Below are 288,358 nucleotides of genomic sequence, written 5' to 3'. Positions count from 1 at the left end.
TTTTGATCAGATTTATTTGCAGCAATAAGTTATGAAGTCTTTATGGAAAAGGATCCCATGTTTTGGTACTTGGTACCAGACTGAATTAGGGGTTTGGCTTTCTTCAGCAAAAGAATGGAACTACCTCCACAGGTGTCATATCCTCAGATTCTGCACATTATGGAAGAGAGAAGCCTGAAGAGAAGTTAATAGGACAGTCAAAAGAAGAAAAGGCTTCTAAGCTCACATGCAGACTAGCTATTTTTCTTTCACAATCTCAATAATCTCCACCCACCTGCTTATGAAAGTCAGGAAAGATTTCAGGCCAACAGCAGCATTTGGTGTCAGACAATTAAAGAAAGAAATGCGGAATTTGTCTGGGAGAAGCAAAATCAGCTACGATCTTCTCTCGTTTTTGTTCTTCTATAAGCAGGTAGGACACCAATCCTTAAATATAACAGAAGTGGTAGTTGTTTCTGGTAACCTGAGCTATAGCAAAGAGCCAACTTAGATTTGGGAAATTTTTCATGAGGATAAGCAGGGAAGAAAGGAAAAAAGGAAAGGAAAAATGAACTTCAACACAAAGGAAAAGAAGAGAAAAAAGACAAGGAAAAGGAAAAAAAAATAAAATGGATATATAACGTCCAGCAGATTAGATCAATTAATGTGTCCCCATATAGATAGAATATTGGGTGCTGTTGTATATTTTATATGGCCAAGTATGCATTATGGGAAATGGACAAACACGATTCTGACCCATTTGTGTTGCACTATCGCCTCTTATAGTGAGATCCAAGAGATCTCTGTCATGACTCAGTAGCTTCAGGGTGTAAAATCCATGCTTTAGGAAGCATTTAACTAACATGATTCAACAAGGAGGAATTTACAATACAAGTAAAACTTTTCTCACGCCCACATCCAGCTTCCAGAGACAAGACATTAGATTATGATTTTGATCTAATACCACAAAAAAACTTTCTTTTAAATCAGTGTGATCTTCTGTGCTCCTGAAAGTTTTCACATAAATAGTTCCAGAATAAGTTATCTTTCTTTCAGTAGAATAGGGATCCTGTAAATCTAATTTCATATCTAGTTCTTAAAAATAAATTCCTGGCAATTTAAACTGTAAGTTCCCCTTTTACTATATTCTGTCTTTTACAGGAAAGTTTCATACTTCTAAATGTTACCATTGCACATAAATACAGATCTACTTTACTAAATAAGACTACTTAATAGAAGCCTGCATTGCCATGCTTTTACTTTCTACAATAAAACGTTCTGGATTGTCTTCTAAATGGATACATTTGGAATATTTTATAAAAAGGAAAACGTGAACTTTTTGAGAGAGAGAATCTACTGAATAGTTCACTAGGATAATTTGCAGTTGATAGGTGCCTGATGTTCTACCAAAAATAAATTTTAAAAAAGAGAAATAATATTCCTTACTTCTGGAAAAATATAGATCTGCTCTGGGCAGACCACTATTTTCTTGTCATAAAGATTTAGGTCTTTAGTAGGAGCCCGTGATTTGTTATTCTGAGTTTTCTTTGACCACTGGTTATTCTCATTCTCTAAACATAACAGCTTCCTTATATAAACACTAAAATGTACATATAATTTATGAGTGCTTGCAAGCTTGGAATTTACTGGATTTAAGGGAGAGAAGAGTAAAGACAGTTGTCATCTGTGTGGATCAAGGCATTTCTTTGTTAGTAGGATATGTGCAAAATGCACTGCTGGTGACAAAAGCATAACCTCACAGTAAGCTCTGAAGAGATTTAAAGCTGAAGTAGTATTCACAGGTGAGGAAAAAAAGGATGTGGCAGAAATGAAAACTGATAAGCTGTTTTAACTTTTTAAATATAGACTTTATTGAAGTAAAAGAGACTATTTCTGTTTTCCTTTGTAGCATTTTCCTCCCGGCAGCTGTACTTGTTTTCCTGTTTCCTCAATACACAGTCCATGTTGCCAAGACATCCCTGATAACCAAAATAAACTAAAGATGAAATATTTCTTCATGAGACTGTGCTCAAGTAAGATACATACATGAGCACACTAAAGTAATATATACATCAGGCATTGAGTTTTAATTTATTTCAATGGCATTTGTATCTGGACTTCAGTGAAAAAAGTTATTGAATGTTTATTTCTGATTTCTCTTATGCAGTATAACTCACTATAAAGTAGTTAGTGAACTCTTTTAAAAATGCCATGGATATGCATACAAGTGTTGTGCAATAGGTCAGTACAGATTTCTCAAAGGATATCTGTGTAATGCAAACCATAATGTAGCTCGGTTGTGCCTTCAGGGCAGGATGTTGTAGAGATTCCCAGCTCCGCAGTCATGGTTGCATGTCTCAGCTCCATCCTTCCCCCTTATTGTGGGGAAGAATTTGGGTACGCACCGTTTTCACAGAAGGGAAACCAGAAGGGAAACCCGAGGTGCACTTCTTCCCTAGTATATGGCAACTGAATAAGAAAAACACTAGTGATGCCTGATATGCTGTGAAGTATCTCTGCCCTAGAAAGCACACTTCCATTCAATCATAACACTATTTTAGTGTCAAAAGTGAGATGCAGGTCTTACTAGCAGAAGGCTCAAAATTTATTAGCTTTCTAATGTATAGAAATAAGAGAAAACACAGTGTCATTATCGTGGTTAACATTTTTATCTATTCCTTAACAAGTGAAAAAAAATGAAAAATGTTTATTTTCTTGGACATTGCATCATAGCCTAGATCCTTAAAAAGGATTTACTTTTAGGAGCTGTGATTTCCTCAGTGCAGAAGAAAATGCTATCCAGCAAAAGAAATTCATGTAAGTGAGAAAACTGAGGAAAGACCGGAGGAGACAAAGACGTCTTTCTCAACAGTTCCTAGTGACCCTAAAACCAGAAGTCATATACATTTCCACTCTAGACTCCATGCCAATACTCCTGTCTGGATTCAGCCATCTTACTCTTGTCTTGTGGGAAAGAAAGAGAAATCCACTTTGCTTTATCCAATAGCTCAGTGAAAAGAACTTTAACAATGAAGAGATGAGAGATCTACTTTTAAAAACTCGCTCCCCTTGCAGGTTTTTTTACTATTGCTCTTGATGCCATCATGTCCCTTGAAAATTTTAAAAGCAGAGCAGTAAGGGGTCATTTTCCTCTCTTTTTACTAGTATGTAGTTTCTTACATAAAACAGAACAAATCTCAGTTGGGAGAAATTCCATCCATTGTACCAGTGTTCTGTAGCTTAAGTTCACTTTCCTGAAACACTCATTCAATCAACCAGTCCTCAATGATTCTATGACATGGAAATTAGGCAGAATAAAGATTTAAAATCATATCTCTGACTTACTAAGCACACTTCTGTGCATGACCCAGCCTGGGAATTTGCTGTTGAACAAATGACTACCAATAACATATTATAGAAATACATATTATAAAAATGTAGATATGCAGCTGCACATACAGATTTTTATATAACTAGATTACAGTATCTATATATCCATGTACTGTTCTCCTGACACTTCTACTGGTGCCTGGGCTTGTTCATCCCCAGGTGCAGGACTTTGCATTTCTTGTTGAACTTCATGAGGTTCCTATCAGCCCATTCCTCCAGCTTGTAGCTGGATAGTAGCATGACCTCACATGTGAGTAGCTCCTCAGTTTTGAGACACTTGCAGAACTGATGAGGGTACGCTCTGCTTCATCATTCAGATCATTAACAAAGATGTTAGACAGGACTTCACCCAGTTCTGATCTCTGATGAACTCTGCTCATTACTGGCTTCCAGCTAAACTTTGTGCCACTGGTCACCACTCTCTAGACCTTTCAACTAGTTTTCAGTCTACTTCACTGTCTGCTCATCCAGCCCGTACTTCAACAGCTTCTCTGTAAGAATTCTATTCAAAACCATGTCAAATGCCTTACTGAAGGTCTAGGCAGACAATATTCACTGCTCTCCTCTCATCTACCAGGCCATTTTGCATTTCGTGGGGAACCAATTAACTTTGATTAGTGATCACACAGCGTAATGTGAATCTTCAAAGCTGAAAATAGCTGATAAGACTGGAGCTGCCTCTACAACATGAAGGCAGCTGCAATCAGTGTCTATGAATTTGTAATAAACACCACTAAGAGCTTCAAATGCTTTAGATCACACTGATTTCCTGCACAGAAGTGGCAAGTATGTAAGAACTGGCTAATTATCACTGAGATAAAATATATCTCTGTTTCTTATGTTTGATCTGGGAGCTCATTCCTGAGGCACAGCTGCAGTTGGGATGCAAGAGGATTATGGGATTTGACCCTTGATGTTAGAGTTAAGACCCAAATTTAAGAATCCCACTATTCTACATCTATTATATAAGCCAGTTCTTGGTGCTCTCCGCAGCAAATGAACTTCTCTGAGCACTATATAGAGAGAAGCCTGGGGATTTCTGATGTTGCAGTATGTACTTAATTTTGCATACAAATACATTAGGAAGACACTAAGCATTGAAGTCTCCCTGTCATGGAGAACTAATTTCGGTGGCATCTTCCAAAAAAAATCCACGCCTATATTCTCAAAAGAATAACTGAAAACCATAAGAATATCATGAAAATTCTAGTGGGTTTTGTCTCCTCAGAAAAATATTATTACTGTATGCTCCTTGTATATTTATGCAAACCTCACAGATGTCTACATTTTCTAATACAGATATATATTTTTAGCCAATCCAGCATTTGTGTCTCACTGCACAAAGCAGCTCTACACAGGCTGCCACTTGCATGAAACCTCTAAGAAATCTATCTGAATCATTAGAAGTGTTAATATTTAAATTCACAATCTCATTTGCCTTCAGGGCTTTGCAGATGCTATTGCTAAGACATAGGATATATAAAAGATGACATGTTATCACCTGAAAAATAGTTCCATGAAGTGAAGGTATTATTTGCTGCTTATTAGTGGATATGTTTAAGTACTGCAAGAAAGAACTACATGAAGAAATCTAAGTTAACTCTAAAAATACGTTGTTACGAAGAGGAAGTGTCATAGTCATATCAATCTGGTGTTCTGTCTTGGCCATGGTGTGGCATTTCTCAGCCAAGATAATTTGCTTGGATTCAGTCCTGTGTGTACACCTCTGTAGCACTGTCCAAACGAGACTGGTCTGTGCTAGTCTGGATACCCCTGTGATGTTCCACATTGCTGAGTATTGGTCATTTTTGGTCCGCTGTATGACTGTGAAAGGCTTATCTCCTTTGGTTAGTCTAACTGCCTTTGAACAGAGAAATTAGATGCTTAAATTACTCAAAAGTGGATGACAAATACTAATCCTTTCTGGATGGTTGGTCTGTCATGGATGTGTTTTAAGGGCCTTCCTCTCTCTGAAGGATGTTTGTTGAACTACTTAGATATCTAGGGAGGGTAAACCTGGCCTGGAAGGACTTTAAGGATGAACTGTTAGATGAGTCTTGTGGTATACATTCAGAAACATTGCAGAATTATATCTTAACTAAGAGTATATTACTGCAAAGCCAGATAAGAGATATAACAACTTCAAAACCCCAAATTTATGTGGGGATAAATCTTAGTCACATCTCCTCTTAACAGTTATTTAAAGGACTTAAAAATGCACATGACATGTGTTAGCTCTAAAAAACTGCAGAAATTTAAGTGTGGATAAAAAGGATCCCACAAGAAAATCTAGGACTAGGGAGTAGTTCATTTATCCTATCTAGGAAAGCTGCTAAATGAAATAAAAGTTTTTTGGCCTGGGATCCTACCTTATTGATGCAGAGGTGAAGAAGGTATGTTTTTGGAAATAGTTTTGGCTAGGAGGTAACCTGAAAAATGTAAGTTTTTGTTGTCTGTGATTCCCAAAAGGAAAAAAGGAGCATTGGGGAGCCAAGAAAGGAAAAGTGTCCTCTCTTCAATCTACTTTCTCTAATAGCCTGTTAGTGATATGACATTAAGGACATTGCTTCCTGTCTTTTCAGACTGCTAGATTTTCCCTTACCCCTACAAAATTTGAAGGGCATTCATTATTTATAGAGGGCTATCTTAACCGTAAGAGCTAGAAAAAAATAACTGAAGAAGTAATGTGGTGTTGTTGCTGTCTTGGATTGACAGGAAGGGATTTGTCTAGCTCTGAGAAAAATTTAAGGGTTGCTTGTCTGAACATAAAACCATATCTTACATGGTTCAAATGTACTTTGTTTTGGAACAGAACTCTGATTTCTTTAAATGTCTGTATATGATAATTTTATATATGAGAATCAACACATATATCTGAAACCATTTGTAAACTCCTAAGTACAAAATGAAAATTGCAGTATAATTTTACCTCAAGAAAAACACTAGTGCCTTCTTAGGTAAATTCTTAGGAAAATTTATTTCAGCTAATATTTCCGCCATCCACTTTTTATTTCTTTATTGTTGTAAGGCTTAAGAGTCATCAAAATTTCCTGAGATACAAAATTCCATAAATCTGCTGATGCCTCTGTGGCAACTGCTATTGTCAACTCAATATCCAACCACTAATAGGGCCCTATACTACCCAATAGAAAAGTATTTCTTGACAGCTGAAACCAGGGACTGAAATCATCATTCTGTGAGAGGATTAGAGAAGAACAGCAGATTAATCTCTTCCAGAATTCTTAATAGAACTGAGAATAAAATGCATATGTCTTTTCTTGCTGGCAATTCTAATTAAAACAAATAATTAAATTTTTCAATGTGTGACTGCTCATGGGCAGATTATTAGTACATAAATCTGTGTAATTTATTGCATGCCATATCTATAGTATGTAACTGCATATTATTTGTGTAGAGGAGTTATTTTGTATATATTATCATTGGCTTTTTATCCTGAGGCTGGACATAGGGAATAGAATAACTAGCATTAGTTTTTTTTTCTAATACTCTCTTAGTAAATACCTGTCTGTCTGAACAAAAACTAAAGGCAGATATCTAATGAAATCCTTAAAAGCCTTTTAGGCTTCTGGAATAGTCACATATCCTACTAAAACAAATGTTGATGAACTCAAGTAATCTGTCATTACTGATTACAATATGTACATAGCTCACTCTGAAAGTAATGCCTCCAATTTATTTCTATGGAAACAACAGTAGATGCAAAGAGCACAATAACAGTATTTGATCAATGAAATTCTCAGCTACAAGACACTATTTTTCAACATAGTCACCACCATTAGCTATGCATTTTCACCAACAATGAGCAAGAGCCTGCATACCATGCTCTTAAAAATCTGCACCAGCAGACATGACCCATTGTTTCACAGCTGCTATGACAATGTTGTTGCTGAAACACGCCACCCACTGTTTGGTCTGCATAAACATTCAGCAAGCATTGATGAATGTCAGTGGGTGCCATTTTTTCTGCATGGAGAGTATGCACTTCCATGTCAGGCACCATTTTGTCAGACTGCCCCTCTACTGCCATCTGTCATACTGCAACAAAATGTAATGGACTAGTGGTGGGAACGTTCAGTCTCTACTGCCATACCACCAATACTTTCCTCTGATGGTGTGAGCCAACATAATAAAATAGGAAGCATTATTTTTGAAGCAACCCATTGCTTTACAGAAATTGTCTTAAACAAACAAAATTCTGCTTTGGATTACAAAACTACTCTGGAATCATCTGGACATTGAAAGTCAACTTGAGGAAACTGCACACTGCAAAACTTCCTGCATTTTCTACAATTGTTCAGTCAGCTAATATGGGTGCTACCACATCCATCAGCCACCTCCCATTCCCTAGCCTCTGGAACTGGACATCATTCCCTACACATCTTTTCTTTGCAGTCTTCCTCATCTGATTCACAAGTTCTGCAAACTCAAGTTTTCTTTGTCTGCTCTGATTGTATTAACTCATGTTAAATATGCACAATTTTCTCCTCATCAGTTACATCCAAGACACTGGGAACATGTGGTCTCTTGATATTTCAGTCTGAAAACAATGGTTTTTTTTAATATGTCATTTTTTCTTTTTTCTTTTTTTTTTCATTCTTCTGGCTCTCCATGTGCAAATGCCATGCCAAATGTTTCTACTCTGGTTCTTGTGAGGTTTTCTAGGTTACTAACAAAGAGGATTTGGTAATGGTATGGAATTGTATCTAATCCTTGTCTTCAGGTCAAGTCAGTTAATTGTATTTTAGCCTTATATGATTTTGACCAAGATTTACAAAAGGAGTGAATAATAAATACTAGTTTTTATAAACTTCTGGATATGAATTGTGTCACTTCTTCAGTCAGAAGTTTTCTGACTTGGATGCAATCTTCAGAAATGAAATCCATAAATATACTTCCCAAGGGTGTCAATAATACATTTCTGCTGTAATTTTTATAGGGAACAAAGTAACCATCAGGGACAAAGAATGTGCGTTCTATTTTTGGCCATTTTCCAGACTTCCTAATCACTTTAGAAACTTACAAAATATCTGGATGACTTCCATTTCATTTTACTTTATTCTTTTGTGAATTTTATTCATTTAGACTTACTATTTAACTATGATGTCTTTACTTCCTCTTCAGCTGGATCTCTTCTGCTTTGTATCCAAACAAAGAAATAATAAATAGAGGAAGGCGACGCAGCCAGATCTCACCTTTCTTTATGGAAAGCTGAAGGATGCTTTAAATTTAAATTTTTTATTATATGCTTTTGAATTTGCTTTGAAAAAATGAAAAAGATTATGTTTTCACAGATATTCCCAAGTTTCTCTCAAGCTAAATGAATTGACAAAACTAAATAGGGATCAGCAGTGTTGATCTTTGCTGCACTATTTGTACTGAGATCAAATTAAAACCTTTGTCCTTCACTTGCACAAGTGCCAAAATTCTGTATTTAGGAATACAGGGAAGCTTGTCAGTTTTCAAATTTCCATTTCTGTCATACAGTCTAGCTGCATAACAATTTAGGGAAAGCATGTTCAATAGCTCTGCAAAATATTCTGTATTTGACAATATCTGTCCATATTGTTAAGTGGGTTTGATTGAATAGCATAAAAAGTTCGTATTTCAGATGAACATTTCTCATTTTGTTCTGTGATATCTCTCAAAAAAATCACAGGCTTCCTTCAGCTCTAGCATTTTTCATTGGCCGGATCAGATAGCACAACACCAAACCATAATACAGTCTTCTCATCAAACAGATGCTTATTAAAGGTTTGTAGCAAGTCTCTTTCAGTTGACACAAGAAGATCCCTGCAGGGAGAGGGTTATAGTCAAATGCTCAATTTGGTTATAAATAAAGAATTCAAAAAACAGTTCTCCAGCCTTGACAGATCTACTGATTTCCTGATTTTTTGGCAGGTTTGTTATGGCAGATGTGCTCAGCAGTACTGAAAGCTATGCTTATAGCTACTTACAGATTTTTGGATGCTGCTGTTTCTGCTAAGTTATTCAATTTAGATCTGCAAACCCACATTTTATAATAAAATTTGATGACATCTGTCACAGCTTGATTACTTTCGTTGAGGTATTACCTTGAGTTCCTTAGTATGAATAATTACCAGTGTGACAGTTTATGTGTAATACTGCCATCTATCCAAAGTCTAACATCAGTTTACTATCAGATTTTGAAACAAAAAAGACTCAAACTGGAAATAAGGACTAATCTTTCCACCATGAGGACAGTCAACCAGTGGAACAGGGTCCCAGAGAGTTCTGTGCAGTTGCATTATTGGAGATTTTCATCCTAGACTGGATAAAGCCCTGAACAGTGTCATTTGAGAAGGGCCTCCTGAGGTTCCTTGTGACCTAAGCCAAACCTGAATTTTCCTATGATTTTTTAAATAATTTTTTCTTCAATTGGAATAATTAATGTATTATTGTTTCTGCTCCGTGTAAGTTCTAAGTTCACTGCACAATATCTTAATCAGGCATTAATGAACATGGTGCATCCAAAGCACTCCTCCAAAATTTTAACTGTCCAAGTAGATTTAACATCAGAAGAAATTAAAAAAATCAAATTAAAGGTCAGGATTACTTTTCCCCTAATCTGTAATTCCTAAACAATGAGAATAGATGTAGAAATAAAATTTGAACTGCTTAAGATACGATGAGGAAGGATGTACAGTGAACTACCATAAAAGATTTATTGATAATTTGCTTTCAGTCTACAATGTTATGGACTTTTAAATGTTAATCCAGATGAACAATTACTATCCTTTTTTTTTTATTGTAGTTAATTATTCAGTGCACTAAGATGCTAAATTAATCATAGAATGATAAGATCAATGTCCAACACAAACGTCCATGAGTACAAATCAACACCCACATGACTTGAGATGTCTCCACGAACAAGACTGACACGCAAACAGAGAAATAGCAGAGATGGGAGAGAATATTTAGTTTTTCTTGAAGAAAATTTCTAGTAGTTGCAAGGGTAGAAATATACTACTGAAATTCAAAAACATACTGCATTACTGTATAATCTAAAGGGAAGGGAATAAAAATACATTCATAACAGTTCTTTAGAGAGAGAAACTGCAGACCATTACATTTCTCATTTTTTCATAAATCACAGAATGGTTTGGGTTGGAAGGGACCTCTAAGATCATCTAGTTCCTAGCTCCGTGCTATAGGCAGGGACACCTCCCACTAGACCAGGTTGCTCAAGGCCCTATCCAGCCTGGCCTTGAAAAGGTTCCATACATATCACCGGAAATCATGTGGCCAAAGGTGGGCATCTGAATGTGTCTCAAGCTTCTTCTAGGGTGACATTCAGTTGCAACTAATGTCAAGTAAATTAATTTTCCCTTGAAAGTGATGGTTTCTGTAGAGCACTAGAAGTGTGGAACCAAAAAAGGCTAGTTCAAATGTTAATGTGTTAACACCTCCAGTTAAGTCAGACAATGAATCTCACTCAAACATTTAGAATTATTTATTTAAAGAAAATTAACTGCTAATGGTTTGATAACTTGAAAAATGTTATACAATGCTATGTATTATTCAAAGTTCAAGCTTAGCTTATATTTTATAGTTGGTGGAACTAAAAATGTTCATTTTAGCCATGGAAGTTACTGATCTTTTTCATTTTGATCCCCAGTTCAGTAAAGAAGAAATACTGATTTTACCAGAAAAGTTTGAATTAAAAAATGAAATAAAGTGAAGAAAATTATGGAGTGCAATATACACACAAAATAAGGATTTGTAACAATTCTGCTTTTAAATACAAGCTCTAGCTATAATTTTCCCAGAACTGTCACTTACCTGAAAACAAAATAGAATATTTCATAGAGTGAGCATTGAAGAAGCAAGACTTAAGTTGGATTGTCTGAGTTCAAACAATTTTGTACTATCAGGGAATCAAACACTAGCTTTGTAAACATCATGTGACCGAAAGTTTTCTCTGGAGACTGAATTTCTCAAATAATGATGAAGTTTATTAAAACTTACTAGAATATGAAAAGATTATACTGGGGCTTTAAGAGGAAATTACTTCAATTCATGTGAAAAATGAGTTGGACTTCTACAAGATTTTTGTTTCTAATTAAGACAGAACACCAGGAAAATGTGTATCAGGCATTCAGAATGCTAATCTGTTTCATTTTTCATGGCTTAAGTATGAAATAACGAGGAATAAGGCAAGGATCACAATCTCTGTATAGTTTGAGGCAAGTTTTATATTTAATTCTAAAATTAGGTAATTTTGAATACTTCACTTAGAAGTAAACTTGTGCTGCTGAATTCAGAATTGATACATTAAAAGCCAGTAGTAACTTCGGATCAAATTTCAGGAAGTTTTGTTACGGATCCAATAAAGATAAATATTTAATAAATTTTATAGGATTTGTCAGGACACAGTTCCACACTTGATTCTTGCAATTGTAGTGGTTTCAGATGAGATGGTGTTAACAGCATACTAATGTTTTGGTAGTTGGTGGTGGAAATACACACAGATCTGGACCAGGTCACTCAGTAACAGAGCTGCTGTCTTTAGGGTGTGGTGGCAGTGGGCAGGGCAGAATCAGGACAGCTGGCCTGAATTAAGCATGGGGTCATTCTGCAGCACCTAATGTTATGCACAGAAAGCTAGAAAGATGTAGGGAGGTGGCTAGGGTGGGAGTTGCTGCTTGGAGATTGGCTGGCCATCAGTTGGCAGGTAGTGAGGTTCTGTATTGGTAGCGAGGTGTCAACAGGCAATTTTATTGTTAGCTGGACATTGATTGATGGGTGACAAGTAATTGCATCATGGATATATATATTGTTATCATCATATTTTTGTTTCCATTTCTGTCTTAGTAATAGAATTTATGAGTTCAGATAAAAGCTATCTTGTTTCCAGTTCTCTCCCTCATCCCACTTGGGCTATAGTGAGCAAATGGCTGTGTGGTGCTGCCTGCCAAATTAAACAACAGCTGCAACACAAGATCTTTTTTTTTAAAATCTCGTAAAAGCATTTTTTTGGAAGAAATCACACAGGCTTGACAACCTATTTAACTACCCTGTGCCATCATCTCACAAGGTGGCCTGGAATACTGTGATATTCCAGGGTTTTTCTGAATTGCATGTTTGTGCCATGTTTGTTCGTCTGAGGTAGGTTATAATGTCTGTAAGGGACAGGAAATAAAAATGGGTGAAATGATGGCCAAGGGTAGGTAAACAATAAATGATTTCCTATTCAATTCATTTTTAAACTATGGTTTTGTTTTTTAGTATGGAAGGTCACACAACAATGGTCAGTTTTAATACGTAGAGGTTTTCATAATTTTTTTCCAGATATAAAACAAGGCAGAGAGGAAGCAATCCTCTTGCAGGCAGAAAAAGAAATCTCAAAATCTCACAATACCTTAAAAGTTTAGAGATCTCTATATCGTTGTAGATGCTCCCACTACAACAAAGATATCAGTGTAGGAATATTACAATCATATAATAGAATCATAGAATATCCTGAGTTGGAAAAGATACACAAGGATCACTGAGCCTAGCTCCTGACTCCACACAGGTCCATCCAAAAATCAAACAGTATTTCTGAGAGCATTGTTCAAAAGCTTCCTGACTTCTGACAGCCGTGGTACTGTGATCAGCTTCTCCAGAGAGCCTGTTCCAGTGCCTGAGGATCTTGAAGATCTCAGTGGAGGTATCAATATATGCTCTGGTACTCTGTATGTCAGTATCATCCATGATCTTACTGGAAGTAACAAATTTCAGATTGTACTCATCAGGACAAGCAATTCTAATATGCTTGAAATTAAATAGCTGTTATAAGGGGATTAAGAAGTAGTTTGTTGTTAATACTCCAAGATAATCCAGTTCAAAGCTGCTGTCAGTGGGCCAAGAATCTGCATATTAGCTCTAATGCAGTTATTGACTCCTGGCTCTTGTTACAGGCTCATAGAGTACATCTGTACCAAAATATTAAACAGCACCAAGGCATGGGTTCCAGTCCAGGCAGAAATCATTACAGAATCACAGAATGGTTGAGATTAGAAGGGACCTCTAGAGGCCATCTAGTCCCAGACTCCTACTCAAGCAAGGCCTCTCAGAGCAGGTTGCCCAGGCCTATGTCCAGGTGACTTTTGAGATCTTCATAACATTTCTGGGCAACCTGGGCTGTATGAAAAGAAGTGTGGCCAGCACAGCAAGGATTCATTGCCAGGATGTTAGACTACATGACCTTTAAGGGTCCCTTTCAACTCAAATGATTCTATGATTCTATAATCTGTTCCAGCATTCCGTCATCCACACAGAAAAGTTCTTCCTGAAATTTAGACAGAACCTTTTGAATTCTAATTTGTACACAATGTCTCTGTGCAGCACATCTCCTGGTATGTTCTGCCCCATACTAACTAGCATTCCATACTTCAGGAACTGTTCTCAATTGGTAGGAGAGATGAGGACAGACTATTTAGCAGGAGGAGATGGATAGAAATCCTTTTGTGATACTCTCCCTTTAAAAAAACAAACAAAAAAACAAAGTTCCTGTCAGGGTCTTGAGGGCACTAATAGGCCTAAACAACATCTACTGGGGCCTCAAATACCCTTGGGCCCAGAAACTCTGTTTAAAATCTGCCCTCGCCTTTTACTTCCTTCTCCAATCTATGTCAAAGGAGTGCTGGTCTCTCATTCAGACACAGCTCTGTCTGGTGACAGGCTTTTTTGATCTCGATCCCAACCTGTAGGCTGACTTTCTGGAGTGGCCTTGTCCCTGCCTTGCTACGATGGACCTACATGCAGTCTTTGGGCTAGATCCTATCTCTGACCTGTGCATTGATTTATAGGCTTGACTTCAGGCTTGCTTCATCATTATAATATCAATACAGGCTGTTGGCTGCACGTGGGTGCTACCTGTGAGTTTGCTCTCCTCCCTAGTTTGGGACAGTGGATGGCTCTACCTTCCTGAGGGGAGCTCCAGCTGCTCCAAGCTCTCATGCTGGAAGGGGCCAATAACCTGTACTGCTACATAGCATATTTTCTATTTTCTAACATTAATTTAATTCTGAGGTATCAGTGATCCCAGGTGTCAGATGCGTAGCTCTGGAGCTAGTGTGGCTTCTTAAGAAAATGTTTGTCAAGGAAGGAACCTTGGGCAGATCCTCTGCTGTTAAACCAGATGGGGACATCAGTGTGTCCAGATTCTGGATCAGCAACAATATGGAGAAAAGTGCCTTTGAAAACAGTTTTACTGATTTTGATGCTTATGAGGATTTTTGTTAATTTTTTCGGGAAGAAAAATAAGTTTAAAAAGAGATCACATTTCTGACAGATATGGCTAATGCCAAGGCTGGACATAGAATCTCAGAGTGGCTTGGATTGGAAGAGACCTTAAGATCACATAGTTCTAAGTCCCTTGCTATGAACAGGGTTGCCACCTACTAGATCAGGTTACCCAGGGCACCATCCAACTTGGCTTTGAATGCCTCCAGGGATTGGGACATGCAGTCTTCCCTTCAGTGGTTTGTTTCTGACTCAGCGCTAAGAGGTTTTGGTATATCTGCTGGTATTCTTGTAGTCATGTTTAAAAAAATACTTATGCAGCACAAACAGAAATGTGACGAAAAGATGCATGACATCATAGAGGCAGCAGCTGAAGTTTGCAATGCATACATACACTGTCAGCTACTGCCACTACATTTGACTAAAGCTTTAACAGGTGATTGTCCTGCTCAGTGTTTCTATTACAGGTCTGTAAGGCAGCACAAGCTTGTTTGCCTGGCAGTTGAGTTAAAACAGTAAGCTTATAAAGGCAAGTTTTGACATGAATTTACAGTGGGTGTTTCTCTGTGATGCTCAACTACATATCACTTGTATATCTGCCCAAAGCTTTTTATTGTATAATAGGAATTTACTTCAAGGGCCTATAATGAGCCCTCTGGGATTATTCTGTAATTATATTAAAAGCTTTGACATTAACACGTTCTAAAACATTGAGCAGGATAACTTAAGGTATTTGTTTCTAGTAGCTACCTTTGCAGTTCATAACCAAATAACTTCTCTGATAATTCATCTGTAAACCTGCAGTGTAATTGGGTAAGTGTGAAGTGTTGGGATTTACTGGAGATTGTAATCTGTGGATTTTAGCAATCTAAATTTTGGTGATAAAATATGAAAGTTGCAAGCTTAATTGTCTCGTAGACTGTAAAATGCACAATTGTCTCACCAGGAAACCAGAGGACAGCAAACCATCTTCCTCTGAGGAGCCAGTATGAGCTAATCTATTTATGTTCTCTTATCATGTTCCCCTTAGAGTGCTGTCTATTATAAAGTCAACCAATTTGTATCCCCTGAGCAGAGCATAGTGGATGCTAGGCCACCTCCTTCCTTTCCCCTGATGACTAGATAGGGCTTGAGACCATGTTTATTAGTGACTCTAAAATTTGAACTCAGCTCTTGTTCCTGTGAAACAAAGCCTATCAACAGGTCTTCCATGAGGAAACTAAGGATAGAGAAGTAATAATATGATAAGAAAACTGTTTATTACCTTGACAATAGTCATGTTTAAAAACGAAACAAACAAGCAAAAAAAATTAAAAATATCACAAAAATAAAAACACAAACCAAAAAAAAAAGGATAGACTAACAACACTCAACTTTTGTCACCAACAGCATGTTTGGCAGGCCTGGACACTCATCCTTTGGGACATTTATGCTCTTAATGTTAATTTTTGAACTGAGAATACAGAGAGAGGTAGTCCTCACTAGACTTGCTACACAGTGTGAAAACTGATTTTATTCCACAGCACTCACACATTTACGGTCAAGGAGTGTGTTTATAAAAGCAGGCCACTGTTGTGATGGTGTTATCTGAACAGCAGTAGTTTTAGAAAAAATCTCCTACAAATTACTAGCTTTGATATTCTTACTGAAACTGACTGTAAATATGCAAAAGTTCTAAGTAAGATGTTTAAAAAGTCAACTGTTATTGGTCAAAAAAGATGATAAAACAAACTGATACAATTCAAGTAATAAACATCCATTTTCTTCTGCAGATGATAAATTGTAATGCCTGGAACTTTGTGTCCTTCATTTTACCTCTCCTTTATCCTTCAGGCAGTTAAGGCCACTATTTTCCTAAAGCTGTAATACTTAACACTAAAGATCAATTAACAGTAATTGATGCATTCAATGAATAATTTCAGTTGAATCACAGAATGAACATATAAATGTTTCAAGCTTTGGTCATAAAAATACAAGAAAATATCCCTCCCTCCCCCCAGAAAATATCGTTGTAAAATATTGAGAAGATATTGTAGACATAGCCATAGGCTGAAAATTCTTTTGTGTAGTTACCTCCTACAGCCCTGTAATACATCTAAATAGGAGTGTGTTTTGAAAAATGTGGAAGCTGCTGCTGACAGAGACCTGCAGAAAGCCATATTCAACAAATAAAAAGTCTATTTTCATTTTCTTCTTTTCTGATATGTATGGTATCACAAAATAATGTTCATCTTCTGGGAAAAAACAGAATGCTTCTTCAAGTGATGAAATGTGATTGTGGAAAATAGTGAGAAGGACAGCTCTATATAAATAACAATATTACAAATACTGAGAAACAAGAAGAAAAAAATGCTGTTTATTTCATTACTAGTTGTAACATGTCAGCATCCAATCCCTTCTTCTTGATCTCATTTGTCCAGGGATTTAACCATTATTGTATTTAGAGTCATTAAAATAGTGTTGCAAAACCCTCTTGGAAAGCTTTAATGACACATACAGACTAAGATAAGTGCTGGATCTAGCTCCGGACTGCCAAGTACGATGAGGATCTTGACTTGCTGTAGTCCAGTGCAGGGCCATAAAAAAGATTAAGGAACTGGAACATCAGACATATGAGGAGAGGCTGAGAGGGGGGTTTTCAGCCTAGAGAAGAGAATCTTATCCATGAGGATAATTATGTGATGAGAGGGAATGAAGGTGAACCAGACTTTTCTCAGCAGCACCCACTAACGGGACAAGAGTTGATGAGTAAAAATTAAAACACATAAAATTCCACCTGAAAACAAGAAAATACTTTTCTGCTGTCTTTGGAGGCAGTGAAAATCCAGTGAGACTCAGCCCTGAGCAACCTGCTCTAGCTGACCCTGAATGCTCTCAAGGTTCTTTCCACCCTCAGTGACTTTGTGATTTTGAAAGCTAAATGATGGGTCAGGATCAGCAATGGTAAACAAAAAAAAAATCTTACTGGGCTTTTGTAAGCCACCAAAGTCCTCACCACACTGGCAGAACTGTCTGGCTGCATGAACAGTGTGTTTCATGGCATAACTACCCTCCCACTGAGAGTTCCGTTTCTGGTAATGTGATGATGAGACTGAAAAATTCTTAAATTTAATTCTCATCCCCGTGCCACTCCCTCCCTCTTGTTCCTCTACCTTAAATTCACACCCATCCACCCTTGTGTCTGGTTTCCTCCCCGTCCCAGCTGCCCAGGTCACAGTTCCCACATACAGCATGTTGAAAAACACGCTCTCCTAGCAAGTCAGCAGCTCCCTGAAGAGATCCACTGTCTGCCAACAAAAGACCACATTTTTCATCACCATGGTATGCTGTGTATTATGTATCTCAGCTGCTGAATCTTAAGAAATTAAACAACATGGCAGATGCCTGAGCATAACATTGGTTTGGGGAAATTACAGCTCAAGTACAGTGGAAACTCTGATACTCTCTTACAGCCCATGCTCTTGAAAAACAGAGAGAGCAAAAACAGTCCTTGAAAGCATTTAACAGCTGCAGACAGGCTCAGAGCATAATAGCTCTTTGATCTTGTATATGATGGGAAGAGGACCACTGGGAGCTTAATGCCATCATTTTATGCAAATGTCACCAAAGTTAAATCATTCTGTCTCAAATATGGTATTTATGAAAGCCATCACTTCTTATCATCCAGGTGGATACCATAAATCATTATATATAAAAAAATCCATTGATAACAAACATGATCATCTCAGAAAACTGAATGTTTCTAAAATGCAGGCTGAATGTTTTCCCACTACACAAGAAAATAATATAAGAAGAGCAACATACAGAACATTTACTGAAAAGGATTTATTCAAAACTTACAGATCTAAATGACACATCTCTGTATAAACTAGTGAATCAAAATAATTCCAAGTTAGAAGAACAAATGAAAGTTAATTATTCTGAAAGACAGTGCTATGCAATGGGAAATTCCAGGACAAAAAGGTTAGAGGAAATTTACTCTAAGCTGTTTGCTTGTAAAAATAAATAAATAAAGGAAATCAACTTCTGAGTAAAGCTTTTTGGTTATAAACAAATGAAATCATGCATTTTCAGTTCAGCGTTACCCAGACAAAAAAAAAAAAAAAAAAAAACAATTAAAAGAAATAAATATTAAAGGTCAATCCTCATCCAGCACTTGAGGAGGTTACAGCAGTTTTTTCCCTTGGTTTCGTCATTACAAGTTGCTGGCTTTTAAATACAAAAAATAAAGTGGATTTCATTGAAATGTAAGACTTCTGCTTTAAAAATAATGATTTAAATGTTATAAACAATGACTAGTAGTTCCAATATGGATCCATTCTCTAGTTTTATTAGCAGACAACAGAGAGACTATAGGCAAATCAAAGAGTAAGAGATCCTTGTTACAGAAATGGCAGAGTTAGATGTTATTGCAGTCAACCAGTGTTACTGCTTTAGAAAAAAAATAAAGCACTATTAGTTTTGTTATATTGCTTTTTGTGTGGAATTTTATTTATTTCATAGTAGTGGTCGTAATAGTAGTGGTAAATTATCTCATTCATGCTTATCTTATACTAGCAAATATAGAAATGAGGAACTGAAGAAGGAAACAAGTTTGTAAACTGATTCAGTGGGTATGTTAATGGCCTAGAAACCCTTCTTCCTGTATGATTTGATGTGTGTACATAGCATTCCCACCACCACAAGGAGCAACCATCCCTGCACATGAGCCATTCTGCTGGGTCCTCAGCTACTTCTCTGTTTCCGTATGTTTTAGATTACCATATGCTGTCACTGATGACACATACCCAGTTAGGTTTGTTGCTATATGAATGCTAGTGTATTACAGTTATCTACTTTGTCTGATATGCCATGGTACAGTAAAAAACCTTCCTTGGCTTTCCTTCAAAGAACATTTTATAAAAAGGGAAGAAAAATAAGTATCTCGTAATTTTAATTTTTAGAAAGCATATGGGATTTGGGGATCATTTTGATATCTCTGTCCTTTGATAAATTTTATTTGCAATTATGCATTGAGTTCAAGAGTTATTGAAAAAGTATTAGTAAGAGTTAAGCATGCTGGTTTAGTAATTTTTTTAGCCAAAATTTCTGAGGGCACTTTTTGGCTTTTTTAAACTTCTATGATTTTATGAATATCAATTTAAATTATGTTGGCCTAAGTGGAGTGTATCTGGGGAAAAATAGGCTGTGGAGGAAAAAATAATAATGAATTATTTTTTGGTTTGTAAGAATTTGTACCAGGAAACCATGAAACAGTTTAAGTAACAGGAATCACACCTTTTTACTATTTACTACCTATTATTAAAAATGATTGTAGAAAACATGTGGCTGTTTTTTCTTTTGGTGTTTGTTTGTTTGTAATAACATTCACTTGGGGGAATATAGCTTTTTTTTCTTCTTTTTTTTCCCAAAGTAAAAGATTTATCTATTATAAAAAGGCCTGACATGATTCCCTTTCTCCATGTAATGCTGCTGAGCAAAATGTGTTTGCTAAGGTAGTGAAAAATAAAAATAGAGTTTGAGACCCAATCCCTGGTAACGCTGGCACAGTGCTACAGCAGATGTTTCTTACTTTCAAATAGCTGCAAGGGTTGTTAACCATATCCTATAACTGAAGTGCATAAGCAGAGAACTTGGCAAGAACAAGACATTGTGATTCATAAAAATCAGTCTTCTTAGAAATGCTCCTGAGGAAATGGCATTCGGTCCTTAACTCAAAGAAGTCTACTGTCATGGACTGACTTTGTTCTCTTTTTTCCGTATTAAAAAGCATTTTAGGAGGATGTATGATAATTTTTCCTACATCATCTTTTAAATATTTAATCTTTATTTCATAAACCAATCTCTACTCCATGTTCTGCTGCCACAGTCATCCAACTTGGCATCATTTTTGACCCTGAACCTTGTTTCAAAAATGTGTTGAAACATTTGCAGCCATAAATCAAGATCTAGATTTTCCCCCCCCACAGTCTTGCTGTCCATAGACACAGCTCTACCACTCTGGGGGCTTAAGCTAGTAGTTCTGCACTGTGCCTCCCTTTATCAGGAGGACATACTCCCCAGCTGGGAGCTAATATAGTATCCTGTTGAGACCTGCACAACTTTATCTGTCCCCAGTGAGTTCCCATCGTTGAGGAACTGCTGGCATCTTTGCTGGTGCAGTTGATGTCAGTTACTCCATTTCTATGCTTAGCACAATGGAGCTCTGTTTTTGGATGTCCTCAGAATGACACACTAGTACAGTGGTATGTTTTCTGCTATCTGACTATATGAATTTCTCTCAGAAATCTAGAGGAGCTGGGCACTGATACTATTACAGGCAACAAAGTCAAAATTTTATTTGAATTTTAATTGATATCTTTCTAAAATTTAAATAACTACCTTAAAGGTCACTGAGCATGTCTACAAGTCTAATTTTCACAGATTTTTTTGAAGAGCTACCATGATAGAAAATACAGAAAAAAATCATTATAACTTATGCTTTATTTCTTTTTCAGCAAAGACATGAGCAGTAATACAAGTAACTACTAGCATATAGTAGCTTACTTTTCTCACATTAAAATAACTTTCACCTACCACCTGAACAAAGTATGTCAAATTAATGCATAGTAAATCTGTACTTTCCATGTCATGTTTCCTCTATTAGTCATCATAAAATGAATAATTAATTATTTGTTCACAATGAGATGGAGAAGCTGTTGCAATTTCTGATCTTTATGTAAGCTGCGTGTTCTCAAAAGCCAGTAGAATATCTTCTCTTTTTGATCTTAATTTTTCTAAGCTGAAATAAAAGCAGTTATAATTCTGAATAGTCAGTGGTAATAGCCTTACTCTTTGAATGGCAGGTCACATATGTCAATCTCGTGAAATTATTGGATTTGTATATGGGTTGCAGTCCCTAACAGACCTGACTACAAATGTGGGCCCCAAACCTTAATTTTAAAGCACATTAAAGAAAGATAATTCTTCCTATGTTGGATGAAACCAACAGAAAAAACAGGAGTCTTCAAGTTTTTCTTGTGCTGTAAATGGTTATTCCTAACTTGAGGAGAAATAATGGTGAAAAGAAGCAATTGTTCTTTGTAGATTGGATTATCTATGATCATAAAATAAAATACAGCTTGCAAGAGTGTAAACACAGAATGGAGCTTAAATTGAGCTCAGAATGGCCAGTTAGCAGTCACTGCAGGAATACAATCTTGTTAAACAACTTTATATATACAAAGAGATCAGAAAAGTAGGTAATTGACATCAATGAAAATAACAGAAAACAAAAGAAGAAAATATTCACATACACATTGAGAAAATGGATAAAAAATAAACATAAGTGGACCCTAAGACCAAGGAGAAAGGGAGCCCTTCCCTTTTCCCAGAAGCATCAAACCCAGCACTTAGACAGCTCACTGACATCCCTTCCTGCTTCCTCTGCTTGAGAGAGGGTGGCCAACAACCTTAGGATGCGGAGGGACACTGGAAAATAATTGTAACACCAGAGAATATAGGTAGAGACAAGATTTTCTGTGTAATTATCTGTATAACAGAGATTTTTCCATATTAATTTGGACTGAGAAGGACAGTAATATTGAAGTATTGTGTTATTATTATATAACACTTTGTGGTATTTTGATTAGACTGTCAAGTTAGCCTAACAGTAAATTCATGGCTAGCATATTCCATTTTGGCAATAAGAAGGTTTGGATTGTAACACTGTGCATACAGTTCATTTCCAAGTTCATGCACTAGTAGTAGCTACCTCCTTCCTGTTCACTTGGAGTTTAGAAAGCCTTCACACAAGCAGAGCCCCACACCAATCAGCAAGAAGGCAGAACAACAAGTGGCTGTACAGTGTCTTGAGCCAAACACAAGGAGAGAAGAGGAAATATGCAGCTGAGGGCAGAGGGAGTGACTGCTTCTTCTGAGGGACTGGCTTAAGCTGAGCTGTAAAACAACAAAATGACTGAAAATCTATATTCAAAGTATGAACTATTGGTAGTATTGTCATAATATTATTTGTAATATCCAATCATATTTTCATGAAGAAATTAATTTTTCTTTCTGTCTCTAGTGAAGCAAATTAGTCATTCAAGTCTATTGCATAATTCACATAATACAGAGACTCTGTCCTCCTTTACCCTTTACATTAATTATCTGCAGTGTGGCTACTGGAAATGTCTTCGGCAATAACATTCTTTGAAGCCTTTGTTATTTTCTGGTGATTTATCATTGTATTCCCTTACTGCAATTCTCCTATTTACAGTTGTGTACAAATATATGCATTCTTGTTGTTGTATGTGCTCACGAACACTTACATCTGCCACATGCAAGTTTTTCATCCTTTAGCAATTATTGTATTATATTTAGAATTCATATCTCCTATCAGTAGATTATCTGATTAGTCAGATGGACAACCCAGAAAAGTATGAAAACATAGTGGGAGAAAACCTGACTTAACCTAAAATCAAATAAATCATAAAAGTATAATGATTAGTTGCCATGTGTAGTGTTACAATTGGACCTTTTTTAACCTCACTTGAATTTATGGTAGCTTGATGTGTCTGAGTCTTGAACCTGAATGCAGCGTATCTCATAATCAGAGGCAAATCTTGTTTCTCAAATAACAAAAACAAAAAAAGTATATATTCAGAAAGATGCACTGTGAGTTCTGTCTCTCAGTTCCTCTCCTCTAAGATTTATTAGTGATTCAAAAGCCCCTAATGCTTTGCTTCAAGCACAGCTCTCCGTGACGTGCTCTAAAGCTTCACCAGCCTTTTCACTTCACATGCTCTATCTTGGCTTTTCTTCTGGGTGATCAAATTGCCTGCACAGCACCTGAGGCCGTTGGTGGGATCACAAATGTTGAGGATTCTGCTATGCTGGCACGCATCAGGGCCTTGGTGAAATGAAAAAAAAATAAAAGAATGTCTATAATAATAATTAAATCTTCACTTTTATTTATTGTTTTGGAGTCTCCAGGGAGTGTGACTTCTTCCTTTCAGGTTTTATCACAGTTGTATGATTTGACATATCTAAAACAGTATTTATAGATTAACCTGGCCTTGTTAAGGAAGCAGCAAGGTTAGCGTGACTTCTCTAAGTGTTAGGACAAACCTTACATTCTCTTAGCTATTCAGGCATGCTCTTGCCTCAGAAAAAAAGTCTTAGTTACTTATCTTTATTCACTGGAAGATAACTTTGGGATTTTATTTTCTTTTTATAATAAAGAAAATTTGGTGATTACAGATGTTTATATAAGATTCATTTGAATATGAGAAGTAACATCATATTCAACATGCTCACATAAAAACATTTGTTTTTGTAGTTTATTTCCCTTCTTTTAAATACATCTGGCTGAACACATGCATTTAACTGAATCATCTCTCAAATACTATCCAGCAAAAAATTTTCTCTAGTAAACCATGGTTGCTTTCTGGGAAAAATCTAATCTTCCCCTAGTGATCTCATTGACATTTAATTATTTCTCCAAAATGTTAATCATCTTTAACTTTCTTTCTGGAGGTCCTCTAGCATTTGTCTTTGCACTTAACAAGGAACAACATCACCTGTATGAATGCTCCAGTATCTGCACTTGACTTGTCTAGTAATGGTTCCTTGAGTCAGAACTAAAACTTCTCCCTCTAGTTTCCAATACAGTATAAAATATATCCATCCACTGAAACAAGATATTTATTTAAATATCTTAAATGAGGAATACCCTTCACACAAATATGTGATTACCATTAAGTCATGCGTTTCTGTACTGGCTCTTGGTGGAGTACATAGGCAATGGCAATCACCTGCTTTGTGTTAGAATTAATTGATTTGGATCTCCTGAGTTGTCACTGGCAAACATTTTAACTTTTTAAAAGTTTTCTGGGAAATGTAATAATCAAGGAGGTAAGGTAGTAGGAAAAATGTATCAGAGAAGGCAGATACATATTGAAGGAAAAGTGATCTTATTCTTGGTGCCAGATATAATTGCACAAAAGTAATGTTTACATCTCTCCATTGGTTATAAGAGGGAACTGGGTTAACAATCACAGTTATAGAAATCTGCAGTATAGGTGTCTAATATGGCAGGATAAATTGACCGTGGGTGTTTCACAAGAAGCTTGTCACTTAAGCAATTGTATTTAAAATAATAATAGTTTGTCCTTTTATTACACCATTGACAAAGTTTTAGGGAAGAGTAAATAAGATAAAATTTAAAAAGGTAAAATAAATAAGAGTCCTGTTTTATTTTTATAGAAACATTTTAAGTTCAAATCAGAAAGGTACAGAAAGATGTAAGCTTCTTAGTAAAAGTGCTCAATACGTGAACAAGGAAAACTACATCAGAATGAAACGAAATCTTAGTGTTTTTCTTTTGTATTGGGTGTAGCCTTTGACATCTACTTTTTGTGGTTTGTAAATTGAAGAAGTGGAATAATATCTGTAAAAATAGAATATGAACTTTTTTTTTCATATTTGCTGGAAAAGGTATTTTAAGAAAAAACAAAATGGAAACTTCCATAGATATTTTTATAGAAAGCATTTATTTTGTAACAGCATTTTTATAAAAGCAGAACAAATGATCCAGAAAGGGTCATTTGAGAAAATGATGCCAGTCTGAGGAGAGCAGCAAAATAAAAGGCAGCTCTTCCCTTATGGAAAGGCAGTCAGGTGTGAGTAGTACACACTTACTATGATTTACCTTATTTCTTGGGCAGTGGCTCTGCCTCAGTAAAGTAAAAAATATGTGACAGAACAGTTGAACTGTGCTGCAAAAGTAGAAATAAGTGACCTGAGACAGAGAGAGGAAGGAGCTCTTTAACTCAGTGTTATTGCTGGAACTGCAAAAGGACATTGTGGCGTTCATTTCCCTTGCCCTCCATGTCTCCCACTTACTGCGTGTCTGTGGCTCTTCACACATCCAGTTGTTTTTAAATAACATCATCATTTTTAGCCAAGAGCAGAAAACAAGTTTAACTAAAGCAAGCTTGCAGCTCATATTTTGGATTTATTAATTTTAAAATAATCTATTGAATGTATATATAATATATGTAGGCATGCATGTATGTATATGTATATATATTTGTACAGCCAACATGCATACTGTGTATTATGCACGTTACATACATATATTTGTGTATGTGTAGTGGTACTATATATACACATTTATACACAATGTATACATTTACATAAATTTTATATTTTATTTTTAGTGTCTTTAATGCATTGACTTTTTGTGCTTTCATAGGAATCTTGCAAATAAAATAACCTACACTTTCTACCACGGGTTTCTCTTGTAAAGTACTAGAATTTCAAGCTGAAGGACCAGCGAGTCTTCTGACTCTAAAGTGTGACAGGAAGGCACCTAGGCACAGGCTCAGACAATCCAGGTTGACTGAAAACTGTCTTGAAAGTGTATCATTTACACTTGCAACCCCTAACAAGAGTGCTTATCTAACAAGATTTACAGACTTGTTTGAATAAATCCAAAAAAATTCAAAGGAATACCTAAAATAAAAATTTAAGATAGAAATGAAATCATATCTCAACTACCAGAAGTAATACGTCCTCTATCTTTGGAATATTTTTTCTTTTAACTAAATTTAAACATTTGCCTTCAAGTCTTGCTAACTAAATTCTAGCACTCATTGCTTCAAAGAAGCTACTCAATCATTTTCACATTTCAGATTCTCAATTTACAGAGTATCCACATGATCTCTAACACAGCAGGAGAGAGTTCATGTGGACAGAAGATATTTTGGCTAATGAAAATAGTTAGTTCTGCATAAAAAGTAGGCCAACATGAGTAGTTAGTCTGACAGATAATCCCTGAGGGCATACATTGAAAGAAAAATAGTAATACTTTTTGGGGTGTCACATACATGCATATGTTATTGTCATGACTGAATTTTCTGACCTAAAATAAAACTTGGTCACTGAACTTTATCCATTGTTTGTGGATGAGAATAAACCAGAAGTCTTTTCCTGCTTCTGTGTAAGCGAGGAGGTAAGGACAGAATCATGAGTGCACCCTCAGTAAGTTTGCAGATGACACCAAGTTGGGAGGGAGTGTTGATCTGCCTGAGGGTAGAAAGGCACTACAGAGGGACCTGGATAGACTGCATCAATGGGCCAAGGTAAATTGTATGAGTTTCAATGGGGCCAAGTCGGGTCCTGCACTTTGGTCACAACAACCCCAGGCAACCCTACAGGCTTGGGGAAGAGTGGCTGGAAAGCTTCCTGACAGAAAGGGACCTTGGTGTGCTGATGGACAGTTGGCTGAATATGAGCCAGCAGTGTGCCCAGGTGGCCAAGAAGGCCAATGGCATCCTGGCTTGTATCAGGAATGGTGTGGTGAGCAGGACTAGGGAAGTCATCCTGCCCCTGTACTCGGCATTGGTGAGGCCTCACCTCGAGTACTGTGTTCAGTTTTGGGCACCTCAGTACAGAAATGACATTGAGGTGCTGTAGCAAGTCCAAAGAAGGGCAACAAGACTGGTGAAGGGCTTGGAGAATATGCCCTACAAGGAGAGACTGAAGGAACTGGGGCTGTTTAGTCTGGGGAAGAGGAGGCTGAGGGGAGACCTCATTGCCCTCTTCAAATACCTGAAAGGTGATTGCGGTGAGAGTGGGGTTGGTCTCTTCTCAGTGGTGACAGGTGACAGGACAAGGGGAAATGGCCTCAAGTTGTGCCAGGGGAGGTTTAGGTTGGATATCAGGAAAAACTTTACAGAAAGGGTTGTTAAGCACTGGAACAGGCTCCCCAGGGAGATGGCTGAGTCACCATCCCTGAATGTGTTTAAAAACCGTTAGGATGTGGTGCTCAGGGACATGATTTAGTGATGGGTTGTTAGGGTAGTATGGTTAGGTTGTGGTTGGACTTGATGGTCTTTAAGGTATTTTCCAAACTGAGCAATTCTATGATTCTATGATTCTATGCTAAAATCAGGTTGCAATGAACATTTATAAAAGCACTTCTCTTTGTAAAATTTCATAACTACAGTCTTTCACCGATATAGTTTTTTGTTGTTTTCTATAAATTAATGATACAAATTCAGGTGAACATGTAAATGGTTTTCTGCTGGGGCACATGACATTTCTAATGTGTAAACTCTAGAGATGTGTCTGAGATGTCCAAGAATTTTAAATGTTTCTGGGTTATGATGTACATATATAATTTAAACCAAAAGAGAAAAGAATATCATGTAAAGAGCTAACACAGTAAAAAAGTTGGTCTCTTCCCTCAAGCAATCACATAAAGTACTGCTTACTTGCATTTTGTAAGTAACAGGAAATATGTGACCAAACATCAGTGCAGCAATAAGAGACCAAACAATGTATGCTCAGATTGTGCAATCATTATATTCTTATGACATTTTTCTTTACACTGTGGATCACCTGCTTAAAAAGAAATAATTGCCAGGCAATTTTTTTTTTCCTAATGAATAATACAACATACACCATTAAATTTTCATAGCAGGAATTTACTTTTAGCACAGACAGTGTGGAAGTGAATATCCACAAAAAGACATTTCTGAGAAGCTTGCACAGCACTGGAACCAGCCATTGTGTGAATGGGAGGGCTGAAACACTGCGAAACACCTTCAATCAAACCCAAAGATCTATCACATGGGAAGAAGTAGCTGACTGGTTTAGCTGCCTTTGACAAAGTTCTGCTTCATTTACCTCCTCTTTGACAACGGCAACTTTTTAACAAAACACCAAGGCCCAGACATCCCGTCTCCATAGCTAAGCTACTTAAAGATAATTTCCCATAGCTTATCTTTGATTGCCAGCTTTGCAAAGCACTAACAACAATAAGCACTTATGTAATATAGAGATTTAAGCACTTCTGCAAATGTTCAGTTAGCCTCTGAGATACCTTATTCTGCCATTTGCACTTGAATATCTCTTTCAGTTTTAGTATTGCCAAGAGATGTCAAGGTCATTTTTTTTTCTGACAATATCATGTCTTAGTTTTCACATATCTTAAATTTATGTTCCTTGCTAGGAAAAAGCACAGAACAAATGTTTCTTATCCTCAACAAATGAACACGTAAGACATGTCAAGGATTTCTTTCCATTATGTATCCAGCTAGAATGGATGAGTAACAGCTCTCTTCCACAATGTCTGGCAACCGATAGCCTCCATACGTATAATCTGCTCTGCTGTTCTGGAAGATTAAGCAATACTTACATGGGGTTTCAAAAGTCTTATCTGTCCCTTTATGCATGTATTTTTTTGAATTCCCAGTTCTTGAATAACATGCCAGCAGTTGATACCATGTTAATCTGTGCTATTCCATAGCAACCATGCTAAATATGGATCAGCGTCTGACGACATTCTTTTTCATTATGCATTTTATTGTTTCTCTTTTTTCTCCCCACCAGCCTATGACAATGAGTAATAAGGAGTAACAGTTACACATGTACACAATATTGCACACTAAACCGCCTAAATCATCCTCATATCTCTGGACCATTGTCAGATAGACCCCTATGAATAAATCCTGTCTTAAAAAAAACACCCAGTATTGATACATGTTATCCACTGTTTATTCAACAGAAGGAAAATAGTCTAATATGAATGCATAATTTGTCTCATGAAGGCAAGTCAGTTTATATACATTTGCCTCATTTAATCACAGTTTGGGATATATATTATGCACGGTTTCCTCAACATTGATGTTTCTAGGGATTAATTTAGTACTGGGGATGGTGGGATAGAAAAAGGAATGTGGTGTGCATTAAGTGTAGAAAAGTGCAGCCTCTCTCCATCAAAAAAAAAAGAATGCTGACTTTTGCATGGTATCCATTAGGGTGCAGGGAAGGCCTGTCTCTTGGTTTCTGGAGCTGTCAATCAAATCACTGGAGAATTTTACACTGTTCTCTCCTGCCCAGGGGTCTTCCTGGAAGACTCCTATGGGACACAGAGAAGGATGGAGAGATGACAGTTCCAGAAGACACAGGTGATTTCCAAGGATCACCCTCTACAAGCTCAAGAATGGTACATCCTAATGAGTAGGAAATCAAGCAAAAGTGACAGAAGACTTGCATGGAAAAGGAAAAATCTCCAGACAAATACCAATCATAAAAAGGAAATATATAAGAAGGGGAAATTATGTTAGGTCACACAAAAGGAATATAAAGATACAGTCTGATCATAAATGGATAGTGTTAGCAAATGTCCACTAATCTGGCAAGGGACACAAAGGACAACAAGAATGGCTTCCACAATTAGATCAAGCAGAAAAAGGAAGACAACGGAAAACATGGACCTGCTGCTGAAAGGATATGAAAAAGACTGAGGTATGCATTGTCTTCACCTTGGGTTTTACTGGTTAGACTAGTCTTTAGTAATCCCAGCTCCCTGAGACAAGGGAGAAAATAAGGATCAAAGACATACTTCCTAACCTGCTCTTTCTCCACCTTCCTCAGTGGATGTGCAAGTAGATGTGCATTTAAACAAACGGCATGAACATAAGTCCATGGAGCCTCTTAGGATGCACACATAACTCTTGACGAAGCTGGCAAATAACACTGTTTATCTTTGGAAGGTTGTGGTAAAAGAAAGAGGTTCCCAAAGACTGGAAGAAATGACATGTCATTTCAGGAAGGGAAAGAAGGAGAACACAGGATGGTCAGTCTCGCGTCAAAACCTGTCGAGGAATGCAATGGAGATAAATCCTCCTGGAAAGCATTTCCAGGCATGTGAAGAACAAGAAGATTATGGGGAGTATTTAGTACAGGTTTATGAACGGAAAATCATGCCTTACCTATCTGTTAGCCTTCTGTGATGAAATGACTTGGTGTATGAAGAGAGAGCGGTGGATGTTGTTTATCTTGACTTCAGTAAGGCCTTCAGTATTCTCCGATAATATCATTCAGCAACAAACAGATGAAGAATGGGTCAGGCTAATGTACAGTGAGGTGGATTGAAGACTACCTGAACAGCTAGGCTCAATGGTATGGGATCAGAAGCATAAATTCCAGTTGGAGGCAAGTCACTAACGGTGTACCCTGGGGGCCAATCCTGGGACAAACCCAGGATTTAACATCTTTAACATCTTTATTAATGCCCAGTACTATGAGACAGAGGGTATCTCCAGCAGGCTTGTAGCTGGCATAAAACTGGGAGCAGTGGATGACACACCAGAGGTTTGTACCATTCTGAGGGACCTGGACAGGATGGAGAAATGGGCCAACAAGAACTTCATGGAGTTAAGCAAAGGCAAATGTCAAATCTTGTACCTTTGGAGGAAAAAAAAATAAATAACCATAGGCATCGATACAAGAAGTGGACAAATTAGCTGGAGAGCAACTGTTAAAAAGGGCATGTGAATCTTGATGGACAAGATGCATCCTGATGCATCCTTGCAGGAAAGAATGCCAAAAGCACAGGAAGACTGTTGCTGGCAGGTTGAGAGAGTTGATGCTTCTCCTTTACTCAGAATTGGAGTTTGAAAATCTTCAAATGCTAACTGAACATGGTCCTGGCAACCTGCTGTAGGTGTCCCTGCTTGAGCGGGGTTTGAACCAGATGGATCCAGAGATCTCTTCCAGCCTCAACCATCTGTGATTCTATAAAGGCCATGTGTGGAATGCTGGGTTCCATGCTGGCATCCCCAGAGTAAGGCAGATATAGACTTACTTGAGTACGTCAGGTGTAGGACCATGGAGATGATTAAGGGACTGGAGTGCTTGAAATAAGAGGAGAGGCTTATAGAACTGCAGCTGTTCAGCCTGGAGATGAGAAAGTGCATGGGGATCTTACCAACATACAAAAATACCTGTTAATGCAGGAGGAAGGCGCTGAAGGAGGTTGTACTTTTCTCTCTGATGCTCAATCAAAGTGAACAAAGTGAAATACAGGAATTTCTACTTCAACAGAAGGGTTTTTTGCACTGTGAGGGTGGTCAAACATTGGTAAAGGTTGCCCTGGCAGGATGTGGAGCTTTCATCCTTTAAGATGTTCAAATCCCAACTAGACACAGCCCAGAGCAACCTGCTGTAGCTGACCATGCTTTGAACACTGTGGGTGGACTAGATGATTATGATTCAGTGATTATTTGGTGCTAGGGGATGCTATCCTATTCAGCCTGCTTGGATAGTTTCTGTTGTTCCCTGGAGTATCATAATTTCAGCAGTAGATTAAGTTGTTGATGTCTTATTTCATCTGACACTGGCTATATTCTTTGTTTGTTTGGGCCTAATGCATACTGCTGCAAAATATAAATTTGTATTTTGCTTAATTGCACTTTTTATAAATTTTCTAAAGATTGTGTCTGCAATAGCACAAACTTCGGTGTATGGCCAGTCTGGTAACAGCAGATCTTTTCCTTTGCATTACAATATATCACTTCAATTTTGCTATTTACCAATAGATATTGTTCATATGCTTCTTTAGGAGGAATGAGCATCTTGAAGATTCTTTTGTTTTAATTTGTTGATCCACAGATCAAGCTGCTGCCTCTCCTGTATTCATTAATTTTGATTTCCATGGTTGACAACTTAAATTTTTTTCCTTGTTTGTGTTTAGGGATCAATTCCAAATCTTTCAGTACTCCCTCTCTTAACTTGTCTATAGTGCCAAGAATGTCAGGAATAACACAATGAGGAGAAGGGAGGACACTCTGAGAGAGATTGTATATTTAGACTTGGGCACAATTCAGGTAGTGCATGCCCTGACATTCACAAATAGAGAGTTCTACCTTGAAAAAGTATACATCTGTTCAGGTCCAAGGCGTAAAGTTTTCTCCTGCAAGCCTTGGTCAGTACCCATCATATTTGCCAAATGTGTCCCGTTCTAACACTTTGACATTCAATCACATTCTTTTAGTACCCTTTTGTAAAAATGTCTTTTTCACAATTTTATTTTACACAGTTTATAGTATCCCTTCAAACTCTTTAATACAGTTGTGACTCTTCTGAATTAACTGAAAATTTGTAAACTCAGTGTTTCAAGATAAGCAACAGTTAAAAACAAGGCTGACCTATTCCTTTTGATTGGCCAGCAATGATTAGTTGATCAGTTGTTACAACTTCCAATAAAACCAGTGCCAGTATTTAAGTTAGGTTGTAGACTGCCATGATTCACATAGAATACTTCCCACTTCATTTGCTCTTCAGAAGTTTTTATGCCTATGTTTGCAGTTCACATAAACGCAAACACACATATATGTATATTTATATATACCTGTATTAAGCTTCATTAGGAGAAAAGCTTTTACTAATACAGAGTATTATATATATGCTAAGGTCTTCTTTCTTGAATTAGCCCTTGTTTACCCTCAAGCTCTTTAGAAATGGAATAATGTTCTAGAGGAATACATTTTCTCCAACTCAAAGTATAAAATAAGTGAGTGAGTGAACTTGAATATCCCAGCCAATGCACCTTCTTTTACACTTATTTTAACTCCATCTTTTTATGCCTAAGTGAATGATTACAAGAAGTGTAAATAAATATTTATGTAGTTAATTGTAAATGCATTATTAGATTTAAGGTTTAAAGATATAATTAAAAACTGAGAAGGATACAAAGGGGCTGGCGCGTTGCCGAGGGAATTTTATTTCTGATATTTCTAATTTCTCAGAGCTTCCCTTTGCAATTAATGATGATATATTAACAGAGGTGTTCACAGGTGGTTAAAATATGAAGTAAAGATCATAGCTTTCAACATAGTCAGACATGAAAGTCCTTGTTGTCCTAGCATTCAAAATGATTTAATTCTCAGACTAGCTAAAACTGAACATGTAAGTGACAATAGGAACATTCCTTGTGTTTAAACAACAAAAGCAATGTTAACTTTTAGAAGCAGGTATCGACTAAACTAATGGCATCTTTAAAGACGTCAGACACAATTCTAGGAAGTTTATCAAAAGTATCCATTTTTAAAAATAACTAGGGATAGAACATCAAAGAAGAAATATTGCCAAGATTTTAATTAACATCTGAAAATAATGAAACCCGAATTTCATTTAGACATTTCTAATTTGCATATTCCGCTTAACAAATATACTCACATACATACACTTGTATATGTAACATGCTTTTTTACATAAGAAATGTAGCTGTGCCATGCCTGTATTTAGTTTCAAAATATAAGTCATACCATCTAAATGATTAGGATTAATTTCCACATGAAAGCTATACCTTCATTTCAGTTCTCCATATACTCTCACTATATTCTCCATGTTGTCCTTTATTAACAGATTTGTTCTTTAAAGTGAAACCATTTGATGATCTTCAGTATCTGCAATGACTCTTGCTCTATTCTCTAAAAATATCTTTCTCTTTCCATTGACAGTAATGGCACTGTACTAACAGCTTCCAGACAATTTCCTGAAAGAAAATTACAGTTACAGTTGAAATAACACTACTACTAACTACTACTATTACTATAATCAACAATGGCTGTGCTGTAATCTTTTATGAGTGAAACAGAACTTTAGTTTCATTTACAGACTGACCCAATAATGAAATAATAAACCGGCATAACAACTAATTACGTTAATAAAAAAATTAAGTCATTTGATATTTAATTAAATAGCAATGCAATTTAATTAAATTGATTACATTTAGAAATCAAACGTCAATTATAACAGGTTTTGTAAGAAGAAGCTCAAACTGTAATGCTTACGTAATGGTTATTAAAAATTAAATATTTTTTTGTGGGTTAAAAGTGTAAGTATTCATTACAAAAAGACGGGGTTTTGCAATCTACCTTTGACTCTCAGTATTGGCTAAGTGACTTCATCCATCTATTCTGTTTAGCGTCACACAGAAACACCTACATTAAATAAATAAAAAAAATTCAGCTTAGAAATTCTTTGTTTCCTATAATCATATTGCTTTTGGTCTTCACTAATCCTTAAGTGCTTTTTAAAACAATAACAACAACAAAAACAACAATAAGCAAACAAACTAAAAATAAAAAACAAAAACCAAATCTTGTCATTTGTCGAAAGAGCCTGGCTCTGTATCCAATTGAGATGAGGGAAATTAGGAGTTTACTTTTCTTTATATCTTGTAGACACAGTTCTTGGAAGAAGACTCAAAGTTAGTGTCTCAAACTAGTATCTGAGAAATATTTAACATTGTTTGGGACTTGGCTGGGGTTTATATGGTTTACGTCAGATGAATGGTGAATAATGAATCCATCAAACCATTTCAACTTTTTTTGTTTTGGACATTAACTTCTGATATCAGAAAATTATACTTGCTGGCCCATTTACCTTAATTAAAATTTTACAAAGGATGTTTTTCATTTCTCTAAGAAAAATAATCACCTTGTACTGAATACTTGTCATAGTTAAAGGCAACGCAGAACAACACCAATAACATCACGTCTTTTAGATTTCTGGCAAAACCAGGTAGTTAGTGGATGGCATTGAGAAACTTGTGTAAACTTTATCTGCATTCTTTTTATATCAATAAAACAGACTTGACAAACGTATATACAAAAAACAAAACAAAACAACAACAACAAAAAAACAACACACAAACCCATGCCAAAAAAGATGAAATGCAGTTCCTGCTACCAGTATTAATTTCAGGGTTGTTTTTCAGTTAAATCTTTTGATCACTGTTGCAGTCAATGGACAGATTCTGTTTGCAGAACATTAGAAAATGCTTTATAACATATGCAAACACAAGCTCTGATTCCACTGAGTGCAAATGACAAGCATTTTGTTTGATTTAATGATCTATGAAGGATGTTTGTCTTATCTCAAAAGTCTTCTAAAAATTCACCATCTATTTGAAATGGAAATTATTAGCTTGAGTCAACAATAATCAATAAACTTTAGATCTGATGAAAAAGTTTAAGGGCACAGAGAATGGATTTGAAATACAGCTTGATCATAGAATCATAGAATGCCATGGGTTGAAAAGGACCTCAGAGATCATCAAGTCTCAACCCCCCTGCAAAGTGCAGGGCCGCCAACCACTAGACCAGGCTGCCCAGAGCCATGTCCAGTCTGGCCTTGAACACCTCCAGGGATGGGGGCATCCACAACCTCCCTGGGCAACCTGTTCCAGCGCGTCACCACCCTCTGTGTGAAAAACTTCCTCCTAATATCTAACCTAAATCTCCCCTGTCTCAACTTAAAACCATTCCCCCTTGTCCTATTGCTATCTACCCTCACAAACAATCAATCCCCCTCCTGTTTATACGCTCCCTTCAAGTATTGGAAGGCCACAATGAGGTCTCCCCGGAGCCTTCTCTTCTCCAAACGAAACAAGCCCAGTTCCCTCAACCTTTCCTCATAGGAGAGGTGCTCCAGCCCTCTGATCATCTTGGTCGCCCTCCTCTGAACTCTTTCCAAGAGCTTCACGTCCTTCTTGTGCTGGGGGCCACAGGCCTGGACACAGTACTCCAGATGGGGCCTCACAAGAGCCGAGTAGAGGGGGACCACCACCTCCCTCTCCCTGCTGACCACTCCTCTTTTAATGCAGCCCAGAAGATAGTTGGCCTTCCGGGCTGCCAGCGCACACTGCTGGCTCATGTCCAGCTTCTCGTCCACCAGGACCCCCAAGTCCCTCTCCGCAGGGCTGCTTTCAAGTACTTCTTCCTCCAGGTTGTATAAATACCTGGGATTGCCCTGGCCCAAGTGCAGCACCCTGCACTTGGCCTTGTTGAACCTCACTAGATTCTCATGGGCCCACTTGTCCAGCCTGTCCAGGTCCCTCTGGATGGCTTCCCTTCCTTCCAGTGTATCGACTGCACCACTCATCTTGGTGTCATGTGCAAACTTGCTGAGGGTGCACTCGATTCCATTGTCTATGTCATTGATAAAGACATTGAAGAGCACCGGTCCCAGGACTGAGCCTTGGGGGACACCACTCGTGACCGGCCTCCACCCTGACATAGAACCATTTATCACAACCCTTTGGCTGCGACCAACCAACCAGTTCTTAACCCACCAAACAGTCCATCCTTCAAATCCATACCTCTCCAATTTAGAGAGAAGGATGTGATGAGGGACCCTGTCAAAGGCTTTGGAGAAGTCCAGGTAGATGACATCCATCGCCCTCCTCCCATCCACCGATGCTGTCACTTCATCGTAGAAGGCCACCAGATTGGTCAGGCAAGATCTACCCTCGGTGAAGCCATGCTGACTGTCTCGGATCACCTCCTTGTCATGTATGTGCCTTAACATGTCTTCTAGGAGGATTTGCTCCATGATCTTCCCAGGCACAGAGGTGAGGCTCACCGGCCTGTAGTTCTCCGGGTCATCCTTTCTCCCTTTCTTAAAAATGGGAGTAATGTTTCCCTTTCTCCAGTCACCGGGGACTTCATCGGACAGCCATGATTTTTCAAATATGATGGAGAGCATCTCGGCAACCACATCAGCCGTCTCTCTCAGAACCCTAGAATGGATATCATCCGGCCCCATGGACTTCCACACATTCAGTTTCATGAGGAGGTCTCAAACTTGTTCCACTGTTACAGTGGGACAGAATCTGCTCCTCTCACCCACACCTTGAGGTTCAGGGTCTTGGCAGACACGGGGAGCCTGACCACCAGTGAAGACCAAGGCAAAGCACTTATTGAGCACCTCAAATGATGACTTTTTTTGATGACTTTTGATGTTTGATGTAATTAAATTTTTCAGCACCTAACAACCAAATACATTACTATAAATGAGTTTTATATTTTTGAAAAGTACACTTGGAAAAAAGATCAACTCAGACTATTTAAGAGAGGTAGAACCAAACGAAAGATACCAAATTCAGATTGTATATGAAGAGCAACATCTGAGAACAAAGTCATGTACTTGATTAATGGAGATCTGGATCCACTGAGAAAAAAAGTGTAATGAAATTAGTTAGCTAAAGCTAACTAATTAAAAATTAGTTTTACTTAGAAAATTAGTTAGAAAAAGCTGCTCTGTCCAAAATTTAAAATAGGATAAGTACAGCCAATGGAATGGATATTTTTCAAATTTATATAGCAAAACCTTTTGAAGAATGAAGCTAATGTTCTATCATTTCTGAATTTCTACTCAAAGGGGGTAGATATACGCGGCCATAGTGACACAGAAGATAAATATTTATCAAAAAAAAGAAAAGAGCTTCATATGTAAAACTTGGAATTTCACATCTGTTTGGAACTAAATCAAAACAAATCCTGTAATGCAGTGAATATTTCCTGTAAAAGTGCATTATGAGCCAGGTTTTCTCTTACAAAAGTCATCTAATGCACCATGTATGGATAGACCCTGGTCTCAGGGTCTGCTATCAATTATCAGACTGTGGCACAGAAAGGAGCATTTGGACAGTAAGCATCAGTTAATATTGTCCCCCAAATTAATACAAAAATATGGTCAGCCTCCTCCCCCCACTAACCCCTGCAAAAAAAGGAAGAAAAATAGTCAGGCCAAGAAAAAATGCATTGAAAATCATTGCCAGATGGTCTGCCAAACAAAATCCTGAAAGTAGTTTTGGGGTTGGGACTACTGGAAGTAGGGAAGACAACATTCACTCCTTATCTTCACAGCTTTAAATTTGCTTTCTGTAGGAGGAACTAATAAATCATCCTTCATGTTAACATTTTACCTATTTCTTTTGTTTCATTCAGCTGTTTTCTGCAGTATTCTTTTTAGGATATAATACTAATTAAAACATTGTTTGAACCAAATGAAAATATATATTTAATATAAAAATTATATGTATCTTTAATATAAAACTTAGACATTCTTTCAGTTCTTTTTGATTTTTTAAAAGTGATAATGAATGATAGTACCCTAGTACCTTCCTGTATTTGCTCATAAAACACTAATTTTGACATAGAAATTGTATCAGGCTCATATAATACAAAGGCTTTCATTTAAATATTTGTAAAGAAACATACTAGTAACAGTAATTTTCAGAGAAGGAATAGCAGAATAGTTAAATAATGGTGAAAGCTACTACACTCTCAGTGTTTTGAAAGTATAGTGGAATATCATGGGTTTACCACAGGAGAAACTATGCTTCAGTAAAATCTAGATCATCCAGAATTTGAATTTAATATTAAAGGTTATCTTTCAGTGGAGGTAGAAGATATTAACATGTTATTTCTAACAAAGATATAAAAACATATCTGACTGAAAATCAAGATTCTAATTTGACAGAATTTGTTTACTTTTTGAAAGTATTTTCCAGAAAATTGGAAGACTTTGTCTCTGACTCTCATTGAATGTACTTGGCTCCCTCACTGCAAAGAGAATTAGCAAAATCTCACAAGAAGATCATATTTACAAGGTCTTTTATGAGGTCAATTACCAGATCATTACAAGATTTGTAGCCACACTGCTTCCAGCAATGCAGCTTTTCTGATCTTGCTAATGCATCCGCCAAAATTCCTGGCAGATTTTCTCTGTCCCAGTGATACTGCTGTGTTGACATTTCCCAAAATTAATTGAACCATCAAAAGTTCATTTGAACAAAACACAGTAAAGCTCTATAGATTGGCTTTTCCAGAAATGCTTTACTTAAAAATATTTATTACTGATTCTACTGTCAAGTCCCTCCAAATATGACTCTAAGAATATCATAAATAATTTTCTAGGTCCTTTAAATCTCTTTTTAAACATAAGTTTTCTGAAGAAGGGGAATTATTTTAAGAACTTTTTACTAGTACAAGGGGAAAATTTGTTATCATTGAGAAGGTTTGTTTTTATTCATTGATTTATTTCCCAGTTGTTGTATGACAACAGTTATCCAGTAAGAACAGCAGTGGTTTGGGTTCCAAATGGAATATTTTACTATTTGCCTTTAGAGGACATGTTTAACTTCTGTTCTCTGTGATATACATCTATATCACTACCACCAAGAAAGGCAATGTGCTGGGCTGACAAAGTCAGTGAAGAATGCTATTCTATAACTGGACTCAACAGAATATAAGCATCACAATTAGCAAATACAATTTCAATATGCTTTGGTTAACAGTACAGTCCTATCCTCAGAAATGACAGGTCCAGAAAGACAGCAAAATACACATGCAAATTCAGCCTTGAGCATGTCCACGGAAACAGGAAAGGACTCCTGCCTGAACACATCCAAATGTTCAATACCTCAGAACATGGCTTCAGAGGTTACAAGCATGTTAGCTGTTTATCTCAATAGAAGGTTGAAGAAAAAGACCTTTCTTGCAGAGAAGTTTAGACAATCGGAGACACAAAATTGCAAACAGAGTTAATGGTAATATTTAGCATCTAAAGAAGAAATTCTTTACTATGAAGGTGATGAGGCACTGGAAAATGTTACCCGGAGAAGTTGTGGATGCCCCATCCCTGGAAATATTCAAGGCTATTTTGGATGTGGATTTGAGCAACCTCATTTAGTGGAAGGTGTCCCTGCCCATGGCAGGAATACCGGGTGTTCTTTAAGGTCCCTTCCAATCCAAACCATTTAATGAAACTGTATGAAAATATTTATAAATTCTAGTTAGACTAGCTGATAGACTAGCACTTGGGCAGGAAAATTTCATTGCACATCTCACCAGCATATTGCTTCACAGGTTCAACACTGAGCTGATCTAACTACCATACAAACTTCCAATTAAAAAGCAAGGTCCGCAGCATTCAGTTATTCATCATTCCTTTTTCCACAGGCTATAGGGGCAGAACACTTAAAGACCATCTGATACCCAGGACAAGTAATTCTTCTCTTGTGGATCAAGATAACTGTCATAGGGGAAAGTGGGTTCTAAATCTACTTTTTTAAGAGAATATACTTTTGGTTGACCTGAAATCTTGGGGTAAATTCCTCAAGGAGATAGGAATTGATTGGATGACAAGACTGTCTTATCTAATCACAAATCTGTTGTTTGACATTTAAGTGAAGAGCAATAATTCCATACCAAACTTCTGGACTGAGATTCTTGTCCTAAAAAGGAAAGGATAAATGACTTCACCATTTTTTTTGTCAGATTGTTTAAAGCAATACCAGCAGGCACTAAGATACTGCAAGTATATTTAAACACTTGTTTGTGAGTAGCCAAGTATACATATGCTTTTCCAAACTTAACATAAAATAATTGTAGAGTACAGGGAAAAAACTGAAATAAAAATAAAACAAACAAACAAATAACAACAAACCTGGAGAAGAGAAGGCTCTGGGGGGAGTGTGCTTATAGTGCCTTCCAGTACCTGAAGGGGGCCTACCGGAAAGCTGGGAAGGGAAATTTTATAAGGGCATGTAGCGACAGGATGAGGGAAAATGGCTTTAAACTGGAGGAGGGAATATTTAGACAAGATATTAGGGAGAAATTCTTTACTGCTAGGGTGGTGAGACACTGGAACAGGCTGCCCAGAGAGGTAATAGATGCCCCCTCTCTGGAGGTGTTCAAGACCAGGCTGGATGGGGCTTTGAGCAACCTGGTCTAGTGGGAAGTGTCCCTGCCTATAGCAGGGGGTTGGATCTAGATGATCTTAAAGGTGCCTTCCAACTCAAACCATTCTATGATGATGATGATGATGATGATGATGAAACAACACACATGGATGGAGTAAAAACATTTGAAGGCTTAGAAGTTTCACGAGCTATCATTTGACCCATGGTTACTGACTGACACCAATACAGAGCAGAAATTTCTTTGGAATTTCAATTTGAATAGAAAAATTCTGTTTCCTAAAATACATTGAAGGAAAAAGTCACATAATAACAACTTTGTTTATTGTGTAAGTATTAAAGGTCTCCCATACGAGTTACGCGCCTGATACTTATGTGGAATTCAGCTTTGCTTGGCATAAAGAGATAATTTGTACTCTGATCAGTTCACTAGGCTGATCAGTTCAAATGCATATGACCTTAAAAGCTACAGAATTTTTATTTTGGTCAAGTAAAACTGCAATACAGGAGGAAACACAAAGACTGCATCTTCAGTAGTTGTTTCTGATCATCTAAAAATGTCTAGTGTTTATTTTAACAACTTGAAGTATTATAGACCTGCTCAGAACTAGTGATCTCAACAAATACAGAATTAAAGTTCTATCTCAAATAAGGTCAAATAGGCCTAGGAATTAGAAAGATACTCTGAAGAGTTTAACTTTATGTATATCCTACTGAAATATGTAGCATTAATTATTAACATGCTAACTAACAAATTATTCATAAAGATATCTTCAGCAATCATAGTTCAGATCTCTTTGGAAAGCATTCCTCAAATTCTCAACCTGTTAGAAAATTCATTTCTGAAATGCACAAAAAAGTACGTATAGTATTATCAAAGATTTTACAAAAATTCTCCTTTTAATACATAGCTGTCATCAAAGATCCTACCCTCTGAAACTTAGGTCTACAGATTTTTTGATTAGGCGTCTCAAAATTATATGAATTCCATCATCTTAAAAGAACATGTCACGTCTTCCATAAATATTAAAAACATAAATATTTTTAAAATCTCCTGCCAAATTTAATCTCTGAGCAGGATTTGTTTTTGAAGCTAAATGAATTCTTTGTTGACTTACAAGCATTTGCGTAGTCAGACTGTTATAAACCCACATGAGCTTCTCTGTCAATAATGTGCTTAACTCATTATTACAGAATAAAAAATCAATATAAACACAGTGAGTTGACAAGGATGTGAAAGTTAGTAGAAAAATAGATTTAATTCCCAGACCTCCTCTACTTTCAAGTTCCCTTGTTCCAAATCCCACAAAGAGTGCTTTCTGCATCTGATTAATCTTATTTTTCTATGATATGCATGACCATATGCTTACACATTACCTGGAAAATACCTGAAAACATCATTAAAAGAGTGCTTTTATTTGGATAATATTATTTCCAATTCTAATTTCTCAAGATGAAATAAAAAAACATCCAAAGTGTAAGTAGAAACAAAATTTCCATTTGGAACATTCTTGATTTGTTTATGTAGTAAAAAATGAGGTATCCGTGAGAATAGTTGTGATTATGCATTAAGAAATGTGTTTTTGGAAATGTTATTTGAATAGGGAATACAGCAAAAAAGTTTAAATTTACATTAGCTATACAACATTCCACTTAATCAGCCATCTCTTGCACAATATCTACTCCACTAAATATTATGATTTTTTTTTTGCAGTGTATTATTAATTCGAGTAACATAGAAGGTTGAGAAATATTGTAATAAAAATTAGGAAAAAAATTATGTGGCTCTCATTCTCTCATTGTGAAAACAAGGCAGGTTATGAATCCATGTTACATTCAGAGAACCCTATAACATCCTGAGTTGGAAGAGACCCATGAGGATCATTGACTCCAACTCCTGGCTCCACATGGGACCATCCAAAATTCAAACCATATTTCTGAGACTGTTGCCCAAACTCCAACAGCCTGGGACCACGACCACTGCCCTGGGGAGTGTGTTCCAGGGCCTGACCACCTGTTGGTGGTGCCAGATCCTGTTCCTAACACCCAACCTGCCCCTCCCCTGACACAGCTCCATGCCCTTCCCTTGGGCCCTGTCGCTATCCCCAGAGGGCAGAGCTCAGCGCTGCCCCTCCGCACCCTGTGAGGCTCTGCAGGCCTCCCCTCAGCTCCTCTGCTCTGGGCTGAGCAAACTGAGGGGCCTCAGCCACTCCTCATACATCGTGTCCTCTTCGATCCTTCACCATCTTATTTGACCATAAATTACTACCTTCAGTGCAGTGTTATGACTTTTTTATCTACTGTGGAGTGAAAGCGTGCACACAGTTATTCAGTATCCTTTCCTCATCTGCGAAATATCTGAGGTCTGAATTTATAGTGGAGTAATTTAGCATTTAACTGTTGTAGGTCAGAACTCTTTGAGATATGTAAAAAGCAAAATCCTTATAGTCATGTTAGATTACTATTTTTTTTCCTTATAAAATAAATTAATCCAGCCAGCAAAGAAATAAAATTTAAAAAAAGTTCCACAGCAACAAGTTCTTCTTTGTAAATAGGGGAGATAATCAGAAACAAGACTGTCATTTTCAATAAAGATGAGATAAAGCAATGTGAAAGTTCTCAAATGTAATGTGAATAGGTCCAGTGTCAGGGGAATTCCTCTGATTCCTAACAGCTTGGGTCCCAATGAAGATTTAAACTAAATCGTTATTGTGCTCAACAAAATATTCTCAAGGGAGGAATATGAGAAGCATGCCCTTAAAATATAGCCCCTGTGCAGTCTCAGGGCAGTCTGAAATCAAAAGGCTAGCTTCAAGCCTGATATTTCTGCATACAAAGCAATCCCATAACAACAGATTGTTAGACACATATACACAAAACAAACACACAAAGAAAGCCCAATCAACCAACCAAACAATAACACCAGGGCAACAACAAAAACCACATCAGGATTAATCCTCTTTTTCTTGATTTCTAGTTTGTGCAAAGCTAGATCCTCTCAATGCATTCTAAAATGAATTTTAAAATGCAAATTTAAATGTGGAGCCGAGTCCTGTGTTACTTGAGAAGAGCGTCAGATGACAGCTGAGCAGAGTTACTGTGGCCCTGTATGTCAGTCCTGCCAGCCTCTCATGACATTTAAAGACCTCGCAGGTCTTGCACATGCTGTTCAGAAGTGGGTGAAATTGTGTGTCTTCTAGGAGGCAAAAGTTCTGAAGGCAGTTCAAGATTTCTGGAAAGATGAGAGAGGAACAAATTTCTTTATGGGGAGAGGTGGATAAAGAAGCTGTAATATTATGGAAAATAGAAAAAGCTTCTAACAATTTGTTGAATAAAGAAGGTATTTATTGATACTAGCCAACTGCCCATATCCTTTCTTTAGAAAACCAAAGCCTAAGAGTTGGACTCCCAGCCCAGGAGGTAAAGGCTCAGGAGGTTTACCTGTGGTTGGTGGGAAATGAGTTCTAGCAAAGAGGTGTTTTCAGCATTGAGAAAGTGATGGGAGATTAAGATCTGCACATTCTCCTGTCAGGTTTGGATTAAACATCTGCTGCTCAGAAAGAATTATGTCTTAGATCAGGCACAATCTTGAAATGATTTATCCTGTTTTGAGATCTGAGTTTGCTAGTCCAGCCATCATAGCAATGGCAGAGGAGGTCAGGACAATCTGCATTATCTTCTTGCCAAGGCATGCTCATGAATGAATTATTTTGTATTGAGTGTCAAACTGTAGTACAAGCAGGAAGCACTTTAAAATACAAATTTTCACAGCCAGAATTCTAAAAGAGAGGATATAGAACTGATTTATTATAAATACAAAAATATGTTTATGCCTCGGGTACTGAAAATGTCAAGATAGACCCTCATTGGGCATGTAAAACGTATGACTTCTGCTTGAATAAACCTGTTAGTTGATGAGAAACTAAATGATAGATTATGATAATTAGGTTTACATTTGGATCTTTTCTGAATCGCTATATTAAAATGAAAAACTGTATGAGCACATTCCTTACATCTTTGTGCACTCAGAAACAAGAGAAGCAGGAGAGGAAAAACGTTTGGATGAAGATCAGACTACATTTTTCAAAAAATATGTTCAATAGCTTTGAAAAGCAAAGCTGGAAACTCTTCTCAAGACTTCATTTTATTTTTAAACATACATACTCAGCATTCTTTGGTATTGTCATTACTTGCAATCTTAGAATTGTTTTCAGTCTTTTTAAAATTAATATTAAAAAGAATTTGAAATACTTTTTCTCTTTCTTGAAATATGACATATTTCAACAACCAAATTTTCTGTATTCACTGAATAACAGAATAAAGTATATTTTACTTTTGTTATGTATTTCTTTTCTACCTTAACGAGTTTCTAGGAGACAATCCAGTGGCTAAGGTTTACTTTTCACATTCATATAAAGGCAGAACTATAAATCATATTAAGAAAAATCAAAATTACAGTCCAATAAAAATAATTAATTCTCCATTTCTTCTTGATTCACACCTATTTTCTAACTTAAACTACTATTATAATGTTCATAGGTCACTCTGAAAATAATGTCTCCTATTTGTTTCCAAGGAAACTACAACAGATGCAAAGAGCACAGTAACACTATTTGATAGAGAAAATTCTCAGCTACAAAACTGATTATTTTTCAACATAGTCACCACCATTAGCTATGCATTTTCACCAGCAATGAACAAGAGCCTGCGTGCAGCATAAAAAACAGCACGGATGTTTGGAACATGGCTTGTCTTTCATGTCACTGTCGCCACTACTGAAATGCACCACCCACAGCCTCACTGTGCTCACATTCACTGTTTGGTCTCCATAAATGTTCAATAATTGTGTTGAATGTCAGTGGGTGCCATTTTTTGCACACGGAGGAATTAAGTGACACACCATTGCTTCACACATGCTTGCATGTCAGATGCCATTTTGTGAGACTGCCCCTCTGCTGCCATTTGTTGCACAGCAACAAAAGGTAAAGGAATATTGGTGGGAAGGTTCACCCTTCACTACCACACCACCAACATCCGCCTCTGACGTTGCAAACCAATATAATAAAAAAAAAGGCACTAGTTTTGGAGCATCCCTCACATAATAAATATATTTTATTATAGATATGGTTGTAGCAAACTGCATCTTATCGGCTTGCAGGCTAATGGGCCTTGTTTCGCAAGGCTTTTGCTACTTTCTCCAATAAACATAAAAATACATTTCTTGAATCTTAACAAAAGTTGAATTCTACTGCAAACTTGCAGTAACTTCAAGATCTCTTCCACAAACTGCAGCAGTATCTCAACATATACAACTATGAGATGGTTTGTACATCAAGGGATCTGCATTAACATCTCCAGGCTGAGAGAGCTGAGGCTGTTCAGCTTGGAGAAGAGAAGGTTCCATGGAGACCTGAGAGCGGCCTGTCAGTGTCTATACGGGGGCTGTAAAAAAGAAGGGGACAGACTCTTTAGAAGGGTTTACTGTGATAGGAAAAGGGAATATGGTTTCAAACTAAAAGAGAAGAGGTTTAGATTAGATATAAGGAAGAAATTTTTTTACAGTAAGGGTGGTGAAGCACTGGAACCAGTTGCCCAGAGGGGTGGTGGATGTCCCATCCTTGGAGACTTTCAAGGGTAGGCTGGAGGGGGCTCCTGAGCAACCTGATCTAGCTGTATGTGTCCCTGTTCATTGCAGGGGAGTTGGACTAGATGACCTTTAAGGGTCCCTTCCAACTCAAACAATCTTATGATTCTACGATTACAGAGTTGGTGCTATAAAAGTTTTGCTCTTCCTTAATGTCACCTCTAGCAGGAGTTTCTCAATACAAAGAAGTAAGAAGGCAAAATAGTTCAGTAAGAAAATAAATGTCTAAGTTCAGACAACTTATTTTCACTCTTGTATTAAGATTTCAGTAATATTATAAACACAGAAAACAGGCAATTTTAATACAATCTTATTTTTTTACTGTTCTGTGCAGAATAATTTCACGTGCAAAATATGTTACTTCGCAATAGGAATTTTTAATTTAACAAGAACATCTCCAGTTTAAACGTATGCTCTAGAACAAACAGATGATGGGATAAAATTCTTATTATTTTTTAGCTCAAGGTGCTTTAAGGGAACAAAAAATTCAAATGAATCTCCTTGGTCAGAAAATGTAATTCATTATCAGATGAAGCATCTAATGCATTCACTTTCAAAACTGCTCATGGCCTTAACTTAAAATAGCTCATGTACGAAAAATATTCGCATCATTTATTGTTCTGGTAGTCTGTGCCTTTTGCCTCATTTCCAGCCTGAGTTATTTATAGTTGTTTTCTCCTTTTTTGTTCTTGTACAAACATTGGCTTTTAGCCTAAGTGGTATTTTTTCTTCCATTTTATAACCTCCTACTGGGTATTTTGATAACCACATGCCCTTTTGATTTTGTTTAGCCTTAGATAACAAGCTCTAGGTCTTTACAGAATATAAGCCCTCTGCTTTCCCTATTCAGCCAGCAGAAATTCTCTATATTTGTTTTAATTTGAATTTATTGACCTTGAACATAGGTAAACAAAAATAAGTTCATATTCCAGATGAGCATTATCAACACCTTTCTACCAGAGATACCTTTTCAACTCAGTCACCTTATTTTCTGCTAAATGACTTCAGTAATTTATGACCATGTTGATATGTAGAACAGCCAAGCACATTTCCACCTTAGTTTTTTGCAAACTTCCATCTTGTAACAGTACTGGAGTTTAGGAACAAACTGAGCATTAGGGCAAATGTACTTTTTTTTTTTTTTTTTTCCTCTAGGTGTACCTTACCAAATTCTGGGAGAAACATCTTTCTCAAACAGAAGTGACATTGATTTCTTTAATACCATTTTAGAGATCACTGTTCTCATCAATACAGCTCTTTGGTTCTTGGATCTTTTATAACTTAGCAACCACAACATCCTGGAATAAGCTACAAAGTTTAACAATGTATTATGTGAATACGTTCTTTTTAACAACAAACCTTCATTCATTTATGTCCTCTAGCTAGTATTAAAATAAGTAACTTTCTATTATTCTCTACCATACATTTTGTGATTCTTTTCTGTATCTCTTCTATCCTGAAAACCCTTGTTTAAGTAATACATAACTTCTGTGATGCCTTTCCATGAATTTGATCATAGCTCTTATATCTCCCTATACCTTTTTGAATTCCATGCTGTGTCTGGAGTCAGCCTGGACAGTATCCAGCATAGTAAAATGTCTTGCTCCAGCCCTTTTGAAGCAGTTGGCTAGTACAGCCGTATTCACACGAGGATGGGACAGCTGAGGAGTCTGTGACCAGGCAAAGAGTTGATGTGCCTCTGACTATCCCCAAATGGGAATGCTGAGAAGAGCAGTCAGGTATAGAAATATGCAAGAAAAGTGCAAGATTCCATAAATCAAGATGTTTGCAGAAGGCAGTATATGAAACAACATTAAGGTGCATGACTGTGCATAGAGTAATGCAAATAGAACGACAGAACAGAATGAGCGTAACCAGAGTTGGAGGGGACCTGACCTAGCTCCCTAAGCAAAGCAGGGCTAAATTCAAAGCTTGACCAGGATGGGCAAGTCTACTTCCAGGAAAGTTCTGAACTCTCTGACAGGCAGAGATCCCACGACTCTGCTTTAGATTATTCTTGATTGTGAAGAATTTTCTTACATTTAATTAGGATTTCCCGTACTGCAGATTTTGCCTATTAGATTTGCTGTGCATCACTGAAGATAATTTGTCTACAGTTTCTGTGCTAAAGAGTTGAAGACTGCAATAAGTCCCTGTGGCCTTTGTCTTTAGGCAAAACAAAGCCAGCTTCTTGAGCCTCTGCTCACACATCATCTGCTACAGCCCTCAACCACACTGGATATGCAGAACTCCTCTGAAGAGCAGCCACACCAAATTAGACTGTAGCATATGCAACCCACTTTCAGTCTCAGAAAGTGAATGCTTACAGAAACAGGAAAAGCAATATTTCTCTAACAAATACTCAAGCTCCTAGTAATCTGTGGAGTAAACAGCTCTTGACACACTGGTTTTATCCTTGTGTTGAAAAACCTTAGGTACTATTTTTTCTCTTAAATATTTCCAGTTGTATTGTATTTGCAATATTCTGAACATGGCCTTTACAGCACTTTTGCTGTTTGGTGTAGTTCTACATTAGGCTCTTCAGCATGTATGCATAACAACTCTAAATTACAACTAAAACTTGTGAGTATAGGATTTGACAGTGACATTTAAAGAGTAAATTACTGTTTTTCCTTTGATTATGCAGTTACGGAAAAGCAACAATTTCTCAAAAAGAAAACTGCAGGCAGGAAGGTATGTTAATGAACAATATTATGGAGACATTCATACTTCAATAGACTGTTGAAGCTTTGTAAAACCCTAGATGCTTTATTGCCAGTTGGCAATATATAATGGAAACACCATTTTTATTTATTTCCTAGTTTAGATCATCACATACTTCCATGATGATGATGATGATCTCAGGAGAGAGGCCGTATCTTCTTGAGGTGTCATTCAGAGCATTGCAATTTGTCTTGTCACATGGAGAACATGGATTGGATTGCTGCTTAAGATTTATATTCTTACTCGCCTGAACCATAGCAAAGTTGCTACTACGACTTCAAGGAAAACTAACTGCAAGCAGCTAAATGCAGGATAGAAATATGGAACAATGCTAGCTTATTTTTATCCATAAAACAGTTATTATTGACATAATCACGACTTTCTTGAAATCTTGTTCCAGTTTGGTTTGTTGATTCTACCTCTCCTCATCCTTTTAACAAGACAGTTATCAAGAGGTCAAGCCCAACTGATAATAGCCTTTGCCACTGAAGTTGCAGGGTTGCAGGCAAACAATAGCATGAACAGACACTGCCCCTGGAAGCAATAACTGCTGCCTTCTCAAAATGCTGCCAGATCTCCAGCAGCAAACAAACCAAAACACAAGATTTAACAAAGCACTTAGCCGGTCCTTTGCATGATTTATGCAAGTGCTTTATAGTAGGTAATAAACATTAACTCAGTCATCATTATCTGCAAATATTTTTCTATGTTGCTTGTCAAAATTGTAGTAACAGTTTTCAATAAGAAAGTGAAATGAACACTCTTCCTAAAAAATATTGAGATAACTGTTCTAGTTCTTTAGCAAAGACTTACTTGTGGGATTTAAATACTCATACATTAAAATATATTCAAAACAAAAAGCAAAACAATGAAGATACTCATCAGCAACAAATACATGAAGACTTCAAAACCTCTCCTTTTTCTTTTTCCTCTACAGCCTCTGCCCTGAAGCATTGGCAGTGTGAGAAGGTACCAGTGCCAGAGAACGAAAGATCACAAGAGAACAAAGAGAACCTCTAAGTATTCAAGGAATAGCCTGTGTTATCCCAATTCAGTTTAACCTTTGGTCCCTAATCGCATCTCACTTTGAACTGAAAAAGGAACCGTGTACCAATGAAAACAACTGTATGACAGGTTTTCTTAAACTCTGCACTTGACATGGCCTGTAATTGATGAGCTAGTTTGCTATATTTTTTCATCACCCAGAAAGCTGTTTGGATACCCAGATACTATACAGCAGTATTTTGTTATTGTTATTATTTTAAATAACAAAAATCTAGATAACTTTTATGCATTTCAGTTGCCTTGTGTGTGTTATTTTGTTCTGTAAATCTAGCAACGTAGAATTTGTCTTATGTTCATAAATTGAAGGATCATCTGGCAATTTTTGTACATATGATTTGGTGCAGATAGGGAAAGGAAAATGAGGGGAAGAAGAAAGATGATCAAAAGGAAGTCAATAGAAAGAAGGTTTTGTTTGTGAATTTTATCACAAGATAAACCAGTGCACACAACTGGAATATCCTGGGAAAATCCTGCAGGTATAATTTTAATACCTTACACAAAATTAAAATATTTGTAATTTCATTGTTGCTTTTACCCTTGCACAACGCATAGTACAAGGGCTGCTCTGAAACGAATGCCTCTTATTTTATTATGTTGGCCCACGATGACAACAGAGGTGGATGCTGGCAGTACGGCAGTAGAGGCTGAACCGTCCCACCAATATCCTGTTCCGTTCTGTTGCCGTGTGACAGATGGCAGCAGAGGGGTAGTCTGACAGAATGGCATCTGACATGGATGCGTGCGTGAAGTAATGGTTTGTAACTGAATCCCTCCATGCAGAAAAAAATGGCACCCACTGACATTCATTCATCAGTGCTCACTAAACATTTCTGGAGACCAAACAGTGGCTGTGAGCACAGTGAGGCAGTGGGTGGTATGTTTCAGCAGTGGCAACAGTGGATCACCTCTGCTGGTGCATATTATGAGTGTGGCATCCAGACTCTTGTTCAGCGCTGATGAAAATGCACAGCTAATGGTGGTAACTATGTTAGAAAAGATAGAAAAAGTGTTTTGTAGCTGAGAATTTTCTGTTTATTGAATAGTGTTATTGTGCTCTTTGTTTCTGTTGTAGTTCCTATGGAAATAAACAGGAGGCACTACTTTCGGAGTGACCTATGTATATGCATTAGAACAAAACTACATTTCATCCACGTTGATCATAATGAAATTATTCCAAAAAAACTTTTTGTTTGTTCTTGTCAATACTCTAGCAAATCAATTCTCTTGCAGTATCTGTAGAAACAGCTGAAGGAAAATCTCTAGACAGGTAAATTTAAGCCTAAATAATCACACCAGAGACTTGATTGACTATATTCTCCCAAGTAGGAATACAGTATGACTCATCCAGATAATCCTCATCAACAGATCATATACTTCATACAAACCCACTCATATAAATACATCTAAAGAAACACTGCTCCATGCAGCTTCCTTTGCTTCTGCACAGAATTTGAATTTCCCGAGTATTAAGATCTCACATCTTTTATTGTCTTTGTTTTGTTTGTAACTATTTATTCCGCAAAACTTTAAGTGCCTATGTAGAGAACTGAAAAAAAGCCAGCACTGTAGTTATGACTGAAAATTGTTCCGGAAGGCAGAAAGGGTGTTCAGAAGTTCCTTTTAAACTTATTTTATCAGTTATTGTCTTTGTTCTTTATTTAACCTTAAAAAAAAAATAACAAAACAAAAACAAAACCACTGTACTTTTGCACCACTCTTGAGCACAGCAGTTATTACACGGCTTTTGTATAACTACTAGATTTCAGTAGCACTTAGCATTTCTTACAGATTGGCTTCCCTCACTTCTTCCCTCTCTGTACAGCTCTCAGGTGTGCACAGCGTAATCATGCTGCCTTTGTCTGCTAATGAGAAGGCACACGTTTTAACATCCGCAGAAAAACTGCTATATCTTGCAAACAGTCATGTGATTGCTGATGTTCTTGTAGCTGAGACATGCAGCACACTCAAGCAAACCTCTGTTATTCAATTGAGGGCTTATGAAAGGTAAAAGTGGACCTCCTGTAAGCATCAGTTGTTATAATCTCAGTTTTTTGTCCTGGTGAGTTAGTGCTAGGGCACTGTGCTGCAGTGATGATCGCGTACAACAAAACATAGCACTGGGTTAGCATTTGCCAATCAAATAAAGGTGAGAAAAATTTCATGGTATTTTAAAAGTCAAACTGTATGACTCCTACTTTTGGTAAGACATCCTGTAATTGTTGTATTTTCCTCCTCCACCTACTTGCATTGTGTGTGCATGAATACACATATAATTAAAAATATCTTGCTACGTGTATTTAAAAAGACAATACGCTAGTGACTACACATAAAGAACAAAGACATATTCTGAATAGGTGTAGGAAGTCTGAATAACTTCCTTCATTTTAATGCTCACTTTCATTCTATCTAGAATCCATCATGCTTCATGTTCGTGACAGTTACAACTCAGAAAAGATGCAGAAAATTTGCAACCTCATATCAAGCTTTTGCATTTTATCCTCCCCCCAAACTATATCAAATACAGCAATTTATCCCTACTGCCAACCCACTGGTAACTAGAATTTCTGCCAGCACCGCCCATTCACTCATTAGCATATGTAAATCTTTCCACATCATCAAGGAGTAGTCTGTCACACAAAGCCCCACATACCCACACATTTATTTCTCTCCTTGTACCCACATCTCAACAAAGTAAAATAAAATAAAACACAGTTCATCCAGACAAGTGTGTAACCTATGAACTCATTGCAAAGCACGTTAATGCCTCTGTGTGGACATTTAGTACAAGTCACTGACAGTTTGGTAAGCATGTTTGAAGACACCAGCTGAACACGGACTTATCTATGCATGTTTTTCATTTATTTCCTATACTGGAAAAGTTGTAGCAGGTGAAACCTGCTTGCATTATGCTGGAATCTATAAACATTATATTAATATTTTGTTTTAAGCAGGATTCCTCAGATTGGAGTACCTAATACCTGTAAAGTCCAATTCTCTTTCTAGTAACCTTTGAATGCATTAAACTGTGCTGTGGAAGGTTAAACTTGGTTTTCTCAAGCTCTTTCCTAGCTCAAGGAAGTTACGTGGCTGTTGTGGTTTAACCCAGCAGGTGGCTCAGCAGCACGTAGTGGTTCACTCATTCCAACCCCTTCCCAGTGGGATGGGGGAAAGAACAGAAAAAAATGTAGAACTTAGCGGTTGAGATAAAACTATTTACTATGATAAAGGAAAAAAAAAAAAAGGATAATGTTTATAGTAATAGTTATTATTACACTGTTCCCATCCCAAAACAATTATGCAGAAGGTTCTGTGGTGGGTTTTCTCCCTTCTTTTTTTTATTTATTTGAGACAGACAACCATGTATGGAAGCAAAAGACACATGTTCTGTGTGCAGAACCGGTGATTTGTGGAAAGGAACTAACATCAGACTGTAGATAGGAGGCTTTAAGTCGTGGAGACGAGCTTCCTACCACTCGCTGTTATAAAAATAATGTGGTATTTATCTAGAATTCTTTTCCTTTGCTTTAAATGTAGCATAGAAATGCATGTGAACTAGTAAGCTACACTTTTGGCAAAGAGAAAAGGTTTACTTACCTTTTTGTAAGTTATGCTGGAGGGACAGACACTTCTGGCTCAGCTGAAACACTACACGAAGACCATTACAGTTTTGTAAGTAGAGGAAATGAGATGAAGAGCAGGTGGAAGGAGAGGTGTCATCCATCCTTTACATTTTCAAGCTTTTTGCCTAAGCAAAGCAGGATTCCTAGACTGAACTTTGGTGCATCTGATGCAGGCCCTTAGGAGCAGGTTCTGCTTCAGTTCCAGACATTTTGCCAGGCAGAGATGGATCAGAGCCTCTGCAGGGAAAAGTCCCAGCCACACACATTTACCCAAACTAGGACTTTTTTTTTGTGCCTTTGTGGGATACAAAGTCTGCAAGAGCTTGGGGCGGGTGCTGACTTCCCAGAATTGTTTTGATCTCCATTGATACTCATTGAAGTTTGAAGAAGAAACAAATGCCACAAGCCTGCATATTCATAGCTCCATACCTTGGATGAAGGGTAGGCAGCTTTACAAAGTACATACAGTCTGATCCTGCAAAAACCTCATCTGACCATGAAGTAGAAGGTGACTGAAGTAAAGCACCTGAAAAGCTGTTCTTTGTGCCTCTTAGTCTTACAATGCTCTATGGATGTGAGGAAGGGGAATCTACTGAGATGCTGTGCTTGACAATCTATATGCATTGTGCCAAAACACTTCAGCAGCTTTTGAAGTACTTAACTTCTGTAACTGACAACATCTTCTGTGACAAAGGTGGTATTTCTAGCAGGTCAGTGCTTTGTTCTGAAGTTGCATGAAGAGTGAGGTTGCCTCAGTATCCCACAGCCCCAGTTCAGTTCAGCTATTTTTGGTGAACGAGACAGGCCAAGTAATAAAACACTTTTGTCAGTAATTTATGGCCATTTAGGAGGAACATGGTCACAACAGTCACAGCTCTAGGGCAACAAAGAACACTTGCATCTTTCGCATCCCATAGGCACATGTCTCTTCAGAGTAGGAGGATCTCTCAATCTGTCTGCTTCATGCCAAAGGGTCAGTGGGGAACGAGGCTGCAGGCTATAATTATTATATTATTTCACAGCTTAAAGCCAAGACTCACACTTCCCTAAGATTTCAGCACATCATTTTCCTTTTAAATGCACTGAAATTGTGTTAGGTTTCAAAATACGGTACAGACCAGTAAGTCACTGCAATGGCAGAAATCAAAAGCTTCTTACTGCATTCAGTTAAAAGTAGCATATTTTCTTACTTGCCTTGTAAGTGAACCTCGATCTACTGCTGTATTTCTGCATGTTTACTCCCATCCTCACCTTTTTTCTTCCAGTATTTCCTAAGCAAGGTACAAACAGCACTGAACACTGAAAAAAATTTCTCTTGTACTTGGTTCTTTTTGACTCCAATCCATGAAATTCTGCACATGCCTGTTTATAGGAAAATATTTCCTATTCTTCATAATAACCAACAATTTCCCCTGACAGAGTTCATAAAAACAATACATTAAAAAAAAGATCAGATCTGAATGAATGTGTAATTTGACTATTTTTTAGAAGCTATGCTGCTTAACTTTACTGTAACATTTTTTCTATGAGTTTAAAATGGTTGATGCACCCTAACAGGCTAAATCCAACTTGGCACACTGACAAAATACTTGTTATTACTGCATTTTCTCTAAAACAAAGGGTGTGCATTACCTGCTAAGAGACTGGAAGATCTACTACCAGCATTCTCTAGTTCATGTCAGTCTGATGATTTCATTCACTTAAGCCTGATGACACCTTTGAGAGTCAGTGAATCTGATGCTTCTTGCTAGTCCCTAAAGAGCAGGTACTTGGATGGTCGAGAGCTGAGTGATAGGAACTCAATTGCCAAAACTGAGAACGTGCCTTTTCTCTTCTTGAATGTTCAGACCAAATTTTTGCCCACTTGGTCAGACAGAAAGCATCTTTTCTTCCTACTTAGTTCCTTACACTTCCAAATGAATGTTACTTTGTATCAACCAGAACAATGACTAATTCATTCCTAAAGCAAAGGTAAGGAGGGAAGACTTAATACGCTATTTTGTATTCCTGTAGAGCTCTACATATCAACTATTTTAGCAACAAATATCCAAGTTATTCACCAATTAAGATAAAGCAGTTATTTTCCAGGTGTGGTCAAAAGATTTCTGGTGCTATGGGAAAAACGTTAAGTTTGTATATGAAGAAAGGCTCAATCTAGTTATGTCTGCAGCTTTTAAATCATGGTTTTAAAAACCCACACTCTCTTTTCCTAGTTATTACCATACAAGCAATTGTTGTGGTAACATTACAAATGATACATAATAGTGGCAAGGTCCCTGCAAGGCCTTCAAACACTGAAGAACCCTCCCACAAAGATAAACATTACATCTTACATGCAGCTGGATTACTGCCAAAAGGCAGAAAGCTGAGCAGTTACAGAAAGGACTATGGTTAAACAGTACAGTTGCTAAGGAATAATTCTACATCATTAAAGAAGACAGAACATGAAGAGTAAAGTTAGATTTAATGATTAAATTATGTCTGAACCCATCTCTTCTTTTCCTTTCTCATAGTTACACAAAGCATCAGGTTTTGGTAATCGATAATATATATGAACAAAAAATATATGCATTGCACAAAGATAAAAGGAACACTGAAATTACAAAAAAAATTAATGTCATGTAGGAAATAAAAGTGGTGTATTAGTAGCAAAACATAAATGGGATTATTTTAGTAGTCAAAATAAATATTTAATAAAAAGCACACATTCATGACAAATTATCAAAACAAAGAACTTAGTATTTAGAAGGACCTTATCCAAATTTCCTTGCATTAAGCATTGCTAAATTCAGTGGTTTAAATATTATCAAATTGCTCTAAGCAATCATTGCTTAAGTTAGTGTTGCAAAAAGTCATGAGACTAAAAATTCTGTCCAATGAACAGTAAATCCATTATACTAAACAAAGAAGAATTTCCTACATCAAGGAGTCAATCCACAGTCATTGAAACACAGTTCACAAGAACTACTGCATAGCATACTGGTTACTGTACCAAAAGTGCATTTGTCAGTATTCAATGAACTGGGGAAAAAGAAAAAAAACCTTTTTTTTTTTGTATATATGTATATATATTAAACAAAATAAATCCCAAAGCCCAAACAACCAGATGTTTGATAGTTGAAGAAAAAACACACATCTTCTTTAAAAGTAAAAGTAGACTCTAAAGTTTTTAAGAGCACCATAGGAAGTATCAAGTAAAACAGTATGAAACTTTGTGGTAAGTAAAGAACAAATAAAACTATTGTACCATTCCTTATTTAGAACACAACTGAAAATTTTAGTGTTGCTGTTGCATTGTCCTATGGTCTAACAGATACATACTACAACCAGTGGCGTTTTACTGACTTTTTGCTAAGCACTGGAAACAACACAAGGAAAAATGCTTTTCTATGTAGAGCAAAAGTATAGAAAGATTTAAGCTGCCAATGTGCAAACAGAAATGTAGAAAATGTTAATGCAAACAGATTTTTATGGCAGCAGTGCCTGGCTTATTCCATTAATCCTCCACTCAGTTCTTTTGCCGACTCTTTGAAAGTAGCATTCCTGAATATCCCTGACTTACAAAGAATTTCTGAGTCATTTTCTCAATTTTAAATTCTGCATTTAAAATTGTTCTCAGCCCATTATCCTTCAATCCCCATCCATCCCCCTCATATTTAAAAGTTGTAGTTTTGTCTCATAAAACATTACAGTGAGTTCTGCTTCTTGTTAAGTGATATGCAGTCAACGTTTTTTCTATTTGCAAAATACTGAAATCATCTTCCAGTTGATTCATATATTAAACAACAATTAAAAATGGTACACCCCCTTACTCTACTGTGACATAATAAAGACTATTCGCCATTTAATATACGCTCAATCTCTTCTAGTCTTTTCAAAGCAGCAACTCTCTTTTTTTCAATATCTTTGATTTCTTTTGTAGATTTTTTGGGAGTCTCTTTTTTTTCCATACTGTTTTTCTCTGCTTGTTTCTTATTCTTTGAACGTCCTTTATTGTTATCAGCTGTTGTTTGGGAGGGTTTCTGCTCATTTTTTACTTCTTTTGAATTCTGAAATGATGGTTTTTTTTCTTCTGTAGCAGCAGTGGCAGTAGCACCTGCTGGAACCGTTGACTGCTCTGTAGCACTAAGTGATGCAATTTTACTTCTAACTATGTTTAGATGACGCTGAATATACTCTTCATGAGGTGCCAGTGCTAGAGTTTCCACCAAACATTTTTCTGCTTTTATTAAGTCTCGTTCTTCAAAGTAAACAACACAAAGATTATGTTTCCCTTGCACATTGTTGGGATCCAGTTCCAAAATTTTTTCAAAACACTTTTTTGCTCCAACTATATCTTTCTTTTGGTTCATAAGGATATCTCCTTTCAAAATTAGACCTTTGGTATGATCAGGGTAGTATTTCAGTAAGTCTTCCAGGATGGGCAAAGCCATCAATTCTTTTGCTGTCTGTGAATAAAGCAGTGCCAAATTGAACAAAGCACTTCGAAAGTTTGGCTGTAACTTTATGGCTTTCTTCATCCATGCCTCTGCTTCTGTATCTTTTTTGTCATCCATTGCCAGCATACCCAAATTGAAGTAACCATTTGCATCCTGTGGTTCTTCTTTCACATAATTTAACAGTCTTTGTTTAGCTTCAGGTCTAAGCTGAGCATTGCCTAAATGACAGAAAATACATTAAGTTTTATTCTAAACACTTTTAGGCCAGGCCTGTAAATCGCTAATTGCTACACAAATTAAAATGTAACATCTGTGAAAGGGAAAGAGTTTAAAATACTACTTTTTATTTGTGTTGCATAACAGCAAAAATAAATGATAGTTACCTTCTTTTCAGAACAAAACTACTTACAACTGACTTGTAGCCAAAGTAAGCATCATTATCCTATTATCTGCTAAATTATACTTAGATTCGGTGCAACAGATACAGAAGGTGTCTCTACAAGATTAACGGCAGTTATTTTCGTGTATGAATGAGCAACTGGAATGCAGAGAATTCAGTTCAAGCAAATCATTTTTAACAAAGGCAAACTTAGAATAGATTTCATTTTGTTAAAGATATAGAATCAAAGAATCACCAAGGTTGGAAAAGACCTACAAGATCATTCAGTCCAACCGTCCACCTACCACCAACATAACCCCAGTAAACCATGCCTGTCAGTACAACATCTAAACGTTCCTTGAACACCTCCAAGGATGGTGACTCAACCACCTCCCTGGGCAGCCCATTCCAGCGCCTGACCACATACTGAAAAGAACTGCAGTTGAAAGAGATCACAGAGTGATGTTTCATTCAGCCAGGCTACAATATATTCTCACTACTTCGCATCAAATGTAAAAAAAAATTGAAAATAATCTTCTGTCTGATAAAAGTAGCAGTTCTAGCTTGAAGTCTGTGCTATTTTTATGAATGCTTCAGAGAACATATTCTAGTAAGGAATTCCAGGCACAGGCTTACTGAAGGATGGGGGAATAGGAAGCTGATTTTAACCATCTTCTTCCACCTCCTCAAACAGTTCTGTACCTTCCAGTAGGAGTAGTGCAAAACTAGATAGCTAATACTTCTGCTCATTTGAAGCCCCTTGTGCTACTTCAGACAAGAAACAAGGCGTTTCTTGTACTGCCTAACTTACTATGTGAAAAGAGAGGAGGAATAATCCATTTGGATCAGCTCCAATCAATTCTATTATCTCGTTGGGATGGTAAATTACCCCTAAGAAAAAGGGAAACAAACCTTACTCATCACTTGCTAATTACTTTCAACAGCCTTTTTTATGGCAACAGCCACACATTTACTCATTAAGATAGAAACTATACACATGAAAAACAAAACTAATGAAAATCCAACTTGATTCATAATAATTAGAAATACTGCAGAGGAAACTATGAAAATATTTCCCAGGGCTAGATTTAAAATCCACAGAAATCAGCCAGATTTTTTTAGTCAGTGAGGAATGGATGAAATCAAAACAAATGCAAAACATTAATATTACACATATTTCACTTTTTTTTTTTTTTTTAAGTTTATAGAGGAAAAATTTTGAAGAACAGTTTTGTGTAACACTATTCTTTGTAAGATGTTATAGTGTAAAATAGTTTTGAAGGTGCTAATCAATTAGCAAATTCCACACGCTACCCATATATTACAAATATGACTATTACAACAGAATTTCCTTGATAATACTACGAATACTACTGCTTTTCAAAAACACATCAATTTCTTAGAATCCTATAAATGCAAATATAAAATAATTTCTTAACAAATAACTAACTTACCAGATTCCTGCATTAGCAGGGCTGAGTTGAACAATGCCAGCTTATGCATTGGGTTGAGTTCTAGCGCTTGGTTAAAATTCTTCAGGGCTTCTGTTGGATCTTTCAGTTCAATGTAAACAATTGCCAAGTTGTACCACAGGTCTGCATTGGTTCTGTCAAGTTCTAGAGCCCTAAGGTAAGCTTCCTTAGCTTTCAGAGGCTTGTTCATTTTTAAAAGTAATTCTCCCCTGTTGAAGAACCAAATTTAACCTTCAGCAATTTTAACTGATAGAAGTACAAGAACAATGGACAATGCTTATTTAGAAGTTTTTTTTCCTACAGAAAGCAGATGTCAAATGTTATTTTTCTTTGTTTAAAACACAAAACACAGGACTTTGTTTATATACCATTCCAAAAGCATACAGCTCTCAGAATTTTGCATACAGGAGGTGTATGAGTAGGACAAAAAAGCCTACAAAAAAAAAAAAGCTACACAGAAGTCATGAAGGACTCCTGATATAGGCCCAGCAACAGCTATTGTCAAAGCATCTCATAGAATCATAGAATCATTTGAGTTGAAAGGGAGCCTTAAACATCATCTAGTTCAAGTCCCCTGCAATGAGGAGGGACAGCTACTGCTAGATCAGGCAACTCAGAGCCCCCTCCAGCCTGACCTTGAATGTCTCCAACGATGGGACATCCACCACCTCCCTGGGCAACTGGTTCCAGTGCTTTGCTACCCTCATTGTAAAAAACCTTTTCCTTATATCCAATCTAAATCTTCCCTCTTTCCCCTTTTTCAGCTTGAAACCATTTCCCCTTGTCTATCACAACAGACTCTTGTCTGTTTCCTTCTTTCTTACAATCTCCCTATAGAGAATGAAAGGCTGCTAACAGCTCTCCCTGCAGCCTTCTCTTCTCCAGGCTGAACAGCCACAGCTCTCTCAGACTGTCTTCATAGGGTTAGTGTATTCCTTAGAAATACAGAAAAAATATTTGAACTATTTAAGGAATATTTATCTCTTGATTTGTTTGTTAATTTCCATTTATCATACATACATCAGGTTACTCAGAGCCCCCTCCAGCCTGACCTTGAACGTCTCCAAGGATTGGACATCTACCACCTCTCTGGGCAACCAGTTCCAGTGCTTTACTTGCTTTATCATTAAAAAAAAAAAACAAAAAACTTTTTCCTTATATCCAATCTAAATCTTTCCTCTTTTAGTTTTCTGTCACAACTGAACCTGCTGAAGAGTCCGTCCCCTTCTTTCTTATAGCCTCTCTTTAGATACTGAAAGGTTGCTATCAGATCTCCCTGGAGCCCTCTCCTCTCCAGGCTGAGCTTCCCCACTTCTCTCAGCCTGTCCTCACAGGCAAAGTGTTCCATCCCTTGGATCATTTTTGTGGCCCTCCTCTGGACATGCTCCAACAGGTCCATGTCTTCTCTTATACTGAGGACTCTCACATCTGGATGCAGTACTCCAGATGATATCTCAACAGAGCACAGCAGAGGTGCAGGATTACCTGCCTTGACCTGCTGGCCACACTTCTTTTGATGCAGTCCAGGATACGGTTGGTGTTCTGGGCTGCAAGAGCACATTGCTGGCTCATGTCCAGCTTACTATCCACTAGTACTCCCCAGCCCTTTTCAGCAGGGCTGTGCTCAGTTCTTTCCTTGTATTCATAATGGGGCTTGCGCAACCCAGGTGCAAGACTTTCCACCTAGATTCGTGGAACCTCATGAAATTCACCTCGGCTCACTGCTCAAACCTGACTAGGTCTCTCTGGATGGCATCTCATCTTACTAAGCACCTCAGCACCTCACTAAGTCCTAGAGAGAATAACAATTAACAAAACAGTGAACAAAAGCCTCAAAACCCATAGACAAGTAACTCTTATTTAGCCTCCTATTTTCATGTTTTTCATTTCTTTAAGTCTTGCACTTTTTCGATCATTTAAAAAAGAATAAATAAAACTCCACCACTCAGACTAATCAAAAGTATTTTCATTCAAAATTGAACAAGGAGATTAGAAATCTGAGTTTGAGATTCCTAAAGAAATCTAATGGAAGCATCTTCCTATATAATGATCGAATACACAGCATATGTGGAATACACACATCATTTGAAACAACAATTATAATAACAGTTCTTGTCATAAATAATTAATGGGCGCTCCAAATTTTTATCATCTTATTTGAAAATAAATCAATTCCAGCAGCTAAAAAATTGTATGAACAAAATACTGTTCCTAGCACTGCAAATACAACAGAAGTATATTCAAGAATACATATCTCTAAAATTAGTAAAGATACCTGCTGATGTAAGCCTGCTTGAAATCTGGCCTCATACTAATTGCTTGTCGATACAATTGATCTGCTTCTTCAAGGCGAGATTCATTCGCTCGAATTAAATTTGCAAGATTGATATAAACATTCAGGTGGTTAGGAGCAACTCTTGCTGCATATTTTTTACCTGGAATAATCTGTCAGGAAGAATATATGTTCCAAATGTCAATGAGTAAAAATATGAAAGACAACCAGTACAGATCTAACACTCCAGTCTGCCACATTTACTCTAGGGTAGCACTGGAGATCATTTGTCAGACTCTTCTTTCCCCCCCAAAATCATCACACTATTTCTCCTTAATTCTATAAGCACATACAACATCCCCTTAAATTTGCTACAGACATTATCAGTTAATTGATCTCTGCTACTTTGTAACATGGCTCATGCAAATAGCCATTAACAAGCAGCCAGACCTTGCAAAACATTCTCATTCATACAAAGCCTTAGGCTCTTAAAGCCTAAGCTGATATTCTATCAGAATGCTTCTTTTTTTTTTTTTTTTTTTGAGGGGGGGTGGGGGGAAAGGAAGGAAGGAATTTACCAGCCATTGACACAGCAGATGAAAAATCTTCATGAGACATGAAAATGGTATGGCACTGTAAATGATGTATTGTTTACTAGAATCTTTATGCTGCAAACATTTTAATGCCATATTCTCTGCTCAAGGGACTGGTGATCTTTCCTGTCAGTCCAATTTTGCCCTTAACTGTTGTTGCCTTCATACATGATCCAAAATATTCCTCTCCTTTTCTCCTGAACAGCTAAAATAAGTAATAGTTGCTAGGTTTAAATACAACCTGACATACGGTGAAGGTAACAGAGCACGTGTTTATAAAAGCATGTTCAAGCAAAGTTTTTTGTTGTTGTTGCTGCTTCAACTGCCTTATCCTATCTCCAACACTGTACTTAAGCATTCTCCTATGGGCTTGAATACTAAGCATCATCAGTGTATTGGCTGGATGTGAAAATAAAAACAGCAGTGATTAGATACTGTAAGTGTGTATTTTTAAGTTGCTTTTTTTTGTATCCTTAATTTAAGAAAAAAATAAATAGAAAAAAAAAGTATAAAAAGTAACTTAAAATATATATATTTTTAAACAAAGAAGGTCCAAGTTAGTATTTTTTAAACAGCGTATGATATGATCTCATTTAAGAGATTAAAGCTTTAATAATAAGATTTACAGCAAAAAAGTATCTTCAACAATAAATAAGAAAATTGTATCATGAATATAGATCTGAAAAAGTTGCCCCTCTTCCCCATGGTGATTAAGATACTAATTACCTGTGGCATCAATGATTTAGCAATCATATATGATTTCTCAGCTTCTTTAGTTTTGTTTAAGTTTTTGTAAGTTCTTCCAACATTCATGTGAGCACCAATGTCATCTTGATAAAGAAAAGAGTGAAACTTCAAATTTTTCATGCACTGAGTAATACAAAAAAAAATCTGTGCTTTGAGAGCAGCGTTAAGAACAGGTACGGCATAAAGACCAGCAAAAAAAAAAAGCAATTCTAATTTATTTTTCACCTTAATTATGAAGCTAATAATTTAACCATAAACCAAAGACGTATTATAAATGTACTTGGCCAAAAATCAGAGTTCATACTTTGATGTAGCTGTCTTTAATTTCCCACTGTAGTAGAAGCGCATTAAAGTTATTTATTAGGTTTCCAGAAGGAAAGGATGTTCAGCACTACCTAGAATTTCTCTTGCAACAGTATGCAAAAAGGAGTAAAAGTGCACTTTGATACATCACAGATTGACTTTCCTTATTATTAAATGAGAAAATTAAATAATAGTTAATCATGCTTCAAAAGGAATTATAGGTTTGATGACATTGTTTTTGAATGAATTTCACTAATAGCTTTAGGTGGAAAGTCTTCATTTTTGTATAGACAGAAACTTCTACTGAGAACTTTTTTGGGGGGAAAATTTATTATCTCTTAAGAATAACTTTTATCATACTCAGAAACTATGGATCAAGTAAGTGGCATGGTTTGCTGTTCAACTGGTGCAAACCAGAACATTTTAAGTAAGCAAAGTTTATTGTAACATGAGGAGCAGGGAAAAGCCATTCAGTGGCAGTTAGCTTTTACCTGGTTGCACTTGTGTAGCTTGTATGAAGAACTGCAAAGCTCTTTCAAAATTCTTTTCATTTTCTAATGCATGCCCCACATTGTTCCATAGCTTTGCATTGTTCTTATTTACCTAAAAACAACAAAAAATATATAAATTTATAATGTATTGAGTCACAGTTACGTAACGCTTGATTTTCTTCTAACTACACTTATGATTGGACTGGATGATTTCTACACAGAATCATAGAAAGGTTGGATCATCTAAGATCACCTAGTCCAACATCTCAAGGTTGGAAAAACACACAACAAATAACAAATCAAACTGCTATGCATATAGAATAACAACACTGTGTACAGAGCAACTGCATTTAACTTGTTGCTCAACATATATTTACTTTAGTTATTAGTACCTAAAAATTTGAAGAATTTTAAAATTCATTATAGCTGTTATGGGAAAATGAATAGATGGGTGTTCAAATTATTCTATCATGCCATACGCACATCAGGAAAAAAGAAAAACTATTTTATGGAAAATTTTTGTAGATTTGGTATTTAAGCATATTGTGCTAGCATCCAGATAAAGAGAATACATTCAACTGTTTTAACACATTAAGAAAAAAATAGCTTCTATTTCTTGCACATGGATCACACTGCTTTTAAAGCATTCCCGAAAGCAACTAATTAATTTAGATACTGTCAACACAGAATTCAAAGTGGCAGAACAAGCATAATTTCCCTCCATTCTTATCATGCACTAACAGTCAATTTTTTGCGAACAGCAACACAAATTTTCCTTTATCCTTTTCAATTAAGGTACAATACCTTTAAAGCTGACATAAACAATGTGTACTCTGATTCCCAATCCCAGTTTCTGTGCAGTGTTTTCAAGGCATGTGTGAACAGTACCACAGCCAAACAAACCCAAGAAATTTTTCTTAGCATGCTATTAAATAGGAAAAAAGCAACAAAACAAAGAATTGTTAAAAGCACACAAACAATTCTAATTTATACTAAATGAAGTATCTTATATGCTAGAAGCCAAATAAACTGAGAAATTAAAACAATCCCTGGCCAGACTGTCAGCAATGATCTTCTAGATTGTTTCTGCATTTTATTTTCTGGAGTTTAAATATCATTTGGTTTAACCACATCAGATACAAAATAAACTTTAACAGTCAGATCAGATAACTGTGAAAACACACACTAAATACCTAGCCTACCTCCAATTATGAACATCACTTTATTAATAAACATTAAAAATCTCATTCTCAAGCAGACATACTATTATTCACCCTTACCAACTATTTCTTGGTCTTTGCAAAAGCTGTTCACAGTCCTGTGTACTTCACAGAGCTTTGATAAAAAACACAAGATTTTCCCCTCACATACAAAATGCTGTATATATGTGCAGGTCTGTGCTTGGTTGTATTGTTGTTATTTTGCTTTTTCAATAAATTAATATGTACAAAAGCAGAATTATGAGAGGTATTCCAACACTTAAGCAAAGTGATTACTGAGAACTGACACATGCACTAATCCATATCCCCACCAGGCTAATAACAAAGCTTTTTTCCTCAATCATATTTCTGAAGTAAGGAGCCTTTTCCACATTGGAAGACTTTTTAGAGCACTGACTGCCTGTATTTTCATAGTAAGCCACACTGCTGCCTAATTTTCCTCCCTGCCTGTCCTCTCCTGGATCCTTGTTTTCTGTCACATCACTTCTATTTTTGCCTCTTCATAGTGGGATTGTGATAATACTTTCTCCTCACTCCCACAGGGTATCACGGACTTCTCCTTATCCAGTGCTGTCAGCTTTGGCAGTACCAATTAACACAAGTTATCCTGCAAGGCCTCACATCTAATGACAGCAGACAACACAGACTTGCCGCCTTTCAGTTGTCCAAGCAAGCAGTAGGATGGCAATGGGGTAACAAGGTTAAAGCATCCATGTCAGGGAGAAGCATTCACAGATCAACGCAGATGACAGCAGAAAACTGAAGATACATTCACAGTATGCTTTTGAGCAGAATTTCCAAGCGAGAAATTCTTATCTAAAACATTCTTTAGTTAAACAAATTCTGAACAGCTCTGATATTCATCCTTAGAACATTTTTATCAGTAACTAAGATATTTTCATGTGCTACAGACTGATATACATACAGTACATAAACTTTAGTCAGTAATCACCTTTAATTGAAGTATAAATCAAATCTAGCCAAGAGTTTTTTTGCTTAATCCTTAAAAATGATTTCAAACAGAAAACATCATGTTTCTTTACATAAAAGAGATGAGATAACTAGGAAGTCCATTTTGTAGCAATGCGCAGGGCACAGCTTGCATTCTACAATGTTTGTTGCCAAAATTATTTAGAACATGTATTTTCTTTTAAATTAACATTGTCATACCCTCAGAATAATAATAACAATGGCTTGTGCTGGGGAGGAATCCCAGTATTTAGTATCAGGACTATTTTTTCTTAAGAGGCAAAGGATCAGTGCACTAAGGTACACTTTCTATGATCCTTAAACTCCTCCTGCACTTCTATTCATTTGGTTTATGTAGTAAAAATACAAAAAATCATATTTTCTGAAAACTTTTCTTAAAATTTGGCTCACTCTCCAAATCCAACCTCTAACAGATTTTACACTGATTTAATACTAAGTACAAAAATCTCTATTTGGCAAAAAGGTCTGACCAACCACGGCGAATTGCTGTCCACTAAACTAAAAACATACTAATAAAAAGATAAAGGCCACAAACTCACAATAAAATCTGATTAATCAGGTTGTGAAAAATTCACAGAAAGCAATATACTTCATATCAAAAGTGCTGATCTTCAGTAAGGATTTTAAGATTTTGACCTAAAATCTAAATCTAAAAACTAGGATGAATAACTGAATTAAATACATTCATCCTTTCACCTTACAAGCTGTACATCACTGACACTTTACAAGTAAGAATGTGGCACAGACTGAAAAGATTGTGAAGTTACCTGTTACGATACTATGGAATTCACACACAGCACAGCAAAAAGTAACTTCTAGCATATCTTTTTTGTAGCACTAAGCTCAACCAAAGTTAATTTTTAAATAAGTAACAGTACTTAATTAGCAGAATAACTTGAGACGTCAAGCTTCTGCCTGCACGTCCAACATGCATATGGAAAAATTAAACCCAACGTATCTGCTGATGTTGAAGTGTTTTTCCTAATAAACTGTCCAGCAAACATCTATCCCTTAAAGCAGCACTAAACTCTTCTACAGGGAAAACAGCTAGTTTACTGTTCTGAAAGCAACATCAATGATGATGCATGTGTGTTTATCAATGAAAATATCCACTGGTCTGCTAAGTTCCATGTTGTCATTTGTTCACATGACTGCCAAGCTGTCACTACTCTACATTCAATAATAAAAACCTGACACGGTAGCTGCAATATAATACCATCAGTAAAAGGTCTACTGGCAATGCTAGCAGTTATAAATACGCTTATCCTTTATTAAACAAAGAGAGATGAGTTAAACCAGTTATGGATAAACCTAACATACCTTTTATTAGATAATTTCTTCCATCCATGTGCTACTAAAATGCAGAATCCCATGCTAGGAACATACAACACTCGTTCTGCTACTACAAATCCAACAGGAAAAAAGAGGTTTGATGCAGGAATGAATGGCAGCACTATTAAGCAGAGTGCCTAGAAAAGAAATGCAAGTGAATTAGTAAGCAAGATTAGGCAGTGACGGACGGTACTCAATAGACAAATTATGAAGCAATTACAAAAAAAATCCAGAAAATCAGACATACATGGCAGATCTGTTTTGTTCTTTTAAATCTAGTAGATTAGATCTACTTTACATTGAGACCTCTCTGAAAATGGAAACTTGTAACTTGCAAATGACACTCCTCATTATTTAACAATCTACAAATGTATTTGGTTTTGTAAACTACAGAAAAGAGCAGTTGTATGACACAACACTAGGATGAAGAAGGATCAAACTCAAAACAGGGTTTTAATAGGTTACACATACAAAAACACGGCAGTCCTGGAATTGTGGACATTACCTTCCATAACAATAAAAATATTATACCAACTTATATGATGTAAAAAAGCACTTATTTTTACAATGAATTCAATTTTTAGTTTCTCTTAAAAATATGAATAACAAAAATCAGAATCAACCACTGAATTAACATCTATGTTAAGATACTGCACTACAGGCACCTTAAAATATCTAAAATGACAATGAACTCATCAGCTTCCTTAATTGTAGCTCTTAGATTGCGTACAGACAGAAAACCATCTGCTGCAAAGGAAGCGGATAAAACATTTTGCCTTAAGTCCTGAGTGACTATGAGCTTTACAATCTCTGATATCATAACAAGATTTAAGTAACTATTTCTACATACACAGCATCCAAGTTATAAATAACAAAACCAAAAAATCCAAACACCTCCAGAAATTGAGTATTTCTTTGAGTAAAATAAGAAGAATTTTCTAGAAATTTGTGATTTGCAAACTCGTTGTCATCTTCTGTCAAGGTAAGTATAATTTTAACTACCTTTTATATGCTAAAATAGTCAACATATCAGTTTGAAAGTCAATCTAGGACTTCGCATAAAATGAAACACTGATGTAAGGGTTTATGTCATACTTCATGGGGCTAGGAACAAGCACGTGGATCATTAACATGGCTCAGGTGATCCACTGGAATTCATGAACCTTGAAGAAATCACAAGCCTAATACTTAGAGAACTTGTTGATTACTTGGTGACAAAATTGATTTTAATGCCATTTCACATTGCTCTCCTTTCTTCCTTTACAGCATGCTCTGCCTAAAGAGCACCTACCAACCCATCCTGTCAGCAAGCAAAAGCCCCAACATGGGACTCTAGTATGGATTTTTGCAATCCACTCTGAAATGCAGGAAACCATTACACTGTCCCCAACCCAGTCTTCTGTATCACTCTTTCAGTTACAGGAAATGCCTTCAAACTTTTTCTGGTGGGGAAGTGAGGGTTAGTGTATTCTATATTACATTGTTCTCAACATCTACAGACATGTGGTAGTACAAAAAAAAAAAAAAAAAATCTACAAAAGCATCTTCCAAAAATGCTTTACCAAAATATTTTGCTGTTTTGCAGATCTTTTAAATACAAGTTATTCATGCTGCTGTACACTTTAGAATGTATGAGACTTGTACATTTGTATAAATGAATTAACTCATTTTATGACACTGATTTGAAAAATTAATCTCTTAAGATTTTAGAATTCAGTTTTTTTAATACAATAAGGACACGGTCTTAAAGCCCTAAGGTAAACAAATGTACAGAAGAACAGTGAAATCCACTGTTTTCCAGTGGGAAGGATTCTGCAGCTCATACCACAAATGCCTGGTCAGCACTGAATGCTTACAATCTGGACACCTAATAAAAAGAACTGTCCCTAGGTAGCAAAGGCTTTTGCATGGTCTGTTCTGTTTAATTTTTCTGATGGCAAAATGTTACAGAATGTTTTACTGAAATTCTCTTTCAGTCCTTTTGTCTCTCCTTAGTATACTGTCCTTCAAATACAATTTTGTAAGTGACAGACTAAAAGCTCCAGTAGATAAAAATGTCTTCCGTTCATTTACTCTCTTTATCAGTCTTTCAGCAGGTGCAGAAGCTCGGTTGAAAAAAACATCCCAGTCAAGGCAACTGAAAAACCTAAAAGAGAAAGAAACATTTAGAGTATGCAGAAAGCACAAAGCACATGACAAAACTCTGAAATATGACCATAAACTATGAAGAATAAGTGAACTGCCAGATCATTGTTCACAAGGAAATATTTCAAAGACTTAGATGTAAGCACAGAAGTAAGTATCAACGAATTCAGAAGTACTGATGTCTTGGCTGATACATCACTTAAAAGTTCTAAAGACTTTCTTTCTCTAAGAAGCCTAAGGACACCCTCTCTACTTCAGGCATTTGTATGGTAAAAAGCCAACCAGTTTTTTGGATGAGTACTGTCTAAACATACAAGAGGTATGAGTAAGGATGATAAAGCATCTTTATTTGGAACACTTAGCATTTATCAAGAGATAAGCCTGCATTAAAATTTTGGTAGCTAACAAAGGCATGCGTATACTCAAAATATTTCATTCAAAAAATAAAAGCCATGATCACAGCTTGATTCTGAAACCTACTGAGAAGACACCAAAGTAATTCTAGATCTCTGCTATTTTTAGTACTAAACATTTTCAATACTTACATTGCAACTTATTTTAAAATATCACTTACTCAGACAGTAAGTTATCTGACTGTTCACAGGGACAAAGCAAACAGCAAAGATAAGTGAATTTAGTGGCTCGTACATTGTTTCTAGTGCACATCATTCATTAATGTCAAAATAATAGATTATTTCAAGCAGTGTAATGACATTATCATGCCAAAGCATGAGTTCTGATTTGTTATACACAATCCCATTTTTTGTTAGATTAATATTATCAGTTGATAAAATAAATTAGCTACTTCAAAGAACCAATTTATCTGTTTGGATCTCTCCCAGTTCTGTATTTTGAAAAGGCAATTCTAAGACTTATTGCAAAAATAAAAACATGACAAAGTAAAATAGAATGCACCCACTCACCTGAGTTATTCTTCACGGAGATGACTGGTTTTAAACAGATGATGGCTGAAAATGGCTCCTTCAACTTTCACATATCTCGTTACTTCATCCTGTGAAAGTACTTGTGAAGAACTGTGGGATGTCCACTGTCACTTGTGGAAGTGGGAGGAGGAATCCATTCTTCTGTCTTGTCTCACAAAAAGTATAACACCCGCATCCATATCCAAATCAGCAAATACAGAAAGACATGCTAAGACATACCTGAGGCCTCCCTTCTGTCTTACACTTTGGATCTGCCTCCTTTGTGTTTTATTTGCAGAGTCAAAATAAACATCTTTATTTTTCCAGGAGGCTTAAAGCTGTACTGCTTCTGATCTCATAAACAAAAACCACTTAAGAATCTTCCTTAGGTCAGGCTTCAGCATGAGACCCAAGGTCTCATGGGGCTAATGGAAGAGTCAACATGTACTAGAGACTGGTACAGAAGTTCTTTACCAGTCCCTTTACAAAGCCCTTTATAACTCTGTTACAGTGAGACTCATTAAGAGTTCAAAATAAACAGTGTGAACAGTCACACTTTCAATTGTGTTGCGTTGAAATCACCATTATGTTAGGAGGCATCCATGGAGACAACACATAGAACTTACACCTGTCATGGCACTGATTTATTTTGGCTAGCACAAAGTCAAGCTTGTATTGGAAGAACTGAGTGTGGAAAAACACCTTCATAAAAAAACAAACAAAAAAACCCAACAACAACAACAAAAAAGAAACCAGTATTCCAACATAGTTATATGGAAAACTGCTACAAACTGTGTAAATTAGTTTCACTAAAAAAACATTCAATTTCTTCATTTTAAAGATGGTATTACAAGCTCTCTAATATGTAAAACTGACAAGCCACAGAGAAGAAACTGTCCTCTCCCTTTTACCCTTTGCGACAGAATATCCTGTCTGTGTCAGGACATTAATGATTAACTGGAAGACAGTATGGCTAATAAAAACTAATTTTTAATATTTTATGTTGCATCCTCAATTCCTAAGAAATTAGCTTTAAGGCATTTAGATATTCCAGGGAAAATCAACATCATACAGAAAATTATTTACACAACACACACATATACATGAAAGGAAAAGAAATTTTGTTAAATGGTGATTATACTGTGTTAAGCCTCATTGTAGTTCACAGACTTGACTGAAAGATCTCAGAAGACCTTTCCTGTAAAAAAACCCTTGGAATCGTAAGTAATTAAAAACCACCCTCGAACAATAACAAAACAACTTACAACAATTTATGCTGAAAACTCCATTAACCCTTTTCTCTTCTGAACTTTAAAAAATAGGAAGGAAAATGCAGGGAAATAAAGAGTCTTTAAGTTCAAGAACTGTCTTCTGAAAAAGAGTGTTCTACTTCCCATTTGTATTTCCACTGCTATCTGTGCACTGGATAAAAAAAATTTCAGCTTGTCTAAATAGGAAAGTTAAACTACTTACATATATTTATGTGCTGTAAAACTATAACATTTTGAAAACAAATTTTTGTCATTTATTTAAATATAATTTGTCCAATAGCACTAAATTGTTATTTTCTGGGTATGCCACCTTGCACATTTATTACATAAATAAGCTAAGTTTTTTACTTCATAAGCTGTTTCCAAAGTCAGAACTATAAGCATCACCAGCTACAGATAATTTTCACCAATTTTCTAGTGAAACAATTTGCCTCACTCCAGTGATGAAACAAACAAAAAATTTATTTTACAACTGTGTTAGGTCATGACATGAATTGAAATTTGTCTGCTGATTAGCAGAGAAATTCTTAGTGTTAAATTGTGCATAAATATTCCCACCCATTTGAAACTTCTGTTGGCTAGTTACATATTAAAAAAAAGCACATTACTGCTGAGGTAAGCTCAGATTATGCGTGCAGATCTGTTGCAAGCATAATTGCATCACTGACTTAATAAGGAACATGCTATCAGCTAATTATTCATTGGCAGCAATCAAAACTGCGACTTCTTAGATGAAATTTTTTTTTCCATATGCTTAATTTCCTCCAAAATACTCTTTCCTGAGAATCCATTGCAATTTCAAGGTCATATATTAGCAAAAAACTGGGAGTGATTTTATAGGTTGACAAAACTAGCTTTCCTTTAGAAAACAGAAAAGACTAAAGAGGAGTGCTTTTATTTATGCTGAAAACTCCAGTTTTCTAGCCAACTTCTGAATACTTCAAAACAGCCAAAATACAGTTGGCAAATAGCCATATTTATTCTTGTTTATTTTTCCCCATCTCATCCCTGACACAGTAAAAATATGTAACTGCAATTCAAAGGGTTTATTGATACAACAATTTTTCTCTTTTCTTACGTGTTCGTTCTAATCCAAGAGAAGATATATCATAGCGTCACCAAAGATTAAGTAGGTGATCAAACATCCTAAGCCAGTTACATTCAAGGGGAAGAGGACAGGGGAGAGGAATAAAAAAAATATGAATGCATACCATCAGTACAGTCTTGGAGGAATCCCCAGGATAACGGAGACTGAAGACAATCAAAGATCCCAGAAAGCAAAAGAACGTAACAGTGGCAACATTTCTGACATCTAACAAAGACTCCACAAGTGGGATGGTTCCCATTGTCCAGTCACAGCATAATTCTGAGGGGTTGAGAAGAAGCCAAGCATTTACAGGGAGGAGGTAGTTGAAAGTCAGCTGCCTTGCTGGAGATGGACTTACAGCAGCTGGGTTATCAAACCTAAAGCAAAATGAAAGAGAAAAATGAGCTTTTAATGAAAGCAAATAATGATCTTCATTGATTTTAGGACCAGAAGCAAGCAAACTCTAGATCACAGCTAGAACTGCCAATTACAGCTATGTACTTAGGTCACTCTGAAGGAAGTGTCTCCTACTTAATTCCATGGAAACTACAACAGATACAAAGAGCACAGTAACACTGACAGAGCCAATTCTCAGCTACAAAACACTCTTTCTCAAAATGATCACCACTGCCAATTTGTGTGGATGAGTTGATCAAGACACTCTTCATTTTGTGGTGTGACAGTTGTGCACGGCCATCTGGAAAGTGGCTTGTCTTTCACATTATTGTCACCACTGCCTCACTGTGCTCACATCCACTGTCTGATCTCCATAAATGTTCAGCAAGCGCCAGTGGGTGCAGTTTTTTCTGCGTGGAGGAATTCAATGACACCTTTGCTTCCTACGCACTTCCGTGTGAGACATTTTGTCAGACTGTCCCTCTGCTGCCATCTGTCACACAGCAACAAAACGTAACAAAATATTGGCAGGAAGGTTCAATGTCTACTGCAATACCATCAACATCTGCCTCTGATACTGTGGGCCAACATAATAAAGTAGGAGGCATTAGTTTCAGAGCAGCCTTTGTACAACAGCCTAATCTTCCTGCATTTGTAAGGCGTGTAACTTGGGGACCCGTGCATGACGTTGCATCTTAGTGCTGTGGGACAGAGCCTCCTCTGAAATGCTGTAAGAATTGGGAATGTTCAGGATATAATCATTCTGTTTCAACAAACTGAATGACTGCTTAAGGAAACAAACAATTGTTTGTTGATTGATTGTTTCAACAAATAATGGTTTACAACTATCTTCCTGAGAGTTGTTCCATGTATCATTTTAAAAATTTTTGGAAGTTCCTTCAAGGAAAAACACTACACTTTTACATTACCTCACATTTTCACAATAAATTACAGTTTTTCAGTTCTACCAGTACTCATATACATTTATTCTGTAATCTGTAGTTACAGATTCTGTATCTGAAGTTATGCATGTTATCTCCATAGTTCACGTCTAAAACAAAACAATTATTCATTGTAGACAAGGAAATACTTGTTAAAAGTTCCGAAGTACTCAACCAAGGTTCAGACACACAGTCAATAAAGAAAAAATTCCATAATGAAACTAAATTTCTAGATTACTGGAGCTAATTAGCAACCAATTTTTTTTTTAAATAATACCTTTTTAGACACTCATTACATTTAGGTAGTGCATCTTTGGGCATTTTATTCAGATATCATTAAGTTAAAATTTATGTATCAGGACCTGTAAACAAGACACACTTTCCATTACCTTGTAAACACTGGAAGTTGAGATTGGATAACCTGGACTCTGACAACAACAAGAAGCAGTGTACTAAACATTAGGACTATGAGCTTCAACAGTGTTTGGAGCATGGAGAAAGGAATACTGCCCTTTCCTCGAAGAATCTGAACAGCTGTATCCAACAGCAATGGCAAGGTATACTGCAAAGGAAAAGGTGTTTTTAATCAGCGTATTCATTAATTTAGCTAAATATGAACTACATCACCTTTTTTTGACTTGTTTTTCTGTAAAAGCATACTCCAAATACTTAATTCATCTTTGTATGTGTTTCACATGCCCCCCCTAAGTTCACCATTCTAAAAAAAACAATTCTACCTAGATATTATTGCTAACATGATCATAGCAGAACTCACATGCTTTTAGTGCCATATTTTGTACTGACAGATGAAAAAATGTGTACCATCTTCAAGCAGAGAATTCATTAAACAAAGTATGACCATGAAATAAATTCTGAAAAAGTTTTTTTTTTTTTTTAATTATTAGCTCCTTTGAAAACTAGTCCCAAGAACAAAATATCTGGATACAGTAGAAATACTTCATTTCTGATTACCCCTGGCTTTCTATTTTATCCCTCTACTGCAGTAACCTACCTGACCCTGACTCGAGTTTACAATCTTGCACATTATGTACCCTGATTTCTTCCCTGTGTGTCAACTTCCTTGCCTGTGCCTTCATGCCTCGCGTGAGGGACGACTTATTACTTCACATACAGTGGCTGACTGAAGTACAGACATTGATAGGTTCATGCTACACCTGTGCTCTCAGCAGAAGCCCTAGTTTAGATTTTATCTATTCTACTCAACTGACTTGCAGAAACTTGTTAAAAATTTAAAAAAGTTTAGATTTAGATAAAAAGTTACTATAAGAAAAGCAGTGGCTTAAAAAGTATGGACACATACAGGTCATTCCTTTAGAAATTCAGCTTGAAAATGACATGCTTATTCACTAGACATATAAAGCCAAATAGCTACAAACAAATTTCTTCAAGCACAAAAATGTGTCATTTTAGCCTTGAACATGCCACGGTAGACAATCTTTCAGCTTTTACAAAATAACATTTCATAATTTATATTATTAAGGAATAGTACATTTAAAATATTTTCTTAGACTATTTAACTATATATATTTCTAACTGCTTATGATTTGAAAGCCAGTAATTCTTTCACTACAGGAAAAATATGTTTGTCTAAAGAAAAGTTAATAATAACCTATGGACTTAGCAATGCTCAGGATGAAACTTATTGGATTAGAAACTGAAGTTATTCTTGAAGCAACAAATTTCATTAAAGTAATACTGACTCAAATAATACTACAGCAAAACATCTGGATACTCATAAGAAAATAATAAAGTGCTTTTTTAGATTGTATGTTCTCTACTTTTAACTAAAACAATTTAAAAACCAAATCTCCATCTTTATGCACCTCAATACTTTAATCAAGACTGTTACATACTGGTCTTTGCAAACCTTAATCAACTAAAACACAAGGTTTTCATTAAGACGTGATTCCTTCAAGTAATTTGGTAATATATATGTTTGCCACGTAAAAGACAACTTAGAAGGTGTACGAATCCCCCTCCACAAAGAATGTGTTTTCAACATCAATTAAGTCAAAAAGAACATCTGAAAACTTTAATGGAACTATAGAATTATCTTGAGCTGACAAAATCAGTGATGAAATATTATGCTTCTAAGTGTTTAATATCTTTTTACAGAATTCTTCAGAATTTGAATTTCAACCACATCTTACCCCTTGAGCAATAAACACTTCATAGACACAGCATATCCCCACCACTGTAATTCCTTGTTCTTTACACAGTGTTGCAACAGCTACTAGAAATACAGTCAATGCAATCGGAGTCCACACTGCAAATCAAAAAAACACTATTGAAAATGTTTCATATTACAACACAAAAATTTAGTAAGTTAACCAGAGAGATGAAGACCGATTCTTTACGTTTCAACATGCTCTATAAATTTACACAACATGCTATTTGTTATTAAAGGCAACATTCCCAGTCTTATTCTACAGAAAATTAGTTACAAGTTACTAGTTTTAAAATTGCCTTCCTTAAACTGAAAGAACTAATTAAAAGGCAAAGGCTGGATCTTTTGATGAGGATGAAAAAAAACAAAAAACAATCTTTCCTAACTCACCAGGATACCTTTTCAAATGCATATCTTAAAGGCAGTCATAAATTTTCACAAGGTCAAACTGACTCTGGAAAAGAGATAAGCTTCCTACATCTCTACTGAAACTCTGTAGCTTTCTTGGGACCAACTGAAGCATCTCAGAATACTTCCACCTGAATTCACTGGAGTTGGTACAAGGATCTTCCTGCCATTAGAGAACTCAAGGCTTAACAAAAAATCTTAAAAACTTCTTTAGTCTTGAAGAAAATAAAATATACTAATACAGTAATTAAGTTACACATATTTGTAAGTCATTTACCTATGGTATTATCTGGTCCTTTAGATTTAGTGTATGATAAAAATGCAGCTAGAAAAAAGATAGATGATAAAAGCTCTGCTCTGCCCACAACTCCAGTTACCTAAAAAAGAAGAAAAAAAACAATATTCTAGCATTAGACTAGTGCATATCAATATGCATTGAGATATGAATAAACACAATCTGTAAACTAGAAGAAAAGTCTAATAAGAGCAAGACTCTTTTCAGTTCAATCGATGCTGAAAACAAGCACACAATGATACAGGCGGCCGTCAGACACCTGATGTGCTTATAAGTAGCACCATTAATGAGATAACTGAGAAATGCTCTATTTTCTTATCTTCAGTAATACCAGTCACAAAGAGCATTTGAGGCAGAATTAGAGTAGAATAATGACTTTATTTGAAGCACTACTTCAAATAAACTGGCTTTCATCAATAAATATTGCAAGAAAGATTTTGTCATGTTCGCTTACATATACATCTTGCAAACAGTGGCATATAGAAACTACAGTTGTTATTCTTATCCATGCCTTTTTAAACTGACTGAATGGAGCTGAATCTGAAAGAAGTGCTCACCTAACTGGTGCTATGGCAGCTCTAATCTGAGCAGTCAAAAGTTATCAATACACTGGTGGCAAACTCTGAGCAGTAAAGTTAAAGAATGGCTCAGGCTGTACTACAGATATGGCAATTTTCTGAATGATAGTTTTATTGGCAATATTAACATTACAGGTACTGCCCTCTCTTGGTAGTTGGACACAGAGGAAAGGATTCTATGAAAATGTGGAGAAGCGCTATGTTAGTATTTACTGCAGTAGTCACTGTTCTAAATACAGTATCATTTCACCTTTCCTCCTAATTTGCCCTCTTCTGTAATGTCTCTGATTACACTTGTGTTCTTTTTGAGTAAACTAGTTGAAAGCAGCACACTATACCAAGGCAGACAGTCAAATTTGGCTACGAAAACCTCATAGCTCACCATGTAATCATGATCATGCTCAACTATGACTCTCAGTAATCCAGATTGTGCTTGAAATTTTTATTGCTAGGTACATTCCTGGTCAAGCATGATTGATCCAGCACAGCATTAAAGAGAAAGTAATTCAATATCCAAGGTCACAGTGTTAAAAAACCAAACAGTCAAAACTGAATTTGAAATCATTCTCTGTTGCTTCTGTTGGCAGTACAGTTTGCCAAGTTTAAATTTACCAGTGGACTCACTAAAACAAGCATATTTCAAAACTGATATGGCATCAGTGATTGTGTTAACATTTTGGGGAGTACAAAGGTATCAGTTTAAACTGTCTGGTCTCAGATGTTTCTAAGACTCCTGGTCTGCACCACAAAATTGTCCAGCACGAAGCAGAATTTACATCTGTTGAAAGAGATCTTAGGTAAAGCAAGTATGATGGTGTGCCTCCACGATCCTGGGCCAACAAAAGAGAGACTATTTCTGGATACAAAGGTGACTTATGAAGAGAAGACTCCTGCATTTACAAGGTTAGTTGACATCCCATGAGCTCAGTGGGTGGTCAGAACGCTTCTGGCCCAAACAGTAGGAAGCTAGGTAGATTGTATCAGCTGGAACTCCAGAGACAAGGACAAGTGAGATCGATGACATTTTTCAACCATTTTTCCTCAGAAAATGATATATTACCTTCTCAACAGCCCATTTTCTCTCTGAAGTCAAACAGAATTTTTTTCCCCTCTATTTATGCTGTTCCATTAGATTTTCCAAGATAAATCCGCTTGTCAACAGACAGGTAAAGGTTTGAAATTTGCATGCATTATATCTCCTATTTCAAACTCTTTTGGAAAATAATGACACTAAATTGAAGGAATTCATTTCAGATACATTTAAAATATCAAAAGAAACAAGAAGTTACATCAAATGATATGAAAACTAGGAATGCGAGCTTCCTGGAGTTCTTAATAAAGTTTGAATAAGTTCAGCTGACACCCAAATCCGAGGTTCTAAAATACAGCTAGTTATTACCTCATTTCTTTATGCACATGCAGAAACGACAACTTCCAAATGTAAGAACCTTTTCTTAGTTTCACATTACATGGCATTCTCCATGCAAACACTTGAAAGGATAAAATACATAATGCCTCAAAATCAGAAGGCTTAAATTTAAATGTGGGGAGGAAGAAATTATTTTCCTGTTGAGTACCTACATACAACAGCAGGGGAATCTCAAGACTACATAAAGGTTTTAAGTACAGCACTAAGTTCTAATAATTGTGTGGTCTTAAAGTGCCCTCACGTGGCTAATATCACACACTGCACACACTACTATATTATTTTGCTTCATAACTGCGCTTTATAACTTTGTAATACATTGCCTTACAGAATAAGCTTTCATGGTTTTACAGGCTTTATACAACTCTCTGGTAATTGTATTGCAAGGTATTAAAAGCAGTTAACTGTATTACTGTTATCTCATAAAGAATCCGACACTTCAAGCAAGATAAATAGTAATGGATTCATAAAATATAAGAAGTGAAAAATTTATTACTCAAACACAAATCAGTAATCTAAGTCACTAGCAACTTGCTAATGCTCCTATAAAAATGCTATCACATTTGCTACAAATAAGCAAAGCCAAACTTTGAAACTTAAAGCATATGTTTTCAAATAAACACAAAAGCAAGTGAAACTAACAAATTATTTAACCCTTGCTTTCCCCAATAATTTATTTTTTTAGGAATTTAACTCTTGCAATTTTAAACCTGCCACTATCTTCTTACAGAAAGGACACAACACTAGCTCAGATAGCAGCCAATTATAAACACTACAAACTTATTTCCTGTGAAGATTTACTTGAAATACAGAGATGCAGGCTTCTGAATTTCTACGGAGAGGGATTTCTGACTTAACAAGAAACAAAGATTAGAACTGTGGGAGAACACCTTCAAAAATAGGAACCTGTGTTTGAAAATGGTAAGCTGTGTCCAACAGGGCCAAGAAAAGATCTCTATGCTGCTTCTATGCTGTAATAGTTACAGGATTGTTATCTTTATGAGATATTTCCTCCTCACTGAGAAGGAAAGCCACAAAGGACAAGTTTCCTTCCCTGTGCTCTACAGAAATTCAGGGTGTCCAACCTGAAACCCAAATTGGTATCGGCACCTTTGAATGGTGGTGGGCATGGTGGTGCTGGGTCAACAGTTGGAATCGATGATCTTGGAGGTCATTTCTAACCTTAAAGATTCTATGCTTCTAGTATTTTCAATTTTCTGAAAATTATGTAAGAATACAAGAGAAAAAAGAGTTTTGGAATAGGCTTTGCAACCAATGTGAAGTGAAATCTAGGTAAGCTAACCTATATGATATGGAAGTAACAGCAGAGAATTCAACATATCTGCTTTACCACTGTTTCTCCTGGGAACTTAATGAATCACAAGATGATTTACTTCAAAATATTGCAAGATTGGTTAAACATCAAATAGCATATAATCAGGCTGTTTGTATAAATAATGCTTTTCACAGCAGTAAAATACTCCTATAGAATCAATGGGAAAGTAAATAAGAAAGGCATCTATATGTCTCGGTTCTGATATTGGTTCAAACAGAGACAGTAAGTTAAATATAGTACAGCAGTAACAACACTAGCAAGAGTCTTGTTGGGATATAATGGCATAAAAAAGGCAGAAGAGGTTTGTGATTCGCCATAAGTAATTGCTAAGCAAATGATCTGAATTCATGAAAATGAATTGAGAGTACTCATAGTACTACTAAAATGCTAGATGAAATATCACAATACACAAACATTACGCAAGCTAAAGCAGCCATCATCATAAAAGCAAAATGCTCACAGAAGAGACTCAGGTTATTTAATAGCTAAATGAATGTTTCTTTAATTATTTCTCAGTAGCTGCATGGAATGTCAAACAATCCTGAGCATTAAAGCTGGTCACCTCCATCACAATTCACAATCAGCTGAGTAAACAGTACATAGAAAGAAAAAAAACATCACACACCTTTTGGATTTACAAGATACAACCATTTACACAAAATATGACATCGAAGCTTAAAAAATGCAGTTTGAACAAATTAAGCACATCACAGGTTTACCTACCGCTTCAGTATGTATTGGGTGCACTGCAAAGAGCAGTGATGCAACTATGCTGCTCTGGTTGTCCAGGAAAAGCTTACAGACTTTGAGGAAGACTACACAAACCACTCCATGAAAGACGAGATTTAGGAAGTGGTAAGAAACTGCATTTAACTCGCTGAACAAGTAGTTCAAGCGAAATGTGAGAACTGTGAGGGGACGGTAAGATTTATGACTCCGCTCCTGAAAGGAAATAAAAAAGCAGTCACCACCATCTTATAACAGTACTTCTATTCCAAAATACCTTTCTAAAAATCCATGCCTTCAAGATTTCCCCCCACTATTCTCAGACATCTACCTTAAAAATAAAGACATGAAAATTAGTAATACTAACAATAGAGTATAGTGAAATAAAATGAGAACTAAATTGAAAATACAGCTGTTGAAACAGAGAAATTAACTCATTATTTTTTCCAACTTCCCCAAAATTTTGATGTATTATTCAAGTGCTTTGATCAAACTGACATTTCATATTTTAGAAAATAAAAATTCTGGTGCACTCAGATAAATCTATTACCTACATATTCTTAATATGTCTACCAGTCAATGTGCCCACGGTACACGTTACTCCCTTCATAAGCTTTTTTAAAACCCTAACACCCTCTTTCTGTGTTGGAAGGGAAAAAACAAAGTATTTATTAGCCTATAGCTTACTGATCTTTTGCTGATTATGACTGTAGAACAAAGGTAAAAAAATCTAAGAAAAAAAGGGAGATAAAAGGGAGAGAAATTGCACATAGATATGAAAAGTACTGAACTTGCACAAGACATGAAAAGTAATTTAGAAGTCATGAACATTCAAATCAATCTGATTTTTGTTAAGTTTTATCTGACTTTTGTTTGTTTTCTAAGTGCAAAATCAGAACTGGAGTTTAGGAACCCATGTACTCTTGATGACTACAAGATTACACCGTGTCTGAAAGAGTCTGGAAGCTTTCCTTACACAAAAATTATGTATCAAAGTCTATTGTAGATCTAGCAATTAGCATTTCACAATAAACTTGCTGTATATTACAGACATGAAAAGGTGAAGATTACAAGGCAGAATGCTTTTTAGGCAAAACACCTATGATAGTCTTTTTTTTTTTTTTTTTTTTTCCCCATTTGTTCATCAAATGGTACCATTTATGATTTTCTAAATTTTATGTAAACCCTTCAGGTACTGCTGTTTAATGATGTTCACTGACAACTTCAATGCCAGTGCAGCTTTTCAAATAAAAATGTAGTGACTGAACATAGGCTACTAACCAAAAACTCTCAATTCATATAAAGATACGCAAATGAACTTAATAGATTAAATCCCTATTCTCCAAAACCTAGATTTGTTGTTTCAGCATTATCTTTCCTTCCAGACAGACATTAGGAATAAATACTATTGTATGTCTGTGTATATAGCTTTTGTAGAAGGGAAATCTGTCAGATTTGTCCAATTTCTGTACTGAAGTTAGGTAACTTGGAATCTTGAAGTATTCTCTTACAAGCTCTTTTACTGAACAAAGGAAAAAAATACAAGCAACATCTGCTCCTAATCTGAGAGTTCAAAATATTAAAATCAAATTCCACCCAACTGTTTTGTTAAAACTACATTAGGGAAAAATAGTGTAAAAAATTGTCCTTTTTTTTTTTTCTATTTCCTCAAAGAGTTCCACAGTTTACCTCAGACATCGGAGTCCCCCAGAAGTCATTCTGAAACAGATTTTTTAATGGAGTAGAAGGATGCAAATCTTTGTTGTCCAAGATTGCTGAAACATCATCAAAAACAAAGCCACAGAAGAGACTGTTCCAGTAGCAGGCTGCCACCACACCAAGTATTAGTGCCACTTCCTTCAGGCTTATTTCAGCCATTTTCTCTAAGAGCTTTCATGGACAAAAGCTGAAATATACAGACAGATAAATGGGTAATTTCACTGAATAAGCACCATACTTGATAAATAAAATCAAATTAATACTTTCAATATTTTATAAGTTAATGATGTTATATACCTAAAAATCACTAACAATTTTTTTTCTCAAATCTCATTTGTTTTACATAATTCAGTGTTTAAAATAAAAGTCATTAAAGAGTCCCACCTCCTAAAAAGCCCTCACACAAACTGGATATTTGTATTTCACTTTGATACCATTGCTTTTCACGTTATAAGAAGTAAAACTGGAGATGACTTGTAATGTAATTTGTAGCAAACAGCTGTCCAACTGAAGTTTATGCTGCAAACTGAAGAACTGAAAATGAGGTGCTCTAGAACCCCGAGTAAATTAACATGCTGATGCTGACATTATCAAAAGGGCAGACAATGCGTTAATGATCCGTGTATTTTAGTTTAAAAGGTGTGTCTTGCAAAACATTTCAAATGCAATTAAATAACAAATTGCAAACATTCTGAAGAACAGGAAACCTGTAGAGCATAATAAATAAAGGCGTTCAAGAACTAGCACAGAGTTAACAGTAATAATAATAAAAAGTTAAACTTACCATTGAATATCTCACTCAGCTCTTTTGCGCATTTTGTAGAAGCTCATGAAAAAGTCATTTTTTCCTCAACTGTGCCAAGTTCTCTGATTTCAAGGAATGTTCATGAGTGCTCTGTCTTACAGAAAAACAGCATGTAAAGAAAACATTACAAATTAATCTTATATTACCTCATCTTGCATAAACTTCCTAATCCCTTGAAATTATTAAATAGCAATATTACGACTATTTCATACATAATACATAGGTGGCCAGGTCAAAAGTTGAACTTGTTATTTATCAGGTTGTTTGAAAACAATAGTCTTGGGCATAGCAACCACAAAATGATAGTTCTCTGTTCTTGGTGAAGTCAGGAGAGTGGGGTCAGCAAAACTGATATCTTGGACTTCCAGAGAGCAGACTTTGGGCTGTTTAGAACATTGGGTGGGAGAGTCCCTTGGAAGACAGTCCTGTAGGGCAAAGGGCCCCAGGAAGGCTGGACATTCCTCAAGGAAGAAATCTTAAAAGTGCAGGAGCAGGTTGTCTCTGTGTCCCGTAAGACGAGACAGCATGGAAGAAGGTTGCCTGGCCGAACACGGAGCTTTTGCTGAGACTCCAGGAAAAAAGAGAGTTTACCATTGTTGGAAGAAGGAACAGGCAACTCAAGAATACAAGGATGTTGCTAGGGTATGCAGAGGGAAAATTAGAACAGCAAGAGCCCAGTTAGAACTTAATCTTGCCACCATTGTAAAAGGTCAGCAAAAGTGTTCTTACAAATACATTAACAACAAAAGGAGGGCCAAGGAGAATCTCCACCCCTTATTGGCTGCAGTAGGGAACATTGCCACCAAGGATGAAGAAAAGGGCGAGGTATTCAATGCCTTCTTTGGTTCTGACTTTAATAGGTAGAACAGTTATCCTCAGGGTACTCGGCTCCTTGAGCTGGAAGACAGAGATGAGGAGCAGAATAAAACCTCTACAATTTAGGAGGAAACTGTTAGCGACTGCTGCTCCACCCAGAGAGTCATGAGTCCACGGGGCCAGATGTCATCCACTTGAGGGTACTGAGGGAGCTGGCAGAAGTGATTGCTAAGCCACCTTCTGTCATTCATCAGCAGTTCTGGTTTAACAGGGAGGTCCCAGATGACTGGAGATCTGCCGATGTGATGCCCATTCACAAGAAGGGCTGGAAGGAAAGGATCCAGGCAACACCAGGCTTGATTGCTTGACCATGGTATCAGAGAAGGCTATGGAACAGATCATATTGAACTCGATCACACAGCACATGCAGGACAACTGGGGGATCGTGCCTACACAGCAGGGGTTCATGAAAGTCAGGTCCTACCTGATCAACCTGATCTCCTTCTATGACTGAGTGACCTGCCTGGTGGATGAGAGAGAGGCTGTGGATGTAGTCTACCTAGACTTTAGCAAAACCTTTGATACCATCTCCCATGGTATTCTCCTAAAGAAGCTGGCAACTCATGACTGGGACAGGTGTACTCTTCACTGAGTAAAAAAACTGGCTGGATGGTGGGCCCAAAGAGTAATTGTGAATGGTGGCAGTAAACATATACGCCTACATCTCTGAAATATGATGTTTCAAAAATTAAGGGACAAAGTAATACTGTCATGCAGAACCAACATTAAGAATTATTTAAATTCGTCATTTAAGAAAATGTATCTCTAGTTGAGCTCTTTTTAGTGATCTGAGACTTCTTTATTTACCAACAATATAAGTTCACCGTCTGGTTGGAGCAGCAACCCCTTGTAGATACTGCTTTAAGTCTCAAAGAATCAAACTGAGGTAATTCTTAAACATCCTTATTTCCGAAACATATACTGCTACTCATCTGGGAAGAAAATGAGATAGATTCTTAAGAAATCTCTGTCCAGATGAATGAGTTTACCCAATGAATTGTGAGCTCAACTACTTTTTGAAGGTTTTTACTTTTCTGTACACCGAATATATGTTAACACAGCTACATTACTCATGCCTTAATCCTAGGCAGTTCCAGTGCTTTTAAAAGCCTTTATTTTTGTTCTGAACTTCTATTATTTTTTCCTTCCAGAACTCTAATTTTACACCACTACTAAACACACTGTTCCTGACTGCTACACTGACCTGCATGCAAACTATAGAGAAAATACTGCTGTATTCATTTGGATAAAAGAGAACTCTTAGGCACAGAGAGCTTAAGATTTTAGCTGCATCCCAAGTCTGGCTCAAGTGGCTTTCCCATAATCAGAAAGATCTGGTTTAGAAGTCTAAAGAAAATTTTAAATCAGAATTTTCTTATTTGTCACTTGCCCTTCCCTAACCTGCACATTCCAAATGTCACTAATGCAAGTATGTGCTAAGATTAGTTCTTTTTTTTTTTTTTTTTTTTTAAAAAGTATTTGAGTCACAGACATTCCCAGACAATTCTTAACTTACTAAATTCGCCGTAAGAAGTAAACACAACAAAATGCATTTTAGCAACAAGTCATGCAACACAGTGCTTGAGCTGCTGCTAGCTTGGTAGCCTCAAACTTCTGCAGTGTGCAGAAGCACACTTGGCAGAAAGAGCACATAACAAATGAGGAAGAACCCTCCATTTTCCAGCTTCTGGGCAGGTAAGAGAAAAATGGGATATGTAAGGTGATAACATAGAATCCGTAGATTGCACAAAAAATACAGCACAGATACTTAACAACCACTCATTTGCATTCTGACATTCCAAGGTCTTATTCTCCTGGAATCTATGCTAAAAAAAAAAAAAAAAATCAGGAAAATTACTTTTCCATCTGGTCTGACTACAGGGTAGTTTAACTTTCTTGCTGAATTACAGCATAAGTGTGGAAAAGATGTTTTTGTAGTCCTTTAGTTAAGCATGACAAGGAAAGTAAGACTCCACATCAGAAACAGTACTTTTATCTACAGCTGGGCCCACCACCAAACTCTGAATACTCAAAGAGTTGAAAATACAAGACTAAAACTGAGGGAGGCTTATGAAAGTTCATCTGTATTTGTTAAGTCAGACAAAAGCATGTCTGCCATTAATCTCAGAAGAAAATAGTAATTACTATCTGGCAGCCAACACTCCCCATGCCAATTAATCTGTTGCCATTTGACACTGGAAAGTAAGAAGCCATATAAGGAGTATACACAACAAATTCATGGATCGCAGATGTGTATGAGGTTGCTGAAGGCTTGGTATGACCGGGCTCCTCAACTGAGTCATTGAGTGGATATGTTCCCTTTCTCACTCAACAGGCATGTTGAAATTCAGTAGCAATCCAAGTATGGTCTTGCAAGTGTCAGTATTTCACCATTTTCAGTGATGGATGTATTGATAAATATCTGTAAAACATGCTGCTCAGCAACTTGTTTGTTAACGCAGGCTTGCTGTGAGGGAGAATACCCTGGTTTCAGTTGGGATAATTTTCTTCCTAGTAGCTGATATGGTGCTGTGCTTTGGATTCAGGATGAAAATAACATTGAGAGCACCAGCGTACTGACATTTCAGTCATTGTTGTGCAGTGCTTACACTAAGTCAAGGACGTTTCAGCTTACCATGCTGTCCCGCCAGCCAGAAGCAGATGGGGAGGGTTGGGGGAGGGGGGGGTGCACAAGGATCAGGAAGGGGATAGAAACAGGACAACTGACCCTAACCAGCCAAAGGGATGTCCCATACCATATCCTATTGCGCTGAAAAATAAAACTGGGGAAGCTGGCTCAGTGGGGAGCTGCTGCTACTTGAAGACTGGCTAGGCTTTGGTCAGCTGGACAGGAGTGTCCAACCCTTTGGCTTGCCTGGGCTGCACTGAGCAAACAGGAATTATCTTGGGCAGCACACGAAGCTTGCTCCAAAAGTAATGCCTCCTATTCATTTCCATGGAAACTACAACTGATACAATGAGCACAATAACACTATTTGATGGAGCAAAATCTCATCTACAAAACACTATTTTCCAAGACAGTCACACAGTCACCACTATTAACTATGCATTTTTCCCAGCTATGAACAAGAGCCAGCATGCTGCACTCATAAAAATCCGCACCAATGCAGGTGACCCACTCTTGCTGTAGCGACAGTGTTTCAAAAGTACTTCAAATACCTTTTCTTGAAATACGACAAATATTTCAACAACTAGATTTGCTGTATTCACTAAGTAACAGAACAAAGTATATTTTACTTTTGTTACGTATTCCTTTACTACCTCAATGAGTTTTTAGGAGACAATCCAGTGGCTAAGGTTTACTTTTCACATCTACTTGAAGGCAGAACTACAAACCACACTTAGAAAAAAAATCAAAATTTCAATCAAACAGAAATACTTAATTCTCCAATTCTCCTTGATTCACACCTACTTTCCAACTTTTACTACTATTATAATGTACATCGGTCATTCCAAAAGTAATGCCTCCTATTTGTTTCCACAGAGACTACAACAGGTGCAAAGAGCACATTAACACTATTTGATAGAGAAAATTCTAGCTACAAAACACTATTTTTCAACATAGTCACTACCATTAGCTATGCATTATCATCAGCGGTGAACAGGATCTGCATGCTGCACTCCTAAAAAGCTGCATGGATGTTTGGCATGTGGCTTGTTTTTCATGTCACTGTCACCACCACTGAAATGCACCACCCACAGCCTCACTGTGCTCACATCCACTGTTTCGTCTCCATAAACTTTCAGCAAGCGTCGATGAATGTCAGTGGGTGCCATTTTTTTCTGCATGGAGAAATTCAGTGACATACCATCACTTCTTACTCACTTTCATGTCAGACACCATTTTGTCAGAGTGCCCCTCTGCTGCCATCCATCACATGGCAACAAAATGTAATGGAATACTGGTGGGAATGTTCAACCTCTACTGCCATACCGCCAACATCCACCTCTGACAGTGTGCTTTAAAATAAAACTTATTTTAATCTTTAACACTTTTTAATGAAACAACAAAAAAAAAGCAACAAAAACACAGAACTAGTGGGACATATGATCTTGTTTTCGTGAAACTAACATATCAAGCTGGTTTGATGGCAGTGGTTGCAATTCTCAGTGAGTTCGTCAGAGATTTCTGATGAAATTTTGCTCTTCCTGTACTTAATCCTTGAAAATAGTTATTGACAAGTGTACGTACTGCCAAAAATTGATGACATGAATAAGGCATGACTGTGAAGCAAAGAATGCTTTTCTCTGCTAAGATGGGGCTTATAAAAGTAAAGAGACAAGATCAGATTTTTGAGTTCAACATCTGACTGCAACCCTAAGCACTCCATTTGCACAAAATGGAATGCAAGGCATCATGTTTTTTGCTGTTCACAGGACTCTGTTTAGTCGATGAATCAAAAAGCATACAATTATTTGCTATAATTTGAGTTAGCACCACACTTACCTCCCTATGCCCTGATTCCAGCTCAGACAGTGTGAATAGCTCACCAATGTTTGGCTGTTGCTGAGTGATGGGTGCGCTTCCAGGGCCGGGCCAGGCCGCAGTGCCAGCTGTGCCATGGGTTGGATGTGTCTAGGTCAGCAGGTCGTGACCGACAGCATTGTGCATAACCAGTTTTGTATATTCTTTTATCATTATTACTATTTTTCCTTCCTTTTCCATCCTATAGCCTTTGTATCAGTGCACATTTCCCGCTATGGGAAGAGCAAGGGGAGTGAGCAAAAGACTGTGTAGTGCTGAGCTGCCCGCTGGGTTAAACCACAACAGAAAACCACACAATTGACTGGTCCAACACATGTAAGCAGGCTGACTGTCCCTTCAGGGGCTGTTTTTAACCACATCCACCTTTTATTTCCACAGCTGTACATCTGATACCCGAATCAGCCCTTGGGCTGTACTCCTATCAATTCATGATCTAAGAACAGCCACACAACCCCCATTTGACTGGACAAAATCGGGATTGACAAGTGCTTCATTTCAAAGATTTCTGTTGAATATTTTAATTTGCAACAACATCCAAACATGTCAGGAAGAATATACAGCTGCAAACAATAAGCAGCAAGTTATACTGCATGATCACGAGAGCTAATTATGGAAAAACAGAACGCCAAGCTGTGCACAATACCTGCTTGTTAGTCTAATTTTCTCAAGCTGTGTGGCGTAGAAATACGTGTTTCGCACTGTGCTATTTTCATGCATGTACAGAGATGTGAAGTGAAAAGGACAAATGAGAACCAGAGCTCTGCAGCAGCCTTGGCTTATAAGGCATGCAATGTTCCCCCAACTTGCTGAGAATCCTCTACAAGTTTATTCAGTCCTTTTCAAGAATTACAAACAACAGTAAGATATTACACAAAAGCCAAAACACTTTTAGAGAAGCAGGAGAACAAGAAAATGTTTCTCTCCAGTTACTACAAAACCCATGATGCTGTAGACAGATGAGAATAACACACTGCAAAATAGCAAAGTCTGCATACAATGCACACAAAAACCAAACTGAGATGCCTTGTGTCCTCACTTTGGAAATTTGGAAGTGTGGAAACTACCTTCTGTCCATATGAAACTAAGATGTATTTAGGCATGAGTGCAGTCCCTAGATGTGCAGCAGCTGTTTACCACTCCATCATTAGCTATCAGCTAATTAACATGTTATTTGCCACATTGCATCAACAGTAATTTCAGAAGCCTATATATTTATGTTGATCAGATAAACCCTACGCCTAATTTTAAGAACTTATACATTTAAAATTTCTCTTCTATTGGGTAACGGTATTTACCTGTTTTATCCCCTGAAGGGCAACACTAACTATATCTTTTTTCATTAAGTCTACTACAAAGAAATAATCTAAGTCATCTTTTTCTTCTTTTGGAAGGAAAGAGAAGATGGTAAATTCTAAAACTGTAGCACCTCTATATGTGAAAAAGCCTACACAGACCACCTAACCCTCCTCACTATTTCCTATGAAATTGGCAGGACATTCATTAAAATTCATGTCAAACAGCTGTCACAACTGCAAAGTTTTTATCTGTTCCAATCTTTGTATGACAGCTCTTAATGTTCCTGAAAATTCTCAGCATTATGTACACATTGTTGTCATTTGCAGCTTTTGATAAACAGTATTTTACACGTCAGCTCAAGTTGTCACAAAATTAGAAAGACAAAACAAAACCAACCAAATAAAAATCAGCTTATTTACCATCCATAAGAGAACAACGTTAATGTATTCTGAAGATCCAATTTTATTATTCACATATTCTGAGAATGTTTTCATTCATGCTGTATTAAAAGCTCATTGATATTAAAAAGCACCTGACACTTCTCAGTCACATCAAACCACCATCAAAAAACATGGGTTTCCCACTCTCCTGTTTGGAGTTCTAAAAGCTGCAAAGAGATAGATATACAGGGACAAGTTGCCAAATAACAATTGTGCAACTTAATAACTCTGGAGAAATAAACACTGATAACAACTGAGGCCTCAAACTATTTAAAATATATTTAAACACACAGACAAATGACTTAAATTATCAGAAGTGTAAGAAAACAACTGATTTTTTTAAAAATTTATTCTTATAGGTGAGCAACAAGTTAATCCAAGACTTAGTAGCTGAACTGATGAACACCACCAATACATATAGCAGATTGCCAAAGCTAGTAGTTTTGCCGATTTAAAGCTTGATTTAGTAACTGAGGTTCCAATATTGTCCTCACTTGTTTTGCCTACTTGCCTTCACTTTCTGCACTTTTATTTGACTAAATCTAATACTTTTTCTAACTTGATACCCAAGTTTAATAATGAAAAGATATCACCATTTCCCTTCTACTGTTCCCTTCCAACACAACCTTTATCTTAAAAATGTTTCTCCAAAGTAGAACTCAGTTTTAACCAATGTAGTCGAGGTTTTCATGACAGGGCTTGGATCACACATGAGAGAAGATGAACAGTAGTAGGAACTCAGGACGAATGCAAAACATGCCTGGGCTCATTTCCTCTTGTTGAAGACCCAGAGCAGAACCAATACAAGAGATGTTTTAACGTAGTAACATCCTGCAAATAGTACATTAAGAGGAACAGATCTAATCTGAAGTACTTTTCATTCCCTAGGAAGGAAACAGCCCCCAGCCTTCTCTCAGCAAAGTTCTGAAGTATCAACTAGATGAGAAGATGAGAAATGGCAGTTCTGACTTGGAGTAAGAACATGTGCTCAATGCCAGTGGAAAGATTTCTCAGAGGGCAAACTGAGGAGTTTGTTGGCAACCAATTAGTTAAACCAACTATTGGACATTTTAGGTTATCCTGGTACAAACAAGGATCAAAGTATAAAGCAATTTAAGCATGGATAAGAGATAGTGGCTTAGCTGGTGGCTTTTTTTCAGTTTGTTTCAACAGTCAGCTGAAATACAAATACCTGAAATACACAGGCAGAATAATATATACCTTAAAATGATTAACAGGAACAAAGACTTCAGTAAAACTTAGTTTTTCTTTCCCTCTCTCCCCCCTCTCTTTTTTTTTGAGGGGGGTGGGGGGGGAGGGGAGGGCGGAGGCAACCAAGCCATTCATTGAAACAGTAACAAAATAATATGTTTTATATTTACACTAAAAAACAGTACTTGTTTTTTTATAGGACCGTTATGCAAAAGTAGTATCTCTAAAATAATGCTCAAACCGGTCAACACTCTGTGCTCCAGAAATATAAACAGTACAAACTGCACATTCATTAACTCCAAAGAACAGATGAACAAAAGCTACATGTGTGGCATACGCCGAAGAGACTCTGCTATGCATGTCCTTATTTAGTATGCTCACTCTGTATATGATGACTTCTATTTGTTTTTGTTTTGAAATGACATTCCATTTGAATTTTCATAATGCAGTTTCTGTACCAGCTTTTTGAAATAACATACTGATATCAGAAATGTGGCTTATAATGGATGCCTCTCTCTTCCATCAGGTTAGGTCAAGCTGTGTACTAAGGAGCTAAAATGTTTTCTGGCTCCAGAACTGTAAGAGTGTGTTCTCATCAAAAGGGAAATTGCTTATATAAACTTCATCACACCATTACATGTTGGGGCAGAACAAAAGAAATATTACTTCAGTTGTTCTAAGACAATCTGTATTTTAAACATTGTCATTGTTTGTATGACTAATATTTCCATTTTTTTTCCCCCACTCATTTCATTTTCAGTTTCCACATCTACCTCAAGATCTGTAGTAGTTCCACATCAATCTTCTCTATTTGCTGCACAACATAATTACAAATCCAGATGCGGTTACAACACCAGAATACATAATGGTACATACATTCTGTTGATTTTCTAACAGAAGACCACAAAAAAACGTCCAAAAATGAAGGACATTATCAGCTTGCTAACATGAAGAGAATTAAAAACAAACAAATGAACAAACAAATAAATATATATGTTTCTATTTAGAAGCATCTTATGATAGAATTATAGAATGGTTTGGTTTGGAAGGGACCTTAAAGACCATCCAGTTCCAGCATCTCTATTGGTAGGGACACGTCCCACTAGACTGTTGCTCAACGCCCCATCCAGTCTGGCCTTGAACATCTCCAAGGATGGGGCAACCTGTTCCAGTGTCTCATCACCCTCACGGTAAGGAACTACTTCATTAAATTTAAATCAAGCCTCTTTTAGTTCAAAGACATTACCCCTTGTCCCGTCACTATACTCCCTGACAGAGACTTCCTCTCCAGCTTCCCTGTTGGCCCCCTCTTATATATCAGAAGAAACTCCGTAAGGTTTCCCTGGAGCCCTCTTTTCTCCAAGCTGAACAATCCCACCTCTCCCAGCCTCACTTTGTAGGAGAGGTGCTGCAGTCGTCTGATCATCCCTGTGGCCTTCTCTGGAACCATCACAACAGCTCCATGTCCTTCTTGTGCTGGGAGCCCCAGGCCTGGATGCAGTATTCCAGGTGAGGCCTCAGGAGGGGACAATCACCTTCCTCACCCTGCTGGCCATCCCTCTTTTGATGCAGCCCAGGATATAATTGGCTTTCTGGACTGCAAGTGTACATTGCCAGTTCACAGAGCATTTTTCATCAACAAATACCCCAAAACCCTTCTCCTCATGGATGCTCTCAATTTATTCTGGCCCAGTCTGTAATTTTGCTTGGGAATGCCCCAACCCAGGTGTAGGGCCTTATATTCATGAAGTTCTGAAAGATCACACGCATCAATGGATTACTTTATTCCCTAAATCACACAGGGATAATGATCCACTTCCTAGGAGCACACTATACAGCAAGGCAGCTTTATACTCTGTACATCACCTGCCCCACCTATAAAGTCATTCCAGCCAATATATATGTATATATTTTTACATTTAACATGAATAATTTTATTTTTAGCAACAGTTTCCATCCTAGAAATACAATCCAGTCTCTCTTTCCCTTTCCCTTATTCTCTTACCCAACAGAGCTGTAATTAGCCAACCCCAAGCTGAGATATAAAGTCTTTACCTTCAATCAAGAGTTAAGACTTATGACATGGCTGGAACAAGTTATGTAACTACCAGGCATGCCAAACACCTTGCACCTTGTCAGCCCTCATTAAATATCTACACCGATAAAGAGATAGCAAACATGAATAAATCAGAAAAAAAAAAGATAAATGCAAAAGATTATCACCTTTGTCTTTTACTTAAGAAAGTGTAAAAGAAAGCACAGCTTCAGCTCTTAACACAGCTACAGAATGAATACATAGCATATAACACACTTCAGGTGGGTGCTGGTTTTTCTCTGATTTGAGAAGATGTGTTCATGCCCACTCCGGCGAAGCTCCCAAACTTTTCGGGGTCCCCATGCTCAGATTCCTCGCTAGCCAGCAGCACCCGATGGACGCGGGCAGTGCATAGATGCGATCCCCTCCCGTGCCGCCCTGCAAACTGTCCCTTAGGGCCGATTACCGGTACTTACACACCGAGGACGTAAAGCGCACGCATGTGCCGGCAGTGCCGCAGCCAGGCGGACTCCCGGGAAGGAGCGGGCACACAGGGCCAGGCTGGGGCAGCGGCTGCCGACGGGAGGGGGCTGTCAGGAAGCGTAAGGAAGGGAGCGGGCCGAGCCGGGGCACGGAAGCGCGGCCAGGACCGAGGCCGCACCGCAGCAGCAGAAACAACTCATCGCCGCGGAACACGGCCGCGGTAGCGGCTCCGCCGAGCTCGGCCCCCAGATCCCGTCAGCAGAGGGACGGCCGCGACCCACTGCCACCACTGCCACCACCGCCACCACCACCCGCCCTACCTGAGCCCGCCGCCGAAGCGCTGTCGCCGCTGCCCACTACTCCCGCCGGCGCCTCCACCGCGCTGCGCACGCGCAGACCGCCCCCTGAGCGCTGCCACCCCTCCGGCTGGCGGAGGCTGTCGGGAGAACGGCCCACTCGGGGCCACGGACGCCAAGGCACGCCGGGAGCTGTGGTCCTGGAGGGGCCGCATGGCATGCTGGGATTCGCAGTCCGCCGCCAGGGCGCGGGGTGGCGGTTCTGACCCGCGCCTGCGGTGAGCTGCCGTGATCTGCGCGGCGCCCTGCGCTGCCGGGTCCGTGCCTGTGAAGATCCGCCGCGCCCCGCGCCGTTCGTAATACTGCGGAAGCGTCGGTTCTCCCCGCCCCTACGCCTATCCAGCTTCCTCAGAACGGAGCCGGCGGGAGAGTTTGATGGCGTCGCCTAGCAGCGGCCTCCGCCGCCATCACCGTTCCAGCGGAGCGGTGAGGTCGGGGGCGGCAGCGAGCAGCAGCGGAGCTGCTCTGAGGAGAGCGCTCCCGGGCGGGGCGGCCAGGGGAGCCGGGCCGGGGGTGGGGGCCTCTGGTGCCGGGCAGGAGCGTCCGGGCGGTGCCCGCAGGTGGTTACACCGCACACCGCTGCCTCTGTGCCACTCAGGCTTCAGCCGTGCCCCCTTAAGAACGTGGATGCAAAGTGAGGCGTATTGCAAATTTAACAGTGGAGAAACGGAGGCAAAGCTGTCTTAAAGCAGCGTTCTGGTGGGATTGTGGTCATGTCCTTGCCTGGACCAGGATATGCGAATCAGAAAGTAGAATCCTATTTTAGTTGTGGTTTTGTAGTTGAGACGTAGTGTTCTGTAGAGCTACTACAGCAGAGCACATCTCCCACGTGTCTGTGCTATTTCTTGGTATTTAGTGTCACTCAAGTATATATACAACTCGGTTACCCATTACACACATCTTTATGGAAGGGGAGCTGCTGTTGGTACTCGTGCTTGATTTCACTGTGATGAAATCTGTATTCTACATGGATGACCTGTCAAATAAAGCCATGTATTCTACCAAGGGGAAGAGATTGGCTACATTTTATGAGGAAATGATATCACTTTTATTGTACTTAAATACATACGTACAGTAGAACATACTGTCTACTTAGGTTGTGCCACCTGTGTCTTAATGGAGATGATGTCCTACTTCCCTTCCTTTGTAGCACCTTTCTATCATGTCAGTCCTTCCACCTCTTTTGTAATGCCTTTTCCATTGTATTGATCTTTCCAATCGCTTCATATGCTTAGTATAAATCTTTGTTACTGCTATTGACTGAGCTTGATTTTTTTTCCTACAGAAAATGTATGTTCCCATTATATCTTTAGTTTATTGAATAATAATGAATTACATGTCCAGCTTTTTATTTCTTTCTTAGTTTTCTTAACCATTTATATCATTTTAACAATTTAGTGTGGTATGTAAGTTTAAACTCAGTAGAATCTAACATCCACAACCTCTCTGAGCAACCTGTTCCAGCACTTCACCACTCTTTCAGTGAAAAACTTAATAATCCAAGATTTCCAATCAATCAATTCTTCCTTTTTCAGGTACTGTGTTGTCTCCCGGGTATATGAGAAGTCACTGTGACCCACAGAAACCAGCAGGTAAGCTGTAGAACAAAGATTTGCATTAATTCACATTAGGTTTTTGTCAGTTACTGGGTGGCCTGCTTTTCTTTATCAGTTCAGTTGTTCTAGTCAACAGGAAAGGATGCTTAATACAAGAGTTCAGTATCTTAGAGCTGACTACGAAGAACTGGATATCATAGCATCAAATGAAAGCATTGGTTGTTTAAGAAATAAGGATTTTGTGATTATATGGAGATTTTATTGTACAAAGGCTAGTTCAAAGGGCAGGAGAACTTGGGAAGAACTGAAGGAAATTTGGAAGTGAAAATTGAAGTTTCTCATGTGCCCAGATATTCAGTGTTTGAATTTCAAATTCTTTGATTGCATATGATCTAGTTTTTTGTGCAAGGAAAAAGTAGTTTTACTATAATCTCTTTGTTTACAGTATGCTAAAATGTGAACAGAACACTAATAGTGCTAAAAATTCCATACGGTTATTAATACCATTTTGTACTACACTGGCCAGCCTACTTTAAATTATTTGATTGATTGGCAGCCACAATGTCTGGTAATTGTTACTTTTATTTTTCTTCCAGGAAAAGTACTATAAAATAAATATGGCACCCATTCTAGATTGGAAGAAACTTATGAGAGTAGATCCAGATGCTCTGCCTCATCAAGAGGAACTGGCAGACGGATTGCTTGAGACCCTGTCCAAGGTGCTCGAGGGGAAAATGGAACATATGAGTTTTGCTCTGCATTCTTCCATAACCTGTTTTTGCTCTTTCACATGCATAGTTTATTTATTTTGTGAATTTCAGTGATATTTCTGTAAAGACACTATTGTCTTTTCAGGTTGATGGGAAAGACTTGAAAAATGAAACTCCTGAACAATTGATACATCTATTTAAAATTACTCAGTCACTAATGAAGGTTTGTATTAATTCTCACTTTCTCCAATTCTGTAAACACATTTGCTTATTTTTTTATTTATTTAAATGAAAGCGTGGTTTTATCTTTTTCTTCTTTCTTCTTTTTCTTGTGCATTGAACATACTGGTTACTCCTGAGGTCATTTCATCAGAGAGAAGTGAAGTGAATAGAAGCATTGTTATGTGGTTATGGAATCTTAGCATTAAATGTGGAAAATGCAAACAAATATCTCAGAAATGAGTTAGATGTAGTGAGTTATTAATAATGATTTTAACTTTAAGCAAAGTAACTGTTGATGTTAAAAAAAAGTACTGCTTGATGTTTTGGAGTAGTTTCAAAAGTGTCTGTATGAATGGAAGAAACTACCCTAAAACTGATGCTATAAATCTGTTACAGTGTCACACTCATAAATGTACTGAAAACAAGAAATAAGACTTGCGCAGTTCAGCATGTTGTTTTTAGAGAAGCTTTTTTACCGTTTCTTATTTTCAGCTGCATGCTTTTGAATTTTTAGACAGCTTCATTCTAATAAATTACCAAAGAAGATATTTCAGCAACCTGAAGGTATGAATTGTTAGCATAGGAAAAAAATAAGTGGTTTCATTTTTTTTTGAAGAACAATATGATGTTCTTTTGTAAGTTTTCATAATCCTAAACATGAGGTCTATGGGACACTCTCTGAGTTTGCATTAGTAGTAAATCCTTTTCCTTTGCTTACTATTATTTTTTTTTCCCCAGATGAAAGCTCAAGAGGTAGAGCTGGCGCTAGAAGAAGTTGAAAAAGCTGGGGAAGAGCAAGCCAAATGTGGTAAGCAAATCTTTTTATGCTCTTCATAAATGATGTGTTAAATTTATTTGTTAGGTTTGTTTGTTGTTTCTTTAAATTTAGGAAAGTGAATAAAATACCAACTGATCAGTAGTCAGTTGCTTCAGTAAGGCCAAATATTTAAAGGCTTAAGTTCATCACTGTTGCTTTGTGTACCTTGGTGGGTAATTCATTGTATCTGCTCTATTTTAACAGAAAATCTGTTCAAAACAAAGATGATGAAGCTGGAAAGTGAATTAAAGGTACGTTTTAAAATGGTTTTAGTTCATAGAATGCTGCGGGGCGGTTCTTGATTATAATGCATTTTTTATTTTAAACACTACAATTTTAACCGGTTACAGAGATATAATAGCCTTAAGTTTTAGTTAACGCTTTTTTATTGGCTTTTGAGTATTCACCACCCTTATTTTTACAACAAACTGTATATACAATGAAATTTACTTTAGGAAGTCCCATTTGTTTTTAGTGATTCTTGTTTTTTGTTGTTGTTGTTGTTGAAGAAAGCTAGTGAGGCCTTCCTGTTGCATTTCCTGAATATTAGCTGTAGCATCTTTTTTCTTTTTTTAAATGTATTACTATTTGAAGAACTATTTGTTACGTTACTTTTGTATTCTTAAGGTGGCACAAAGTTCAGCTGGTGGTCGTGATACTCGTTTTTTGCGTGATGAGATCCGCCAGCTGGAGAAACAGGTAGAACAAAAGGAGAGACAGTTAATAGATTTAGAAAAGGAACTGGAAAAAGAGAAGAAAGTGAATGAACAGGTAAGAAAGGCTTCAGCTTGACATCTCTAAAGGAGTTCAGAAACAACGTTTAAAAGTTTGACATTCTGAAAAGAGCCTCTGAAATAAAAAACAGTGAAATAGAGCCACTGTGCTTTCCTTATCTGTTTTGTTTCTGGTGTTCTTTGCTTTTGTAATTTGTGATGTTAGCATTATGTATTTATATGTATGTATTTATATATACGTATCTACAGATGTGATAAAAGTTTTATTATCATATTCTAGCTTGCTCTTCGAAATGAAGATGCAGAAAATGAAAACATCAAATTAAGGAGAGAGGTTAGTAAAATTAGGCTGCTGATTTACTTAGTAGGTTTTACATTTTTAGTCTTCTGTATAATTTTTTATGTGATATGGCATTGAATTCTGTTCTAGAACATTTCCTAGGTACTGATACAAAGAAGTTAGGAGACTTTAATCAGTTTTCACAGATTTATCATAGATTGGATCTGGAGAAATTTAGCTATTTGAGATCAGGGTCTATGCTTGAATTTACACAGTCCTAAGATTAACTTTATTTGGACTTGGCTTATTTGAGTTTTTAGTATTTTTCTTAAATGCTATTGACAAATGTCTTTGATGGCTAGTGGTCAGGATTCAGGTTATGCTTGCTGCTTTTGCTAATGTTCTGGTGCAAATTTGAAAGTCATTCTTCAGGTCTTTTTATCTGTGTGTGCGTGTATGTACATACACACATGCACGGGTATATAGAAAACTCAGTTTTGCTTTTATGTTGATTCCTATTTAGTCTGTATAAAGAAAAGATACTTTCTAATATTTTTCATGCTTTGTTCTCTTGCTCTTGTTCTCTCCCTTTTAATCAGAAGAAAAAACAAATGAAGAGAAAGGTGAGGCGTCTAAGTTTTTAGAAGCAGATTAGGAGTTTAGATGAATTTTGTCTTAGCTATTTGTGTTAGCTTGCTAGAAAAACAACTTTGTTTTCAACTCTTCAAAACAGATTCATTTTTGGATTGCTTTCTGTGCAGAATGAACAATTGCGTCAGGATGTAGTTGACTATCAGAGGCAAATAGATTCTTATAAAGAAACAGTTCTGTCACGAAGAGGAGATGATTCTGATTACAGATCTCAGTTGTCCAAAAAGAACTTTGAGCTTTTCCAGTATTTGGATGAAATTCAGGTAAAATGGGTGCCGTTGAGTATTTATTAGACTGTTACTGACTGTAGTATTCTTCACAAAGCTATGCCAAATAACGGGCCACATTACGTGGATTAAGGGAATTTTTAGCGCACTTGGCTTCTGTGATGTATGTGTTCTCCATCTGTGAATGTTCGAAGTAATGAAGCTTAATAAAGTTACTGACACTGGGAATTGCTTAGTGCTTAGCTAGTAGGATTTGTTGAATTTGAGGATCCAGAGGTGAAATACTCTATTCTGGGTTAATTTATACTTTAAGGTATTACATTTAAGGTAGCTTTCAATTTCTGGTTATTCAGGTATTAAGATGCACACTTTCTAAAAGCAGTAGATTCTTAAATTTTGCAGAATTTGACTGAAACTAATGAGAAGTTAGACATTCAAAACCAAGAAATGAGAAAGAATCTTGAGGAATCAGTGCAAGAAATGGAGAAGATGACTGATGAATATAACAAAATGAAACTAATTGTGCAACAATCTGATATCGTTATGGATCAGTTAAGAAAGGAGAAAGAACAGTACAAATTTCAAGTAAGAACTAACGTTTATATTATTGAGTGTAATCTGTTTTATTTTCATATTGCATTGTCATGTTTTAGCTTAATTTAAAAAACATTCAACGTATCCAGTTAAAGACACATGCTCTGCTGAAATAACACTTTCTGGAAATAATATGATCTTTAAACTTGATGCAAATATTTAAACTTGATTGCAGATTGCAAAATACTTTCATATAGTTTTAGTCAAACCGTGTTCTTAGAGCTGGAATTTTACCTTACTACTTTAATGCTATTCCACTGCACTGTATATGTTTGATGTAGTGTGTTTGTACATACATGTTTAAGTAAAGCATTTTTTCTCACATCAGATTGATCCAAATTACATTTCTAGGTTCAGGAGCTTTCAGACCAGCTGAAAGCAAAGAATGAGGAAGATGATCCACTCATGGCAGCTATAAATGCAAAAGTTGAAGAATGGAAGGTACTTTTACTACCTTTTTTATATTATTTTAAGGATTACTTCGAGCGTTCTGATGGTATTTTATTTACCTTTTTAGAAAATCTTGGCTTCGAAAGATGATGAACTCCTAGAATATCAACAAATGTTGTTTAACATGAAAGAGGAAATGAAAATGGCCCGACTTGATGTAAATAGAAACAGTATACTGTCCCTTCAGCAGGTACAGTCTGTGTGATAAATTACATGCATAGAAATTACCATTCTGTAGGTAAACTACTGACCAAATAGTTTAGTTTTTCATAGTTTGCATGTACCAGAATATTGTGTTACTAATGGTTGAGAATTATGAGGCACTTCTTCTGCATTCCTTTGTCTTCTCTAGTGCCATACAGTTGAAGTCTGTGGTTCAGCATGTGAAAGCTAGTTGAATTTAAGTATCTCTTTTACTAACCTAAAATTACATAATTCTTTATGATTTTGAATTTCTCCATTTTCTTGACAAACTTCAAAATATTAAAAAAAAATCTCACATCCCTTTAGGAACCCTGGAATGTACATTATGGGCCATTGTAGACTGAGCAGTATAATGAGGTATAATTATGCTGTCTTACGGGACTAGGAACTGGTAGCTTCTCAGTCGAAAATAAAAAAAACAGCTTAAGTACAATTTAGCCTCTGAAGACTAGAAGATGAAAGCAGCTGAAAAAATCTGTGATTAAGCAGTCATACAGTCTGTTTTTAGATGACTAGATGTCTGTAGAGCTTGGTTTTGGATGACAGTCACTAACATGCTATTTTGAACAATTTTGTGGAAATAAACATATTGTAAAGAGAGCATTTAAAAACTAAACTAAGTAAATACATTGTTTTGTAACTCAAAATGGACCGAGCTTGTTGTAGTTCAGTGTATGTGCACATTTTAAAGGGTTATGTTTATTTTTTTTACAATTTTGCTAAGCATGTGATTATATTTTTCCTATAAGAAAGCCCGAGATTTTGTTTTTCATAAATTTGGTGTTAAGTAAGGTAAGCAACTCTTGAGATCTTTATATTATAATTATTTTCTGTAATTTTTTTCCAAGCCTGTTTTCTTTTAATCACACCAGAAATAAAACTGAGCTTTCTGTGATATTTCTAAAGTTCATGTAAAAGCATAGAAATAATATATTAGTGGACACTTTTCACAATCTGTGTCTACCTATGGATATGTATGCATGTAAAGCAAGATTTGATTTGAATTATTAAAAGTTGAACAATTGGTTGAAAGTCAGCCTGCAAAGTAGGTGTTATGTATGATGGATTGTTAGTCCTCCCAATCTTGAGCATATAACTCTCGGTTCCTACCATCTGTTAATGAGTAGATAGTGAGAAATCTGTTTGGTCTAAAACTTTACCCTGCACTGGATTAACTCTTAGAGAACTGTTCCGCATAAAATGGATAAAATAATGCTTCGGTGTGTTATTTGAACACTTTATTTTTACTCTTTCTTTTGTTCTCCCTGCTTTGCCTTTAAATACACTACTTCTAGCTAATATCTGAACTCTATGCTGTAAGTATAGTATATTTGCTTGTTGTGTAATTATTATTTTTCTTGTCATAGCTGCTTTTCATTTACCATGTACTTTTGAAGAAATGTGGTGTTCTGTACCAGTAGTTTCTGTGTCAGTAAAGAAGAATTTCTTTAATAGAGCTTCTCTTTTTCTGTTTTATGTGTGTGCAAGAGTGAGATAGCCAGTAAAGAAGAATTTCATTTTTTTTTGGTAGGGTGTGCAAGAGCGAGATGCTCAGATAAGACTGCTTACTGAGCAAGTGGAACAGTATACCAAAGAAATGGAACAAAATGCATTTCTTATTGAGGAATTAAAAAATGATCTCCAAAAAGATAAAGGTAAGCTGAGCATATTATTTTAAGGTATATTTAAAGGAAATTAAGAAGCAATAAATTTCATAGAATCATAGAATCATTTTGTTTGGAAGAGACCTTTAGAAGTCATCTTTTCAACTCCCCTGCAATGAACAGGGACAGCTACAGCTAGGTTACTTACTTTGGGAGAAAGCTTTAACAGTCTCTGCAACTTTTAAGCAAGTAATTATAAAAGGCTACTTATCAGAGCATGCTTCTCATTCTACTTTCCTTATGGTCTCTAACATTGAAGATTTTAACATCTTTTGCCAGTCTGGTTTTGGTAATCAAAGCACTACAGAAGAAAAATACCTACAAGTTAGCTACCTAAACTTTAACTTAAAATCATAGAATCAGAGAATTTATTGAGTTGGAAGGGTCCTTTAAAGGTCATCTGGTCCAACACCCCTGCAGTGAGCAGGGACAACTACAGCTAGATCACGGTGCTCAGAGCCTCGTCCATCCCGCCCTTGAATATCTCCTGGGATGGAGCATCCACCATCTCTTTGGGCAGCTCATTCCAGTGCCTTACCACCCTCATAATGAAAAAACCTTTTCCTTGTATCCAATCTAAATCTCCTCTTTTTCGGCTTGAAACCATTTCCCCTTGTCTATCACAGCAGACTCTTGTCTGTTTTCTTCTTTCTCACAGTCTCCCTGTAGATAATGAACGGCTACTATCAGGTGTCTTTGGAGCCTTCTCCAGACTGAGCAGCCCCAGCTCTCTCAGACTGTCTTCATAGGAGAGGTGCATTCTTTAGAAATACCAAAAAAACCTTGAAATATTTAAGTAATATTTATCTCTTGACTTGTTTTGTTACTTTCCATTTATCATACATGCAAGGATGGTTTAAATTTATTCACAGTACTTCAGTGGGCTTTAGAGGTAATACCAAAAAAAAAAATATTATTTATCTTTATTAATAAAACTAAACCTAGTCTTTAGAGTGTAATATACAAGGCTTCGGCTCTGTAAAGACTTGCAAATAATTAATTATATACAATTCAAAGTAAATTCTGATGTCTCTTATGCATACTACTTGTAAGGGTTGTTTCAAGGAACAACGGGAAAGAATGCTCTAATGTGTAGTCTTTTGTAATTACTTGCTTAAAATAGCAGATAATGAAGATCTCCTTCATAACTTTATCTGAAGTGTTTCTTGATTCAGTAGAATTTCTAACTGAATTGTCGCCAGATAATTGTTTCTCTTTCCAGGTCTCTCATCTCTTGCTCAGCAGAATCGTCTAGGTGAAATGCAAGAAAAATTAAAACTGCTAGAAGAGAGAACTAAGGAGGCTGAGAAATCAGCAGAACTAGCAGAAGCAGATGCAAGAGAAAAGGATAAAGAGCTTGTTGAGACTCTGAAACGAATGAAAGACTACGAACTGGTAAACAGTTTGTTCAAGCGGACAGATTATTTCATCATAGTTTTAGCAGATCATTTTCTCCTTGTGTTTTATTGATTGTGCTCTAAGTTAGAAATTAAATGAATGTCTTCCAGTGCTTTTTTTTCCTTTTATAATAGCTTTAGTGATCACTGATTGCATGCAATTTATTAACTGTACGTAAAAACTTTTTCAAATTGACAATATTAACATATGAACGTAGGCTGAATGTGAGTGAAACCCATTGAACATGAATTGAAGAGTCATAGAATGATGGCATCATTTGACCTTCTTTTGTCTTCTGATGCTATCACTCCAACATAGAAAGCCACCAGACTGTTCAGGCACAATCTGCTCTTGGTGAAGCCATGCTGGCTGTCTTTGATCGCAGTTAAGATAGAATCTTCAAAGAACCCTATAATAAGTGGGCTCAGTTTTGAAATGTGCAGAGGCTACTCTGTAATTAGAAGACAGATTTGTAGGATTTGCTTTTATTCGGCAGTGTGCTGTTGTAAGCACAGTGTAGAAGAGTGATAATAACTGAAAAACATTTTCTTGTTAAGTATTTAATATTTGATGTAAGTAGTGTGTGTGTGTATGTGTATATATATATATTACATATATATATATATATATATATAAAAAATCAGATTCCTCAAAAATTATGTTGACAATTAGATAGCAGGCAGAGAAGTGGCACTCCTTTGGTAAAATGTATATACTAAAGGAATACATTTCAAAGATATTTTGGAATTAATCAACACGGAAAGTCTTGCTATCCTTTAACACAGTGATGAAAAATCACAGATCCTATGGCATGTTTTCTTGAAATGTTTGCATGAAAGAAACAGGCATCGGAGTTACAAATTTACTATATGGTATGATCAGCATTTACTTTAGTAGACACTGAGTCAGCCCATCAAAAGGATCAACTCACTTGATCCCTGTAGTCTTCTGGAAGGATTTCTTCACTTGGCTATTGTCTTTCTTTTCCTTATCACAGGTCTCCTATGATTGTTAGCATAAGTTCAGAATCATAGCAGTTTCTTCTTGATTTGTTTTCAGATAGTGTCATCGGCTTTGTAACAATGAAACACAGATTTGTAATTTGTCCTCTGTGCTCCATTGCAGGCTTTGTTTATTAATTCCCATTTGGTTTTTTACAGGGAGTATATGGTTTGGAAGAGGCTGTTGCTGAAATAAAGGATTTAAAAAAGCAAATTAAAATACGAGATCATGAGATTGAAATGTTAATTAAGGAAGTCAATAAACTTGAACTTAAAATAAATGATTTTCTTGATGAAAATGAAGAGCTTAGGGAGCGCTTAGGTACGTTATATTCATTATGTTTTTGGTTATTGATTGTGTAAGAATGTCATGGACTTTTTTTACTGTACCAAGTAACTACTTGGAAATACTTATTTATATTTTGCTAATAGTTGCATGTTGTTTTAGTTAGGACAAAATAAATGAATGTATACATCTAAGTTTAGCTTATAGACTGTTTTGGCTGAAGAAAGAAGAATAGATTTTGCATTGCCTTTTAGGTTTTGATTCCTTCTTGTCTGTAGATGCTTAACTGGCTTCATAATTTAGTATTTGGAAACCAAAACGTATTGAAATTGTAATGCTATATTGAAAAACAGGAAAAAAAAAAAAGAACAGGCTTATTTTTGTATGGAGGTATCAAAACATAAATACAGTCAACTTTAGGTGGTACTTTATTGTAGTTTTTTGAGTAACTAAAGCGAAACTGATTTCTTCTGATATTTTTATGCAGAGCATAATATGTGGAAACGTATACATTTAACCGTCATCTTACTAGTTTTTTATTCTGACTGATTATGTTTTTATTTAATGGACTACCTACTAATAACCATTAACATTAATATTCCTTCTTAATGAATGATCATGCATTATATGTGTATACTCTATTTCAGGTCTTGAGCCAAAGGCAATGATTGATTTAAATGAATTCAGAAACAGCAAAACACTAAAACAGCAGCAATATAGATCTGAAAACCAGATTCTTTTGAAAGAGGCAAGTGATAAATCATATTTTATGTAACTACTACATTATAATACTGTGAACAGAATGAAGTACTGATATGTTAATAATATACAGATTGAAAGACTAGAAGAGGAAAGAATTGAACTGAAAAAACAGGTTCGTAAACTGGCTCAGGAGAAAGGAAGAAGAGTTGCCACAAGAGGTAAGATATTTTTTGTTACAAACTCTTGTCTTGCAGGAACATTGTCTACAGTTATTAATATAGCTCTGTTCAATTTTTTATGTTGATGAAATTAAAAAGTAAAATACTTCTCTCTGAATATGTAAGAAGAAGTCAGTGGTTTTATGTTTCTGTAGTCTTACAGCCCAGTAGATTTTTGACTTGATGACCAGTAATGCATCACTGTCATTGATTTGCACTTCTTAGATATAAGATTATCTCACCATGATTTCCAGTAAATCTTCATAATAAAGGTATTTCAGAAATCTTAAAAAAAAACTTCTACTCTGTGCTACCTAGGCAAACATAATCTGTTTGAATGGAAAGGCTTACAGTTCCTTACACTGCAGGTAGAAAAACAGAACTTGGATCTACTAACTGGAACATATTTTCTTGTTTAAAGACAAAAAAAAAATCATAATAACTTATTTCTTGTACATTTACTTGCAATTAGCACTGGAGGCTGGTGATGTGCAGATAACAGACAGCTTCACTGAAGAGAAGCAAATGACTAAGAGGAAATTAGATTTCTTGAACACACATAATATTGCTGAAGTAAAGGCAAAGGTATGTTTATAAAGCAACCTCATAAGCATTTACTATGTTTCTGTTTCAGAATAGCAGTAATGTTAGTTTGTAAATACCTGTTTAAATATTTTCTAAAAACTTGTACTACCTTTAAAAAAAAATCCCAAATTACTATTTTTTTAAACTTTTTTTTAATACTAATGAACACTTCTTATATTCTGTGAGTACAGGCTAGCAAGACATGTAACATGGAAATGAGAAACACACTTGCAGATAGAGTAGCATCAGTTAGCCTTTTGAACACAGTGAAAGCTGTAACTGAAAAGAGTGAGGCTGTGGAAAATCTACCTAGAAGAACTTCTGGCATGCTTGGGAATTTAAATCACTTGGGGAAAAAAAAAACTAGAAATACTTCTTTGCTTTATTTAGTTTCAAAACAAGTGGCAGAGTTGCAAGTAATTAATACAACTTTAAGACAACTGTAATTCAGAAACTCCTAGCATAAGAGAAATTTTTATATCACCAGAGCTAAAGTTTACATTGGCATCAGGGATATTAAGGAATACAGAGGTGAGAGAAATACCAAAACACTCAATATCAGACTATACAGATTTGTTTTCTGCATATCATAGAATGTGGCAGGCCTTAGAGGTAAATAATCAAAATTACAGAAACAAAGAATTGTGCGTAACTTCTAATTCAGACCAAACTAGTGAGGAAAACTTTTGTTTTGGGCTGCTTCTTGGCCTATTCTCTTAGAATGAGCAGATATCTAGAAATTTGTTGATTAAGAGATGCTAAGTAGTTATGCAGAGCTACAGCTTGAAAAATGCAGAAGTCAAGCAGAGCAGGTAGTAGATTGTGGGTTTTTAAAAATTAAAAAATGAAAAAGAGAGAAGGTATTTATATAAAGTTTTATAATTCTGGTAGTTTTTTTCCTGATAGTTTTGTTGCTGCCAGACTATTTCTTTAATGGTTGCCAGTGATGTAACACCTCATTTTGATTCACATACTATGTAATTTCACTGTTGAATGTAATGGATTAGAATGTCTTCAAATGTTTCATTCTTGTTTAACATTTCATAACCACAGAGTCTTAATAGAATTTTACTGCTGATATTCCTAACCTAGAATTTTTAATTCTTTTTTTGTTTCTTTAGAATGAGTATCTTGCAAATGAGTTGAGTGTGAGAGAGAGAGATTTGGAAAAGAACAGAACTACAATAGTCAAATTTCAATCTAAACGTAAGTTCGAACTATGTACTTTTAAAACTACAAGGTATTATCAGATACCTGCAGATTATTTGTTTGTTTATTTCTTTTGTTTTTTTGTGACTGTGACCACAAATATTCACCTTTGCAGTTTCTTTTAAATGCAGTTTAGTTTGGTATCTTTCACAATGAATTTGCAATATACGTAAAAAAAATTCTATGTAATTACTTGATACCATTCTATGGAAATTGTTTGTGAATTTATCCAGATGCTAAGGCAATGCTTGCAAGCATAAATAGCATTTGTCAAATTAGAATTTCGGAAATAGAAACAATGCTAATTTATCTATATAAGGATCTTAATGTTTCCTAGAGAGTGTGAATTCTAAAAATTCTTTTTGGCTTTTTAAAATGGTCTTAGTGACAATACTCAATTGTTCCCCATTTTGCAGTTCACTTCTCATTCTTTGGCACATCTAGGCATGTTTTCAAGATGCAGAGAATCTCCTCAAGATTTTGTTTTGTCTGTCTATGTATATGTCTATCTATATATCTGTGTATTTATTTAATGTTTCTAGACTTAATCTTCTATGCTAGAAACTCTGGAATTTCCCTTGAGAGACAAATGGTGGTAGGAAGACTGTATGATTTGAGAGTCCTTATTATACTCAAAGAATTTAAATGTTCTGTTTTACCAGTCTGTACCAGGAATTCAGACAGTCCCTATATTAGTCATTGTTACACGCAAATATTTCCAAGATAGCTATGTTTCTGGATCTGTGAGAATTGATCAGACAGGCTACTAAAGAACTTTAAAAGTTTTGAGAAGCGTGGAATACTGGAAAGTTTAGTGAAGTCATATGTCTTCCTGTGAAGGATTTTTCTATTGTTTTATTGGTATTTCTCCAGCAAAAATCTTCTGAGTTGGTTTTGTCTGTATGTAATATGAACATTATATATAAAATCAAGAGATATTTTGATGAAATGTTCTAGTAAATAAATCATGTTACAGTGCTTTTAGAAACATTAACAATATTTATTGCAGTAAAAGAATTATCAGAAGAGAATAAACAACTTGAACAAGGAATGAAAGAAATATTGCAAGCTGTGAAAGAAATGCAGAAGGATCCTAGTGTGAAGGGAGGAGAAACAGCCTTAATAATCCCTAGTTTGGATCGTTTAGTTAATGTAAGCTTACTTTGTTACTATTTGCCCTTATATGATTTTTAGGCTTTTTTGTCCTCTATTATTGTATAATTAAATAGTAGCTGGTATATAATTCCTTACTTACAAGTAAGAGTGGGATTATATAATGTGACTCCTCCATTTTTGTTTTGTTTTGTTTTGTATTTTTTTAAAAAAACCACAAGAAGAGATAACAGAAAAAAAGATAGTATGAGACTGACTTGGGTAAGTTTGCTGTCCTTGACATAAAACTTAAGATAAAAGTTGATTTGCATGTGTTACATCAATGCAGGACCTACAGGAAATGTCAAAGAAACATTCTTTATTCAAACATCGTACTGAAAAATTAGTGTTTTTACAGGAAAATATGATCATTTATATCATAGTATATGGTAGATATATAATCAGCAAATAGATGAGCAGATTTAGAAAAGTTAGAATGTCTTTTTCTCTGTTTTTTCTGTGTGAATTAAATGTTTATTTTGCTAGGCAATTGAGTCAAAGAACACAGAGGGAATCTTTGATGCTAGTGTGCACTTGAAAGCTCAGGTTGATCAGCTTACAGGACGAAATGAAGAACTAAGACAGGAACTGAAACAGGCTCAGAAGGAGTCAATAAATTTCTCTAATCAGCTGGCAAAAGCAAATGAAAAGGTATGCAATTTGTATTATGTAATTTATTTTGTACTTAAAAATGACTATTGTGGTAATTTAGAACAAAAGCACACTGTAAGTTGCTGAATTTAGGTAATGTAAGCAATGTAATTATACAAATCTTAATTACATTTATTTCTTGAATTTATGAATTCAAAACACTTTAAGTTCAAATGTTCTTAATGTTATTTCGGCCTTAGAATAGAATACCCTATGATGTTGAAAAAGAGTGTCTGGCTATCTCTTGGGAAGAACTGTATCAAAAAAGCTTACAGATGGCTTTCTTCAAAGCCAAAACTGATTAAGTGTTCTGAAAATGGTGAATAATTCTCTAAAATGATTCTTCTGTATCATTTTTTGTACAGTAGATTCTTCTGAATTCCAGGCTAGGAGTGAGGAATTACATCTTAAAAGAAGTGAAATTTAAGTTTGCCCTTGAGAATAGCTTTAGTAACACAAAAGGATTTGCCAGCAGCTAATATTCTAGAAGAATGCTTTGTGTACTGGTAGACTAGAGAACTGGAGAGCCTTTAAGAAGTGAAAAAGCAAAGATTTGTTTAGAGTAAACCACTGCAATAATTCTATCCTAATCTTTATCTTCTAAAAAGTTACATAAACTCACAATATTTTAAACAGTTCAAAATAAAACTGACAGATATGTGAATATGCCCTGATTTTTGGAGTCACTTGATCCATTTAACTCAAGATACTATGTATTTAATATTTTTATGGAATGCCTTAGAATGTAAGTGGAACGGAATTAGATTGTTAATAACAACTGACTTAAAAATATTGGAAAGCCAATATGTTCTTCATCAATCTGATATTTTTTAATTGAATAAAAAGAGTTACTTTGTTTTCTTTCTTTCTTTTCTTTAGATTGCGCAACTGAATAATGAAATTTGCATATTACGTCAATCAGATTGTGCCAATATTATTTTCAAAACAGTGAATCTTCCAGAAGGGATGGTTCCTTCAAGTGTTAATATGATTAATTCTTTGAATGAATATTTAATACGTCTTATACAGGTAATGCATTTATCCCTTGATATTGAGAATATTTGTAACATGTAGCTCATTCCTCCAAAATCTACTACCATGTCATGCATAGACATGGGAGAGCTCTACAGAATTGTTTTGAAGTTTGACATCTGTAAACTCTTTGGACTATTCTGGTTTCTGTTATTTTTTCAAGCTGTAAATGTTTTGCTGTGCTGTAAAACCAAAACATTGTAATTATATATTTGGCAACAGTTTGGATTTCTTGTGTTTAAAATCTGAATTTAGATCTGAAAATCTACTTTACAGTTCAGTAGTTTTATTCTTTCTATGAGAAATTCTATCACTGCTGTCTTGATTTCACAGCTAGATCTGAATGTGAAAACCCTATTCTGATCTTTTTTCTTTTAAGTACAGCAGCAATCTCTATTTACCATGTGAATTTTCTTTCAATGATGTCAAAAATAGGTGAACTTGTAAAAATGGGATTAAGTACATTGAAACTGAGTGATGTTTCCCATGAAGACCATACAGAAGAATTAAGTAGTAAAGAAGTGATTCTTTGAGGAACGGAGTAAAAATAACTTGTTGTCTTCTTATTATGATTATTCTGTCTTTGATAACTTTACTATTTTATTAGAGAATATTTTTTAATTGTGTAAGATAAAGTAAATATTTATTTAGGAATGTGAGGAGAGCATGGCTCTCCATGTAGATTTTCAGTTAGTATTCTTTGTGGACTAAATATGTGGACTAACAACATCAACAGAACGATTTTGCAGTTGGTAATACATATGGCAATATTCACTGGACTTCTTTTTCCACCTGTTACCAACATTTCACATCTGCAATTGACAGAATTCATGACAGAAGTATCTATCTTGAAAAGCAAAGGAAAAACTATAATTCTGACTAATGCTTTTATGTTTAAAGCCTATAATAATGACTTCATTTTTTTTATTTGGAAAATAATCATTAGGAACTGGAAAATAAAGAACAGTTACTTAAACAACTAGAAGATGCAGTAGAGGACTATAAACGAAAATTTGCAGTAATTCGTCATCAGCAAGGCTTGCTTTATAAAGAATATCAAAGGTATTGTTCTCTGAATTCTTCAATTCAAATATCTAAATGTTTAATAATTTTGAATCAAGATTTACAGCTGCATTGGAGTGGTTCTTTGATTAGTGTCATAAACACTGCTGCTCTTGGAGCTGGATGTCCTATATATTCTTTAGTCCTGAAGAAACTCAGAAAACTCTTCCATAGAACTTCTTCTACAACATCTTTTTTCTGCATAATTTGAAATGAGAATTACATTGTACTTTTCGCATCTGATTTCTGATGTTTTATTAGAATCTCAGGTCACTGGCTTTCGTATTCCATACAGTCCTAGCAGTTCCTCTGAGGGAGAAAAAAAAACAGAAAATGATTATCTAGAGAGGGTCAGACATCTCTCAGGATTTCGGATCTTCAGTCCTTAATGCTTGTTTCTCTCAGTTCCTCCTTATGTTTAATTGAATCTAATTTCTATAAAGGTCTTCTTACTGTCACAATAAAGGATCCAAATTTGCTAAAAGCATAGAGGTCAACCTGCTGATTTGGGTTCCTAACTAGCTGTATCCGTTCTGTTTTGGGGTTGGAGTGAGCAGTGACTGGACGACTTTTGGAATAATAGTGTTTCATCCTGTGGAAGCTTCTGTTTGTTCTTTGAATCAGTTAAGACTTCCCAGATAATGATATCTTTGAGGCATTAAGGGCTATAATATATTGCCTCGTTTACAACTTGATTACATAACTCCATCACAGGTATTAGATGATAATTCAAGGCTCCTTCTCTAAATATGTTACAGGTTGAAGTAAAGGGAGGAGATTGATTGATATAGGAGAGTTGTCTATCTATCTAATGATTTTATGTTTTTATTTTTTTAACTGAAATAGAAAAGCAGGAGTGGGAAGTGATGTTGTCTGTGCGCCTGAAACAAAATGAATGCTATTGAAGGAAAGACTTGCAAGACCATGAAAATTTGAGTTAATGTTACAGCCATTGCTTGCCTTTTTTTTTTTTTTTTTTTTTTGAATTTGGACCTCTAATGCTGATCTTGGATGTGAAGAGTCTAAGTTTAGTTTTGTCTGTTTTCTGAGGGAAATCAATAATCTAGCTGAACCCAAACAGATAAGTTTTCAGTTATTGCTTTAAAAAAAATATCTTGGTTTGCAGTATTTCAGAGTTGCTGGCTTAGTTACAGTTTTGAAAATTACCAAGTGCTTCATGATTCTAAATGAATGTATTTAATTACTGTTTTAGAGAAAAGGAAAGCTGGCAGAAAGAATCAGAAGAAATGAAAGAGGCAAAGAAAAAGCTGGAGGAGCAAAAAGAACAAGATGCTACAAAAATAAAGGAATACTCTGTAAGTACTTTTGCTTCCACTTTAAAAGCATCAATAAGTAGTGGCTAATAAAGAGTGATTATAAAACAGTACTATAATTTATAAGAATAGGAAAATGTTGCACAGGGAAAATCTGCTCAGTTCAAATCTAATCAGAAGGGAAATATTTATTAATTTATTATTGGAATGTAATTAACTGTCAGAACTGTGCACTCAGTATCAAGAATACAAAAAGTAAACCATATTATTACTGTTAAGATGCCTACAGCATTTTACTGTAGGCCTAAAAAGCAGAAGGCATGCTAGTTGTCAAGGAACTAGATTTTTTTAATCACTTCAGGCTTCCAGGAGTCTGGTGTTTTTTCAGTCCGCAAGACTACTCTTCTTCATTAGGTTCAGAGAAATCTGGGATTTTTACAGCTCCAGTTCCTTTTCTCTGTCTCCTTGGCACGTTGATGTGTACGATGGCAAACTAAAGCTCATGTGTCTTCTGTGGCCTGAGTCACTATAGTTTCTTTCCATAATCCCTCCAGGATTTATACGTGCGTACAAACCTGTGTCCACACGAGTGCACCTGTGAGAGCATAGAGATCACTTTACAAATCTTAGTTCTCAAAATATGGGCACCTTCTGTGTCCAGTTTTGGGCCCCTCAGTGCAAGAAAGACATTGAGGCCCCTGGAGCATGTTCAGAGGACAGTGACAAAGCTGGTGAGGGGTCTGGAGCACAGGCCTTATGAGGAGCGGCTGAGGGAGCTGGGATTGTTCAGTCTGGAGAAGAGGAGGCTCAGGGGAGACCTTATCTCTCTTTTTAACTGCCTGAAGGGAGGTAGTAGTGAGCTGGGGGTCAGCCTCTTCTCTCTTGTAACTAGTAACAGGACGAGGGGGAATGGCTTCAAGTTGTGCCAGGGGAGATTCAGGCCGGACATTAGGAAATACTACTTTTCTGAAAGAGTGGTCAGGCGCTGGAATGGGCTGCCCAAGGAGGTGGTTGAGTCACCATCCCTGGAGGTGTTCAAGAAACATTTAGATACAGTGTTGAGAGACATGGTTTAGTGGGGTTATTAGTGGTAGGTGGATGGTTGGACTGGATGATCTTGTAGGTCTTTTCCAACCTAGCTAATTCTATGATTCTAAAGCAGGACATTATTAGTGTTTGTTAGGTACTAAGCTAATTCTATTTAGTCTCAAAGATGATTCAAATACATTTTGTTATAATTATAAACATATGTAAGGCTACATTAATGTAGTTCAATTCTACCATATTTCTGTACAAGATTCTTGTTAAAAAATATCTTTACAGAATTTACTCAGTGCACTTGAGCTGGATCCTGATGAAACAAAAAAATGGCTTGCAGAAAATAATAGAAAAATAACTGTTTTACGAGTTAATGAAAAGTCATTAACAAGGCAGTATACCACTCTTCTTGAAATGGAACGACACCTTAGAAAAGAAAATGAGAAACTGAAGAGTGAAGTGACACACATGGAGACTGCAGTTGCAGGGAAGATTGGACATTTGCAACGATTCAAGGTATAGTTAATAGTAGTAATAGTAAACACTTTTAATTTTACGATTCGGCAGTAAATATGTGTTTTTTTTTAAACAAAGCAGTACTAGTTTGAATGCTTTATGTAAGTGCTTGCTCAATGCTGTTTTATCAAAGCATTCTTTGTATTTATATAAGTACCGTAATATGCAATCTGTTTTCTTTGTCTGAAAAAGTTTCAATGAGTTCTTTTTGTTGAAAGTTTCATATAAAACCATACCACACTTTTTGGCCCTTCAGGTTGATAGGACCTGCATTAACTTATCTTTACAAAATATGTTTTTGACAGTGACTTACGATGTAAAGGTAACTGATGATAGAATGATCTGGACAGTTCAACACCAGCAAAATTTTGTCAATGTTTTTTGCAAACAATGCATAAAGATGTATATTAATTTAGTAAGATAAAACAGTACCATATTCTGAAACATAATAACTATTTTTCTCTTTTTCTTTGGAGCAATTCTTTACCTAGTAAACATTAACCCATTGTACTGAATGTTTTCATAGGAAATGGCTAGCTTTAAGATTGCAGCTCTACAAAAAGTGTTGGATGGTAGCGTTCCACTGTCTGAACTAGAACTGGCTAATAAGCAATATAATGCATTAACTGCTAAATACAGAGATATGTTACAAAAAGACAATTTGCTCGTCCAGCGGACAACAAACATGGAACACATGGAGGTAATGTCTGTGTTACCTTTGAGCCTTGAGGCTCAAAACTACATCTCATTTTACATTCATTCTACTTGTTTTTTTTCTGCTCAGTTAAAAGCAAGATGGAACTTGTCTTGTGTAGCATTGGAAATCCTAACACTGGAACTACTAGTTACAGCATTTCTATAGCAAGCATGAGATGTTGGAGCAAGTCTCATTGCTGCTCTCAAATTTTAATTTGTTTACCTTGTAATTTGTCAGTGTATTAAGAAACATGAAAAATCTCAGCTTTCATTCCATACAAGCTTAAAAGCCTTCTGTTTAATTTGTTGTTGGTATCGTATTTTTTTGTTTGTTTGTTTTTTGTTTTCCTTTTTTTTTTTTTTTTGCCATGTTTGGATTTTAAGTTAAGATGTGGATATGTTTCTTCTGTGGTGCTTTGATTACCAAAACCAAGCTGGCAAACACAATGTCTGTTATAATCTTCAGTGTTAGAGATCATAAAGTAGAATGAGTGCAGACACTCTCAAGGCTTTCTCCCAAAAAAAAGTGGTTTAACTCATTCTTGAGTTACAAGAGTAACACTCTTGTAGGTGTAAATGAACAAATAAATCACTATAGGATTTAAATAGGAGCTGAAAATAGTTAAGTATTCTTTAAGTAGAGAGGTTATTCATAGTGGATTGTGAAACTAGTTTCAAAGATGAGTTTCTACCTTCTGCCCTGCATTCATTCAGAAGTAGTAGTCCACAAAACTATGACTATTTAGAATTAATATAATTTTCTTGTCTTTTGGGTTGTTTAAGGTTGACAAAGGCTAAATATATGTGATGGGTAAACTTACCGTACAATTAAATTTGTCTGTTTAGAATTGGGTAGTTGCATTTTTTTAGCTAAATTGAGTAATAATTCCTTCTCTATCTTACGGATTTTTTTGTATATATGAAAACTTTTATTAGGTATTTCAGTAAATATACAGAGCTAAATAACCATTTATAAATAGCAAGCTAAAATTGTGTTTAGAAAATTAGAAGCTGAAATTAATATGAAAAAATTCATTTGTTTTACTGGTTAACGTGGAAATTTATATTTCTGTGTGGAGGAGAGATGTTTGGCATCCTGTTAGATACTTAAAAGATCTAAAAGAAGCCTATGACCAATCTCAGACATGTACTTAAGTGTAAGATGAAATATCTTCCAGAAGTACTGCCTCCCTTCCTACTGGAAATGGTATGCTTAGTATGACAAACATAGACCACCTAGAATTGGATGAAGAAATCCAGGAACGAAAGTTCTCATGGTAGTAGTAGTTTGACAGTAAGATGTAACAGAAAGAGCTTATGAGGCAACTTAAGCTATTCTGTTCCAAAACGTAAATTGGTTGTACTTATGTAAAATGTGTTTATTTAAAATATTTTATAGATAATAAACAAAGTCTACTAGAGTTTAATAGTTTGCTGTAATGTTGCGACTTTTCTGTCATGTAGCGTGAAAATGAATCCTTAAAATCACAGATAAATTTCTTGAATAAGGAACTGGAAATCACAAAAGAGAAACTTCACACAGTAGAACAGGCTTGGGAACAAATGACTAAACTGGGTAAGTATGAAAGTTGAATTGCAACATTAAAAAACAAATGGTATGTCCTGAGTAAAAGTAGTATTTTACAATGTTTTAAAATTCATGTATCTGTTTAAAAAAGTCAACATTATTTTGTATCTTGCATTAATAGTCTTAATTTTTTCAAATAATTTATGTGATTTTCTTCTTCTTTTGTTTGGTTTCATTTTACTTACGTTATTCTACCAAAACCAAAATTGTTTTTTTCCTCTGGAAATTATTCTGCATTGACTTTTGGGTTGTTGGGTCAAGGGTTTAAAAGCCAGAACTTGCAAAGCTACATCTCCTGATTTTATTTTTTATTTTTTTTCTAACTCAGTTGTCAGTCAAAGTACTTCACTGATGGTCAGAAAAATGATCTCTTTTTCCTGGATTCATGTTCCGAAACAAAAAGTTTTCTCCCAGTATCTGGGGGTTCCTTATTTACATTTTACATACATTCTCATTATCCAAGAAGAACCTATCAATTTATTTTTCTTTTAAAGATTTTAATTAAATTTCTTGAAGATTTACCAGCTGAAAAAGGATAAAGTAAGCATGAAAGCAGTTATTAGTTTCTCTAACCATCTTTGCAGGTACACGCATTTAAAATGGTAATAATATTCTATCCTGATCAGGTATTTTTAAAATTTAATAAGGCAACACTTTTTAAATAGCCATGCCTCCAGTTTAAAAAACAGTATGTAGCATAGAATCATTCACAGTCATAGAATGGCTTGGGTTGGAAGGGATCTGAAGGATCATCAAGTTCCAACCCCCCTCCCACAGGCAGGGTTGCCAACGGCTAGATCAAGTACTAGACCAGGTTGCCAGGGCCCCACCCAAATTGGCCTTAAACACCTCCAGGGATCGGGCATTCGCAGCCTCTCTGGGCAGCCTGTTCTAGCATGTCACCACTCTCTCAGTAAAATATTTCCCTGACATCTAATGTATGTTTAGATAAAGTTTATATAACAAGGAAAAAGTAAGTCTCCTTCAAGGTGTAAATAACTTTCATAGTTGAATCAGCCTGTGTATTCCATAATGTAAATATTTTTTGAATATAGGGGATGACAGTGCCATGGACAAGGCTACAAAAGCAATAACCAACAGTGAGATTTCATCAATTTCTAAGAAAATTGCCATGTTGGAAATGAAGGAACTAAATGAAAGACAGAGAGCAGAACATTTGCAATGTATGTATGAACATTTAAGGAATACTTTAAAGCAAGTAGAAGAACGCAATTTCGAATTGGAAACAAAGTTTGCTGAGGTAAGTGTGTTGAGAATTAACAACATAATTTGACACATATTAGAAGCATATTCTTGAGTTTTTGAAAAAGTATTAATCAGTTATGTATCAATATGATTGTTTTATGATGCAAAATGTAGTAACTTTTATGAGCTGCAAATTTGCATGACTGGACAAAAAAAAATACCGCCAGTTTATTTCAAATAATTTTTTTTCTCTGTAAAACACATTATGAGCAACTTGATGTAGTTTCCTAGTTCATCAACAGACTCCTGGAAAGAAGCCTGTTCATCACCTGCTTCTTATGTCTAATTCATACAATTTCTTCTCTGCTAATTTTCCCCTAATGATCGATGATTTCAATTGTTGGAGCTTTGTATCCCTTTTGCAAGTGAGTGTCGTTATTCTTTTGCAGACTGTGTTCTTATGTCACATGCCAATCATTTTCTGTAATGCAGAAATCGAAGTCCTGTGCTGTTGAAGCTGATGATCCTTATAATTACATTTTATATCAGTTTTAATCTTGCTAGATTTTTTTTGTCCCCAGCATTTCTATTTGAAGTTTGTTTTACAGATTCATTATTTAATAGTAGGAGACTTTATTCTATTTTTTAAATTCTAATCTTCCCGATATTCCTAGAGTCTCTTATGATGGAATAACTTCTTCTATTTCACTAATACCTCAGGCGTTATCTTAGGTAATTAATGAAAATTGTGCAATCACTTTGAGAATAGGAAATCTTCACATTCTAAACTCAAAAATCTATTTCAGTGTGACTTTGTACTCTTTTTCACGGTTCCTGTAAGAACCTCTATTTGAGTAGTTTGATATTTTTTCAGATAGTACTGCCTCAAATATATTAAATTGAGACAATAAGATAGACCAAATATTTTTGTTTAGGAAATTATTTTATCAATCATACAATCACCAAGGTTGGAAGAGACCTCCAAGATCACCTAGTCCAACCGTCCTCCTACCACCAATATTTCCTGACTAAACCACATCCCTCAGTGCAACATCTGAACATTCCTTGAACACTTCCAGGGATAGTGACTCAACCACCTCCCTGGGCAGCCTGTTCCAGTGCCTGACCACTCTTTCAGGGAGAATTTTTTCCTAATATCCAACCTGAACCTCCCCTTGGGGCAACGTGAGGCCATTCTTTCTTGTCCCATCACTGGTTATGCTGGAGAAGAGGCAGATCACCACCTCACCACAACCTCCTTTCAGGCAGTTGTAGAGAGTGATAAGGTCTCCCCTGAGCCCCCTCTTCTCCAGACTGAACAATCCCAGTTCCATCAGCTGCTCCTTGTAAGACTTCTGTTTATTTAATTAATGAGTTGTATCAAATTAATCTGCCACTGTATTTGGTAAATTAATTCCTAAGGCTACTGTGTGTCCCATAATGCTTTCCGGATTTCCCATCTTTTCCTAATGCTCAATGATGTGATACACCATTTACTCAATATTTAACAGTCAGGCTACTTGATAAAGGTATTTTTTAAAAAAGGACAAAACACATTTGGTATTAGGAACCTGGACAGTTATTGCCAGTATTATCAATCACAATATGCTGGACAGCATATTAAAGTAAGACAGTTCATTTCCTAAAGACTTTACAGTTTTACTATTTTTTCTTGTTTTAGTTTAAAAACAAGTTATTTGCTGGAATGATTTTAAGAAAATTCACTAATTAAAATAGGGTTTAATCTAGAATTCTGTTCCATGCTGATCTGTGTATCTCTTCCTATCTGCATGCAATGTTGTGAACAAAAATAGGTTTAAGCAGAGAGGAAATAAACTACTTTTCAAATACGGCTGAACAGTGTTTTGTAATGACTTTAAAATAAGTTACTTTGGGCACTTCATTTTCTTTGCAGGTTTGGGATCAATTGTGTGCTTACAATATCATTCTCTTTTTTGGTTCTTTAAGCTCACCAAAATCAATCTTGAGGCACAGAAAGTGGAACAGGAATTAAGAGATGAACTGTCAAATAGTGTAAGTAAGGCAGTGAGTGATGCAGACAGACGACAAATCATGGACCTAGAGAAGCGTGAGATGGAGCTCAAGATTGAAGTATCAAAGTAAGTGTTGAGGTAACAAACTGATAGTGCAGTGTGTTTGGAAGGCTGCAAAAAATCTATGCTGGCTCAAATTCTTGTATGTAACACTTTTCAGTGCTTGATTTTTTTGGCATTTATATATGCCAAATTTGGTGTTGACAGTAAGCATTTAACTCAGTTGTTTGCTTCGCTGTGATTTGAACAAAGAATTAAATGCTGGCCTGGGTAGACAGTCATAAGTGTGTCCTAAAATATTTCTTGTTAGTGTGTTTAAACAAATCAAGGTTTTTTTCTGTTCCTGTGCCACAACCACCCCAACAAATAATGTAATGTTGCTATATTCCTAAATTAGCAAAGTCTGTGGATATGTGCAGTAATTTTGATGTTGAAAATGGGACATTAGACTTGGGGAAGCAGAGAATGGAATAGAGTATGAATCCTGTTGCGCATTTATGTCTTGAACTGGAAGAGAAATAGAGAAGGAGAGAGGTACTTACTTCAAGTAAAAAACATGACGTTTTCCTTGAGAAAGATTACTGGTAGCAAACTTAAAGGAAAAATCCATCAAAAAAGGTGAGAAGCAATACAAAAGAATTTTTCTAACAAGATTGCTGAGCAGTAGAGAAGAGTATTGAAAAGAAGAAAAAACACTCTTCAAATATTTGATATGAGGAGACAAAATAAGCATCTTTTCTTAGAATGCTCTGTGTAGAAAAACTTAACAAGTTATTCAGTGGTTTGAAGTGACACAATGCTCTTGTTTTTCTTTTAAGATTGAGAGAACTGTCTGATGTTGCAAAAATGCAAGTTGAAGCTCTAGAGGCACGCCAGCAATGCAGAGAGAAGGAAGTGGAATCTCTTAGAATGCAAGTTTTAGACTATCAGGTATGGTAATATTAACGTTTATTAGCACTCCACTTTGAATTTATTTTTTTTTTCTCAGGGCAGGGAAGAAATGAAATAGTTTTACAGTAAATGAGGAACCTGTAAAAGTATTTCAGAAGGATCTTACCAAACCAATCCTTTAAGAATTAATTCTTACCCTTTCAAGAAGGCTTAACCTTACAAGAATTCTGTGTTACTTTCATAATTATATATTTTTTCTATTTGTAGTTGTACAGCTTTTTTAAAAAAAGAAAAATCCTGAGCCTATTTCCATGTTATTTAGATATATTCCTATATTAATAGGGGTCAGTTTTTAAACAGAAAATTAAGAGTGTTGGTAGTGTGTTTTTGTTTTTATTTTTGAGACAGGCTTTGACTTGTGAAGCATGAAGATAAAGCTCGCTATCTTGTTCTGTTAATAGCTAAAATGATTTCTTGGGATTGTCTCCATCTTCTAGAATGGTTTCAATCCCTGGATATAACACGTCTGCCACCTTTGATGTTTCTGGTATGTTTAGGTTTGCTTTTCTTCCCCATTTTCTGGTATTTTGGGAAGAAACAGTTTTTAAGATTGGTATCTGAAAATTTCTATTTCAGACATGGCTGTATTAATGATTGGAAAAATTAAAAGTTCTTTTTAAAGGCTTGTATCTGTTGAATAAAATGCATGCAATATATAAAATACAAAAGGTAATAGCTGCAGTAATACACTGCATTAAAATATTTGAAAAATAATTTTGCTCTACAATTCTGTTCTTAGGCACAGTCTGATGAAAAAGCAGTTATTGCAAAACTGCATCAGCATATCATAGCCCTTCAAAGCAGTGAATCTATTGCTATAGGCAAGCTGGAGACTCTAAAATTGAAACTAAAGAAGGTGGAAATCCACAACTTACATTTAGAGCAGAAACTTGATGACAGAGAGCACGCCTTATATTTTGCCCGACTGGAAGGAAGGAATAGAGCAAAACATCTACGACAGACAGTTCAGTCTTTGCGGAGACAGTTTAGTGGGGCTCTACCTTTAGCACAACAAGAAAAATTCTCTAGAACAATGATTCAGCTACAGAGTGACAAACTGAAAATCCTAGAAGAAGTTCAGCGTGCCCAGCAGGACCGACAAAATGCAGAAAGCAGAGCAATGGAGGTGGAGTTGAAGCTGAAAAGTTTAGAAGAATTATTAACTGCATTGAAGGATACGAGAGGAGCTCAAAAGGTTTGCTTTCTTACATCTTTGAATAGCTCTCTGAATCTAATTTAACATTTATGCTAAATTTCATTTCAGTGTGTTTCCTGAACCTCTGTTTAACGTAGAGCTTCAAGATCTCAACATGTACTGTGTCAGAATATGACAGCTATCACTTTTAGTTTTCCCATTTTAAAAAAGTAACAACATGATTAGTTATTTGCCATGTAAAAGTCAGCGCAGTCAGAGTTACTAGTTTTCTTTTTTTAATTAAGTGGCATAGGAAATAGGGTCTTACTGTGAATTAAATTGGATTAAGTTTAATTAAATTATGAATTAAATTAAATTATGCACTAAATAAAATACAGAGTAAAATTCTGAAGTTCTGTTGCATGAGCTTGTTTTGAAATCCTTGCTATGAATTCCTGTCTTGTAAATAGATCCAAGGGAAGCAGGGTCAGAAATATTATTACACCCATATCATTCTACTTAACCATATTTTGCTATTGTAAAAATAGTGCTTTGCAATTTGAATAAGGCTTTCTCACTTCTCTTCAATATCCGTATCTAGTTTGTTACGTCATTTGAAACTTATTTACAGAGAGAGTTCTTTTGACAACGTGGGGGAACATTTTACCTCTCCAGTTGTCTTTTGTGCTTTTCATAATTCCTTCTGCAGTTCATCATCTTGCCATGTTGCCTCATTCAAGGGAAGAAACTTAAAAAGGCAGAATCTTTCTCTTGCTTGGATAAGTGCTGCTCTTCCTCAAAGCTGGAGTGTAGCTGCATCTAGGTGGCATGTAGGCTTGGTAAATTATAATACTGTGTATCATTCATTATTAGGTAATAGAATGGCATATGAAGATGGAGGAACTCCATCTGCAGGAACTTAAACTCAATCGAGAATTAGTTAAGCAAAAGGAAGAAATGAAGTATTTGCATAACATAATTTCGGAGTACGAATGCACAATCAATAATTTGGAAGAAGAAGTTGTGCAGCAGAACAAGGTATGCATTTCTGCATGCTACTAGAAAAACAACATATTCTTTAAGTGATTTTAAAGTAATTCTTTGTAGTAATAACAGATGTTTGCATCATGGTTCTGTAACACTCTCTAATAGCACATGGTCTATTAGAATAGCACTTTCTTTTTTTTCTTGTTTAAGTTGGTTATAAAATCTCCATTGCCTTGAATAAATAAAATGCCTTTATCAAACATTTGTTACAGTTTCATGAAGAAAGGCAAATGGCATGGGACCAGAGGGAATTAGAATTGCAGCGCCAATTAGACATATATGATCAGCAACAGAATGAAATACTTAGTACTGCTCTAAAGGTATGTGCACTGAATTAACTATAAGTAAACTGAGAAGCACATTTTTCAGAGCTGTTGTATAATATGAATATGAATTGTTCTGTACAGTGTGAAGAGGCCACAGGATCAGTTCCAGACCCTAGTTTGCCCCTCCCACGACAACTTGAGCTGGCTTTGAGGAAGATTCAGGAGCATATTCAAATAATTGTGGAAACAAGGGCAACCTGCAAATCACTAGAGGAGGTAATTAAATGTATAACTTACCATATAAAGGATAAAGGTTGTATTTCAATGTCCTTAATTATTTTTCTCTAACTAATACCTTTTATGAATGTCCAACAAATGTGTCGATTTCCTTAGAAGTATTTTAACTCAGAGAAAATTTAGATAATATATTTATTTGTAGTTATGTAGTTCTTTCAACTGGAACAGATTATTGGGAACATTTTGATTATTTTAGATTATAACTTTACTAGGGTGGGACATTCTTCTACAAAATTCTGTATCTGGTTAAATTGACTTTAGATACTTTATGGTTCTTAATCTTAAAAACACTACCACCTTAGTTTTGATAGCACAAAGTGAGTTGCATAAGTGTGTGAGCAGAAGATACCCTGCGACTTTGATCTAACAGTAATTCCATAACTGAATTCCAAAACTGAATACACAAAGCCTTTTGATTATAAACCCATTTGGACAAATCTGTTACTTTTTAAAAAAAAGTAAGCTCTTTTTTGCAGCATTTGAGTTCTGTGAATGCAATAATTGCTTTTTGTTGTAGAAATTAAAAGAAAAGGAAGCTGCTCTGTGGAAAGCTGAACAAAACGTTTTATCCAGAGACAAAGTTATAAATGAACTAAGACTTCGGTTGCCTTCAACATCAGAAAAAGAGAAAATAATAGCTGAATTAGGCAAAAAAGAAGATGATCCAGAGTACCATCATGCAATAAAAATTGCTCATCAAACTATTGCAAATATGCAAGCACGATTAAATCAGAAGGAGGAAATGTTAAAAAAATATCAAGATCTGCTTTGTAAAGCAAGAGAGGTATTTATGTTTTGCATAAACTTTTTTCCATTTGTTTGGTTTCAGTTGATCCTTTGTTAACCTCACTGCTAGTGGAAAAAAACTTTTTTGATCTCAGGACAGAATACAGTTATTTGTTTTTTTCTGTAGAATGTTCATGTATAATTTTTAAATTTCTTTAAATAAGAGGTTTGCTTAGTCAAGAGGTATATGTATATGGTATCTATCTAGGAATTAAATTAGTATGAAAGGAAGAAAATAAAAATCTGCTGTGAGAAGTGGACTCCATTATTTCAGAGACTTCAAGTATTTGCAACAGTGGACTGCAGTTTGTAGTAAATTTGGAAGGTATATGAAAGAAGAGAATTTAGGGGAAACGTACTTCTTAAATATGCTGTAACTTAAAATATACTTTTCAAGTATAAAACTTGTGTTAAAGCATATTATTGTATTCTTAAAGCACATTATGTAACTTTTGGATTCTTAAAGCATATTTTAAACGAATAAACCTTGTGTTCAGGAGACATTTCAAGACTAAAGATGCATTTGTTTTAGTATGTTTAGATCTGAAGCATATATCTGAAGCATCATTGTTAACTTTAGTTAACATATGTAGTTATTTTATCTGAGAGATCAAGTTTTAGGATAGGAGCTAAAACAGAAGATACAATCTTAAGAATGAACTTACTATGCTCTGTCTGCTAGTAGACATTCAACCCATAGAATCACATGAAAGTTAGTCCAAAGTAAGCAGCCCTGAAAAGTATATAGTATGGATATCACTACCCATAGTGACTCATAGTTGGTGAGGAGCACCACCAGCTGGTTTGCTTTCTAGCTCCTGTCCTTGTGCAGTACACTACTTGTAAAATATCTTAAAACTGCAAATGTCAATTTTTTTCCAGTATTAAGCGTTGAAAAGAGTGGAAAAAAAGAAAGGTATAATCATTGACAAGATGAAAAGTCTTTTGAAAAACAGAAAAATTAGAGGAAAAATTGGGGAACAGCACTGAGCAATAATTGAAGAATCAGTGTGAAGGGTACTTTGGTTCCATGTGCATCAGTAGAATTGCATTTTTATTTTGAACTAACAGGAACAAGAGGAAATAGCAAAGAAACATGAAGAAGACATTAGAGTTCTACACCAGAAGTTAGATTTGTGTACTGAGAATTCTCTTAATAAATTGAAACAGACAGCTTTGGTGAGTTATATGTATTTGTGGGATTTGTGAAGTTGTTCCTATATTTTGAAACTGGTTACTCAAAAGAACAGTTTTGTAGTCAAAAGTAAGTAATAAATGATGATGAAGAATAAATGGATGGTCAATACAGAAAGAACTTCAGAAATTCTTGAATTTGAGATAGATGAATTAGAGGACAAGTGTAAAACAAAGTTTCTGCTTTTGACTATAACATCATTCTTCATATTCTAATCGATAGACTTATAGGGGAAGAAGAGAGGTTTATTTTTTCTCTATTCTTTTCAGTCAGTTGCATCAAGTCCATTTTAATACAGATTTTCCTTTGACAACTGATGATAAGGTGACACCTATTCATAATTGGTTATTCTGTAGATTATTCCACTTGCAAAGCTCTTTTCAAAGTAGTATAAGAATTGTATCTCAGTAGATAAACATGATAGATACTAATGCTTAGTTAGAATTGAGTTTAAAATGCATCACTAACCTTTGATTCAAAGCGTAAGATTTTTATCGCACACATTTGTTCTGTTTTACAGGAGCTAATGGAAAAGCCTTCTTTATCACTTGACAGTGACAAACACTTCCTCCGTTTAGCTGAAATAGAGCAAACTGTAGTAGAACAAGACAATTCTCTTGCTTCACTTGTTGGTAAATTAAAGAAAACATCATCTGATTTGGAAAAACAAAAACAGATTACTGTAATGAAAATCAAAGAGTTTGAGACTATCAGAACCCAGTAAGTTTTTAGACTATTAACATAAGTCACAACAGCTGTGCATTGCTGTTACTGAAGGGGTCTGTTGAATTGAACTTGTTTTAGCTGATATTTAGGTTTGGCTGAAAAAAATAAGAGTTATTATGATTGGTAAATATAAACTATTTTTGCTTTAAAGCTCTTCCTTAAGGCTGATATTGAAAAATGTGGCTTGAAAATACGTATTTCAGTTATAAACTTTGCGCCATCCAATCAAAAAGAAAGTATTTAATTAGTCTAGATATGAGAGTAGTCTTTAAGCTATTGTGATACTTCCCCTCCACTCACTACCAGCATTTGGACTTGCTGCTTGACAAGTTTAAACATATGAAAATTTAACTCCTGTTTAAAAGAAAAAAAAGGATGATGTTTTCCTTAGCAGTCAAGGACAGGAATTAAACTAGAACCTTGTTCTAGACTGGTCAATTATTCTTGAATAATTTCCTTATTAAGTGGAGACATTCTTTGCTGAGGCAGCTTTTTTTTTTTTTTGCCATTCTCAAATCTGTATACCATTTCTTTACTCATGAGATGGTAAGGCAGTGGAACAGGTTGCCCAGAGGATGGATGCCCCATCCCCAGATGCATCCAAGGCCGGACTGGTTGGGGCCTTGGGCAACCTGATCTAGTGGGAGGTGTCCCTGCCAATGACAAGTGGGTTGGAACTAGATGAGCTCTAGTGTCCCTTCCAACCCAGCCTTTTCTGTGTTTCTATGATGATTTGCTTTAACAACAAAAAATAGAACATGGTGTCTTCTGTTATTTATTTGGAGTTTGCTAGCTAATAATTAAGCAGTGTGCCCTATTAATACTTGTTTTACATTAGGCTTCAGGAAAAGCACACAGTTGATGTGGAACAACTGAAAGATGAAGCAAATGGATTGAAGAAAGTGCTATTTCACAAGGAGAAGGAATTAGCCAATGTAAAAGCTGAACTAGAAGCTCAAAAAGAAGCAAATAATAGAGCACCTACAGCAACAATGAAGAGCCTAGTGGAACAGCTGAAGAACCAGTTAGCCCTAAAAGAGAAGCAGCAGAAAGTCAGTCAATGAAAATTACATATCTAGATCACAAATAAAAATTTATGCTTCATGTGGCTTAATGTTTAAGAATCTATGTGTAGTACAGCAAGAGGTGAAATATAGTTGCATAATTCAACATAAAATACAATTGCATTCTGTTGTTTTTTAATGTTCATATTAGCTTCTTCTCTTATTAGAACTTGCATTTTTTTATTTTCAGGCTTTGAGTAAAGCACTTTTGGAACTTCGAGCAGAAATGACTGCTAATGCTGAACAGCAGATTATTTCTGCAGCATCACAAAAAGAGGCATATATGAACGTCCAGGAGATTGTTGACAGAGAAACAAAGGGGCTCACAGTGAGTACAAGATAATGTTTTTGTATTCTGTTTTTATGTTGCTGGTATATCTTGATTTTTTTTTAATATGTTTTTTCTCTAGATACAGATAGAGGAATTAAATAATCAGATTTCAAAACTTACAGATAACCTTAAACTAAGTAAAAACAAGGAGAGTGCTTTGTTAGAAGAAAGGGATGAGCTGAACCAAGAACTTCAGAGGAAACAAAAGGCATTTACTAAAATGGTGAGAGAAAAAAATGAGATCGAAATGGAAAATAAAGAACTGAAGAAACGGATCAGAAGGCTAACCAGTGGTATTCAGGTAGAAGTGGCTTTTAAAAATCTGTTTCATCTTAGTCGAGCTTTTATACTAGATGGTCTGGCTTGATGGGGAAAAGATTAACCACCTTTGACAGGTATTGAGACCAATACTCAATTTAAAACTGATTGCCATCAGCTGGGTTACGCACGAGCTATTACTTTTTCCTCTTAGAAGTAAGTCTCAAATACATTGAACAGGCTAAAAAATACTTTTTCCTTGAAATAAATTTAGAGCCTGAAGAGTTTAATTTTCCACTCCTATAGCTATTAAAAATGGCTAGCTTAAATTTTGTGATCTTACTGTCTGCCCTCACTTCTCTGTTCAGAAGTGTAACTGTCTAAACTTTGTTTTTGAATTCAACTACTTACTACTGAATTAAGTTTAGAATGCAGAGTAAAATTGTCGAAGTAAAGATAGCTTGCAGCCTAAATGATCTTTTTAAAGTTAATTCTACCCATTGGAATTAAAGTCATTATTTTTGGAGGGGAAAAAAATACTTAGGTAGTGGTCACTACGCTTTAAGTTGATGAAAGTTTGTAATTTTTCAGAACAAAGCTGGTGAGCAAAATCTGATCGATGAACTTCAGAAAAAAGTTAAGAAGTTAGAAAATGAACTTGAGAAGAACTGTGAAGAAACAGAAAAAAAAAGTGTAAAAGAAGACAAGGTACGTGATAAATACAAATGTTGTAGCTGTCGAAGATAACCATTTTAAGTGTAGGCAGGTCAGCTCTTCCACTGCCTCCTAAAGCAACTGTGAGCCAGCCAAACTTGATTAAATCAAAAGCAGTTTCATGTCAGTCACTTCATTGTGTTCCCGATGGTCTTAGTTACTGCTTGTTGCTAAGAATAATGCTTGTATATTAATGCTTTCCTGCCCTTTTTGTAGAATCAAAGGTCCACAGGTTGCAAAAAAACAGGATTTTATAGGTAGCAGTGAAATAGATTAAATAAGTGAAGTCAAACGCTCATTTCCAAAATCAGTGCAGTGATAAAAATATGAAATACTTGAGAAGCAAAAAGTGTGAAGCGATGATGTGTCTGTAAGTGGATATTCTTCACAAAAGCAGTCTCCAAGGAGGTTCTGATCTTCTGGAGATGTGTTCGTTTTATAGTTGTTTGTTTTTCTCCTTGTTATTTTTCCATTTCAGTAACAAATTATTGGCTTGTCACAGTAATCATTCATACTCTTTATGTTATTAAATATGATTTTAAGACTGAACTTATGCTTCCAGTTAGAGAATTTTTATATACTTACTGCTTAGTGTTTAAAGACATTATACACAAACTTTTTTCTTTTTGCAGGAATTTACTTTCTGACTGTCTTTTAGTAACTGTAACTTTAGAGTGAGGACAGAACAGAAAGGGTTACTTAAATTAATTTTAACTCTAAGTAGTGTACAAGTAAGTATTTCTCATAGAAAAAAATAAAATGAGCAGCTTTGCAGCAAGGACTTGAAACCTCCTGGTGAGCTGCAAGAAAAAGGATAGATCTGTAAACTGGCATCGGAAAAAAACCTTTTTCTTTATCTTATTTACAAACCTGTAATTTAAATTAAAAGGATATATTTCACAAGCACATCTAATTTTTAAAAATCTGTCACTTTTTAAGTGAACATTAAAGTGTGAAGATGAATTTGATAATAACATTAAATTGTATCAGCCTTTTATGCCACTCACTGCATCAAGTTTAGGGTATCCAGCTTGGACTGCTTTTTCCTAATTATGGCTTGATATTTCAAAATTAAAAATGTAAAATATACTTTGCTTGGTTTTCTAATGTGTTTGCATTAAGAAAAGAGTTTGAAAAGAAATACATAATTTGTGTATGTGCTTCACAGACCTCGAAAGAGGAAATAATTAGATGGGAAGAAAGTAAAAAATGGCAAATCAGAATGGAAGGGATGCGGAACAAACTTAAAGAAAAGGAAAAGGAAACCGATACTTTAGCCAAACAGTTCAGTACATTGAAGGAACTTTATTCCAAGTGAGTTGTTTTTAATACATTGTGCTACAAAGTGATGGCATAGGAGAAATCCAAATATTTTTGCCACATAATCTTAACAGCTCATTACAAGACTGATGCCTACATTTGATATTGCTATTGAGATTAAAAGAATTAGTTAATTTTCAGGCAGCAGGCTACTCCTTTAGTATCCTTTCACTTGCAGAAGAAAAACAAAGCTTTTTTTCTTCTACACCTGTAGAAGAAAACAGTCTCTGAATAAAACTAATTTGTGTTTTATTATGCTTCTTGTATATGGTGTTCTGTTGTTTCCTTCAAACAAGTAACAGTTTCAGTGTAACAGACAGAATCGTATCTCCATGTTACTGAATCAGACTAATAGAACTGGATGCTGTGCCACTGTTGTATTATGCTACTGCAGTACTGGCAGTTCTAGCTTCATGAGACAGAAATATTTTTTTAAACAAAACATAACAAAAAAACAAACCACATGTGTGTGGCTTCCATGCAAGTAAAGTTTACTTCAGTACAGTAATGGCAGGATTGTAGTGATGATGGTTGGTGATGACCTCCAAATGATGGTGGTAGTTGTAACTGTTGTTAGACTGTGGTTTGAAATTGCTTCAAAATGCCATTTGTCTGAGATTAGAGCAAATCTCTCAGGAATTGGATATAAAACACAGGCAAGACCAACAAATGATTTGTGAGTAGCACGCTGCTAACTTCATGCTCATTATTTTTTCCAGTATTTGTGATTTATTTATTTATTTATTCTGTAAAGCTGTGGCTGTCTGTATGGTAACCTTAATTAACGAGAAAAGTGGTGCAGTATAGTGAGGAAAAAAAATTACAAGAATTCTTTCAGATAAGAAAATATTTTTTCTTAAAGAAAGCAAGTCAGTAAATAAAGTTTTAGCTGCAAATTTACTGCATGTTGCAGGGCTGAAAAAGAGAAAATTACTCTTCAGAAGAAACTGAAAAATACTGGTGTTACTGTTGACCGTGTTGTTGGAGTAAGAGCCTCAGAGATTGAAAAAGAACTGGAAGAACTAAGAAAACAGAATCTAAATTTAGAAAATGAAGTTGCTCATTTGAGGTGAGAGGCATTTCAAGAAAATCTATAAAAAATAAGAAACCAAAATGAGAAAAAAAAAAAACAACAACTGTGTAAAGACCCATTAGATCTAGTGATACAATCAGCAAAAAGCAGACCAAGTTGCAAAAACCCTATGAGTCTATGATGAGAAAACTTAAAGCTTCTTGGGAGCAATTGTGCATATACAGAAATTATGCAACATTGGTTCATTATTTTAAAAGTGAAACAGTATGAAAAACATGGTTCCTTTTGTGTAAAATTGTAATAATTTCAAGTTGATGAAAGGTACTGGAACTGAGATGTTGCAGTTACGGAGTGTATTCCTAATCATTGTATCCATTATCACAGTGGATAGTGTACCTCAGTAATAGAAGGTGTACACATCTCAAAAGAGCAGATTCCTTTTCCCAAAGTAGGTACTCTTGATTCATGGGGATTAGCTGCAATGGTGTACATGGATAACATTGATTTAGTATGACTAGTCCATTAAAATTAGAAGATTCAGTCCAGTAATCCAGAAGTTCATGTTTGTTTTACATAAAGGTATGCCGTTCTGTATTAATAGCCATTTTTTATTTTGGCTTGATTAATTTTTGGATGTAGAACACAGCAAGCAATCCCACGAGATTCTGTTGTAGAAGAATTACATTTAAAAAATCAGTACCTCCAGGAAAAGCTTCATGCATTGCAGAGACAGAGTTCAAGAGAGATGTATTCTAGGCCTTCGGTAAGTTAATAATATGACCCTATCACCATTGCACCTACATAACAAAAATATTATCCGTTACTATTCTGTATCATTCGGCAAATTTTATTTCAAATGATTATTGTTCTAAAACAGAATATGAAATACTCCATTTCTTGTACAGAAAAAAAAGAACTACTTTCTGAGTTCTGCAGGTAGAAGCTGAAATATTCCATTTCCTATAGTGGAGAAATAAGGGATACATGTTGTCAAATATGCGAGTCTGCACCTGAGTGACTACTTTATACACCATGCTGATTGAAAAATGTGGCACACAGAGTTTGGGGAGATTTTTAGCTGCATTTCAGTTACATTAGGTGTGGTTTGTTCTGCTTTGATACATACAAAGTTAACTGTATTGTGAATACTGAGTTACATTATTTTAATTCTTCAAGATAAAGATTCAACAGGACAGTCTGTTTCTTTATTCTTTTGTTTTACTGTCTTCTGCTTTTCTTTCATGCTTCATTCTGTCTTCAACTTGAATTAGAGCACATATTATCAAACTGAACTGAACAAGTCTCTTCCTGTCAGTATTAGTAAAGAGAAGTATTTGAATTACCTTCAAAAGAAATCTGTTTCAAATAGGGATGAAATCAAACATCAGACTAATCTTAGCACTTCTGGTAACAATGAAACAGATGAGGAAGCAAGCATACAAAGTTCCATTGTGCATAATGAAGGCCATGAGGCTACCAGGAATGCAGGTGCAGAAGTCACTCCTGAGCAGCAGCATCCTGAAGATTGTGAAAAATGTGAGGACACAGATATTTCTTGGGAAGGATTGAAAAACAAAGCTGAAGATAGTGAAGAGAATTGCAGTGATAAAGAAGAAAATATAACCCAACCTGAAAATGCAAAAACTAATGAAGAATTTGAAGAGGAGGAGGAGAGAAAGCAAGAAAAATGCAAACAATCAAATGTTGATGAAGAAGAAAATGTAGAAGAGCATTATACTGCCAAAATGAGCTGCAATCACTTCTATTCAGGAGAACCTTCTAATCAAGTTAATGATGATGAAGCACAAAAAATAAACGTGAATAATGAAATGAATCAACACACTGCAGAGAATAAATGTGAAACTTACCAAAGCGATACAGAGGGAGTTGAAACAACCCCAGAACTCTGTGAAATGCCTGAGGTTTGATACTGTAGCAATCCTCTAGCATTTTTTTCTGTAGAAGTAATATAGAATAGTTTTGAATGGTCTGCAGTGATATTGAAGTAGTTACCAAGTAGTCCATAAAAGCAAATCTTACACTTTCACAATTTACTTGTACGTCAGCTCACAACTAAATTGTCAATTCTATAGTTTTGATGCAAAAATCTTACAAATAATCACAATGATGCATGCAGCCTGTTGATCATTCTTTGAAGACTTACCATGTGATACTACGTATACTTAGAAAAAATGTACTATATTGAAATTCTGCTTTATTCCTATAATTCTTAGTGGTGCATTAATGGATCGTATGGTTAATTCCATAATTATATAAATAAAACCTGCAGATTATTGTATTATCAAAAGGATTTCCTCCTTACTAATATTGGGTAATAATTTTCCATTTACCTACAATTGCAATTGGCATGCAAGGTACTTTTTATGTAATAGCCTCTGTGGGTAAAGTCTTAAAATATAGGAGCTGATTTGTTCTATGATCTATTTGACTTCAGTGAAATTCTTATGCTGTATGAAGTTTTTAATAAACATATCAGAATGTGTCCTTAAACTTAGATTTTGTTCCCAGGCAGTGTCACAGCTTACTAGACACAGTATGTCTTTTAGACTTTGAACTTTATTTGTAAAAATAGTTTGATAGTTAATTGTGGTTTGGCAATTTTTTATGCTCATTTGTAAGCTTTCTGTAAAGGCTAAACAAGTTTAGAAAATATAAGCAAAGTAGTTAGAATCACAGAGTCATAGAATAATTAAGGTTAGATGATCTTAGAGGTCTTTTCCATTCCAACTGTCAATCCATTGTCACCATGGCCACTAAAGCATGGCCCTAGGACAGAGATCTTGTTAGTTGGTAATACAACTCTGATCAGTCACATGTCACAACATTTCTGTGATGCAAAAATTCCAAAAAGATAGTAAACATTTTGTTTTGATGTTTTTTCTGTGAAAAATATGCATTATCCTCTGTTGCTGTTATCAGCTACAACTGGTACAGTGAATAGTGTCCTACGATTTAATAATAATTTACTTTTTTCTCTGTTTCCTGAAGACATCAGGAGTAGGATCAGATGATCAATATCAAAGAGAACAGGAGGTTCTAAAGGAAAATCTAAGATTATCGTCTGAAAACATGGAGCTAAGATTCCAGCTAGAGCAAGCCAACAGAGATTTGCCAAGACTAAAGGTAACATCTGCTTTACCATTTGTTCTTTTTAACCTTTCACAAGTTAGTGGATTTCTTAAAAAGAAGCTGATGTTTGTATATATTGCACATTTTTTATGGTCTTATGTAAGATAAAAGGAAGCTTGGTAGAAATTATTAAAAATGTCATTGTAATGGGAAGTTGATTTCTTTTTAATAAAACCAACTGTAACTTTGTTACAGTTCATCTCAATTTGAAATCTAAATAAGTTCCTTATTACCTTGTTCTGTTAGGACCAAGTGAGTGACTTAAAAGAAATGTGTGAACTTCTCAAAAAGGAGAAAGCAGATGTTGAAAGAAAACTCAGCAGTGTTAGAGGGGTGAGTATTGCAACAGCATTTCTCATCACAACTACATTATATGAAAAAAAAATATTTAAGGTAAATTATTTTGAATCAACTGAGAACAAACAGTAAATGTTCTTGGTTATTTTATTGTTGTATTGTTACAATAAATTAATAAAATTCAGTCAGTAGGATCATTAGAATAAATAGAGCTACCATATTAAATATTTGCCGTATTGTGGCTTTGTTTTGTCTTTTGTATTAAACCTATCTTCAGAAACATGTTTGTACCAAAGAGGAGTTACAGCCTTTGTAATAAAAATTACATTTATATATTAATGTAAGTGTATCATAACAGCTTTTTTTAAAAGAAGGGTAGGATTTTGATGCAGTTGTTAATGTAACTTGTTGTTAGTGAGGCTGTTTTACTATGGAAGACTATGGAAATTTTACTCTAGCTGTTGTCAGCTGTGTTAATAGAGCAGTATTTGAAAAGTTACAGGAAAAAAAGGCTTCAGTAATGCTGAGTGCCTTTCCTTTTGCTGACTTCTCAAATTTATTTGTGTGAATCAGAAATAAAGCAGAATTAAGCAAGAGCCTTGAATTATACAATGAGAAGGAGTTCGGCTTTGGAGTACCTGGAAGGAATTTTATCTTATGCAGTTGTAGCATTTGGGTAGGGTAATTCAGTCTGTGAAACAGCTTCATTCAAAGATTCTAAAGAGACAGCAAATTCTGAAGCTTCCTTTTCAGACACAAATATCTATTAGGGTTTTTTTTACTAGTTCTGCTGTGTATAGCCGCAAAACTTCTAATCCCTTCAGTGCTTTTAGAGAAGAAATAAGTAATTTTCACTTCCAGAACTTGCTCAGTATATGTGTTTATGTAGGGCTCCTAAAATCTTGCCCATTTTCTGCTCTGCTGTGGTCCTTACCTCTGTGGAAAGGAGGTACTTCTGTCCCCAAAACTAGAAACAGCAACATTTTTAAATCATTATTGCTGAGGGAGTCCATTGCCACGAAGAATATGAGAAAATAATGGCATTTAAACACTCTTTAAATGCTTTTCTACCTCATAAATAGAATAGTTAAAGAAAAATAGAGAAAATAAGTGAGGATTGCCTTTTTTTTAAATTTACTTATTCTTTAAGCTGTAGTTCTTCTGTCACTTTAATTCAGCAGAAGAATGGTTGCTAGGAAAAAAAAAAAAAAGGCCCTTCTTTAGTCCTTAAAGCTCCCAGGCAGTTGTGACTTTTTCTTTCCCCTTTAGACAGAGTTAGTATTCAAGCGGTTGCATGGTCAGTTGGATCAGGAAACTGCTCTACAAGAAAAACTTAATTAAAAAACAAACAAGCAACAATAAAATAAAACCTAATACTTTGATTTATTCTTACAATGTTTTGTTTTAAAAAATACATAAATTTTTGTGATTTAACTGCAGCTTTTTTAGGTAATGTATTGAAGGAGCTGATAAGTTGACTTTGGAGGTGAATCATTTGACCTTTTGGAAAGCAAAGCATGCAAGAATCTTGAGGGTTCAAATGATGCTAAACTTTAACAACTTTATAATGAATGTAAAACAATGGAAAATATGCCATAAAAATAAGAGTTGGAGTATCTCAGAAGGTTGTACTCTGTTTTTTTTTTCTTTCTCTTCTGCACAGGCTGGCAGAAGTGGAAAGACAGTCCCAGAATTGGAAAAAACTATTGGTTTGATGAAAAAGGTTGTAGAGAAAGTCCAAAGAGAAAATGAAGATCTGAAAAAAGCTCCAGCTGTGGTTTCTAATGAGAAATTACTTGGTCTTGAACAGGAAAACGAGAGGTTAAAGGTACTGATTTATCTTAAATAATGTATTCAGATAGGAGTTTATATACAAATTAGTAGAAAAATTGAACAGCAAGCCTGTTGTTGATGTCAATAAGTACAGAAGTACACAAAAGCAAAACTTCATTTTAACATAACATACTGCATGATTTATGGAAAGATACTTTGTATGTTAAGATACATTTAAATATGTAATGAAATGTTCAGTCTGTTAGGTAACTGTAACTGCTGAAACAGCTGTAACTGCAAAAAAGGAAATTTGAAGTAATGTCAGTATGTTTTAACAAACCGTTTACTATTTAGTCTGAAATGAAGAAAATGAAACTTCATGTTGGGGGCCAGCTGAGTATGCATTATGAATCTAAAACCAAAGGAATGGAAAAAGTCATTACTGAAAATGAGAGGCTACGTAAAGAGCTGAAAAAGGTATGATCATTGTATTGCATCCCTTTATTTCCATTAGCTACTTGTTGTGCTAAGAATCTTTTTTTCTTTTTAAATGGTCGATGTGGAGTGGATACCTTTCTAAGTATTGTTACTGCCATTACGGAACTTTTAATTACATGTGGAGAGGAGACATCTAAGAAACAGGCCAAGATAGAATTTGGAAGTTGTAGTGCTAGGGGTCTGGGATAGATATATCTAGGATACTTGTCAGCACTGTCTCACCACCTTTTTAGGTAATGCAGTGATACATGTAAGGTTAAGTATCATACAACTTTTTTTTTCGTTGAACAATAGGAAGCTGACAGTGGAGAGAAGCTACGAATAGCAAAGAACAATTTGGAGATATTAAATGAGAAATTAACTGTACAGCTGGAGGAAGCCATTAAGAGGCTGAATTTGGCTGAGAGCACAGGCCCTCAGCTTGATGAAGCTGACAGGAAAATCCGGAAATCGGTTGCTGTAACAAGGTATGGATTAAAACTATTCCTCATAGTTCAAATATTATGAAAAAATATACTTTCATTTTTGTAATTTTTCTTTCCTCTTTTGAAGTTGTTTGTAATACCCTGCTTATTGTCTGATTCTCTATTAGTTTCTAGAATCAGTATAAAGATCTCTGATATGAATCCACCAGAGATCTACCATCCTTAAGTATTGGCCTTGTTAGCTGGTTCCGTAAAGAAACTGTGTTCTTCATTCTTCTGATCAGCCATAGACTCCAGGATAGCTTCGACAGAGGAACTATTTTATGTTCCTTGCTACTTAAATGTTCCGAATGTGTGCTTTGTGGAATAATATCAGCAAAAATGCCCACAGGCTCACAACCTGTATTTTCCTGGTTGCATTTGTGTATCTACATTTAACCATGTGAATATGCAGAGGCTGTTAGTAAGCCCACTGGGATTTCCCTGCTCTTTGGGACATGTACACATAGGTGTTCTGAAGGAACTGAAATGGAGAATGGTCCTGTTATTTGTAGCAGAAGGGAGAAAAATTGAAAAACTAGCACTGGATCATCGTTTCCAATATAAAAAGAAGTATGGAAATCACCCTTTCCTCGATTTGTAGATAAAATTCAGACTTTGAAAATCATCATAAAAAATTACTTTCGGTAATAGTAGTGAATGTCTACAACTCTTTACCAATCAGTTAATTAAAAGTTATCTACCTGTTGTTCTAAAACTCAGGTACCACTTGCATCGCAGTGGAGTATACGCTAAACAAAGCAGTTTTATGACACCAATTTCTGCTCTACAAGTTAGGCATGCATTATTACTTTATTGGTACTTCTGCAGTTAGTTGAGATGCTTTTTCTATGACAACCTACTTATACAGGCTGGAGATGTTAACTCTGGAGACTGAACAATTTTTAATGGCATTCATTTCTTTGATAGAAGCAAGTTGCTTTGAACTGTATGTGGTTTGCTTACAGTAGGTATTTTGGTGAGCAATCATCCCCGAAAGCATTGCCAGTCCAAAAACATTACTGTTACGCCTGTTTTCACTAATGAGCTTCATACAGAAATGATATTTAGGTGTCTCACTAGCATATTTAATGATGAACAGATTGGTACAGAATATTGATATATGATACATTCATGTGAAAATGGAGAACGAATAATTTTATCCCTCTTTGAGGGAAAAGGTTTTAATTGGGTACCACCTGTTGTACTTGGCACATCAAAGGACAAGAAATTGAAACAGTGCTTATGCTAGTGGGAGAAAGAAACAGCCTTTATTCTGCAGAGGCTTAGAACAGAGCATCTTTTTGTGGAAAAATACTTAGCCCTAGGCTTCTGCATGATCTTGTAACAACATAAGCTCACGCTGCAAAAATATCTTTAATGTTTGAAACAGAGATAGAAAATATCTACAAAAGTTTGTCTACCTCTGACAGCAACCTTATGAGGGCAGAAGATTAACTGGACAAGAGAGACATCTGTCTGATTTCAGACAAGGTCAGATTGCTGTTGAACTTCAGTCTCTCTAGTCTTGCATTCCTGTGGGATCCCTTGGCGGAATTCTAGAGCTTCAATGCTGAACCATTTCACTTCACTGAGACTTCAGAAAGCTGTTTCTTTATTTACTCCTTCTTCCTAACTACGTAGTGAGGTAAAATGTCTATATGCAAGGTCAGATGGCTGCCATATTTAGTGCGAGAAAGAGGGGAATAGTGGTTATCAGCCATAGGAGGAAGAGGAACATGCAGTGAAGATGGTAGGCCCTTCAGGGCTGGCGTCATCAGCTTAATGTTTGAATATAGTTTCTCTTTTAGTAATTCACCTTCTTGAAAAACATTTGTACTAACGTCTTCTTAGTTGATATAGGTATTTGTGTGTATATATGTATGTATATATATACATATGTATGCATGACAGCTGCTCCAAAAGTAACGCCCTCTTGTTTTATTATGTTGACCCATGACACCAGCAGCAGATGGTGGTGATATGGTAGTAGAGGCTGAACCTTCCTGCCCATAATCTGTTGTGTTTTGTTCCTGTGAGACAGATGGCAGCAAAGGGACAGTCTGTCAGAATGGCATCTGACACAGAAACGCATATGAAGCAAAAGCATGTAACTGAATTGGTCCATGTGGATAAAGTTGCACCCATTCGCATTCATTGATGCTTGCTGAACGTTTCTGGGATGTGAGCATAGTGAAGCGGTGGGTGGTGTATTTCGGCAGTGGTGACAGTGGGTCACCTCTGCTGGTGCAGATTTATGTGAGCATACCACATAGGCTTTTGTTCATCACTGGCAAAAAAAAAAAATGCACAGCTAATATTGGTGAATATGTTGAAAAAGTGTTTTGCAGAGCAAATTCTCAGCTATCGTATAGCATTATTGTGCTCTCTAATTTTCATGGAAATAAACAGCAGGCATTACTTTCGGAGAAACCTATGTATATAAATATAGCATTATGATTAACTGTACTTGACTATTTCAAATGGTGTGAATAAAAACTTTTATTTGCTTTAACATGGTTTAAGATTAACAACATTTTGAAGTAAATAAATAATATCAGCCTAACAAAAAGAAGCTCACTGGAGCACTTTATCATGTAGTCCACCTCACCAACATATTTTCCAAATCAGGAACATGGTAATAAAAAGTCCTTGGTTTGGCATCATCTACATGATCCTTGGGATTTTACTGTTTGGCATGGAGGAAGAGGTTAGAGTCCATATCTGAAGAGCCTCTTCAGCAGGAAGATTGGATTAAATACCTCTAGCATGTCTTGCAACCAATGTTCCCGTGTTTCTACTTTTGTAGCTGACTCAAAGCAAAATGGATTCCTCCTCAGACTCCAGGCAAAACATCATTTCTTGTAGAACACTTTTATTTGCTGGGAGTCTGCATCTCCTGCATCTGTATTAAGCATTTTCTTACTACATTGATTTCTTTTCCATAAATTGTTAAATCACAAAGTTAAGACCTAAACACTGCATCATCCAACAGAGTGCAGTAAAAGACATGCATGGTTTAGCAAGAAATAGCCTGGTGTATATGTGCAAAACCATAGAGGATGCCAGTAACTCCTTGTTAAAGTACACACACAAAGTAAGGTCAGCAGTGGTGGAACATTTGGAAGAACCTTTATTCTAAAATAATACAAAAATGTTTAATTATGCTTAATTCAGCTCACTTATTTAATAAGATCAGTGATTATTTAAAGGCCTCTGCTCCAAGCATATTTTAGGGTGTCTTTTATGATGTCATCTGCTTTGAGAATATTTTGATTTCTATTTTTGTAAAGATGATAGCTTTTCCTCTTATCTTTTTCTCTTTAAATAATAATAATAATCCTATTACCAGGATGCATGAAACAAAGATAAAGGAATTGGAAATGGATATTGCTAAAAAAACCCAAAGCATTACTGACCTTAAACGGCTACTTCAGGAGGCAACAGAACGTGAACACAACGCTGATAAAAACTTACAGGATCTAAAAGAACAAGTGAGTAAAAATCTAAGCCAGATGACTCTAAGAACAGATTTGATTAATTTTCTTCTAATGTCCGTACTGACAGAGTTTATTCTTCTCGAATCATTGTTTTTAATTATTTTCAATTTTAGTTGCCATAATTGTACATTTAGATATTTTTGCTGATTAATAAGGTTTACCACTGATGAATACATACAGATGCCTTCCCTTAGGGGAAGTAGTATTTCTCTGTATTTTTCAATTACAGTTGCATTGATCATTTGAAAGGCTGTAAGTATAGATACTTCATATTGTCTTAAAATCATTCTAGCTTGTTCAGCAAAGTACTTTTCCTACACCTTCTTTCTTCAGGTCTTTTTGGGGGACAGACTTTTCCATCTTAAAGGGGATTTTTGTGTCTCTTTCCAATATGGCATCATATTATATAGTCCTTATAGTAAGTCTTTACAAATACAGTTCATACATGGATAAGTTATTGAATTTAACTAAGGTACATTTGAAAAGATGGATTGGATTTTGAGCTTCAGGTATGCCAGAGATGTAGCCCTATGTCTGTGTACCACCTAGATTAGCTTCCATCTTCTTGTTTACTAAGAAGTGCATGGTTTTCTTCCCTGGACATCTTGCACTGGTGCTTCTCAGAGTAAAGTGCGGAATGCACAGAAGTCATATTATCTAACCAAGTAAATGTGTTCAATAAATAGAAAAAGAACATAGGATGGAGTTTTGTAAAACAATTACTTCAAGCTTTGCTTATGTTTGCTTTTCTCTTTTTGGTTTAAAGTCAGCACTATTAACATGAATAAGCCTCACCTGAACTGCTGGATCTTGCTTACCGATAGCAAAATTAAGAGAAAAATTCTTTTGTTATGTGACATTTCTCTGAGGCAACACAATTTCAGGTTTGTTTTGTCTCAAATGCAGATGAAAGGATGTGGTCAAGGTTCGCTCCATTTCAAAGAAACAGATCTATTGTCAAAGAATTTTAGGCAATAACAGAACCAAAATTTGTACCTAACAGTAGCCTAAGGAGAATTCACAAATAATCACTGTATTGAAAAAAAATCTAATTTAAGAGATTTAAAATTTTTGCTCTTGTATCTTTTCTACTGAAAGGTACATCTACAGGCTAACTCTCTCTCTGCTTCTAGTTTATGACTACAGGTCATTTCCAGTCAATGTACATTAATTCGGGTTTTAATTGCAAAGTTACTTAAATTTCACGTCACACGGAGAAAGAAACTTGGACACCTAGGTATTCATACAAACATGCCACTACCTTTAATGTGTATCAATTTTGTAAGCATATCTATACATCATTCTGATGCCTCAATTTATGTTCCTAACTTTCTTTTCAATCTATCTTTTCAATACTTCTTTTCCACCCTTCATGAAATATGGAGCACATCCTCTCTTTAAGAGGACTGTAGATAATTAGAAACTTTGCAAAAACTGGTTGTAGGTTATTACTTTTTTTTTTCCACCCCTTGTGATCACCTAGTACTTCATTACACCATTAGTATATTAGTATTATTTTCTTTCATTTTACTAAACTATGTGAAAGAGAAGTAACTAACTCCATGTGAAATGCAGTATCTGTGGATACTGTTTTCAAGACTTTTTTTTTAATCATTTCTTTCAAGATTGAGCTTCTCAACCACTTTCCTGAAGGTGCAAGAACAGAGCAAGGCCTCATCAGGGAGCTTCAGCTTTTACGGTATTGTATTCCTCAGCCAACATATATGAAATGAGAATGATCAACAAAAAGCCACTGCACTTTTTAATTACACATTACATATTCCAAAACATGAGGATATATATTGAATTATTATAAAATTGTTTTATATTCCAGATTAACTAATAATCAATTAAAGGAAGAAAAAGCAGAACTAGCACGCCAGATAGAAGACTATAAGCACCACATACACACGTACACAAGCAAAGGTCCTGCAGCTGGTAATCATTTATAATACCTAAAATAAAGATTTTTGTGTAGTTTGGGCCTAAAACTATTTTTACTTAATGTGTGCAAGATGACAATATAATCCAAATATTTCTATGGTTCTGTTAATGCCAGTGTACCATAAACCTGAGCAAATTAAGGTACTCTGATGTTTGAGAATTTACCTAAGATATTTATGAAGAAGTATTACTAAAAATTACTTTGAGCAAGAGGCTGGAATCTTTGCAAGATTTCCCTTTCCAAGAAGATGAGTATTTCATGCTTTATAAACCTCAAATACTGCTTGTAAGACTTCGGTCATTCATTGAAACCCTCCTGCTTACTCCACTTGCCTTGGGGTCCCGGCTGCCAGAAAACAACTGTCTGTTTCAGGATATCAGCCCTGTGAATGATTTAAGATTAGCAGCTGTCAGAAAAAGCTACAGCAAAAGCAAAGGAGAGTACTATAGAGCAGCCCATTGCCATAAGACTGGGAAAAAAATAAACAAAAAAACAAAAACAACATGCTCTTGAATCATGAATATAATAAGATCCTTAAACTGTCTTTTCCAAATTTTCTGTATTTAATTCAGAGAAACTGTACATGTACATTTGAGTACTGCATTCAATAACAAGAATTATACGCCATTATCTAACTGTGGAAGAACCAAAGAATAGCCAAGATTATTTGAAATTTTGGTGGTTGTTGATCACAACTGAGTTTGCACACTGCATCTCTTTACAGCTGAAACAGCTGAAGTATTATTGTAACAAATTTATTCATGTAATTGATTATACTTCCCTGAAATTTCCTACCAAGTTGATAATTTTTGTAGGAAATAATGAAGTTGCAAAGAAGGATAAAAACGATGAGTTAACGACAGAAGTAGCTGACCTCCAGGCACAGCTGAAAGCCTCAGAGTTGGAGAAAGAGCAGTTAAAGGTGAGTTGCAGAGATTATCTTCGGCAAGATAATGACCACAACTATAGTCAGCTAGAAGAACCCACTTAAGACCCAAACTAACACTAAAGCAGCTGTCAATTTCTAAGCATATTACGGCTGCGAAGCTGATTTTGTTAGTGAATTTTCTCTTCCTGAGTAGATTTGTCTGTAGTAGAATGTATGTTCTCTAATACTTTTGCCTCTGAAGAAAAAGGCAAAAAAGCTGTTGGTAACAAGTATTTCCTTAGTTTTGGTTATAGATGGTACCCCTTTGTTCTTTGTAACAGGAAGAAACAAAAAAGTTGAGAAAAGAACTGGAAAACTTCAATCCTTCCTTTTTTGAAGAAATTGAAGATCTGAAATACAACTATAACGAAGAAGTAAAAAAAAATATTATTTTAGAAGAAAGATTAAAGAAGCTGTCTGAAGAGTTTGGCATACAAGTGGATAGCCCAGCCAATACTGCTGTTGATTAGACATTTTGTTTCCTCAGCATTGCTATGGAAAATAAATTCTAGGGCAGTTATATAATACTGATTTGTCTATTATTCCAGGATGAAAAAAAAATATTGAAGTCATAACGGTTTGGCACGTTCTGCAGCTTGCTGGATTGGATTAGTCAATGAATTGTGGTCAGTATTTATATGCACCAGTCAAAATGAAAACCAATGTACCTCCCCCATCTACTTTGCAATATTATTCAGAACAGTAATTGCAGTAATACACATTCTTAAGGAAAAGTCCATGTTTCCAACTCCTAACCACAAGTACAGAAACTCTGAAAGCACTTTATGTATGGTAAATTCCAGATCAACAATACTGTAATTTATTCTTACTGTCTTGCATCTCAACACAAGACAGTGTTGTTGTCGTCTCTGTTCTTACAATGTTATTTATTTTTACCTCAATTGTAGAAAATTCAAGAATAAAGAATGGAAAACATGCCTGCAGAACATCAGCCAAACTAGCAGTATTTTTGTAGATAAATGTACAGCTACTATGTGAAATTTTTCATTTTGTATACTTTTTATAGATAGATACATATTTTATAGTGCAAATAAAATAAAGACCAATCAAACCACTATGCATTCTTACTTTATTATTGATGCCATCTTTTTTCAAATACTTAATATTCTTTTGATAAATTTAGATGCAGTTGTAAAATGACTACTACGAAGTCAAGTCAAATCTCTTTCTACTCACTAAGAATCTTCAAAATAGAATGAGTATACTTCCTATTAACTTCCTCAGATCTTTGCACAAAAATAGTGGAAGTAGATGTAGGATGTAGCTTAATTAGTTTTTTCAGGTACTAGCATAACGCTGCAGCTTATCAGTTAAGTAATACCATAAAAAATTTTTCACCCAAGAGAAACATAAACGTTTTAAGAAATCATCATACTTCAGACCTAATTCTGGTCCCACTAGAAATCTATTCAGCACTGATAAGAAAAAAACTAGATCTTGAGTATGAATTCTACATGTTATTGTGTTATAGTAATTATATTTAGAAAAGTGCAACCTCAAACTTTTACAGTTGATTACATTCATTAACTAAGCTACTAGGATCAGCCAGTGTTAGACAACGTGCTGCTTAACCATTAGCAGTTCCAGAAATGGGTTCACAAGTTACGGATTTTTCAAATATAAAAATAAACATGCTGAAAGCTAGAATCTGTTCTGGATGTCACATATGTTATTACATACAATAAGCCATTTAAGAAAAACTTCAAACTGTAGAGTACAGAGCTTGCTGCTTAAAAGCAGGTAGATTCCTTTTTGTAAAGAGTTCTGTGATAGAAATAAGCGGAATGCAGGACATACAGCTATTAACTTAAAACAGAAAAATAACTTCAATCATCAAACTTGATATCTTTGAGTCTGTCAAATCTTTGACCGTCTAGTTTTGAAAACTGGTGAAACAAACTCTTTGGTCCAAAATCACAATCATAGTCATTTCTATTAAAAGAAATAACAACAGGCTGAGAATTCAGGTATGTCTCTGCAAGTGGCCAGCATAAACCAAGATGATGGCGATGGAGCTAAAATAAGAAGAAATAGATTCATTTAGAGATTTTGATATAGCAGCCTGAGAGTTCCCAATTTGAGGGGGAAGAGAGCTTCAGTTCTAGGATGCTCTACTAGGTCAATTCTGATAAACATTTATTAGTTATCTGTTGTTCGCATAATATGATTAAGTGAAGCACAAAAAGCAAACAAGAACCACCGTGTCCTCTAAAGCATCAGAAATAAAAATTAACTTGCTAATTAATCAAAGATCACATCAACAATCCTTATTCTCCACGTCAACATTACGAGAAATGAATTTTTTAAATAAAGTTCTAAAATGTTGACCGAATCCTATGTGGATAGGAAAACTATTTTATATTCTCAATTACTATTAACATAATGTAGGTAATAAACATTTTTAATAAACCGTCAGCTGTAGTGAATGCTGTCTGGTGGCTTGCTTAATTCTCCCATAACCAAATTTGCTAGGATTACTAATAAAGAATTTGAAAAGCAAGGTAAAAAGTGAATGATAAGCCACAATGCCTCAGCTACTACAAATTATTACAGTGCTTTCTATGCCTCTATCCAGATATTTACCTTGATTAAACATCCATCACGGCAGTGCCAAACAATTCCTTCAACTTTACCCTCACTGCAGCCTTCAAACCATGACACTATGTCATTTTGTTTCAAAGTAGGTGGATTCTTTATTTCAAATGCTCCATGTGGTACGAGAAGATGTATAGGTTGCTTTTTGCTTCCCAATCCTATGTTAAAAGGAACAAAAATCTTTCTGCAGTTACGTGTTCTAACATTTACCTCACTTTTATTACAGACATCAAAAAAGCACTCTACAAAGGCAGATTTCTATTAGACTCTACAGCAATATACTGTCCTTAAAAGACCAATTACATATCAATATCAAATGTAACCGTCTTCTCACGCAACTTTTATTTATAGAATATAAATTAACATGTCTCAGATGTTACAGTATTCGGTTTCATGCTCATGGTCACCTCCTCAGTAACCACAGAGCCACTAAATTCTTCATGCGTCGGATCACAATCCATATCACAAACATCTTAGTTTGTGAAATGGCACATCTTCTCGTGAATGTAGAATAACACTTAGGCAAGGCTGTTTAATTAAAGAAAAAAAAGCATTGCCTCTTCAGTGACTGAAGATTTACACTGAAAACTAAGGCCAAAAGTATAAAAAAATTTTGTCGCCATTTGTTTAAATTCTAACATAATGCTTAGACCATGTACTACTATTTTTCCTCTCCTTCCTTGGCAGTTACCCTAGCAGCCAAGCAAGGAAGTTAAAATTCATTTGTGCTCATGCTTAATTGTGTTTTCAGTTAGCAGGCTTTGAAAGGGAGAAGTCACAGACAAAATTTAGCTTTCAAATTACATTTCCCAAAGATGATACTCATAATATTTAATAATTTTAAAACTGCAACTTGTGACTAATTCCAGAGACCAAAAAAATCTATGGCTGAATAAAATTTTCTATTTTGATGAACTAAGCAGCATCAAGAAGAGAAGCACCCTCAAACAATCTGAAAATATTTTAAAAACTAATGTTTAAAACAGTTTTTCCAGTTAGTGTATTTTTTTTGTTCTGGGAAATTCTCATTAAGAATGAGATGGTACTCATTAACTGTCTGAAAACTGCAATAAGCATCAGTTAAAACCTGCATCTTGACTACTGAGAAAGCAGTCTTCAACAGCACAGCCATTTTTCCCTTTCAGGTGTCACACAGCTCTGCATCAATGTAGCAGAAACCTCAGTTTCAGGTATGCCATAAATTGTTTCCTATAAATAGATATATGCAATAAGTATATATTTTTTAAAATCACAGTTACCTTCGTGCAGGAGTTTTTATGGTTCTTTGCATGAATAAAACTGCTGCTCTTTGTTGAAAAGCTACAGCAAAGCATTTTCATATTAACTCCTGAAGAACACGCAGGCAGAAAGAGGTTTAACAGACAAAATTGTAACAGATAGACGTTCTGAGCTGAGCAGTTTTTGGGTACCAACCTGTGAGTATTCTTCAAGCTAGCCCTTTCTTTCCTTTCTAATAAATGTTACATATTTAAACATGCTTTTTCTTTTCTTCTAAAGAGGAAAAAAAAAACATTATACAAAGAAAATTAATGCTTTTCCAGCTAAAATATCACTGAATAAAGTATTTTTATCCATACAAACTTACCATACGGATTCGCATTAATATTTGTCCCAATAAGCTCCAGTGTTTGTTCTACAAGTTCTGACAGTGATACTGGTCTAATTTCCAAAAGCCCAGGGTCAGCATGGTGTTTCAATACAAGTGCCACTTCAGCCTCATAATTTACAACAGATGAGTGCCAGCAATACTGCTTGCTGTTTTTCTCCACAGGCACCCAACCTATGGAAAAACATTGCATTTTACCAAAGTATCTAAATGTATCAAATGCCAATTAAAACTGCATATGCATCAAAACAAAAACAAAACAACAACAAAAAAACACAGCAGTTACCTTAGCTAAAAACAAAGTATCTAGAGAAACAGTTATATCTCTAAGAAACAAAAGAGGAATACAAACATGGCAATTTTCTAGTACGGACATACAGAGCATCAGCTGAAGGCAAACTGTAATTATTTTCAGTATGTCAGAACAAAGCCTTTCTGGATAATGAACGAATAATATTTTGATTGTTTTCTACATATGTTAACTACTATTTTTAACTCTGGAACTAATTCTGATTCACCTCAGAACAGTATTTTTTCACCATTTTACCATATGTACCTGGCATATGTCCATTTTCATCAGGCAAAGGATTGCCATTAGAGAACTCTATTTCCTTGGCTGGGATCCAGGTATCTGGCACAGGCTTGAAATCCTCTTCAACATTCCAAATAAATTCTAGACATATAAATGCAGCATTTAGAATTTGGCAAACTGTTAGAATTACATTTTAATCTTCTGTCAATGCAAGCATTAAAATACTGTGATCTAAACATTATTCGAAAAACAGTAGCACACATTACTTTGTAAAACCACCAACACTTGATTTACAGTCTAGAATCAGGAGGTTTAAAGTAACATATTAGCCTTTAAGTAGTTAAAATTAAGAAACAGCTACCTGAATAGCCAATAATACATTTAAACTAGGAGAAGAGAAGAAAAGTTGAGTGACATGAAAAAAAAGGGAGCTGGATAAGCGGCATTTCCTGCTTCAGATGAGAGGTGAAGTATCCAGCAGAAAAAAACACATCACCAGAGCAGGAAAAAATCTTTACTGACCTTTACAATCTTCCACTGAATATAAGAATCGTTTGAACCTTTTTTCAGCTTGTTTGTTGGGTCTTCGGTCCAGCCTGGCCCATAGGTATGGTTGCCCTACAGATCCCAAAGGTATAAAAACAGCAGTTTACTTAACCACACAGTACAGAAATCAACTGCATAAAAGTTAAAGTATGAAGCTGTCACTCATCTGTCACCTCAAAAATTTGACATCCAAAGGACTGCTTTAATTAATGAATTAGTTATTGTATACTAATCTGAAAATCTACTTGTAGAATTTTGCCTAGTTTAATACAAAATTTTCTTACAATTTCAGGGAAAGGCAAGAACCCCAGTGATGCAATAAACCCATCTTCTAATTTTCTCCCAACTTCCATAATTTTGACCCTTCTCAAGGAAATTAAACATCCTCTTTATAAACTCTAGCATGTAAAATACATTTACTAATAATTTTTAAAATGTAGTATGTTAACTTAAACTATATTTCACATACATCAGAGAGTAAAATCTCTAACAACTTTATGGACATCTTACTGTATTTATGGTAACTATTACTTTGTGGTCAAGTAAAACAGGCCAGTCAGCATGAGAAACTTGTGTATGGATCTTCCTTATTACCTTTGTAGGTAGTTACGTAACAGCAGGTTCCGTCCACCTTTTCAGTAGGAATTGCATTGTATATATCTGCTTCTAATGCCTTTTCATTTAGGGTTTCAGTTGCCAAAACTTTAAATGGCTGAAAAGAAGACAGGTATTTTAAATCCTAATCACTGTTACACCACTGCCTTGTTTTCACAGGTTCTTGCTTTGTACAGTTGGCCTCTATGAATTCAATACTATACACTACATTGCTGATTTCTAATACTATCAAAATGAACCGTCGTTTCTGGAAGACAAGTTTGAAAAATCCTGTAAGACAAAAAACCAAAGGCCAACTATTTGTGAACTCTGACCCTCCTTTCCATTCTGGATTAGTATTTAGAGGTTTTTTTGCCTTCCACTTTAAATGGTGCATGTAACCTAGATGCGTTCCAGTCCAGCATGACAGAATTTTGAGAGATACTTTCCTATATCACTATGGTAACAGAAATCCAGCATGCCTGCCTGCTCCTAAGTTTTGGGTTGGAACTGAATGGCAGTGACACCATCATCAATACAATACACGTATCAGTGATGTGCAAAGCGGCAAAACACTCTAGTACAAGCTTAGTGCCAGCGTTAACAAAACGTTTTTCCACTTAGAAAGAATACAGAAATAAGGCATCCAGTGATCTGAAATAATATCCAGCCATGATTAGTTCACGTTTCTACGAGGTATTAGTAGTAGTACTTCTGTAACAGTTTTAGTGAAACCGTGTTAACATTTGTGTTTGGATTAACAAGGTTTTCCAGTATAATAATCATCCCTCCCTCCTCTCTCCCTAGTCAGCTTTGAATTGTAAGATGGTCACTGTCTCTTCCTGCTGATCAAACACGAAGCCCTCATCTTGAAAATGTCTCTGAACACAATACATAGAACTCACAAAATGAGAAGCTCCTACTTTGCTTACACTGCATGACTATTTTATAGAATCGAAGAATGCCCTGGGTTAGAAGGGACCTTAGAGACCACGTAGATCCAACCCCCTGCAGCAGTAACACCACCCACCAGCTCAGGCTGCCCAGGGCCCCATCCAGCCTGGCCATGAACACCGTCAGGGATGGGGCACCCAGTTTCTCTGGGCAGCCGTGCCAGCACCTCACTGCCCTCTGAGTAAAGATATTTCCCCTAAAATCTAACCTAAACCTCCCCTCTTTACTTTAAAAAAGTTCCCCCATGTCCTATCACTACTAGACCGTGTAAAAAGTTGGTCTCCCTTTCTTCCATAAACTTCCTTTCAATACTGAAAGGCTGCAATGAGTTCCCCCTCAAACATTTCATTAATCCTATCTGTAACCATAACATAAATTACATATGAGGACAACATTTTCAGGACAGTGAAGAAAACGTCAGTCAGTTTTCCTACCAGCACTACCTTTCTTTCCTAGCAGCCATAGCCCCAGTGCTATACCCAACCCCATGCCTAATCCCATCTGCTTTTTCCATATGAAGAAATAACAACTTAGGGAAGGACCCTAACACGACCATTATAGGGTGCAGGTACTGAAAAGTCAACAACGCAGTTACCGATGCAACGGCATTATTTTAGTTCTTCCATTCCTTAATCAAACATCAACGGGAGAAAATCACACAGACGGATTCCATCTCACTGCGCAGCCCACAGGTTTTTCACTGGAACTGGACAACAGAAAGTGGAAGCCTCCAGCAGCACCAGATGCCATCCCGCCCTCTGACATTCCTCTCTCGCCCCCCATGCGCTCCCCTGTAGCCGGGCCGGACTTCACTCGGACGACACTGCCGCCGACTCCCGGCCTCGGCCCCCCAGGCCCAGCACTTCCCCCGGCCGACGCCGCCCCGGGCACCTGGCGCTCCCGCTTGGCCGACGGCTCCTCCTTCACCTCGGTCACGAACAAACACGGCACCTTGCGCTGCACCGCGCACCTGCGGCTCATGGTCCCGCCGGCCCGGTCCCGCCGTCGGCCCCGCGCCCAGCCGGAAGCGCGCCCGCACCGCGCTGCGCCATGGGAGACGTAGTCTGGCGGCGCCCGGCAGGAGCCCCGTGCCGGAGCGAGGCCGCCTCTCGCGTCAGGCGGGGCGTTCCGCGGCGGGCGGAGCGCCGGGACGGGGCTCGCGCCGAGGCTGAGGCGAAAGCCGTTGTCTGTTACTGGAGCCGCTGCCTTCGCTCGGTAGCCTTCCCTCCGCCTCTGCACGGGCATGGAAGCGGTGTCCCCAAGGAGCGGAGACTTCCCAGTGTCAGGTTGTACCTCCGGCGGGACAGCCGCCTCCCTTCGGTGCCCAGGTTCTCTGCGCAGTCAGAGTTAGGGTAGTTCTTGGCAGCGGTAACTGTTTGTTTCACTGCGAACTCCTGCCCACTGATGGTTCATTATTCATCGCCTTAATCTGTTCTCCTTAATTTTCTTAACATTCCTGGGTGCTGAGTTCAGGTGGAAGGTGTGTGTAACTTCTAGGGCCCTTTCATGTCGTTCCTCTGTTAAAGCTCTTGCTTTTCCTCCCCACATTGAGCCTAGCCAGCGGTTTCAGGTGAGGTCATTCCTTGAGAAATAATTTTATTTAGCGAGTAAGTCACAGCAGTCAGGCATGCCATATGCATTCTGATGGTACATCAGTCCAGTGTGCTGTCTTCTTTTCCCCAAAGAATGCTCTAGTGCACCTCTTCCAGGTATTGCTAGACCTCTTCCTTCAATTCCACCTTCTGTCTACTCCAGTACCTATATCACTTCTCTTCTCCTTCGTTCTTACTACTCACAAAGCCATGGCATCCTTCTCGTTTTCCCTTCTGCTCGTCCTTTTATGTTTTACTTCAGAAGTCTCACATTTTGATCTAACAGTGCTTTTCAGTGTTCATCTTGAAGTCAGTAGTGTCACACAATGTTGTAAATCTGATCCCATGTGGTGGGAATGTACATCTGATCGCTTTCCAGGATTAAAAATTTATTTTCATCCCTAGATATTTTTTGTGCAGAGGCAACCCAGGACTTGAATGAGAATGGGAGTGTTAATTGGTAACACAAGTGTATGCTGTTCTCTCTGCTTTAGCTGTGGCAGTGGACATCATGGGAGCGAGAGAAAGCAATTAACATAAACAGTATAAGCACTCAGCACCTTAGAGAGTACTGACAGGAAGCAGCAAGTGTCTCAGTCCAAAGAGAGATACGGTAAGGAAAACATTGGGTACAAGGATTTTGGTTAAAAGTCTAGGGATAAGATTTATATTTGTTGTATCAAAGATTTGTTTAGAAGACCACAGCTTCTACAGTGAGAAGTTGGGTATCATATAAACTATGCCAATTGGGTTTGTTCCATTTTACACCAAACTGTTTGAAAGAAGAAACTTTGCAAGAAGGAATTTTGAAAGAAGAGTTTACAAGAAACTCTTGGCAATGGTTCGATTTTCCATACTTTATTCTTCAGCAATGGGAAAAGGGAAGATGTTCAAGCCTGAAAGATTACGAGTCATCTGATGATGTCACAAGATCTAGAGTAACAGTGGAAACCGTGGATACGTAACATTCTGCCCTTGCTTGCAGCCGTCTTTGACCGTTAGCAAACCTGGCCACCTCCTTACTTCTGCTGTGCTTAGTTTTAGCTACGCTGTCATTTGGAGTTTTATTTCAAAACAGAAGCAGAGTCAAAGTTCTGAAAACCCAATTTTTAAAGAAAACTACTGTTTTCAGGATAAAATTAAGATTTCCCTGTACATTGATAGCTTTTATGTTTTAATGTATGCTCTGCCTGAATAAAACGAGTAGAGTAGATGCATAAGAAGTGAAAATGGCTGAAGGTGGGAATGAACGCTGTTTTTATTCTCCATACGCACAGGTAAACGCTATAGATATTAGAGTGGTTAGCATCCTTGACTTCTTTGATACATGCATATTTAGAGGGAGATTTATTATCTAACACTAGAAGTTGATATGTCTCTATCATGGCAGCATACGTAAGTCAATTATCTGATCTTCAGAAGTGAGAAGAGCTAGTTGTCCTAATTACTTCTGTGACTAGGGCTCAGATACTCAGGGAGCACAGAAGTTAAAGATCTCACTTAAAAATCACTCATTATTGATCTCTCTTAATCTGTCAGTGTTATATTAAATCTGAATTAATAGACTATGTTTATAATTTCTGCTTACACTGACTACCTGAATTTCTTTAAACCTGTTACAGAAAATGAAGCCATTCAAAATGGGTTTTGTCCTTTAAAGGACAAAAATTGTTGCAACTGGTAAAAATCCAGGAGTCGATGCAGGGTTCTTGCTTATTGCATCTATTTGAGCATTAGTGATTTAGGCATTAATGCTTCGGAGACGGGCTTTGGCTCCAAACCCCAGCATGTCTCAGTGTGTGGACCAGCTGTATCGTCTGAATTCCAAAAGCAGTGTGGTTGATTCAGCTCCTTCAGCTGTTAATGTTTGCAACTGAGTGAAATTTATCTCCCCAAAGCAGATGGGAATATTCCCATTTACTTCAGGGAGAGTCCAAACATTTGCAAGCGTGACTTTGTTTTCCTTAAAAAAAAAAAAATTAGACAAATTCATTAAGAAATAGCTGGTCATCTGGTGTTCCCAACTCTCAGCTGGCATGTAGTTGATATCCCAAATATAAACTTGATTTTCCCATATTCAGAGTAATGGTTATGAGCACGTGCCTGTTTGTAATTATGAGTTTCCTTGCCACATGCTTGAGAATGATTGCTCAAGTTATAGCAAAACGTGAGTTGTATAATCAGAGAAGATGCTAGAATTGAAAAACTTTAATAAGGCAGAGGGAAAGAATTTTGACTAAAGAAAGGGACTTTCATTGGAAACGTGCTAATTGTGCACTATTGTACAAAGACTTAATCTGGAAAAATCTTGATCAGTATAATCCCAGCATTGTGATTGTATGTAGATGTGAAGCAGCAATAATTAAATAATTAAACAAAACAACATCAATATTTTTTTTTCCCATTAAGCTTTTGTTTGTCATATATAAAAACAATGGGCAGATGGTGTGAGCAGTGTAATGACAGTAGTCTCAAAACATCAAATCCTGAATGTTTTTAGTAACTTGTCAGTATTTTTCATCATTAACTTTTTATAGTTGGCTGCTGTCTGGTTTCTCCCATTAATGAAAATGAGCTTTATTGAAGGAGATTCACATTTAAGGCAGCCACTGATACATCGTGTATGGGAATTTAGTATGTCTTAGCCTCAAAATCATTCTCCTCATTAGGATTTCTAGATTCTGCCACTGTGAAAAACCTCTTAGCTGTGATACCTTGTGTGCATTATGGAGACAAGAGAGGTGTCCGCGTAAAGGTAGAAAGGAGTATGTTCCTTCAAGCACAATTTTTAGTCTAAAATCAAAAGTGACTTTCTCCTGCCAAAGTGGTTTTGAATGGGAAGTGAAACAAAAGAGTTTTATTGCAGTTCTGTAATCCATGTCTGACAAGTCTGTACAGGGATTACAAGTTCCTAAATTAGTACAATTTCAGGTTTTTTTTAGGCATCTTTATGTTTTGGAGTTTTTATAGTCCTTATTTTCCTACAACTCCATGTCTGTTAAGAGAGTATACGCACGAGATTTGCACTTACACAGCAGATTTCATTTGAGATAGGTCTGATTATCCCATTCTGTAGAAGAGGAAACTCAGACACGCATAAATAAATATGGTGTACAATAAAAATATTTTTTTCTTCCCAACATCTCATAAAACTTCTGCAGTAGAGTATGTCACTGTAGAGTATGTAGACAGTTTTACTCTATTCTTATCTGGCAGCAGTTCTGGATCCTTTGGCTTAAGTGTAGATAACTTTAAACATTCTAACAGGCCACTGTATGGTTTTCCAAAGTGTTAGCCGTCTGGTCCTCACAATACACTATGTATTAGTCAATGTAGTCCATTTGCATTTTTAAATTTACAATGTCTGAAAATGTTTTGTCTCGCAGCAAAACTGCAGCAACATCTTGTGTTTCTGGGAAACGCAGCCATTAGGCTGTGTGAGGATCAGTTGCGTCTTCCATCACAGCAAACCTCGTAATATAAATGGACTTTTTCTGCCACCTAGTAACAGTAAGTAAAAGTATTTTCTCAACAGTTTGTCCACTAAAGTAAGTAAATATTTGAGAATATCCTTAAACTTCCACTGCTTACATAATGCATGTTAACATCAAGAAATGCACCACTGCAAATAAATCAGGTGTGACCAGCTATCACATCAAGTTCAAAGTGAATGAAGGAGCTGTATTGATATAGGGGTTGCTATATTAATTTATGTAGGTGGAATGTTACCAATCCTCATAGCCGCTAGTTACATAAAAGATGAATTAGTAAATGGCAATTCAGATTGCTGAGATCCATCGAGTACACATTTTATGTGAACTTTTCATCTGTGCTGTGTTTTTGGAGTAGTAGATGGTAAGTCATCCTTTTTTGCACTACACAGAAAATACAAGTTTGATTTAGTATGAAGATTTTGTTTTATAGGAAATCATTAATCTTTTAGCTTCTGAGTTGATAGGGCCTTTTCTGGCCTCACCCTAGACCATCTTTCAGGGACTGAAATATTAAAATATTTTCCTTCTCCAGAGTGTAATAGTTGACACTCAGCTGTTCCACAATGAATATCACCAATAGATTGCAGTTGTGTGCACTACACTTTCTCCACTGTCATTTTCATATAGTAAGTTCATACATATAGAGAAATCCAATAGTTTTCTAAGAAAGTATCTAAAATTATCCATTTTCTCTGAGGAAATGATTAATGTAGTTTATTGCCAACTACTCACAGACTAGAGAATTGAGAAGCTAAAAGCAAGCTATAACCACCTTTCCCCTCCGTCCTCTCTCTTCTACCTCCTCCTCTGAAGCAGCACAAGGAAATGGGGAATGGGGAGCTGCAGTCAGTCCTTAATGCTTCATCTCTGCTGCTCCCTTATGATCACTTTTTGCCCAGTGTGGGTTCACTCCAGTGGGATGCCATCCTTCCTGAACTGATCCCACATGGCCTTCCCACAGGCTGCAGCTCTCCAAGCACTGCCCCAACGCAGCTCCATGCCTTAGGGCCCATTCTTCAGGCACTGCCCCACACAGGTCCCCGCAGGCAGTAGTAGTGATGTTTCTATGAGTGTCCATACTGCTTTTAGTGCAGTTTCATCATCCACAACATTTTGGGCATGGTGTGAACTAGAGAAGATTCCCAGTAGACACTGTGGGCAAGGTACACTCCTTTCTAGGAGTAATGCCCAAAAATCAGAACTGGAAAATGGGCCCAGACTTTTTCATTTTACTGGAATATGTGTAACTCCACAGTCTGGGTGCTCACAATAACATTGCAAATACTAAAACTATATTGATTTATTTCAAGTCTTAAAAATCTTGTTAAAGTTTGATTTGACTTAGTGCTTAACAGTGCTAAGTTCTTCCAAATTAATGCTCTGTGGAGCAGTACAGGCCTGCCTCCTGTTTAGCATGCTTAATATATTTCCACAAGCATAGTCCTAGAATCATTGACTCACTTCAGCCAAGATATTGCTAATCATATATTTCCCTCTGTTGTTAACTATCTACAAACAGATTGGAAGAAAGAAAGTTACTGACTTAGACTTGTCTATCTACTAGGAGGAAGAGATAATACAGCCTTTTTTAAACAGCACAGAATGATTAAAATGCTTCTCTTTTCAAAAGGCTATAGTGTCAACGGTTTACGGGCATTTGGCCCAGTTCTGTGAAGGGGACAGGGGACCCACAGGCCCACACCCCGGGAAAAGGGAAAAGGGAAGAAGAGTAAGGAGATGGCCCTGAGAGCAAAGAATAGCGGCAATGATCTGAGGAGAAACAAACTAATTTACTAAAATAAGATATCGGAATGCAAAACAACACACTATAATACAATATAATTACAATTTAAGCTGATAAATCCAATTCAGAGAGAGAGAATGTCCCAAAATCAAGGTAGGCCTTACTCTACTACCGACAATAAGACGGCTGGAGAGCGCGGTGCTGCCAAGACGAGAGATGGGTGGAAAAAAGGATGAGGTCTCGTGATCTGCAAGTTTTTATACTGCGAGCTTTTATCTTTTCCCTCCGGCTGGAAAATGGTAACAGAGGAGCAAAGTACCCTGGGGACTGTAGTAGTCCTTCTCTTCTGAGAACCAGGTACATTCACTACCTGATATTATGATGTGGAGTACCAATAACCGAAAATCATAAAACCATGACGCTATAGTCAGCAGTGTGTTATCTTTTCCTTCAGAGGAGCTAGTATGCGTACATTTTAATTCTTTCTGTGTTTGGAGGGTGCTCTTTTGCCTGAAGAAGATACTTGCTAAAAGGCACAATTAGTCTATTTGCAGATACTTTAAATATGATAATTATTTCAAAAGTTTACCTGTTGGTCTGAACCCAGATTTCATATTGCAATTCCCTCCTGAAAAAATCAGTATCATGTTCTTTTCTGCAGATACTGTATTTCAACAGGAAGGCCAAGAAGGGATACTGAATTCAGCCCATAGTCAAGAATCGCTCAGAATTCAGGAGAATTTTTTAATACCAATTCACCCTCCACTGATTATAAACCTCAGCAACAAAAAGGAGGATGAAGATGAGGATGAAGAGGAAGATGAAGACTACAAAAATAGTAAACAAATTTCCTTTTTCCTCTTACAAGGAAATAGAATGGATGTTTTTTGCCTCTTGCAATGTAGTTCATAGCTGATTTATTATCATGACTATTAACATTTTTAGGAAAGAGTTGTTGACAAGTTTTTTAAATTGTTTTCCAAAAAAACTGTTGTCACCAGATGTGTGAGTAAGCCAGTATTTTCTAACTCCTGCAAGGCGTCTAGTTTTGTATTTCGGTGCTGGTATAACTCACATATTCCATTTTTCATCAAATAGAGTTTAAAATGTTCAGATGTACATTATATTATAGTGTTTGACAGACAAGTTCTCAATTTGAGGATGATCTGAGCAGTTGGCATTTTCTCATTTAGAAAGACATATTTTTATTATCTCACCAGTATTCTTAATATTTAATAGTATGTGTTGACTGAGGACTTGCTGTGTGGCTTAATGTTAGCCAGTACTGTTACCAGTGAGCGCTTAGGAATGTTCAGTAGGGGATTTACAGTAGCAGGTCAAGAACCAATGTGTTTTCATGGTGAACAAAATGTTTTTGATCTGTACATCTCCAAGTATTTTCTTTCTTTGGGATTATCTGATTTTATGGGTTACTTACGATGTAAAAATTGCCAATTTAGGAAGTACTTCTTTTTATGGGAAACAGATTTCTGAACAGGAGTTGGGGCTGTACATCATCAATGAAGGTTTGTTTACAAAAGATAGTCGTTTGTCTTCAGCTCAAACCATTTGCTCAGTTTGATTTATTAAAGTGGCTGAAATCCAGTTGGCAGTCTCATTTTATTACAAAGAACTTATTCTTAAGTCTAGTAAAGAGAGTTCGTGCAGTATGCTTCACTGGTTTACACATATATGTATTTCAAACCACATATATTAAAATATGTAATTAAGCAGTTGGATGTGTCTCGCTTAGAGATTAGTCTTCTTAATCTTAACTGAGACAGATAAGGAACACTCTCTTCACCAGCTGTGCCAGCAGACATTACAGCTTAACAACATTGGGCAGAGGCTTTGTGACAGGAATTCCCTGATGACGTGTTCATTGAGATTTCCTTGTGAGTGTAAACAAACATTTAGCAAATGAATACTGAAAATGGTTTTAAATCATTTTAAATCAACAAACGTTGACTTTTTAATAGATGCTGTAGCTGAAATTCCGTTGCACTTGGAAAAACCTAACATTTAGGAATAATCATGACAAAAATGAAAATCATTATGTTATTTGATAATTAGGAAACATTAAGGGTCTTTGAATAGCATGACAAGATATCTGGTAATCTTTTACAAATGTTTCCTACAGATATTTGTGATTTGTTGGAAAAGACTGCTGCAGACATTGAAGAGGAAAGAGCAATAAAGGAAGTGTGCTATAAATCTGGTAAATATGAAATTAGTGACCCTTTTATGAACAGCAATGTTGCCAATATAATAAAGAGATTTTTTTCACATTTTGCGGTATGTTTAGGAGAATATTACAGGATTCAGTACCCTCAGGAACACCAGTCAACAGAATTCGTATCTCCATCTCCGTCTTTGGAAAATGAGCAATTACCAATGGAAACCGTCGAGCATGATCTGTGGAAAGGCCGGTATTTTCATCTTTGTGGACAATATTTACCATGTCTTCTTTAACCTGAGTATTGTGGCATTTTCTTAGAAAACTCAGATGTTACACATCAGTGCTTAAGTTACACAATACACTATCCAAGTGACTAATAAAAGAGAAGAATATAAAATAAGCAGTTAAAGGAAATTGCTTTGAGCTAATTACTAATTCATAGATGTGGAAGGAAGAGAATGACATTTTCATTCATTGTGCTTATACACAGGGAGCTAAAATGTTCTTTCTGTTGCCTTTCCAGGTGACAGTAATGCAATTCCTACAAAATTTAATAATATGAAAAGAGAGAGAGAGACTTCAGGAAGGAAAGTATCAGTAAAGTGTGTTAACAGAACAGATGATAAATCCTGTGAAAATGAAGGTAATTAACATCGACTTCTCGATACTGAACATGGTGTGGTAAAGAAAGCTGCCATGAATCAATATGCCTGCAATAAACTTCACCATTTAAATATAAAATACATAGGTTTTTTTCTTGTTACTCATGTTATATGCACTCCTCCTCATACTACATCATTAATTGTAAAGACTGAAAATACCATTTATGATTCCACTTGTTTTAAGATTATAGTAAATATAAAAAGCCTTTATGCTCATTACATTTGACTTTTCCCCACTTATTTTGGAGAAAGAAATGGCTTGTGAAGTCAACAAAATAAGTGTAGGAATGACTACAGGAGACGTTACTTTCAGAGCAATCTATGTATGTTTGCTTAACAGCATTTACTCCTTTTTCTTCATATACTAAATACAGGTAAAAAGAATAAGAATTACTGTATTATTCCTTTTTCTCCCCTTAGTTTGTCAATGCAAAATAATTCATTACCATGCTAGGGATGCTTGGTCTAGCTTTGAGCAAAGTGGTGTGCATCTTCTAGCTTCAGACAAGTATATAATAGTATAAATGTATCTTACACGTTACTTCTTTTACTACAACTTATGCACAGTATATGTCTTTCTATTAGATTATTTTTACTGTCGCTAGTAAAAAGTTACCACTGAGAAGCAATTCTGTAATTCACTCAAATCATACCCACATGAATTTAAAGCTTTTAAATGTCACGTTTATCTTCTTTTTTTTTTTTTGGGGGGGGGGGGGGAAGGAGGGGCCTTAATGAATTGTCTATTTGGTTTTATTATATTTTTTGCATTTTTTTATAACTTCCAGTGAAAATGTAATTATAAAAATTGTTCACATTTAATTTTTCAATATGTTTGGTATAGATGATTTTCTTAAGCTTTTCTTCATTTTCTGTAGAAGGTGATTATTTTGTGGCACAGAGAAACAAATTTGTTAATGGGAAAAGAAGTGAGGCAGTACCTTTTGAAAAAATACCAACTGCATCAAAGTATTCAAATGTAAAAGGTACTTAATTACTGTATATTTTCTGATTTTTATGTGAGATTCTATTTTGTACAGTGTTATTGAAGATTTTCTAATTCTTAATGGGAAATGTTCTGAGACAGAATCAATCAAAGTCATTGTACTTATTCAAAGTACTGTTGGACTCTGTTATTATTAAAGTTTGAGCTTGCTATCAAGATTTTGAGACCTTGAATTGTGCTAGAGGAACTGTAGCAACTTTTGCTTCTGTTTTGTGAGATGATTCTTTCAAAATAATTAAAGAGTAAAAGAATGTTCCTTACCTAAAGAGACCTGTGTGTGACATGGGAGATTAGTTTTTCAACACATCATAGCATTTCTTGATAAGAAAATGTGTGCTTTTAGAAAAGTATATCTGTGCTATTTAAATCCTTCAGCAGCAAACAGCTCTGAACGGGTGAGGAAATACCACTTTAAGGGAGTAAAGAAAAAGAAATGGATTTCTGAGGAGCAAAGAAACTCACCTAATACAGGAACAGGCAAAGGTATTTTTAGAAAACAGTTGGCTTATTCATTTCTGTAAACTAAATTATTGAATGATTTAGCACTGCCTCGTTCTGTTCTTTGTGTCACATATGGACAATCTGTATTTTGACTGGACTATCTGTACAGAACATTTTTTAAAATTTTGTCTTCCAGCCTTCAGTTTTCTCAAATATGTCAAATTTTGGGTAATATCACAACATTTCTTTAGAAATTTGTTTTTCCAATTTTAGGAATTCCCACTTCATATTCAAAAGTTAAGCCAAGTTACCAACGAAATTATCCAAGAAAGGATGATGAAACTGCTTCTTCTGTTCGTTCTGTGAGACAAACTGAAAGAAACCCTTATTTCAATTCTTCAGAACCTCGAAGATCAGTGTATGTGTTCTACCGTAATGTCAGAGTCCTACAGGATCCAATGTTTAATGGATCTACAGGTGAGTTCCTGCTTACACAGAATTCTTAAAATGGCTCTTAAAGTACCTGACTGTATTCTGCTGCTTTCACGTTTGTCACTGCAGGTGAAAATTTAGGTTTTTATATCTAAATATGAATACCTGTTTAGGTACTTATAACTAAACATGGAATGACTTTTTTTTTTTTTTTTTGTCTTTGTAACTAGTATTTCACTGGAGTTTTACTTATGATTTATGATTATTTTAATTATTTATGATTACTTTTCTTCTAGAATAAACAAAGTCTTGGACTGTATTCTAACTTCCGTTGCCAATTTAAATTTGTTCTGAACTTTTGTGATATACATTATTATGTTCTCATATTGCCTATACCGAATGCAGGACCAAATTCATTCTTCCTGCCATTCTTCCAGAATGATGTTTTCCTTCATCTTTTTGCCATCTGTCTTCTTGATAATACCTACCATGTCATGAATTTGACAAGAAGCTTAGAGTGGGCTTTGGAATCTCATATGTTACTTTCTGACTCTCTCAGGTGTAATTAATTTTTTATCTTTCACTTATTTTAAATTTTATAATACAGCTTCGCACAGTATAGTACCGTAATTTGGGTTTTATTTCCAATCTTCATTGATATTTTGGATAATTGTCTTTTTTCATATGTCACCTCAGTGACAAATAGAGTGATAAATAATTTAAATAATTGTAAAACAAGACGTTGCCAGTTTTATTTATTTTTGTTAAGCTGGATCTCCATTTTGAGGTGCCTTCCTGTCTTCACTTCCAATAAAAGGAACATCCTTTGACAGATTATTGCTTTTAGATGAGAAAATGTAAATGAAAACAATCTCAACATCATTATTTAGCCTTAGGGACTAACAGTTTGGTGGGTTTTTTTCCTTGTAATATTTGTTTTGTTTAAATCTGAAGAGGTTTGTATAGGAAAAAAAAATTGAAAAGATATATTTTACCAAATTTGCAGTCTAAAAAGGGATAGAGCATTTCAAAGAAAATTTGTCCAGAGTTTTTGTCTTATGAAGACCTATCACCATTTTCGATACCTTTTCTTTGAAGAGTACCTGAGCCATTGGGTTTGGAACCAAAAATTCTGCTTGACACAAATGAAAAATTTTGGACCCAAACTGAAAACTGTGGTACTTAGATGCTTCATATAAACTGAAAAACAGAATTATTATGCAATTACTTGTTGGAATTAATGGAATTAATCTGGAGTTAAAAGAAAATGAGGAAATCGGTAAAAAGGCATTTTTAACCAAATGTGGTACAAAACGATTGTTCATTAACATAATATTGCCTTGCATCTGATGCTTTTACAAGCAGAGATAAAAGCGTATGTTGGGTTATGGATTTATTTATTCTAAAAGCAATTGACTGTTTAGAAAGATTTTCAACACAGGCACATTCGTTTTGTAGAATCTGTGAGCATCATGAAAATGATGAAAGGTTACAGATGTTTTAATGTACTAAAGGTAAAGTGTATATTTAATGATAGCTTTCATTTCAGGGGTGATTATGATTCACCTAATCCATTTTTTGATACTTCAGTAAATGTTGCTTTTAAATCACATATCAGGCTGAGATAATCTTTCCTGAAATTGTCGCTGAAGTTAAGAAATTATTTTTTATTTTTTCTTCTACAGACAAATATTCTTCAGGATCGTACAGTGCACCAACTTGGAGAAAAAGAAATCCACATGCAAAGACATTCTCTAAGTTTAAAACAACCATTCAGGTAGATATGTTGTAGAAATATTTATAATTCAGTGTTTTTATTAAGTGTCTCTCCTATTTGAGAAAATGTATCTCTTCAAGTCTCTTAAAACTTCCCCAACCAAAGATTGTAAGATTCTAAGCAATGCTGAATAATCTGAAAGAATAGTTAGTAGTTTTATTTGTAGACGTATAATTTTGTGTATATAAATAACCCATGATTTTCAACTGTCTATAATGTTACTGATATGAAAACAAAATATGTACCTGCTTTTTAAATGAGGAGATACGTGCAGAGGGTTTTGGCTTCTAGCGCTGGAGAAAGCAGGAGAGACTGTATATGTGGATACTCTATTTGTCTCTCTCTATTTGAGTGCACGTTAAGTATCTGTAATAGCTGTAACAGCCTAAGTCCAAGTTTGTAAAAGGTCAAGCTACCTAAAAACTCAGAGCATACTGTAAGAACCATTAATACATTTTACATGTGTCTTGAACACAGGGATTAGAACTTGTATGTCCTTTCCCCCAGATAAATAGCCAGTCTACATTCTATACTTCATTCAGGGAAAACATTGCCTTATCTCCCGTCTGTTCCCCAGTGGACTAATAGGGATTTCACTCAGCAGTTGCATGGTTAAAAAATGTGGAAGAGCAGAGCAACCTCATAGTTCTTGAAAGCTTTACCTTATAGCTTGATGAGAAAGTACTTCTCTGAAAATGAGAAGAAGTAAGTTCTTGAAAACCTGTTGAACCCTGCCCTTTCTTGGGTGAATTCTTTCATTGCTACTTTATTCTATAGAAGATGATCATTAACATTTTTTTCTGAGCAACCACTTTGGTCCTTGGAATGATTATAAACCAGCTATAGCAGATTAGTCTAAAGTGGGTTGCAAAAGTGCAATTTTGTAGTCTTGTCTTTCAAAGCTCTCCAGGTGGCCTGGTTGTTAGCATTTGGATGACTTCACTCAGGGAGTTCAGCATTACGCTGTTTTGATTCCAGTCAGAGATGCAAAATTCTGCTTAGGCACCATATAGATGCAAAGCACTTGAAACCACCTACTGTAATCTAGGCTTGCTGCCATGTCTGGTTACTTCATGCAAGTACTGCATAGTTCTCAAACATCTGCTTTGAAAGGTTTTGGTGGAAAAAGAATGCACATTTTGAAAATAGATTAATTTTATTAGTATGAAATATTTTTATTTCTATTGCTTCTGTAATTGTTGAAAGTTTAGTTCTTAAAATTGCTCTGAAAGAGCATACAGTTTTACTCAAATTATACACAAAATGTTCAGTATGTGTATTTTGACCACAGAGCCAAGAAGAAATGGAGATGAAGAAAAAAGGAGAATGATTTATAGGCAGCAGAAAGATATGAAGCCAATAATTCAACTTTGAAGAAAAATTTAAGTTACAGAAGAAAATCAAATACTGCACAACTGGACACCGAAATGATACAATAAGATGCAGGAAGTACACTCTAACATTGAAAAACGATAAAGATGTATATTAAAAGTATTTTCCGTATGTGCACCTATAAAGGTCTTCAATCTGCTCACAAAATTTAATCTGCTGTGAAAATTTGACAGTAGAAATGATTTTTTACAGACTTCAGCTATATACTGCAAGACCGATAGTAAAAGATCCTTCAGCAGTCTTCTCCCATTTTGTTGGACAGATGCTTTAACGCATAATTATTAATATGAATAGATACTATTAACTGTACTTGGAACTTTCATAGGACTTCGAATCAATACTGATGCATTCTAGAAAATGTCTGTGTTGCTGTGAAAGTCAGATTCACAGATGATGTAATTGTTAGGTGTTTGGGGGTTCAGTCTGAGTTTGATCTTGATATGTCACCATTTTTGCAAGAATTAACTGAAATGTGTTTCTACACACATTTTAAACAAATGTATAAAAGATTTGATAAAGACAGGGTCTTAATATTGCTTTCTGAAAAAACAAACTGTCTAAGTGTTTGTAATGAACGACAGCCTACTGTTGTTTCCCTAGAAGGCGTAAATTTGTTTTACCATCTTTTCTTCATTTCAGTGATCTTTGTTGTTGTTCTATATGATCTGTCAGTTTGGTTTCTTGCCTGTAAATGGAGAGAATGGGATTTGATCACCTTCATTCTTCAATTGGTTCAATATGTCAAACATTAAACGGCAATGTGTGAAAATATATTGACTGCCACACCAGAAGGCAGATGTACGCAGGAAGTAGAGCCCAAAAGAGGATCTTTAGAAGATTAAGACAAATGCCTTCAAAAAGTCAAAATAGCTTTGAATACTGAAAATTGCGTAATGTGTGTGCCACGTAACAGAAAGAGACATGTTTCAAAGCGAGTTAAGATAAAGGGGGCCAGGCAGAGAATTATCTGTCTTACATTGAATACTGGTCAGTAGCCAATGGGCGTGCCTAATACGGAATAGTTACATATATATGAATTTATATCTTTGTCTCAAACATTTTCCCCTTTTTTTTTTTATTTTTTGCATTTACCTGACCCTTGGTCATTCGTAGAATGTACTCAGTTTTGGGGTAGAGCCCTTCAAACTTTTGGAGGGAGTGCTGTGGTTCAGTAGCAGCCACAGCTGTGAATATAAAAGCATTTTGTTTCCTTGCAACATTTGTTTCATATTGACTGAACATGAAATTGTATCAGATGCCTTCTAGGGTGCCTTCTACTTTAAATTATTATATTCTGTGAGAAGTATCATCATACTTTACTGAAAATATCTTGCAAAAACAAAGTGGTGAGAATGCTTTTGCTTTTATAGCTTTTAAAAATTTAATTTTTAATAATTTAAATGTTAAAAATGCTGTAATTATTGCAGTTGAGCATTGCTTTCCTTAACTGAGAACAGATTATCTGTTTTAGCTGAGATATAGAAATTGTAAAAGACACAAAGCATCTTTTTAAAATCATTTATGAAGCGTACTGAAAATGTCTCCCTCTCTCTAATTACACATTGGATTTTCAAATTGTAGCACACAGTGCCTTGCAGCAGCATTTTGTGTTGTCTGCCTGAGGCATTTTAAAATCTTGGAGGGCCATTCCGCCCGGATATTTTTTAACACCTTGAAAAATACTTTTAGTCTCATTTTTCCACATTATCTCAATGTAAATCTTACATTTAGTGATTGTTCAATCTCTCTGTAGTTTACAGTATTACATTAAATTGAGCTGGTTTTTTTTGTTGTTGCTGTTGGTTTTTTTTTTTTTTTGCATTTAGTTAAAAGGGATTTCAATATTTAACTTTTGCAATATCGTATTTTTATTTTTCATTTGGTTTTGAGAGTAGCAGAGCAAATTTCTTACTATACCTTAACAATTTTATTTCAGAGTACATTTAATACTGTTTGCTTGTTCAGGTGTCAAGACTGTTGATTTTCCTTATCAATGTACTTGTACAAAAAGTGGAATTTCAAGATGTTATTGCAATTAGTAACTATCTGCTTGCCAAAAACGTACTTAAAATTACTAGAAAGAACAGATGGGGATAAAATTTGAATGTTGCCCAGTGTTCCAGCATCGGATAATGACAAAGTAGTCAGTGCTACAGTTTTAGACTTCCCTGGTAAATTCATATTTAATGAAACATGTTGGGAGTACCGAATGGTGTGGAAAAAAATATCATTATGGCTGACATAATTTGGATTTGAAGCAGTAGCAAAGTGAGCTCCCAGTCTCCAAATTTATGATCAGTGAATGAGAAGTAAGTTGGTTTGTTACTGTATTTCCATCCAAACATATATTGTGAGATCTGAGAAAGCATTATGACATCTGAAAACATAAATATTCCACTCGATTCTCTCACTTAACTGTATTTAAACCAATAGAGCTCTGTTAATCTGTGTATTTATTGTAGTTCAGAGCTAATATAAAAGGAGATGAGTCTTAGCCCTTTTTTCTTTTCTGGGTGTAGAAACTACCGGTGACCAAAGGGTGAACAGGTCAGAGGAGTCTAATGGTGAGCCACCTAAAGCAGAGACCGTGCTTTAATGTATAACATTGTTACTATAGTATGTTTAAAACACAGTGTCTGTGTATTCATAAGTACAAAATAAATGCACCTAATAAAAATGAACTGTGTATGGAATTTTATCTACAATATTTACTTTGCTAGTAACAGCACTGTAATTAATTAGATTAAAATAAATTCCGCTGAGGTTTGACTGCAGTGAGTTGACAAGCATAAAAGTGTACCTTTATGAACTCATCTTTCACATCTAATGTTATGTGCAGAAATCTGAGTATCTGAAATCAATTAAACACCTTGCTCTCTTCAGTTTCTACCCCCCACTCCATAACCAGTAGTCCCTTGTTCACTGAGAATTGAGTGATCCACAGTGCAGCAAACCTGAGTGGGCGTGTGTCTGTGCTTAAAGGAAATTGGGGGCATTCAACATTTCATGCAGTGAGGCCTCAATAGCGGATTTCTGTGTTTTCACATGCATGACAAAACCCCCACTCTGGCTTAAGCTGATAATAGTTGAAAATAAGATCTTATATAACATGCCAAAGATCAGAGACAGAGGGCTATGCAAGGAGAATTGAACTTGCTATACCATGTATGCTTAAACCTAATCTGCTGCTGAGTTGAAAGGCTCAGGGGAAAGAAATGATCTGTTGCTGTCACTTTATACGTGTAAAAATATGCTAATGTTTTTCCAGATGGTACTTCTAAAAGCACATCAGATATGTAGTGTAGGTGAAGCATGTTAGATAGTAAGCAGATTAACAGTGATGCCATCTGTATTTTATTAAAAGTTTGCAAAGCTTCCAGGCTGAGGGTCTGCATTCCTGAATAAACCTATACAGCTAAATTAAAACCAGTGACTCCCAGGATCTTAGCAGCAGTGATATTTTAAATAAGCTCTTCATTTATTAATAGATCTAAGTATTTTGGATTACTGTAAAATAAAAACAGAGCAAAATTTTCCTAGAAGTTGTAGACATTGCTTAAAAAGAAGAATGTTAATAATTTCCTCCTAGTGGAGACAACTTTTGATGAAAGCTGCTTTGTACAGCAATACTTCGTGTAAAAATAATAATTACACAGAGACTCCGTAAATTATTTAATTAGAGTTGCAGTCACTAGGGGTCAGTACAGTCCCAGGAATAGGCTCAGACAATGAACACGAGTGGACCTTCGTTACAGTGGGTTTGATTCCAGCTCTCCAGAACTCAACCTCTTTACAGTGTTCTGCAACAGCTTTAAATTACCTCTGACGTGCCGTGTAGGCTCGTTATGCTTCCTAGTGGCCAGCTCAGGGAGAGGTACAGCAGCCTATATTCAAAATCACTAAATAGCTATATTTTTTTAATCTTAAAGTGATGATGTTACTGTACTTTTGCCTTATCCTACGCACTTTCCGAAAGGCATCTCTTTTTCCTCCCAAACTGGACAGCCCTCACCACTCACCACCCTTCTCAAGGAAACAGTCTTTCCAAGGAACTGTTCTGAAACTGAGAGCCTACTTTTAACCTTTCTAGTCTGGAAACCTTTTAGATATTTGCACGGAACATCTATTCCCACTGTTAATGTGAACTTTCTCTGTCTTTAAAAGATTTATACCACCTATTACGGGCCATCTGAGGGAAAAAAAGAGAAAATCTAATGTCAATTAGCAAAACCTCTGTAACTATTCAGAGCTATCCTAACTGACAAGTTATGCTCAAAATACATTTTACTAGGTAGCAAAGTTTGCCTAGGTTTTGCCTGCAGGAGCAAAATGCAGTCATGGATGTAGGAAAAGTAGAATGAGACAGAAAGTTTCATTGTTAACAGCTGCCTCAAAACTGTCCAACACACTTCTGAACTGTACACTCTGTGGTGTCCACTTTCAGTCTGCAGTTGAGCATCCAGAACCCTCTGCTGATTCTTCCTAGGCTTCCCCCTTCTCCCAGTGCTCCTGGAAGTCCCAATGACCTGTTGGCATTCCTTGCCAACATAATCTCACAGCAGCACCACCAAACTTTCACAGTGCTACTTCTTTATCTTGGCCTGAACGCTTGAACTTGCTCCAGCAAGTTTTGTTGTTGCTGCTACAGAGAAGAGAGAAAATCCTTAGAAGGAGAGGAATTGAGTCTGAGGAGTCAGTCATTGAGTCAACTCTGATATGGTCCGTGAACTCTAGGTCAGTGAAGGAATTTATGGAAAATGAAGCTTAAACTGTAACATCTCCAAGAAATGGAGGTTGGTAAAGGTGCAGAGGACTGGAAAACTGCTAATAAAAACTATTCCTTCCTTATCTCTTGAATGAATATGAAATTGAAGAACCTCGGAAGGAGATATTAAATGCCTTTGCTTTTCACATCCTGTTTTTCTTTCCAGGTGAAAACAATGATAGAAGCATGCTACTGCGGTACAGGGTTAGTGAGAGTAAAGCTCTTGTCTTATATTACAGGGGAAGTTCTGCTGTTTCTTCCCTCTCTAGTTTCCTAAGAGAAAGGTAGTTAGGCAGAAGTAAACAGTAAAATTTGCAAAACCTTGTGAGATGGTAAGGTTCCTGTGAACATGGATGCTTCCTTTAGTCCTACCTCTTCTTCTGAACTCAGTAAAGTAAAATAATAAAGCAATAAGAATAAGGTAATAATAATAATAAAAATATTAAATAAAATAGATGTCCAGATCATCTGATAGTAAACACAACTTAAAATAACTTCATATAAAAGAATGCCTATGTTCATTTGCATTCCAGTGTAAAATTAATGCTACAAGAACAAATGGTTCCAAATCAAGTTTTATCCAAAATGTGGCCAAGACTACAGTTCCTCTTCCTTCCCACTAAAAAAAGCTAGATTTCTTCTCTCAGAGCATGCATCAGCTCATACTAAACAAAAATTAGATCAAGAAATATGTCAAGCCTGAAATGGAAGTGTACTGCTACAGTCAGTTTGCAGTGGATCAAGACGCAGGCTGTGGTAGCTAGTATATATGTAGTCAGCAAATAGTATACACACAGGTAAGACTAATAAAGTTATTCTGCTCCTGTAGTTGCTGGTGGGCAGAATTTCTGAGTAACAGAAAATTTCAGTTATTTAGAAAGCCAATTCCCAATAATTTTGACTCTTCTTTTAAGAACACAAATACACTTCTATGGGTTTTTTTTTATGACACATTTTTTCTCCCCCTGGACAAAAGCAGTATCTTCAAAGGTTGGTAACCTTACTTCTGCTGTTCATGCATTGTGAAGGTTTATTAATGAATTTCCACGCTGTGGAAAGAATGTGCTTCTTTCATCTTCGCAGTTCCTCCTGCACTGCAGGAGAAACCTGAAGAGCAGATTTTGAAGATGATAATGTTTTTGAGGAGTATGGGCCAGGCAAAGCATACTCTGACATGACTCACTGTAATTCCATTGACTTCAGCAAAATTATTCATATTTTATATTATATTTTACACTTTTACAAGTGTGTTTTGACTAACCACAGTAGAGAACTCAGTGGCTCTCAGGGTTTTCATTACAGTATCCACTGTGGCCTTCCAAGCTGTTATTACTCCTGGAGGTGAATGAGGATGTAAAATCCAGCAAGACTTTTCTGAAGTGAAATTTGCAAACTGGACAAATGAGATACAGAACTGAAGGAGCAACAACAATTATAGAAAGGTGGCAATCATTTATAAATAGATGAAAGTGGTAAATAGATAAAAAATGCCTTGTGCCAGCTCTTTCAACAGGCTACTCGCAATCAAAAACTTTGTTCTGTTGGCACAGGAAGCACCCGGTTAGCAGTACAAGACAGGAGCACTGAATAGCTTGTACTCCAAAGTACCAGCCCATAAACATTTAGAAATGAAATGTTTTGGGAAATAGTGGGATTATATAAATATATATATAATATATATAATAATAATAAATATTCCCACTTATATTTATAAGTGGGAATAAAATGTTCACTTATATTTGCATCTGTAGTTCTTTCTTATTGGCCAAAGGACGCACAGGCAGATACAGCTTGAACAGGCAGCCTGCTGAAGTACACAGTGATACAACTTCTCATGCCATGGCCAGATGTCAAGAGAGGACAGTTTATGGCTGGAGTTTTGTGGAATTTTAAAATATTATAACCACAACTACTTAACATTTTATCTTAGGAATTGTTCAGTATTTTGTGAAGTGACAATCATGTGTTCCTTAGTGAAAATGACACATAAGATTCCTGGTGCACTGACAGTAAAATTTCCTTCAGGTACGGCAGCTGCAATGTTTCAAGTCTGGAAACTGACAGATGTTGAACATTTCTTACCTCGAGGCCACAGATACCGACTGTTTGATTTAAAGCATTAGAAGACTACCACCGTGGCTCGGACTGAAGTTGCTGCAGAATAAATAACCACAGTAGTTGAGCTCATCTGATTTCCCATTGCTTTATTTGCCCTTGAGTGCACTGCACCGCTTTGAACAGAAACACCTCAGGGACTCACAGCAGACTCTAATCCCCTTATTGAAGCATGACTGATCCGACATTTGGAGTTTTGGAAAAAACTGGTTTAAAGGCCATTATTTTATAACCCCTAGGACAGGACAGTACACATTAGCACTATTTAAAAGCCAAGAAACAGCTGTGCATAAGGTGCACTAACAGACTAGCAATAACTTTTTATTTGGGGGCATAATGGAATTCAGTTTTAACACATCAGATTATATCATTTACCTCTCAAAAGTTCGAAGTTTCTAGGCTGTGTGGAAGACAACTTCCTGACACAGCTAGTAAGAGAGCTTACGAAGGGAGCTGCCCCACTAGACTTGCTGTTCACGAACAGAGAAGAGCTGGTGGGAGATGTGGAGGTCGGGAGCCATCTTCAGCAGAGCAACCACGAAATGGTAGAGTTCTCTATTCTTGGTGAAGTCAGGAGGGGGGTCAGCAAAACTGCTGCCTTGGACTGCTGGAGAGCAGATTTTGAACTGTTCAGGACACTGGTAGGGAGAATCCTTTGGGATTCAGTCCCGAAGGGTAAAGGGGTCCAGGAAGGCTGGTGGTCCTCAAGAAGGAAGTCTTAAAAGTGCAGAAGCAGGCTATTCCCCTGTGCCGCAAGATGAGCCGGACGGGAAGAAGACTAGTGTGGATGAACAGACAACTTTTGCTGAGATTCCAGGAGAAAAAGAGAGTCTACCTCCTATGGAGGAAGGAATGGGCAACTTGGGGAGAGCATGAAGAAACTGTTAGGATACACAGGGAGACAACTAGAAAGGCAAAACCCCATCTTGAACTCAACTTGTTCATTGTAGTAAAAGAGAACAAAAAAAATCTTGCAAATATATTAACATTAAGAAAAGGGCTAAAGAGAATCTCTGTCCTTTACTGGATGTGGCAGGGAATGTAATCACTGAGGATAAAGAAAAGGCTGAGGTTCTCAGTGCCTTCTATACATCTGTCTTTGATAGTCAGACCTGTTATCCTTGGGATACTCTACTCCCTGACCTTGAAGTTTGGAATGGGGAGCAGAATAAAACCCACACAATTCACGTGGAAACAGTTAAGGACCTGCTACTACACCTGGACTGCCACAAGTCCATGGGCCAGATGAGATCCACCCGAGGGTGCTGAGGGAGCTGATGGAGGTGATTGCCAAGCCAGTTTCTACTATCTATTAGCATTCCTGGTCAACCAGAGAGGTCCCAGATGACTGGAGACTTGCCAGTGTGACTGCAATCTACAAGAGTCATAAGATAACTACAAGCCTGTCAGCCTGCCCTTGGTTCCAGGGAAAGTTATGAAACAGATCGTCTTGAGTGAGATTACGTGGCATGTGCTGAACAGCTGGGGGATCAAGCCCAGCCAGTCCGGGTTCATGAAAGGCAAGTCCTGCTTAATCAACCTGACCTCCTTCTATGATCAAATGACCTGAGTGGTGGATGAGGGAGAGGCTGTCAATGTAGTCTACTTAGACTTTAGCAAAGCCTTTGACACTGTCTCCCACAGTATTCTCCTGGGGAAACTGGCAACCAGTGGCTTGGACAGGCACACTCTTTGCTGGGTAAGGAGCTGGCTGGAGGCGGGGGCAGAAAATGCTGGTGAATGGAGTTCAATCCAGATGGCATCTGGTCATGAGTGGTGTTCTCTGTGGGTTGGTATCGGAGTTTGTCCTGTTCAGTATCTTTATTGTTAACCTGGACGAGGAAATTGAGTGCACCCTCAGTAAGTTTGCAGATGACACCAAACTGGGAGGAAGTGTTGATCTGCCTGAGGGTAGGAAGGCCCTACAGAGGGATCTGGATAGGCTGGATCGCTGGGCTGAAGCCAACAGGATTCAACAAAATCAAGTGCTGAGCACTTTGGCCACAACAACCCCATGCAACACTACAGGCTTGGAGCAGAGTGGCTGGAAGTGTGTAAAGGAAATGGACCTGGGGGTGTTGATTGGTCCACGCTTGGCTGAACGTGAGCCAGCAGTGTGCCCAGGTAGCCAAGAAGGCCAATGGCATCCTGGCTTGTATCAGAAATAGTGTAGCCAGCAGGAGCAGGGAGGTGATTGTCCCCCTTTATGCAGCTCTGGTGAGGCTGCACCTTGAGTACTGTGTTCAGTTTTGGGCCTCTAACTGCAAGAAAGACAGAGAGGCCCTGGAGCATGTTCAGAGAAGAACAGTGAAGCTGGTGAGGGGTCAGGAGCACAGGTCTTATGAGGAGTGGCTGAGGGAACTGGGGTTGTTTAGACTGAAGAAGAGGAGGCTCAGGGGAGACCTTAGCTCTCTCTATAACTATGTGAAAAGAGGTGTGGTGAGGTGGGGGTCAGCCTCTTATCCAGCATAACTAGCAATAGGATGAGAGGGAATGACCTCAAGTTGTTCCAGAAGAGGTTCTGGTTAGATATTACAAGAAACCTCTGAAACAGTGATCAGGCACAGGAACAGACTGCCCAAAGAGTTGGTGTAGTCACCATCCCTGGAGATGTTCAAGAAGCATTTAGATGTGATACGAAGGAACATAGTTCAGTGGGGAAATACTGGTGGTAGGTGAATGTTTGGACTAGGTGATCTTACAGGTCATTTCCAACCTTGGTGATTCTGTGATATATGACTTTCTTTCACCACCAGAGCCACTGCAGAGAAAATCAACCTCTTAATTCTAGCATAAACTCCAGGCAAACAGTGATAAAGAGCTTATGTCCAGAAAACAAGGATTCCTGTATACGTATTCAAATTCATACATACAAATATATATACAATTTAAATGTAAGTTGTTTTGCTGTTGTCAATGGTTTACGGGAGTTCGGCCCGGGAAATCACAAAACCATGACAGCTGTTGCTAAAAGAACTGTTTTTCCACATGCCACATGGCTGGATTCATTGACCTGTTTGTACTGTAAATTTGTAACCAGTACGTCCCTTTCCTTGGAAGTGACAATGCCTGCAATTTGCAGTTCCTACATGCATAGGGTATGATGGCTGAAGCCATTCTTTCTTCAGGGAAATTACCAATCCAGATATCCCCATAACCAGTTTCCAAGAGTGGTAAGAACAGGTAGCTTTAGATGAACTGTAGGCATTTCCAAAGCAAAGATATAAAGAGTAATTGCTTTGGAAAGTTTCTTCATTTAGTGGTGATCTCATGGCTTGAAGTGATTGATTTTTGTGTTCTTTCTAAATATATCTTCCTCTAGCCTAGTGTAATTGAAACAATGAGCTCTATAGCTTTTTTTTTTCTTTTTTTCTCTTATTTGGTGTACTAAATGAATTCTTTTCAAAATCAAGTTTCAACTTCATTCAGTTTCTATAAACAAGTAACTACACCGAAGACAGATAATTGGTATTTTTACTCTTCTAAAAATTGTGACATTTCAAAAAGGTTATGTTCCAGTATTTCACTTTGTAGAAGTGTAATGTCGTCCCCCTCTCTTCCCCTTGTCATATATGTGACATTATTATTCCTAACACAGTTCCTTTGAATGTTATGATGCCACTATTCCGCTGTTCCTTGAATTCTAGGACCTTCCACAGATTGTTATCAGAGAACTGGAAAATTTGCTTTGATTTAAAGTTAAAATATAGATTTCTTAAAATTAGGGGGTAGAAAGCTGTCATAATTGTGCATATTAGAGCACTCTGGCGAAAAGACACATTCCCAAGCACTCCCAAAGGAAATTTGTCCCACAAACCTTTACCATCAGGGCTGTAGGCCACATGAACATATGCTGCTGTGTCCTTTCACCTGCCCCACATATGGGGACACATAATTGTCCCCATGACCATCACTCAGTAATGTGTAAATTCCAGTTCTGCTCACCCTTTTCCAGCTTTATAGCACAGTGCTATTGAATCCAAAGCTCCCAGAGCTCTGGAAACTTTGAGTTTCAAATTCTTGGTCATCCCCAGCGTGGCTTTGCCCTGGGGTTTTGAACTAAATTTTTGCTTTCTGGTCTGAAATCCTCCATGACACAGATTTGAAAATCTTTGTCCTAGTTAGTGTGCTTGGAGAAAGTCAGGCATGTTTCTTATGGGAGAAAAGTCCTTGACAGGCAGAACCCTTTGGTTGTGACTCCTTTGAAGTCATTTTCTGAAATGATGCATACCCACAGAATATTTCTGTTTTGACAAATCCACTTTTTCTGCTAAACCACGTGGTTATAAAATTCCCTGCTACCCCAAGTTCAATCTACTGCATGTATTATTCATGGCACCCTAAATAGTACCTCTTGAAGCTGACCTGTCCCAGGGATTCCATTCCTCACACAATCAATGTTTTCCCAAGACTTTCTTCATTTTTTCTGTCTCCCTATAAACCTCGTGACACGTCCTTTTTTGATGAAGTGATCAGCACAGAACAGTGGTTCAGAGGAAGCTTTCTGATTTATATGATGGAGTTCGCTTTCAATGTCATTTTCAACATCACTCTGTTTGCATCCTAACATTCTGTTTGCTCTTTTGATCAATGCTGTGCAATGAGCAGAGACTTGTTATTGACTTTTTTTCAGAGAAGCACCCAGGTCCTTTTTCCCTCTGCGGTGGCAGGTAATTTGGAGACCTACTCCCATTAGTAGGTCAGATTATTCTTGCCAATGCCCATCATTATCTCTGTTTTCTCAGCCCTGCAAGGCAGGCAGGCAGGCAGTGGTACTGCAATCAGGCTTCCCCCACAGGAGCACAGCTTGATATTTGGTCTGGGACTGTGTGAGCACAATGCAGCCATCGGGGAGAGGTGTGGAGCTAATGCCTCCCCTACAGAGCCCTGTCCTCCTCAGCAGCAGTGCGACCCTCTGTGGCTCTCACAATTACACTGTCTGGTTGTGAGTCACCAGAGGAGCAGGAGCAGAAAGGAAGCAGAAGAGAGAGTACCCTTTGTTTCTCAGAGAACTCTGCCTCAGAAGCTGAGGTTTTGTTCCAGACTGTATAAGGTATGAAGAAATTCTTTCTGGTATGCAATTGCTCAGCTGTATGGGTGAGACTTGGCAAGAAAACTTTCTTCATTTAAGTTGCTAATCACAGTCCTGTAAACATGTCTGTGAGCTTCACTTAAATCTTCCATTTCTAAAGGCTGTCCCTAAACAGAAGTACAAAGCCCACATACCCACTGGGTGAGAAAAAAAGTACATTGTAACATACAGTAATAATTCTAAAAGTTTTTTTTTACTAGAAAAGAAAAAAAAAATACCAGATTAAAAGGATGTGTCAGGAGCCTAAAGGTTCTGACCAAAGAATGATCCTGCACTGTAACAAAGGATTCTGGGAGAGAATATAATTGGATGGCTGCATGACTAGAACCATGCGCTGCGTGACAGTTTTAAGGAAAGCGAAATTTGCAGATAGAGCTGTTTATCTTGTTTTGGTAGGAGTTGTCTTTGCCAGTTATCTTGTTTTGCAGACAGTTGAGCTTTCTTGCAGGCAGGTGTTCCACTTGGGCTCTGCATCATGCGCTGGCCACATGGATGCAGTGTGCAGGTGGAAAACCCTGCAGATCCTGGAGAGAATAAAAGCAGGAGGGAGGCTGTAGTGGGTTTGAGAGGAAAGTGCACTTAGAAGCAGCGGACGCCCTGCTGACACTACCTATCAAATCCATCCTATCGGCATGTTCCTTCTTCTACTCAGTGTTTTGTCCATTTCTCAAGGGTTGGTAAGAAATATTCTGCTTGCTTAAGGGAGCTTCTGGTTTAGCATACTAGGGTTCATACTGCACTTGCTTAGGAGTTTCTGCTTGCCGCTTACTAGGGTTATCTACGTGTATGCCTGTGTATGTGTGTCAAATAAAATGTAGAAACCTCCACACTTCCCTGAGTGCATAGTTGCTTGCTTCTCCTCCTGAGACATCCCACCTCTCAGATCCAAACATACCCTGAAACAAAGGAGTTTAGTATTAGAGTGGTCAGCACAAAGACTTGTACATGGATATACAATCTAGATTTAGGATGAGAGGGAATGGCCTTAAGTTGCAGCAGGGGAGGCTGAAGGTGGATATTAGGAAAAATTTCTTCCTCAAAAGAGTGGTCAGGTGTTGGAACAGGCTACCCAGGGAGGTGGTGGTGTCACTGTCCCTGAAAGTGTTCAAAAAGCGTGTAGATGTGGCATTGAGGGACATGGTTTAATTGGCATTGTTGGTGGTAGGTGGATGGTTAGACTCAATGACCTTAGAGATCTTTTCCAACCTTGATTCTGTGGTTCTATTTAATGGATGAATATTTTCAACAGAAGGCAACTGCCGAGAGATCAGTTTAGCCCCTCAGGTTCTGCAGCATTGCTATTTGCTGCTTGTAGAACACGCAACATGGATTAAACCAGATTCATTTTTCCGGCAGATTAAGCAGCTGTCTTCTGTCAAGTTCCCTACTCAATCTGACTTGCCAGCACTTGCTCATAAAAAAAATTGTCAGCTGCTAGAGCATTAAAGTAGGACTGATTCTTTTGCATATATTTTTAGCTTGATAGCAACAAGAGTTGTATTTCCCATTTACCTTTTAGGTACTTCCTGGATGAGTACCATCCAAGAGAGAGCCTGCCTGTCACTGCCTGCTCACCCATGCTATGCCATGCCAGTGTGATTAAAGACAGCATCAGAGGCACTGTTTCCTTCTGAGGGAGAAGCACTGTATGCCCTGCTGAATGCTGCTCTGAAAAGGGATGCTAACGTTGTACAGCTGAGACCTACCTCTGAATAATCCCCTACTATTAGTGGTCAACCTACTAAATAACAGTCTTATGAGCCAGTAACACTGAAAACAGAGCTAGGCCTCCAGAAGGAGCATCAAGTTTCTGGTTTTATTTTTCTTTTCCAAGAAATGATCAATATTGAAAATGAGGAGGAATCAAATTAACTTCTCTGTGACTCCTATGCAAACTCCACTCTTCTGATTAATTTATTAATAACACCTTAGCAAACACAGGGCTTGCAATCAGGGTTGCTGAGGTATGGCTTAGCAAATTACCTTGTTAATGAAGCATAAGAAGTGATAGAATCACATTCATCCTCTCTGCTGTCTGGGATTACTGGGGGAAGATATAACAAGTGCACTGTTAAAATACTATGTTTTCTTTCTTTTATCCAGCTAAAGAGAGTTCCAGCACTGAAGTACAAGAGAGATTTGGTAAATCTCTCCTGAAAAGCCACAGTTCTGTTATAGATGGTGTAGAGGAACTGTTGTGTCATGGCCTGAACTGATGATTGAGCACCTGGTGAAGGGGGTGGCTGGCCCAGGAAGAACAGGTGCAAATAATTTACCTGTACTTCCCACCTGGCCCTGGGTCCACCCTTCTCTGGGCTCATTTAAGGGCTAGCCTCTAAAAAAAGAATGTTTTCTGGACAAAGGCTGTTTTCTGAGAAGGTGTATTTTATAGCTAGAGGGCCTTATTGCTAGCTGGGTAAGTCAACTTTTTTCTTAGCTTTTTCTTATATGTGATTATTGGTATTGTGAAGAACTTGTCCAAAACAGCTATGCTGCTTCCTTGGACCAGCTGATGAGTAAGACAATCATAGAATTAGCTAGGTTGGAAAAGACCTACAAGATCACCTAGTCCAACCATCCACCTACCACCAACAACCCCACTAAACCATGTCTCCCAGTGCTATATCTAAATGTTTCTTGAACATCTCCAGGGATGGTGACTCAACCACCTCCCTGGGCAGCCTGTTCCAGCGTCTGACCACTCTTTCAGAAAAGTAGTATTTCCTAATGTCCAGCTTAAATCTCCCCTGGCGCAACTTGAAGCCATTCCCTCTCGTCCTGTCACTAGTTACAACAGAGAAGAGGCTGACCCCCAGTTCACTACAACCTCCCTTCAGGTAGTTATAGAGAGCGATGAGGTCTCCCCTGAGCCTCCTCTTCTCCAGACTGAACAATCCCAGCTCCCTCAGCCGCTCCTCATAAGGCCTGTGCTCCAGACCCCTCACCAGCTTTGTCGCCCTCCTCTGCACACGCTCCAGGGCCTCAATGTCTTTCTTGCAGTGAGGGGCCCAAAACTGGACACAGTACTCGAGGTGGGGCCTCACTAGGGCTGAGTACAGAGGGAGAATGACTTCCCTACTCCTACTGGCAACACTATTTCTGATACAATCCAGGATGCCATTGGCCTTCTTGGCCACCTGGGCACACTGCTGGCTCATGCTCAGCCGAGCGTCGACTAATACCCCTAGGTCCGTTTCCTCCATACAACTTTCCAGCCACTCTGCCCCAAGCCTGTAGCATTGCCTGGGGTTGTTGCGGCCGAAGTGCAGGACCTAGCACTTGGTCTTGTTGAACCTCATCCCGTTGGCTTCAGCCCGGAGATCCAGCCTGTCCAGATCTCTCTGTAGGGCAATGTTTTCTGCTATTTAGTTTCTCCCTTCTGAAGCTTTTAATTTCCAAGCAGATGTAGAAGTCCTGAACCTTTCTAGGGTACATTAGGGATGGCAGTTGTTTTGGTTCAGATATTGAGAGTTTTCTCTGGTCTGTGCACCCTTATTACACAAGGAAGCAGGATATAATGCTGTGGTAGCTTACAGCTGTTCTCCCAGGCACAGGGCAAGGAGGAGTGTAGGAGCACTGTGCAATGTCATTTACCCTGGTTGAAAGAAGTGAGGTGTCAGTGTAACCTCCTGCAGATTGGGGTCACAGAGGTGGTTGGGGCATAGAGTATCTCCCCTGTGAGGAAAGACTGAGAGACCTGAAACTGCGTGACCTGAGAAGAGAAGACTGAGGAGATCTCACTAATGCATTCTTGTTGCATATCACACTTAAGGTGCTCATTGTAATGGAGTCTACTGTGGTCATTAACCCTTGACCACTACTGCTTACCCAGTGGCTGTCCTGATTGCCTCAAGAGATTTCTCAGTTCATTTAGATTGTATTTCTTCTCACTAGAAGGGATATTTCATACTTAGCTTCTCTCTTGCATAAAGAGAGCTATGAAGCTAGAAGTTCATGGAGATAAAGCTGGAAAGTGGAAGGATGGAAAAGCATAAAAAAATCAATAAACTGATAAATATCTGAAATGTACAGAATGTGTGCCAACAGTGAAGGAATTGTAGGATCCCAAGATGGGAAGAAGAAAAACAGTGTTGAGAAACTGATGTAAACAAGTTATGGCCTCAGCATTTGAACTAGAAGCCTACGATGACATCTTCTAGCCTAGAAGTAGCTTTTATATGTGGGAAAGTGAAAAGGTGGCATGATAAAAGGAGGAACAACTTGAGAATTTAAAAAAAAAAAACAAACAAAACTGGAAATCCATCCTGAGACTGAGGGGGGCAAGTTAAGTAGAAAAAAACAATTAAACCTTATAGTTGGCAACCAACTTTTTTCCAAAGGGTTTATGGGAACTTTGATATTTGTTTTACTATTCTTGTTCTACTTCTGTTCTTCAAGTTTCTTGGCAGCCAAAACATTATCTTGCACAAGACAGAAGCAAAAATACAAGGCTTGTGTGGGACTTCTTTGGGGCTGGTTTCTTCCTAAAAGAAGATTATAAACTAGAACAAATCATAGGATACAGCTGTAAAATAGAACATAAGGTACCTTTATTTACACTTGTGGGTCTTAAAGTAAATTCTGCTATTATCATCACTTCACTTGAGTCACTAAGTAGTGATCAAAGTCCTTTTTTTTTCCTCACTCTCCTTAGTAGTCTGTACTGAAGCAGAGGAAAAGAATACTATCATGCTTTACCCAACCTTTCATAATAGCTGCTGTCACTGTTGTGTCAGTACTCTTTAAAAAAAAAAAAAAAAAATCCTTTTTCCTTTGGAAAATGAAATTGTTCAACAGCAATCAAGACATTTCTCTGACATTTCTCTTGTGATCAGTCTGCCCTGGTTTTGCCCAATTTTCTTTTTTCCTGTGAGTCTCTGCTGTATCTTTTATGAGGTTAAACTCTCAGGCCTTGAAAGGTTCTGCTTCTTGGGGTTTTATAGACAATCCTTACAATTATATTAATTTTGTGTCCAGATTTTTCACTTGGAATGAATCACGCATGAGCTGAATGCTGTTATTAAACTTCAGAGTTTAAGAAGATTATGACTTTAATTTTCATTGCATAATGTACACTGGGTAAAAAGAAGCACTGGGAGTTGTTAGCACTGGTGAATTATGGGGGAAGACGAATAAATAAAAACGGTTCTTGTCTTTGAGCTGCCTTTAGTGAAATGCAGGTTGATAGAAAAGAATTCTAAATCTGTTGGAGTGGAGAAAACAGGCGCTAGTTAGTGAAGAGGTAATCAAAACAATACAGCTGCTTTTGTGTGATACAGGCTAGGATTTAAGTCACATTGCACCTGGTAGGTACTGTCCACATATTCCTGCAAAACAGGAAGTAATTACAACAGGATGAGTTTCTTTTCAGAAAGAAGCTGGGGAGGAGGTGAGGAAGTCTGCTGGAAAAAGCTGCTTGTTAAATGCATTGTTGCTATGAGTCTCTTCTTTTCTGCTTTGTTACTGTAAATTACATTCTAGGATGGGCCATGGACTGTGATTCTCCTCAAGAATCTAAGTCAGAGCTGCTTCCAGTTATGTCCGAGATTGTGTGTGTTTTTTTTTCCAGCCAGCTGCTTTTGCCTAGTTCTCTATTCTTCCTAAGAAGCACACAAATGGAGACTATGCCAGGTACTACGTAGGTCACTCTGAAAGTAATGCCCTCTCTTTATTTCCATGGCAACTATGACAGTTGCTTAACAACTGTTCTGCTGGTGGTGTTGCTGGGAAAATTTTATCCAAGCAGTCCATCTTTCACTGCTCAAAACAGATGTAAGTCAGAAGATGCCATATCTGGACTATATAGTGGATATTTGTAGGATTGTGACAGTGTGCTCCATGGTCTTCAAAATAGTATGGAGCCTGGCAATATCGTGCTGCGGGGAGAAGGTTATCTTCTGTTCTGACTCTTAGTCAGGGTTGCAATGCATCATCAGAGTTAAGGGATTGTCTGGGTTCCAGGAAGTCCAGGATCACCCCTTTCCTATCCCAAAAGACAGTGCAAGTCCTTTTACTTCTTGAGGGCTGTGTGCTTAACTTTTTAATTGGTAGGGAATTCATGTGTTGCCACTCCATGGGCTGATGTTTTGACTCTGACTTTTTTTTCCCCTCTTAGACTGCCCCTCTGTTGCACTGCAACAAAATTTAATTAAAAAATATTGGCCAAAAAGTTCTTCCTTTACTGCCACACTACCACCATCTGCTTCTGATGTCATAGGCCAAAGTAATAAAATAGGAGGCGTTAGTTTCAGGGCAGACCTTCCACAATTAATTGCATTCACTTCTTAACTAATCAGAGTTAAATAAGGCAAAAAAGATCTTTTTATTAGCACCTTGCAATTATTTTCCTGATAGAATACAGATAAATTCCAAGTATTATAACCTTCCCAAGTTTAATGGAATGAGGGAAGCAAGTGCTTTTGCCTCTCTTGCTAGGGAAGAAATAATGTAGAGTTGTGTAACTTTGTAACAAGGTATGTTTTGAGCAAAGAGGTTTCTTGGAACAGAATAAAATGTCAGACTCAACTACTGAGACTAGAATAAATGCCCAGACTTCTGCACTTCCGTAACTCACTGCAAGGTTAGGCAACTGCTGTGAGCTCCTTTTCCACCTCCATCTACTTTTTTCTTCTTGGACACTCTGACTGTAGCACTGATTGGAGTGTTTACAGAATAGGACAGCAAGTACAAAATCTTCTGGAGAGTCTTTACTGCAAACTGAGTATATCTGATGCATCAGGTTTGTTGAATATCCAGATCAAAGACTTTAGTATATGTATGATTCACCATTTCAGAAGTCTGGTAGCTCATGCTGTGGGATGTCTGGGGGAAAAAAAAATTAAGTAACACAAAAACATAAGGAAAGCCATAGAACACAGGATTTTGATGTCTTCTGTGGGATAATGACTTGACTGATGGACTTCAGGAAAGAGGAAGAAAGGTCAAACCAGAGAAGAGATGTTTCTGTATACATTCCATATACAGTCATAGAACTAGGATTCTTTTTCCTAAACTGAAAGAAGAATGGAGTGCTGAGAGTGATAAATACAGTTTTCAATTTAGAGTACTTGTAACATACTCTTTATCTCAAAGCTCTTCAGGTCAACCTTAAAAGGAATAGTTTCCATATCCTTAGGAGAGGAAATAATGTGAGCTGTTCTTAACACCTCCTAGGTTCTGTAACCTGATTCTACAGAAGTTTCTGTTTTAAGACTGCAAAAGAAGTTGGGTTTGGGGTACCTTCTACTCTTCATAGATCCTTTTTTTTTCTTATTCCTGCTGGTTATTTGCATCATTGTGCCTCTGAATGAGTAACATAAACAAGTGGTAGTTAATGGTATATGAATATATTCCAGTTGTATGATGCACCAAAAAATATTTGATTTCCAAAAATAGCTTTTTTGTAAGCCTGAAGTATATCTTTTCAAAAATAGAAAATTATTTAATATGAACAGTCTTGTTGACATGAAATATACAAGCATAAAATAAGTGGGATTTAATGAAGGGTGAATACTGAATATACTATTGACAGTATAAATATGATCACTGGCAATTAGTGAGCAAATTAGTGAATGGCATTAGTGAATAACCCATTTGTTTCTAGGGGATTAACATATTTTAGAGATGAGCTGAACAAATCCTTAAATAGTTATCAGTTAAATAGTTAAAGAATGCTAAGAACAATGTAGGACTTATGTGAGACAGCACAGATATAGTGAAATAGGTAAGCTGTTCACCCAGGAAGGCAAAAACTCATGATTTTCTTTTTCCTCTCCCAGATATTCTTCAGAACTCCCTACTCTCCTGCTTTTAAGCAGTCTTAGTCTGCCAGCCTTGCTAAAACTTCTATATTTAAACTACTAGTTCTAACTACATCAACTGTTTTAGATGTTAATGATAACTATTGCCCATGAAACTCAGCAAGTACTTTAGGTGGAATTTCTTATTTCATATTAAAATAGACTTCCTAAAACAAGGATTTCCTTTCGTTGATAACCATATAAATGGTGTCAAGTGCTTTTTCAGTTCAAGTCTGGGTTCACCATGTTGTGGACCTCTTCATTCATGCTCTGGGCCGAAAGTCATGAAAATTCCCTTGGAAATGAACTGTGTTCATGCTATTGACAAACACAACATAAAATGACAAGAGGAGGAGATTTCAAGAATGTCAGCTTAAGGTACTAGAAATATGACTATGTTTGAGCAGTCTATTAGCATAAGGATATTGGGATTGCTTAACTTTAATTAAATATGAATTGGCAATCACCTAGTTAAAGTAACAGCCATCACAGACAAAGATTTGATTAAACTATGTTGACTTTTATTGTGGTTATTGTACTAGCACTGTATGTGTAGAATGAAGTAGAGAATGCTAGATTTGTCACTAGTATATTCAAGGAATCCTTCACACTCTGAGTAGCTCATTCTCTGCATTTTTTTCACCATCCATTTGCTCTCTGTTGGTGTAAATCGTATATTATAGATTTCTGCCTCTGCAGCTTCTCAGGATTTTTTTTAATTGCTGTATTGTCTACAAATTAGCATAATTGACAATGCTTTAGTTACTTGCAATTTGTTCTGTCTTCTACCAATAGGAGAATAATGGGACTTATGCTTGATTATCTGTAATAAAATCATTGAAGCTTGGATAAGATTTTCTACTTCAATGTTTTTTGTTGTTGCTTTATGGAAATACCTGTTTCATAAATGTTGCAAAAATCTTCTGTTACAGTTTATAGGGTAACTGAATGAATTAAGAGCAAAAATGCTTTTTGCATGAAATTGTTTTTTTTTAAAGATTGTTCTTGTCTGTCCTTGCAGACAACAGTCAGACCTAGGGTTTAATTAACACAATCTAATTTAAATTCCTTATAAACCGGCACTATTGACATTCCCATTGAAACAATTTGATTTTTCTCATGAATGCATGATGAGAGCTTTATTGTGTGTTGTTTTTTTGTTTTTTTTCAGGACCTTGTGTGGAAAGAAAAAGGGGTTTTCTTGAATATTTGTCCCTGGTTCTCCATATATTTTATTCATTTACTTGCATAAAAGAGTACTTCAGAAACCTTAATGTGTTTTATTTAAGATTAAAAAGTAAGTTTACTTTCTGATGTCATCTGCTAGCTCACTTGCTTTGAAGCGCTATTAATAATACCTGAACAGTATATCATTGATAGTGTAACCATCTTATAGACCTGGTTATAGATAACTAAAACTGTGAAAAGCTTCTCTGTTAACTGCAGAGAGTGCCAGATAATACCATAAATAGCCAATATCAATATTACTTGCCTTCTTATCAAGCAATACTAGATCAAAATGCATTTGATTCGATTGTTATAAATTCTATAGTTCTCAACTTCTCAGCTTGTTTTCACCTCCCATAATGTTTAAAGCCTTCATGACTTGTACTGATCTGGATTTGTAAAGTAATTATTAAAAGCCTTTGATATTCAAAAGAGATCATGCATTTCTGCTAATTAATTAATGACTTCCCAAGTGACTCAGTCCTACCAATTTGTAATAAATATTTAAGATTTCCATGGAATAACAAATTTGACTTCTTTTAATTTTGCTTTCATGGTTTTGAAGTTTGAAGCAAGAGGATTTTTAATTAGGCTCAACATGTTTTTAACCTACATGGATTTTAATGTATGCTATGTACACTTTTCTCCTGGAGTTTATGGCTTGTTCTTGAAATTAGCAAAACAAATCAGTTCTTCAACCTCAGAAGATATCTTAAGTCCAATCCTGCATGTGTCAATAATTTTACTCACTACGGGTCCTAAACTATAAGGGAATTATCTCCAGAGAACATCACGGAGGTTGATTAAGTTCTTTGTGGTACATTGGGAGTACTAGAGCTTGAGAGAATGAATCTAAAGAAGCTCATCTGGAAGCTACCTAGAGCTAGAGGAAAACAGTAGGTACAGAATCTAATCTGTTTCCTTTATGAAGCTTTGGGGCTGAAATCATACTGATCTTTGACAAAAGATATGGCTCTTTCTGCTTAAAATTTAGAAAACAGAATCTTATCCTGAGAGTAGTTGCCTAACTTGTTCCAGCAGTCTTGAAAAAGACAAATATGAGCTAATCACTTGATTTTTTCAAAGCATCTCTGAAGAAGAAGGAAGTAGTGCCAGTCTGCTGCCTTCATCTTAGCTCATTTCCTTGCAGTTAAAATAATAGGAAGTGGAAAATACAGCTTTATTTCTTTTTCTTCTAAAATAATTTAAACTTAACTCAGATGGAGAGAAAATATGTTATAGCCAGGAGAGTAGGGCACTCTGAAAGTTCTCTTTCTGGCCATCTTGGGATCTTTCACCTTTCACAGAGTCTCTGAAAGCAGGAAATGGACACTTAGTAGGACGCATCAATTGTTTATTGGTGACTGTGCGCAGCAGATATTTCAGATTAATGAGCTTGGAGGCTAAGCACCAATATACGCACTGGGTCCAGTGAGGGGAGTGTCATCCTCTCCAGCACCTGTCCATCAAGTGAGGAAGTATCAGGTTCAGACTAATCCTTCTCAGTGTCATCTTAGTCTCTGCTTTTTTCCTCCATATTAATATTTTTACTCTTGAGTCACTGTGCTCATTATTCTCTAATCTCAACAACATTGGCAGTTCTGTAAGTGCTTTCACATGAAAGTTTATTGAGCCTATTTCTAAGACCGTTTTTTGGATTCAAACAATTTTGAGATTTGTAGATGGCTTATTTTTACTTCCAAAGCTCATCTTGAAGGAATTAAATACATTAATGAGGAATTCTCTTTTTTCCAGGAATATTAAATATTTTGACCCCTTTGGTCTACTGTATGGAGGCCCCATGAGCCTTGGCTAGGCTGTATCTTTTCTGAGAGAAATCTTCTGATACTTTCTGCTTTTGGAAAATGATGTGCAAGAACATCTTAAGCATGGTTTAAAAATCCTCTTCATTTCAGACAGTCAAGGCACTCTGTAGTGTAGTGTTCTTTCATACCTCTGTGAAGCATAGTCCTGTACTGATATGCCAGCTATTCATAAAGCTATTCCAGCACCTGTGTTTACAAGGTCCTTGCCAGCCTGGGCAAGATATGGCTGTTCTCATCAAGGCATTCTAATGATAATACTGCCTCTCTTTTTTTTTTTTTTTTTTTTTTTTAAATCAGAGCCATCCTTTCCTTGAGGGAGCCTTACATTCATGAAGCTGAGCTCAAAAGAGGAGTCTAAAGCATGTAGTCCTACCTCCTCACTATGACAAGCTATCAAATTTTACACTGTTGGCTGATATCAAATCCAAGACTTATTAAGCCTCGAAGTCCTGCACTGTATGCAGTAGGATGCTGTCTATAACCCAGCTTCTTAGGTCACTTTTGTTTGAGGTCTTTTACCATGCACAATGAAAAGAGGATATACACAGCTTAAGAGCTTTATGCCTTTTGATGTCAGTATTTTTCCTCCTGAATCCTTGAGCCACTATCTCAAAAAAAAATAAATGCAGTTTTTTTTTCTTTCATTATCTGGAGTGGTTTAACTTGCAGACTTGCTTTCAGCTTAGCTGCAATAGCTGTGCTGTATCAGCTGAGCTGTTGTGCAGGGAGTTGCAATATCAGTGTCCACATATGAGGAACTGATTATATTAGACATGATAGACAATCCAAACACTTGCCCAGTGTCTGGTGTTGCAGGAACATGACTCAGTTTCCCACATAAACTCAGTATTCATTTTTAGAGGTCTTTTAGGTCTCCACTTTAGAAGGTGCTTTGGAGAACATTGTGAGACAATTATTTACATGATTGTCAAAACCATTCTGCATCTTTTTTTTTTTTTTAAATAGACTTATCCAAAGGCTGTAATCTGTATTTCTTGCATGAAATCCTCTGGTATTTGACTGTATTGCAACAAACATTTTGGCACAATGATCGTTTATTCAATGATTCATGTTCCTCTGTAAGAGTGACCTTCTAATTATTTAGTGCTTTTTGTGAGGTTGTAATGTGATTTTCATCTGTTTCTGGGACAGTGCTGAATACATTTGCTGTATAATTATTTGTGTATAAACCCTTTTGATCCATACTTTCCATAAAGATACATCCATAATTAATGTCGCAGGTCTGTATTTATTTCCAGAGATAAAGAAAATATTAATTCCCATAGCTCATTTGGAGCTGCAGGGGAATAGCAATTCTTAGACCTAAGTAAGCTATTCAGTATTCCCTTTTGGTATTAAATCTTTATTTTATTTTTTTCCCCTGAGCAACTGCTTGAATATGTACCACAAGAACATATTTAGCACTAAAATTAACTACATTCACACAAGTTTTCTGTTTAGAAAAAAATGAGAAACATATGCACATAGATCTTTGCAACTCTGAATGTAAGCAGAAACAAGGAAAATACAATCACTGAATATAATATTGTAATAAAACATCAAAACATATAAAAACTTCAGTCACCAAGGTATTGGCTTCATATGGACTCATAATTAATTCATAGTCTGCTTCAACTGCGGTGAGGGGGAAGGACATAAACAAGGAATGTGGATTTTTGTTGTTTTCCCCTCTGTGACTTCTTTTCTGCCAGATTCCAAATGAAATGAAACCAAAGCTGGCACTATAAAAAAAAAATTGATTCAGACAAAACTTCAGATGCTAAGGCTATTAAGTGTACATTTTCTAAATAAAAAATGAGTTGTCTGCAGTCTTTCTTGACATGGTCTGAGAAGTACAGTGCATAAAAAAAAAAATAGCTCAGTGAATTGTCAGATGTTACTGAAATAAAAAGAAAACAAACTACCTCTGCCCCCTCCTCCTTTTCCCTTTAAAACTTGTATGGATATAAGACTTCCTATAAAATAGTTATAAGACTGAATGCAGAAGCGGAATGACTTCTTTTTTTTATCCCCAAGTATTATTCCAATACATTTTGAAAAAAAATGATCAGTAATCGTTGACTATTTTGAAAAGTGCTTACGCCATCACATCTTTGCTTTTAACAAACGGAGAACCTGAACTCTTGACTATTCCCACTAGATGTTAGCTGTAAGCACACCAATTTAGAGGTTCAATCTCTTTAGCATATCCTGGCAATACTAGCTACTGTACTGTGAAGGAACCAATGAGTTTTCCAAATGGCTTTTTTGTTCAGGTACCAGCAGTGCTTACTAACTGAAGTCACAGACTAGGTTCAAATCATATCACAGGCAACATATAAAGCAAGACAACTGTCTGTTGGTTTCAGTTTTCCATCCTGATGCTTGTGTCTCCACTGAAAAATATTAGACACTTGTAAATCAAAGCTATTGAGAACTACTTGTAAGTCTGTAAGTATTGCTATCATGACTCTGCTTGTCTTAGTGAGGTCGGAATGGTGGATTTCATCTGTTCTCAGTCAACTGCATTTTTCTGCTCAGACTCCAGAGTATATGAGTCAGCTCAACTGACTCATGCCAACCCTGCAAATTCCTAGAAAATATTATTTAACTGATTCTATTGTGAGATCCAATGCAGTGGCTGACAATATTTGCAATAAGGTCCATTATCCTAACTAATAACTTCCTGTGCCATAAGTAATTCATGAAGATCTTTAGTAAAAGAAACAGCTAGTGATCTGACCTTCCCTTCTGAATAAGCTTTCATTAGCACAAGTGTCTTTCTCCTAAAAAGATGACAAATCCAAACATTTCTATGCATCTCTAGGGCAGCACTCATATTGTTCCTGAGAAGATATGCAACAAACTTGATTAGCAGAGGATACAAGATGTACTACACTATGTATTTTTCTCAACTATTTGTGCTTTTGTATTGGCCAATTAAAAAACTTGTCAAAGGACATACTTCTCTGTACTGAAGAAGGGGGAAGTATTTAAATGGAACTCTAGTAAAGAAGAGTCTTAAAAACTGTTAACACTATTTGGACAACTCCTGCTCAGCTGTCTTCATTTGCAATCCAGTAACTATCCCTCTGGGAGTCTAAGTTTCAGGCAGAAAGAGATTATAAGGAAAAAAAAAAAAAAAAGGAAGTAAAAAATTAGATGCATCATCTTCTTTCAAGCACACACATCCCCTCTTCATGACTGATTGTTGATTCTGCTAAATATGAATATGCCTTTTGTCCAACCTGGTATTTTCAATTTTCTTTCAATTAAACAGGCCAGTGCCAGTTTCATTATCTTTCTTTGGTCTGCCTTCACTGAGAACTTGCTTGCAGTAGCACTTTTTTATTAGAAGTTTTCATTTTCCATACCTATGCTGTACTGTTGACTGTACGGTTTTCTGTGATGTTTCTTCCTATCCTCCCAGAACATGTATCTAAGATCCTCCCAGGGGCATCTTAGTTCATATTTCCTACTTCTTGTCTGAAATAATTTTCAATCTTTGCGTAATTGCTCTCCGTATTTTAAATCCAAGAATTTTTCCATGCATCCCCAGTACTAGGAAGAGAAGCTGCAGTAAGAAGACAGGCAGACAGATTTATAAGCCGAAGGATTTAGCATGTTTGCTAAATAGAGAAGGTACATACTGGTGGGAAAAGGGAAACAAAAGAGAATCTGGAGGCTGGCCCCTGAATCCTGAGGAAACTGTCAACATTTATTTTAAGATCACATAGGCAAGTCTTGTAGAGTGAATTATGTTAGTCTGAAACGCACTTTGGCATGGGGTAGGCTATTTGTGAGCAATGTTTACCTCAGCCCAAAAGGGAAAGTATGAAATCTGAAATGTCACTTCTGTGTATTGGTTTGCTTGCACTGCCATTAATTATGCTAACAGTTAAATTATAATTAATTTTAATGGCAGAAGTATGATGATTTTTTGGCAGAAGTTTTGGTAAGATGAGTGATAGCTGGAACTAGGCTCCCCTGCCTCTGAGTTAATCAGCTCTCTAAGGGGAAATACAAAGCTTGCTCTGGCAATGATAAAAAGCAATAGCTGAATGATGGTGAGAACATAGCTAATAGGGCAGTCTGCACAGCTATTCTGCTCAGAAAGGGTGGAAGGAAAATCTCCTTATTTTAGAGCACATGAAAGCGCAGGGAGTTTTTTTGATCCTGAGAACAGAGAATGTTTCTTTGTAGCAGTCTTGCACTTCCAAGAGTCCTTGGGAAGCTTGATAAAGGCAAACAGCTAAAGGCTTGCTTTGTGGATGCCTCTTGAGTCTGTGTGAAAGCGTTGTGAATAGGCCTAGCAATACCCTTGTAAAGGGATGAAGCCTCACCATGCCCAGCTGAGTATAAAGGTAGTAATTTAATGACTAGCAGGCAACCAAAAGGACAGTTTGCACTGGTAGTAGATATTGGTGAACGTGCGCAACGCCTCAGGTCAGCCTATTCTTGTTGTTCTAGATATTTCTCACATATTGATAGAAAGCCTAGTAAGAGTAGATCTGGGCAAGAGAAGGGCAATCCTAAGCACTACTTTAAAAAAAAAAAAAATATATATATATATATATATAATCTGCAGGTAGAAGTCCACCAGCAGAATGAAAACAACAATATGTGTTGCACAAAGTGCAATTAAAGTAAATAAGGAAAGTGAATTAGATTGCCTAGTGGCTTGCTTGATACTGAGTGAAGGAGCAAAAGCAAAACTTGTGAGTTTACTCAACTGGACCGGAACTAGAAGCATAAAATAGCAAAGTGGAAGAGGTTGAATCCCTGACCACTCATGACAGCCCTGATACATTAGACATTTCACAGGCTTGCTGCAAGGATGCTAAACAAAGGTGCCAGGCTGCTACCTTTTTCTTGGATATGGGGTATGGTGGAAGAGAGATTAACAGCATGAAATTTTGAAAATTGTGTTAAGTAAAACAATCTAAAAATATGATGAGAGGAAAGATGTGCAATGGAACCCTTATGTATGGATATCTTCCTCTGTAATACTGTAAATGCAATAATAGGATGGTACAAATAGGATGCATAAGATGATGATCACAATGTGGAAATTTTAAATTAGATGAAAGGCAGTGGCAATTACATAGTCAGCAAATAATAAAATCAGAATGGCTTCATTTGGAAGGAGGTATTAAAGATCATCTAGTTCCAACCCCCTGCCATGCGCAAGGCTGCCACTCACCAGAGCAGTCTGTCTGGGGCCCCATCCGACCTGACCTTGAATGCCTTCAGCAATGGAGCATCCACAGGCTCCTTGGGCAACTTGTTCCAGTGCCAGTCAGTATTGGTTCATCAAGGGAAAGTCTTGCTTTAGCAATTTTGATCTTCTATGATATGGTCATTTGCGTGGTGAATGAAGAGAAGGTGGTGGACATAATATTTCCAGGCTTTAACAAGGCTTTTGTTACTGTCCCTCACATTATCTTTCTGGACAAATTGACCAGCTGTTAATGCAAAGGTTCACATTTTTGCATCATTGTAGATAGAAATAATCCTTCCGTTTTCTGTGAGGGAAGGGACACCACCTTTGATACAAATAATCTGTGAAAGACGTAGTTCTAATGCTTAAGTTGCATAGTAAGTACTTCTCAGGTCACTTTGACAAACAAATTTTATCTCTTCACCAGTACAATAGTGGTACAATAAAAAGTGTCTAATAGCCACAAGTAAGGCTATGAGATGTCTCGATATGTAGAAAGGGAGCAAAACTGTTCACGTAAGTATTTGTATTATGTACATTTATAGATATCCCTTTCTGCCTGAGCATATCTTAGTTATTTCATCCATGCATGGACAATATTACCTTACAGCTGTATGAGCGGAGAAAATCAAATTGACCAATTGGCCAATATTTTCCTGTGTTTTGTTTACATTAATAATTTTTTCCAATTAAGCGATTCTGATGTGGACTTGTGATTGTAAGCGGTCTTGAATGTAGTTAGCTTTTCCAGAAAGATCCTACATGAAGCTTCAATTCTACATGAGATTCAAAGGGCAATTTAGTTCCTCTTGTTTTATAGCCACTACATAACGCTTCATTAAAAAGGTGAGAGACAGTTTTCATAGAATAATTTGAACCAATCAACGATTTCCATACAGAGATAAGACACTAGCTCTTTGATGCAAAGATTTGTTTGAAAAAGCAGGCAGGAAGACATGTGAAAACATGCAATTTCACATGGAGAGAAATTTATGAAGGAACAATGTAGTTGCATGGAATTTCTCATGCAGATCAGCAAGTGATTCCTGTCTGCTTTCTGCAATGAGTTCAGGGAACTTTCTATCTCATCTATAGCTGCTGATGAGATCCAGCTGATAAGTTGTTACGCAAAATGATGTTGGTGCTGAGCTACATGAAGTAATTGAGGATAGTAGGATTCATCTGCTCAGATGAGTGCTCCTGCTGGATGTTTCATTCTGTTTATAAGGACCAGGTTGACTTTCCAGAGCTCTGTGGCTGCTGGGAGGGAGTTACTGAATCCTGGGGAAGACTCTGGCTTTTACAGATGGACTCTGGAGGCGTTAGTGCAGCATCAAATGATAGCGATCTATCAGGATTTAAATTTTGAGATTGATCTTGTCATTAATGGTCATATATTGTCATATAAAACTGCATATTGCTACAAAAAAAATCTTCATTTCTTTTGTTTTTCTGGTTCCTTAGAGAACAACTGAAGTGTGTATTACCAGCCTTCATGACTGCATTTAGGATCTGCATGGCTCAGTGGAGCTGGAGTAGGTATACTGCTTGCTGCTGGATATATCTAGGTAATTTTTTTAAAAAAAACCTAATGACTGGAAAACACAAAAAATCAAACAGGAAAAATAAACCAATAAAACTAAACAAACCATCCAAACAAACAAAAGACCACAAAGACTAGTCAGTCTGGCATTGATTAATTAGTGCTGTGGTGGTGTGGGTAGATCATGAAGTATCTGACCAGCTGTAGATCTGTTAGTAGAATGTCAGTAATCAAACTGTGAGTGTATTTGAAACTCAGAACATGCCACCAAGTAATCTGCAGGTCAGAAATTAGTGCTAGGGACTACGGGAGGAGCAAGTAAAGAATTCATACATGCCACCGCTCTGACATTTTACTCAGTAGAATCAATGCTTAGGCAAACCGCTTGCTTGAAAAAGACCTGGATGTATTTCTTCTTAAAGGCTCTAGGTAGAAATAAGGAAAGAGAAAACGGGCAGTAAGATCAGTGGGTGAGACTGCAGGAAGATGGCTTAGTGGAAAACTGCAGGTAGAATCTGGACAGAGAAAACCATAAAACCTGTGGTATTCTCTGTTGACAAGAGAAGTTTAAAATTAAAGTAAGGGAATAGTTTCTAAGGTCTAAATATAGAATGCTTTCAGCTGGAACATGCTGAGAGAGTATTGGGCTCTGACAGGGCATACAGGATAAAAAGTTTTGTTTTCACAGTCTGCTTTTCAGCTCCTGTAAACAAATGTCAGGTTTGGGTGGGGGTGGGTCTGTGGCAGTGGAATTGCTAGTGTATTATTTTCAATTACTATATTTAATTGCTATTTATTTATGCTGTTTAGTTTAAATTTTCATCTTACACAGTTGAATGTTTGTTATGGAAACAGTAGAATGATCTGTAAAAGAATACAAATTTCTGATAACCAAAGATCAGTTATTTTATATACAGGAGTGCAGCTTACCACTAGGTGCCCTCGCAACCACAGGAATTTTAATTTCAAAAGTCTGATACAGTCAAATAATTTGAAAAAAGTATAGGCAGTTAGAAACCTTTCCAAGAAGCATCATTTATGCTATAACCCATATTGGATGCCATGCTATAAAATTGTTGACTTTTGCAAGTTACAGCTAGGAAGGGAATAACAAAGTTCTGCTGAACCATAAGATGAGAAATTTGAGAGGGGAAGAAACAGGCACATTTTATTTGGTGTAAACATAATTGTACGTCTTCAGCTGTAAGTGCTAGTACCCATAGTCACTGTAAAACCAACCAGATTTCCAGAGACAGAATAGACTCCTAATTCATGTAGTCCATCAATCAGGAACACAACCTAAGAAAACAGGTATTGAACTATTCCTTGTTTTTGAAAAAGAATAGTTAAGATATGGCTGCATCTTGTGTTGTATGTTTTACCCTTTCAACTCATATTGAGAGTGTGGAGGGGGAGGAAAGTGTTTCCTCACCTGGTAGTCTGTACTGAGGGTGTATATCAATTATAATGCTAATCTGCCAATGTGCCAACAAGATACCTGGATTAAGACCTCTTTTAGTACCTTCTTATGTGATTAGTATATCTCTCTCCAGAGAGGTTTCGTGACTCAATCACTATTTTGTTCTCCTTCATTCTCTGGAACAGGGTCTCGAATTCTGCTGGGCAACTACAACCTTTTCCTCCTATCTTGAGATCCTGTTATAGTTTTATTTTCTATGTTCTATCCCTCTAAAGTGGATGGAAGGATGGTGATAGGCTGGAGAGACAGCAAGATGAAGGGAGGGAGGTGCACTGAAGAAAATACTGGAGTAGTGGTTGACTGTCAACAAATGTCAGTAATATGGGGTTTGCAAGCTTAGTAGCACAACATTAAGCAAACTAGATGAACTATAGTCTTCTGCCTCCAGCAGCCCCTTTTGTTACCGTCTGTAAGGAATAGAAAACAGCCATGGGTTGGGAGATCTGGGAAATGTAACCTGGCTGGGCTGTGTGAGACTGGCAGATTGGGTCGGGGCATGGCATAATTCTGCTTCCTTTATGCACCCTTAGGACAGTGTCTGTGTAAAAGTAGGAGGAGAACTGGGGAAGCAGTGAGTGGAGCTGCCAATGCTGAGCTGCACCTCCTTGCTAAAGTAGCAAACTTGTGTTTGAGACTTACCTTATTTCATTGACTTTTTGACCTCTTTCTCCATTCTACTTTAAAAAAAAAAAAGAAATGTTGCATTACAAAGAAGAAAATTAAAACTAATTAACTCAATTCCAAGTGAGCTGGATGCTCTTTTCCTACCTCAAGAAACATACGGTTACCCCATATTTTCAAAGGTCAATGGTTTTTCTCCTTCCATAAATGCTGGAAAATTGGAAAGAACTATAGAGAAGTAAACTTGAAAATAATAGTTGTTTAGCTTGCATGTTGTTCTCGCAGAATATAAATTTATTTGGGGCTATGAGTGAAAGTTAATATAATTTCCCCAAACCTGCCTGTGCATTTTTTAAAGATGATATTTTCATTCAAGGAAAAAATACTTCCTTTTGTGCTAGGACTGTGACAGATAGCTTAGAGATTATCTTTCAGGAAATTATTTCTCTCTGAAAATATTTAGAAATGCAGGATATCTTGATATATCAATTTAGTGACTTCTGTCCTCTAACTCATAGTGTATGAGAGAAATGAAAACATCAAGTAGGGGAAATGCAAAGCATGCCTTCTCACGTGTGTGTAGCCTTGATGCATGTGGTATGAAGAGACAGAAGATACACATTTTTTACTTTCATTGCCTTCTGAGCAGTATGGAAATTTCACAAGTAAAATATTTAACAGCTGGATAGTTCACAAAATAAAAATGAGCAGTAGAAATTATTACATATGTTTCAATCATTCATGCCAACTAACTGATATTAGCCATTCTTAGAGGAAAAGAAAGTAACCTGACAATGGCATAACTGGAAAAGACAGATGATCGTTATAGTGAATGCTGCATGTAATATTTCTTGTAATGGGGGATGGTTTTAAGCTTGAGGAGGGAAGGTTTAGGTTGGATGTCAGGGGGAAGTTCTTTACAGAAGGAGTGGTGAGGTGCTGGCACAGGCTGCCCAGAGAGGTTATGGATGTTGCATTCCTGGAGATGTTCAAGACCAGGTTCGATGGGGCCCTGGGCGACCTAATCTAGTACCAGATCTGGAGGTTGGTGGCTCTGCCTGTGTCAGGGGGGTTGGAACTTGATGATCCTTGGGGTCCCTTCCAACCCAAGCCATTCTATAATAATGTGATTCTGTAGTTTGTGGTTGTTTTTTTCTGACGTATTTTACTGCTGTGAGAATAACAGAAGATTTTGATGGGAAAATTGATAAGACCAGTCATCTTCTTGTGATTTTAGGATATGAATGAAAAAAAGAATCACATCTGTCAGGTATTTATAAAGAATGAATGAACTAAGTGTTACCACTTCAATTTTTCATTTTGTTTGGAAGTATACTGAGCACATTCAGACATGGCTTGAAATATTTAATCCAACTGTAGTGCAACTACAGCCTAATGCAGTGAAATCTCTAGAACAGTTTTTATTCTTATCTTGAGGGCAAAGACAGCTAGTTTACTTTCTGTGACTTCTAAAATTGCCCCCTCTAGATACACTGGTGTGAGGCTTTGGAGGGCAAGAATTCCTAATACAAGAAACTTTAAAAATGTATCTATTGCTTGCACTTCATCTTCCACCTGTCCCACAGCTAGCTTTATGAGAAGAGAGGGATGACTCCTGCATCTGTACTTGTATCTTTTTTCCACTGTGTGTTTGCTTAAAATACAAATTGCTAACATCATGGAACATACCTTTCTAAATGTTTGCACTAAAAACTTAATAAAGGAATCTGTTCTTTAAAACTATTTTGCAATAATATATTCTAGTATTTGCCTGTGGCCAGGAGAGAGGAAAGTAAAATAGGAATAATCATGAAAACAAATAACTGTTCAACAACTCTGTTGTTTAATGGTGCATTTTGAATTTCTTCTAAAATCTTCTATATCTTACCCAAAAGATTACTTGACTACTTCAGTGGGGGTAATAAATTAAGTGATGAATATGTATGAGTGTATCAAGCTTGCGCGTGACAATATCTACATTGGTAGATATACAATATTATGATATTTTGTACTATGGCATGGTTGCCTGACCTTTCAGCTTGCCTGGGCCACATTGAGTGAACAAGAATTGCCTTGGGCCCCATATAAAGTATATAATTTAATATAATAACAGAACTCATTTTTTAATGTTTTCTTTTCTTTAAAACATAAACAAAAACATAAAACTAGTTGGATGTTTGACCTTGTTTTTGTGAGACATGCATCAGGCTGGTTCAGTGGCAGTGGTTGCCATTCCCAGTTGAGTTCTCAGGGGTGTTTGTCAGAGATGCTTGATAAAATATTACTCTTCCTGTGCTTCATCCTTGACAATAATTGTTCAAATGTACATACTGCCAAAAAGCAATGACATGAATAAGGTGTGATTGTGAAGTGAGGGATATTTTTCTGTGATAAATAGGGCATACGAAAGTCTGATAAAGATAAATGGCCAAATTTTTCTTTGAGTTGATTGTCTGATTGCAACTCTACACATTCCATGTGTAAATCTGCAAGAAATGTATTTGTTGACTGAAAATGGAGTTGCAAATATGCAAAAAAAAAAAAAAAAAAAAAAGATTTCTTTGGAAATCTTGAAACCTATTCCTGAATTCTTTATCAAAATGTAAAGCATGGCTGCATACTTTTCACTGTTCACAGGACTCTGTTCAGTCACTGTATCAAAATGCGAGGAAATTATTTGCTATAACTTGAGCTTGCCATAACTTAAGTTTCATTTCAAATGCTGTTATTGTCTGAAACATAGCACAAATAAGGTGATTTTCACCTTGAATGCACATGTTTAATGAACTTAAATGAGCAGTCAAATTGACCAAAAGTGCTAAGTCTGTGAGCCATTTTTAATCTTCACATTTTGGCACAAATTTTCCTTTTGATTGAATAAAGGACTTGATTTTGCTTTGCAAATCATAAAGCCTTTTTAGTGTTTTATCATGACTTAGCCACCTTCCTTCAGAAAAGTAAATGATGACCCCATAATCAGCATCCATACTTCTAAGAAACTCCTAGAATTGGTGATGTTTCTGTCCCTTGGACTTCATGAAATTCTCAGTTTTGATGACAATTTGCATAATGTTATCCATTTTCAAAGCTTTTGCACATATTCTTAGAATCATAGAATCACCAAGGTTGGAAAACATCTCCAAGATCATCCAGTCCAACCATCCACCTATCACCAATATTTCCCACTAAATCATGTCCCTCAATACAACATCTAAACGTTTCTTGAACATCTTCAGTGTCAGTGATTGCACCACCTCCCTGGGCAGCCCATTCCAGTGTCTGACCACTCTCTTGGAGAAGTATTTCCTAATGTCCAACCTGAATTTCCCCTGCTGCAACTTGAAGCCATTCCCTCTAGTCCTATTGCTGGTTACATGGGAAAGGAAGCTGACCCCTACCTCACCACAACCTCCCTTCAGGTAGCTGTAGAGAGTGCTAAGGTCTCCCCTGAGCTTCATCTTCTCCAGACGAAATAATCCCAGTTTCCTCAGCTGCTCCTTGTGCTCCAGATCCCCACCAGCTTTGCTGCTCTTCTTTGACCAAGCTCCAGGGCCTCGATGTCCTTCTTGTAGAAAAGAAATATATTTATTTGATATATTTATTTTATTTATTTTTATTTATATTTGAGTATTTTAAAAGTGAAAATCTTCATTACGATTGTTTATTTAATTTACTTTCATTTTTTGTAGACTTTGTTCTTTGGGTGTCTACTGACCTGTGTATTAAGGCTTTAAAGGAAGCTGCATCTTGGGAATATGAGTGAGATAATTTCCCACCTAATCCTGAAGTATGACTTTTACTTTATTATTACTTCTCTATGTTACCTTTTACTCAGTATTCCCCGTTGCTCTGATTTTCTTGAAACATAACAGGGAATTCATGAATGTGATTTCTTGTGTAATGGATCTGACCAGTACATTTAGTAGAACTAAGAGATGAGATAAAGTAGGAGTCAGATTACATCAAAACACATTGTACTAAATATTGCTTTAGACTGCGTATATGTTGAGAGCTTGACTGCAGTCTCCAATAAGCTGCTCTTCGTTCCCTGTCCTACATTCTGTAATTTGTATGTGAAGAGCTAAATGTAGCTTTCCGTATAGAATTTCTGCATGTTTCACAAAATGGCAGCTTAACTACAAAGGAAATTTTCTGCATTCTCATCAAACCAGTACTAGACTGTTCTGCTGTAGGATATTACATGTTTAAGAATAGGAAAGGAAGGGAGGAGCAGCACATGGTAGTATTGCTGCAGCTCTTACAGCTTACTTGTAACCTGGAGTGAGGGAAGCCCAGGGAACAATGCCCATCCAGCCCTTCCACTACAACTTCTCAGGCTATTATGGGACCTCGTAAAAAAGCACTTTTCCTGACTCTGCCTTTTTGCTGGCACATATTCTTTCATACACCTCACCTTCAGATCTCAGTAGTTGTTCAGAGACAATCCTTCCAGCAGAGAAAATTATGTAACAAATTCATAAGCAGTCCCAAAACTATCCAGCAGTAAAATAAGCATTTAGCATCCTTCTAAGGATATAATATCTGTACCATAAGGGGGACAGAAGAAATCTTTCAGATTTCAGAAATCATTGCTTTCTGTTCTAGTTCTTGATTATCTCCATTCTTATTTTCACTTGAGAGTTTTACTCTGTTAGTATTTCATATTACCTTTGTCTGACTTCTGAGTATTCCTGCTAGCCTGATTTGAATTCCATGTGGGGGCTGTTTTATTGGATCATGCATTAAGTAAAGATAAACCAATAACTTTGGTTTCTGTGGAGCTGGAACCTGAGGGGAAAAGAAATTTAACTTTGATATCTGAACAGAAATATTTCAGTTTTATAAGTAGCAAGTCTCTTTGCTGTTTCCTTGATCTAGGGATATACTATCGCTCATAAGGGATAGTTAATGATAAAGCCTAAACACATGGTGCATTATAGCTTTCTTTTCTTTTCAGTGTACAACAGGCATATTGCTTCAGTAACTAATAAATCTCTCCTTGTCCTGATATTTGTACAGTGTTTCAAAGGGTTTAGGAAAATGAACAGTTGGAATCCACCACTGAAGGGTGGACAGAAATGTTGTAAAAAGCAATCTTACAGAAAACTACCTGAATTTCTTAAATTTTGTTTATAATATTTCTATTTCATTCAGAACAGGTCTTAATATACCACTGAATTTTATCATAGGAAAATACAAGCAGTTAAAGCACCTTCAATCAGCTAACAGATTCCTCCTCATTCTGTGCATAATTATTATTGTTTGTTTTTGAGTTTGTCTAATAATGAAATCAGTTATCCAAATGCAAGATTGAGCTATTACTTTTCCTAGGTTAAAAAAAAAACAACCAACTATTATCTGTGGTAGTAATGAAAGAAAACTTCTTCTCAAATAGAAGGGAAACTTCAACCATCTTATCTGTACTTTCTCAAACTGCAACCCTCGTGTGCAAAGATGAGTTTAAAGAGTAAACTAAGTTCTTAACTCCGAAAGATCCATTAATAGAACTCCACGTTTTTCCCATCAAAAAGTGGACAGAACTGTAAAATTTATCAGCCCCCACTTTGTTTTGGTAGCTCATTTACAGCTCATCCTTGCATGGGGTTCTGTAACTTATAACTAACGAAACCCTGTTTTTTCCCTTCATTCCATCTCCCTTCCCTTTACTCCCCTTTCCTCCATTACTTATAACCAATTGTTAGACTGCTTCATGTTCTGTTTAATGAATCCTCTCTGGAGCCAAGTACAAAGTATAAGTATTTTTAAAAATAAATTAACTTACTGTTGAAGTCAGCAGTGCATGACTTTGCCAGCTGAGTAGGTGAGTTTATTTCTGGTCCAATGATGCTTGATGGTATCATTTTATCCTTCTTCTGAAGTACTGTCAAATTTCAGAATTCTACAAGTCAGTGCCAAAATCAAGCTCTCTACATAGTTACTATGAAAACATGCATTTGCTCAATATGAGAGTTTCAGGACAAAATAAAGTTGCGTAAATATACTGTTGTAGACACGATTTGTTAGAATTACATTCACTTGCACAATAAATTTGATTGTATTTTGTAATTTTTTTAACATCTCTTATTACTGTACTACAATTTGCATGCCGTATTATTTTTACCTTTCCGCTTCATTTTCTAAGTGTTGCAATATGAGATTTTCTATATAAAAATCTGTTGATGTGATAACTTTGTAATTGCTTCTAAGCCAGTCATAAGTATGTAATTATATATATCCAGATAGATTTTTATGGAAGCTACAAGAAAAGAGGTATGCAAAGGAAATATACCAAAAACCTTAGACTATGTCTGTCACAGGGAGTCATGCAAAATTGCTTGATGAAAGAAATTGCAACTTCTAATTTTACTATTTTTTTTTTCTGGATGAAATGTCAGGTTGGGTAATTGAATCCTTACAGCCAGTCTGGAAGCCCATAAAGTATTTTCTAATTTTTATGTATTTATCTTCATATATTTGTAGGATTTACATTAGTGATTGCTCTTTCAGAGGCAGTTTAACATATAAAATTATCTATAAAAGTGCATTTCTGATTTAAGTAAAGATTTCTGGGAACTGTCAATTCTGTAAAAGCTATGGAAGCTAATGGTAGATGTGGAGTAGGGGCAAAGAATCTGGAAAATAGATATTCACTTAGAAAGGGAGAAGGGGAAAAAAATCTGAAACCGGAATCTACTTTCTGAAAATGAGGAAATAAAGGTTAATGAAGGATTTGGTCTTCAAATTGTTTGAAAACATCTGGAAAAAGTTCTGTGCTTTATTACATAGCTTCTGACATGCAGTTAAGCATTTCAAGGAAGAAGTAATGTTGGACCTAAAACATCTTGAAAGGTCCAGGACAGAGGCTTATAAATCAGCTTGGCTATGGAGCCAGTTGGACTGGATGGTGAAACCCTCAGGATCAACTTAATAGATAATTTTGAAGGAATGTGGGCCAACTGAGAAATCTCTAAAGTTGTGATTTCAGTGGGATTACTTAACACTTTCTGCTTCTGGACTTCAGAATGGCTAGGAATATTTTAAAACTCTTTGACAACTACATGGAGCTCCTGGCTGTCTGGTAGGCTATAACTACTGTCTGTCTTTAGTAAGCATTAAGCCTTGAGGATCTGAAGTGATATTGGATCTGAAGGGGAAGTCACATTGCGAGCATTTTGACAATACTGGTTGTGGACCTCAAAAGCAAGGAACTATCTTTGGAAAGAAAACCTTGTAAATAGCATCCTCAACATAATAGCGAGGACACTCAAATGGAGGGGAAGTAGTGAAAAATGGTGAGAAATAAATTTTCTTAAACAAGATGCTTTGATTCTCCATCTTTGTTAAACCTAACAATTGCTGGCATATTCTAAGGGAGTGTCAAACAGTAGCTAATATAATGGTTGTGCTGGCACTTCTTTTTAAATTCTGGCAATTCTTACTTTGCACAGGACAACAAATCCTGTGCACAGGATTTATAAGTATTTATTTGTGTTAGTGGTGTGTGTTTTCTCCTCAAGGATGACTGGTATTATTTAAGGTGTCTAGTGAGTAATGACCTGGCTCAAGTTTGCAGCAGTGGAAGACATATCTTAGGTAGCTGTCTTTAGGGTGAAACTGAAACGCATTTCATCATATTCCACCAGAGAAGAGTTAGAATTATCTCACAACAAACACATGCACCATGGAGTGATTATCTCTTCTCTGTCTAGTACTTGCAGTAACATAATTCACCAAATTAGTTCTTGCTTAAATACACAATTTGTAGCTCCCTTAAAATGCAACAGACAAATATGACTGTGTGGAAAAGCCTCTCCTCATGCTGCCTTAATTTTTTTTAAGATATATATATATATATAATATTTTAGCAAGTAGTTTGTCATGCTTATTTATTTAACAAAGTTCATACTCAGCTGTGCTAACAGTTTGATTAAGCACAGTAATTTTGTCTACCTGAAAACATAATCTTTCTACAACATCTTTTAGGAACCAATCTCTAAAAAGATTTATATCCTTTACGGAGGATATCTTTGTAATATTGTTGTGGATGCTCCCTGCCTGGAAGAATTCAAGGCCAGACAGGATGCGGCTTTGAGCAATCTGTTCTAGAGGGAGGTGTCCCTACCTATAGCAGGGAGGCTGGAAATAGATGATGGGACCCTTCCAACCCAAACCATTCTATGATTCTATAATCTTTATTTTCTGAGTGTTTATGACAATTGCTTTGTTTGACCTTAATTATTGGATATATTTTTGGACACTGTATATATTATTTCTCTGAAGTGCTCACCAAACTTTGAACAACTCTTTCTTTTGCTGCTTTGAAGAGTATTTGTGCTGACTCTAAGCAGGGGTGTCCAATTGGACTCTGTTAATCTGCTTGAGCCTTATAGAAAGGGAAAATTCTCAGAGTTTCAGAAACCACTCTTAATGTGTGATGGATTAACACTGATAGACATCTCAGCATCACCATGCTGCTCTCTCACACATCCATCTCAGACTTGTATTTTCTCCCAATACCCTTCTAACAAAGAGTATGTGGATTGAGATGTGGACAGGGAGATCCCTCACCAATTACCACTGTAGGCAAAATGGATTCAGCACAAGGCAATTAATATAAATTATTGCCTGTTGATAACAGAGCAGAGCAATGAGAAATAAGCAAACTAAAACCACATTTCTCTCAGTCACCTTCTTCCAGATCCACCTTCTGAGTGGTGCAAGGGAATGGTGGTTGCAGTCAGTCCATAACGCTTCATCTCTGCTGCTCCTTCATGGTCCCTCTCTACCCAGTGTGAAGTCCCACCCACGGGACGCTGTCCTTCGTGAACTGACCCTGTGTGTGCTTCCCACAGGCTGCAGCTCTCCAAGCACAGCCCCATCATAGGTCCGTACCACAAGACCACCCTTCAGGCACTGCCCCACATGGGTCCCCACATGGGTCCCCACAGGTGGCAGCTCCCCCAGCCCTCCTGCCCCACTGCAGTATCTTCCCCAAGGACTGCAGCTTGAGCCCAGGATGCTCCTGTGGGGGCTTCCCATGGGCTGTGGCTCCTTCAGGCCTCATTCTATGCTGCACCATGGGCTCCTCCATGGCTGCACATGGAGATCTGCTCTTCATGGTGCCCATGGGGGCAGGGCAGCAGGGGGACATCCTGCTCCACCGTGGGCCTCTTCTGGATGGGAGGGAGCTTCTGCTCTGCACCTGGAGCACCTCCTGCTCTCCTCCTGCACTGACCTTGGGGGCTGCAAGGCTCTTTCTGTCACATGTTCTCACTCCTCTCTCCCAGCTGCTGTTGTGCAGCAGTTTTTCCCTTTCTTAAATCTGCTCTCCCAGAGCACATCCAGCATCACTTATGGCTCAGCTCTGACAGTGGTGGGTCCCTTTAGAGCAGCTGGAGCTGGCTTTGATCTATCATAGGGCAGCTGCTGCGCTCTGCTCACAGAGGTCATCCCTTAAGTACCTCTTCTACCACAACCTTGCTACGTAAGCCCAATAAATCATTTACTATCAGTTTATTCTAGTGTTTGAGTCCAACTTAATTATTAGCCTCATTACTTTTAGCAGAGATGATTGTTTATCACAAATAGGAAGAAGTTTTCTTGTTGTCTGGTTGAAAGACTGCCCTGTTTTTCTAGGCTTCTGTTTTTCAACAATTCCCTTGACATGTAGAATTAACTGCATGGAGCAAGGGTGCATATGCATGGATGCAGTCACAACGATACCCTGAAAATGAGGCATGTGTGTCCATCACTTAAGCTTAGCTAGTTTTCTTTCAGTTGTCTCTTCCTTGGTCATCCATCTCTCAAGCTACCTCGCTCTCTGTCTCTCTCTCTCCATTGTGTCTCTGTTGCCTTTATCTATTTCATTCTCTTACTTTCTTTCTGTCATTCTCTCTTGTTCTGTATCTTTCTCTCTTTTCTAATATTTATTAAAAACATTTCATCAAATTTGATCTAGAGATTTATTTGTGAAGTAGTTCTGATCTGGGAAATTATATATATTTTTTTCCCCAATAAACCTTCAGTATATGAGCAGGTCACCTGAATAGGCTTCCTTGAGGCATTTGAGTTCAAAGCATAGCTGAGGTAACAATTTTAGTTTCAGAGATTTACTATATATTTGCTTTTTTACTTTAGTGCAGTTGAGATCTATTTTCTGTTTCATAAGCTGTTGAAAATTTGTGTGGTTATTTTTCTAAGTGCTGAAGTCGTTAGAAATTTGGATGATTTGCTTTAAAATTTTAGACTCTAGTAAGTTAAATCTAATTGCCAAATTCATTTTGTTGTGAATTTTAGTTTTGATAAAAAGCATTTCACATACTTTAAAAGTCTTCTCACTTGGAGATTTCCATACTTGCTTAATCATAAACTGAATGTCAAGATATTTGTAGAATATGCCATATGTTATTTTTACTGTAGTGTGTGTGAAAAAGTTGAAACATGAGAGAAGAAAGTTGGGCAAGAATTGCTTTCACTTTTGCCAGTGGGTAGAGAGCATATTTTACTAGAATTTGTGGAACCTGCTAATTTCATCACTTCAGAGGCACTCAAATTCCTGTGAAATTAGTTCAAAGTACATACTAAATCGTGAAATGCAGTGCTTTAAATCCATTTAGGGTTGCTGATGTGTATTCCATACGCACGTACTGCAAAAACTATTGTCTCTTGTTATGGGCATTAGAAGAATGCTGCTGGTGTCAGCATTGTGTTCTTCTTGAAAGAAGTAATTAATATAGAATACATTCTTATAAATTGTGAGTTCTTTGGGAAGTTAAGTGAGAAAGGAGAGGCTTGTTCCTGAATACCAGATGTTTGCTTGACTTGTAAAATGTATTTGATACTGTAAAAACATGCTACATTCTTCTTCAGTATGAGCGATGCCATTGCTTGTAGTTTGAGTTGTTGTTTCACTTCTAGAATAATGCATCCAGTTTTGAGACTTCCAATACAGGCAAAATATTGATAAACAGGGTAACATTCCAGCTGATTATGAGATGGATGAATGTGAATGTTTAAATACAAAGTTTCCTTTGAATCCTTCTTGTTCCCTTCCCCTACTTGTATGTCCAGATATATTGTTCTCTCAAACTTACATATGTTAATGTAGCCAGGTAGCAGGTTTTACTTGAGAAGCTTGAGAGATCTGCAGCAAGACTAAAAGTTTATTTGAATAGACCATAGCTGTTAGGCATTAAAGGCTATATCTATCAAAAAGTGAAAACCAGCCTTGATAGAACAATAGAGACAGAATACTGAGCTGCTAACAATTTACAGGTTATCAGTAGTTAGAAATCTTTTCATGTGTGATCTTTCTTCATATAAATTGAATTGTTGGCCAACCTCTTTAATATTTTTTATGTATAAATTAATAAATGAATAGCTGTTGAGTCAAGACAAAAAGAATGACTCATGCTATACGAGTAGCAAATTTAGCATGGCTATTGGAAAGGAGAGACTTCAAAATAACTCTGTAATATACCTCAAAATAGTACTTAATTTTTCCCCTTAAAAACCTCATTTTACTTTGTTATGTTTTACTTCTGAGAATTACTGTTTTCACATATACCAGGTGTCAGTTTTTTTTTTTTTAACCCCCTTTGATATTTTTGCCTTCTACCTAACTTGCAATAAATCAAGTAACACAGTGTGACTTCTAATGTTAGATGAGATGAGCAAGACTCCATAGGGACTACAAGAAGGTGTTGTGGGGGTGTGCTTTTACAGATATGTTGACAGCCTTTTTCTGTTATTCCTTTTTTTTTAATATATTCATTTACGTAGATGATATCTTCAAAACAGCTTGCCTAGCTGACATCTGTATATATTATGAAAATATTTTTGATAGCACACCTTCCCTTCATTCAGTTAGATACTTAAACTGTTTATCAGAAGTGCAGCCAGGCTGTTCCTGATATTCCTATGCCGTGTATAATGGGGAAAAAAATAAGCAAAAGAGCAACTTATTTTCCAGTGACTTCAGGAAAGAATGTACCTCTGAAATGACCCGATTTATAAACTACGTAGGACAGTGAGATAACTTCACAGCTTGATAAAAGTAATACAGTGCAGCATTGCACCCACATGCAAGTAAATTCCATAGACAAGAAAAAGATGTCAGAGGAATTGTACAGTGGCTTGGGTTGAAGAGACTTTAAAGATCATCAAGTTCCAACCCCCTCCTTTGGGCAGGGTGATCAACTGTTAGATTGGGCATTAGATCAGGGTGCCTAGGGCCCCACCTATCCTGGCCTTGAACACCTCCAGGGATGAGGCATCCACAACCTCCGAGAGCAGCCTGTTCCACACCTCACCACCCTCAGTGAACAACTTCCCCCTGATATCTACGTTAAATCTCCTCTCCTTCAGTTTAAAACCATTCCCCCCTGTCCAAGGATAAATCAAGCCTGACCAGCTTGATTGCTCTCTGTAATGAAATGATACAGTTTATTTGTGAAATAAGTGCTAGCTGATAGGGAAGAGTCCTGTATTGTTATAAACTGTGCCAGTGAGAAGTTCATATACTGGTTGATTTTGATTTTACTAGCCCAGTGATAGTACCTTGCTGTTGAATGAAGAAAAAAAATCATTGCTTGTTCAATATTGATTAGTGTATCCATTAAAATCCTACACTGCAAGTTTACTAAAACCATCGCACTGATTATTGAGTTAAGCTGATTGGACAAAAGCAAACATTTAATCTTATTCATGGGGTAACCAGAATGTGGCAAAATGATAATGAAAAAAGAATGAATTGCCGTTCTACCACAGCAACATATGTCAGATAATATTATTAAGTCTACATCGAGTATTTGAGAGGATATTAGTGGGTCTAGAGCCTTGCTGTTAGATTAGTAATATCTATTCTAAAAGCAAATGTTGAGATTTAATAACAGGAGATCTTTACCTAGATCAGTTTTTTTAATTCCAGATAGCATTCCTTGAAAAAATTTATGAATGTCAGCGTGGTTGTCAAAAAATCTGTGTAAAATGTAAATTTCCATTAATTAGAAAATAGTTTAATCTTAATGACTGTTAATGAGATAGTTTAATCAGTTATTTATTTGCTGGAACAGGCTCTCTAGGGAAGCGATTATAGTTCCCTCCAGGCCTGCTAGAGTTCAAGAAGCACTTGGACTGTGTTCTCAGGCACAGGACGGTCTTATGTGAAACCAGGAGTTGGACTCAACGATCCCTTCCAACTTGGGGTGTTCTATGACTAGAATGTGTGGACCAAAGGAGAGCAATGACATTACAGCACAGATTACTTTAAAGATACATAAAAATCAGTGTTTTATGTGTCTCTGCAAGAGTTTCTGAATCCAAGTTCTCCTTGACTTCTCTCCTTACATACACACTGGTTAATCACAAGGTTTTCAAAGCTTTCATAGTACTAATAAGCATGTACTTTTACACACAGGAATGTAAATTCACATGATAGTGAATAATGAATGACTGTATTTTCTGTGCAGTTCATTGTACTCTCTGTAATGTCAGTCATTATTCTATCTGACGTGGATAGCATTTTCAGATTGTGTTTAAAATTAATGAGGCATTTCTTCTATTAGTAAAGACGCTAATAAAGAACATTTTCCCCTATGAATTATGTAAATTAATTTATATAAATCAACTTAATTTTCAGAGTTTTGTGACTTTCTTTTTTCTTCAATTCATCCTAATGTTTAGGGGTTGAGAGAGCTGCAGTGACTGAAATACTAAATTTGAAAAAAAATTTCTGCAAAAGTAGACAAAATAAGTGCCATTCTTGAAGGAAGAAAAATGAAGAGTTTAAAGAGATGCATCAGCTTTTTGATGTAAAAGAGTAAACTTAAGGTTACAGAAATTAGTTAAATGAAATAATGTAGTCATTCAATTATGTGCACAATTGAGTCTGATTTTGAATGCTAACTTTTTTTAAAAAATAAATAATTTTTAAGAAGATTACTGGGATATTGAGAAGCAATTGTGGTTTGTGGGTAATGTAAGCTTGTACTTCAAAACCGTGGTGCATTGGCCACTCATGCATTTTTCTCTTCATATACACATGTTGATAGAGGCATGTGTATGTCCATTACAGAGTTCAGAGAGTCATATACTGGATAAAAACAACTGAGATAACCAACAGATTCCCAAATACTGTGAACTGAAACTTGGTATTGACCTTGAATTGTAACTGCTTCAATCACAGCTCTTGTTAAACAGATCACAAGAGAAGTGGAGAAGAACAGGAGACAGAAAAGCCTTGAGTACAGTGGGCTCAGAGTAGTGTGTAACTTTTCATTATTTGCAGAAAAAAATTACCAACTTGCTGCTTATTATAGTAACATTTTGAAATTAAAAAGGGGAAAGATTTCACATCCTATCTCTAAACGTGAATGTTGGAATTAAAACGTACTTTATCTCCTAGAAAGATGTTTGTATGTAGAGAAGCACTAGAATATTGTAACTTGATGAAGACTTTACATGTAAACACGATGTTTTAAGTCAATGAGATAGCTCTGTTTTCCTAATTCTTAGGGTTTTTTTTTTTCTTATTTTCTCTACAGATAACTTATTTATTCCACAATACTTGCACTCAGGAAAATCTACTTTCCAACTCTGCTTGTATTCATGTGGTGACCCTCTTAAGTGACAATCTCTTACATTGTTTCAGTTTCTTGATTTCAGTGCAGCATGTCTGTTTACACAAGATTAACCTGTGCATATTCTTTGGTATTTTGGGAGAGATCAAGTTCAGTACATGCTAGAAGCTGTCACTGTTTTTGAGTACAGCATCTTCTCTCTTAGTCTACAAAATTATTTCTAAGAAAGAAAACAAGCTCAGTCTGGCCCTACTGCAAGCCAGCATGCTCTTATCTATATGCATTTATTGGGTTTATTAGCTTGGGTGCAGTACTATGTTAGGTACAGCTTGAGGTCTCTGGCCAGGAGCTGGCTTATGGCAATTAGTCTGCCTAACAGGTATGCATATATTTAACACACAAATATGCTTATCCTTGCAGGTTTTACAAAAATAGTTGCATAAAAATAGTTCATTTCTTGTGAAATACTTCATTCACTGCATATATGCACATGCACATACCCACACTTTCAGCTGATAAAGCAATCTAAATTATGTCAGTTCTATTTTGACCTGGATGTTAAGGTTTTGTATTCAATGATTTATGAAATAACATTGGTGATCTGAACTTAATGGGTGAACTTCAGTACTTCATTTGCTTACGAAATTATTTGCACTTGCGATGCACTGTACAGAATGGAACATGTACTAGTCTTATGCAAAGGCAAATAAATAATCTGAATTTTAACATGCAGAAATTCCATCAGAGATGTGTAGGATGACTAACACTTTGATGAATGTTTTATGTGTGAGTAACTCAGATTGCTTTATCACTAGCAAGACTGAATTACATCAGTTCTCATCTTCTTCTATCAGTGTCCAGAAATACTGACATATTATTTCACAGTTTATTGGGGAAGAACTGGAATAATTCATGACAAAAAAATCGTAGGATATGTTTTTAGAAGACTCTGCATCAGCAAAGTGCATTATCTGTGAAGAAATGGTTACTCTCAGATATGGATTTTCATTTTAATGGCCCACACTAACTGACCTTGAGCATTCTAATCCTCTGAGCTAATTTTTAAAGAACTAGCATTCAAAAAAGAATTACATGCTTAACTCCCATCAGGTGTTTGACTGAATTTCTTCTCAAACATGTAAACTTTGGAGAGAGTAACAGTAAAAGAAGCTAAAAGCCTATAGGACTTTTATTAGATTTTCCCCTAAACTACTTGTGGGTGTTGAATCCATACCCCACCTAGAATCTACATACAATTTTTTTCCTTCCCCTTAACTTTTCCTTAAAGCCACCATTCATTTCTACATATCACTTTGTACAGCTGCCAGCTATACAAGCATAAATGCAGAATAATTCCTCTAACTGTTGCCTATTAAACTTCCACTGAATTTAGATGATCCTGTCATTGAAGTGACATTTGGGCTACTATATTCTTATATAATTCTGCCAACAGTTTGGAGCAATGAAGTGAATAAAGAATACTTTTCTGCTAGACATTTGCTAATTTGTCTTTCTTGCGCTATATGTATAATTATGCAAATACCACTTTCAGGAACTTATTACATTGATTATAGAAAAGAATAAAGATGTTACAATTGTCTGACTAACTTAAACATATAGCAGGAAATAGAATTTCACTGGTGGAAGAAAGAGTAGAATTTGTGATGGTAATACTGCTACATATTTCTAAACTTCCTAGGAATATACCAAATAACTAAAACATAAAATCAACTGAAGGCACTTTCTACCTTTATTTTGAGGATCATCTTTCCCTCCAATCTCAGTTTTTCTTTCTTTTAGTATTCTCCTTTTGCCATGTCAAATTCAAATTATGATCTGTTTGAGACAGAGGATTGTCTCCTCCAGATTGGATAACCTTCCCATTTACAATCTCCTAAAGCTTCTCAACAAGAAGTATGATTTAATATACTGCATTACAAATTCAACTGCAGTAAATTAATTATTCTGCTACAGAAATTAGAATACTTAGGAGCACTGCTCTCACTTCATAGAGTAGCAGACAAATAACTTCCAGAAATCTAGATCAATGTTAAGCTACTCAAATTGTGCTTTTGAAATTGCAAAACAGTTAGTGCCAATAAGAATTTGTCCTTTTGTATAAAAGGGTACAGAAAGCTGGATTGCATTTCCAACAAAATTATGATCTCAGCAACAACACTGTTGTAAACTTTGCAGTAATTAACAAAAGATAAGTGTCAGTCAGCCTCCAGCCTGTGGCATTGCAGGGAGTATCTCCTGCCATCCTTCAGACGTGATTAAATTGAATGTTTGAGGTTCTGGTCAGCTTGTTTCTACAGCCTGTTCTGAGGCAGGTAAAAGCGATAGGGGGATGCGTGCTGATCAGCACGGTGAACAACAGGAAGGGTGTCCAGTTTTGCAATCACAGTAAGGCGTGTGCTTGCTGATGTAATGCCTCGTGCTAGGTGTGTTAAACGGAGGGGGTGGGCGTGTGAGCGCGTGACTTGGGTGCGACTGGGCATGCGCAGCGAATGTACGGGTATAAAAGACATCGCGAAAGTTCCCGTAAATGAGAGTTGACTCCACAGCATCTGTGATTGTGTCTCTCTCCCTGGGATGGGATCCTGGTTCTTTAGGGTCTATTAATTGTCACGCCGCGACACTGTTCAAATCATTCTGAAGAGCAACTCTGCCCTACAGTGTATTGATTCCCCACATTGGAAAATGCAAACTGTGTAAGAGTGTCCTATGTCCTATCTTCCAGTTTATCAATGAACACGTTAATTGCTCATGTCCCAGTGCTGAGTCCTGAGGGACCCCAGTAGTTACTGGCTGTATGCTGACTTTGCACCGCTGTTCATGACACTTTGCGTTTCACATTCCAGTATTTTTTTCTATCCACTTCATTGTCTAATTATCCAGCCCATAACCATTTTGGTAATAAAGGGACTTGACAAGATTTTCAAAGGACTTTCTAAGATCAGATTTATACAACATCCACTGACCTCCTCTTGCTCACAACACTCTTTGTCACAGAAAACATGAAGTTGATCAGGCATGAAGTGCACGTACTGGCTACTCAGCCACTTTCTTGTCTTTCATGTGTTAAAAAAATGGCTTCTAGGAGAATTTCTTCCGTAGAACAATTCCATAGATTGAGGTCAGCCTGACCAGCCTGTAGTAAGATGGATTGCCATTTTTGTTTTTCTTCAAGATGGCTGTGGCCTCTGCTTCTTTCCAATAATAGGAACCTCTCCTTGCTGTCACCTTTCAAACATGGTAGAAAGTGGACTTGCAATTACATTGGCCAGCTTCTTCAATGCCCTTGTTGCTTTCTGTCTGGCACCTTGGACTTGAGCATGTCCAAACAGATTAAATGGTACTGAACTATTTCTTTGACATTGCAGTTAGCTATTCTTTTGCTATTGAAGTACAAACATTTTGTTTTTGTAGTTGTCTCTTGTTAGTTTTAGTTCCAGTTGAACTTTGACTTTTCTGACTCCATGCCTAGATGTGCAGGCAATGTCTTTGTACTGCGTCCACTTTCTATGTATTTCTGTTCTCCATTTAAGCTTATACAGGAGCTCTGTGTTCATCCATGTTCACCTTCCTGCACATTGGAAAGGACTTGTGCTCTGAGGACCCTGTCATTGAAAATCAGCCAGCTCTCCTGTGCCACTTTGCCTTTTGAGGTAGTTTCACATGGAATGCTGCCAATCGGGGCCTTGAAGACACTAAAACTTGATTTTCTGAAGTTCAGGATTGTAATTCCACTGTCAATCTTACTTCTCTTAAACTCAATGGTTTCAGGGTCACTGCAGATCATATTCTAAGGAGATTGTGATTTGAAATACCCGTAATAAGATTAACTGTTGCTGAGAGCTATAGCTGTGAAAGTATTACAGATAATGTAAATTAGCTTACTGGAGAAATATTTCTTACAAAAATATTGAGAAAGATGACCTCCAGATGGCACAAAAAGGAGAGCTGTAATAATTATCCCTATCTACATATTATAGCAGGATAATGTATAATAATCGTCCCAGTCTACGTATTATGGAAGTTTTATGTATAATGCTTATTTTACTGTCCTGAAATTTATAAACAAATATTGTTTCAACAATAGAAACAATTTCTATTTGTTTTCCAAATAAATAGAAACAGGATTAAGCTACTGGCAAAATGGTCTCTGCATCTGGAAGCAAGGAAGTAAGCAGCAGCATTCAGGTTAATTAATTATTATTATTATTATTTTTTTTTTAAGGAGGCTTAGATCATAAGCTAGTATCTTACAAGGGCAAAGATGCTAGAAGTTTAATTTTAATTGTTAAGTACAGAAATGAGTGCCCAGAATTGCGTAGGTATTATATATATGTAACTGATCCTGGTTTGGGCTATTTAGACGAAATATTCTTGTGCAGTCTTTTTTTTTTTTTTTTTTAAGACTCATTAATAGATGATTTGGCCTTCCCCTCATCTTTTTCCCAGCATATAATAGAAATGATCAGTGTTTCCTGGTTTTATCTGCTTTCTTATGAGAAATGTGTAATTTTTTAAATCACTTTTACTATTATTTTGAATGTAAAAAATAATTCAAAACACTCTCCTCACACAGTTACGTGGTTTCTGCTATTTTTTATTTCTGTTGCTTTGCCTGCTCTACCAATTTTCTTCAATTTGTAAAACTTGTAGCTCCTGATTTGTACTCATTAATGTTGTTACCCTTTCTTCTATTCATTGTATGATATTAATTTGGCTTTATTTTTAACATATAGGTTTTTGTTTTTTTTTTTTCAATCCAGTGTGATCTCTTTTCAAATTTTAAAAAGAAATCTTAAGGGATTTCAATATAAATGTTTTTTTTTCTTTTTCAGGTGATGCTTTCTGAGTTTGTGAAGGTGCTATTTCTTAAAGCATCCGGCCTGTGTATTACAGCAAGAGGTTTTTTTAGACTGAGATTAAATGACAGTCACTTGTTTATATCACATATTTTATGAATAGAAGGAGTTTCTCCAAACCCTTTGAAAATAGAAGAGAGATATCTCAGTGTTTTTTCCTCTTACTGAGTATCATATGTGAGATACTGTGAAAATTTCAGCTATGAAAATGTTGGATCATTTTATACACTAGAGAAGTCACCATGATACATATATCTATAGAAAACTCTGTCTTTGTTCTGTTACTCCCAGATTAGTTCATCAGTGCTGTGATGAATTCCTGCTCTCTGTAAAGTCTGGGGCATGGAATGCTACCTCCAACAAAAAGTAAGATTGAGGTCAGGGAATCTGTCTCTGTCAAGGAGTTCCAAGAATCCAATAGACTTTAGTTTTCCAGAACTGAAAACATTAATTAAAAAGATCTAACAAAACAGTACTGATCATGTTGACATTACCTGCAATATTATACACATTTTTATATGTTTCAGATAAATTTTAAAGCATAATTCTTGAATTCCATCTGCCCTGTCAGCTACAATGGACACCAGTAATTCTGAATTGCAGTAACATCGTAACAGCACTACAAAATAAAATGGGATATGTGGTGAGGAAATCAGCTGGCCAAACAGCTGATACCTGCTGAGTTGATGAGATATGTCAAGTCAAGTTTAAATTGACTCTAAATGTTAGGCAGGCTAAAATTTTCTTCCCTGCCATATTTCAGATGTTGACTGCTCAGGCCCGATGTTTTGACTCAAAATGTACAGATGAGGACTGACAGTTACTGTCTGCAAGAGGCCTACCATCAGGAGAAATATTATCTTCAATGGCTCTTGGTTATAATTTGGGTAAATTGTCAGTATTGTGGTCAAACAGGCCGAAACCTGTTCTGAAATTTCCAAAGAACATTCATGTTTTTAAGGAGAACAAAATACCTCTTACCTATCGTTTGGCCCAAATAGGCACACATTCATTCTTAAACGGTGAAAAAATGTGTAGTTTGTCAATATGATATATATGGACTACTATGAGAAAGTTTACGTTACTTATACTAAGTGTAGAAACTCAATTTTATGAAGTGCAAGACACATTTGAATATTCATTATTTTTTACCTTTATAAATTTAAATATCCTTAGTTTTGCTCTCAAACTTATAATCATAGAATCATTTGAATTGGAAGGAATATTCAAAGGTCATCTGGTCCAACTCCTCTGCAATAAACAGAGACACCTACGGCTAGATTGGGTTGCTCAGAGTCCCATCCAGCCTGACTTTGAATGTCTCCAGGGATAGTGCATCCACCACCTCTCTGGGCAACTTGTGCCAGTGCCTCACCGCCCTTACTGTAAAAAAAACTTTTTCTTATATCCCATCTAAATCTCCACTCTTTCAGTTTGAAACCATTTCCCATTGTCCTATCACAACAGGCCCTGATAAGAATGTATCCCGTTCTTTTTTATACCTCCCCTTGAGATACTGAAAGGCCACTATCAGGTGTCTCTAGACCCTTCTCCTCTTTAGGCTGAATATCCCAGCTCTCTCAGCCTGTCCTCACAGGAGAGGTGTTCTATCCCTTGCATCATTTTTGTGGCCTCCCTCTGGGTGTGCTCCAACAGGTCCACGTCTCTCTTGCAACCTATTCCTTGTTTATCGTACAGTCCACCCATCAAATCCATGTCTTTCCAATTTGGAGAGAAGGATGTTATGGGAGACCATGTCAAAGACCTTACCGACATCCAGATAGACGTCATCAGTGGTTCTTCCCTTGTCCACTGATGTATTATAGAAGGCCACTAAGTTGGTTAGACTGGACCTGCCCTTGGTGAAGTAACACTGGTTGTCTGATATCCCCACCCCCCTTCAATGTGCCTTAGTATAGCTTCTAGGAGGATCTACTCCATGATCTTCTCCATCACGGATGTGAGGCTGACAGTTTCATGGTTCCCTGCATCATCCTTTCTTCCCTTCTTAAAAATGGATGCAATATTGCCCAACTTCAAGGTTTTATCTTCAAAACCCCTTCTCATAACCCAGAAAATTACTATTGCTCCTGACTTATGTATTCCCTCAATACCACATTTCAATGTAGTAAGAATTTTATCTTTTTCTTTTTGATGTTTACATGCCATTTTCAATGATTTCAGCAGTCAGTTGGAGAACCCAAACTTAACTAAAATTATACTGAATATACTCTCATCCTACAAAAAGTGATATGAAACTATGTATGGAGTGAAGTGTAACTGACTGTAAGTTCTATTTAAGTATATCTTTAACATGATCTATTTCATAGCATGGTTTCTTCTTTTTAATCTATCCAGTTACCATGCTTACTACTGTATTAACTACATATTAAAAATGTCTTTTTTTTAATTCTTAAGTTTTATCCTGTTCATCTCATTTTTGCAGGGACTAACAGATTCAACTTAGATGTTTTGATTTTTCTGTAAGACATAATAAAAATTCCTTATGGAGAACTTGCTGTTTTTTTCCTTCCCTTTGAAGGTGTGTGACTTTCTACTCTAATTATTTAGAAAGAAATATGTTTAACTACTGCCAGGTAGCCTGATGTTAACACCTGTAGAGCAGAAAGAGATGAAGCTTAGTGTCTTTTCTAGCTGGCTATAGAATTGCTTTAGTTCCTTTTAAAATTGATTTTGTAAATGATTGTAAAGTAGAAATCCACCATGTATTTAAAACACATATTCTGGTGAAGTGAAAATATATATATATATATATTTTTTTTATTTTAGCATTGATTCTCAATGAAAATATACCTTAGGATTAAAAACTTCTGTTTGATTTGATTAACATTTTCAAGAAAGCTTCAAAGTTATCATCTTGCTTTGCAATTTTATAGATAGAGTAATATACAAAATCCTTTCCCCCCCTCATTTTCTAGAAAATGAATGAGAACAAAGAAATGTAAAAAAAAAAAAAAAAAAAAAGTGCACGTTTTTGTAGGTAGGACAGAATTTTGGCTTGGAGGATTTCTCACTGATGATTGCCACCTGTTGCTCACAACCAATACCATGACCTTGGTATTTCCTTTAAAGAACAAGTTCTTTATATGTATACAGTTGAGAAAGCTCAGAGAAGAAAGTCAGCGTAGACCTAGTTTCTAATACGGGATGCCTTTTTTTAATTATTATAAAAATAATTCTTATAATCCTCATGAGGAAAAGGGGAAAAAGAGTTAAGATTTTTCATAAGGCTTTAGTTTTCTACCTACATATATATAATGACAGTACTGAATCATCTCCGGAATGAGAACTCTATTTGTAAAAATTAAAAATAAATTTAAAAAATCCCAGTGACCATATGAATGAATCTTCTATGAGTTTAGACCTGATTATATAAAAGAGAGATTGTTATCAACATAACATTCTAAAGAATGTACTGAATTGCTCATATAACACTTCAAATCTTGGATCAAAAAATATATAAAGACTGAATAAATATTCCTTGTACCGACTGAGAAGAAAGAATGTAAAATGTTCAGATAACTTACATTTTCTCCTTGAAAAGATCTCTTAGGGTGCTTGCAGTAACATGTCCTCTGGAAAAAACTATTGTTGTAATAATATATTCCGTATTGTTATTTGTGTGTAAGAAGCCAGAAAAGTAGTCTCATTACTTAATGAAGTAAAGGAAGATTCCTTTTCTAATCGTAAGGCTGTGCATCTTATGCAGACTGAACTGGCATATCATGTCAAGAAACTGATAGAGTTTTTGAGAAGATTTGACTGACCCATTATTATAGAGATGAATTAAGCATATATACTTATATATTGTACTACATGCATTCTCCATTTGCTTTGATTTTTATATAGCAGACATAAGGTCCAAGTCTTAAACCCATGCTTTACAGCAGATTCCTTGAACACGTTTACAAATCTTGAGCAGAAATGTTAGCTGTGCATCTACAAGCAAGTTGGCTTCCATTTTAAATGCTAATATCAAGGGAAAAATAAAGGGCTCAGAAAATAAGCATTTTGTATTGTGATACAAGTCATAGAGTAACTCGTGTATTAATAAATTTAGATAAACAGAAAAGATGGGAAAAAGTATGTACTTAATTTTCTGTTGTAAAAATGCTCAAATGATGTATGGATGCTAGCCATAACTGAATATCTAAAAATCGTTGTCTGAAGAAGAGAAAATCTACTCTATGTCTCTGATTTCATGTTGTCTGCCCCAGTGACAGTAACGTGGAGTGAGTGATATTACTTTTGTATTCAACTTCAGCAAAGATCAAAACTTAATGCATAACAAAGAGTTTATACTTTAGTGTGAATTTTATGAAGCTAAGTGGCAGCCTCAGCCTTTATGCATCAGTAGGACATTGATTGATGAATGTTGCAGGTCTCTGAAAATAAATTTGCTGTAACTTTATTGCTGTTTATATGTATGTCATGAACAATTGTGTAGAACTGCAGCAAAAAACATGAGGTTTTTATTTCCCCATCTTATTTTCCATAATTTCAGATTCTTTAAAAGGGTGAAATAAACCCCTGACAGTTTTGCTACCTCAGCTAGCTTTTATGTTAACTTTCAGACTTATAAATTGTGGCAACTGTGTAGCTAGGTATCACCACTGCAGAATGAGGGAAAATTAAAACAAGATTCAGCGATGAATTTTCCTAAATGAAATTCAAGCATGACAAAAGCCTCAGGTCAGCACATTAATAGCATTCTAAATGCTATTGAAAGGAGATTTGTTTTTGGACTATTTACTCTCTCTCTGTCAGAAGGAATTTAAAAAGCAGGGCATGTTTCACCACACACACAAAAAAAGGCTATCTTTTTATGTACAAAAAAATTTACGAAGGTAAAATTAGCCTGTGCTCTCTAATTCTTCTGTTTCCTTCATTTTGGATACTTTCATCTTTGGGGGATGATCTTCTCCGTTGCTAAATGTATCATTATGAAATCCTTGCAAACAAAATATTTGACAAACTACAAAACATCTCTCCATGTCTTACCATGGGAACAAATACTTCATATGTGTTTTTTTTTTCATGATGTTAATAATGTATTCTTCAGGGAGAAATATTTATTCTCTAATATTCTGATCTTTTTTTTTATTTGGTTGTCTTTATATTATTATTATTAAGTCCATTAGACATGAATTGTCTTTTTTTTTAACTGTTTGCGGAGCAGGTTCAACAGTGGTAGATTAGCAAGTACTGGGAAGCCCAGGTGTTTCCAAGAAGTCTTTGTGTTGGAAGACTTATGAAATAGATCTAAAATGGCTTATTACCTCATGTGATGTACTTGTGATTTGGAGCTCTGCAGGGAAAACTTGTTGGTAGATTTCTGGATAAGAGCTCGCACAACTAATTTATAGATCAGACATGGAGTAATCTCTGCAATATCTTTTGCATCTGTATACTCCTAGATCATTTTGTTGGGAGAAAACTAAACCTTCACAGATATTTCTACATGCTCTTTCTTCTCACCGTTCTAATTTCAATTAATAGCTATCATTTCTATACAGCATTTTTATAGCATTGTAAGGTCCTACTGTCCCAAAAAAATTTGCTGAATTGACCATCTATTAAATATATACTTTTCTAGATTTTTTTAACTATCACTTTCAGAGGGCTTTTTAATTTTAAATTGTGTACTTTTCTCATTTGTTTTCTTTCTTTTCTAGTTCTTAATTTAGGTTATTAATTGTTTCTTATATTCTGTGTGTAGTCTTATTTGATATGGAGATTTATAGCAACTGGGAGAATTTCTCTTCATCTCTCGTCAAACAAGAAGGGCATAGGGCTGCTGCTCCTGTCTTCTGGGCATTTCCTTCATATGAATTACCACTAGTACTTCCCTAGTAACTCTTCTTTTTACTTAAATATGGTGTGGGCTAAAAAACAATAAATACTGCTCTGCATAACTGGTCTGCTGTCACAAATGACAGTTGTGCAAAATTCCATCTGTTTCAACTTAGAATCTTGAAAAATTAAAAATAAAGCACAAAAAGATGGTGTAAAATCTGATCCAGGTGTCTTCTGGTCCCTTCGGTCAAAATCTGACAGATCTAGTAGATTTTTGGATACTTCTAATAATTCCACATTCTGTAGAGTTCTTTACCAGATACATGTTTATTTGCTGCTATCCCATAGAGCTCTAAAGCAAAAATACGTATTACGTGACCATCTGAATACAACGGCAGGAGAACCATCTTACCGTTGGTATTTGAAAGAAGAGACAAATTAAGGTCATCTTGAAGCCATATGAGTATGTGAGACTTTGGACGGACTACACTTAATGGTACCGCTGCAACATTTCTACACTAGAAAAAGAAGTACAAACATCAAGGCAGTAGAAAAAAACCCAAACTAACAACAACACACATGTAGAAGTGACTAATAAGGTGCCTAGGGGAAATTTAAGTCATTCTGTTAATGGGAGTTGGGTGCTTTACTGTTCACAGTCCACAGTACTTCTTTGACAGTAGTTGCCAATGCCATTATTTCAAAGAAATTACTGTAACTCCCTCTCTCCTTTTAACACTGTGGTAACAGAAAATACATGAATCGCATCCTGTTTTCATAAAAAGTGGTCTTCTGTTCGGAGTGCTTTCTAGAAAAAAATAGGAAATATGTTTTCAGTCAGTTACCTTCTTTACTGAATGCACTCAAGGAACAACCTATTTCTCTCCAAGAGTACCTGAAGCAAGAAACTAAGCAACGTGTATGCATCTCACTTTTCCTACTGATAGTATGAGACTGAGAACAAAGAATTCTGTAAAGATGAAAGAGGCTCCAGCTCTGCTCTTAGAGTATTCACTGTGAAGAGGGGGATCTTTGTTCACCCAAGTGCAGACCCGAAAGGCAGGTGCTGACAGTTTTGGTATCATAGGTTCTAGCTTGGTGTTATTGGAACAGTTTTCTTTTTGAGCTTCAGATTCTGTTAGTCTTTCATAGTGGTGGTAAATATAACTATCTAACACTGCATATATCTGTAACTGTTGCAGAAAGGACTGAGGTCTGTGGAATGGAGAGTAAGAGACCTCTCTCTTTTGTGTCAGCTGTTGAGTTTGACGTCTGATCTCTAGTTGGTTTTGAGTGGAGAGAGTGTATAAAACAGAATTTGTCATAAACCAGCTGACTCAGACATTTATGAAAAATGTCTGGATTTTCACGTGGAACTATCCTCATACCAGTGTTGATTCCTGCTACAACAATGTGGAAAGAAACAGTTGATCTTCATTTCATATAATCAAGTTGACAAAGAAGTGAAAACACTGGCTCTGCGTTTTTAAGATATTAACTGGCTTGCCATTACACTATGAATAATATGCTACAAGTTTAACCTATTTAGCTATAGCTGGCAATATTATTAATTAATGGCATTAAATTAATAATAATTTTAAATGCTAGATCACTTTTGTTGCAAAAAAGAATGCTGGCAGTTTTCCCATTGCAAACTGTTATGAAAAATTGACCATTTTGTGACCGTTCTTATTTCCAAATATTGAAGACAATTGCAATTGTTGCAATACACTAGGGAAACTACCTCTGGCAATGTTTAATGTTCAACATTTAAAAGTCATTACAATGATGGAAGCTCATTATATATCTTAATAGATATATGTTTCTGTTGTGACAGACATGTAATCGATCTTGAAATTCTGTCACCACTGAAATGGAGGTATATACTGGGCAATGCTGTCGTGCCTGATATTTCAGAATTCTGAGCTGTCAGTAATTGTGAGGAAAGAAAGTGAATGGCTGTCAAGAGTTGCACACAATACCTGATAGCAGGCTAACCTGGAGGTCCAGTTCAGGAATGTATTCAAGGTGTGTGCTGAATTTTAAACCTCTCTTCAGTTTAATCTGAAGGAAATAGTTAATTATTAAATGGAATCATTAGAAGTGTGTTATCTTAGATAGAGTGAAAATAAGATAGGAAGACTGACTCTGTAAGAATTCTTAAAGAAGTTTAAAAATTAACTTCTCTGGTTATCAGAAATGGTTTTTATGGAAGTGATTATCAGTGATTCTTACTCTTCTTCCTGTTGACAGTAGCAAACAACACAATTTTGAAAATGAACATGATTATTGAAATTTGAAGGGGAAACTGTGATACTAGTATTATGAACTCTCAGTCAGGACTTGATAGTTCAGTTTTTTCTTTCTGTTTCTTTTTAAATATCAGAAAAAGAAAAGTATCTTTGAAATGCGAAGGAAATAATTTCCAGTCATTGTCATCCAGTTTGACTACACGTGAGAGAATCTGTGTGGCAATCACATCAGTGCTGTCAGGTTTTGTTGATTTAACTCAATAGCTCTTGCTGTAAAGTCCTGAGGGAGTGGGCTGATGCAGATGTCAAGCCAGTCTCAATAATATTTGAAAAATCATGGCAGTCAGGTGAAGTCCTTGGTGACTGGAAAAAAAAAATCACACTTTTTTTTTTTTTTTTTTTTGAAGAGATAAAGGACAATGCAGTGAGCTACCAACCTGTCACAGAATCACAGAATCACAGAATTGTAGGGGTTGGAAGGGACCTCTGGAGATCATTGAGTCCAACTCCCTTGCCAAAGTAGGCTCCCTACAGCAGGCTGCACAGGTAGGCAGCCTCATATCTGTGCTAGGGAAGATCATGGAGCAGACTCTAAGGCACACCTAAGAGAGAGATTATGTGAGACAATCAGAATTCCTTCACTAAATGCAAATCCTGTCTGACCAACCTGCTGACCTTCTGTGATGGTGTAACTGCATCAGTGGACAAGGGAAGAGCCACTGCTGTCATCTACTTGAACTCTAGTATGACCTTAGACATGATCTCCCAAAACATTCTTGTCTCCATACCGTAAGGATTTGGCAGTTCCCACTATCAATACAGGCTGGGGGATGTGAGGATTGAGCACAGCCCTGCCTAAAAGGCTCCAGTTCTGTGGTTTGTTGATAGTTATGGGTATACCTTTCTCAGAAGAAATGAAGAACTACAGCTCCCAGAAGACTTCTTTATTCTGTTTCCATTTTCTGTTCAGAGGGAAAGATAAAACTGTTTGGGATTCAGAAGATTGTCCTTTCTTCTTTGTGCTCGTCACTGCAGTGTGTGCTCCCTAGCTGTCTCACCTACAGCATTAGAGTAAGGCCATTGGTTTTGGACATGCTCTCATTTTATTTGATTTATTAGCTTAAATTCCAAGTATATTTTATCACATTGTTTTATCTCACCTTCTGCTATCATATAAGTAAATAAGTTTTCTCCTTTAGCTCGTTGCCACTGCTTTATTTTTAGGCCCACGTGCCCACCTTTTCCATACTCCCCTTTCCCCTTTCCTGGGGCATAGGACTATGGCTCCCCTCCACTCCGTTAGTCAGAGAACTAGGCTAAACCAAGCCAGAACCATGACACATGCTAATATTTATTCCTACACACTACCCTGAACAAACATTTGTGTATATCTGCGCTAAACAAATGCTCAAAAGTTTTTCTATAAAAAATCAATTTTCATGTGTAGGTTTTCAGTCTATGTTCTTTTTACAGAAGTCTTGGAACTCCAGAACAGATGTATGTGTCTTCTAGAATGCAAATTGTTCCATAAATATTTAAGATCTAGATGTCTAGATGGAGGTGTCCCTGCCTATAGCATGGGGCTTGGAACTAGATGATCTTAAAGGTCCATTCCAACCCAAACCATTCTATGATTCTAAGATGCCTATCACATGGAGACCAATGTTTACATGATATCTCAGTATATTTCCCAACATGGAAATAGAATGAACGATTTCAAAATAATTAGCCTGAGAACAAAATATCTGTATGTTTCATTAAAGCTACAAACATCTCTAAGCAACATCATCACAGTAATTTTTTTTTTTAATTCTGAGAATGTTACTTGCATTAATTCATAAAGTAATACATATTAACTGTAAGGAAATTAGTCCTTTTATTTTATTTATTATAAACATTAAAACTTGTAAAGCTATGCCATTGTTCTTGTGTTATTAGTCTTAAAGATGCTTACTTGTTCATTCTCTCATTTTACTGTAGCTTGCTGTTGCTAGTGATTCATCTTCAAATAATCTCTGTCAGTTCTTACTGAAAAGCTAATTCTACTTATATATAAATACGATTTCTCTTTATATCCATTGACATTTGAATCTTTGTGCATTCATTAAGCTCTGTAGATTGTTTGAAAGTGTGACTGGAATATTAATAAAAGAAGCATTCATAGTTCATTATCTCCACTTGTACACATATTTTTGGGGTGTTTGTCACATACTTTATGTTTTAGAAGTCAAAACTATCAGGTTACTAGTATTCCAATTCATGTGCATAATTTACAAAAAATAAAAATAGAAAAAGCAAATGGTTTGATTGGGAATCCACAGTTATAAAAGGCAGATATCAGAATGGTTATAGGGATGAGTAGTGTGCTTGATTTTCAGATTACCTGGTACTGGCATGTAGCTCTAGTCTATGCAGCTAAAATGTGAAGTATTTGATAGCAACAACCTTTTACTTAACTGAATTGTTCTTGAACCATGCACTGATCGTAGAAAAAGAGACAGTCCTCCCACTGGCCATGTTTGTCAAATATTACTGAAAAAGTTAGGAAAAAATAATGAGAAATAAAGATTGTTTATGTTTCCAGACTAATTGAGGAGAACAAACTAGGGAAGGAATTATAGTAAATAGTTTTAAAGCATTATGTAAACATCCTGCAGACAGCTAGAATTAAGTCAGTCTTTATTGGTAGATCTTCAGTTCTTTGTTTATCTTCTCATCTCCTCAAACCTTTCAAATTCAAACCTTTTTGAAATGAAGTTTTAGCTTTCTTGTGCAGTGTGTAGGCTAACCTTTATTTTTAATTATTTTATGAGGGCCTCACTAATAGAAAAAATTATCATGGAAATTAATTTACTCAACCTGTGATTCATGTACATTCAAAAGCCTGAAATGCATAATAAGACTTTGGCATTAGATGCAGAGCTAGTAACCTTGAAAATGAATTCTAATGTGTGTAAAATATAAGCTCCCCCTGTGGTTGCACACAACTAATAATGCAATCTTCATTCTTATTTAGTGTACAATCTGGTAAAACTGGATTAATACTGAAAGTCACAAAGACACTTGGGCCAAAATAATTGTCCTGCTATGCATTCTTATTTTGGCATTCAGCCTTACCTAATATACCAGTGTAACGGGGCGTGACATGCTGTCAAGATGATTTGACAAGCATGGGAAATTTCAAAGGCATTACGTTATTGCATAAGAATATTTATTTATTAATACACTTCTAAGCAATTGTTTAAATATGCTTGCTAACCTGTTTGCATAGTACATTGGAGTTGATGAGCACAGCAACATCTCAGTGCTTATTTCCAGCAGATCAGAGTTGGCAGCATACAGGGAACAAGTGAGAGCAAATAGCACAGGAGCTGGACTGATTTCCCTTTACTTCCTCAACTTCGTATGTTTAGTTTGCATAACAATTCCTCATAGCCTTGATCTTAATTAGATCTTCTGATTGTTATGGAAATATAAATATTAATTGCATGTATATTTTTTTTAATTTTAAGTTTGCATTTTTTCAAATATTTAGAAAGAGCTCTTATATGTTCCTGAAGATAATGTCCAGACTCAGTAGCTGAATACTGAAGTTGAAAGGACAAAATACCTTTTCTATGTAATGCCCTTTCCACAATATTAAATGATGGTAGGGAACACAGGTAAATCTATTCCACTTCCTCAGACAGATAAAAAAAATTCCACCAATCTAGCTTAATAGTCTACAATTCTAGATCATAATGGAAGACTCATGTTATTACCCAAATTCCCATCATATAACTCTTACAATTTGTACCAAAAACATCTGTATGTTAGCATTGAATGAAGAATCATTAAGAATAGGGAATTGTAGGAGAACAACTATATCCAATATATATGCCTATGTTCCAAATGCAATTGGATGGGAATTTAGTGCATTTGTAATATAGAACAAATTGGCTCTTGAAAAAAGAAAAAGTTCTTATAACTGGCCAGTGAAATTCATAGTGGCTGTAGGCATGCCTCTGCAACAGTCCTGTTGCTGCAACATAAGAACAGAATTCTATGGGGAAGACTTTTTTGTTGCATTTCCCTAATAATAGGCTTGTCCTCACCAGAAATTAGGTAGAGCTGCAATAGCTTAAATGTCCCCTACAGCTAATGTTCCTTGATACTGTGGCTGGATATAGATATAGCCTACGTTTTTTAAACTTATTTCTTACCTTGGATAATTGAATAGTCATAGTGCTTGAGTTCTAGCAAATGGAAAAGTGCAAGATACTGAGGTAACTTTTTCTCAGATAAAGCTTGCAAACTGATGGATATTATTTTGTATAGAAGAGACAAAGGCTCTATATCAGATGGCATTTATGGTGTACTTTTTTAGCGTTTAATTCATGCATTATGCACTCAATAATAAGAGGCTATTCATGTTGTATTTGTGGATTATATTTGTTTATTATGCATATTTAACTATTTGTTTTGATACTGCTATTATTCTGCCTTTGTAGAAATATCTTATGTTTACCAGCCCGTAGCTGTTTCTGACAGTCATATTTTATAAACACAAAAAAACTAACAAAAGACAACAAGACAACAAGACAACTTGTTTTGTGATCCTGAAGGATTTGTAGTAGGATTTCCTTTCTTCTGTCTTTATTTTTTAATGGGGTCTAAGGATTCTTTGAATTCTGCGTTGCTTGGAAGACGTTCTTTTTTTTTTATTTTTTATTTCTTCATATCTGACTGTAATGTCTCTGGAAAGCATTGAAATGCATGAAATTATGCACATATAGTTGCAACAGACAGACACAATTTGATGCTGGTTCAGTAGTTGATCTGTGTGGACATAAGTAGATATAATGAGATGGATTTCAGCATATATATGTGGCAAGTTATTATATAGGTTTTCTAACAACTCCCAGGTAGGCAGTTAAATCTTGAAGGCTGGTAATAGGTCACATAGAGCCATGTCTCTTATGTATTTAGCTTAAATGACCAAGTTCTGGTAAATAAGAAAGTGAATGGACTTTTTTTTTAACCTATGTTGTTGATTGGATATAAGCTGAGAAGAGCTAATTGCTTTCCGAGACAGTATTGCACTTATAACAGCACTGCTCTGTAGATAGCTTTGTCAGAAGCTCTGTATTCCCTGGCAGCTTGGAAATTTTCCCTTGGCTTAAGCAGGCATCTAGAACTCTGTGCGTATCAGAAGGTGATCATCCAAGACCCTAAGTTACAGTTTAAGACTAATTCTCATTCCTAAATGTCTCTAAGCTTTGCTGGCAGAGTACTGACAGATCATATTTGTTGGGCTAGGATTACAAATTTGTATTTTACTGGTACTAGATTACTATATGCTGCATTTTGATCTCACTTTAAAGTCACTTCATGCAAGCATAACTGTGTAAAATGCAATAGAGTGGAACCAATATCTACACTAGATGTGTGTCCCTGATTTTAGGCTTTTTCTAGGATTGCATCAACAGTTATTATCTTTTGTTATGTTGCATTTTAAAATTATGATTCTTCCTCATTTTTAATTCCCTTTAGATTTTTTATGTCAGTCTGTTCAAAAGCTTCATATTAATCATGACTGAAAACTGGAAAGGAGAATAGAAATTAATTATCAGTTTATTTTGCCAAAAATTAAACCAGAAGTGGCAGAATTTTATCGTGCTGAGGTGTATTCTTGATATCAGTAGCAGCTTAACCTAATTAGGAAAATATTTTTCCAGAAAAATCAGTTTTCTTTCTTCCATTACATTATTCTGGTTTTATGCTGGCAAAGAATTCTACCTTATTAAATTTTGAATTTTGGCCCTTTTGTTGTAGTTGATACTATACCCATCATCTCATTACTTTTATTGTAAATGTCATTAATGAGGCCAAAGAGAAGCTTTATGTTATTGTTTCAGTGTCAGTTTTCTATGAATTAATTTTGGTAGGAATCAGCTCTAATCATTTTTTCTACTACTTGTGTGAATATTTTGCAGACTGCATTAATTAAGAAAATTGGCCTATAATTACTGCGGTTACCCATATTCTACCAGGTTTTAAAATTACAGAAATAATTATGATCCTAAGAGAGTCAGACAACTTCTGATATGCTGCATTATAGATGCTACACTAAATGCCATGAAAGGCTTGACTAAAATATTAATGCATCTCAGCTGAAAAACCTAATGCGTCTTTCTGCAAAGAGCTTTGCTTAAAGACAGAATTATTTCAGTTGAATTTGCAAAAAAGCCTTCCGTTTTGAAGGACTCTGTGTTATGTTTCTTCAGCTACTAAACTGAATCTGTTGATACGCTCTGACTAATGGTTTTTGTAGTAAATACCTAATAACCCATTCATTTTTGTTTGTTTCTGTACAAACTTTAAATAGTGGATGGAAATATCTTTAGAGACATTTGAGTCAGGGAAAAGAGGAGAAAAGGACCTCTTAGAAAATGACATATCTCAGAACAGTGATTTCTTTCACATCAGTAAAAAAATACAGGTGATTTTAATATCTTGTTTTTTACAGTTTTTTACCATATGTTCTACTTTAATATTTTTTCTTGTTTTCTTTCATTTTAATGCCTGCATAGATAAAAAATTAAAGAAAAATGAAATTATGTAATGACTCCTCAAGTGCCTTTAGATTCACTGTTACTGTGCTTGAGCTTATCAGTGCAGTGGTAGCTTATATGTAGTACAGTCACCTTGTAGAGCGCTGTTGGTTGTGCTTAGGTTGTGCAGACCCAGGTAGCCAAGGGAATGGAACTCATGGAACTGAGCTGTAAGACTGGCTTCTCTCATGCTTCTGGAGGAAGTAAAGGGGAGAGGGAGAGGGAGAAAGAAAGCAGTTTGATTGACTCTTTCAATACGAACTAACCAATGTACATTTATAACTTACATGAAGGCAGCTATACCACTGGAAAGAATGGTGCAAGACCTGAGTGAAGAGATCTTTTCTGTGCTCCCTCATCAAGTCTTTTAGGCAGCATCACACTTCTGTACTTAGAATATTTTCAATATTAATATTTAATCAAATGGTCTGCTTATATGTGTCATTTATCACCTGTTGAACAATGTTGTATGTCAGAAATTTCCTGACAATCTAATTAAGCACAGAACTATTTAGGTATTCCTCTAAACTGTTTACCGAGAATGGAAAGTGATGAAATTTCTATTGAAAAACTCTCAAAATCAACCTTGGAAACCTTAACATTTTACTATGTGCTATCTTGCACTTGAAAACTAATTCACACTCAATTCACACTTTGGTCATGTATTTGCAAAACAATGTAAGTTAGTGAAATCATCAACTTTGTTCTGTTCAATAAGGCAGTCCTTCCATGTACAACACAATAGGTATCTACAACTAAATACGCTGAAATATTTTTCTTTCCCATTTCTATTTTCATTTTCAGATATAACAGAGATCATAATGACTGGGTGTTTTGTATTACACCTTCTAGTTTATTCTTTCTCTGCTTTGGATTCCAGCATGTTTGTTAAATTTCTAGTATTAAACAAAGATTCTGTGTTTCTGTTTGCTCACGGATTTTGTGAATAAACATATAGCACAGTCTAACCCAGGAACAACAACTATAGCTGCCTGACAACAGCAAACATATGTTCCTTAAGGTAAGGAAGACCAAAACTGGGAAACAGAGAAGAGATCAAACTGAAATTCTTGAAAACAAGTGTATTAAAATGCTGATGAAATGGAAAAGTACAGAGTTAGGCAAAAATATAGGTAAAGATCATCTGTATCATAGGGCAGAGAGTGATTAAGGTAACCTTAGACCAGTAAGACTGGCAGAGTGAGTTACAGAGCAAACCCTTGGAGAGCATTGGCAGCTGGGAAATGTGTTTCATGAATTGCAGGTGCTTAGATAATGCCATGTAACTGATGAAGGGAAGCTACAAGAGTGGGTAAAAGTTCAGTATGAAACTAACCTAGCAAGTAAAATTTTTCTGATCTTAAAAATATGAAAGTGAGCTCTGCAATACATTGTTGTCCAACACAGATCCTTGCATCTCTTAGAAGTATATTTGCTGAACATAATATTTTTCATTCAATCATTTTCATCAATAGAATCTTTTCCTCACTACGTTTGAAATTATTGCAATATTTACCCTTTTTTTTTTTTTCTAAATCTAAGTCCATTATAATCCTTAGAAAGTGTTGTGTTGTATCTGTATTGATAGTAGTCTACAGGGAGGTCATTTGCTCTTAAATATGAACAACACAATGTCTAATAATTGACCTGCAAAAGTTAAAGATTATTTTTCAGCCACCCATTTCTCTCTCCTTTTCCTGAGTTGTGTGTTTCTTTGACGTGATGAGTACTGAAGGGTTCCTGTAAAATAAAACTCTTCAACACAAACAAACTCCATGTAAGCCTTTTCAGAGGAGGCTTGAATGTTCTTTTTGCTATGTTGTTCTATGCAGAGAAGTATGCTAGATACTGATTATTTTGCTGTAAATAATTCAAGTATGACATCTCTGTTTTGCTATTCTCCACCATAATGCTCAGCACTCAGTTACAAAAGTGAGGGCTGTATGTCTTTGTCAGACTGCCTGGCCTATAAGCAGTCAAGCTCCTGGACTTATCCAGTCACCTTCCGCCTCCAATACTAACGGAAGTTTCTGTTAGAGTGGCATTGTCTGAATGCATCAAATGCCTTATGATGCTTTGTGTTCATGCACCATGAATTCCCCAGCTAACTTACTTAAAGTATCTTTCCAGTGCTTATAGATAAAAATTTGGTTTTGGTTATGATTGTTAGAAATGTTATTGAGGTCACTTACTTCATGAAACTGCTACGTAGATACTTGGTTAGTTTTTTCATTCCTACTCTTTATATGACTCTGAATAGCGTTTTGATACTGTTTTGATTGTATTAACACTAGCTATATATATTGAATATGGGAATGTTAAGTGTTCCAAAGGAGCAAAAATGAGGCCTAAATAAGCTTTATAATATCCTTCTATGTAAATATTTATAAAATAATCATAATTGAAAATAATGTTGCAGTTCCAGAGCTTCTTATTATGACACTACCTTGGAAAAAATGTCTTTTTTTTTTTTTTTTAATGAGCCCTTATCTACTAAAGAAATGTTCATTACTCAGTAGGGTGAGCCTGGAAAAGAATGAACAGTGAATGATTTTGCATTTCTTTTTCAAAACTCTATGGAAATCTTGATATATTTTAATCATTATTTTCTTTTTGAGGTGGGATGGAAAATAAAAGGGGGAGGAATTCTGTGAGAAAGAGAAGAAATAAATTATGAGTTCCATTTCACTTGCAGACACGCTTGTAGGGAAACCTTGGTCTAAGAAAAATCTGTTCTATTGGAAACTGTTGAAACAGCAGGTGATGACAGCATGAGTCCGTTTTTCACCTTTAATGAATAAAATCCTTAGAAAAATTTTGCTTTAAGGTGTTAATAAATCTATTCTATGAAAAATCTGTCATCGTACAATACCCTACCTTACCAAGGCAAAGTTTTTCCTTTCCTCATTCATTACTTATCAAGGCTTTAACCTTTCCTACATCCTCTGAGTTAACTGCCAGTGCTGTCTTTTCTATAATGATTTATGTATCACATTATGAAATATTAATAATAAAGTACACTTTTACTCAAGTAACCCCTTAAGTCATTTTAATTTGCCCTTTTGTATAGTTTTTTTCTTAATGTAGTTGATACCATTTTATTCTCTTAACTGTATCATTTTATTAATGCCTTTTTCATAAGAAAATTACTGAACTTGGCTGACATACGCATAAATAAAAAGGTGCTAAGCTTAGAAACAAAATGTCAATTCTTGATAATATACTATTTGTACATCACCACTCAGCTGCATGTTATTAGTTTTAATAGTAGCCTAGATGAGGTAGCTTGTGGCCGGGGTGCTTTGGTGAATGTAAGAGTTCAGTGTGGAGGGCAAGTAGATAGCTTAGTTCAGCAGGAGAAATAAAGGCTGGTGAAAACATTTGCCTTTCAAATTAAAAACAAAGTTGGCATCCAGTGCCTTGTGGTGTGACCCAAGAAAACCAGGTGAAGAGGCTTGGATGGGCGCTGTGCTGGGGCCGAGAAGATCTGGGTCTCCTTCCTCCCAGCCAGTGTTTAGTTCCATAGCTGCTTTTGTCCTCTTTCACACTGCAAAGCTTTTTCCTTTATTTTGCCAGAATGCCTTGAGTACAAACTGCAGTGAAATGGAAAATCAATATTTTAAAGAACATACCAGCGCTCTAGTTTACTTTCAGGGTCCTGCTGGTGCTGCACTAGAGCTGATTAGGGAAGTTCTCTTGAGTCGTTTTGCCACATTCAGATTCTTTGCAGGAAATAAAAATGATTGAGGTGATGTCCAATAAAAATGAAAATAAAAAAACAATGAACAGAAAGAATTGATAACATCTTCTCATTTATTTTTACACTATCTTATTATTTCAGTAACAATATAAATGTGAGAGTTTTCATTTCCATTGGAAACGATGTTTCATTTTCGTGCCACTCATTTACACAATGCTTCTGTAATGTGTGTTCCACAGGAGACATTAAAAAATATGAAATGTTGAAATTTCCCATAAAATTGATGTTTCCAGCTGTTTGATGTATTCTGTGACAGAAAGATGGCTCAGATTATCACATAGGATTAAAAAAAATATTAAAATATTAATTTTAATTAATATTAAAAGCTATATTAAAATAAATATTAAACGAAATCAATATTCAATTATAATAGTTTATTTCTAATATTTTGAATTTTAATTTTTTAATTATTATTAGTCTCCCCATTGAAACCAAACATTTACCTTATAAGGGGTGCCGTTTCTTTAAGTCACCAGAATAAACTTCCATAAATAAAATAGGAAATAATCTCACCTCGTCAGAGAGTTCACTAGAAAAATGTAAAAATGAACTGATTAAAAGAACAGCGTTCCTAACATTTAGTTTGCCACAGAGCTTTCTGTAAATCTAAACCAAATATTTTGAATGCATTTAAAAATTTATCTTTAACTGGAAAAATACTTAAATGAAGCAAGTAGACATTTCCAAATTATATTTTATCTCAAGCTTTATTTTTAATCTAGTGATGTCAATACTCTCTTGATTAAAAGGGAAAATAAATATCTAAGCATAGCAAACAGTCTTGGAGGCTGAAATCCCTGTGGTTTTTTTTTTTTTTCAATCTTCCGACTACTGAAGATAATTAGAAGCGTGACAATCATCTAAAGATTCTTAAACAGTCAGGTCTTATCTTGCTGCTGGAGGTCTATTATCCTTGCAGCTAATGTAACCCGACTGTAATAGTCAGAATTCTTACGCTTTTGAGATAGAGTAGGCCTTTCTAGGTTTTTATTTATCTTTTCATTAATAAGAAAACTAATGTGGTATGAGCATCTAGAATAAAGTATTAAATTACACAAAAAAACCTAAAATATTAAGGAATTGGGTTTAACTCTTCAGTAGTGTATAGCATATTTACAATTGAGAGCTTAGGATAATTACACTACTTTACCACAATTAGGGACATGAAGTAATTTATGGATTTCTAGGTTTTAAAACCATCAGTAGTGCTGTCTGATGTTTTATTAGCCATAGCAAGACATCAGCCTACATGATATGCTCATGTTTTGTTGTTTTTTTTTCACCTGAAATATTTTGACTGATGAATGGGAAAAATTTGATTCTGCAACTTGCTGTATGCAATAATCATTTCTTCAATTATTCAAGTGACAAATTCTACTCCGAGTTCTTTTAAAATACTTTTAGAAGGTTTTGATGCAGGCTCCCAGTGACACAGGAAAATCAGTATTTGACAGCTAATTAATTTTTTTTTTTTTTACCACAGAATGAAGCAACATCTTAAAACATAACACTTCCGTAAAATGTTAAAATACTTGATCATTTTTAACATATAGTAAGATAGGATGCTTGTTGTCACTGCTATGCTGTCACTGAGTTATGTGCATCCAAACAAGTGAGGGCAAATAGTCTGTCTTTATTTCTTTGCGTGGTTTTCAGATGTTTAATGTAAAAAAAAAACATGATATGATATGGCGCATTGTATATTATTCTTCTGGAGATTTTTTTTTTTTACATTTTGTTGAACTGCTAATGCTTGATCTGATGTCTACGCTGCTTCCTTGGAAGGCACAAAAAAGATCATGCTCATCAGTATATTTTATGGAGGGTATACTTCTAGGTAATTTAAATGGTGTCAGTGTAATAAGCTTTAGGGTGGGATTCATATCTACTTTGATTGTGGTCTAATGTTTCTGCATTAATTTTTTCCTATGTGGAGTGGAGAGATGCTCTAGATTCATTATCGTTTGGAAGGCAGGTGGCAGGAATCCAAGGTACAGTTCCTGTTCTGTAATCACTCCCTTTTTAACCTTTTGGTTTTGGCAGGAATGGAGAAGGGAAATGTGTTTATATGCTTATTCCTGCTAGCCAGTGTGTGGAAATCTTTGTTTGACACTAATGATCTCTCTTTTTAGTTTAATTTCTTTACTGTGATACCTTTGGAAACATATACAAAGTTGAGCTCTTTAAACATGTTGAAAGCTTACACCTTTCATATGTACATGTACTATGCTTTTGCTACGAAAACAACATGCTAGTTACCAGTACTTCTAAGAGGAACTCTTTCATCAACAGACAGTGTAACAGACTGTAAACACAAATTCAGCCCATTTTATTATGTATCACCACATTCTCCTCAAAGTGAAAGAAAATCATTAAAATCTGATTCTGTATCATATTAACGCACAAAATCAGGTAGGGCTATATTCTTCATATTCTGGCTATGTGTTTTGATTGAAGCATAATATTCTATTTTACTTTTATCTTGCGTACAATATCATCTGTTTTTTTTTTCTGCTTTTAACCTTTGTTTTTGAACAAGACTTCAGAAACTCCTTTACAATCTGTAAGATTTTGTTCCTGCATTGTTTTCAACTAGTCTTCAGGTAGAAGTGTGTTTCTGGAAATGTACTAATTTCTTAGTACCAGCAACAGTTTACAGTCATATTTATTATGCCCTCTAGTGTAGATGCCAAAACATCACTGTTCTCATCTAAAGCTCTATTAAGCTTGTATAACTAAATAAGCAGGTGGATGAATGCATCACTGCATAGGGCAAATGAATCATCATGTCCCTCACTACTAAAACAGTTTTGCACCTTCTCCTGTTTAAGCCAGAAAAATGCTCCTTCTGGATGGGAGCAGTACTGATCATAAAGCATATTTTACAGATATGGAACTGTATTGAACAGACTGTAGAAGCTTAAAAAGACTTGGAAATGTTTTCCAAAATGTACCTAAGTGTTCGATGTAATTATTACTAATTCCTACCCTGATTTCTGTAGCACAGTTTTTTTCTCCAGTGAGTGATTTTTATAGCAAATATTTATTCAGTAGAAGACTTTCATATCAAGAAATGCTTTATGGCTGTTTCTTCAGTATTTGTTTTGGGATTTATTTGGATGTTTCTCTTGAAAATACCTTTGGTTTTGTTGTTGGAGTACTGCGTTAGCTTTTATTCCAGATTGCTTCAAGTGTTATCTGTAGAAATGCATCTGAAAATGAAGCTATTTCATTAAGGTTCATATTAAAGTATATTTTTATGGTTTTTCACAGGTAGAGGTGTCAATCATATTTTAATATGAATTGCTATCGCTTACATAAATGTACATCTTTGGGTACGAATGAGAAGACAGATTAATGATTCTACAAATAACAAAGTTACAGGTGAGACAAAAAAATCAAGTTGTTTTTTCTTTTTTTTGAAACAAATCTTACTCTCCTTACTGGATGAAATTTGCTTCAAGAATAAGATATTTAGGTGTCTAAGTATGATCTGTAGGTGTCTAAAGACCTATTCAGCTTAAATTTAGGGCATTAATCCAGGGCAGGATTCTGTATTTTTGGCATCAGTGCCTAATGCTGTTTTAAATGTCTTTGAGTTATGCCTCCCATATCCAGAAGCTTTTATAGGAGGATATAGGTCTCCTGAAGATCATGTGTTATGGCAGTTATACCTTGAGGCAATAACTGTTTTGCTGACTAATCAGTAGAGGCATTAAGTTGTGTAGATCTTCATGTGCAATTTGAGAGACACAGTACCCAACAAATCTGACTGCAGGTCATGACGTGCACAGAACTGTTGAATTCTCATAGGTTTGTATCTATGGTTAAAGACTGAACTCTCTGTCATCCTTTGACATAATTCCAGATTTTGGGAATTAACTTCTCATGAAAATGGTCTGCTTTTGGTTCCTCACTGATGGGATAGATTTTTTTGTTGTTTATGACTTGCTTTAGCAGTTTGTTCATAAAACCCTACCCAGGAGGCTATCATGATACAGTACTAGTGAGATCATTTGTCTAGGAAATTGTCAGTAAGGAATAAGATTCAGCAGGCATAAAAAGTATCAAAATTCTACACTGAATGGGCTATCCTCAACATCTTGTTTATGGGGAAGGAAAAAACACATCCTACATAAAAAGTCAACAGCTGATAGTAGAATCCAAATCCACACAGACTAATCCAAAAATCCTTATTAGAATAGTTCAGTTAGAGGGGATCTGCAAGGATCATAATGTCCAACTGCCTGGCCACATCAGGGCTAACCAGAGATTAAAATGTATTGACGAGAGTATTATTCAAATGGCTCTTGAACACTGATGGGCATGTGGCATCAACCACCTCTCTAGGAAGCTTATTCCAGTATTTGATCACCCTCACAATAAATAATTTATTCTTTATGTTCAGTCTGACCCTCCCCTGGAACTGCTTTGTGCCATTCTCACATCCTCTCACATCCATCTATTGGTTACCAGGGAGAAGAGGATGGCACTTCACTCCCTGTTTCCCTCCTCAGGAAGCTGTAGCCAGCAAGAGGCTGCCTCTCAGCCTTTTTCTCTCTGAACTAGATAGCCCAAGTGTCCTCACCCTCCCCTTATGGGACATGCCTTCCAGTCCTGTTACCAGCTTTGTTGCCCTCCTCTGGATGCCTTCAAATACATTAACATCCTTTTTATATTGTGGGGCCCAGAACCACACACAATACTCAACCTAAGGCTGCACCAGTGCTAAATATGATGGGAGAATATCCTCTTTTGATTGGCTGATTATACTGTGCTTAATAGCCCTCTTGGCTACCAGGGCACACCACTGGCTCATGCTGAGCCTGCTTTCACCTGCACCTCCAGATCCCTTTCTTCTGAGCTGCCCTTCAGCCACTTTTCTCCAGGTCTATATCTGTGTCTGTCATTACTCTGTCCCATGTGCAGCACCTGTCAACTTCATGCCATTGAAGATTGCCTAACTGTCATGCAGTACAACAAAAGTTCCAAAAAAACAGGCTTGTTGAACCTCAGTCCTGAGGCCTCAAACTCTGCACAAAGCTTCTAACCTTTCACTAACAGTGGCAATACTTTATTATAGGACTGGAGGGAAACAAATAGAGGGAGGCTTGAGCACTCAGAAGCTCACCTGTTACACAGAAAAAAATATATTTATATCACAAATGATCATAAGAGACATTCCTTCTTCTTACAAACTTTGCCTTCCGAGATATTCTGTAGGTATTCTGCAGGCAAATTCAACAGAGGGAGTGTCCAGGCTGACTGAAGGCTTACGCCTTAGTACATTGGATCACACAGGAGGTTAAAAACACTAGACAATATTTACTAACAAAATATGACATATTTGTGCTGGGAATACAACATTCTCTGCTTTAAACTTGTTCAGAAAATTCTGAGGCAATATTTCAGACTCTGAAAGTGTAGAGATGAATATGAGAAAGGTTTCATTGCAGTAACAGGATGATTTATAGAAGAAATATTTCTTACATACAAGTAGACCTTCAACTTCTGTTTCAATGCTCTGTATTCCTGCTTCTCTCTGAGCAGCCCATATTAACTGCTTTTCAGGAATAATTCAGCAGTTACTTTTGCTCTGCCTTTTACATCTTTCCCTTTAGGAAACAGCCATGATCTTCATTGTTTGATTGCAGAACTGTGAAAGCAGCTATTTTAAATTGCAGAAAAGGCATTCTCTTATTCTTTATTAATTAACATCACACAGGTCTTGTCTCAAGCTGGTGAAACAACTTCTGCAGAAGGAGACTGTTTTGGAAGATACTTCCTGTTGCCATTAACTCCTCTTTGTAAGTCAAAACTTGGCACGGCAAAGAAAAATTTTCAGGAAAAAAAAAGATTTTAGTTGGATAGCATGATAATCCTACAAAGTACCTCTTGCTGGCCTTTCATTATCCCCTAAACTGTTGTCTAAGTGCATCCACAGTTATCCTATTCCTGGGAATCTGCTTGATTTCCATGTACATTTGCGTGACTCCTACTTGCTTGTGTTGCCCTATGGAGTCTCATTCTGTTGCAGCTGCTTTGGTGACTTCAGGTAGCATTCTTGGCAAGTACATTGATATGTTCTGAGAAACAGCATGATCAGTTGTCATTATAGTGTCTTTCCTACGTCAAGCAGACTATTTTTTAAGTTTACTTCATGTGGTCTGTAAATACTCATGCCTAGTAACCTCATGGTGTTCCTTTCCACCCAGCTCTACAGCCTGCCCAAGTCTCACTGAAGGGCAGCACTGCCCTTTGGTACATCAGCCACTCCTTCGATCTTTGCACCCCAGCTTTGCTGAGAATGCATTCTATCCCTTCATCCAGATCATTGATGAAAAATATTGAACAAGACCAGACTCAGTATGGACCATGGGGAAAATATATTATGAAGCACTTGATGTTTTTATGAAGCCATATACTTCACATATATAGATGTGACAGACATCTTGTGACTATCATTAGTGCTGTCATTTTAAATGAGTGCAGCTTTTGTTAAGATGCCATTACTTTTTATTTAATTAATATTTTGATTTTAAAAATTAGGATCATTTGGAAGCCACATTATTATTCTGTGCAGCAGCTTACTTCAAGCTCATTTATTTTCATCTCTGTATTCTTTGTGAATGTCAGTTTTGTTTATTCAGAGTAGATATATCTGCCATGTGGTAAATGATAAAAGGGAGATGGTCAAGTATGCTATGTTTCTAATCCTCTGTGCCCTGTCAAAATTATTGTAAAAATGTATGAAATATTTTGACAGAAAAAGAATAATGTGTTGTTTTATTCTGTGGAAAACTGATGAATTCCATATAGAATACTATTAGTCTGGAAATTAGATATGCCAGTGTACTATAAAGAAATTCATTTTTGAATATAATGCTCCACATAAAATGAAGAATACTATTTATCATAACATTTGGCATTTGAATAGAACTTTTCTGAGTCTCTAAGCATTTTATTAACATTTTTTAAGTAAGGCTCATGACACATTCTTTGAGGTAAGCAATCCTACTTCCATTAAATTAAGAAAAAAGATAACAGCATGGTGATTAGTCAGAATCCTCATCATCTGCCTTTTCTACTCTTCCTGCTTTGGTTTTGAGACCACATTCCTTCAGATCCTGAAAATGAACAACAAGTTCTATCTTGCCAAAGCAAAGTTAAGACTGAGTTTATACTGGGACACTTGAATCACTGACAAATTTGTTAATATATATTTTCTGAGATTATACTCTTTTCTGTTCTATTATATGAAATAAAATATTCTACTAACAGTCCACTGGATAATGATCTTCTAAATTTCTTTTAGTTGAGGAAGACAATTCTTAGCATAGGAAATATAAGGACCCTTCATATGTAAACACTCTTTCAGATTACTACATACTCATAGTTTTGCATGCTTTTTAAAAAACATATCTAAACTCTAGATGTTCCAGATACAGAATTTCAGAATATAGTGGCAATTATCCCAGTAATTCATTGGGAATAACAGTTTTGCAATGACAACACTATAAAATAAGAAGTAGACTGCTTGTTGTAACATCTTTGTCTCTTACAACTGAATTTATCTTTTACCTCTTAAATACTTCTGATTAGCCAGGTGCTAGTGTGCTTGTGCTATTTTAAAAATACAGATTTTACTAAGAGAAAAGTGAATTACTTTGCTGCCGAGGTAAATTATTTCATATCCCAAACGGTTTTAGAGCAACATATATGTTTCCCAGAATATCTCCACAGTTTGCTCGGCCATAGTTTCTACCTGTTAACACAAGTTTAAGAGTACATGGGTGCCTCAAGGAGAGAATTAATTTTATATTGAGGTGAGGAACAAATCCAGATGAATTAGTAGGGATGTCTTGTAAAATAGTTGCTTGCTCAGAAAACACATTTCTCAGCTGATTGATTAAAAATAAAAAGAAAATAAAGTCTTACTGTGTTCAAAATAAATGATAATAATTATCAAAGGATTTCTTATGTTAATAAAACTATTAATTCCTGCTAAGCCTTCTGTTTACATGCGTAGGATTATAGTCTAGAGCCATAGAAATAAATTGAATGATGTGTTTCACTTCTGCAAAAGTATTTCAGAGCCCTAGATGTTATGGAATTTTTCTAATCCGAGATGTTGTCTCTGGGTGAACTGAGAAATGGATTGTGTCTTTCCATGCGAACATCTATGAAACAGACTTTTAGAAGGAATAGTTAATATCTGCAATATTCCTTTTCAATTTTAGTCCAAGGCAATGCAATCCAAGGTATTCTGTGCAATAAATGTGCCTTGTAAGTATTAAGATTTGACAGACTTTGGAGAAAGGATTACCTGCCACATTATATCCAGGTCTTTTTGCCTCATTCTAGTAGATCTGTGCTCCCCTTCCCAAAGTACAAATGATGTTCCTTGCTGGTCTTCATACTTTTTTGTTTGTTTGTTTGCTTGTTTTGTGCTTTGTTTTTAATTAGCTTGTTTGTTTGCTGAGGGATCTTAAAAATCCTTGCTTTTCCTTTCCTTCTGGTTGTAGTCAGGAAGATTTCTAAAACATTTGGATTATACTGAGCAGGTTAAAATTAACAAATAAGAGCTTGGTGTGCAGTCACCTAAAGTAGGCAGGAAGATATACTACTACTTTTTAAAAAAGTAGTTAAAAAAATCAGTGAATGTAATCCACAGAAATAGTAGTTTGACCATTTATTCTATTTGTTCATCCATTCACGTAATGCACTTTTATTCTAAAAAACAAAATCATGTAAACATAGGAATTTGTAAGCAATTTGTATTTAGAATCACATCTATCTTCATATGGCAAATAAGCCTTCACTATGTCAGATTATTGTTACCTCTGCATCACCATAATCTTGTTAATTCCTTAGTCATTCTTTAACTAAGAGTACTTTGAAGAATTTCTTGCTATTCATAAACTTGTAAATGTCTTATTATCTGCATCTAGTATTCCTAAATATGATTGTATTATACACAGGTTTTACTGTGATTGTGTTTGATTACTTTCATTGTGATTTTTCCATGAGACAAAAATCTAGTGGTCCTCCTGAAGAACATTCTTAGTTTTGGTCAGAAGAAATATGGGAAACTAAAACCAATGACCAGTGGGATCAAACCAAATGACTGCACTTTTGAAAGAGATTATTTTAACTACACATATGCAACCTCACAATATGTCTTCTACAAAAGTTACCTTACAATTGTAGGAAGGCATTTTATTCTTTTTGATTTTTTTTCCTTTCTAAATAATAGAAAAAATTCAACTATGATTGTGGTTTGACTTTCCCTCAAGTTTATTTAAATGAAAAGCAATGTGTATGCTTAGCGTTCTATTTTCCAAGATAGATATTTTCACAAATTATGGACCATGAGAAACTAAGATAAATCTATCTTGAATTTTCAGTGTAGTAGAATTAACTACTACCCACGAAATAATTTTTGTTGGTTGTATAATGGTGATGAACAGAAATTCAGAAATTATTTTAAAAAATTTTTTGAAAAGAGATATTTTTCTTTGTATTGTAAATTTATATAGAACTACATTCACAAAACAGAAAAATATTTTCTCCTCGTGAGTGTGTTCAAAGTAGTAGTATTCTTTGTTGTTTATTTGATTTGATAACTAAATATTTCATAATTCATTTAAAACTGAATGAACTGAAACGTAATGCTAAATAATCATAACATATCTTTGATTAGCCCAAAATTTAAGGTATTGTTTAAAAAACTTAGCCTTTCTGAAAAGTGCTTCTTATTTATCAAAGAAGACACTGGACAATTAATGTTTCTCATACTGGGACATTAAGTGATGTTAAGTGAAGAAATTTCTTCCTCCTTTATGAGGATACTGTTTTTTAAATATTAGAGTTTTCAAAATAAAAATGTTTTCTTGAGACCTAGGATGAGTCAATAGCCTCCGAATGACTAAAACCACTTTACTATGAACTGCATCACATTATTCTGAGACTTCTACAAGTTTTGTTCCTCTTCCAAAACACATTTACACCTTGATCAAGCAATCACAAGCATTCAAATTATTCAAGTCACTACAGATATCATAACACACTTTGTATGGGTTCCCTCTCCACATTTATTTCAGTAGTTTAAATGGACTAGTTTTAGTTCTAATTGATTGGCTATTCATACGTGATTGACAATATTGTCCCATTTCAAGGAATCCCCACTAGAATGTTGTTTTGGGAAAATCTATAACTATAGTTTTTCTGCTACTCTGAATAAGGCTTTGAGAAGAAACATATTTGACTATGCTTTCTATAATGAATAGGTGGTAGTCGTATTGTAACAAACCTAATGGTTCACTCATTGTTGATTGAATAAATACTCTACCTTCGTTGTCCAGCCTCCTGGGAGATTAGAACCACAAAATAAATGGTTGCAGTTAGAAGAGTCCTCTGAAAGTCATATAGCTATTTTCTCTCTTTTCTTGCAAAAGAGAATGTATTTCTCTCTATTCTTTGAGAAAAAGAGAAAGAAAAAATATCAGGAACATTATGGTCTAAAAATAAGATGAAACTAAGTCATAAAGACTATCCAAATGCGTAAGGATTAGAGAAAAGAACATTAGAAACTAGAAAGGATACGGAAAGTGAAAAAAAAGATTGAGCTGTAGAGAGTTCTTTGTCTCATTTTTATATACTGAATGCACAAATAGTACAATAAAGATGGAAAAATATATGAAAAATACTAAGAGTAAGATCAACCTAAAAATAGAAGGCTATTTATTTATCATACTTTCAGTTATCTTTGAGAGGGAGGCATTTTTACATCCAGTTGTGGACTGAAATTTTATCTAAAATAATGAGCAGCTTGTTCTCACTTATTTGTCCAAGTAATGTAGTGTCTACTCTGTGGTCAAACAGGGATGTCCTTCAGATGACAGATGCCTGCTCAGCTACTCCTTTATCCCCTCTAAATCAGCATAACAGGGGAGCAAATACTATGAGAAACCTCATGGATTGAGATAAACATGTGGAGATCACTCACCAGTTACCATCAACAGGCAAAACAGATGTGACTTGTAGAAAATTAACTTCATCGATTGCCAATTAAAATAGAGAAGAATGGTGAGAAATAAGAAGTGAAAACATCTCCCAGGCCTCTGCAGCCCTTTGCACAGCACTGGAACACCTGCACACAGATGTACAGTGTGCAACGCATGTAAGTTTGAAAATTAAAGATGTATCTTCTGAAAGATTATCTGTTGATACTTTATGTCATATTGCAGCTGTCAGGAAATTAAGGAGAAAAGTATTTCCTTTTTAGTTCCTGGTGTTATTCCATCTGGTAGAATTAAAATGCATAGTAAATTTCTGGGTTTATTTAATATTTTTTTTTTTTTGAGTGTATTATTGAATGAGATTAGCAATACTCTAAGGCCAATTTAAGTTTCTGTGGTAATTTTACAGAATTATCCAATGGAACTGCTTCTATGTTTTTCTGTGTTCTTTTTTATTTTTATCTTTCATTATAAGTGGTAAATTCAATGTGCCTAGTTTTTACCAACTACAAAAGAAAACACCATGTCCTTCTGAAAGAATAGGAAAGATTAACTAATCCACTGGAGATTTTCAAGTGTTTATTTTCATGAAAGCAATTCTTTTTTTTCTGTGCCCCTGTTGGAAGATTCTCATCTGGAATCTCTAATCTTAGTGTAGCAGATCTGCTTGGCCTCTCTGTTGACAAAATGCTGTGCTGATCATAGTTAATGTTTTACTTTTGTAAAGGTGGTTTTTGTCTATGTTGGAGAGTAATATCCACCATAAAGGTCACGACTTGTGAAGACACATGAAGTGAAGTGAGTGGCACAAAACAGTAGGTAGCAAAGCATTGTACAATTCAGTGAATATCAAGGTCAATTACTTCATATCTGCTTGTAGCTCAGCACAGCTGGACTGAAAAAAATCGTAATGCCTGACTGGCATGCTGCAGCAGCTTAATGCAGAATAATAATGGAGTTTAAATCTCCAGTTTATGAAAAAGTGTCATTCTGACTTGGCGAGCATAGAAATGAGAAGCAAGCTGTCTATCAGAAAAGAACTGAAAAGTATTAGGAGCCCTGAAAAGAAAGAAAACAGCAAGAAGCTGTGAGACAGACATCCTAGTTTTTCCTACAAATTTTGATCCTAAAAGTGGTCAGGCTATTACAGTAATTTTTTACTTTTTGAATACTGCTGGTAGCTTTTTGTAAAGCCAAATTACTTTGGTAATGTATTTGCAAATATCCAGAATGTGAGTTCAAAAGTTCAATTACACTTGTAAAATCCTTTAAAATAAGTGAGTGTTGTGATTACGCACATTACTTTAAATACTGTACTTCTCTGCAAAATAATTAAAAACAGTGAAGGTTAACTTCCTAAATGCAGTAAAAAATATGATGAAGTAGTTCAATAAGGAGAAAGATAGCTAAAAAGAAAAAGTCAAAGAGAAGTTTGGCATAGGTTGATAACAGGGCAGAGAAAAACTCAAGATATTTCTTTAGGATCATTATAATGATATGAAGCTGTCAGGTAAAGCCATATCTATCTTTCACAAGTTTTACAATTTTAAAAGTTGACAGGAACAATTATAGAAATACAATGCATTCGAGATATTCTTCCAGTATTTTACATCATGTCCACTGTGTCAGACATTTTAATGTCTGTATGGAAATACCCAAAGTGATAACAGAATGTGAAAATATTGTAAAAGAATATTTTTTTACATTATAATAAAACACATTATCAGCATTAATTTAAAGAAAGCTTGCAATTTATTGATTATTAGGTAGTCATACATGTTTTAGGGGAAATCCTCAGTTTTTCTTTGGCCAAAAAATAGGTTATATATTTTTTAATGATTTAACTGGTGTAATTTTTTATGCCTTAGACAATCAGATGTTTTACCTCAAACATAAAATATGAAGGTTCTATACTCAGAAAAATATATATTCCATGTATCTTAGGGGATTCTCTCTTACAAACCTGTTCAAATCTAACCAGCATAATTTTACAAGTTCACTTTTTCTTATTTATAGGATAATAAAACCACAGTAGATGCCAGTCCACCCACTTCAGAAATGGGAGTAGCTAGAATTGATGTTTCTGCCGTTAACATAATTTTTACTTTCATAGTTTCAAATGATGAAATTTGTTTTGACTACATATTATATCAAATAATGAACTTACATTTGTTTTTCTCGATGAAAATCTACAAAGCTTGTGAGGAAGATATTAAAATCTCATTCTTTTTGACAGAGGATAGTCACTGTGTTGGTAATGGAAGAACTGTTTCCCATGTAAATGTAGTAATTTACACTTGGCTTTTTGCAAAATGAGACTATTCTTTACTTCAATAGATAATGCCCTTTGCTACAAGCATGCTGCCAGATTAAATGGATAAATGGTCTAATCTAGTCTGGCAGCATTCCTAAATTGGCTAAAACAAAATTAACTTTAGTACTGTAACCGGTGTACTTGGCGGCTGTGTCTATAACAGTGCCCTGGAAAAATTATGATTGGCTGCTTTCAAGGCAGCAGCTCTAACACAAAGTGTAAGGAACACAGCAAAATAAGATAAGATGAAGAAAACTGTTTATTCTTTCAGTTACTGGGATGGCAATGTCAGCAAGTTCTGTTATTCTCATTCTCTCTTTTCCAACAAACTCAGAGTTTTGACAAGCTGACAATCTATAGGTATGACTGATTCCAGCTATGCTTTCTTCTTCTAGGTAACACCTTTTTTTACAAACCATATCAAACAGTAAGAAATTAAATGTCATCAAGTTCCTAAACTTTATTTCACACATAGGAGATTTTTTTTTTTAAAGTATAATTCAGCTCTCTTTTTCTCCTTCAGACTAGACGACTGATAAAGGTCCCTTCCAACTCTAAGAATTCTGTGATTCCGTGGTTCTGTGATTAACTCCAAATGCATTTTACCTGTATTTGCTGCCAATGGCACATCATTCCATATGTAGTCCCACTGAAACCTACTACGAGCATAATTATATTTTTAAATGTAGAAGGAATGCAACAAAAACATTTATGTATAGACCGGTACATTTATATTATGTTGAATTTCATTTCAGAACTTTTAAATAACCATAATGAAGTTGACATGAATTTTGCCTGAGCAAAGACTAGAAGATTTAATCACCTAGTGTCACGGTTTTGTGATTTTTGTTGTCGGTATTCCACATCATTACATCATGTAAAGCACTGGCAGTTAAAGAGTTAATTCCCTGGTTACTGCAAACTGCCTTTTTTGGTGTGTGATCCTCTGAGGGGGAGGGGAGGAGATGCACTCCCCAGGGGTCTTTGCCTTAGAGGGTGAGGTGGGGTTTCTTCCCTTCCTGCCTGGTGGAGAAGCATTTGGTCCTCCTGCAGTTTACTGTGTAAGACTCTCAGTTTGTAAACTCTCTCTTTTATGATTTTACTGACCTCAATTTCGATATATTTAGTAAAATTAGTTGTTCCTCCTCAGATTGGTGCTACTGTTTTTTTTAGATCCTACTACAAGTCCCCTGCCTTTCCCCTCTTCCCTTTGTTTTCCCCAGGGTGTAGGTCCACGGCTTCCCTGCCACTTTAGCCACTGGACCACTCGGGGCCGGCCCCTACCCGCCGACAATTTTTTTTTTTTTCTTTTCTTTTCTTTTGGGCCTGTCACCCTTGTCACGTACGCAGATCCCTAGATAATACCGTGACACCAAGATATAAATTTTCACTATTAGGTAAATCAAGTAAAATATGTAGAGTGATAAGAGGAGGAAAAAGTGGCAGTTACCTATCTCTCTGCAAGTAAGCAAAAAGCTCAAACAACCTGCTAGTAAACTATTACACAAACCCTTAGGTTATAAAATGAAGGTAAATCCATTCCACATTACTTCATGTCCTTTTTGGAGGTTGAAATGCCAATAAGTTAGAGTGATGGATCCACTGGGTACCTTTCCAAAGCATATTACCCTCGTGTGTGTATACTACTGGCATTTTTGCAGATCTGTGGGAGATTATAGCATAGTAGCAGTAGCAAGTTTATAGGTAAGATCAAGGGATAATATCTCAGGACAGTGAAGGAACACCTGGGCTTTGTGGAAAACCAGCAATTGGTGCTATAAATTCTTAGCTGCAACCTCTCCACAAAGGAGTGGCCTTTGTGATATACTTAAGAACTTTAGTACAGTAAGTATATGTAAATATGCTTCAAAATGCTAGATGACCAAAGTTTTTAAATAGTTTGAAAAAATCTGAGAAAAGAGAAAGAATCTGATACAGCATAGAGTTTTGTCTTGATTTGCTTTCTGAAATGTAATAAAACAGGAGAGATGATAATTAAGAAGACTAGAGAATTTTGTAAAAACTTACATGAATCTCGATTTTAGCTGCATGTAGCGTTCTCTAATATGTTAACATAATTTTGTGAAAAATACTGTCCTCCGGGGCCCTGCAGATCCTTACGTATTTGGTGACAGAGCCTGTGGCTTAATGATCTGAATCAAGACCAAAACAAATCTGTATTGCTTGGAAGAGAAAGGGACAGACTGTGGTAAAGACATGTTCCCATTTTAAGCACACGAAGGGCTGTTAGCTCCATTAATCTTTCTAAATACTATCTGCTACCTTCCTTGATATGCCTCCTCTGGTGCACTGTAAACCACATCTGGCTCATTGGCTGAGCAAAAAATTCCTTCCTCTTTCTAAGCACAAAACAACTTCCTTTTCACAAAACAACTACATGCATCTCTTCTAAAAGATGTGTGCTGTTTGGTACCTTCTACATGCAGCAATCATCTTTATTAATTTTTCAAATGATCTGGGTGATTTATAAGATGCCATAGCAAACTCATAATTTTTCCATAAATGCCTGAATGCAACTCACTGTGAATTAACTACTGGAGGTAACACAAGTAATTTTAAGTTATGTTTGAAGATTTAGCAGATGCATGTTTGGAAAAAGTTTGTGTTCGGAAGAAAAGGCATTTAGTAGCCAATGATGCATTGCAGCAGATGATACAGTACTCCATTACTCTATGCTTTATTAGTATTGCATAATCAAAAAAAAATTATATATTTTCGTGTGTTTATTTTTAAACAAACAAAAAAATTGTACACCTTTATTCAAATTCAGTTATCAGAATAAATTTCTATTTGTAAATGCATATTTGTAGATATGTACATAAATAACACAGTGATCTCTAGCTATTTTGTTTTTAAACTGAATGATTCTAGTCCAACAGTGGCATATTTCTATATATAATGCTCACAGTTTTTTCTAAGCATTGCCATGTCAACAAACGGCCATTTTTTTCTATAGTATAGAGTATTTTCATACTTTTATACAACATAACCTGAACTTTCAGATTAATCACTAGATAACACAAGGGAAAGACTGAAACATTTTGTTCTCCTTCCTGACAACCAAAGCCCCACCTCTGCTTATTTGGGCACTCTGTTTGGAGGTGGTATTTGAAGTTGGGGATCTTCTCTGCAGAGATGTGTGTGTATAAAAATCTTGCAGGAAAGAACTATCCCCAGTTTAGCCAACAGAATGCACACCTTTCAGTTATTTTTACAGCAGAGTGTAATCCAAACATAGATCAAGTTGATTATGTTATTCCACATTAAAAGCAAACAAACAAATAAACAAACTGTTTTCCCAAAGAAATGGAGAAATCTCCGCACTGTGTCTTGTACAAAAATGATGTAGCTGCTGATGCTATTGGATATACATACAGGGGCACAAAAGCTTCCAAATCAGTCATGAAAAGTATTAATGACATGCTTATATGTTCTCTTTGTTTACTAGGAAGAAATAGCATATTCTGTAAAACATAAAAAACTAAAGATACAGTCTTATGTATGTGTCATGTAAGATAAATTTAAAGGATTCAATTTTGGTGCATACTGATGGTTTGCAGCCATTGCACTTCGTTAACGAACATACCAGCTCCTTGAACTTGCCTTAAAAAACAAACGGGACATTGTTATGACCTGTACAGATATCACTTAAAACATTTATGTCAAAAGAAAGATTTTCTTGAAGTCAGTACCCACGTTGTATCTAAACTTGTGCGCTTTTATAGGGGTTTTCACTCATAATCTGCATGTATGACAAGTTTTAAAGCAAAAGAAATTACATTTGCATATGCATTTGTTGCCACAAAGAACACATGAATCCTGAAATGACTCCAAAAATCAAAATATATCAGCTTTTTAAAATTGCTTGATGCTAATAATGCCAAGTTTCCTTTTTAATTAAGGTATCATAATTTCAGTGAAGAGGAGTGAAATTCAGTGAGTGTCTTATGCTAATTGAGGGTCCAACAAGCTGACAAACAGCATGTTATTAATTTAAAGACAGTCAAAATAATCACACATTGCAGGGATTATAAAAAGCAGTAACTGACATTGGTGACACAACACATTCCATTAGTAAGCCTTCTGTAAAATGTTGGTAGCTATTCTGTCCCTAAAAAAATGCCTCAGTAATGGAATTAAACTTATGCTGTCAGTCAGAACAGCCAACAAATCAACACTGTCTATAGTCATGACTTTAATTTAATTTTATTGCCTGAAAGTGCAGGCCACTTTAAAACAAAGAAAAGCATCCTTGAGGCCTGATTTTTTTTGTTACAAATCAGCTATAAGGCTCTGTCTTCTGCTTTTTTTGTTTATTAAAAAATTGCTTTTTGATTGATACAAGAGAACTATTATCTGCAAGATTTTGAAGAACCAGATTAATAAATATATTGTTAGCTACTTCAAATATAGTGCTGGTCAAAACTGGCATTCATGTCTTGATATCAAACATCTATCTATAAACTGAAATCCATATTCAGATGCTTCTAGTGTAGGTAACATGTTGTTTATATTATTTTTCTACTTGACTTTTATTTGTGCTTTTTTTCCCCTCTGATAAGAGAAGAAAATGTGCTGTCTGGTCTCAAATTATGCAACTCAAGATCCAGCTTACAAAATAGGAGAACCATGCATTTTTTTTTTTTATCCTATACATGATTGACCAACAATCTAGGTATTTTTGGATGAGGTTATACCCACTACGTTGTTCAGTGTACGCTGTGCTTTGTCTTTCACTCAAATCCTTTAAAGTAAATTGGGCAGATGCTGAGTTCAGTGGTTACTTTTGTTCCTTCAGACTTCATGATATTTTGTTTTGGGGAATTTGTATAAAAATGGTGACAATTCAGGAGGTTACTACCCAGCGGGGTAGTCGTGACTTTAGACATGTTCTTAGTGAGCTAGTTAGTAGCTTTGCCACTCTTCTGGAGACCTTGATTCATACATCTCTCCAGGAAAGAGCAGAACAGATTTTCTAAGTGCCAATAAAATTTAGGTTAGACTGAGTGACACAGATTAGCAGCATAATTCTTTTGAAGACATCCAAGCACAGAGAAAAGAACAGAATGAGTTCATATGTTAATTAGGAGAAACATGATTGTGCACATGAAATGAATGCAACAGTGTCAGAACTATACTCTCCCATGCATCCAAACAGAATTGAGTCATTACTGTAAAAATCTGTGATTCTAAGCTGTGCATGGCATGCACAATACATGGATAAGAATAAATTTGTATATATTTTGATGCAATAGCAGTATCACAAGGAGGTGTTGCCCACTGTCAATAGTTGGAAGTGCTGTCTGTGGTGTCAAGTGTCTCACCAAAAAGACAAAATAAGATCCAATTAACTTACATTATCTTTAGTCAGAGTGAGAAGGTCACTCCAGCAAGAATAATGTAGCTTTTGTGAATAAATCATAGAATCATAGAATCACCAAGGCTGGAAAAGACCTCCAAGATCATCCAGTCCAACCATCCACCTATCACCAATATTTCCCACTAAACAGTGTCCCTCAGTACAACATCTAAACGTTTCTTGAACATCTTCAGTGTCAGTGATTGCACCACCTCCCTGGGCAGCCCATTCCAGTGTCTGACCACTCTCTTGGAGAAGTATTTCCTAATGTCCAACCTGAATTTCCCCTGGTGCAACTTGATGCCATTCCCTCTAGTCCTATTGCTAGTTACATGGGAAAAGAAGTTGACTCCAACCTCACCACAACCCCCTGTCACGTAGCTGTAGAGAGCAATAAGGTCTCCCCTGAGCCTCCTCTTCTCCAGATAAAATAATCCCAGTTCCCTCAGCTGCTCCTCATAAGACTTGTGCTCCAGATCTGCAGCAGGTTTGTTGCCTTCTTTGAACATGCTCCAGGGCTTCAATGACTTTTTTGTAGTGAGGGGCCTGAAACTGAACACAGTACTAGAGGTGAGCCTCACCAGTGCTGAGTACAGAGGGATGATCACTTCCCTGCTCCTGCTGGTTACACTATTTCTGATACAAGCCAGGATGCCATTTGCCTTCTTGGCCACCTGGGCACGCTGCTGGCTCATGTTCAGCCAAATGTCACGTGATACCCCCAGCTCCGTTTCCTCTACGCAGTCTTCCAGCCACTCTGCCACAAGCCTGTAGCATTCCCTGGGGTTGTTTTGGTCAAAGTGCAGGACCTAGCACTTGGTCTTGTTGAGCCTCATCCCATTGGCATCAGCCCAGCTATCCAGCCTGTCCAGATCACTCTGTAGGGCCTTCCTATCCCCAGGCAGATTGATACTTCCTGCCAGCTTGGTGTCATCTCTGTGGATCTCATGTTGCTAAACTCACCTTGTTCATATTAGTATGTGTGGTAGAGATAGGGTATTGTGATGACGACAGACAACATTACTGGGAAAGATCCGAGGAACAATTCCTTTAAATGTATCTTTTATATTTTACTTATGTATTTTCAAAATGCCTCAGATGTATTAGTGAATATATTGATGTTTACTGTTGATAGACTTAATATATGGTAACTGTATCACTGTGTTTTAAATTAGAATTGCATTATTAATTGAATTAAACTTTCTTTCATCACTGGCCTTTAGTCTTTTGGAAAAGTACAACGACCATTCTCTGTTAGTGTTCCTTAAATAGTATTAACTTCCATCTAACTCCCCACGTTAATGATTTATTTACTTCCATTACTGTGAAACTGTACTTCATCAGAGGCCAAAATCAGCTACCACTTTTCTGGTCAGGGTTTTATTATGGTCTGCTAAGCCAATCATTAACCCAAAAATCAGTAGCTGAAGAAGACTGAAACTCTGGCCACAAGAACCATGAGAACCAAAATGGAGCTCTATTGCTCCAAATCAGTAGGGAAAATAACAGCTTTTTTTGGCTGCTTTTTTTGTAGGGAGCAGAAGGGAGAACAGTGGATAGACTCAGCCTTTCTTGTTGTCATAATATGTATAATCTCTGAAGTAATGTTTTAATTAAAATCTGTTTGGAAAAAAATGCCAAATGGACATAAGTTATTAAAATGAATAATTGGCAATGTCTTTTTAATTGATGAAACTTGCATGTTAGGTCTTTCCACTGGTTTTCAGACATTTGAACAGACATCTAGTTTAGGTTACACTTTTAAGTACTCCTACTTCAAATTAATCCATGCAAGACAGTTTTCAGGTACACTGCTCTGAAGAAAACAGTCTAAATTGCAGCTAAGATACAGTCAATATTTTACGCTTTAAATGCAATTGAAGGTTCATCTGAGCTCAGAGTGGTTATATTTAATTTTATCATATTATATCACGCTAAGTAGCTTCACATGATAGCTTAGCATATCTTGGATCAAAATTACCTTGAAATTCAATACTTCAAGTCTTTTTGATGCAATAAACTGATGTGTAGCTCGAAAATTAATTTCATGTTTTTCTTGAACCCTGTATAGCCACTGAATTGGTACAGTTTAAACCATTTACCCTTATAGATAAATGGAAATTATCTTCAGAAAGCAGCACAAGGCAAAATTAATACTATTTAGAACCTATCTGTGTTTTGCCTTGGAATAACTTAAAAAGACTTGACAAATTAAAAACAAAACAAAGAAAAACAAAACCAGAATTATGCAGACAGCAGTTTCTCAAAGCAGTTTTGGTTTTGTTATGTATTTGCTATGTAAAGAAATACTTTTGTTTCTGAATTTCAGTGTATAATAAAAATTAAAAAATCTGCATTGTCTATGTAGTGAATTTGTAAATTAATTTAGCTCTGCACTATTAATTATAAGGTCACAAAACAAAATGAACTGTAACTATTTGAGATAAAATATTACAGCCCATGTACAGGAATATGAATGAGTACTTTATTATATTCCACTGGCTTATTTCTCAGCTTTTGGAGAAGAAACATGAGATGGAAATAGGACATTGCCTTTCATCTGGATTTTTTCTTCCAAAACAAGTAAAAAAACCCACAAGCATCAATTTTGAAAATTTGGGAAGATAAACGCGATAGCCTTGTATATATTACAAGGAAGCTATCTGTTCCAGATTATTTCAGAGTATACCACACCATTCACAACAGAAACAAAACATAGTTTTTGTTATGATTGTCCCTCATAGCTGTTAGAACTTGCAGTGAAAACAAGATCAAGAATAGGAATTGAAAGCAGAATTATTATTAATTGTTATTATATATAACTATTTTATTATGTTTATTTATTACATTATTACTATTTATTATTAAAAAGAGTTTTACAAATAAGGGTTATGTTTTGACAACAAAATATCTTGACTTTCTTGATGCACTGAAAGGTATTCTACTTATTTACTGAGCTACAGATCATTGTATTCGTGACTATTACCAATGGAAAATTGATTCATATAGCTTGAATACCCCTCAGGTAGATGATGGTAGCACACATGAGAGTGAATGAGAAAAATCAAAATAATTATAGAAAGTAAATTCAAGTTTGAGGCAAAATTATGATTAAAACCCCCTTTTTTTCATACCTCTAAATATGGCTAGATATACTCTATCTAATTCAGATTTACCACGACATTCTATTGTTAAAATGCTAATAGCTACTTTATAATATTTGAATTGTGAGAAGATTTTTTTTTTAAATGAATTTCTTAAAGATATTTAGAAACAGCACCAATATATAGCTTTGAATTGATGTTCAAGGTGCAAAAAAATAATGCAGGAATATTTTACAAAGGTACCTACAATCACACAATTGAATATAAATATCAGTCAAAATAACAGAGACATTAATTTCAAAGTTATCTCCAGAAATGCATGTACTTGTGGAATGCCATCAAAATATCCTTGTTTTCTAGGAGAGAATGATCTGGTTGTCTCACTGGATTCAGGACAGGTTTATCATTTTTGAACTTTCAAATTTCAAAAAATATTTATGGACATGCCATTCTGCATAACACAATTTTCCAAGTGACTTGTCTTAGAAAACTAAAGAAATTGAGGATATTACTCTAAATCAATAAATTAGGAGAAGAAAATAAAATTATATCTGCAAGGAATGTTTCTTGTTCATGTTCTTTCTGAGTTGAAGAAAATAATAGATGATCCTTTATTTGTCTGTATTATAAACAATGCTTCTACATAGGTTACTCTGAAAGTAATACCTCCTATTTATTTCCCTGGAAATAAATACAACAGATACAATGAGCACACTATTTGATTGAGCAAATTTACAGCTACAAAACACTATTTTTCAACATAGTCGCCACCATTAGCTATGCATTTTCACCAATGATGAACAAGAGCTTGCATGCCATCTGGAACATTGTTTGTCTTTCATGTTGGTGTTGCCACTGCTGAAACACACCACCCACCACCTCACTGTGCTGATATCCACTGTTTGGTCTCCATAAATGTTCAGCAAAAGTCAGTGAATGCCAAGGGATGCCATTTTTTTTTTCTGCATGGAGGAATTCAGTGATACCCCTTTGCTCCACAAGCACTTCTATATCAGATGTCACTTTGTCAGACTGGTACCATCTGTCACATGGCAACAAACTGTAATGGAATATTGGTGGGAGGGTTCAACCTCTACTGCTATAACACCAACATCTTCCTCTGATATTGTAGGGTAACATAAGAAAACAGAAGACATTACTTTTAGAGCAGTCTTTGTACAGTACAACTCTTCCCAATTTACAGAACCTACTGTCTTCTCACTGTACAAAGGATTTTCTGCCGACTGCAAGCTTCATACCTCAAGGGGATACACAGGAGAAGCATAGGAAATAGTCTGGGCATTGATATTGTGGACTTGGGACAGGTCCAACTAATAAGATCTGCAGAGGGCTCTTAAAAAATTAAAATCCATTGGCACTTTAATTACATGGTAGGTCAGAAAATGCCAGATCTAGTGGCAGGTGAAAGGAAAATATAAATCAAAGAACTGAGCTGGATTAGTACTGTGGGAGGGGTTCGATTTTTTTTTTTTAATTCAGGGATCATTAAATGTATTGTATCCAGTCCTAATGATTTTCCAGTGTTTTTGGGTCACACATCTTCTAAGGGCATTTCAGGAAACCCAAGTTAGACTCTTGATCTAAATGTTGTCTTTGAAAAAGTTTTTTCTGCCTATAAAAAGTCTCTGTGGGAACTATCTTTCTTGGCTAAAGCAATCCTTTGCAAGTATTTCCATTTACTCAGACTGAAAAATCATATAAATGGCAAGTTTCATCTTCTAGTAGGACCTCCTTAACTATCAAATAAAGATGAAGGTGCCCAAATTTTCAGGAGTATTTGTATGCAGACATCACTATTTCTTTCAAAGTGATCAATTTTATTAAATAGTGCGTTGACTTCATAGTCAAGAGTTTGATGTTTGAAAGTTTTTCTCATATTTGCTTTAAATATGAGTGCAATTGAACCTGCCTAATCAGTGCATGGCTCAAATAATATTCTGGTTATTTCAAAGTGATGCATACTGCTGCAGTGCACTGTTAGCTTTATTGAATGGCATACTTTTAAGTTAAGAATAGGTTCAGGAGTTTTCAAATTGCATAGGTAACCTGAATGAGTTAAGACTAGAAAATCTGGGACAATCATTTTTGTAGGAAGGGGATGAATACATTTGAACTACATTACTAGGAATGTCTCTTCAGCTACTAGTCTATGCTCTAAAATAGATCTCTGATATGAAAATAAGAAGGTATGCTAGCTGCAAGGCAACATTAAAAAGAAAACAGGATAATGCAGAAATATTTATTCACGCATGCATCAGTTGCATATGAGAGCAAAGAACTGGAAGATTCATTCAGTCCAACCACTGTAATGCTGGGCAGGTAATTCATAGGATCTTTCATAAACTTGTGAATTCCCATGAGAAAACTGGAAAAACTATTAGTGGGCAGCACTGCTGGAAGGCTGATCAAAACCCACATCTGCTGGATAAAAGTATTTTGATTCACAGCTTGAACTTATTCATAGCGAGTTTCTACTCACTTGCTCTTGTGCCAATAGTGTCCTTCAGTTTATATAACCTATATTCCTTCCTTACATTTACCCCCCAGTATGTTTAGAGATAGCAGTCCATACTCTCTCACACTGGTTGTTTTGTTAGGCAAAACAAGTCTTTTTCATTTATTCTCTAGTTATAAGATAGACTGTCATTCTCCTGCTGAGAGGTAGCATATGATTAACTCAAGAACGGTGCTACCACAGCTGCACAGCTTTAGAACTGCGCTTAGTTTCAATCTGCCTAGCTGGAAGTGTGTGAATATCTATGTCCACCTGTGTAGACTAACCCTTCTTAGCCCTTTCTGAACTTTGATTTGAATTAAGCATTAGTGAAGACAGATGACCAGAATTAGAGATCATAGGTGTGAGAGAACGGGTGGTGGAAGGATGAGGAGACCATGTGATTTGAGACTGAATTTAGTCTACTGGAAGAATGGGCTGTCAAAATATTTGCCTAATTTAAATCAGTGCTTCAATGCATTTTCTTACTGAGTGGCATTATGAAATATGTTAAGAATCAGCAATAATTTGCTTTTATCTGAATAATTTATGCAGTGGATTACACTATCAGAGTACAAATATACTACTAAATCAGTTTTATTATAATCTGAGCCTGTAATCTAATCTAAATTCTTCCTTCTGAATGAAGTGACTACAGAATTTTTAGTGTCCAAAATAGTTCTATGTACATCAAAAACCATCTAAGTGAAAATATTTAGAAGCAAGAGATTTTCAGCTGGCTTTCATTAAAGGAGAACATATGGTTAATATCTTGGTGTTCAGTAGTTTGGTGTTTGTGAAGATGAAATAGGTTTGTTGTTGCTTGGTTTTTGTTTTTTTTTTTCTGATTTTTTTTTGTCTGTTGTTTTTTTTCTGTTTTGGTTTTTGTTGTTGTTTGTTTGTGGCTGTTTTTTTTCTTTCTTTTATAGTCATTGGTTTTCCTAAAATTGTAGTCTCTGAATGGTAATCCATATTTAGAAGGTATCAGTTCCATGTCTTTTCAAAATGCAAAACGTTTTAATCAGTACACTGCTAAACGGACAACCAAAGTTACTATACCCTTCCTATTTCCCTCTCTTCTACAACAAAAAAATGTTGCCCGAACTCAGATGCTGTTTATCTGGCAGAACTACAAATTGAACAAATGCTAGTCAGGAAAACCTTGGTCTACAGTTTGATTTTGTTTCATGTCAAGAGTATTAGGAGTGAAAAAGAGACAGATAATATATTCTGAGTCTCTCTCATCCCACACTTGAGTGTTCAGCAGTGTCAAACTAGGAATAATTTTCTACTATCTGTTTAAACTTAGTTTCAGAAAATATGCCCTGTTAATTACCTGTTTCTGATGCAGTGGAGAATATGAGTGATAATAAAGAAATGCTTGAAGGATCAGGAAGGTTAAAAGGCCTCTGACAGTCTCAATATATTTCATATGTATTGTGGTGGTTTAACACTAGTGGAAGCTCAGCACCACCACATTGCTCTCATACTCCCCCTCCTCAAAGGAGCAGGAGATGAAAATACAAGAAAAAAAGACTCTTGGGTTGAGATAAGAACAGGGAGATCAGTCACCGAGTACTGTCCCTAGCAAAACAGACCCAGCATAAAGGGAAATGAATGCAATTTATTGCCTACTAGTAACAGATTAGAGAAGTGAGAACTATACACAAACTAAAATCACATTCCCTCCCCCTCCTTGCCCATGAACAGACCTCCACGTGGCGCCCATGGGCTGCAGGGGGACAGCCTGCTTGATCGTGTGCCTCTCCTGGGCTGCTTGGGAAGCAGTAATCTGTGAAGTCTTGGTTGGTTAAACTTACATGCTGTTATGAACCCTTTAAAACAGCATTTCTATAAATCTCTCTCTGTGTTGTAGGAATTGAATGTTGTTTCTGCATTAGAGATCAAAAAAGGGGAATTGATCTAAAGCAGTAGAGCACAATGTATTTTGTAACTTGCCCTTAGAAACAGCTCATTTTAAAAAGTAGAAATACCATATATTTCAGTAACATATTTTAGAAATATAGTTGTTGAATTATGTGATTAATTAAATTAAAACTGTAATAGTTGTGAATAGTATGGGAATAGTATTATGGACTAGAAAGCATGTTGTAAGGCTGTTCTGTTTGGATAAGAGACCCTCAGCAAAAGAAAAGGAGACTTGTCAAACATCAAAGAAGCCAGGGCCTCCACACAAGGCCCAACTGCCTCACTCTGTGGGTAGGTTGGGATTCAACAGGCAGGCATCAGGATGCCCCCCCAATCCTCCTTCCACACTTATCTCTATCCAAGGATGAGCAGGCGTCCAGAAATAATGACCAAGTGCTGAGTAAGCAAGTGTTAGAAGTTAATTAATTAGCAATATACATGTTTAGCTAGCAACAATTTATGTTCAACCAGTATCTGTATGTTTAGTTGAACGTCGGGAAGATTGTGAACCTGAAGTACTCAGCCAATGAGGAACCAGGGGAGGAAAAGATAAGCGTCGGGTAATAGGGCATAAAAGATGTAACACTGCTTTCTGCGGGGCTCCTGCTTGCAGGGTGCCCGCCATTGCAATTGCGAATTAAATCTGCTTTTATCAGAGATACCGTCCTGATAAATTATTTGGATATTTCCAACAGTGTTAACTGGGAATTGTTGATTCAATCTAAATTTGCAAATGTGGAAGAAGGGTAGAAGACAAAGAGGAACTATGAGGAATGAAAAATGTTATCGGAATATGACATCTTTCTCCATTATGTGCATTCACTGCTCACTCAGAAATGGTCTGGGACACGCAGGGTTAGTCCTGTACAAATTACCATTCAGTTAGCAGAGACTGTTGCTTTATGACAAGATGTTCTAATAGCAGTGCATTGTCATAATGTCATTGCAAAGCTCAGAGATAGATTTGGCAGATTAAGCTTCTTTTTAGGAGACATATGATAATAAGAACAACCTACATGTTATGTAGTGTAGAAAATCACAGTAACCAAGGTCTTGAGCTGACATAGTGACACTGACAGAAATATATTGTAGTTTTTTATTGAGAAAGTTAAAGGGAAAAAAGCTCGCTAGAATAAGCCTGTGAATGAATGTGCTAGGCAAGACAAGGTAATATTTGATTATTCTTTTGTTTTTATCATGTCTTAAAATAGGTATGTTAGGACTTAATGTATCAGAGAAACTACTGAAAGTTGTGCAGTAAATTGTAATCATTTGCAAAATAACAAAAGAATTCTGGGATTCTCTAATAACAAAATATAAAAAATGGCACCTACACTTCTAGAGTTTATTAAAGGACTGAAACTTAATGATAATTTACAAAGAAGTGGTTCTCCAGTTTCTTCAGATTGGAAGTAAAATACTCTGCTAAAAATAAGCACTTTCCTTTTGGCTTGGTGACAGTGTAGTACTATTAAAAATAGAATGAGAAGAAATTGTGAATATTTTCTTGGAGGTGAATATGACCAATTCAGGTTTAGTAGCAGTATACTGCCAGTCGAAGAAGTTGTGCTTAGAGGAGTCATTTAAAATAAATAGTATTTAAGAAGCACTTAATCAAATTTTCTGTTTTGTGAATCTGCGTTGGTGTAACAAGTGCTAAAAAGTAATGAAATATTTTTAAATGCACACAACTATTTTTACTTCCAGTGATAACAAATCAGAACTGATCAAATTATTTTAGAAATAACAAGTCTTTATGTCAAAGACAGAATTACTTGGGAGAGCTTGCCTGTGAAATAGAGAGATTATAATCAAAGTGTGAATTGAGCTGTTTCACAGAAACAGTAAGATTACTTTATGTAATCTACTCCTTGTTATTCACATACTCAATAATTTTATTTTCCCTGTTTATATTAAAAAGGGATAACCTTCTTTTTGGTAGGTAGGTTTTTGTGGACATTTTCAAATAGTCTATTTATTGATCTGAAGCAGAAAGATATCATTATATTCTTGGCTACAGAGTAGAGTACTGTTTTGAAAGTCTTTCCTGCTAATTCGCTGAATAACAGTAATTACGTCTATATTTTTTGAAGACATAATTCGATTCTTTTCAAGAGAAAGACACAAAAGATGTTAATGTTGTTCATTCTGCTTAATTGTCTATGAAATTAAAACAGGTTTAGTGGAAATAACTGGGAAAAGATGGAAAAAAGAAGTGCAGAAAACCTGTTTAGCAGTTTTAATTCTACTTCAAACCATGGACTAAGAAATCTTTCCTGACAGTTTTCATTATTTATTAATTTGTTTTTGTAATGTTTTATATTTTAAAAATGTGAACTCTTACAGAGTGGTTTGTGGGATTTATTTTAGAGAGCAAACATTATGAGGAGTACAACACTAATGCAGTCTTTGAATAATAATATGGCACAAATCCAAGGTGTTTGTTTGTTTTAGGAAAGAGATTATGTTGTTAAATTAATATTAGAGAGTGGCAACTTAATTTCCAAAATATTTTGTTTATTTACATAATGCCTGTTTTTTTGCTCTATAAAGTTCAGACATAAAATTATATTATTTTTTTCTCATAGTGTCAGTTCAAGTAATATCTTAATGTAGTAATAAAAAGTGTCACGTTTTAAGGGAAGAAAACAACTTTTTATATCCTTCACCTGTTTTTTCTTAAGATGTACAATAATGAAAAAAAAATATTAATACTTCAGATGGAATTCATTTCTTGATAGACCTTAGCTATTCAGTGGACAACAAGTGTGTATCTATTCTGGGTTTACCACTAACTATAGTGGGTATCAAGATGCCTACCTTACACATTATTAGATGCCTGAACATATCCCCCATCCATTTAGACAACTTCTCTTTTCAGTTAAAAACAAAACAAAACAAGCTAGTTTTATGCATATATTGATTTAGGATTTGAAAAATATGCATTTTAACAATTTTGAAATCTTTGCATTTTCCTAAAATGTTAAGAATGTCAAGATTTATGGATTTACATAATCACTTTTAGCAAGGCAAGCAAAGCCCCTTTTCATCAGTATTATTTCATTTGATAGAGCCCTCTGCATTTAAACAACTCCAAAAGACGTTTTTAAAAAATGAGTCCAGCTTTACTGTTTAGTTTACTTTTTACTACTACTGTGTATCTGCTGAATGCAAAGCTTCTTGCCTCTTTCGAGTTGGAATTTTTGACTTTGGGAAGCTTTGCTGGTAAATATAAATTGTCACTAGGCTGGCTATATTGATGCCATCTGTTATGATCACTTTCTGCCTGCTAATACGTTGTTCTAAATGCTTCTGAAATGCTCAGGTGCTAAGTAATAATTGATTTGCTGTAAGTGGACAAAGAACAAAATAATGGAAGTGATATCTTCTCTTTCACACTGTCCTTCTTTGTGCCACTACTGAAGCATAATACACATGCCTTTTTTTCTCTGGATGTCACCTCTAGAAAATGATATGCCAAAAATGAATATTTGAACACACTTAGTAATTTTGACTGCCAATAACATGGGTAGCATTATATCAGCTGGCTGAAAAATCAAAGACATTATTTAAGGTATTAAAATTCATAGGTGACATGTACAGTGGGAAAATAAATGCAAATCTAAGCCAAGAATACAAAGCTTTTGTAAGAAATCACATACATATACAGAAATTAACATCCTCTTTACAAACCTAGATGTCTCTTCTAGTTAAAATTGAGTTTATTTTAATGATGTGTCAGAACAGGAGATAGAGGGAATTATTGACTTGAGAAACAAATTACAAATTCATTTTAAATCCTAAGCCTATTCAGAGTTAGTTTCCTCATTAGGTTGAAAGTTTTGGTCTAATTCTTCTTTCAGCATAAAAATGTGGTTAAATGTATTTGTTTAGAATTGTGAGAAATTTTGGAAGAATTAAAGGAGAATCATTTATGAGCTCCTTATGAAGAAATCCTTGGTTTGTGTTCTTTCTGTAGTCAGAAGTTTCCAGTGAGTACCTTACATCCCAATATTTAACGTTTATCTAGCAGTTCTCACAGTGCTTTCTCTTTTTGACTGGATTATACTAATGTATCCAAAGGCAGCCAGTGCAAAATCAATGTTGATGAAAAAGAACAAACTCTTCTACTAACTGCATTCTTTTGAATTTTGCTTTTGTTTTGACTGACAGATATTGTTGGGAGTCATGCAGATTGAAAAATGCTGAACCAGTAATAAGCAGCAGAAAGATGTGTTTTCACAGCTGGGAATGATTGACTGTATGTACTGGTGGCGATGTCTTTTTTTTCCTGCTAAGCCCAAAATTGAAAGGGGATACCCCACTAGATGGCCAGAATTAGTTTGTGTATCAAAGGTGTCTCTCTGCATTCCTTAATTCAGTCTAAAAGTAATGCAAAATGAAAATATACCACAAAAGTGTATTTTTCTGACTCTTTGCAGTATTGTATTTGTTCTCAAAAATTCTGCCTCTGACTGCTGATTTGAAGTGCTGAACAAGAAGTTGTTTACTATCTTGTCAACTTTCTCTTAGAAAGTTATTGAGCCACTAATTTTCATTTCACTGTAAATGGCTTGCTCTGTAAATGCCATTCTAGTCAGAAAGGAATAACACTTAGATGGAATCTGACTGTGCAAAGATTTTTAGTTGGGTCTGAAGTACATGTGAAATTTACCTAAAACTGAGTTGTGCTCTAAATAGGAAGGCAATCTGGGGAACCTTGGAGAGAAGAATAGGTATTAATCTTTTATCATTTGAAACAGCCTAGATTTTGTAAAATTTATCTAATTTGGTCAACACCGTTATAACATATCTGCTTTTACATTGTCCTGCTTGTGAATATCCTCTGCATAGTAGTCACAGTTTGTTTTCTTTTTTTTTTTTAATGTTTATTTTATGACTGAAGTACTATTTTCAATCTGCTTTGAATGTTCTGGAATGCCTAATTCAACTTGGTTTCTAACAGTTCTTATTTATTTCTTTAGTTTCTAATGTACATATATATTTCTTTTAGTGTTGAGGCCAATTCTCTTCAATATTTTTATTAATGATATAAATGATATAGATGCAGGAGTTGAATGCATCCTTAGTAAATTCATTGATTATATTAAACTGGGAGGTTGATTGTTTTGAGTGATGTGAGTGCTTCAGGAGACTTCCATGTTCCAGATTGTGCTCATTGTCTCTTGTCTTGGCACTGGGCACCACTGAAAATTGTCGGCGCTTTGTCCCGTTACAGAATTCCCTCAGTCAGTGTGGCATCAGAATAGCAAGTTTTTTTTATTGTGTTTTACACACACCTTATATATCCTTCACTCATAAGCAGTAAATCCACTCACGGTTAATTATCCTTAAGTTCTTCACAGCAACATAGATAACAAACAAAGGGTTCCTTAACTGTCCCAGATGTGACCACATTAGCTGTGCATACTAAAGGAGTATTCTGTTTATACCTTAGCCCTGTCTCCAGACTCCGGAGGCCTCATAGCGATAAGATCTACCAGAGTCTGTTGAGCTCTTTGTTGTTACATCTCCCCCCACAAAAATAGCATGTCTACACTATCTTTGCACCCTCCCTTCAGATATACACACTGATAAGATTACCCTGAGCCTTCTCTTCTCTAGTTTGAACAGTCCCAGCTCTCAGCTTCTCCTTGCAAGAGTGGTGATCCACTCCCTTGATCATCTTGGTGGCCCTCTATTGGACTTTTTCCACTATGTTCAGGTCTTGTACTGGCAGCCCAGAACTGGACAACAACACTCCATGTGCAGCCTCACAGCCTCACCAATGCTGAGTAATGGGCAAGGATCAGCTCTCCTGACCTACTAGTGATACTTCTCATAATGCAGTAAGAATACCATTAACCTTCCTAGAGGCAAGGGCACATTGCTGATTCATATTGGTATCAACCAGGACCCCAGGTCCTTTTCTGCAAAAATGCTGGGTGGGCAACATTTATTGGTGCTTGGAGTTCTTCCACCCCAAGTGGTCTCTGCACTTTTTGCTGAACATGAGATTTTTGCCATCCTGCCTCTTCAGCTTGTCAATATCCCTCTAGGTGGCAGCGCAGCCCTCTGGTGAGTCAAATTTACTGAGGGTGCACTCTACCCCACTGTGCAGACTGTTAATGAAGATGTTAAAACAGGAATGGATCCAGTACTGACCCCTAGGGTACCCCATTAGTTACTGACCTCCAAGTCAACATTATAGCATTTACCTCTCTCTGATTCTTGCTGTTCAGATAGTTTTCAACTCACTTCACTGTTAGCTCATCCAGCCCACACTTCAGTAGCTTCTCTATGAGGTCTTATGGGAGACAAAGGCCTTTACTGAAGTCTGACTGAGTGAAGATTATAGAGAGCGGTCTTGTAATCACATCTGCCAGCTCCCTCCACACTTATGGCTGTATCCCATCAGTGCTGATGGACTTGCTTATATCCAGTTTGCTCAAGCATTGCCTGACCTGATGGTCTTCCACTGAAGGTTTATCTTCTTTGCTGCAGCCACTCAGACTGGACTCTGGGACCTCAAGGCCGGTGCTGCTAGTAAAGACCAAGGTAAAATCTCAGACTTTTTAGTGTAGGGTAACCAGGTCTCCTATTTCTTTCAGGAGAAGGGACCATATTTTACCTTGTCTTCCTTTTGTTATTGAGGTCCTTGTAGAAGCCCTTCTTGTTGCCCATGAGTTGTCTGGGTTTTAGCTTTCCTAACTTGATCCCTAGCTCCTTGGACAATATCTCTGTATTCCTTCCAGGTTATCTGTATTCCATTCAATTCCATTCCATTCCATTCTATTCTATTTCCATTTTAGTTCACTAACTGTATATGAAAAAATTCAAGGATTTAATGAGTGTAACATTCAATATATTTAATCACAACAGAAGAGTTCACCCCCTCCGTATGTTACAGTCACAATGTTCTACTTAGAAAGCATATAAAACTAAAAAAAAAGTGAATGTGTAGGGAAATGATGTGGTTCAATATATAAAACTTGCTACCATTAAGAAATCTGTTTAGTAAATGAGTATTAACATTTGTTTAAAGCTTTGTTTTAAAATCAGCTTGTTGGGCACAAGCTAAGAACTTAAGTTTAGGCATTCTAACAGCTCAAAATATTCTCAGCACAAATCCTCTTGTGGGTATTCTTAATCCCAGACTCTCCAGAACAGAATTTCTATCACACTTAAAAATACCAATGCGTCTGTTTTTCTAAACCTTATGAAAAACTGACAAGTGCTAATTTGCTATGTTACTTTTCTTTTAAAATATCAAAAGTGTAGGTGCAAATGATTTTTTTTTCCATAGATAAAAAAATTTTGCAATAGAAAAATGATATAATGAAACTCTGAAGTAAATCAAATGCTTTGAGTTTCTTAGTGTTTTGTAAATTCGGAATTGTGAAAGTTCCTCCTTCTGTACCCTAACCCTTAGCATGTCTCTGTGACTATTCTTAGTTGTATACATCTTTGTGAGACTTAGTTTTACAATTATTTAAATATTTGAGTAGGAAAGTAAAATTTCTCACATGCTCATCAAAAGTGCAAGCATGAATATCCAGCAGCCAAGAAAACAATGTGTTCAAGTTTTTTTTTATCTCTTTGGAAAATAGTGTTATTTATGAATAAATGACATATATTTCTTTTCCAAATAGATTAAATGTGAGATTAATGTAGTTTCTACTATTTAAGTGTATCAACACTGAATAAATGATGTGAAAAAAGTATTGATGCTGTGAAAATTAAAATGATATATTTTCAATCTAGTATTTAATACTCGATCCACTTAAACTTCTGAAAATCTGTCACAGTTTGTGTTTATAAAGAAGTTCATTTTCAAGCCCATTTTTCCAGTCATGGTAACTGCCGTATCAAATAAAAAAATTACAAGTTTGATGCGACATATGTTCCAATTGCAATCCTTTCAAAAAGGTAATGATTTAGTGCTGATATTATTTTTTAAACGTTGTGTTTGATAAGAAGCGATGACATTTATTCCAGTCTACTTCACCAAAAAGTATTTTCTGTGTACATTGCTGATTATGAGGCAAAAAATATTGTAGCCATTGAAGAAGACATGCTGCTAAGACAGAGCAGTCCTTAACTACAAGTACTTATATCAAAATGAACTGTTGTAACCATTTCTGGTCTTATGTAGTCATTAATTTGAGCTTTTAAAATCCAAAACAAGCATGAAAAAAAAAAAAAGAAAACAAATGTCAGATAAATATATTGCCTTTTCTTGGTAGTAATACCAGATCCTTATTACCTGTTACATGTATCAACAAAATGTACCAACCTCCAAGACATATAACGGCTGTTATTTCTGTCCAGGCAGTATGGTAAAATAAATTTAATCTTTTTATAAGGCATTTTGTTGACAACTTAATTGAAATATGAAAGGGCTGTGATATTACATTTATTTGAATTCTGAGAAAGTAAACCTCTTGGTTAACTAAATGTCTGGCTTATCTTTAAGAATAAGGAAGCTGCTCATTCCTGTTCTCTTTCTCTGAAGGCTTCAAAAGCATCAAGATCTGTCTTGATCATTACAATTCTGCTGTGTATAAAGCCATATTTATTGCTGCAAATGACACTAATATTTGTTTAAAAGAATTACGTATTATCAACTATTATATTATTTAATGTACTATCCTACATTCTTCTACCAAAAGAAATCTAACTTTTGGCAAGAATAAATTAAGAAAAGCTGGGAAAGAAAGGATTGGAATAAATATGTTGCAGAGGTTAATGAATTGGAGGTTTTATTTTCTGATTGTACAGTCTATCTCCAGGAAACGATTATCTGATTTCATATTTCATACTGTACTGCCACATTTACATACTGACTTCCTTGCCATTTGGTTAGATGACAGTACTAATTAAAATGAGGGTAAGCTATTTCGAGGTCTAATGTATTTCTTTCCTGTCCAAACATGAGGAGTTAGTCATAAGAGCATTAAATGACACATGAAATCTAGCCCAACCATTTCCAAGCTGCTTTTCTTCCATTTTATATGTATTTTAGAATAAAGAAGAAAGTTAATAGGACTGCAGATCTGGAGGCTAGAATTATTCAGTGTTTTATTAACAAATGAAAGTCAGCATCATACTGGGTCTTGCAAAATACCAGATAAGAATGTATATATTTCTTAAAAAATTAGTTGTTGTGCCAACCTCAGTGGCATTATAATCACTTGCTGAAAAGTGTAAAACTCAGTCATTTGCTTATGACACCTTCTGTCGCTATAGAGAGTTTATAAAATGCAGATGTTCAGCTTAACACAGATCTCAGGCAGAGTTTTACATCTAAGAAAATTAAAACATGTGTATCAGATTTAGAACAGACTTCCAGTGTTACTTGCTTTAATTTTAAAGCCCAGTGGATTGACTTGCTTAGAAGAACTGGACAGCAGTCAGGAACTGTGAAAAGTTAATGAGCTGATGGTGGAATTGTTGCATAAGTTTTACAGGACTCGTTTCTGAGCTGAATCCAGCACTTTGCAAGATATAGATATCTATATAGAGAGAACATATATATCTATATGGAGATATAATAAGGAGCAATTCAGATTGTAAAAATTTAAGATCTCTATCACTTATCCATTTAAGTTAAGTGGTTCCTCTTAGGGCCTATTGATTGATGACCCTTGAAACGTTTCATCATGTTTGAACACTTGCAGCTTAAGCTGAAAATTCATTTACTTTATTTCCTTCCTTTTTCAGACTATTTCGTATGGATTTTATAAATGTTACTTCTTCCTAGGTAGGAAGTGTTGTGTTCCTTACACACCTTGTGTTTCTACTAATTGCAACTATTATGACATATCTCTGTTCTTGCTGTTCCTTTGAAATGTGTTCTATTTGTTAAAAAAGGAAGAAGAACAAAAGTAATGATGGCTGTCGGTGTGCTTATATCTTCTGGAGACAAGGGAGATTGCTACTTCAATGAGAGCAGCCACTACTCTGAAACAACAGAGGGTCCTAGAGGAGGAAATAAAGTCATCTAAGAGGGTCTGAGAATCACTGAAAGTGAGGAGACACTCCTGAGAAATCAAGGGAGATGATTCAGGAAAGCTTTCTAGCTATAGTGAGAAAGAGAAAATTGGGTAGGTTTTACTGCAAGTCAGATAATCTTTAAAGTTGTTGAATTGAGAATAAAGATTGAGTGAAACAGCTGCAAATAATGTAGGTCAAAGGAACAAGGGAGCAGATTGACTTGCAGATATTTATATCTCTATTTTACTCAGAGCACATCTGACTTTTTAAGGAGTTTTTTTAATTCTATTTTAATAAATTTAGCTGTAGGTTTATTTTTATTTACTTTTATTTATCTATTTATTATTTATTTCTGATGAAAAGGTTACTCATCTTAAGGAAAGTTATAGCCAGGAATTTTAGAAATGACTGCTGAGAGAAATTTCAGCTAATTCCTGTAAAATAAAAGATAAATACATTTTGATATCTCTGAGTAAGTATTCCTGAAAATCAAATATCTGGATGCCTTGTCAACTACTATGCCCGTATTACCCTTCTGTCCCTCTATATTTAAATAAGAAAAAAGTTGCAAAGTATTTTTAAGTATAAATAGCTACTTTAGTTTAAATTGTAGAAAACAGAAGTAAGTTGTATCTTAAATCACAGACTATGTCATTTTTACTTCTACGATGTGTTTCCTTTTATCATTGTTCCTTTGCATTCAACATTGTTGATATTTATAGAATGCAATTATTATTTTACTTTTGTTTAAAATATAACTTTAAATCATACAAAAATCAACATTCATAATTTTGTCTTAACATGCAGGGCAGTATGCTCTCAGAAATAAGCTCTCATGTCTTGGCAATTTTACAACCGATGTTAAATCATTTCTTACTATAATTGCTAGGTGATACAAATTCTTTTCCAGAATTAGTTCTTAGGCCAAGTAATAAAATAATAGTAACAACAACAACAATAATAATCATAGATAATCGTCTGAAGGATAGTATAGCATATATTGTCAATGATATGCTGCCAATTGATATCAATTTGTTGCTTTTTAAAAACTTTATTGAGATATACTTTTATATGTAGATGTACAGTTTGTTTAGTATTTGGAAGATGAGGGAAGTTTTGACTTGATATTTTTCTCCTGTAATCTTAATGGCATTATGGCAGTGCAACATTATGTCTAAATTTATAAGGGGATTTAGACAACATCTAAAGTATAGATCTTCAGAATCCTTGTCTACTGTGAAAGCAGCTAAATTCCTTGAGCATGTAAATTTCTTCTAGCAAAGTCATACAGATACCTAATTTTCTGCTGCTAAGCATAAATGCATAGTTGAAATTTTGACAACAGTAATCTGTTTGGAACCTATCTCCTGCCTAAACAGCCCTGGAAGTCATTAATTATGCCTGTCTCTGTAGAAATCATAATTTTGAAAGCATAGTAAACAGAAAATAAAATAGAAACTTCTAGTCTTTATTGTGTAGCAGCTGCCTGTAATGTTTTAATAAATATGTTTGAAGGAAGGAATATGATGGGATACACTTTTATGCATGACAAGGTAAATGTACCACTCTACTGAGATAGATAAAGTGATTTAACAGTAGGAAACAGACATAAATTTTTCAGTTATCTCTGCATTGCTCACCCATTCTCTCATGTTTCATGTGCATCAGTATCCCTTGAAAACCCTTTCAAAAAGAGAGAATTAATCATATAAGAAAATATAACTCTGCATATAGTTATAGTAAGGGCTCCAGTACAGAATGGTGGCATAGTCTAGTATATTTAGTATATTAAATTATACATTAAAACAACCAAATAAAAACAAACAAAAAACAACTTTAAATAAAATAAACAATCCTCCAAATCCTTTTATTTCTGGCTACTGGGAAATTGTATTCCAGCTGTCTCTGAAATACATAGTACACAAAAGCTGATTTTCTTTTCCCTCAAAATTTCTTACAGTAAATTCTTTCCTGTCCAATTCAACTTCCTCCCACACAGGCAGCTTAGCATATAACATTCTGCCTACTTTTCCGAAGTCCACCCAGATAACTCAAGAAAAGAGAAAGTTTACGTTTTAACAGTGATGATAAGTATACTAGAATGTTCTTTTCAAATTATTAGTTCTGAAACCCTCTGACTTCTCTTTACGCCCTTTAATTCTATGTCTGTTTCTGTAATGAACAATCCCTAAATCCCTAACTTTCCCTGACCTCCTGGTGTAGGATCAAAGAAGGATAGAATTACATTGTTTCCTATAAACACTAATTATTTTTTTAAAATATTTGAACATGTGTAATTAAAAGAACTGAAAACTATTAAGTAAAGATGCTTCTTGAACCAGCACTAACTTTGTGACTAAGGTATTGTTTTCTAAAGGGTTTTTCTGTTTTTCAACCTGTTCTATGAAGTGTGTCCTCTGTTTATTTTGAGCTTTACTCCAACTGACTTGATATTCCTTAGTTCTTCTATTGGAGTACACAAAAAGCAGGCAGTCTTAATTCACCCTCATCATGCTTTTTGTGTTTTCTGGTTCTCTATCATGTCCACTGTAAGTGATCTTTTTTTCAAAGTGATAAAGTCCTTGACCATCACCTATTTCAATATATTGACACTGTTTGGTACCTTTGATCTTCTTTATTGCCCTTTTTAAAAAACGTTATGTCTAATCATGCTACATAGTTTTCATAAATGAAGGAGAATAACTGCTTCAAAGTGGGAGCGACTCATGGATCTTTACAGTAGAATGATGAAGATACTTTTTGACTCTTCATTCTGTCTCAAATAAATATTAAAATGAAATGTTATAAACGGGCTTCTGCGGTGGAGCTGCTAGTTTCATGGAAGCATCTACCTCAGTTCCCCCTGCTCCAAACTTGTGCTTGCTTAATCACAGTCATTTCAGTGTCTGTCACAAAGATAATACGTGAAGCCATGATTATACCATAAGTGTCACTTTATGTATGTCTACATAGAGCTTCATATGACATTTTCTTACTGAGTCTGTCAATCTAACAGTGTGTCATGGTTTTATGATTTTCGGTTATTGGTATTCCACATCATAACATCATGTACTGTATGTACCTGGTTCTCAGAAGAGAAGGACTACTACATTCCCCAGGGTACTTTGCTCCTCTGTTACCATTTTCCAGCCAGAGGGAAAAGATAAAAACTTGCAGATCACGAGACCTCGTCCCTTTTTCCGCCCGTCTCTCGTCCTGACAGCACCTCACTCTCCAGCCGCCTTATTGTTGGTAGTAGAGTAAGGCCTACCTTGATTTTGGGACGTTATCTCTCTCTGTATTGGATTTATCAGCTTAAATTGTAATTATATTGTATTATAGTGTGTTGTTTTGCATTCCGATATCTTATTTAGTAAATTAGTTTGTCCTTCTACAGTCTTCAAAGTCTGCCTTTGACTTTAATGTAGGATAGTTACCAGTTTTGTTGTTACTCTGGGCTATGTGGATTAGTACAGATTCCAGCTAAGGCATCAACAGAGCTCTTCTGATGTCATTTCTTCACTGACTGCAGAGAGTGAAAATGTACTCTTGTCACCTGTTTCCTGTCTTTATAAACAAATTATTTAGGTATGCAAGGATCTTTACTCTTCTAATGTGCTAGTGCTGATTAGTTTCCTCTGTCAAATGTCTTTTAGCAATCCACGGAAACTGTACCATCTGGTTTGCCTTTATACTTGTGTAGTTGAAAATTATAGTTGCACCATAGACTTAACTCATAACATAACTGCCTGTAAATACATGGACAGAGATTTCATGTTTTCAGTCAAATTAATAGAACAGATAGCACAATGTGCTGTAATTAATTGATATTGAAACTCACTACTGCTTCACTTCTTTATTCTCTGCATACGATTGTAAGGAAGTGATATTAAAGACTGTGAAATAATGAGTGGCATAGAATTGCTTAAGGAACAGACTTTTTTTTTTTTTTTTTTTAAGAATATGAAAATACTGCAAGTGCTTTCCTAAAGTTTGTGGCAATTACTCAGATATCATGAGTATCATAAGACTGCTGATTTTTGTTCAGCTTTTATATCTTGACTACATTGTACTAGTGACAAGCATTCTGCGACTTTATTGTCTGGTCTTTGCAAACAGGACTTGGAAAATGATAGCGCATCTGGTTTCTGTTCTGGGATTCTGAAATAACTAATGAAATATAGACATGACAGCAGTTGGTTTGTTTTGCTTTTTTTCACTTCAGTAATGACTGAAGCACAACAGAACTCCACCAATGCACAATCTTTTGAGAACTGCATCCTTTGAAAATATCTTCTCTTGAAACAGAAAATTGTGGGTGGGTTGGGGAGAGAGAGGACTCAAAATCACTTGTGACAGGTAATCACTTTTCACTGAAATAAGAACTGAGTTCTTAACTGTAATTTATTCTTTGACTACCACTCCATATTTTTCAAGGAAAAGTAAACAAACAAGCTGTATTACAGATGACAAACAACAGCACTTCTTAGAAATTACTTTAAAACCTTTGAAGTTTATTTTCCAACATTAGCTAAGTCATTCTGTTTCTGCACTGAAGTATAATTAAAATACCAGCTCAGCTTGAATTGCTTTAACTTCTCCCAGGTGAGGTATGGCAGAAATAGTTTTCAAAACTGAGAGAGGAGAGCTTTGAATTAACAAAGGCTACACGTTTTGGAATCACCTATACCATTTCTATGACTCTTGCATCTCAAGCAGCCGAAACAGAGAAATTATTACTGAATGTGTAGATACTCCACTTAATTGAATTTGACAGCAAATACTGTATCTTACTGAGGTCAGCTATTCTGAAATTTTAAAGTATGTATTCTGAGAAAAATTTTTTTTATGCAGTATCAATATAGTAATAGCTAGCTAATAAGATAAATATTGGTTAAAATGAAAGTCGTAGGGAAATATAAAACAAAACAGAAGCATCTTCCATCAAATGCTTCACTGAAGTATTAGTTACTAAGGTAAAAGTAAGCACTTAAAAACTAACAAAACAATTTAGCATTTTTCCTTTTAGCAGCAGTACCTCATCCATAGCTACAACATAGAATATTTTAAAACACATATAATTATTAGATACTAGGAAATGTATTTCATTTTGAAGATTCTCAGAAGCTGTGCAAGTGGAATCTCTGTTTTTTAGCTCTACTTATAAAAGAAATAAAGAGGTAATTATGTTTGTATTTCAGGGCTTGGCCCAGAAGAAATCCAAATAACATTTTAGTCATATGAACATCATATCATTGAGTGGATGCTCTACTAACAAGTTTGATAGATCTGTAGTCAGGGTTCTGCAACCACACTGAGCTCAGCAGGAATTGCTGATGTGAGCATGGCTATATGCTAATTTAATAATACTACTCTTCAGACCTATCCTATATTATTTTTCACCATAATACAAAGGTATCCTTTGCCCTTTCAAATACAGGCCTTCTGCTTGGTTTTCCTTTTGTGTTGCATAGTATTTTCTACTACTGTCCTACAGAATCTAAATTGTCTTTGAAGGTAGTGAGCAAAAAGTCACAAAGTAGCCTGCTGTTATTTCCTGGCTTTCTCTCAATGAGAAGAAGATTTTCACATGTTTCAGACAAGACAGTTTTTTCCCCTGGTGTTACCTGCCCATTTCAGAAACTTTTGCAGTGAGCAAGAAACAAACAACAGTTTCACAAATGGATACTTCCTTATTTCGTTTCCTTCTGTAAATAGGTTATGGTTTGTTTTGTTTTGTTTTGTTTTGTTTTTTCCCCCAGGCTGTTAGTTTCAGTGTTTTGAAACTGCAAAACTGCAACTATTTTATATTTCCCACTTTCTTAGACCTCCATTTGCATTTTACTACAAAACCTAGAAAGAAATGGAATGGAATCCTGAAATGGAATATCAAATAATGGATGCTATCTAGAATTCAGGAGGGTTATTCTATCTTATCTTAAGATTATCGTCATCCACTTTTTCCAGTATCCTGTCATCACTCTTGTATTTACAACAGCTACAGTTATAAACCTTTTCCCTCTTTCTTTTCTGAAAAAAATAGAAATGGCCTCTCCTTAGTTTTGTGGAAAATATTTTTTTCTTATTTTTTTTATGTTATCCTCCCCATATCCAGAGTTCACTGTTTCTAAAACCATTTTATAAATCATTTTAAATTAGGTCATGATTCAAAAAGTGTTTCTGTACTAAGAAATTCCTCAGCTGTATCTTCAGAATACAGAAAAATATTTCCATGTATTCTGTTGTATTTTTATAAAATACTGACATTTTATTGGGAAAAAATGTTTAGGAAAATTCACAGAGAAAAGTATGAACATGCCTGTGGCAAGTGGATTATATTCTGTTTAGAGCTGAGTAAGCTGGTAAGATTCACTAGCTTACCCTGCCTGTGCCACGTCCTGAATAGATGAAGTCCTTTTATTGCCCCACTATTTGCTACATGTATGTGAATTTATAAAAATCTTGTGAAGTCTTCAGCTTTGAACAATTGGAGAAATAATAGGAAGGCAAAGGAATGTTTGTCTTTTTATAACTATGATAAGTACTGAAAGGCCAGTCTTTCTCTGTTCAAATGTAGGCTGATCTACGAGATCTCGCAGTGAACTCACTGTCATTCTAGTGGATACTGAATTGAATCTGGCTTGTTTGGCCTTTTTAGCTGGCTTAAAAGGTCAGTCTGCCCAATTATGATAGACAGAACCACCACAATGTTCTCTAGATGATGAAGCAAGGAGATGTCAGATACTTCACTATGCTGAAAAGCAATTATCCAATGAAAAATAAATTTTAAACTCCATATAACACTTCTGTGTGTGTTTCCTTCATTTCATATACATATTTTAAAAGCTGGCAGATATTAGAGTAGGTTTTTTATTTTTCCCTGCCAATAATGATCTATAAAGGACTTGTCCTCCTGTCATCAGATCAATCATTGATTAGCAGAGAATTCCTTAAATATTATTTACAATCAAGCAGAAATATTAATGCAAAATCTCACTTGTTCTGAAAATGTTGAGTCCAAGCATTTTGACAGATAGCTTTCAAATTCTAGGCACAAGATATTTACACTTTTTTTTTTTTTTTTTAGATCGCTCTCCTCATAAGAAGACAGGATAATCACCTTGTCCTGTCACCAGTGAGAAGAGACCAACCTCGCTCTCACTGCAATCACCTTTCAGGTATTTGAAGAGAGCAATAAGGTCTTCCCTCTTTGAAGAGAGAAATGTGGAGGCTGAGGGAAGACCTTATTGCTCTCTTCAAATACCTGAAAGGTGATTGCAGTGAGAGCGAGGTTGGTCTCTTCTCACTGGTGACAGGTGACAGGACAAGCGGAAATGGCCTCAAGTTGCCCCAGGGGAGGTTTAGGTTGGATATCAGGAAAACTTCTTTACGGAAAGGGTTGTTAAGCACTGGAACAGGCTCCCCAGGGAGGTGGCTGAGTCACCATCCCTGAATGTGTTTAAAAACCGTTTGGATGTGGTGCTCAGGGACATGACTTAGAGATGGGTTGTTAGAGTTAGGGTAGTATGGTTAGGTTGTGGTTGTACTTGATGGTCTTGAGGGTCTTTTCCAACCTGAGCAGTTCTATGATTCTGTGATTATTCAGGCTGGAAGGAATAGCTCCATAATGTTTAAAACATCTTAGGACAGAGTCTGCATAACCTCTCTGGGAAACCTTTAGGGGCACTAATGGATAAATGCTTTAAGGAGATGCAGAACAATCTGTTGCAAAACAAGAACAATTTGGGCATAATTTGTGATAACTATAAAATCTTTCTTGCAAAGAGTCTTCATTTTTCACTTATATCAATCTTAAGGCTTATTTTCATTTGTGACATCCTTTTTCTTTTTTTAGTTTGTCATTTCTAATTCATGCAGAGAGATTTCAAGAATGTTCCTTATAATTCTTATTTTTCTCATGGAAATTTCAAGTCCATTTCAAAGAAATGTGTTTAACTATGACTAAATGTATAGTATGTAGACCTCATGAAAGTCTACATCTTCCTCATGAGGGGACCAGAGAGGCAGCGCTGATCTCTTCTCTCAGGTGATAGCAACAGAACCTGAGGAAACAGCATGGAGCTGTGTTGGGGAGAGTAGGTTGGGTATGAGGAAAAGGTTAATGACTGAGAGGGTGATAAGGCACTGGAACAGCCTCGTCAGGGAAGTGATCATGGCTCCAAAACTCTCACAGTTCAAGTGTTTGGACAATGCTTTTAGAAATATGGTTTGAATTTTGGGTGGTGCTGTGTGGAGCCAGGAGTTGGATTGACAGTGCTTGTGAGTTACTCCCAGCTCAGGATATTTTATAATTCTGTGTGATTCTATGACTCTGTGAGGTAGCATGGATGAGGTTAGTAACAGTGTGTGACATGCTGAGCACTGAAGCAACTTCAAGGAAAAATTTGAACAGCTTAGCAAATGCACTTTCCAAGCTATTAGTGTAATAAAAATGATTCATTAATTCTAAGCAATTATAGTGGTTGGATTAAAATATTGAATGATTCACTTGTCCATTTGTAGGTTTATAAAGGCACTATATGGGTTCATCAATTCTCATGGGACCAAAGTAAGCAACAGCAATTATATTTTACAACATTTTGATTTGAAATAAAATACTTTTCCTGCTGTTCAAATATCATTAAAAAAAAAAAAAAAAGAAAAAAGAAAAACCTTCAAGGACACCTTTACTTGTGTATTCCAAATTCATAAAAATGTAGGTTACTCTGAAAGTAATGCCTCCTATTTATTTCCATGGAAACAACAACTGTTATAAAGAATGCAATAACACTGCTTGATAGAGCAAATTCTACTGCAAACACTGTTTTGCAGCATTGTCACCAGCATTAGCTGTGCATTTTCACCAGCAATGAACCAAAGCCTGCATGCTATACTTGTAAAAATCTGCCTGGCCTTCCAGAATGTGGATTGTATTTCATGTTACTGTTACCACTGCTGAAACACCCCACCCACCACCTCACTGTGCTCACATCCACTACTTCATCTCCATAAATGTTAGCAAGTGTTGATGAATGTCAATGGGTACCATTTTTAATGTGTGGAGGAATTCAGTGACACACTATTGCTTCAAAAGCACTTCCATGTCAGACGTCGTTTTGTCAGACTGCTCCTCTGCTGCTGTTTCACGGTAACAAAATAAAACAGAATATTGTTGGGAATGTTCATCTTCTACTGCCATATGACAAACATCTGCCTCTGATGTTGTGGTCCAACATAATAAAACAGGAGGCATTACTTTTGGAGTTTAAAATCTTCCTGGTTATTTTTTTGCACACACTTTAGTTTATAGTTAAGAACAATTGTGTATATGATACAATGAAAGACTGTGTTCCTTTACTGCTAGATGCACCTTATGTAAACATTCCTTGTTTTCTTTGAATAGCAGTTGTTGATTGTGTGGGATGCAGTGTCCTGCTTCCATAGGGTTAACAACAATATCCCCGTCTCTTGGGCTTATTGCTGAAAAAATGGGCTGAGAAAGGTTAGCCATTAAAATTTTTCTCCTTATACCAGTAGACAAAAAGGTTTAACTTGAATTACAAATGTAAAGTTCAGTAGACTTTGTCGTATTGGTATTCACTGTTCTAAATGTCAGTATACAGTGACAGATTATCAAATACATTGAATCATATCACTGAAAAGCCAGGAGACAGAGCAATTTTCAGCTTTCTAAGTCCAATTTAAGTTTATAAATGGAAAGCTCAGTATGAGCCCTACTTAACTGAACAGACAATGCTAGCATGAGGTTAGATTTTTATACGAGCCTGCTTGTTTATCTCTAATTATATGCTAATCAATTTGATCTCTCATTTAAACTCAAACTAGGCATTTTCCATGTAATAATCGACCTCACATTGAAGCAACAAAACAGCTTTACATTTACCACATCAGCAGGGCTTAATTGCACATTTGGACAATAAAATGAAGATGGATTCAGTTTCATTGTGCTTACAATGTAGCATTATATAATGCATTTTTAGTTTGAGCTGACACATTTATGGTGGAGATATTAAAATGTAACATTCAAATATTTGCTAAAACATTGCCAAGCTATTTCGTTCATGCTTTTTCCTAAATTATGCATATTGGTTTGTCTCTGTTAGATTTTCCACCATTTAAAATTGTTGACACAGTGTTACTTTCATAACAGGTCAAAAGACTAAAATTAGGAAAAGATCTCTTTCCAAAAAAGCCCCAAAACCTAAGAGAAATAGTACAAATTATGTATGAGGAACACACAGTTATTTTTTACTGCAAGTCCCTTAGTAAGTCACGCTATGAAAAACATACAATATTGCTAAATATATGAGCAAATGCCAGGTAGAAATCCAGTTCATTTGTTGGCACTGCTGAAAACAAATGGTGGAAAGGAAGTACCTTTGATGCTATTCCTGCAGATGCACAGTCATGATGATGATTGAGAGCACACTTGAATCAGTGCAGTTAAAAGTTTTATTTCTTAATCAAGTATTATAATTAGGCAAACCTTTAAGTAATCTCTACAGCCATGACTGAGTATACCCAAGTGCTTTACTTAATCCAGTATGAGACAAAGGCAATGTCCAAGTATATGTGAGTGAAGTATCATGGATATCCAATCTTTTCTCAAAATATGTCCATTTTAATTTAATAGTGATTTAATAGTGAGTATTTTATTCCCAAGCATGCTGAAATTATTTTCGGATGAAGCCTTTATCTCAGCAGAAAATTTAGCAAAATGTAATAATAAATAAGATTATTTGAGGTCCAAAACATAAATCTTTGATACTTACAGCTAGATTATATAGTTAAATGTTAATTGTTAATACATAAGATTTTAAAAGAAATGTTGCATTCAGCGTACAGAACTTCATAATCAGTGCAGTGAAACACATGAAAAATTTGGATATGGAAAAATGCCTTTTCAGTCACAATATAATCAGTTCCAAAGAGTAGTTGTGGGATGCTACATAGAGTTCTTTATCATATTTTTTTAAATGCATTGAGTGAAATGCCAAACTCGTTGCAAAATTGCTGTTCAGTATGGCAAACCAAAAAAAACCTTTTATTTACTATAGCTTCTCTATGCACTAAACATTTTGAAAACACTCACAAAATTTGGCCTTTGATCCAAAGCAATCATGCAGTTAGACAAATAAAATATTGGCCTTCTAGATCAATTTTAAATGGAAGGAAATGTTTTTTTTTTATTGCTCTGGAGCTGAATGACATTTTTAGAGTTTACATTACACTTACATTGGACTGGCAATACGTACACAACATGTCCCATTGGTTTTCAGCTGAAGTACTGTGAAAACCCATTTCGTTCACTTTTTGCTTGTTTGTTTTTGTTTTGCAAGAAGACTGAATAAGATGTTTGGCAACTTGACCAGTCTTAACTGTCCTATCATTAACTTTTTGGCTGTAATTTCTTCAGAAGAGTCTCTCAGTCTTATACTCTAAAATGCAGAGAAAAAACATCAGAATACATGTTCTTACTTTCATTGTAAAGGTACTGGTGATCCTCAAGAAATAACATCTTTCTGAATGCAGAGGTGAAATCTTTTCAAGTGTTCTTGGGGAAAGTCTTTTCAACATGTAGCACATCTATAGCCCCACAAAGAACAGATTGAGATGTATCTCTGGACCCTCTTCATCTAAAGAGCATCTGCATTTTACTTCAAAATAAACTAAAAACTGAGATGCATTTTTTACTAAATGATTCAGCTGAGTTATAAAACATTGTCCACCACACTAAAAAGGACTTTGTAGAGTTAATCACTCTGTCAAGTGAAAAACATTCAGTAGCTGGTTAACAAAACTTCCTGTTATCTCTGTTATTTTACCAGCCACAGTATCTTTTGTTAGTTAGGAATCTTTGTTTTTTATTTAATTTTTCAGAGAATAAAAATATCAGGTTATAACTATCTCTTTTTAAGATTTTCACATAATTTCTTTGTCTAAGGTGGTTAACCAAAAAGTCTTTTGAGAAAGATCTGCCATTGAAATTCTCTTCCCTTTCATATCTGTTATATTCAAAAGGTTTCTACAGTTATCGTTTGAGCTACGTGTTTTAGAATCACATTTTCTTTCTTTTTTTCTTCTTTTTTTTTTCCCCCTCAACCAAATAAGCTTTCTTATAGTAGCTACATCTGCCAAGGGAGAAGCATTGATGGCAAAGTTCTTCCATCTGCTCAATATCCTGGTATGTGATCTTAGCTCTAAGTGGCAGCTAAAGATACATCACTACTCCCCTCACACAAATTAAATCTGAAAAGATACATGGATAGTTTTAAAACTGTTGACTTGCCTTCTCTTTTCATTCTGAAGCTGAAGAGATGTTCATGAAGTATGTCCCACAACAACTTAAGTGTTTCAGAAAAAATGTAGGTTTAAAATAAATTTATTGGAAATCTTAGAAATGCAGCAAGCTATACTAATACCACATGATGCATACGTCAATGTATGCATTACAGTGACTGTGAAAATGGAAGAAGAAAACTTTACATCTAAATTCTCTGGTGTTTTAAGAAGTAAAAATACACAAAGTTTATTTCAATTTTCAAGACTATATTAAATGTACAATTTATACATACAGGTTGAAATTTCAACTCTGATAAGTGGTCAAATTAGAGGAATATGGTTCAAATATCAAACTTCAGCATGTGAATATGAATGTTAGACAGTAGTAATTGAAATATGGCAATTTTATCAAATTTTTATTCTGCAGCCAAGGTAGATTTTACTTTTTCTAAATTGTCTGAGATTTTTCTGACTTTATGTATTTCTAGCCAAAGAAATACCCTTTGATATTGCCACTTCCTTTTATTATATTTCTCTTAGCATTATTAGTTGGCATATCTTATATTAGCTTGTTCTGTGAAACATTATGAAAAGCCTAATTTCAGTTGACCTCCCAATATGAAGAAAAAAATAGATTTTACAAGTTGTGGATGAAGACTTAGTTTAAAATGGATGCTGGCAGTTTTCACATCTGTTAGCCTATATGGGCAATGTCATTAAGATTTCACCTACATAGATATGAGCAAGCTTTGAATCAACTCCAAATGAAACAATTATGCTGCTATTCTAATGTGGCACTGATTTAGTAAATCCAACTCTACAACACATACTGAAATTACTCAAACAAGCAAACAAAACAAACAAAGAAATGAAAAACTGCCACTGACTTAGGTTTGGTATTCAGCCATCTAAGAGAAGGGACAGAGCTTTCACATGCCTTGCAGAAGCAAATTCAGAACAGAATCACTATGAGTTTCAACTGTTGAACTTTAGTATTGTTTAGGATAAAGCCCCTTTATGAATCTGTCGGCTTTAATGAGATGTCAAAACAGACTAGGTCAATTGTCCCTTATTTCAACTAGACAGTTTACATCAAATACACTGAATATGGGAGTGGTAATGCTTAGAAAAATATGATGGTGATAATATTTAGCATAAACTTGTAGTCAGGCTTCCACTTAATCTTCCTAAAGATATGAGAATGATCATATAGTGGAAATGAAGACATGGGTTTGGATAATTCTCCTTAAATGCTAAATTCAGTGAGGCTTTTAGATAAGACTCTAAAAAAAAATACCTCTTGATTTTTATTTTTTCTTGGTAAAAGTGTCTTTAATTTCCTCTGGTTCAGTTCCTTTGCGCAATCGCTCTACTTCATTCTCAGCAGCTTCAATTCTGTTGATGCAAAGTCATTTGGAACTACTTCATCCTTGAACAAATCTGCTGCATTTTATCTTCTCTGCTTGTCTGAACACATTCTTCTTCTCTATTAGCTCAGGCAGCAGTAGGATCTCACCCATCAAAACTTTCCCTTGTGGTATCTGTTTTGCATTACATCCACTGCTCAGCACAGACATACCTTATTTGACTCCTTTCTTGGTACAAAAACAGAAAAGACCATGTAAAGTTTGTGTGATAAAAATATTCAGCTGAGCAGAACCCTGAGGAAACAGAGTGGAAAATAGGTAGAAAGAATAGGAGGATCAGCTGAACAAGACAAATGCCATTTGAGCAGAGAAGGCTGGGTAGACATCTGTTTAGTTTGATAACATTAGATGAGAGAGTATTGTGTGAGTTGTTTTTCAAGTGTTTAATAGTGGGATTAAAAGTAATAATAAAGTGTTCTTGGGTGAAATGAGTATATAGTCAGCAAAAAAAAAAAAAAAAGATATAAAGAATCCTGTGGATAGTACGAAAATATATATTGTGAGATGTTTCAATATGTGGTATAGAAAAGGAGATGAAGTTACATGGAAATTGTAATGCTAGCCTTTCATTTATTTTATATAGGTTATTAAGCTGAATATGTGCCAAGAACCAATTAAAGCTTGTGTCAAAAAGCGTTTAAGATTATAAAAAAGAGCTACGATTCCACTTTCTAAAAATAAAATGTCATATTTTAGATGAACAAACATGTAGTTCAGCTCTTTCTTTCTGTCAAGTATTTGAGAACATAAAGGAAAAAGAAATAACTTAAAACAATTTTGTACTGAAAAAGTGAGCAATAAAAACTGACTAGCAGAAAAGGGAAAGAGAGAAGGATGACAGAGCAGTGTACAGAATGAGTCAAAAGGAACGTGGGGGAGAGAAGAATTTACCTCTGTATAATTTACAAAGAACATTGCTTTGTGTTTTAATGTCTTTAAATAGTAATGTAAATGGTACCCAACAGGAGTTCTATGGATTAACAGTAAAACTACAGGGATCTGACTAGTATTTTTTATCACTATTAATAAAGCTAAGTGTTCGCAACAATTGAAAATATGTTTTCAGGTGCATTTCCTCATGTTGTACTTGAGATTGGCTACAATATAATATTGATGTTGAGATATTGATAACATTGAGATGTGCAATACATCTAATCATATTATAGGTTTTAGGAATGTTTTCTGAGTTCCATAAGCAGACAATTTTTATAAACAATGTTTGAATAAATCTAGTAGTTAGATTGTTAAAATCTAACACATAATCACAGAATGCCTGAGGTTGGAAGCTCTGGAGACCATCCCCACAGAACAGTTTGCTCAGGCCTATGTCAAGGCAGCTTTCAAAGATCTCCAAGAAGGAGACTCCACAACATTTTTGGGCAATCTGTGGCAGTGCTCTGTTACCTGCACAGTAAAGGAATACCTCCTGATGTTCAGACAGAATATCTTCTGCTTCAGTTTGTACTCATTGCCTCTTGTCCTGTCATAGGAAGACACTAGAAAGAGCCTGTCTGCATCCTCTTTGCCTCCTCTGCTCAGGTATTTATAGAGATTGATGAGAGTTCCCCTGAGCCTTCTGTTCTCCGTAGAGAACTACTCTGTCTCTAAACAAGCCTGTCTTTCCTCCCTGGAAAGATATTTCAGGACTTTCACCATCTTCATGGCCCTTTGCAGAATCTCCACTTCTCTATTGATCTGTGGAGCTCTGAAATGAACACAGTAATCCAGTTGTGGCCTTGGTAGCGTTTAATACAGGGGAAGGATCACCTCCCTCAACCTGTTAGGCAATGCTCCTCTTAATGCAGCCTGTTTGCTATCCTGATTATATCCCCTTTGGTGAAAGTCTAATCCTACTCATGGGTTTTAGTATCATTGAAACTTAGAGTTACTAAGACATTGAGGTATTTCATGATGCAACATCATTGGCTTATTGGCCATGGCTCGCCCTAAATAAAGTCTGTGCTTACCTGATTTGATGTGAAGGTTTGGAAGTGTGTGGTTTCCACACAGAAATATTAATTCAGAAACAAAAGAAACTCTGCCAGTCCTACACAAT

At 36.1% G+C, this 288,358-nt stretch overlaps 4 protein-coding genes across 12 annotated transcripts; 2 read left to right on the top strand and 2 right to left on the bottom strand.

Annotated features, from left to right (window-relative positions):
• TMTC3 (transmembrane and tetratricopeptide repeat containing 3) lies at window positions 56,462-95,804 on the bottom strand. Of its 2 annotated transcripts, none has more exons than XM_021385346.1 (15): window positions 95,668-95,804; window positions 84,478-84,588; window positions 83,664-83,880; window positions 81,972-82,190; window positions 77,891-77,990; window positions 77,189-77,304; window positions 75,407-75,579; window positions 73,805-74,057; window positions 68,243-68,391; window positions 65,517-65,637; window positions 64,713-64,824; window positions 63,898-64,001; window positions 62,582-62,751; window positions 60,289-60,515; window positions 56,462-58,673 (listed from the first exon to the last, which is right to left on the bottom strand). In XM_021385346.1, the coding sequence occupies exons 3-15, from the start codon at window positions 83,850-83,852 to the stop codon at window positions 57,850-57,852; spliced, it is 2,757 nt and encodes a 918-aa protein (XP_021241021.1). In that variant the 5' UTR covers window positions 83,853-83,880; window positions 84,478-84,588; window positions 95,668-95,804; the 3' UTR covers window positions 56,462-57,849. The 2 variants fall into 2 exon arrangements, with proteins under 2 accessions (XP_021241021.1, XP_021241020.1); XM_021385345.1 differs by having other exon boundaries at window positions 84,478-84,592; window positions 95,668-95,800.
• CEP290 (centrosomal protein 290) lies at window positions 95,993-146,230 on the top strand. 3 transcript variants are annotated; one of them, XM_021385342.1, is made up of 54 exons: window positions 95,993-96,129; window positions 97,239-97,295; window positions 97,856-97,978; window positions 98,115-98,192; window positions 98,930-98,999; window positions 99,213-99,259; window positions 99,636-99,779; window positions 100,023-100,076; window positions 100,784-100,936; window positions 101,303-101,485; window positions 101,846-101,935; window positions 102,012-102,134; window positions 103,680-103,803; window positions 105,035-105,207; window positions 106,371-106,533; window positions 107,145-107,245; window positions 107,330-107,417; window positions 107,890-108,002; window positions 109,124-109,208; window positions 110,221-110,363; window positions 110,850-111,014; window positions 111,894-112,043; window positions 112,993-113,108; window positions 114,322-114,424; window positions 115,706-115,936; window positions 116,463-116,636; window positions 118,097-118,208; window positions 119,276-119,481; window positions 121,395-121,546; window positions 122,299-122,410; window positions 123,171-123,626; window positions 124,440-124,604; window positions 124,826-124,933; window positions 125,021-125,155; window positions 125,694-125,960; window positions 127,034-127,141; window positions 127,678-127,877; window positions 128,722-128,935; window positions 129,138-129,275; window positions 129,358-129,579; window positions 130,128-130,244; window positions 131,419-131,564; window positions 132,484-132,639; window positions 133,243-133,366; window positions 135,613-135,747; window positions 136,000-136,086; window positions 137,714-137,878; window positions 138,178-138,300; window positions 138,616-138,788; window positions 142,138-142,279; window positions 143,911-143,984; window positions 144,120-144,223; window positions 145,046-145,152; window positions 145,440-146,230. In XM_021385342.1, exons 3-54 carry the CDS (start codon window positions 97,877-97,879, stop codon window positions 145,626-145,628), a joined length of 7,410 nt encoding a protein of 2,469 aa, XP_021241017.1. In that variant the 5' UTR covers window positions 95,993-96,129; window positions 97,239-97,295; window positions 97,856-97,876; the 3' UTR covers window positions 145,629-146,230. The 3 variants fall into 3 exon arrangements, with proteins under 3 accessions (XP_021241017.1, XP_021241018.1, XP_021241019.1); XM_021385343.1 differs by having other exon boundaries at window positions 96,002-96,134; XM_021385344.1 differs by lacking the exon at window positions 95,993-96,129 and adding an exon at window positions 96,220-96,452.
• On the bottom strand, window positions 141,268-153,222 carry C1H12orf29 (chromosome 1 C12orf29 homolog). Of its 3 annotated transcripts, none has more exons than XM_021385349.1 (7): window positions 152,919-153,222; window positions 151,074-151,191; window positions 150,456-150,551; window positions 149,958-150,074; window positions 149,381-149,575; window positions 147,763-147,932; window positions 141,268-144,612 (listed from the first exon to the last, which is right to left on the bottom strand). In XM_021385349.1, the coding sequence occupies exons 1-7, from the start codon at window positions 153,006-153,008 to the stop codon at window positions 144,607-144,609; spliced, it is 792 nt and encodes a 263-aa protein (XP_021241024.1). In that variant the 5' UTR covers window positions 153,009-153,222; the 3' UTR covers window positions 141,268-144,606. The 3 variants fall into 3 exon arrangements, with proteins under 3 accessions (XP_021241024.1, XP_021241023.1, XP_021241022.1); XM_021385348.1 differs by having other exon boundaries at window positions 141,268-142,267; XM_021385347.1 differs by lacking the exon at window positions 141,268-144,612 and adding an exon at window positions 146,232-147,194.
• On the top strand, window positions 153,175-169,427 carry C1H12orf50 (chromosome 1 C12orf50 homolog). Of its 4 annotated transcripts, XM_021385353.1 has the most exons (12): window positions 153,175-153,313; window positions 154,114-154,232; window positions 157,006-157,129; window positions 159,536-159,695; window positions 160,998-161,075; window positions 161,163-161,282; window positions 161,560-161,679; window positions 162,577-162,684; window positions 163,080-163,187; window positions 163,419-163,622; window positions 165,263-165,354; window positions 166,646-169,427. In XM_021385353.1, the coding sequence occupies exons 3-12, from the start codon at window positions 157,103-157,105 to the stop codon at window positions 166,682-166,684; spliced, it is 1,056 nt and encodes a 351-aa protein (XP_021241028.1). In that variant the 5' UTR covers window positions 153,175-153,313; window positions 154,114-154,232; window positions 157,006-157,102; the 3' UTR covers window positions 166,685-169,427. The 4 variants fall into 4 exon arrangements, with proteins under 4 accessions (XP_021241028.1, XP_021241027.1, XP_021241026.1 ...); XM_021385351.1 differs by lacking the exons at window positions 153,175-153,313; window positions 154,114-154,232 and adding an exon at window positions 154,544-154,896 and having other exon boundaries at window positions 159,519-159,695; window positions 163,083-163,187; XM_021385350.1 differs by lacking the exons at window positions 153,175-153,313; window positions 154,114-154,232 and adding an exon at window positions 154,551-154,896 and having other exon boundaries at window positions 159,519-159,695.

This window comes from Numida meleagris, chromosome 1, assembly GCF_002078875.1.
Source record: "Numida meleagris isolate 19003 breed g44 Domestic line chromosome 1, NumMel1.0, whole genome shotgun sequence".
NCBI classification, from domain to species: domain Eukaryota; kingdom Metazoa; phylum Chordata; class Aves; order Galliformes; family Numididae; genus Numida; species Numida meleagris.
The sequence above is the reverse complement of the archived record's forward strand: the minus strand, read 5'-3'. Positions and strand labels throughout refer to the sequence as shown.

Excerpts from the sequence above, each read along its gene's own strand:
- TMTC3 (XM_021385346.1), bottom strand. The coding sequence starts at position 83,852 with ATGGCTGAAATAAGCCTGAAGGAAGTGGCACTAATACTTGGTGTGGTG. Across the intron at positions 77,991-81,971 it reads ACCCAATACATACTGAAGCG|GTAACTGGAGTTGTGGGCAG; the intron begins GTAGGTAAACCT and ends CTTCTTTTTTAG. Across the intron at positions 60,516-62,581 it reads AAGCAGGCTTACATCAGCAG|GGGAGAATTACTTTTAAAAA; the intron begins GTATCTTTACTA and ends GTTCTTCAACAG.
- CEP290 (XM_021385342.1), top strand. The coding sequence starts at position 97,877 with ATGGCACCCATTCTAGATTGGAAGAAACTTATGAGAGTAGATCCAGAT. Across the intron at positions 112,044-112,992 it reads ATTTAATACGTCTTATACAG|GAACTGGAAAATAAAGAACA; the intron begins GTAATGCATTTA and ends AATAATCATTAG. Across the intron at positions 133,367-135,612 it reads AGATGTATTCTAGGCCTTCG|ACATCAGGAGTAGGATCAGA; the intron begins GTAAGTTAATAA and ends TGTTTCCTGAAG.
- C1H12orf29 (XM_021385347.1), bottom strand. The coding sequence starts at position 153,008 with ATGAGCCGCAGGTGCGCGGTGCAGCGCAAGGTGCCGTGTTTGTTCGTG. Across the intron at positions 150,552-151,073 it reads TTACGTAACTACCTACAAAG|GGCAACCATACCTATGGGCC; the intron begins GTAATAAGGAAG and ends TGGGATCTGTAG. Across the intron at positions 147,195-147,762 it reads GTGATGGATGTTTAATCAAG|CTCCATCGCCATCATCTTGG; the intron begins GTAAATATCTGG and ends TTCTTATTTTAG.
- C1H12orf50 (XM_021385350.1), top strand. The coding sequence starts at position 154,849 with ATGGCTGAAGGTGGGAATGAACGCTGTTTTTATTCTCCATACGCACAG. Across the intron at positions 154,897-157,005 it reads TTTATTCTCCATACGCACAG|CAAAACTGCAGCAACATCTT; the intron begins GTAAACGCTATA and ends TTTGTCTCGCAG. Across the intron at positions 162,685-163,079 it reads AAAGTATTCAAATGTAAAAG|CAGCAAACAGCTCTGAACGG; the intron begins GTACTTAATTAC and ends TAAATCCTTCAG.